The 288,358-nt window shown below is 36.5% G+C and overlaps 3 protein-coding genes, 1 long non-coding RNA gene and 1 pseudogene across 12 annotated transcripts; 4 read left to right on the top strand and 1 right to left on the bottom strand.

Annotated features, from left to right (window-relative positions):
- The first annotated feature begins 53,462 nt into the window (after positions 1-53,462).
- Positions 53,463-90,667, top strand: RCBTB2 (RCC1 and BTB domain containing protein 2). Of its 6 annotated transcripts, none has more exons than XM_081125825.1 (12): positions 53,463-53,679; positions 69,504-69,659; positions 69,886-70,036; positions 72,258-72,424; positions 72,973-73,131; positions 73,269-73,373; positions 74,356-74,498; positions 79,424-79,614; positions 80,150-80,276; positions 81,937-82,076; positions 86,175-86,305; positions 89,407-90,667. In XM_081125825.1, exons 2-12 carry the CDS (start codon positions 69,534-69,536, stop codon positions 89,545-89,547), a joined length of 1,581 nt encoding a protein of 526 aa, XP_080981951.1. In that variant the 5' UTR covers positions 53,463-53,679; positions 69,504-69,533; the 3' UTR covers positions 89,548-90,667. The 6 variants fall into 6 exon arrangements, with proteins under 6 accessions (XP_080981951.1, XP_080981949.1, XP_080981952.1 ...); XM_081125823.1 differs by lacking the exon at positions 53,463-53,679 and adding an exon at positions 54,020-54,538; XM_081125826.1 differs by lacking the exon at positions 53,463-53,679 and adding an exon at positions 54,023-54,154.
- A 5,767-nt stretch (positions 90,668-96,434) lies between these two features.
- RB1 (RB transcriptional corepressor 1) lies at positions 96,435-237,238 on the bottom strand. Of its 3 annotated transcripts, none has more exons than XM_081130697.1 (27): positions 236,504-237,236; positions 233,605-233,731; positions 200,484-200,599; positions 196,474-196,593; positions 190,973-191,011; positions 189,686-189,753; positions 183,884-183,994; positions 181,377-181,519; positions 179,190-179,267; positions 176,844-176,953; positions 170,226-170,303; positions 167,241-167,328; positions 158,550-158,666; positions 157,153-157,209; positions 157,034-157,065; positions 156,869-156,945; positions 155,696-155,892; positions 118,267-118,385; positions 114,923-115,068; positions 113,268-113,413; positions 107,873-107,977; positions 107,375-107,488; positions 107,111-107,274; positions 105,213-105,243; positions 101,746-101,888; positions 101,168-101,217; positions 96,435-98,309 (listed from the first exon to the last, which is right to left on the bottom strand). In XM_081130697.1, exons 1-27 carry the CDS (start codon positions 236,620-236,622, stop codon positions 98,236-98,238), a joined length of 2,769 nt encoding a protein of 922 aa, XP_080986823.1. In that variant the 5' UTR covers positions 236,623-237,236; the 3' UTR covers positions 96,435-98,235. The 3 variants fall into 3 exon arrangements, with proteins under 3 accessions (XP_080986823.1, XP_080986824.1, XP_080986825.1); XM_081130698.1 differs by lacking the exon at positions 236,504-237,236 and adding an exon at positions 234,485-234,563; XM_081130699.1 differs by having other exon boundaries at positions 98,187-98,328; positions 236,504-237,238.
- On the top strand, positions 134,436-136,586 carry LPAR6 (lysophosphatidic acid receptor 6). The gene has a single exon (XM_081128212.1). The coding sequence runs from the start codon at positions 135,289-135,291 to the stop codon at positions 136,321-136,323; it is 1,035 nt and encodes a 344-aa protein (XP_080984338.1). The 5' UTR covers positions 134,436-135,288; the 3' UTR covers positions 136,324-136,586.
- On the top strand, positions 236,840-243,661 carry LOC308554014. Its single transcript, XR_013998326.1, has 3 exons — positions 236,840-237,045; positions 238,352-238,477; positions 242,748-243,661. It is a non-coding gene; the product is annotated as an uncharacterized lncRNA (long non-coding RNA).
- Positions 243,662-246,888: 3,227 nt separating this feature from the next.
- LOC308552438 (PRELI domain containing protein 3B pseudogene) lies at positions 246,889-255,666 on the top strand (annotated as a pseudogene). The gene is made up of 2 exons: positions 246,889-246,993; positions 255,083-255,666. The product of its transcript is annotated as a PRELI domain containing protein 3B pseudogene (transcript).
- Positions 255,667-288,358: the final 32,692 nt, after the last annotated feature.

Here is a 288,358-nt window from a genome sequence, read left to right as displayed (position 1 = left end):
CATCCACCTACCTAGTTCAACAACAAACATTTACTAAGGATCTGCTCTGTTCCAGATTCTATACTAATCCAGATGATGGAGGCAGAAAAATATGTAAAAGACAGGTCCTTGCCCTGGCTGGGTGGCTTAGTTGGTTGAAGTGTCATCCCATACACCAAAAAGGGTTGCGGGTTCAATTCCCAGTCAGGGCACATACCTAGGTTTCAGGTTCAATCCTTGGTCAGGGCATGTGTGGGAGGCAACTTATTGATATTTCTCTCTCACATCTATGTTTCTCTCTCTCAAATCAATAAACATACCCTTGAGTGAAGATTTAAGAAAAAAAGACAGGTCCTTCCCTTAGGTGTTTGCAGCTCATGGGGGGATTCCCCTGCATACTCACCGACCTGCCAGACTCAGATTAAAGCTAACAAGAATAGAGACTGGGACAGGACAGACAAGATGGGGTGGTGAAGGAAAGGCTGTGAAAACCAAGCTGAAAAGGAGAGGGCTTTGCAACTAGAGGCATGGGAAGAAAGCACCAGTAGTGGTCTGGGAATGCAAGGAGGCCATGCTGCCCGGCCTGGGTGGGGTATACAGCAGATGACCAGAAGAGGCCCAGCAAAAAACACAGATTCTATGCCTCTGTGCCCTCCTGGTTGACCCCACCCCTCAGCAAGTAAGACAGATCTTAGGGACAGGCTGGGGAGCTGAGGCTGGGGCCGACTCTGAGAACCTTAAATATTGGAGCGGGCAGTTCAGACTCAATCCTGCAAGAGGTGTGCTTTCTGCTGTACCTGAGGAGTGGGGCACTCCAGGGAGATTTGTATAACTGATGTCCTATTCCTAAGTGTTTCTAAACATTTCTCTACCTAGCCTGATCTTAGTAGCTTCAGGGGAATTCTGTCTCCTCCGTCCTTATGTCTAGGGCCCCAATCTCTGCCGCTGTTCAGTTCCTGGCTGTTTTTGTTGTTGCTGTTTGCTTGTTTTTGAACTTTGTGCGTGGCCAAGTTATAAGTACCTTATTTCATTTAAGAAGTGAAAACATGCTTACCCGCCCCACCCTAAATATGCTTATCTCTGACAGCACAAACCCCGCCCTATGGTTGTACCTTCCTGTTGTGTCTCCTGGGCAGTTCATCAGAAATAAATCCGTCCTTAGCAATTACCTATTCTGTGGACTTTGCTTCATCTGTGTAATTAGCTCGCTGTCTCCTCGCAGAGTGTGACACCAGATTGTGGGCCAACGAACCCAGATTCCATCAGCAGGTTCCAACACAGGTTCTACTGTAGACAGAGGCTAGACGTTGGACAAAGTCTGAAAGGGGACTGCAGCCTTTCTGTGGGTGGAAACACTGGGAAGGAAATGTTGAGTTGTGACAACAGCCAGGATGGAAGCCTCCAAAAGTGAGCCATGAAACCTGCAGTTGTTGGCCTAATCCCAAACCACGCCCTAGATTACTATGTTATGTTAACTTAAAAAAAGGAAAATAAAATGTCTTCTCCAACTGTTTAACCTAAAATGTGTGTGTGGGGGGGGGGGTCGTCTTTACTTCATGCAAGTGTACTTAGCAACAGAAAGAGTAGTTCCAGGCTGGCCATTCTATTATTAGATTCAGGACTCATGAGGTTGCATAAGCCATATAGCTAAAGGATTGGAGAATTCTGTCCTTTACATTCCATGGTTGAAATAAAGGATTTTATATTATTTAAAAGAGTGAGATAGTGGTGGCAGAGATGGAACTGAAGAGGTAACAAGTGAAAGGCAAGGCAATAGTTATACGCATCAGAGAGGAGAATAGACAAATCTCAGGGCAGTCATTAACGAAAAGTGGATCTGTTACATATAATTGATAATATGTAGGGGAGGGAGAGTACATGTTCTTTTTAGGTAAGTAGAGTGATTCCAGGTCATGCAGTATTATTTCCTGATATGAGGGATAAACAGAAAAAACATTCCAGTGGATATGAAAATTAAGACATTTGAGTCCCTGTAGAGGTTTGCCAGCAAGATGCCCACTCTATTCAATTTCAGATAAATAATTTTTTTAGGGTTTGTCCCAAATATTGCATATTAAAAAATTCTTTGTTGTTTCTCTAAAATACAAATTAAATACCACATGTCCTGTATTTTTATTTGCTAAACCTGACAACCCTCCTATTGCAGAAAGAATGAAAATTTTCATCAAGCTTGGCATGAGAATGGCATTTAGAATATAAGGGAAGGTCAGTGAGAGGTCATCCAGCAAACACCACAAAGGGCTTTTATAGAGGATGTTGGAAAAACATACGGTAAAGAACCAGCTTCCCACTCCTATGAAAGGCTGGCTTTGTTTCTTAGCAGGATGGAGGCTGCTCTCACTAACCCCAATTTACAGCCAGATTGGAAAACTCTCCTGAAGTAGCACTGGTTTCCATGGGAACACCTTAGCTGCCAAATGCTGAGTGCCTGGTGTGCAGAGCTTGTAGCAGGTGCGCAGTGAAGGAGGGCACGTTGGGTGAAACTTGGTAGATGAATTCTCTAAACTTTAGCATCTAAAGAATAGGTGACTTTTTAATAGACTAATAATCCAAAGTGTTCTTATCTGCACTCAATGCTCAACTTTTTAAGTGTGAAAATGGACAAATCTTTAGGTAAAGTCACTCAGCTGGTTAATGGCAGAGCTGGAACAGGAAGTTCCCAGACAAGAAACTGTCGTGCAGTGCCCTACACCTTGGCACACTACTTTCAAGAATTTGTTTTTCTACTTGATAGCTAAGACTTTCATTCTTTTTTTCTCTCATTTCTGTGCTTTAATGATGCCTTTTAATATCGAATCTTCTGCTTTCATATCTCATTCACTAAACGTGTTGAGATAATTAGGTGATGGAACTAGGCATTACTCTGTGGGCAGGGAGCAAACAGTTTCTTACGTTTATATAAATGTACAAGCTTTAGATAAAGCACAGCTGACTGCATTCGTAGCCCATCCACACCAGGATTGAGAAATCTTTGAATGCCACTGGCTGGTCAATTCCATCAGCAATTGGATGGTTGGGAGCATTTTTATTTTTTTGTGGAACGGACCAGGTAATTCAGTCAACAGTTGCCAAAATTGGAGTCAAGGACAGGCACTGCTGGACCAGCCCACAGTTAATTAAAAGTCAGAAGGAGTATAAATGAGACCCGGCTCATTTGGAGAGGTGCGGAGGGAAGGAACTAGAGGCTCTTAGTTGTTAAAGAGGCAGGAGAGGAGCCCAGGGCTGGGAAAGCAGAGGGCTTTGGGATGCAGGACGTAATGCTTGATGCTCCCACCTAACACTTTCATTCTTACACTGTAAAGTAAAATCTCATTTTTTCAGAGACATAATTCTTTATGCATTGTGTATAAGGTAATTTACATGGCCTGCATTTTCTCAATTCTGAATTTGATTTGTTTTGGAAAACCACCACACTGCAGAACCATTCAACTACTCTTCTATTTATTAGCAGATTTATGAGTATCTAAATAAACTTGGCCCCTACCAATTTAGATACAGTTTAGGTGGAACTTTTTCACTCCTTGTTCTATTTTTTATTTATCCTGTCTACATTAAGTGATGGCATATTACCATCTTTTAAATTTAATCCACACATTTATTTGAGGGTTGGAGGATGCTTAGGGAATAACCATGAAGTTTGATTTATGTTTATTTTATTATGTTCCTGTGTCTTTAGTAAAATTTGGAAACATTCCGAAATAATGTTTGGAAATATTTTTAAAGTCGACATGTTTTAAAAATTACCTGAATCAGGAAATAAATTTGGGCCATAAGCAGAATACTTCCTACAGGAGAAGGGGAAAAAACCCAGACTGAGCTTCCTGTTTTTCCTTTGATCACAGCATGCCATCCGTGAACTCAGGTCTACTGACCTGGAAGCACCAGGCGGTAGGCAGTGCTTTAGAAATTCCACCCAAAGTGTGTCATCACCCATGACAAGATCCGTGCTTGCACTTTTAATTCCCTTACCCCCACAGAAGCCTTTTGCTCCAACTGCAGACGCTACCAAGTTTCAGAACTCATCCTGTTATTGGTTAGATGTGTGAAGAGAAGTGCATCCTTTGATCTGAGGAAACAGAATCTGTATTTACTTGGCAGTTGTATTTTACAAATGCACATAGAATAGTATGGGATGAACCTGGGCCCTGAAATATTTTCTGAGTACCTGCTCTTTACCAGATCTTGAGCTAGACAGCTGGGAAATATAAAAACAAATTTTCCTCTGTCTTCTCAGAGAGCCATGAGACATGTAGTTAACTAATTACAGCCGAAGGCAAAATACAATATATGCCCTAAAAGGTACAGAATTTTATAGGATTAAAGGGAAGAAGAGAGAGACTAGTACTGGGGAATAATCAAGAAACAGAATTTTAACCTGGAAAGAGACTTTTGACGGACCAAGGTGAGGGCCAAGGCAAACCAGACAAAGGCGACAAACAGCATAGGCCTGTGAGAGGCGCATTATATTCCCACCAGCATGGCGCAGGATACAGCAGGAGCTGAGCCTAGAAAGGTAGGCTGAAGTCAGGTGGCACAGGGCCTAGAACATCTCAGTCGGCATTCAGGGTGCTGCACAGCAGACAGTAGATCCTCTCACACCCTCCTTCTCACCCTGGCCCTCTGGCTTAGTTGTCTATGTCCATACTGGACAATTGTCCGACTACCATGAGATGGGAAACCTCTTGACTTGTCAATCTGAGTAGAGAAGTGCTGTAAAGTAACCTTCCCCTTTTGCTAAGTAGGTCTTGGGGATCAAAAATTATCTTTAAGACCTCTAGAGAGACAATGAAGGAAGAGTTACTTTCCAGATGGCCTAACCTTTAAAAAATATGACAGAATCCTGCACACTCCTGCACTCTAGGGGATCCTGAAGGAAAGCCATTGTCAAAGGTCAGAGTGAGAGTGGAGGGATAAGAAGAGTCACATGAACATAAATGACTTCTTGGACCCTGGCTGTAGCCAGAACGTGGCTCTCAGGTGGCCGTGTTCTTCAGGTGAATTAGGTCAGCCTGTAGGTTGAGGAGGTTACCCATTAGGGTAGTCTACAGAAATTGTTTTCCACATGCTCAACTTCTGTGTTCCTAAAATTGATTGCCCAATAAAGTGCCTGTGGTTGTTTAATCAGTGGATTGCCCCCTCACTTCTTGTTTACCTCTCACCTTTAACAATCTCCCTTCTCCCACCTAACAAAAGAACAGCTCTTACCATCCTACAGCTTACTAAATATACTGTCCCAGTGTGTGAGAACATGTACGAAACAGCACAATAAGAAATTCCAATCTAAGAGAGGCAAGTCCCAGGAAAGCAAAGAAACAGGAACTTTCTGGAAGGAAATCCAACAGGGCCCTGTCATGGTCACCAGTGCCTGCTTCTACTAGCCCACCCCCATCCCCACCCCTTCTTAGAGTGCAATTTGGGCTGGGTTTGCCCACCAGCTGATGCAGAGGGCATTTTTCATAAACTGGATGAGCGCAATCTGCAATTAATTAAAGCACAGAAAATATGTGGGAAATTCATCCTTTAAAACTGTTAAATTGATGACACAAATTTATATGTCAACTTAAAAATGTGCAAGGAGGCACATAATTGTTTGCAATTATTTTAGGAGGTGGAGTACGATTGAAGTCTGAAGACCCCTGGACCTTCAAGGTCTCTCCAAACTAGCCAATTTAGGGAAGTTTGTACAAACAGCTGAATTGAAGTTCTAGTTTTGCTCTGCAGAGGGCAGCATTGGTAAAATGTTATGAGGTAAAAATAATTTTTTTCCTACTTTGGAGACAACTTATCCCTTTGCCTTCAAACAATTTTAATCAGAATAAGAATGAGCTTCAGAGTTTGTGGCTTTAGGGGAGAATAGTGTTCAACTGGAACAGAAATGCTAAAGGCCTTTGTCAGGTACATTTTTCCAAGGCCAAACAGTACTATTTTCTGTTTTTAACCAATTTATTTATTTCTAGAGTTTAATAGTGCCCAGCTATTAACAAACAGTTACACTATTTCCAGCTCTAGGGAAGCTCTGGGTTAAGCACACAGTACAATTTCATGTCTACAGGACTTGGGCAAGGCTCCCTTGTCCCTGAAACCCTGCCTTGCTCACGTGGCTTAGGTCCAACAGTCCTCAGAAAGGGCGGATGCCACTTATGATTAAAAAGGACTTCGGCACTGGCTGACGCAAAAAGGCCTGAATGTGACTACAGGCCTCAGTGACTCCAGGAAATTATTTTCCGATGCCATTTTACTAAGAAAACCATGCGATTTCCTTATAGTGAGTTAATTATTGCCAGGCCTTGAATAAATGACTGAAAATTTATATTTAAAGCACAGGTAGGTCACATACACAAATAGACCATAGTTCATTCATATTAAACATTGGTGTGTCAGGAACTGAAAGCTTCTTTCAAAGATGAGACAGGGAAGAGAGGTCAAATTGAAAGAAAAAGTGAAGTAATAAGTTTAGACTCTGCAGTTCCTCTTATCAACAATGTGTCTGTTCCCTGCTTACAGTGTCCCCCTCCCACCTACACACTTCTCTTTCTGGATATAAAAACTGCCTTCAGGCAAGTTTTAACATGTGGGTGTTGGTTTTAACATGTGGGCGTTTGAATAGTTTTTAATTGGAATTGAAGTACAAGGTTATGCTCCCAGTAGAAGGAATTGCAGCAACAGGGACAGGTGTGGGGGGCAGGTGTCCAGATGGCAGGCTCTGCAGCTGTTTCTCAGCCCTCTAAGCAGGTGTGAATGGAGTCCTTCTTCCAATTTCTCTTCAAGATGGCACCATCAAAACAGTGTCAATGACAAGTGATGTGGTATTTCAAGGGACTGAAAGTTACAAACATAATATATAACAATAAAACCACAGATTACTATCTACTACCAGTTCTTTTGTTTTTTCATAAAATTGGTAACATCTCAAAGTATGTACACCTGTGCATGTGTGTATGTGTGTGTAGATATATATATAATATGTGTAGTATATTAGCTATGCATATTATAAATATTTATAGATACATAAATTTAAGCCAACAATTAACTGCAAAAATATAAGGCTTACTATATTAGGAACTGTGTAATCTTTCAAGAAATTATCTATCATCACTGCTGCCAAAGGCAAAGAGTTATTGATTAAATGCTCATTTTCACATGACATTTCCATGAGCAAACAAAACAGCTGACAGCTCTTGCTGAGTTCACCTGTGTGGACCCTTCCATAGAGGGAAATGCAGACTGAGAAATGAACAGCGAGGGCCAGGTCTTTGACTAAATTAATAAAAACACACTCACTCTGTGGTTGGATATACAGGAGCCCAGTGTGCACACTGCATGACATCACGGCCTTGGCTGTGCCTATGACTCTCCTTTCTCAAAGAGGTAGACTAGCTATGATCCTGACCTACTGGCAAGCTGGCTTATTCAGGCTTGTTCCAGACCAAATCACTGGCTTCCTATTTCCAGATGATAACACCAGGACCTTGCACCGATGGGCCATGGACTGAATATTTATGTTCCCTCTAAATTCATGTTGAAATGCTAATCCTTGTGGTGATGGTATTAGGAGGTAGGGCCTTTGGGAGATGGCATTTTTCCTGCAACTTGTAAACTGGAAGTTTACTGGAAAGTTGCTTCCAGTTTACTGTTAACTGAAAAACTCAACGCTAGCCAACCTTAAAGTGGAGGCATTGCCTAAGTGTTCTGTAAGTTAAAAGGGTGAGAGGAAGGAGGGAGCAGAAGGGCTGTCATCCATGTTCAATGAAATTCTTCCTTGCCTCTCTTCACTCCCAATAAGCAAAGGATTACCCCCAGAAATATCAGAGAGATGGCATGCAAGGCTCACAGGAGGGAGCTTTGATGGTGAAAACCTACTTCTTCAGCCTCATCATCACCATCAGCAGCAGCAGCAGCAGCAGGGACTGCCTAGGATAATATGCATCCCCTCCTGCGGCCCACAGGAGCCCAGGAGCTCACCTTTTAGGCATTTCCCTTATGAGTCAGACCTAAGGAGGCTTAGTGACCCTGAACATGAAAATGATTTTAAAGCTGTGGGGATGAAAACTTAATTGGAAAAAAAAAAAAAAAAAGAGTAACCCCCCCTACACACCCTTCCCCAGAGGAATTAAAGGTCTTAGAAGGGACCCTAAAGAATACAAGTATCAAAGAGAAGATAAGACGCAGAGCTTTAGCTTAGTGTTTTGGTTTTTTGATTTTTTCAGACATCCATAGTTTCCCTTACAGTCTCAAAGGGAGTCTGAAATTCACCCAAATTCTTTTTTTAAAAAACACGATTTGATTCTATCATATTTAGAAAATTAATGTATGTCTTATAATATTTTCAGAAGGAGACAGGGAAAGCTCTTTCTTACCCCACCCCCGAAAAACACAACAACAAACAACAAAAAAACCAATAATGAAGTGATTAAATTAACCAAAGGAATAATCATATATTCAGGGGTAGGCAAAAGTAGGTTTACAGTTGTGAGTACACAGGACACAGATTTTATTTTTATATTATTATTTATTTATTAATTATTGTATTATTTATTTGTATTATTTGTCTTATTACTGTTATTTCATATCCTTACTTATGATTTATCTTTTAGGTAATGATGGCTGGTAATATAACCTACTTTGCCCATTCTTGTATACATATATATTGTAAGGGGATCCCATGAAAAGCTTCAAAAAATGATATATTATCCTGTTGCTATCAGCCTTTGTAAATAAATATTACTGGTAAATACAATATCCATGGTTATAGTTAATGTATTATTTCTATCTGTGTCTTAAAGGGAGGAAGGAGAGGGGGAAGGAAAGGGAAGAGGAAAGGACAGGAGCTAAAACAGCTTTGAGATATTTGACATGTGTCCACCTTACGCAAGTGGAGAACATGCTCTCTGGGAGAAAATCTAGCCATTCCCCATGACACATGTCTTCCCCAAGAACAGTAACTTCTTTCAGAAGGAGATGTGTTATCCCTCTGGGCTTAAGCACCTCACTTCAGAAAGGATTAGGAATTAGGAGATGTAATCTACCTCATTCTGAAGACCTTTGGCAGGGTAGCTGTACGAAGCAGTTCTTTGCCCCATAAACCCTGAGGATTTGAAGCCTGGCCGGAATAACACCGAGGAGCTTTCCTCCTCCCTGATGGTGTGACTCAGTGCCCTTACTCCAGGGATTCTGGCAGGCTGGCTTCCTGGCCAGATGCTTCTCATCCACACCTATGGACCTTAGGAAACCAAGGATGGGCTTAGTAGGTGTGGCTTTGATTTCTTTTCCATCACCACCTTTGAGATGTGAAAATTGAATGACCATCCACACCAGAAATATCCACTCAAGCAAGCAGGTCAGGGAGGAGACCTTCCTCACTTTATGGTCAGCAAGTCAGGTTTGGGCCATCTCCTGACAGGTCATCCATCCAGTGGATCAGACTATGTTCTTGCAACACGGTGTGGTTGAACTTATATTTCATGACTCATCCAGAAGTAGACGGCTTTGATTCTGGAGCAATAACCCCAGAGCCTGTGCCAGAGCAAGGAAGTCACCCCTTTAAGGTCTTTGGATGTTGGAGTAAGCCAGACCATTGAAGAGCTGCCTTTGTGCACTACATTACCGTGACCTCTCTTAAAAGTGTTATTTCTGAACTACCCTTTACATATACTGCAACTTTTTGCATTGAGGGACATTATATCAACTATAGGAACTTTTCTATAATAGCCACTGTACAGATGCTTTTGAGGATGTGACCTAAGGCAGCTGACAGCATTGATCCCTTTTCTCAGGCCTTTTAGAAAAAAATGTATCTAAGTTTGAAGAACCAGAAAAATGTGTATTTCTCCTGAGTATTAGTATGTTTTTCTCTTCTGGGCATTATTACTCTTGTAACTCATAGAATTACCATCTTTGATTTGGATGCTAGAAAACTCAAAGCCTAATATGTTGCCCACTTCCAACAACTTGTACAGTACCTATAGCATGCATTTTCTGTGTGTACTTTGCACTTGAGTTCATCTTAGTGTCTCACCCTTGTTTTCCTTTCACCCTAATTGCTTCATCTCTAAGTTGTTGTTTATCACCTCATGTGTATACTAAAGGTTCCCTGTATTAGTCAGAGTAGGCTAACTGGGGTCACAAATGGCTCCAAAATATGAATACAAGACGACAGGTTGACTTCTCACTTACCCTAAGTCTAATGTGGATATTACTTAGCTCTTCCACCTTCAACATATAGCCCCACAGTGGCTACAAGAAGTAGAAAGATACTCAGATACTTAACCCCTTCAGCCTGGAAATGCCACACACCATTCCTCTCACATTCCATTAAACAGAACCAGTCAGTCACTCATGTGCAAAGCTCCTAGGAAACATTATTGCCAATTGGTCGGCCAGTTCTTAAAAACAACTCTACTTGGGAGGGGAACACAAATCTTTGGTGGTCAGCTACTGTCTCTGCCAAACTCCCTAAATTCCTTCCAAGAACAGGAAAATTAAACTAACTCAACAGACTTTAAATGTAAAAAAAAAAAAAAAAAAAAAAAAAATCTCTTCTCCTTGCCAAAGAATAGCACTATCAATCAAGAAATAACCAAAAATCATGACAATCTATGGCTGGACTCTATGTTGGGTATTGTAGGGTGTACAAAAGTATGAGTTGTAGTTCTTGCCCTCAAGTTGATTATAGTGTGTCGTGTACACCTTCCATACTCTGTTTCTATGGTTAGGTAGAAATGTGGCAGCTCCCAAGTTACTCCGTGGTACAGACATCATTCTACCAGGTTTCTTCTTAGCCGTCACCGAGCTCTATAATGGGAAGGGTCAGATGCACCAAAGAGCTCTCTGTCTGTGGACCAAAAGAAAGCCCTTCTGTAGTTACCTTTAGAGTGGCCAGTGTACAGTAAGGAGGCAGGGACTCTTCACTTTTGGTATTTACTCTGAGATGACCTCAGGAAAAGGCCTTAATTTCTTCCTACCTGGATTCCTACCCTGTAAATTAGAGATAATGATTCTTGCCTATCTTGCCCTTCAGAATTAATTAGTGGTTGTGTTGCACTTTGAGTCTACAGATGAAAGGTTTCTATGTGAGCTCAGTGCATCGTCATCATTATCACCATTACTGTATGTCCTGAAGATAATGTTATGGAATTTCCACACAAAGCTTTCAAGAGGCTTGACTGTCCTAAACTCTTCAACCTTCTCTTCTATGCATTTTTAAAGGACTAACCCACTTTCCCCTTCTTCATGACCTTGCTTTCAGGAACTAAGAAAGTGAGAGCTAGTCATAATTTTTGAGCCATGATCCATACACCGCAATGTGACAGTGCCTTTCTCCCAGCAATCAAGCCTAGACATTTTGACTTGGTCCCAAATCAAGAATATAAGTGATATATCAGAAGCAGAGGGGAAGGAAAACTTTTAGAGGATGTTTTAAATCTCAGAACTCCCCCCAAAATTATTCTATTTTTTTCTCCCAGAACATCTCACTAAATAAATTGACCTTTTCTGCTTACTAGGTGACATTATAAAGAAGAGTATTCTTAGTATTATTTTCTTGTAACTTAGTACTCTGAGCTGTATCGCACATCCTTGGGGGGTTTGTCAGTTGCTGAACTCAACAGGAGTTCAAATTCTGGTGTGAAAACTGAAATCTTTTCCTGAGGACATTGGCAGGGCTTTGGGTGGCACCCTGCTTTTAAATTTGAGACTGGTACCAGAGGTAGTGTAGGTTGTGAAATGACAGGAGCAGAGTCAAGTAAGTAGGGTCAGGTTATCACAGAAGAACCTCAAGTTCCCTTGGTATGTAGATTTAGTATTCTTGATCCAGAATCAAGAATTGTAAAATCAAATGGTGACCTTACTAAGCAGTCCTGGTCCTTGGGACTAGTTTAATTGGAGTGTTGATACTTCTGGGATCATTAAAATGGAACAGTTTGCTAAGCCAGCATAAGCCTTTTCACTTATCATTGATGCAGGTACTTCTTTATTCTAAAATAGTGCTGGAATGTGAAAGCTGATCAGTATTGGAAGAGCTGGAATGACTCAGCCAATACTGTGATTCCAGCCCCAGCTTGTCTTCAAGTGAACAAAGACAAGTTACACAAGGGGAGTGAAGTTCTGATTTTGAGATTTTAGTGACTCTCAAATTTTGTCAAGCAACAATGATAATAAAAAACATGTTTACAACTCTTCCTGTATAAGAAGCATTGTTCTGTTCCCTTTGTATGAAATTAAGTAATTTAATCCCCAGTGACCCTATGAAGCAATTTCTATTATTACCTGTACTTTAGAGATAAGGAAACTGAGCAGGGAGGGTTTAAATGTCTTATCCAAGGTCTCATGGCCAGTCAAAGGCAGAGCCGGGATTTGAATCTAAGCTGTCTATTCTTGGAACCACTAAACTCTGAGTGATTCTGTGAGTGCTCTTTTCTGTGTCATCTAGCAATTCCCTGTGTCAGGAATTCAGTCCCTATTCCTGGACTGCATTTAAATAAACTATTTTCTCCACATGTTGGAATTTTAAGCCCTAGAAAAGACCTGCAAGTATGATCAACCACAAAGTAGGAAATAGGATGGAGGCCAGTAGGATGGGAGCCACCAAATGACCAGGAGATGCATATAGAAATACATGCTATTGCTGGAAGTTAAAGGAGGGTGCTGAGGACATGGGTTCAGTACTCACATGTCCAAGACAGTGGATTTTTGTTTTCTAAACTTACTCTAAACCAAGATGGATAACTTGAAGAGATTTCCACTGCTGATGAGAAAAATCTCTCAGAAAGTAGAACAAAAAGACAAAGAGGTCTATTCAACAAATTGTGCTGGAACAAGACATAAACATGCAAAAAATTAATCTAGGCATAGACTACACTTTGCACAAAAACTAACTCAAAATTACTCATAAGCCTAAATGTAAAAGCAAAGCTATAAAACTTCTAGAAAATAACATAGGAGAAAATCTAGGGGACCTAGGCTTAGGCATAACTTTTTAAATAGAACACCAAAGACAATTCAAATTGATGTCAGACTTCATTAAAATCAAAATCTTCTACTCTGCAAAGCACACTGCTAAGAGAATAAGAAGACAAGTCACAGAATGAGAGAAAATGTTTGCAAAACACACAGCTCTGGATAAAGGACTTTTATCCAAAATATACAAAGAACTCTAAAATCTCAACATTATGAAAACAACTCAATTTAAAATAAGCAAAAGATCTGAAGAAGATATACAGATGGCAAATAAGCATATGAAATGATGCTCTACATCATAATTTTACTTTCAAATTTTTGAGAGAAACTTCTTCCAACCTAGAATTCCATTCTTTGCTAAACTATCAATCAAATGTGAAAGTAAAATAGTGTCATTTTCAGACAGACTCCAAAATTTCCCTCCACCAGCTCTTTCTTAGGAAGTTCCTGAAGGATGTGTTCCAACAAAATAAGGAATTAAGCAACGAAACAGGAAGAGACAAGTTCTAAAAAAACAAGGGTTACAACACAAACTGTGGGTAAAGAGAATTCCCAGAGTGGTGGTGAAGGGAAACCTGAAATCACAGCTGGGCAGCAGATCCAGTGAGCAATCAGTCCATATTGGAGCAGGAAGGCAGAGAAGTCTCGGTTTTTTAAAAATGAATATATGCACTATGCATAATAATATAAGCACCAAATATTGATTTAAGCCCAATTTGCTAAATATTCAAAGTGGGAGGTAGAGAGTAAAGGAAAAAGTTAACAGGAAAAGCTTACAATTAAAAAATTAATAAACTGCAGGATAGCATATTCTGTTAAAATATAGAAATAAATACCTGGAGAAAATAATCAGCAGTTTCCTGGAGAGGGGCACCTGCTGTTTTTCATTATAACCTCATAATGTTACTTGCCTTTTGAAGCTATGATATGTGTTGTATACTGTAAAGATACAAATTCAATTTAAAAACAAAAGAAGGAAAAGGAAGAGAAAGAGAAGTGTGATGACTCATCCAAGATAACATGTTAACAAGGATGTCAGACTCCCAAGTCATGTGCTTTCACTACCCTACAATAACAACTGAAACTGCCCATAACATCAAGTGCCCAGGATGGCTGGAATCCTCCCCACTAAAGGGCTTGGTGTCCAGACCTATCGTACTTTGGGCACCTGGAGCCTGGCAAAGACAAGGAACCTAGCACAATACCTGTATAGCCCCCCCACCCCCACCCTCAGTGCTTTCTGAGTGATCCAGACGATTAATCAACATATTTTATTATTTTCTGGAAGAAGTACCACTACCTTTAGAGGTAAACCCTAGAACTAAGAAAGTTTGAAGAAAACTTATTTTAAAATGCTTTAAAATTCCAGTTTGCAAGCTGCACATTAGGGAGTATTGAAGGTTAATAGTGCTGAGTCAGATGAGTAAAAAAAATAATTTCTTTCACTCTTGAGCCACTGTAAACATATAGAGGCATACTTTTCACTCTATACCCCTAGGAAACAGTCAGCCAAATCTTTGCTTCCTCTCTGAGTTCATGTATCTAGAAGGAAAAGCTGCTGCTTCTTGGTTGGGTGCTTGGTTGTTTCAAAATGAAACCAGAACATTCCTGGCCTTCAGGCAGCTCTGGTAGCCACAGACAACTGGAAATTCTGCAATTACAGTAAAGTAAGTTAAGGAGACTCTCCCAGCACTCCCACACAAATGAGGGTTGGGCATTTTTCTTTTTTTTTTAATGAAGCACAAAATGAAGTCTCAGAGAACCACGACTTGCAAAGTTATAGAGTGAACTACCCTCCTACTCCTGGGTTTGTAGTCTGATGGGTGGGTGGTGTTGGGGCTGAGGAAAGGAAGGGGCCAGGGACAGGAGACATTTGATTCTGCCAAAGCTTTAGAGACATTTCTTGAAAAATAAACAGACTGTCCTCTTTTCTCTTATAAATAAATCACGTAAGATATATTGTAGGGAATGGAGACTGTTGCTCTTTCTCCCACAGTTGCGTAGAGCTATTTTGGTCTTTGTGGCAGAAAGAATGTCCTCGACCTGTGTGTGCTGTCCAAGAAAAGAGTAGAAGCAATTATGATGCCAGCTAGTTTTAAATGACTTCAAATGGCAACAATACATCATGTTTGTGTGACATATTTCTCAAGGGGGCCCAAAGAATGATAGCTTGTCTTTAACTCTGATCTTTCCCTCTGAGACCCTAAATCTCATTCTCCAGAGAATGTTGTCCCATCTGTTCCTGTGTTTCTTCCATTTTAAGCATCCTCTCTCCTTCCCCACTGCCCCCTAATCACACTAAATGCCCAAAGCTCTCTAATGTGTCTGGATTGCTCAGAATTCCCAAAACAGGGCAGCCTTGCTACGCCAGCCCAGACAGCATTGACCTCACCCGGAAGCTGGTTAGAAATGCAGACCTGGATCCCAGCCCAGACCTGCTGAATTGGAGCCTGCATCCTAACAAGACTCCTGGTGATTATGTGCACATGTATATCTGTGAAATGCTGGCCTACACCATTCTCTTGGGGTACAGTTGAGCTTTGTGACCTACTTGTATGACCTGGGGCAGATCAGGATACATCTCTGGGACTCAGTTTTCTCATTTGTGAAATGAAAAAATAAGGTCATCCCAAGGTGGCAGCATGGTTGAGAGAGCCAGCTCTGGAGTCAGGAGCCCCACCCACCTCTGGGCCAAGTGAGTCAACCTCTCCAAGCCTCAGTCTACTCATCTACAAAATAGCAATATTAAGTACTCATCTCAGGGGGGCGTTGTGAAAATGGAGTGAGAAAATCAGTATTTATTTCTGATTGCTGCTGTACCAAATTACCCCAAAGACAGTGACTTAGAACAACACACTTTTTGTGTTTTTAATTTCCATTCTGGAGGTCAGACGTCTACAAATGGTTTTACTAAGTTAAAATCAAGGGTCAGCAGAGCCAGAAGTCTCTAAACCAGAATCTGTTTCTTTGCTTTTCCAGATTCTAGAGGCTGCTCACATTTCTTGGCTCATGTTCCCCTTCCTCCTTCAAAACTGTTCCTCCACAGCAATGGCCAGTGGAGCCTCATATCACGTTACTCCAACCTCTGCTTTTGTAGTCACATCTCCTTCTCTGACACTGCCTGCTGCCTTCCACTTTCACTTTATAAAGGTTCCTGTGACTATACTGGGCCCACCCTGCAATCTGGGATATTTTCCCCATCTCAAAGTCAGCTGGTTAGTAAACTTAATATCATCTGCAACCTTAATTCCTCCATTGCCATTTAACAACATAGTCAAAGACTCCAGGGACTGTGACATAGACGTCTTTGGGGGCCATTATTCTGCCCACTACAGCATAAAGGGGTTATTACTGTGCCTGGCAAGCACTCAGCACCCGGTAAATGTTAGCTGTTTTTATTGTGGTCTGTGACTCTGAAGACAGCCTGCCCTACTGTGTAGAAGCAGAGCAGTGGGCTGGTTGTGTTTTTGTGATGAAATGACCAAGATATTTTCCATAGAAGTGTCCTCTGGTTCTGGCATGTTTTACCCTCTGTAACTTTGGCTCTTGTGACTGGACACACACCTAACTAGGCAGCTCCTCAGCTAGCCACAGTGACCCACCTACTGTCCATGACTAAAGCTTGAGAAACCTTTATGTATAAACCATGCATATTTGGTAAGTTACAGCTTCACAGTGGGTGACAGAATCCACTAAACTCATTTATTTGAATTCTCTCATCAGGCCACCTACCCTCTATTTCATTCATACATTCATTCACTCAGGAAATATTGAGCAACTCACATGTGTGATGCACTAGAGCTGTAACAGGATGAGTGGTCCTCTTCCTGTCTCTCAGTAGAGCCCTAGCTCCCTGTAGCGGTGCCTTGGCTACTGCCAACAGAACCCAGAGGGAAGTTGGGTGACCCCAGGTCCTCCAAGCCTTGCTTCAACAGAGCAGCTTTATTTTTTTTTTACATAATGAGGTTCTGTATAAGATTTTGTTAAAAAATAGGGTCCCCTTTCTTGTACCTGGCACACAATATAAACTCACATATCTTAAATCTCACTGTCTGAAAACTGCTGGTCTAGGATATCAAGCCCGTTTCCAGCTGATTCTCAAGGTTTGGCCTCCAGGTTGCTGGGTCCTTTGCGGCTAATCCTGGAAAGTCCTTCCCTCCTAACCTTCAGTCATACAGCCACCCATGAGTGCCACCAGCAGCTGCCCCTCCTCTGCCTTTTAATAGGCTCAGTTTCCTCTGTTTTCTTTCCTCTTCTGGGCCACATCTTATGGTCCATTCTGGTATTTCTAGAGCACACTTGGGCCCTCTGGCCATCTTTCTGTCTCCTGTTAGTTAAATCCTGGTTCATCATCATGATTGCATTCTCAAAAACCCTGAGATTTTTCTTGCCTTCTCCAACTCTGCCACCAATTTACCTATGGAGACAAATAAATACCATCTTTCCCATATCAAACCTACCCTCTCTCCATTTACCACAGGCCAATGACCATATCTAACACTCTCACACAGCTCTACTCCACCCTGAGGCATTTGAAATTACTTAAATTAAGCTGCCTCATCATTTACTTTCAACCACTTCTAATAACACCTTGTATTTATAGTTCTTTGGAGTTCACAAAGCTCTTTGACATTATCGCATTTAATTTGAGCCTCTAACACCCTTATGAGGTAAGCAAGGCGGTGACTTTTATTCTTGTTTTGCAGAGAAGGAAACAGACTCAGAGAGGGCTGGTGCTTTGCCCAAGGCCACGAGGCCTGAAGTGGCAAAACCGGCCACAAGCCCAGATTTTCTCGAGCACAGCCTTCTGCACCGTGTGCTCATCTCACTTCCAAAGACTATGAAGGTTCAGGGCCTGTTTCATTTTTGTTTCAGGAATGGATCTGGCAAAAGAACAAGACAGTACAGTTAATCCTGGCTGCAGCTGCTGGAAAATTTGCCACTCCCTCCTCCTGTTGAATTTGGAACCTGAAACAAAGCTCAGTAGAAAGAAGACAAAGAAAGCTTCCGTTTGCATTTCATTTTGGTTCCCCCTTTGATTTCATCAAAAGGAAAGAAACAGGAAACCCACATTTCTGTGGTTGCCACAGTCACTTTAATTATGCAATGCCACTTGAAAATTAAGATAGTTTTGTTATGAAAAACATTTTTCTTTTGATGAAACAAGGCAGCTTTTTGGAGCCAATGAAGACAGAAAGTTCAGCAACATTCTACACAGCACACCCTTGACCTGCAAGGGAATATAGAAGGATAGTTAAGATAATTTTATCTTAATTCCCTGGTAACAGAAATATTCTTCAGTCATGGGACTCCAAATATTAAGAAATTCAAATGCAGGCTGTAAGAGATGATGAAACAGTCAGCCCCCATCCTTTTTATTCCCTCTCCTCTGCTCTTCTTGGAGAAAGCTGTATAATTCGGGTTGTTCTCAGAACCTTAGAGACATGTGAAGTACTTAGGATTTTGAAAAGTGTTCTATTAATTGGTACTAAAAGAAATAACAAGTTTCACCTTCAGAACAAGGCAAAAGAAATGAAAACTATCATATTCTGCTTGGAAAAAAATGGTCACCATAAAACCCAGTCAGCCTACAGATCAGCTTTCTCATTTCCGAGTCACTCCAGGAGCAAAGTAACAAATAAATGGCTCTAAACTTGAGTACAAAAAAAGAAACACTCCTGACTTGGGGGCACTGATTAGAGATAGTGAATGTAGAATCCCTTTCCAGTAAAGGAAGAACCCTCTGGATTTTTATTAAGAACAAAGGATTCAGTGTCATTCAGCCATGATTTAAATAAATACATATTTTAATTCTCTGTACGGAAGAAGCATAGAAGCAATGATACTCCAGTAGTAATAAGCACACCTTATGCTCAGATATTGGTTTCTAAACACCATTCCACTGAGCTCCTTGAGAAAAGGAACAGTTTCAGGTCTGGGAGGAGGAAATGTAAATGAGTTTGCACTATACCAGAAAGTAGGAAAACACTGAAGACTTACAGGCATGTGTAAGAAGATCATGCAAAAACATGAAAGAGTCTTAAAAGCATATTGCTAAGTGAAAAAGTCAATCTGAAAAGGCTGCTTATTGTATGATTCTATTTATATGACATCCTGTAAAAAGCAAAATTATAGAGATGGTAAACAGAGCAATGGTTGCCAGGCATTTGGGATGAGGGAGAGTATTGAAAAGGTGAAGCAGGTGGGATTTTTTTGGATAGTGAACTATTCTGGAAAGTAAAAAATTCTGTGGTAATATGAAAAATCACCATGAGGGTTATCTGGTTTTCAACTTCATATTTTACTGTATAGGTTATTCTAAAAGGAAAGAAAACACATTATTCTTATATGTGTGTATATTATAGAATATATAGGGAGAACTGAAAATGTCAAGCGTTGATGTACGGAGTTGATGTATGCCCGTAAGTAATTACTTTATGGAAAGAGTACAATAAAGTTTCGATGCATATTATAATTTTTAAAATAAAGTATTTGATTCAGACATCACCTAAGGTTTCATACTGCATTGTAAATATACTGAATAAAGTTGAATAACAGGTGCAACTGAATTAAACACATGAAGTTTCTCTCCCCATCTTGCCCTACTCCACCACAGCAAAAGTTGTAAAGCCTCCTAACACCTAGAGACTATGTGGCACAGACTCTGGGCACAAAAGGCCGAGATATCCTTAGTGAGGCTATCACTCTTCTGCTACCTATATAAAATCTGGGCAACCCACCTGCAGTGCCTTTGAGAAGGAGAGTATTTTGGTTTAGTGTGTTAAAGTCAAATGGGCTACAATGAACCTGAAGAACCCACCCTTCATGTTCACAGTTGTAAAAATACCTGCAAAATATAGCAATAAAAGGTAGACTATCATCTGAAGTCTACAGGCATTCAAGTCTGAAGCTTCATACTGTCCCTGGGCATGGTGCTCTGATAAGTTTCCTCACCCACGTGCTTCACCTGGGGCGCATGCACACACCCTCACATACACACATATTTCCTTTCCAGGAAACTCGATTCTAAAATAAATTCTGCATTGCTCAATTTATTTTCATTTTCTTTTGCCTAAATAAAAAGTATGGGGCCAAGTTTACTGAAAACTTCAAACTGATGCAGAGTCAGTAAAACCTCTCAAAGTGCCTCTTATCACTGTCAGAATAGGTCAGCAGCTTAAAGAGGAAGTAAAACACAGACAAGGAAAGATGATCTTTTTAAACCAGTGTAAACATCCTTTTTGATTTGTCATGGCCTTTTGTTGTCATACTTTCTTTGCTGTAATAGCATGAATATTTTGTTAATGAGTCGTTATTACTAATTACCCTGGAGAAGAGATAGCATTTATTTATCATTCTTTATTTCTACATAAAAAACTTGAGTCTATTAATTTCCCTCCTGCCTTTCTGGTGGCAACTTCATTTTCAATCTCTTTCCAAAATGCTGGTTGGCAACTGTATCTTGCCTTCCCTTGGGGGCTTTTACCAGCAAACAGTCTAAAACACTAACAGAATCTATTGCTTTTGTCTTACTGGTGAGTCACAAAGCTTATTAAAAGCATGTCAAGGCCAGTGCAAGTTTGGATGACTTGAAAGTTGATGAAACAAAGACAGGAAGTTTTTTATAATTAAATGAAGGCTTACAGGGCCTTATGTTAAGATTCTTTTGGCTATAGTTCCTTATAGTGCAAACAAACACTTATATTTAAATGTAATTCAAGAAATTCAGGTTTATTTAGATACTAGGCAACCAAAAGAATAGGATTGATAATTGAGAACTATAAAATTACTAGAGAAAAGATTACTCCATCTTGGTACTCTGAACAATTGGGAGCAATAGAGCAGGGAGGGACTTTGAGGGTTAACTAGTCAAATCTCTATGTTATAGATGAGGAAGCTGGGAACCAGGGAAGTCTGGTGACTCATCTAAGGCTAATAGTTAGCTGGGTGAGAAATTAGACTTGGGCCAGTGTTATTCCATTAAATCATTGATTTATATTATTTTGGACATTTGGACAAAGAAATGTATTTGTTAATTAGGTCGTATCCTTGTTATAGTCGTAATGTTAAATATTATATGAATCTCCTAGAAAGAGGTTCACAGAACAGAGATATAGACAAAGAGCATATGATTTTAGACCTTAAACACTGATTTCTGTGAACATCTAGCTATAAGGGCATTTAAGTTCAATGAAGGATTTGGAAGAAAATCAAGTTGAACATTTTCTTATTTCATTGAAGAACATCTTGTCTTAGAAACCATCTTGGCCAACAGGGGAGACAGTCAAGTATTGCTTGGAATAAAATGTTTCCTGCCAGTTGCTCTTGGTTTCAGCACTCTTGAGTAGAGATACCACTGAAAAGGAGATCTATGGGAAGAATTCAAGGTAAAGATACCATTGTGTTTAAGAGGCCTGTCATCTCAGATGGGGACGGAAGATGGCATTTCCTAGGATCTAATGCAGGAATAGTGGTCGGAAGCCCTCGTTCTGCATCCTCTATTTTGCAGTTTCAACCTACATGTCTGTATTATATTGACCTTATTCACCTTCCCTCATGTTACTTCAGTAACATTAGGCTCCTCCTCCCATAACTCGAGGTAAGGGAACATTTTCTAAAAATTTCATGGTGTTCTCTCATATTTTGTCCAAGTTTGGGAGTATTACTTTACGTGATTAATTTTTTTTATCATGATTTTAAGTTCGGTACAAATTATTTAGCTGATCTGGAGAAATTGCACCACGTTTGGGTCTGCAGTTTGGGGCAATGAGGTTAGGCTAAGTGGCAGAACAGAAACTCATACAGGGAACCTCAAATGTTCAAATGCGAAGCCACACTTCTTGTGAATAACTGTTTCTGAGGCTCAGATCCAGTTCTCACTGCCTCTTACCCAACTCTCTCATGTGTATTTTCTGTTTCTCTTCCTCTGAGGTCAGTAGTGCTTCCTGCAGATAAGGCACTAAATATCTCAAGTTAGAGTTAATCTTTTTTTTTTTTTTAATGTATTTTTATTGATTTCAGAGAGAGGAAAGGAGAGGGAGAGAGAAAAAAACATCAATGATGAGAGAGTCATTGATCGGCTGCTTTCTGCACGCCTCCTGCTGGAGATCAAGCCCAAAACTTAAGCATGTGCCCTGACTGGGAATGGAACCGCGACCCCCTGGAGCATAGGTCAATACTCAACCGCTGAGCTACACTGGCTAGGCTATCACTTTTTTTTTTAATGCAGGTAACATTCAGCCAAGAAGACACTGGTCAACATATTTGCATTAGATCTGTTTTCTGATTCATCAGAATCATTAGGGATTTGTTTTCAACTGGAGTGTGTACCTTGGGTCTGTAAATCCATTTCAATGAACATTCGCTAAGATACCTTCACTGAGATCACTGCTCTAATAGGCACTGCAGAAAATATGGTCTTTCAGGCAACAGCATCTACTTTATTTAACCTGTCACATCATTGCAATTTGGGTATACATCCTGTAAGTTGTTTAGGTTATTTTGTGTTTTTCAGTCACTTACTTTTTCAAACACATCCAAGCAGTAAGTGGTGCAATAACTGCTTAGTTAAAATTTTTATGCACTTTATTCTTCTGTTTAAGAGTTTATAAACTCATGAATTCAGGCACTAATCTATTGTGGATCTGTGTGACATGATAAAAATAAACCTGAAAATAATATCATTATTTATCAATATTTAATTGACAAATGTCAACCTTACTATGACCTTACATATTTTTAAAATTATTTTTGAGGGCTTTATAATATTTGTTAAGTGAAGAAAGCAGGAAACAATTATTCACAACTATAATTACAACTGCATAAAAACATAATATCACTGTAAACAATGAATTCACAAAAAATGCCTGAGCACCTTGGGTTGGAGTTTTGAAGTCATAAAAGAATAGACCTGGATTCCTCAAAAAATTAAGAATAGAGCTATCATATGACCCAGCAACCCATCCCTGGGCATATTTCCGAAAAACTAAAAAACATGTACATGCACCCTTATGTTTATTGCAGCGTTATTCACGGAGGGAGGCCAAGACATGGAGTCAACCAAGGCACCTTTTGATAGAGGACTGGATAAAGAAGATGTGGTACATGTTCACAGTGGAATACTACTCAGCCATAAAAAGACAAATACTGCCATTTGTGACAACATGGATGGACCTTGAGAATATTATGCTAAGTGAAATAAGGCAGAATTAGCTAAGAACCATACAATTTCACTCACATGTGAGATATAAAACTGAGACTCATGGACACAAACAGCAGCGTGGTGTAGCCAGAAGGAAGAGGGTGGGGGATCGAGAGTGAAGGGGGCTTAAAATATGGTGACGGAGATGATTTGACTTTGGGTGATGGGCACACAGTGCAATATGCAGATCTTGTAACAGAAATCCACACCCAAAAACTACATGATCCTATTACCAATGTCACCCCAATAAATTTAATTTAAAAAAGTAAAATAAAAGAATAAGTCTGGTTGTCAGCACTGATCTGTCAAAAATCAAGGTGCTTGGAGAAGGGCCAATATTATAATGAGCTTGAAGCAAATTATCAAATTAATCCTCATTGATGCAATGACTGTCCTAACTTGTGAAGCCACCTGTTTCCATTTGAAGATGTCAACATCAAAAGTAAAACAACATTAACAAGCGCCTGCAATGCTCCAGGCAGTGAGGAAGAAAGCAAAATGAAAGAGCCTTACCCCAGTGAGCTTATAATTACAAGGGAAGTAATGGGTAGGGTATTTTAAGGGAGAAATAAATAGTAGTAACAAGATAATATTGAGCAAGAAGTTTTAGGATGAGCTCAGGAAAATAATTTCTATCAAACTTTTCAGTATAATCTCCGGAGCCATTATACTGTATAATGTTGTTGGGGCCATTAATAGTAATAACAGTAATCATCACTTATCCCGAGTGCGCTGTAAAGAACAATTCTACAGTGGTAAGAAGGCACAACAGATGGACTTGAAGAGATATGTCCCTTCAACTCTATGATGCCGGGTACAATATGATCTCTAAGAACAGAAGTTCTTAACCACTTCATTATCAAAGAGGCAAGTGTCTTCTTTACAACTCTTCTGTAATTGCAGAAGATGGTTTTACTATGACTCACTCAGCTGAAAAAACACTACAACCAAACCCATCTGTTACTGTTTGTTAGTTGGGAGCATGTTTATCCATTTTGCTATTTTCTTTCCTCTTTAAGAAGTAATATATAAAATAACTTTATCTATGTGTGCAATAAAGCAGTAAAGGATAAAAAATTAAACTTTATTTGAAAAAATAAAGAAATTTAGATTATTTAGTAAAAGCATTTTTAATTGAAATTTTTATTGAGATAATTGTAGATTCACATTCAGTTGTGACAAATAATACAGAGTATCTTTTACCCAGTTCCTCCCAGTGGTCACACTTTGCAAAACTATACTATAATATCACAACTAAGATATTGACATAATACAATCCACCTATCGTATTCATATTTCCCACCTTACTATGTACATATTTCTGTGTATTTAGTTCTATACAATTTTAGTATATATGTAAGTTTGTGTATTTATCACCACAGTCAACATATAGAGCATTACATCCCCACAAGGATCCCTCCCGTTGCCCTTTTATAACAATGTGTAACTCTCCCCTCCTTAACTCCTGGCAACCACTAATCTGTTCTCCATTTAAAAATTTTTCATTTTAAAAATGTTGCACAAAGGAATCATACAGTTTGTAACTTTTTGAGACTGGTTCTTTTTATTTAGCATAATTTTCTGGAGATTCACCCAAGTTATTACAAACGATCATTCCTTTTCATTTTTGAGCAGCATTCCATGGTATGTGTAGACCACAGTTTGTTTAATAATTCACCTGTTGAAGGACATCTGGGCTGTTTCCAGTTTGTAACTGTTACAGAATACTGCTACGAATATTCGTGTATAGATTTTCATTTTATTTGCCCAAGAGAGCAATTTTTTTATTATATAGTAATTGCATATTTTGCCTTATAAATAAATGCCAAACTATTTTCAGAGCGGTCATATCATTTTACATTTCCACGGACAATGTAGGAGTTATCCAGTTTCTCTGCATCCTTGCCTTGTGACTGGCATTGTGACTATTTTTAATTTTAGCCATTCTGATTGGTATACAGTGATATCTCATCATGGTCTTAATTTGGATTTCCTGAGTGGCAAGTGATGATGAACATCTCATATCCTTACTTGCCAACTATATGACCTTTTTGGTGAAATGTTTCTTCATGGCTTTGTCCATTTTTGTATGTTTGTTTGCTAAGGTTGAGTTTTGAAGATTCTTTATATTTTCCAGAAACCAATCCTTTGTTGAACATATTGTTTGTAAATATTTTCTCCTAGTTTGCAATTTATATTTTTCTAGCCTTTAGCAGAACAAAAGTTTTTAATTTTAATAAGATCCAATTTATCAATTTTCCTTTATAGATAGTGCTCTTGGTGTCAAGTCTAAGAACTTTTTGCCTGGCTCTAGATTTTAAATATTTTCCCCTGTTTTTATTTTAAGTTTTATAGTTTTATGTTTTACATTTGTTCATTTTGAATTTATTTTGTATAGTGTGTGAGATTTAGGTTAAGTTTGTTTGTTTGTTTGTTTGTTTGTTTGTTTTGCCTATGAGTGTTCATTTGCTCCAACACCATTTGTTGAAAAGCTAAACTTCCTCCATTCAATTGCTTTTATGCTTTTGTCAAAAGTCAGTGGGTCGTAGTTGCCTTTATATCTGGGTTCTTTATTCTGTTCCATCAATCTATGTGCCTATTCATTTGACAATATAAAACTGCCTTGATTACTATAGCTACATAGCAAGACTTAACTTTGAGTTAAGTGATGCCTCCCACTTTCTTCTTCTTGTCAGGGTTGTTTTAGCTATTCTAAGGCCTATGTCTTTCTATATAAATTTTAGAATACATTTATTGATGTTTACAAAAAAAAACCTTGTTGGGTTAATTGTGTTAAACCCATAGATCTTTTTAAGGAGAATTGCCATCTTTGCTATGTTGAGTCTTGCTAGTCCATGAACATGTTATGCTTCTACATTTACTTGAATCTTCTTTGATTTCTATCATCAACATCTTGTAATTTTGGGCATAAATGTCCTGTACATATTTAACTACATAACTATAACATTTCACTTTCTTTTGAGTAATTATAAATGGTATTATGCTTTTAATTTCAGTTTCTACGTGTTCACTGTTAGTATGTACTAATACATACTGCTGAACTCATTAGGGCTAAGATTTTTTCTAGTAAATTTCTTGTGATTTCTTTATGATGGCAATTATGTCATCTACAAATAAGGTCTGTTTTATTTCTTATATTTCTTTTCCTTGCTTTATGGAAGTGGCTAGAGCTACTGGTACTATGTTAGATGAAAGTGGTGAGAGCAGACATTATTTGCCTGATTTTAGGAGCAAAACATTTAGTTCATCACCATTCGGTATGATATGAGTTGTAGTTTGCTATTTATGTTGTTTAACAACTTGGGGTTATCCTACTTTATTCCTAACTTGCTGAGAGATTTTTCTTGTTTTTTTGGTTTTCATTCATTAATAAGAGTTGGGTTTTGACAAAAGATTTTTCTGTGTAAAGTTATATGATCACACCTTTTTTTTTTTCTTTAGCCTGATGATATACTATTGATTGATTTTTAATGTTGAAACAACTTTTCATTCCTCGAATAAATTCCAATTGGTCATAGTGTATCATTCTTTTATACACTATCGAGTTCTGTTTGCTTACATTTTGTTAAGGATTTTTATGTGTAAATTTATGAGACATAGTAGCCTGTAGATTCCTTCCTTCCTTCCTTCCTTCCTTCCTTCCTTCCTTCCTTCCTTCCTTCCTTCCTTCCTTCCTTCCTTCCTTCTTTCCTTCCTTCTTTTTTTAAAAATTACTGTCTTTGTCAGGTTTTAATTTATAGTAAAACTAGTCACATAAAATTAGTTTAGAAGTATTTCCACTTCTTTTATCTTCTGGGAGAGATTATATAAAATTGGTGTTAATTCTTTTTTAGATGTTTGTTGGAATTCTCCTGGGAAAACATCTGAGTCTGGAGAATTATTTTTCAGGAACTTTTAAATTATGAATTCAATTTCTCTAATGGTTATAGCTATTCATATCATCTATTTTATCTTGGTTGAAATTTGGTAGTTTGTGGTTTTCAAGAAATTGATCCATTTCAAGTTGTCAAATTTATAAGCATAAAGTTGTTTGTAATATTTCTTTACTGCCCGGCCGGGCGTGGCTCAGCAGTTGAGCATCGACCTAGGATCCAGGCAATCAGGGTTCGATTCTCGGTCAGGGCACATGCCCGGGTTGTGGGCTGTAGCCAGTCAATGACTCTCTTGTCGTTGATGTTTCTATCTCTCTCTCTCCCTCTCCTTTCCTTTCTCTGAAATCAATAAAGATATATTTAAAATATATATATATTTCTTTACTAACTTTTTACTAGATCTGTAGCAATAGCTCCTATTTTATTTCTGATTTAGGTAATTTGCATCTTTTTAAATTTATGTCAGTCTTGCTAGAAGTTTATCAATTTTATTGATTGTTTTCAAAGAACCAGCTTTTTGTTTCATTGATTTTTCTCTATTGTTTTCCTACTCCATTGACTTCTGCTCTTATTTTAATTATTTCCTTCCTTCTGCTTGCTTTGAGTTTATTTCTATCTTCCTTTTCTAGTTTCTTGAGGTAATAAATTATTTATTTAAAACTTTTCCTCATTTTTAATCTAACCATTTGTGCTATAAATTTCCTTTTTAGGACTGCTTTAGGTGAAACCTACATATATTAATATGTTGTATTTTCACTTTACCCAGTCCTATGTATGTATTTCCCTCTGAGAGTTCCTCTTTGACCTATAGACTATTTAGAAGTCTGTTATTTAATTTCCATGTGTTTAGGGATTTTCTTGTTTTATTTTTCTGTTACTGATTTTTAGTTTGGTCAGAGAATGCATTCTCTGTACAATTTCAGTTAAATTTGTTGAGGTATAATAATAATTATTATTATCTAGAATAGTATCAATCTTGGGTATGTTCCATGATGCCTGAAAAAAAATGTGTAGCCTGATGCTGTTTGATGGAATATTCTATATATGTCAATTAGATCTTATTGTTTGAGTTATTTGCATCTTCTGTATCCTTGCTCATTTTCAGTCTAGTAGTTCTATCAGTTTTTAAGAGTGAGTAGTAATTCATTTGGAATCAGAAAACTGAGGCTAGTTGTTAATTTGTTTACATATTAGTTCATGAATTCAATAAGCATAAAACTTTAAGCAAAAATCTAGTATTTAATAAGAAATAAGCATCAGTAATTACTAAAATAGTCTCCACTTTTTTTCAATTTCAAATAAATCTAAAAGTGAATGAAATGAATCAAAACCTAGAAACTTTTTTTTTCTAACCTGAAAAATACTTCTTTTTTCATTAAATCTTAGACTAAAGACACCATTCATATTTTGATAAATATGCAACAGTTTCAGATCTGACAAATAGTTTTCCTTATCTGGATTCCTTTTCCTTTCTAAAAGAATCAATGTTGTTATTTTCCACTATTTCTAAAATCCTTCTATGTTGTGGCAAGGATTATTCTTGCCTTATGTAAATTTTTAATAATGCAAAATCTCAAGAGTTGCATGCCTCCCATAAAGTGTGGGTACTGTGTATTGAAAACCTAGTTAGGTGAAAAGAGTATCACTTTACAATTGAATCTAGTTGACGAAAGAATCCTCAGATTGTGAAAGTATGAGTTTGAAGAGGGGAAGGAAAATAAATTCCTCATAGATACAGCAGAGTGAATTTGCATAATAAGAACAGTAATGAGAAACAAATTTTAAAGCAACATGAAAGGAAATACATATTATTAAGAAGAAATAAAATTTAAACTCACAGCACATGACTCAATAGCAACAATAAAAAACAGGTTGCAATGGTGTATTCTCTTCAAAGCACTAAGAGAAAAAGAAATGCCAACCTATAATTTTATATCAAGCTAAACTATCATTTAAAGGTTAAAAAAAATAAAGGTAAGGATAAAATGAAGAACTTTTGAAACTAAAAAAATCCTTAAACTACCACTCACGAATTGTTACTGAGAAATCAACTAAGGCATGCAATTAAGTCAGAAGAAAATTGGACTCAAAATGAATACAAAGATTCAAGAAGCAAAGGAATAAGATAACATGTTGGCATATCCAATGAATTATTAACTATAAATATGATAAAAATAATTAATTTAAAGATTTTTAAAGGGAATATAGAACCACAAAAAGATCACAGCATAGAAGATCAGCAAGTAGGGAGAAAACTGAAATTAAAGCATAAGAATGGTATGTAATTCAGTATGAAGATCAAGACTTTGTTAACATTTCAGTTATCTATTGCCACGTAGTAATATACCCTAAGTATCAGAAGCTTGAAAGAATAATCCTTTCATTTACTCACAATTCTGTGGTTAAATGTTTTTTTCACTCACTTGTCCAGTATGTGTACTAGTATGGCTCAAATACCTATTGCTGGCTAAAACACTCAACTGGGATCGATGCTTGAACCTCAACTCTTATTTTCAGCTCAGTTCCTCAGTTATTTCCCACATATTCCCAAGGCTTCTTCAGCTCTGTCTGATCTTTCCACGCGATATTTCCATGTGACTTTCCAGCAGGATAGCCAGACTTCTTGCATGTAATCTCAGGGCTTCCAAGAGTATAAAAGCAGAAGATACCAGGCCTTTTTATATCTTAAATCAAGACCTAATGTGCATCACTTCTGTCATATACTATTGGTTAAAGAGAAGCCCGGATCCAAGGAGGACTGCGCACAGACATGAATACTGAAAGACACAGTTCAATGTAACATTAGAGTTTGTTAGGTCAATTATGCATGCTAAAATTTAAGGTAACCAGTAAAAGAATTAAAATAAAATGTCAAAAGGCCAAGAAAACTCAATAAATCTAATATGATAAAGAAAAGTGATGTAATGAGAGAGAGCATGGTAAACACAAAACAAGATAGCAGAAATAAAACCAAATATATCAGTACTTACAATACATACAAACAGGTTAAACAAGCTTATTAAAAACTAGAGATTCACTGAGAAAATGTTTAAGATCCAGTTCTATGCTTTTATAAGAAACATACTCAAATCATTACATCACAGAAAAGTTGAAAGCAAGGGGAAAAGAAAGACATAACAAGCAAATACTAAACAAAATGATGGTGATGTAGTTATAGCAACATGAGACAAAAGAGACTTTAAAGCAAACTTCAGTTTTAGTGATAAAGAGGATTGGAAACAGTTCATCAGGAAGAAGTAGCAATCTTGACTCTGTGCAATGAACAACATAGTACATCTTAAGTACATCCTTTTTTAAAGGAAAATTTGATAAAATATAAGAATTTGATAAAATATAACTAAAAGGGAAGACAGAGAAAAGATAGAAGACAGAAAAATAGAAAATGTGAACAATAATATTAAAAGGCTTGATATAAGAATGTATGAGGAACTATCCCTAACAAAGTTCTGAGCACACATAGAGAATTTATGAAAACCAAGCTCTAAGCTAGGCCTCAAAGGAAGTCTTTAAAAGTATAAACACTCAATAATATGTAAACCACACTGACCACAATGCAATAAAATTAGAAACCAAAATTCAAAAGTAGCCTGAAAAGAAAAAATTGTAATTAACTTTACAATGTGTTTAGACCTGAATGATGTTATATGAACACTGCATTTTAAAACCTGTGAGATATATTTAGTAATACCTAAGAAAAATTTATAGTCTTAAATGTCTACATTTTCTTAAAAGGTTGAAAATAAATGAACTAAGTGTTTAATTAAAAGTTAGGAAAAACAACAGAGTAAACTCCTCTAAGTTAGAAAAATGTATAGATTAATAAGGCCTAAATAATGCACTGGAAAGACTGATAAAGAAAAAAAGAAGGCTCAAATAAACCATATTAGAAATGAAAGAATTTACTGTAAAGATTTTTAAAAATTAAGTCAATACTTCATAATAACACATTTGGAAATTTAGACCTAATAGACATTTTTGGTTAAATTTGTGTCATCTAAATTGACTCAAGAAGAAATAAAAAATTTGAACAGCCTTATACTCAGAAGTAATATTTTAAAATATTCAACAACTGATATAGGATAGGTAATGATAAAATCAAAGAACAACTAAGTCCAAACAGACATTGGTGAAAATGACTGGTATAGACTTACCACATGTACCAAATGACTATCAGTTTTATCCATAACAGTTGAAGAAATTAAACCAAAGGTCAAATATCTACACACCAAGAAAGTACCATGCCCAAATGATTTCGTAAACAAGTTTTACCAAAACATTAAAGAACAAGCAACTCCTTTCTTATACAAAATGTTCCAGATAATAGAAAAAAAAATCAGAATTAAACCAAATGTACAAGAAGGAAATTACTCTAATGTTCATCAGTTGGAAAATAAATAATTATAATATTTGCTGAACCATATGAAATTGATGCTATTCAGTCATTTTGATATGGTTCAACCTAATAAATTTATAAAACTGGATATTATATAGAAGCTGAAAATGAATAAACTAAATAAAAATAATTCGCCATGGATAAGTCTCAAAAGCAAAATACTGAATGAAAAACACATGCTGTAATACATATGGTATGAACACAAACACTCTCAGGCAAAAAAAAAAAATCAGCTCCTTTAAGATAGAGCATCTGGCCCTGGCCAGTGTAGCTCAGTTGGTTGGAGTGTCATCCATACACCAAAATGTTGTGGATTTGATTCCCAGTCAGGGCACATACCCACATTGTGGGTTTGATCCTTGATCAGGGCTTTACAGGAGGCAACTGATAGATATTTCTCTCTCACATCAATGTTTCTCTCTCTCTCTCCTTCTCTCTCTCCATCCTCCTCACTTCCCCTTCTATCTCTAAAATCAATAAGCACATCCTCTGGTGAGGATTAAAAAAAAAAAGATAGAGCATCTGTACATGACAATAACCAAAAGAGTTTTAAATTCAGAACTTTTTAAAAGATGACAGAAGTATTTGTTGAGAACCATGTGCTCGTATGCTTACACCGAAAGGAAACCACAGTGCCGTTAGAACAAGCGAAGGGACCCTGTGCAGCTGAAAATTACAACTGTCCACTTTACCATCTTATTTCCTTACTTTCATTTCAATATATTTCTTATTTACGAGGTGACCCTTACTGGCTATTAATCCCGAGAGAAGACAGTAAATGATTTTATGCAAAAGTCCAATAAATCTCCAGTGCTAGAACATAGAATAGACGTTATTAAGTGAAAAATTTATTCCTACATTCTCCACTCAGTTTTTAAAAATTCTGTTGCATAATATGAATATTAACCCTGTTTTAAGTAAAGATTAAGATTAGCAAATTCACCTCCATTGTTCCCCTTCTGTTCTTTGCTCATATGGTTAGAGATTTATGCATGAATTTTTAAAAATTGTGCTTTAGTTCTTAGTGATGTAAAGGGAAAACACAACAGTACCACAAATGTGAATGAATTTTATTTTTATTATATCTCTTCCTATATCCATTACTTGTTCTCCATTTTGTATATTAAAAAAATCTAAACTTCTTAGCATAGAGCTCAAGGCATTCTTGATATTACTTCAATACAGTAGGTGATATCTCCACTGTATCACTTAAAATAGGTTCAGCTACAATGTGCAGAGGACTCAGAAGAAGACAGAAGCTGGTGTTGCAACTCTACAATCATCAGAGACCCAGGCTTTTTCTAACTTGTTGCTCTACTATCCTCACCATCTGATGTCCATCTTGCAGCCCAAGAGGCTACTCTAGATCCTGTCATCATATTCACATTCTGGCAACAAGAAGGTGGAAAAGTGGAGGAAAGGGCATACCCCCTATCTGTTAGGACACTTTTAGGAAGTTGCATACATCACCTTTTGCTTACATCCCAATGTGAAGAACTTAGCCATATGCCACATTTAGCTTCAGGGGAGCTAGGAACTGCAGTTTTTATTCTAAGTGGCTAGTACCCAGCTAAATTTGGGGGCTTATATCACTGAGGAAAAAGAACTAATAATGTGGAGGAAACCAGTGGTTTCTGCCACACCACCTTCCCCCCTTCCTCTCCTCCAAATGAGGGAGTTCTAGGTCATCTTGACTCTTGGGCAGTCACTGCACAGTATAAGGCTTCATGCATGAATACATGGATGTAGCCCTTTCTTGGATGCTTTGCTCCATTTCTTCCTTCCATGCAGCTGAATTGGTCAACTGACCAAGGTTTTACCTAACCATCTTTGTCTCTGGTTCCTCTCTCTTCATTTACAAGTGTTTGAGCACTGTCATTATGCTCATGGCAGTAGTGGGCTGGTGGCTTGCTTTGGGCACACATGGGACATGAATCACATGCTCCATTCCACTTTATCAGAAAGATGTGCCTTAAGAATTTTAAGCTTGGAACTAGCTAATACTTAAATTAAAATGGATACATTGGTTTTAGTTTTAAAGGAAGAGTACTTAGAATTCAGAACCTCAAGGAAATGGTCAAAAGATGGTAGATAAATTCTTTTACATAATAGAAGGAACCAAAGGGGCCAGAGGCTCTGAGGTGGAAGAATCAGAAGGGAACCACTCCGTTAGAACAAGAATGGAGAGACAAGAAACCCCTATGGGAATTTGCAGGCTGTATGCTATGGATACATCTTGTCAAGCTCCTATTTTTTCTCTTCTATGAAATATTCAGAAAACTTTACTTTGTTCACTAAAGGTTTGTATGAGTAGATTCTTTATAGGACTCAAAGAAGAGGAGATAAATGTAACGGTTTGTATTCTGCCACTTGCAAATTCAGAAACCCAAGATAAACTAACTTAAGGAAGAGAAAGACAGGGGTGATGGAGAAAGTAAGCTGGCTCATAAGACAGGGAAATCCAGGGATGAATTTGGATTTAGAGATGGTAATGCTGTTTTCTCTCTCACTTTCTCTTCTCTGTCTCTTTTCTCTCTACCTTTTACCCCACTTCTCTTTTCTCTCTCTCCATGTCTGCTTCTGCTTTTCTCTGTCTGTTGGTCTCACTCTCTTGATTTCCACTAAAGACAGGCTTTCTCCATGCAGCTAGGGATGACACCCACTGGCAGCCCTAGATCCACATTTCCCCAGCCCAGTAATCCCAGCAGACAAGCAATTTGTCTCCTCACTTTCATATATTAATCCAGAAGAAGACACTATCCTTGCTGAATCATGAGCCCATTCCTGGATCAATCAGTATACCAAACATATAATGAACCATGAGTGGCCCAGTCTGGGTCATATGACTACCCATATGGCCAAAGAGTACCAGCAATATAATTGACAGCTTTATCCAGACTGTATGAAGTTGGGAAAGAGTTTCCCAAAGGAAGTGGGGTGCTGCCACCAAAAGTGCTGGGCAGGCCAACAAAAAAGCTTCCCCAATTCACTACACTGTATGTTTTCCATCTTTAAACTATCTAGTTGCATTTTAGATTAAATCACCACTGCAGAACTGAATAATTCATACACTCCAACCACTGTCAAAGTGTTGAATGAAAGGTGTGGAAAAGTAGAAATTGATCAGCAAGGAGGTCTGAGGATGCCACCTCTGAGTCAAAGGGAAACTATGAAACAACGGAGTTGAGCCTGACAGCTTTTGCAGAAATTCCCAGTTAGTTTATAACAAAATAGATTTGTAGAAATAGGAGTAAAAGTTAGTTCAGCCTTGGCCGAGAGACTCAGTTGGCTAAAGTGTTGTCCAGTGCACTATTCCCAGACAGGACATATACTTAGGTTGTGGGTTAGATGCCTGGTCAGAGCACGTACAGGAGGCAACAAATCTATGTTTCTCTCTCACATTGATGTCTCTATCTCTGTCTCTCTCTCATTCCTCCCCTCCCTTTCTCTAAAATCAATAAAAACATATCCTCTGGACCACAGCCCAGGAGATTCCAAGATGGTGGTGGATTGAGTGGAAGCTACATTGACACTCTCCCAGGACCAAACCAGAATCACAACTAAAATATAGAAAAAACATCCTGAATAATCAGCTGAAGACAAGCTGGAGAGCACCGTCATAACCAAGGATCTAAAGTGGAGACTACATAGAGACTGGTAGGAAATGTGGAGGAGCAAGAGGGCTAGCTGGGCTCCCACAGGCAACAGCTGAAGTTCCGGAGGGATATCTCAGTTGAGGGGGTTTCCCAATGAGAACTCTGGGGCCTAAACCCCAAGCTGGGCTTCCCAGCCCAGAGCACCAGAACTGAGAAAGGTGTCAACATAACAGCTGGCTGTGAAAAGCAGAGGGGTTTCTGTCTGCCTGGGAGAGATGGCTGGAAATGCAGGCAGCCTCTTAAAGGACCAACCCACAAAATTTTGTTTGCAGCAACTCACTTTGGGCTCTGGAAGAGGGAGGGCAGAGTGGACTAGAGCTGTGTGAGGAGAATCTATGGATGCTGGCTCTGGGGATAGAGCTCAGAGGGCAGCCATTTGGATTCCTGAGATGAGTCATTCCCCCATACTGCAGAGGACATCCTTCTCAGGCAGACATTACTGTCCAAGCAGCTTTTGCCTGGGGTAAGGGGATCAACTCCCCCACCCTGTTGGAAAACCTTTTGCCCCACCCTGTGGAGTTTCCACAGACTGAGGCTCATTAAGAGACTAAATAACAATCAGCCTCTGGGTGCTTTGAGTCTTTGCCTGATTTGCTTTTGGACCCAGGACTTGGAAAAGCAGAACTTGGTGGGCATCTTGGTCCTTTCCAAGTGCACCTAGCCCCAGCAGAGGGAACCAAAAGCTGTGGAGTATGGAAAACTTTAAACAGGGTACTCAAGGCCAGTCACAAACAGCATCTGACCTCGGCCTGGGAGTCCTAACAGATCTACCTAATACATAGAAACAAACTCAAACAGGGAGCCAAAATAGGGAGAAAAATAAAAAAGCCCCAAATGAAAGAACAAAAAAAATTTTCCAGAAGAAAAGCTACATAAAATGGAGATAAGCAATCTATCAGATAGAGAGTTCAGAATACTGATCATGAGGATGCTCAATAGCATGAGAAAAGATATGGAAACTATAAAGGAAATTGAGAATGATGTAGAAATAAAAAATACATTGGAAGGAATAAACAGCAGATTAGGGGAAGCTGAGGACAGGATCAGGGAATTAGAAGACAGGGTAGAAAATATCACTCAATCAGAGAATCAAAAAGAAAAAACAATTGAAAAAAACAGGACAGTTTAAGGGAGCTATGGGACAACATGATATGTAACAATATTCACACCATAGGAGTGTCAGAAGAGGTAGAACGTAAGCAAGGCTTAGAGAACCTGTTTGAAGAAATAATGGCAGAAAACTTCCCTAACTTGGTCAAGGAAAAAGATAAACAAGTTCAAGAGGCACAGAGAGTTCTAAGCAAGAAGGACCCAAAGAGGCCCATGCCCAGACACATCATAATTAAAATGCCAAAAATCCAACACAAAGAGAGAATCTTAAAGGCAACTAGAGAAAAGCAATCTGTTACCTACAAAAGAGTGCTCATAAGGCTGTTAGCTGATTTCTCATCAGAAACTCTACAGGACAGAAAGGAATGACATAAAATACTCAAGGTAATAAAAATCCAGGATCTGAAACCAAGAATACTCTATCCACCAAGGCTATCATTCAAAATAGATGGTGAAATAAAGAGCTTCCCAGACCAAAATAAAAAAAGGCTAAAGGAGTTTATCACCACCAAACCAGCATTGCAATAAATGTTAAAGGGACTGCTGTAACAAGAAGTTAAAATAGAAAGAGAAACACAGGCATAAAGAAATAAATAGGCAATAGATAGCTACCTGTCAATAATAACCTTAAATGTAAATGGGTTAAATGCTCTAATCAAAAGACATAGGGAACTGAATAAATAACAACACATAACTGAAAAATATACTACAAGAGACTCACCTCAGAACAAAAGACTCAAACAAGCTGGAAAAAAGCAAACAAAAAAACACTTCTGGAGGAGAGTTTAATGGAAATATAAACACCAATACAGTCATAGTAGGGGACTTTAACACCCCACTGACGTTACTGGATAGGTGTTTCAGACAAAAAATCAACAAGGAAACAGAAACTCTAATGACACACTAGGTCAGATGGATTTAAATTGACATTTAGAATATTTCACCCCAAAGCTGCAGATTATACATTCTCCTCAAGTGCACATGGGACATTCTCAAAGATAGACCACATGTTAGGACACAAAAGAAGTCTCTACAAGTTCAAGAAGATTTAAATCATATCAAGCATCTCCTCGGACATTTACACCATAGAATACTATGCAACTGTGAAAAAGAAGGATCCCTTACCATTTGAGACTGCATGGTTGGACCTGGAGAGTATTATGCTAAGCAAAATAAGCCAGGCAAAGACAAGTATCACATAATTTTACTCATATGTGGAATCTAATGAACAAAATAAACCAAAGAACAAAATAGATCCAAAGACATAGAAGCATGCAACAGACTGACAAAACTCAGGGGGAAGGCAGGGGTGGGTGGGTGGGTGAGTAGGGAGAGATTAACTTAAGAATTTATTTGCATATATACATAACCCATGGACAGAGACAATAGTGTGGTGAAGACCTGGAGGGGGGTACAAGGTGGAGGGGAATAATTTGGAGGGAAAAGAGGATATTTGTGATACTTTCAATAATAAAGATAAATTAAAACATAAAAAATCAAACAAACATATCCTCTGTTGAGGATTAATAAAAAAGTTTGTTCATATTTAATAAACTACCAAAATTCAAATTATAATGTGAAAAATAGGTGTCCATGAATGGTCCCACCAACAGTATATAAAAGTACCTGTTCCCCACACCTTCACTATTAGTCATTTGAAAAATGCAAATTAAAATCACAATCAGATACTAGCATATACCTATTAGAATTTCTAAACTTAGAAAGGCTGACCATATTGAGTGTTGGTGAGGATGTGGGAAAACTGGAACTCTGATACATTGCTGATGGGAATGTAAAATGGTTCAGCCACTTTAGGAAAGATTTTAACAACTCTTAAAATGTTAAACATACACATTCCACGCTTATGAGTTTACTTAAGAGAAAAAGAGCTATCTTTCCATACAAAAACTTTACACACAAAGGTTAGAAGCAGCTTTAAGTTGAGAGAGAAAACTTGTTAAATGTTAAATTTGGACAGACCTTGACTTGAAACCCAGTTCATCTTGAGCAAGTCACTTATCCTCTCTGTAAGCTCGAATTTCTCATTCCTAAAATGAGGACAAAAATGTGTCTGGGCATGGGCCTCTTTGGATTCTTCTTGCTTGGAACTCTCTGTGCCTCCTGAATTTGTTTATTCTTTTCCTTGACCAAGTTAGGGAAGTTTTCTGCCATTATTTCTTCAAATAGGTTCTCTAACACGTGCTTATTTTTTGACCTCCTCTGGCACTCCTATAATGTAAATATTGTTACATTTCATGTTGTCCCACAGCTCCCTTAAACTGTCCTCCTGTTTTTTCAATTGTTTTTTTCTTTTTGATTCTCTGATTGAGTGATATTTTCTACCCTGTCTTCTAATTCCCTGATCCTATCCTCAGCCTACTCTAATCTGCTGTTTATTCCTTCCAATGTATTCTTTATTTCTGCTGTTTTATTCTTAATTTCCTCCATTTTTTCCATATCATGCTGTTGAGCATCCTTATAATCAGTATTCTGAACTCTCTATCTGATAGATTGCTTATCTCCATTTCATTTAGCTCTTTTTCTGGAGACTTCTCTTGTTCTTTCATTTGGGCCTTGTTTTTTTGTCTCCCCATTTTGGCTCCCTGTTTGAGTTTGTTTCTATGTATTAGGTAGATCTGCTAGGACTCTATGTCAGACACAGTTTGTGACTGGCCTCGAATACTCTGTTTGGAGCTATCAACAACCCTCAGCTTGAGGTTTCCTCTGCTGTGGCTGGGTGGGTTTGGACAGGGCCAAGATGCACACCAAAATCTGCTTTTTCAAGTCCCAGGTCCAGAAGCAGATCAGGCGAACACTAAAAATACTCTGACATCTGCCTCAGCCTGCAAGCTAATTAATCTGATTCTCTTAATGAACCTCAGGCTGCAGAAACTCCTTAGGGTAGGTCGAGAGGTTTTCCAGCAGGGTGGGGCAATTGCTTCCTTCCCCCTCCCTCCAGGCAAAAGCAGCAAAATGTCTGCCTGAGAAAGATGTCCTCTGCAGTATGGGAGAATGACTCGGCATAGGAATCCAGAGGGGTCCCCTCTGAGCTCTATCTCCAGAGCCCACAACCCTAGGCTTTCCCCACACAGCTCCTGTCCACTCTGCCCTCCCTCTGCTGGAGCCCAAGGTGAGGGGCTGCACATGAAACTTTGTGTGTTGGATCTTTAGGAGGGTGCCTGCATTTCTAGCCATCTCTCCCTGGCCAACAGAAATCCAGCTGCTTTTCACAGCCAGGTGTTATGTGGGCATCTTTCTCAGTTCTGGTGCTCTTGGCTGGGAAGCTCAGCCTAGGGTTTATGCTCCAGATTCCTCAGTGGGAACCCCCATAGCTGAGATGTCCCTCCAGACCTTCAGCTGTTGCCTGTGGGAGCCCAGCCAGCCCTCTTGTGCCTCCACACTTCCTACCAGTTTCTATGGGTTCTTCACTTTTCCTCCTTGGTTATGAAGGTGCTCTTCAGCTCGTCTTCAGTTGCAGTTAATTATTCAGGATGGTTTTTCTATATTTTAGTTGTAATTCTAATTTGGTCCCAGGAGAGTGTCAGCATAGCTTCCACTCAGTCTGCCACCGTCTTTAATCTCTCTGTCATTATGATTAATTGTGCCTGGCACCTGGTACATTGTAAGTATTCAATAAATTTTCCTTTTCTCCTTGTTGCCATGGTTCCACACATCAAATTCTTTTCCATGTCCATGTCTTATCACTAATTTATATTCTAAATTTATATTCTAAAGTCAAATCAGCTCAGGGCAAAGGAGAGACACTAAGACAGTAGTTTGGGGGCAATGTTAAAAACATCATTATTTCATCTAAAATAGTTTGACATGAAATTACATACTTTGTGTGAACAGAAGAGAACTGCACAAGTCAGTGGGGTCGACTTTCTGGCATTATCACCAAAGCACAATTCTCCATTTTGAGATGTTGACAGGAATCCATAGGCCTATATTTTCTGATGAGGCTGGAAAGAGTATCCTTGGAATCAAAATAATCATCTTCAAGCCCCAAGCACTAAAACAAAAAGGGAAGCCAGTGAGCTTTCTGAGGATTATCTATTTGGGGCAGGGATTTCTCTGCACTTTGGGGGAGATGTGGGAGACCTATCTGACTCATGAGTCAGTTTGAGTGTCCCTACTGGGAAAAGGAAAGGAAAGAAGAATCTGAGGTCATGGGAACCAGGAAGACTGGTTCAACTAGGGCCTGGACATTCTGATTAATTAAGTAGGTGGAAGTTCTGGGTCACAGGTGGAGAGGACAAGAAGTAGAACTGCTATCAGACAAGGGTTTGTGGAGAGAGAATTCTAGGGTGTTGAAGTCTAGAGCTAAGCCAGAGAACAAATACTGTCAAATCCTAATCATAGAAAAGTTCAAAAGAAAGCTCTGTCCAATCCTGTGGAAAGAGATTGGAAGTGGGTAGAGATAAGAAGTAAGTTTAACAGAGCATGGAGTATAGCCACAATCAGGCAGCATTTTGTCACATCTTCCTTGTTTCTCGATGATGTGTATGTCTTGCCTATTTTGAAGTCCCGTTGTACATTATTGACTGATTATTGCTTCCTAATTTACTTAAAATCTTACTCTTCATTTCTCCTATATGCTGCTTGGGAAGGTCTCTGGGAATAGGATCAATAGTCAATTGGGTGGTGATGTTGGGACAAGGGTTTGGTACATGGTCCCTTTCCCAGGCCAGGTAGTTCCAGGTAACAGGTCCAGAACTTTTTTATAGACCTCTCTCCTAGTTTTAATTTTGGAAACCCTGAAGCTTGCCTTACCTCAATCTACTAACTACATGGGCAATTATTTCAATTTACAAAAGAGCTGGATATTTTATTTTGTTCCTCATTTCACTGTGATATATATGAGATCATCAGTTCAGACTATACTCTTGAGCTTTGGAAACATTACACTGGCCTTGCAAAATGAGACAATGAGCTGGTTTCCAAGTTTTATCTGGTGACTTGGGTCTGAGGAACCAAACTCTAGCTAGGAATTAGTATACCAGATAGGAATCTCAGAAGGGGAGAGGGTTAAATAGACACAGGTACTAAATAATAGAGTCTCAGCAAAATTTCTTGAAGGTGGGGCTCTTGAACTTTCTCACTAACATGTACCCTGCCTTTTTGCCATTTGGGATGGCATTCCTGACCCAAAGCAGACCTGAAATCCTGAATTTTGAACTTGTCAGGGCAATAGTCCCTACCTTTATGCCATGTTGCAGACTTGCTGCAATATCTCCTGCAGATACACATTGGCTCAGGCTGGAGTGGCAACATCAGCTTTGAGTTTCTGCTGTTACAGAGAAGGCTTGTTTGATACCTGACTAGGCTTCAGGACAGTCTGTCCCCTAAAAGGCAATTTGAGCCCTAGCAGGTTTGGCTCAGTGGTCAGAGCGTAGGCCCATGAACTGAGGGTCCCAGGTTCAATTTCAACCCAGGGGCATGTACCTGGTTGCAGGCTCGATCCCCGACCTGGTAGGGGCTCATGCAGGAGGCAACCAGTCGATGTGTTTCTCTCACATCAATGGTTTTTTTTTCTCTCTCTCTCTTCTACTCTCTCTGTATAGCAATAAAAAAAATATCCTCGGGTGAGGATTTAAAAAAAAAAGCTTTTTGGTTGAAGAGACAGTTAGGAAGGCTGCAAATGACCGGTCCCACTCCAGGAGTTTCAGGAAAGCTCTCAGGTGAGGGTATGAGGAACACCAACTCGCTGAAAACTCTGAGGGAAGAGCAGGGAGAAGATATCAAGTCTACAAATGGTCCTGGGATTTATGGCCTGCTGTATTTGCACTGGAGTCAGGACCTCATCCTTATCTGTATGGGAGGCGAGTCCAACTGTTAATCATCACGTGAAAGGGTGGAGTTATTGGACCAAAAACAAACTTGCAGATAACCTGGCTCAGAGTTTCACCACTTCCATGCTGGCTGCCTAGGAGCAAGCTGTTCCTCCTTCAGAGTTGTCACCCAAGTTTGGGTGGGAAACACCTTGTTCTGTTTCCCGTAAGCCAACTGAGATAAGTTAAGTCCTGCTGAAGACTCCATTGATGTTAATATAGAACAGGAGAAAAAACGACCCCAGAGATTATATAATGTATTTGTTTAATCTCTCCTTTGTCCTTTCCGCTGCATCCCAGAACCACTGGTCAAATTCAAGCTTGCACTGTCTCTTATCTGGACTCCTGCAGCCACATCTCAGTTTCTTTCCCTATGTCCTTCAGTCCCCTCATGACATTCTCCAAACCATATCTGATCTCTGTTTAAAATTCCTCAAAGCTCTCAAGGAATTGCCTTTCTAGACTCATCTCCAGCCTTGTCTCCCCTATGCCTTTATGGCATTTCTTCACTTTAGATTACGAGGTCCAGGAGAGCAAGGTTACCTCCTTCATTATATATGTCACAGCAACTATGGTAATACAGGGTACATAGCACACGGCCATAGATAGCTGTGGATTCCTTCCTTTTTGTTCACTGTCACCTTCAGCCTGGCCTTGGCTCCCTGTGCTGATGGCCTGGCAGAACCAGCCATGCAAAGGGTAATTTGCAGAAGGAAGAAAGATCCTTTTTCAAGTTTACTCTGGAAGCCTAGACTTCTTAAAAATACCTTTTGAGCTTTAAGAATATGCAGTTTTTTGGGAGAACTAAATGAACCAAAATTTCTTAAATGTAGGCTAAAGGGAGCCTATTTATTATTTTTACCACTAAGTGAAAATTGTGCCAAATTTATTTTCTTGGTTACTGGAAAATATCTCTCTAATAAAATTCGTGTTTTCTCTAACAGAAAATTTTTTTCTCTAACAGGATGATTATGTCCCACAGGGCTAGAGTATTGTTAATTAAAACAATAGGATATGCAAAGAAAACATCACAAAAATTTTTAGATCAGGAAATGCTTAAATGTTTCCAAAAAATGTTTATCAGGAAATGTTATTTCAGAATCAAAACATTTCCTGCCTTATGATTATGCCATGAAGAAAAATCACGTAATGGCAGTTATGGAGTCATATAAAAAAAGAAATTTTATGATGGAATACATTTGTTTTTTAAAATCTGTTATAAGTAACAAGAGATAAATGAAAACTGCCCAGAATATTGGCTTTTAAAAATTTATTATTCACAGAAAATTTTGATTCGTAAGACGTACAGAAAAATATAAGAAATAAAGTAGAAATTCACCAATATCTCACCACTCAGAGATGACCACTCTTAATATTTAAGTAAACATAATTCTAGTGAGGTCTCTGTATAAATATATGCCCTTGTGTACAATTTTATGTAAGTGGTTTTAATGATAGGTATATATCAGCAATATAACATAGATTTATTTCCCTGCCAATAAATCTAGATCTGTAGTATTACTGTTCATAATTGTGCATCACATGTATCCATTGGGATATTCCAAGTTTCAGCAGCAGTTCTTCAAACATCAGATCTTCATGTGACAATGTGAAAAGAAGTTGAAAGGTAAGAGGGGGCAACTGGGTGGGTGGAGGGGCCTTTCTTAGAATCCTCCTAGTGACTTCCTTGTACACGTCTACAGTTAGGACATCACAAGTCCACCCCAGAGGATGTTAGATGGTATCTGCAGAATTACACTAGGACACCCCATCCTCCCAGCTCCTGTGGGGTTTTAGGAGGGCTAATACTCCCACAAGGCTGTGTTTAGATGTGGAGTCAGAAAAGTATTCTCTTTTAGCGTGCCCTAGCTGTATTTCCAAACTATGACCTGCAGAAACATAGGTCATGATAGGAATGACATTACCTGGAATAACATTTGAAAAGAAATTATAAATGATAAAATAATAGACAAAAAACACACACAAAAAAGAAAAATGTCTATTTGGTATAGAGGCTATCTCTTTTCTTCTGACCAAGGAATGTGTTGTGTTTGGTGGCCTTTGTTCTCCTTCCCTCTTCCCTCCTCCTTCTTTCCCCCACCCCTCCTCCATCTCTTCCTCCTCTCTCATTTTCTTCCTCTTCCTCCACCTCTTCCTCCTCCTCCTCTTCCCTGGAACTACTTCCCTCAGACTCCTCACTTTGCAACCTTCAGCTTTGCAACCTTCAGCTTCTGGCCCGCCAGCTTTTCTACAATTTGGTCAGCCAATTGAACCCAAGTCTTTGCTTGATCTTAGCATTTGCAGTATATTATTATCTGAAATGTAGAAAACATTAAAGTGTAATACACATCACCAATTTCATAAAGCCTTGAGGAATTTAAATTTTGGAAAACAAATCTGACTCACAAGGTCATCACCCAATCAGTAGCATGCCAGGCACCAAAATACAGGTCTCTTTCATTAATTAATCTATTAATTTAATCTGTAACAAGGTGACCTATGGAGAAACTTATTTGTATTTAATTTTTGCTGCTGGAGACTCAACAAGGAGGAAAGAAAATGTTCCTCTTTCCTGAAGTATAACTAGACTTTTCTGAATTCCAAAGAAAAGGTCAATAGAAGGTGGGGCATTGGTGCCTGGCTGTCTGGGAAGAGAAATGCAGGATGAAGTCTCTTTGCTTTGGAGAATTAAAAAGGGAAGACAGTCTCATTATAGCTGGGCCCAGTGTGGAAGGGAAAAAGAACAAGAGCTCCAAGTTTTGCTGGAGTAGAGTCATAAATCTACTCCAGTAAAGTGGCAGGACATTGAAGGGAAATGGCTCCAGGAGTGGCTGGAGGAGCTGAACACTAAAAATTATATCTTGAGAACAAATGAAATCACCAAGGGAAGGGGAAGAGAGAAGTACAAGGACTGAACTCTGGGCATGCCAAGGACTGGAGATGTGGGGGATGAGAGGTGATCAGCCAATGGACCTTCCAGTTAGATGGAACACCCAAAAGAGAGGGGCCCCTGAAAGTGAATGCTTCAAGATAGCAGGTGTGAACAGCTGTTTCAAATATTGCTGATAGTTGGAGTGAGATAACTGAGAATTAACCTCTGATTTTGCAATATGGAGGTCACTGGTGACTTTTCCAAGAGCAGTTTCAGTGGAGGGGTGGGGGCAAAAGAGTGATTGGAGTGCACTGAAGAATGAACAGGTGGAAGGGGTGAGGATACAGTGAGTATAAATGACTCTTTCAAGGAATTTTGGGAGAAAGCAGAGAAATAGGGTGATAGCTGGAGGGGGATGTGTTGTCAGGAAGTTTTCTAAAAGATGGGAAAATGGTACACAACTGTTAATATGCTTATGGGAATAATCCAGAATAGAGAAAACATTAATAATGTAGGGATTGAGAGATGACAACCCCTACAGTAACAACATTGAGAATGTAAAAGACAAAGCTCATACAAAAGTGGAAGAGTTGGACTTAGATGGAAGCATGGACATTTCATTCTCAGGAACAGGAGGGTATACAGAGTGCACAAGTCCAGATGTTGGTGCAATGCACTGAATGTTTGTGTCTTCTCAAAATTTATGTGTTTAAACCCTACCCCACAATGTGATGGTATTAGGAGCTGAGGTTTTGGGGAGGTAATTAGGTCTGTGGTGGAGCCCTCCTGAATGGAATTAGTGCCTTTATAAAAGGAATTCCAGAGAGCTCTTTTGCTTTCTTTACACTGTGTGTGAGAATACAATGAGAAGATAGCAGTGTGCAACATGGAAAGAGGACTTCACCTTGAGCTTCCAGCCTCCAGAACTCTGAAAAATAAATTTCCATTGCTTATAAACCACCCAGTCTATGGTACTTTGTTAAAGGAGCCAGAACTGAGACTCTAGGTAAACTTGACAGATGAGGTGATGGAAATTTTAACTCCTGAAATACTGACCTATATTGTCAAAGTATAACTTTTCAGTCTGATAAATTTAGCAATATTGTGATATCAATAGACTAAATTATCCAAAAACTTTTGAAGGAAACTATGTGATTTAGCCATCTTTCTCTGCTGCTTTTAATTTTTACCTTCCTAGGAAAAAATGTAGGTCCCAGATAAAATAAATATATTTAAGGGGGGAAAATTTTTATATGTAGATTTTTTAAAAAGAACAGTTTTAACTTCTGAGAAAATAATCACAATTTTCAAAACAATAATAATAAATAAAATGTTTTTGGTATTATATAATTGCCAGGATTCAACTAAAATTTAGTGTAAAGAATGTATGAGCTTCAGCTCTCAATATGTGGAAAAGATGAAATGTACAAGACAGTCAGATTGGCCTTGGGACTGATGGAAGTGACTTAATCTCTCTGAGTTGCCTTGGCTGTAAACTGAGGATAACCCCTGCCTTAAAGGATTTTTGTGAGCTCCAGATAAGATAATATAGTCAAAGCTTCTGGTATATATTAGGTGCTCAAAAAAATACAGCTATCATTATTAAATCTATTGGCATGAACTTTTACTGAGAGCAAACATATTGCCTGATAAATTTTTTCCATTTATAAAATATAAGTAGTGGAGGTAATTGGAGGCAGGAATGTAGGACCTCTCTGTACTATTTTCACAACTTCCTGTGAACCTGGAATTATTTTAAAGGGAAAAGTTAAAAGAATTTCTTTCACTTAGGCTTCTATGAGAAATAGCTGTACCTTCCTCCCATCTAGTGTAATGGCATAATTGTTTTCCTTTATCTGATGGATAATGAAATCCTGCTATTTTTCTGTGAATGAGATGATGCATTGGAAAAAGCATTGATATTATGAGCCCAAAGATTTGAGATAAGTTGCTTCACAATCTGGGTGTCTATAAAATGAGAACTTATATTTAATCTCTCTCAGCTCTATGAGTTTGTGAATATAAAATACAAATACAAAGCAATATTTAAGGGAAAGAAACATTATATAAAATTACCAAGATTTGGTAAATAAATATATTATGCTGAAAGTGACTGAAGGATAACATTTACTAATTGCATAGTAAAAGTAAAATTTTAAATATTATATATACATTTTAAGATTTTTATGATTACCATGTTATATAAATCCAAAATATTGTACTTAAAATATTATATAGATTCAAAATGTGGTGAAATCAGATACCTGCCTTCAGAGCTGATGGTACTCTGTAAAAGTGATATCTAAACATTTTTGATCATGTACTCTGATCACAAAAATATGCACTATTGTAAATCTACATGTGAAATGTTAGTACAGTTTGATTTCTTTTTTAGATTTTTAAAAATTACAGTGTACATTCAATATTATTTCGTATTAGTCTTAGGTGTAGAGCATATTTGTTGGGCAATCATATACTTTACAAAGTGTTCCTCCCGATATTTCTGTTATCCACCTGGCACCATACATAGTTATCAGAATATTATTGTCTACATTTCCTATGTTGTACTTTACATCCCCATGACTATTTTGTAACCACCAATCTGTACTTCTCTATCCCTTCACCTTTTTCACCCAATCCCCACAACTCTCTCTCCTCTGGCAACCATCAGTATGTTCTCTGCATCTATGAGTCTGTTTCAATTTTGTTCATTTATATTGTTCTTAGATTCCATATATATGTGAAATCATATGAGATTTGTCTTTATCTGTCTGACTTATTTAACTTAGTATAATACACTCTAGGTCCATCCATGCTGTTGCAAATGGTAAATTTTCATTTATATGGTCAAGTAATATCCCATTGTATATGTGTTCCACAGTTTTTTTATCCACTCATCTAGATAAATGGGCACTTGGGTTGCTCCCGTATCTTGGCTATTGTAAGTAATGATGCAATGAACATAGGAGCACATATATTCTTTCAAATCAGTGTTTTAGGTTTCTTCAGATATATGCCCATAAGTGGAATTGATGGGTTCTAAGGCAGTCTTATTTTTAATTTTTTGAGAAACCTTCATACTGTTTTTGATAGTGGCTGCACCAACTATCTTTACCATGTGCATTCCCACCAACTATCTTTACCATGTGCATTCCAACATTTGTTGATTTATTGATGATAGCCATTCTGACAAGTATGCGGTGATATCTCATTGAGGTTTTAATTTGCATTTCTTTAATGATTAGTGCTATTGAGCATCTTTTCATATGTCTATTGGCCATCTGTATATACTCTTTGGAGAAGTGTCTATTCAGGTCCTTTGCTCATTTTTTTAAAATATGTTTTTATTGATTTCAGAGAGAGGAAGGGAGAAGGAGAGAGAGATAGAAACATCAATGATGAAAGAGAGTCATTGATCGGTTGCCTCCTGCATCACCCCCTTCCCCCCACTGGGTATAGAGCTTGTAACCCGGGAATGTGCCCTGACTGGGACCAAGAATTGAATTGTGACTTCCTGGTTCATAGGTTGACACTCAAGCACTGAGCCATGCAGGCTTGGCTCTTTGCCCATTTTTAAATTGGATTGTTTGGTGTGTGTTTGTTGGTATGGAGTTGTCTTAGTTCTTTATAAATTTTGGATATTAATTCCTTACCAGATGTATTATTGGCAAATATGTTCTCTCATTCAGTGGATTGTCTTTTCATTTTGTTGATGATTTCCTTTGCTATGCAAAACTTTTTATTTTGATATAGTCCCATTTGATTATTTCTCCTTCAATTGTAAATGATAGCCTTGCTGGGTAGAGTAGTTTTGGTTGTATGTCCCTGTTTTTCATCACATTAAATATTTCATACCAATCCCTTCTAGTCTGAAACGTTTCTGTTGAGAAATCAGCTGTCAGTCTTCTGAGAGCTCTCTTGTAGGTAACTGTCTTTCTCTTGTTGCTTTTAATATTCTCTCTTTGTCTTTAAACTTTGCCATTTAAATTATGATGTGTCTTGGTTGGGGCCTCTTTGGGTTCATCCTGTTTGGGCCTCTGCCCTTCTTGGACTTGTATTTTATTTCCTTCATCAAGTTTTGAACTCTCTATCTGGTAGACTGCCTGCCTCCATTTCATTTAGTTCTTTTTCTGGAGATTTCTCCTGTTCTTTCAGTTAGGGCATCCTTCTTTGCTTTTCCATTTTGGCTGTCTCTCTGTGTTTGTTTCTGTGTATTAGGTAGATGTGCTATGTCTCCCAGCTTTTGCAGGGTGCCTTCATGTAGTAGGTCCTGTGGGACCCAGTGGCACAGTCTCCCTGACCACCTGAGCTGGGTGCTCCAAGAATGTTGCTTGTGTGGGTTATGCGAGCCCTCTTATAGCTGAGTCTTGATTGCTGTTGGCTCCTTCTCTGCATGAGGGTCAACCCTCAGGCTGCCTACTGTGAGGACTGACCCTGACCACTGTGTATGAGCTGCTGTGCAGATGCTAACCACATGAAACAAAATTTGTTTCAGCAAGTTCTGGTGCCTGTTGAGATCTCCCTTTGGATTTGCCACTTGTGCAGCTAATTGGGTCCTGCTGTGATGTGGTCTAAAGCCCACCACTGGGTGTGTTGGTTTTGGAGCCTCTTGGGAGGGACTCTGCTGCAGGTCAATGTCAGATGCTGCTTGTGACTGGCCCTGGGCAATCTGTTTAGAGGTACAAAGCAATCCACAGTTTGTACCTATCTCGTCTGGGCCTCGGCATCATGGGCAGGGCCAAGCTGCATATAAGGCAGGCTTCCACCAGCACCAAGCCTGGTCGCAGGTCAGCAAAAGGCCCAAGACCAACCCCGTCTGCCATCAGCCTATTAGACTCAGTCACTGAAAGAGCCTCTGGCAGTACCCAAATTGCATGAGAAAGGTTCTCAGGGAGTCACCAGGTAGGGCTGAGTAGTACCAGATTGATACAGATTCAAACTCGGTGCCAATGCTCAGTCTGAGGATACCCAGCAAGTCTCAGGGCACACCAAGTCCAGCTGCCACCTGCTGGGTGCCCACAGACCTTTGTGGTGGGGCAGGGTCTCAGGAAGTCATCAGATTGAGGCCAGCAGAGTTTAATAGACCCAAACAGACCAATATTTTGCTGTGTGAAGGGAGGCCTCTGCACAGGAACAGTGGTGCTGGTTGGATATGGGAGGAGAAAATGGTCCTAAAGCCACACAATTCAACTGTCCTGGATTCTGCCCAGACTCCCTCCAGAGCCAGAGCTCAGCAAGGCAGAGCTGCTGGGAGTCAGGAGGGTGAAGCTGCTGGACCTCCTGTTGGGGGACATTTCTGTTGGGGAATTGACGGGTTCTAAGGCAGTCTTATTTTAAATTTTTTGAGAAACCTTCATACTATTTTTGATAGTGGCTGCACCAACTATCTTTACCATGTGCATTCAGGCTCGCGGGAAGGTGGAGGTGAATGGTTCCCACCCCAGAGCCACACAACTCCATCTCTAACACCCCTGAGTCCACCCAGACCTCTGTACTCCGGGCCCAAGCAGCTGACACCTCTGCAGGCCATGAGCTTGGAAGGGCAGGGTGAGGGGGAGTTGGGAGGGTGGGGCTATTGCATTCTCCCAGGCTGATGCCGTATGGAGGGGAGTGCTCCACCCAAGAAAGATGGCTCTTATGGGTAGTGTGGGAGAGGGACTATGCACAGGAACCCTGGCAGTTGTCCCTTCAGCTCTTTCTTCAGAGCCACACAATCCAGTCTCTCCTCTCATGACTCTGGTCCATTTTGAGTCTCTCCTTCTGTTGGATCTCAGGGTGAGTGGCTGCAAGTGAGATACTGTGTGCTGGCCTATTAAGAGGGCACCTGCGTCTCTAGCAGACTCCTATCTCTCCGTGGCAGATAGAATCTCTGCTGAATTTCACACCCAGATGTTAAGTGGGCTCCTCTTCCTGGCTCTGGTGCTCTGGGCTGGGGAACCTGGTGTGGAGTTGAGACCTTCTCACACCTAAGGGGGAACGTTTGCTGCTGAGCTATCCCTCAGGATTCTTAGCTGCCTCACATGGGTATGTGGCCAACCGTTTTGCATCTACTCCCTTCCTACCAGTCTCTATGTGGTTTCTTCTGTAAATACTTGTTTTAAGACTTTTATTCAACTAGTCTTCAGTTGGTTATTTAGGTTGATTATTCTACATTTTAATTGTAATTCCAGTTTGATCCTGAGAGAAAGTGAGTGTAATTTCCTCCTACTTCACCACCATCTTGGATTCCCCTTGATTTCTTAATTTAGGTAAAAATAGAGACAGTCTAGAAGTTTCTTCCCATATTCCAACTGTTCCAGGCGTCAGACTTTTTACAGGAATTTTCCCTTTTTATATTCTGGGACTACACCTGTTGAATCCTCTGTTCTAATTATTCTTGCTGTAATGACATCTTAACATTAAGTTGCTCATTAACAATATGTGTCAGTGCTAGAAAGCAGAGAAAGTCTATGCTCTAAAATGTCTTATCATTTTTCATAATTTAGGAATATTCTAGATAAAAAGTATCTATTTTCATTTTAAAATAGCTAAATCTCAAAAAGAGTAAATACTAATTTGTAAAGGAGTATCATTTCTGTAGGGAGAGAATTATCATGTAGGTTGATTTGTAAACGATGCATTACATTTTATAGAAAGTGGTTTTCTGTAATTTTGCTTTCTAAATGGTAACTCAAATCCCTTAAAATGCTTTAAATACAAAGTAGTCTGGATAAAGGGAAAAAGTGGCAAGATATCTTGAGTGTTTGAATTAGAAACAATTCCTATTTAATGAAAACTAAACTTTTTAAATGAATTTTAACTTTGGAGGTGATCAGAGGAAGTCTTTTCTTAAACAGAAAAGTCAGTCAGTAGGTTTTTACTATAGTGTTATACAGCTTTGCCATAAGGAAAGGAGGAAGGAGAAAGCTAATCAGTGTATAAGAAAAGGTGACCTCAAGCCTTTTTGGATTTGATATCAACCACTCTTAAGAGGTCAGTTTATCCAGGCAGTCAGGCCCAGGAGAACTGGTACAAACCAATTAAAACGAGAGTAGACAATGGATTTGTGTTTATGTTGAAGTTTCTTAATGTAGTGTGGAAGCATATTTGAGGAATTAAAGGCCTGTAATACATGTAACTTAATTCCACAAATATCTATTAAGCATTTTGTGGTACAGAAATTAACACCTTGGTGACTGGTCATGAGTATACACGCGTTTCCGTGTCCGAACGTTGCTGACCAGACACGAGTTAATTCGTGTCTGCACTTACATTAACTTTAGCAATTTTAAACACCTTGCTGACTGGTCAGGAGTATTAAAGTGTGGAAAAGTAGCCAGTGGCACAGGTGAGTTCTGGCTCAAAATAGCCAGTAAGCAAGGTTTAATAAGGCATGATCTGTACCCTCAAGAATTTCACAAACTAGTGAGATTTAAGCATCCCAAGTAATTGTTGTATACGGAAGGTATGTTGAATGATAACCCCTCCTATCTGCTTTTCTGAGTCTGGCCACTCTTTCCCTTAGAGAGTACTATTGAAGGAGTCCCTTTAATTATCCTTTTTATAATCAAAACTCTAAGCTTTCCTTTCAGTTATGGTTATGTCAGAGTTTATATTAAAAGTGCAGAGAGAAACACTGTTTCAGGGGAAAAGATTCTTAGGCAATGCCATGCACGTAAACTTGGCCCTACTCATATGCTGTACAATCACATAATGTAAGTCTCCTTCTGGAGCTCAAAAGACTAAACTTTGATCATAGACGTATATACCTACTATAGCAGCTGCAATAAGGGCAGCTAGACATTCTGGAACTTTCCCAATGAAATGACAAAAGCCAGACCAAACAAAAGACGGACATGGCCACTATTGGTTGAAATTTCAGTTTGTCTAATCATTTACATACTTTGAACCTGTGTCCTCATTTAAAAGCCAGTCTAAGCAACCAGCTTACTTTATAGGAACAGCTAATAACATGAGTTGTGGAGTATTTTACCAAAAGCCTCTTAGGTAACTATAAGTGTGGTAATACGGAAGAAATTATTACACATTATAAAGCTGTGGTGCACTTTACTAAAACCTAAGGTCAACCGAAGCGCGCGCAGTGTAATACAAGACATTACTGCGACCTATTCAAGGGAGAGCGCGGCTGTTCCAGAGCTTGGTCCCAAAGGAACTCGGGTTACTTCCTCAGCACACATCCCTCATTATTTCAGCCTTTGTGGTAGAAAGGTACCGGACTTTAGTCCCACATTAGTGAGGTGACAACAAGGGGGGACCGTGTGAAAAAGCCATTTGAGATCCCCGATGGGGCAGCACCACTAGGAAAGCTGGGGCCGAGGAACTGTAGAAAAGGTCGCCCACAGCATCATACACCTCACCCTCAGGCACCTCCAAATTCCCAAGACTTTGGGGACCAAAACCTTGGAGAAGGTGGGGGTGTCCCACATGGGAATTCGGAGGAATGGGCAGAGAGGGACCCAGCGCGGGAGGCGGCGTCCGGCCCCAGGGGTCCGCGCCAGAGGAGGGGGGTCGGCGGGAAGCGGCGGGGGCGCAGCGGGCAGCGGAGACAGAGAGGAGGGCGGGGCGCCTTCGCCGGCCCCCTCTCTCGCGCGCGCTCCTCTCCCCCTCCCCGGTCCACCCCGCACCGAGCGCATCTCGCCCAGGCCGGGCCGCTCAAGGGGAGGCGCCAAATCGCCGCGGCGCCCGAGCAGACCGTGCAGTAACGGCGACGCAGGAGGCGGAGCGGATGCGGCTCGAGCCTGCGCTGAGGTAGGGATTGGGGGACGGCGCAGAAAGTCAGGAGGGGGCGCCGGGGTTGAAGCCGCCAATCTCAGATATCCCCGGGGCGGGCCGCCTCTCCCCGCCCCCCCTGCCTGAGCTCCCCGACGGTGCAGCCCCCGAGAGGCGGCCTCTGAGTCCACAGCCTCGCCCCAGCCGCGGGCCAGGGCATCTCCGCGCGAGCGCAGTCGCGCGGGCCCGGCCTAGGCGCGGGCCTTGGGGCTACCCCGCCGCCAGGGCCTAGGGACTAGGCGTCGCTGCGCGTGCGCAAACCCGCTAGCGGGGGCTGGGCCGGCGCCTCTGGGATTAGACGTCCTCCCGGTTGCCCGGCGCTGCGCATGCGCGAGGCGGGCGGCGGAGGTAGCGGACCCGGTGTGGGGTTGCGTTTGGCGTGACCCCAGGGGTGTCCTTGCCGGGAGACTTCGCTGCCGTGGGCCAGCCCCCCGGGGGGCGTCCTGAGCTGGGGGTGAGGCGTCTGCCTCAGAGTTTGTCTTTCCGTTCCCGCGCGCCGCCCCGCGTAGGCTGCTGCTGTTTTCATTTCTGTCGCCTGCACGCTGGGCTCCCGTCCCGTCTATTTATTCACCCGGGTCCGGGCCCCAGGCCGCTCCCTGACTCATTGTGCTTTAGACATTTGGTCCAGGTTTCCAGGGAGAGCGTACAAAGTCCGACCAAGCTAGGCGAAGCTGTTTTGAAGCTGATGTGGAAGGGATGGGGAGAAATCGCTCTAAGTCTTTGTTTTAAGGTGAAAGATCATTGCTTCGCTCAGACGCGGAAATGGAGATTTTCAGATGCTAATAACTTTCCGAGGGCCCGTCTCGGCCAAAAAAGAATTTTCTGCTTGAGTTGGAAGGCGAGTTCAGAGTGAACTTTTTGCTTTTGTTCTCTGGGGAATTACATAAATCGCTGGAGCAGGTCTAGTCCAGGAGTATAGCAGAATGCGTGTCCCAGAGCTGCCTGGTACCGCTCGGCGACCGACTTCCCTCAGAGCTGAGTGGCAGTGGTCGAGTTCACCTACAGTGCTCGGGACGAAGCTCTTTCTCCCAGGCTGGGAAGTGACGTTAACTGTTTATTCAGCCTCCTGGCTTTGCACCTTTCTAGTACTAAGTTTCTCCCTGGCAGTGGTACTTAAGTCAGTTTCGTGACTCCTGGGGCTGCTTGGAACTTTTTAACAGTTCACTGCTGTGTGCCTTGCGGTTGGAATAAAAGAAGCACTATCAGAGAATCTAAGTACTCAAGGGGAAATGTAATTTCCGTTTTCCAGGGCACTAGGTAGCGTACACATGTTATCAATGGGAATATGTTCTTTGCACACCCCACTCCCACCACGCAGGCCTGATTGCTGGTATGGGCCACCTCAACCGTAGGGCCTATCCATTCACTGTTTTGTCCATGTTCACCCCTCCACCCAAATCTGCATGGCACCCAACTTCATTCAAGCCTCAAAACAATTGTCATCACTTCAGGGAGGTGGCTACTTCTTCTAAAGTAGCTGCTGCTCTTGCTGTCCAGCCTCTTACCCTGCTCTATTTGGTTGGCAGTTAGCAGTATCTGATATTAAGTATATGATCTGTCTCCTCCACAATCAGATCTCAGTAGATGTTTGTTAACTGTATGAATGAAATTTAACTGACTCCAGAAATATTTTGTATACTGAACTCTCAACTTGGATTCATTCATTCATTCAACAAACATTTATTGAGTGACTGCTTTGTATCAGAACCTGGCTAGGTGTTTAGGATATGTCACTGAACATAACAGACAAAGATCTCTTCTGGAGTTTACCTTCTAGCAAAGAATGGTTAACAATAAGCATTTAATTATTTAATGTTAGAAAATTATAAGTGCTATGAAAAAAGAGAACAGAGAAAGGGGACTGGGAGTACACGTGTGGGTTGCAGTTTTAACACCATGGTTTACTGTGGGTTTGAATGGTAAACAAGGTGATATTTATGACAGAGAACTGGTTTTTAGAATTAATTGTCTTTCTGGGAGAAAATGTTCCTTGCCATTCTCTACTATGTCTTTCATGGGGGCCCATAGTATGACCATTATGGCAAATGTAATCATCTTTTATAATATAAGATAAAACAACATAATTTTTCCAAGTTGAGTTCAAGTTATTCAGGGTTTTACAGTTTAACTTAGCACATCAAATTAAGAGACTGGGCTCTTAAGTGGAAGAGACTAGCCAAAGGAATACTGCAGATGTGTTGAGAAAAATTGTATGTTTTCTTTACATTTTACTGCACTTTGCAGTTGCTTCTTAATGTCCCTCTGTCTATATGACTTGTGAAGTTGTTTTCTAAGGGTGGTCATTGCTTTTCTTTATTTGAAACTGTGTTGAAGATTCACCTGGTATTATGTCATAATTTAAGGTATTAAATTATTGCTCCTAGAGATTTCTGAATGAACCAGACAGGCCTAACCAAATTTTAGCCCATAATTAAGGAATGCTTAGAGAAAGAGGCTGATGAAGAGAAACTATTTTAGAAAAGCAAAGTGTGTTTCCCTTCAGGTCCTTTACTTAAGTAGATTACAAACGCTGTTCAGATATAAAAAACTATTAATCTAGAACTCTAAATGTAGGGTACCCATGGGATTTGCTTATGCCTTTAGGAGTTTGTCGTATTTAATTTTGGTTTTTATCACTTGGCAAAGCTGAAATTAGAATGCCCCTAAGATACCACTACTGTTGAGTTTTACTGGAGTTGAAGTACTGCAAATCAAAACTGACTAGGCAAGAGAGATTTTAGGCCAAGAATGGAATGATCAGGGTTTCAGAGTGACATGTAGGACTCCTGAAAATAGAGGGCTACATGAGGATATTTACTTCAGAGGAGGTAGCTTACCTCTGTGAAAGGGATATTCATAGTGTCCTCCAATGGAAGGCTGATGTGATCCTTCTTGCTCTCATTATCCAGAAGGAACATGTATCTAGTTCACTTGGTGACCCCATCTCAACAATGTGAAAATCTACAGAAAACTTAAGGCATAGTAGGTTTTTTCAGCATTAATCTGACATCAGAGTGTGTCAGGTTATATGTCCTTTATATTAGGTCTGCAGTTTTGCTAATCTAACCCGAGCTCATATCAATTATATGTATATCTCCCCATGGAAGACAACTTGAGCTAAAATGTACCATTGGGTAATTATATGTGAGTAGATCATAAATTGTAACCACATTAGATGTTCTGTATTATGTTGAATGTATATATGATACTGAACAAAATGAATCTCCAATGGAAATGTGCTATTGTCAAGAGGGCCTACCATGTTGAACAGTTATGTTGTGAGGCAAGATTTTTACAATTAGTATTCTATCTAATGGGCATGTTAGGATTTTTTTTTTTTTCTTTATAAGGACCTGAATTTCAAGTGGGTTTACAGATGTCTCAAGAACCATTTCATTTTAGCTAGTCTAACAATCTAAACATGTTTGTATAGTTTATGTTGATTACTTTTCATATTTGAAAGTGACATTTGAGGAGCTCAGTAATCTCTTCAAACCAAATACAGTTTTGTTTTGGACTTAAGATCTGTTTTATCACTCTTGGTGAAATTTGGAAACTTTTTACAAATAACTAATATAGAAACTGTTTCTGTGTTCTATAAATCATGTTTATCATAAACATATGTTAATATCATTTCCTTAAAGGTTGTGCAAGGGTTTTAGTTGTGCTTTGAGTTTTTTAGTTTTGTCCATCCTGTTTGTAATTGTCCCACTTTAGGTAGCAGTTGTGTAGGTAATCTTACTGTTATTTGTCATTGATGTACGACAGCTCATTCAAGTGAAGCTAAATCATCGACATCTCCAAGTGGAGCTAAATTTTAGCTGTCATCCTTTTTCGCAAGCAACAATTGGGATCATGTTTTATTACTTAATATTGTATTTATATATATTCATATTATTTATAACTTATAGGTGACATATATTTAATGACTTAGCTAAGCATATAGGTGGGAACCATTATTTTCCACTGACAGTTGCTTGGTCTGGAGCCATTAACACACTGATGCTGCAAGTAAACTGTGTGCTTGTGTCCTGAAAGAAGAGGTTTTCTTTAATGTCCTGTTTCTTTGGTTCTAAAGGCATCATCAACTGTGTTGCCCAGAAGGGAGAATTTGTTAAAAGCATCGAATTCTATATTGCAATAAAACTTTTGTATATATTATGTTTCTCAAGCTTAGCTTTAGAGTTGACCTCTTATTAAGTTGAATTAACAAAATACATAATACTAGGCTTTCTCTGCAGAAATTACTTTTTTTTTCACTTTTTCTGCTGGGATCACTTCTAGAGAACAGTAGTCAGCATTTAGAAGCTTTTGATTAACTGCAAAATATCATTTTCCATGAAAAATGCTTTACTCTCTAGTTTATTAGCTCTTAAGGCCCATGAATACCACTGGGTGGGGTAATGTTGACATAAGCACCCAGGAGCTGAATATCCTTTTGCTCCACATTATTTAGTTTTTTTCTTTTATGTATTTGCTTTCAGTTCAATGCCTACTGCAGGCACTAAATTAATATTTGTTGATGCATTAAGCAAGTGATTGTATGTTCTATAATCAGTTTAACTCATTTAGGTCAGAAGCATTGCCAAGTAATAATGATGTGTCATATTAGCAGACACACTGATTAACACTGATTGCTTTATCAACAGTAATATGTAGAGACTGCCTATTATATGCTTTATACAGGGAAATTAATTATTTGACCTTTTCTTTGAGAGGATACAGAGTGTATATATTTATCATGTTCAGTCTTCGAAAGACTGTCTTCTTGTCCACTCATATTCAACTGTGTAGTTATTAAGAGTGTACAGAAAACTCTTGAAATACAGAATGTGAGAATAAGAAGTTATCTGGCCTAAACAGGGATAATTTGGAAGTAAATTACTGAACTATACACATTTAGGAAAACAACCAAAATAGGAAATGTCACGCAAAAGATTATCTTAGTTGATGTATATTTGGTTTTGAAAATTACTCTTGCCAAAATTTGAAACATGGCCCTTGAGTATCTAATTTTGGCAGGAGATCAGTGGCAGGAGCTTCTGCTTAGAAAAGGCACTTACTCTCCCATTTTCTTCATGTATTGCAAAGCAAATATCAGTAGAGTAAGATTCTATAATAATATAGTTTTAAAATTATATTTGAACAAAACGATGAAATGCATAAGAAACTATTTTTGCAAAGCACTTTTAATATGTGCAGTTAACTATATACATGAGCCAAGTCATATATCCCAAAACTCTTGTAAGGGATAAAAACAATAAAGTAACATGTAGGATGTATCATGTGGGATGATCTTATGCCATGACACTATCACAATGAAGATCTTCCCAATCCAAATCCCAGCCCCTGCTCTGGGTCTACAAGAAACATTGCACTCCTGTGCAGAAAAGGGGGAAATCTGTAAATAGATTTAGACCAGAAGTAAAAAACACATTTTTGCCATTCTAATACATTAATAGTAAACTTTTCTCTATTTTGGATTTTTCTTCTACGGCATTTAAGATACTATACTTTGTCTATGTTATTTAGTTACTATCTTCCTATGGTTGATAAAACTTTATTTTGCAGATGGAGAAAGAAATTGTGAATTATGAGTTGTCATTATCAAACCTGTATTGAATTCCTGTGTCCATGGTAAAGGAAATAGTAGAATGGTGGCATTCTGATTCTAAGATGTAGTTTTTCTTAACATTGGGTTATCTTCCCATGCCCAGATGATTAATTTAAGGTTAGCATCTTGAAAACTGTCTTGTCAGATGGAAAAGCCAATTCCTTGATATAATTACATGGCATATTTTATCTCTGGCATTACCTCCATCAAAATGTCCATATGAAGAAAATACCCATCAAAGTCCTGCCATATATATGTCAGTATATGCATAACACATTAAAATACTATTGTTTTCTGCATGTTTTTAAACTTTATCAAATATGTATCATTCTGTAACTTAGTGATTTTGGCTGGTTTGGTCAAAATTGTTTTGGAGATTTATCTGTGCTGATTCTAGATAATTTATTTAATTACTGTATGGTATGTACATGCCATAGTTTATAGTTTGCTATTTCTAGTTTTTTTGTTTTGTTTTTGCAAAAATTAGGTATATGCTCTAGAGTTTATGTAGACCATTGTCTCCCAAATTACAAGACATGACTTATTTGTTACCTTGAAATTATTTTAGTGGGCTGAGATAAGCATTTTATTTTATTTTGTGAAATGCAGAAAGATGAGATAAAGCAGGGTAGAACAGAATAGAGTAAAATAGAAAAAAATTAAGATATAAGCATCTCATGTAGTAAGGATAAGATTTTGTGAAACTTTTTTTCAATATATTATGTATCAAAAAGATTGAAAGACAGTATTGTTGATTGCTCTCTAAAGTTATTATATCAGTTTGCATTCCTTCCAGCAATTCAAGTGCTCTTTGGTCGGCATCCTCACCAACACTACGTATTTTCCTGCTCTAATTTTGCAGATCTGGTGGGTGAGATCTATCTTATTGTGATTGTATTTCCATAGTAAATCCCATGGTTTATTTGAGCATCTTTTCATGTTTATTAATTTCTTCTGTGAATCCTGTTATCTTTTGCCCATTTTTAAATTGAATTTCTTGCCGATTTTTAGGTATTCTTTATATATTCTGGATACTAACCCTTTCTCAGCTATCAGTTTATATGTGTTGAAAATATCTTCTCCCATTCCTTGGCATGTTTTTCCCTTTGTTCATTTTGTCTTTTATTATGCCAAAATTTTAAGCTTTAATGTAGTAAAATTTATTGGTCTTTTCTTTGTGGTTTATGCTTTTGTTTTGTGTCTTATTTAAGAAATCTATTCTAGCTGGGGTTTGCTCAGTGGTTAGAGCATCAACCTTTGGACTGAAGCATTTCGGGTTGGATTCTAGTCAAGGGCACGTACCTTGGTTGCAGGCTCATCCCTGGCCTGGCCGGGGCACATTCAGGAGGCAATTGATGTGTCTCTCTCACATCCATGTTTCTCTCTCTCTCCCTCTCCCCCCCTCCCCCTCCCTTCTTCCCTTCTCTTTGAAAAAGCAATGGAAAGAATATCTTAGGGTGAGGATTTTTAAAAAAGAAATCGTTCCCTGCCCCAAGGTAATAAAGATATTTTCAATACTTTGTCCCAAAAGTTTGAGTTTTGCTTTTTTCACATTCCAAATGGTCTCCCTATGTTGAAATATTATAGGTTAAACTCTTTTAGTATGTGTTTTTTCATATGTTACATTTTCCAGATTGTTGAAGCCTGCTCCCAAAACTCAAAAGGTATAATATCTAAAAGTTATATTTTACAATATTAATTTTTTTATAATTGAGTACCTCTACTGCTGACCTTTTAATAATAGAACTGATGTAATTTTTAAACTGTATTTTTCTCAGGTAAATAGTAACTTTATTAAAGGTGCAAGATGGTATATTCTTTTCCTTCTCTGTTTTTTCTATGTGTTTGTATCACATTGGAATGTTTTTTAAAATGGCATTTTTCACAATGCGAGAAGATTCACTATTTTTTCATAGTACTGTACAATATTAATTAATCTTGAATCATTTTTGTATATTGGATACTGACTGTATTGGGAATTTTGACCAACAAAAATGAAATTATGTTAATTGAATCTGACTGAATGCTATTAATTTGAATATGGTAATTTTCTTTTCTTTTTTTTTATCCTCACCCAAGGGGGTGAGGGTATTTTTTCCCATTGATTTTTAGAGAGTGGAAGGGAGGGGGGAGGGGAAGGGGGAGAGAGGAGAGAGGAGAGAGAGAGAAAAACATGGATGTGAGAGAGACACATGGATTGGTTGCCTCCCACACAGGCCCCAAAGGAGAGGGGGCTCAAACTTGCTACCCAGGTAGGTGCCCTTGACTGGGAATAGAGCCAGCAGCCCTCTGATGTGCAGGCTGACTCTCTGACCACTGAGCCATGGGGCACCAAGGTGGTAATTTTTATATGCCATACAGTCAGTTGTATCTTAACCCAATTAGTCAAATAAACAGAATGGCTCATTTGTAACCATTCTAATTTTTAAAGAGTTACTATTCTTGAAATTTCTAAAAGACACTGAAAAAAAGCTATTTATTTTCCTTCTTAAAAACCCAGGATAGAAAGCTAGTTAAAAAAAAAACAAAAACTCTAATAATTGATATCAAGTGATTTCCAGGTTATACTGTTAAGTAAAAGAAAAAAAAAGCAGATTACAAAAAAGTAAGGTATTGTTTTGTGTAAGAAAAAATTGAGAAATAAAAACACATACATGTATCTTCTTATTTTTACAAAAAGAAAAAGGAAGAGTCAACCAGAAACCAAGGAAACTGGGTGCCTACAATGAATGGTAGAGGGATGAGGTGGGGGAAAAAACAAACCCTGGATACTTTTCAGTTATTTGACATATTAGCAAGATTTCCCTCCCACCAGGAACGAAGGTGTCGGAAAGTGCAGTGAGGCAGCCAGACCTCTCCTTGGGCCCCCTTCTTTTTTTCCTTTCTTTGCCTTTGAATTCCCTTCCTCTTCTTGCTCTTCCCTTTCTCTTAATTCTCATCCCCCTCCTCTCTTTTTATTTTTATTCAGTGAGCTTGGGGCAGATATGGAAAAGGATTTTGAGTTAGGAGGCAAAAATAGAAGAATTCTCAATGTAGTTAGTACCCAACATACAATAAGCTATTCAGAGGATGTGTTCAGTGAATATACTGCATTCTACCCTGTGGTGGTTTTGGCAATAAAACGGTTCCCTCTCTTAAAGTACTTGCAAATTAATAGAGAAGGTTGTGTGGGAATAACTGTCACATGAAATTATCTTTCCACATTGGCAACCAGATCTAGTTTTATAAATTTATGAGTGAGAAAAGCCCAAGTGGTCCTTTTAAAGCAAGCCTATCTTTCCCAAACGTTAGAAGTAATGATTTGTATTAATTGCCATGGTCTGAGTTGTAAGTATTCTGAATATATTATTATGCCTTGTATTCTGAGAGACCTTTTTATACCTGAGGAAAACAAAAATTTAACAGTATCCTCAAGGGCCTATAAAACAATAAGGAACACCTTTAAGACTTGAACTTATTTTTATTGTTGTTGTTATTATTATTTAATCCTTACCTGAGGATATGTTTTTATTCATTTTAAAGAGAGAGAAGGGAAGAGAGAGAGAGAGAGAAGCGTTAATTGGTTGCCTCCTGAACTCACCCCAACCTGCAACTTGTTGGTTTACGAAACGATGCTCCAACCAACTGAGCCACCTGGGCAGGGCAAGAATTGACCTTATTTTGACTATGTTTTTGTCTGTCTCTTATCAGGCTCTAACTACTTGTAGATAGTATCAGATAAAGTGTTCTCATGTTAGCACTTGAAATATGGGTTGTAAATAGAATCCAATTTAAGTCATAAATATCGACATTATTAAATATGATTTCATTAAATTGCTTTTTATCTTTAGTGATGAGATAGTTGACTATGTAATGATTGAACTGCAGACATACTGGGTATCTTCTGTAGGGCTTCTTCTGCTGTTACTTCTGTGTGGTAGAAAATGTTACTGTGGAGATGGTTAAGGCAGGAACATTTAGTCCTGTGGCTACATACTTGATGACTGTTGTTTCAAATTTTTTGTTTACATGTAGGATGTCAAAGGCATGTTCATTCATCCTTTTCATTACTACTCCCTTCCCCCCACCCCCAGCTTAGTAAATCATATATTTCTTAGTGGAGCTGAGAATTGATGTCTGCTCTTCATAGCGATTTGGAATTTTCCAATCCCAGGGAAAATTTGACCAAGGTCTAAAATTTATTTTTAAAAGTTAAAGTTAAGCTGTTAACAGTGAAGAGCAGATATTAACACTATGGAAATCAATGTGCATGCCGAAAGATGTGAAACTTTTAACATCCATTGGACACCGATTCAACTTAAGCTGTAATGTTCAGATGTGATGGAACAGAAATAAATTAAAGAATATCTATGACAAATTAAGAACATGCCATCTAAGATTAAGTATTTTATAATTTTTAAAAAATCTCTGGGAATGGAGTAAACATTCCAAGAGTTTGAGTTGTTTAACTCGAGCCCTTCTGCAGGGCAGCATTACCTGTGAAAATAGGGTAAGGCCAGAACTCCTCATGCAGCTCAAATGTCACCATCTCTGGGAAACTTTTCTCTCCTCCTTAGACAATATCCATAGTTCTCTGCTGGCTCCTTTATCCTTTACATTCTATATACCCAGAAAATTATCTGTTGGCATCTTAGTCACTGCACTGTGAGCCCCTCAAAGATAGATACTATCTCACTGATCTTTCCATCAGATGAACAATAAATGTTTGATGAAGTGTTTCATGCATTAGGAAATACATGCTTCAAGGGTGTGATTTTTTCTAACCTTGCCACTTTCTCCATAAAAAGGGGGAAGAAATTCTTCCATCTGGGCTAAGTGCTGTGCAGTCACTGAGGGAAAAGTATGTGGTAAAATCAGCATCCCATATGTTGAATGAAACTAGGCAGGTTGAAATGACTTTAAAAAAAAGAGAAAATAAGCTAAACTCAAATATGGTAAAGAGAAGATAAAGGAATTATGTCTTAGGCATGGGAGTTAACAGCTATAAAACCCAAACAGTGTTTTAACTGTTCTGGAACTACCACATGGCTTCTTATGGGAATCCTCCTGCTGAGATAAATGTAGATTCTTAAGTCTAAAAGGAAATAAGTAGAAAATTTTCATTTTAGAGTTGACTTCCTATAGATAAAGAAAAATAAATTTTAGACCTTGGTCAAATTTTCCCTGGGATTGGAAAATTCCAAATCGCTATGAAGAGCAGACATCAATTCTCAGCTCCACTAAGAAATATATGATTTACTAAGCTGGGGGTGGGGGAAAGGGAGTAGTAATGAAAAAGATGAATGAACATGCCTTTGACATCCTACATGTAAACAAAAAATCTGAAACAACAGTCATCAAGTATGTAGCCACAGGACTAAATGTTCCTGCCTTAACCATCTCCACAGTAACATTTTCTACCACACAGAAGTAACAGCAGAAGAAGCCCTACAGAAGATATCCAGTATGTCTGCAGTTCAATCATTACACAGTCAACTATCTCACCACTAAAGATAAAAAGCCACTATTAACTTTCACATTTCTGTTTCCACTCTTTTTAAATAAAATATTGTCAAAATACACTGAACAATGTAAATAATTATACAAAGCAAGCATAGTTTCAGAAGCTTCTAAAATTGAATTAGAGTATTACCATGTGCTGACTCAAAGTGCTTGTTTGTGACCCCTTGTAGGAAACTCCAAAAATAGCTTAGAAAAGTAATATATAGGACTTGTGAGTCTTACAGAATGTTAATAGGAAAATTCCTAATTTTTGTCTGGAGACAGATTTTATAAAATAAAAGAATGTGCTCAAAGAATTAGCAATGAAATTACTTTATTACATACAAAGGGTGGGTTATACTGCCAGGAAATCTTCCAAGGGCAAGGTGTTGACTGGTTTTCTTAAATTTTTTTGCCAAGAAGTCCAACATGTAATTTTCATTCTTGTCCATATGCTGTATTTTAAACTGAATTATGACAACTTAATAATTGTTTGTAGTTAAGTGAAGTTTCGTAATCTACTTTGTTCTCATATTGATGGAAAAACAAGTACACAGGTAGCACATACTCAAAGGAATAATAAAATGCATTTTGGTCTCTAACTTTATGGAGTTCTATTTCCTTATGTTTTCCTTGAGCTAATTATAATTTTGCTACTTTGCATTTCCTAAACAGATGCCAACAAAAGATGGGGGAGGTGGACTGGATGTGAACAAAGTAGTCAAAGAGAACTGGCCTGGGATTAATTCTTGCCGATGGTAGTGTTCTGTGGAGGAAGGAGGGTTACCTGGGCCAAACTAGGACTGTAAATTCCAGGAACGCAGTCTTGATGATGTATATTGCCAAGCTCTCATTCTTTGGTGTAGTGCCTTTTTCCCCGTACAGATTTTTCTGTTGCCTCCTCTTGGCTCTTATTCAGCCGGTCCCTGACGTAACAGTTGGGCAGAGAGGTAGTTGGGTGTCTCCTACAGAGATGGCTCCTATCCCGCAGGTGGCTACAGCGTGATTGAGGCTCCTACAGGGTGCTGCATGTGAATTCTTGTACTCCATATACTTCTATTATGCAGGATGGGACAAAAGTAGGTTTACAGTTGTGAATTTGAGAAACAGTTTATTCTTGTATTATTATTAATTATTATATTATTTTCCATATGAACAACAGAAAAAAGAATTCTTGATGACCATCCTTCAGCAGCCAGCCTTCTGCCAGATTTAAAAAGCAGTGTATTCACACCTCTGTTGTACTTAGATTATATTGTAGTTATTTGTTTTCTATTAAATTTTGAGCTCCTTGAAGGGAGTGATTATGTCCCATTTTTATATCTTTAATATTGGACACTCAATAAATGTTCAATGATACTGTCAGACCCAGTGTTCTCTTGACCAGTAGTGTCGTTTCACAACTATACAGCTGCGGGTGACATTACAACCACACTGGAATCCCAGTGGTCAGCAGAGTTATGAGCTGGGTACTATAGGTTTTGTAGAGGTGGGCCAGGAAGAAAGTTCAGAACTAATAGTTTGTAGATAAGTGTTTAGTTCCTGGTTGAATTCAAAACCGGATTCTAGGCACCTAAGAAACGACTTGATTTTGTAGCAGGGCAGGTTGAAATCCAAAAGCCTGCTTGACAGGAAACAATGAAGTAGCAGTCAATCATTATATCACTGCTTGTTTTTCATTGTATATTGCCATCTGTCCTGTTCATGCATGACAACAACCCACAGTGGGCATCACTGCCCTGTTCTTACGGACTCTGTGTGAACAACAGCCGAAGCTCTGCAAATGCAAGCAAACACTGGGTCTACCAGTAGTATAACTTTTTATGTGAACTTCTTACTCAGCAAGAGATGATGTGTGGAAAGAAATCTGGGCTCATCCACTTAGAAGCTAGTGATCTTGGAGGATTACTTATTCCTATGTGCCTCAGTTTCCTCATATGTAAAACCAGGATAGCAATATCTATGCCTACATTTGAGAAGATTAGAAATAATACATAAGAACTATTTTAACTAGCACATAGGACATCTTCATTAAGTATTTGATGCCACATCCCAAACGTTCTTTTTGAAATTTCTAGAGTTAAGTAGGAAAAAATATTAAAATAAGGACCTCATAAAAAATTTGTTTCTTTGATGAGATAAGGAGGTGGGTAATTTAAAGTACAAGCTTAGATTCTGTCCTTTGCTCTAAAGTGACCTTGGGTGCTGCCCAAAAGATAATAAAAGACATCATGTTTGGGACAGGGTCTGACAGTTCGAGTGGCGTGGTAAAGTCAAGTCGCTGGATTTGGCATCATGCAGCTCTCCCTGGTTCAGGCTCTGCCACTAACTCAGGGTGATTCCATTAGCAGTGACAAACTGCTTTGCCTCTGTATTAGTGTCCTGTGGCTGCCCTAATAAAGGGCCACAAACTGAGGGGCTTAAAATAACAGAAATTTATTCTCTCCTAGCTCTGGAAGCTAGAAGTCTAAAACCAAGGTGTCAGCAGGGCCACTCCTAAGGGTGGAAGGGGCAAATATCCTTTCAGGTCTGTAGAAAATAAGTATCTAATACGACCATCTTTCTACCAGAACTCATTCCTGGTAAGGTTGACTTAGTAGCTGATGGGAAAAACAGGCCTTAGAAAACCCCTTCCTCCTTTAAATCCAGCAAGAGTATGATGATTACTTATTTTTTATTTTTCATTTTTAATCATCACCTGAGGATATGTTTATTGATTTTAGAGAGAGAGAGGAAAGGAGAGAGCAAGAGAAACATCAATGTGAGAGAGAAACATCAATTTGTTGCCTCCTGTATGTGCCTTGACCAGGGATTGAACCTGAAACCTAGATATGTGCCCTGACCAGGAATTGAACACACAACTTTTTGGTGTACAGGATGATGCTCCACCCAACTGAGCCACCCACCCTGGGCAAGAGTATGATGATTATTGAGAGACATGGCCAAACATGCCATTTGATAGGTGTGTTGGCTGTTTATGCATCTTATTGTAATCTACAAAAATATTGAAAGTTGAAAAATGCATAAGTAAAAATGTTTTCAGTATAGCAAATCAATAAAAGCTCTCTTTAAAGTAGCTTTATAATATTCACATTAATGCTCTAATTCTAATCATGAGTGCAGATGCTCATGAGCTACATGTGTTCTGTTTTGAGTTTACAGTCATGTGCCACGTAGAAGTCCACATATGTGATGGTGGTCCCATAAGATTATAATGGACTTGAAAAATTCTTATTGCCTAGTGACATTGTAACATTGTAGTGCAATACATTACAATTGCCTACAGTATTTAGTATATAACATGCTATACAGGCTTGCATCCTAGGAGCAATAGGCTATACCATATAGCCTAGGTGAGTAGTAGACTATACCATCTAGGTTTGTATAAATGCACTCTGTGATGTTCACATGATGACAAAATTGTTTAACACTGCATTTCTCAGAAGGTATCACTGTTGTTAATCACATGGCTGTAATTGTGTGTCCCCCCCGTCCCCATTCTAATGTTGAAATGCTAACCTCCAAAGGTGATGGTATTAAGAAGTGGGAGGTGCTTAAGTCAGGAGGGTGGAACACTCATGATTGGGATTTGTGCCTTTCTAAAAGGGGCTCCAGAGAGATCCCTAGCCCCTTCCACCATGTGAGGACACAGTAAGAAGTTACCAGCATTGAACAAGGAACATGACTATTCTGGTGTCTTGTTCTTGGATTTCCAGCCTCCAGAACTGTGAGAAATAAATTTCTTTTGTTTCTAAGCCACCCAGTCTATGGTATTTTGTTATAGCAGCCCAAATGGACTAAGATACCCCAGTACTTCAGAAGGTGACCTTATTTGGAAATGGGGTCATTGCTGATGTAGTTTGGATAAGATGGGCCCTAATCCAGTATGACTGGTGTCCTTAAAAAAAGAATATTTGGACACAGAAACATACCCATAGAGGGGAAGATGATGTGAAGACACGGGGAGAATATGGCTCTCTACAAGCCAAGGAGAGAGGCGGGGAACAGGACCTGCCCTCACCGCCCTCAGAAGGACCCAACCTAGCTGATACCTTGATTTTGAACTTCAAGCCTTATAACTGTGAGAAATAAATTTCTGTTGTTAAGCCACTCCATTTGTGGTACTTTGATTCAGTAGACCTAGCAAACGAATACACACACTTTCTGGGTGTTTCTTTCTACTGATACCCAAACCTGAGTAATGGATGAGGGAACTGAAGGTCAGAACTGACCCATGGCCTGAAATTTCTGGACCGTTTCCTTGGTGTCACCTTCAGCATTGTTCTTTTCCAAGGGCTTTTTTTTTTGTTACAACTTGGGTAGCAGATGAAATAACAGTCCTCTCTCTCATTTTTCCTGCTTTTGCAACCAGCCTAGTTTCCAGAGCTACGTTTAAGACATAGCCAACACTTAAAGAGGTTGCTAGACACTCAGCTCCCTAAAGTTTAGCCTTGTATGATTCCTGTGTCCTTGAGGAAAATTAATGGGTGAGATCTGACTCTGTCCAGAGCCTCTGGCTCTTGATTGCAGTGAGAGCAGTACCGAAGCAGTTGCTTGTAAAGGCAATTTCCACAGAGGTGAGAGCCTCTCAAAAATAGAAAGAACTGGTTTCTCCTGAAACCAGTGCTAGCTCTTCTACAGAAATAAAAGAGGCAAAGAAATTTAAATTTTTAATGAATAGTCTCAATATATGTATTTTCCTTTTCAGCCAGTACAGGCTACTCTGTCATCTTTGAAGATGTTAGATGTGGGAAAGTGGCCAATTTTCTCCCTTTGTTCTGAGGAAGAACTGCAGTTAATTCGTCAGGCCTGTGTCTTTGGAAGTGCTGGCAATGAAGTTTTATATACCACAGTAAATGATGAGGTAATTTTGGAGAAAAAATTCAACCAATTCTATTTTCAGTAATGCATTTGCTAGACTGAAGATCTTGGGGGAACTAAGGAATTAAGGTTAAAAAAAAGTACAGAGAGTAGATTCTTATTATTATATAATAAAGCAGTTTTGTTTTAGGAGCACTGTGCCTGTTTGAATGTAATTATGGGTTTGTCAGAAGTAGAACCGCTTGAACTAACAGTGGTTTTCCCCACAGGTTTTTGTGCTTGGCACAAACTGCTGTGGCTGTTTGGGATTAGGTGACGTCCAGAGCACCATTGAACCTCGGAGACTGGATTTTTTAAGTGGCAAAAAAATAGCCTGCCTCAGCTATGGGAGTGGTCCACATATTGTCCTTGCAACAACAGGTAACGTAGGAATACAGTGTAGAATTTTAGCCCTTGCTTTATTTGTTGACAGACAAAACTGGGACCATCCCTTAAATCTAGAACGTACTTTTCCATTGGGCAAATTTCTGACTCTGCCCTGTGAACTTGACTAGGTTTTGGATACCATAAAATATAAACATATCTGAATATCAGAGTAAGATAATGTAGCAGATAGATTCTAGCCGTTATTGGCACTTTAGATGCAAGAATGTCAGTGCTTTAAGCCCAGTAAGCCCAGTAAGCCCCTTTTGTTTACACTTTGTAAGTGTAATTATTTTGCATTAAAATGGTTAACTCACTCTAGACTTTAAATTTGAGATTCCTGATCTATGAACTGAAAGACTAAAGCCAGATTCCAACATCTCCTCCAACTCTTAGCATTCTGTGATGCTTATGTTAAATAGTGGCTAATGACTGTAGTTAGTATTAGTAATATAAGGAATTAAGTATTCTCATGGCTATTTCATGAATTCGACTAATAAGACATTATAATTAAAACATAATTTAGTTTTTCTTAAGCTAGGTATTCATTTTATTAGTATTCTTTAAACCAAAAATAAATTTTATATTCTTTTATGTGCTTCTTTCACATTAAAAAAATAACTTTTAGGGATTTTTGGTTGCCAGTAATAGCAGGCTAAATTATTAAGATCACTTCTTCACTGAAAACAGCTAAAAATTCTAGATAAAATATTAATTTTTTTTTCATAAAGGCATCAAAGCACTGACAAGGCAGAAAGGAACTATTATATCAGATTTAGGAGAAAGTGTGAACTAAGAAGTCAGGAGGAACTTGAAGCTAATTTTTCCTTAAAGACATCTGCCTATCTATCCACTTAAATGGAGTTGTGGTCTAATGTACTCATGAGGTGAAGGGTTCATAAATCAACACATTAGGCTGGGACCACAAAGGGCTACACTCTCAGGGCAAGGATGATCCAGTTCTCCCATCATACAGGACCAAACTAAATTCCTTGGCTCTGAGCAAATCAGGAAGAAGAAAAGAAAGAAAACCTCTCACTGAGAGGTGGCAGCCGTAGATTTGCATTCCAATTCACATCAGACTGGATGGTCCAAGAAATCTCAAGTCTTGATTTTATTAAATAGATACCCTTAAGTAATCTTTAAGATACTTCAAGAAGTTAATAAAAATCCTTTATTTAGGAAGGCACCTTCATTCTGGGCCTGAGGGAGTATGCAATTAAAAAACAAGTTTCCAATGGTAATTAGCAGCACATGGTCAAAGACAACCAGGTACATAAGGAAACAGGCACCATGAATGAGAACCAGCAAAAAAGACAGCAAAAACTGACTGCCTAATATCAGAAATTAGAATTACCAGGCACCAATTATAAGATGGCTGTATTTATTGTGTTCAAAAAAATAAAAAACGAGCTCAAAGGTACCAGCAGAGATCATAAAAGATTTGAAAAAGAACCAAATATACAATGTAATTATCCAAATGAAAAACTCAGTAGACAAGTTCAGCTGCAGTTTGGACACAGCAAAAGAGAAAATTAATAAACTGCAAGATAGATAAAAAATAATTACCTGGAATGTAACACAAAGAGACAATATGGTAGAAAATACAGAAGAAATGGGTAAATACTGTATGATTCCATTTATTTAAAGTTTAAAAACAGGACAAACAATTCTGTTATTCAGGATTTATGTGTGTGGGGCTTTGGGGAGATCAAAGATTATATTTTCTCACCTGAATGGTAACACATGGGTGTGTGTGCTTTATAATTATTTAAGAAATTGTGCATATATTTTTATGAACTTTTATGAATGTGTATTATGTTGCACAATAAGTGATACAATAACAAAGGTTAAAAAATAATTTGGTGATCATTTTATAGATAAGGAAACTAAAGCCTTGAGAAATTAATTTTTTTTTACTTTCTAATGTTTTATTCTATTACTCTTTAGCAGCCTTTTTTTTTCTGCCATTTATTAAAAGCCTATCTTCCAGCTATTATAATTGCACTTATTTAAATTTCATCTTGTTGCTTTGAGGTAGAATGTAGTTTATACTTTTCAAATGTATTTTTTTATGGAATGAGTTTGGTGGAATAGGGAAGCTGATTCGCTTTTGCAAATTAATTTTTAGTTTTCATTTGTAGAAGTGTGCAATATATATTTTCATATAATGAAGTAGATATTCTGAAAGCTAATTATGTTCTTCTTTTATTTTCAGAAGGAGAAGTCTTTACCTGGGGTCATAATGCTTATAGCCAGCTGGGCAATGGGACAACTAATCATGGTTTGGTGCCCTATCATATCTCTACTAATTTGTCAAACAAACAAGTGGTTGAAGTTGCCTGTGGTTCTTACCATTCTTTGGTGCTAACATCTGATGGAGAGGTAAAAATAGTCAGCATAAGTGTCATTGATTTTTTTTGGTAAGATTATATAGATTCTGATAGCAATCCTAGAAGGATGATCATTTGATTAAAATGACCACCTCCCTCACATTTATTCATTAGCAACTCATAGTCATGTTGCTTATATTATTTTTACCTTTATGCAGTAAGAATTTCTATTACTGCAAAATTTAAAAGGATGTATTGTTTCTTCTATATTGCTATACTCAAAGGGGTTATTTGCAAAAAGGAAAATCCCCCACTGCTGGAAAATATGGCTGAAGCAAAGTAGATATTATTATAAATGTTACATGATACTTGATAATAAGTACTGCTCTTTGTGTAGATAACACCAATAAAGTAATTTTTATAAATTAATATATTTTGTAAGAATGAATTTTACCAAAACTTCGCTGCCTGTGTTGTGACAATTTATAGATATCAGTCACTTTGAGAGCAAAGATGAGGTGCCATAAATATACATTAGTGTACAATTGAGACACTTTATAAATTAGTGTATTTCATTAATTGATTTCTTCTTTAAAATAGGTATTTGCCTGGGGTTATAATAACTCTGGGCAGGTAGGATCTGGATCAACAGCTAATCAGCCGATCCCTCGAAGAGTCACTAGCTGCTTACAGAATAAAGTAGTTGTGAACATAGCATGTGGGCAGATGTGCTCAATGGCAGTGGTGGACAGCGGGGAGGTAAGAAGGTTATTTCATATGTCATTTAAAAAAGCTGTTTGCCTTATCAGTGTCATACTAACATGGCATGTCTCTCACACAGAGAACCTGATGGCTTTTTGTCTTTTGTTGGCATTGAGTCTCTCATTTTCTCTCAGGTTTATGTCTGGGGTTATAATGGAAATGGGCAGCTCGGACTCGGCAGTACTGGCAACCAGTCAACCCCCTGTAGACTAGCTTTGCAAGGAATTCGCGTCCAGCGGGTATGTCCTCTATTGGTTTATGTGGGCCTATTTTTAAGTCTTCAGTGGCAAAGATACCAATGTATTAAAAACAGTTTTTATAGGAGGCTGAAAAGTTTAGCTGCTTGGGTATCTTCACTGAAGCTCTAACTCCCTGAATTCAGTTACAGTTATTCATCAGAAAATTTAAATTTCTAGGGCACTCTTACACACAGTAGTTGGAATATAAATTGTTAAAATCTTTTCCAAGGAAACTTTAACAGTATGTATGAAAAGGCTTAAAACTATTCATAGCCTTTGATCTGTAATTCTACCCTAGTCTAAGGAACCAAAGAGAAAGTCACTTATAGAATTAGTGGAGAAGATATAGCAAAAAAAGAAGAAAAAGAAATGACAACTTTAGTAAATAATAAATGTAGCATAATTTATGTAATCAAACAGTAACTTAATGGTTAAATAAATTATACTAAGTCTAGATGAACAGAAACAATGTTTACAAAGGATTTTTAATGATTTTGGAATAGTGCTCTATGTAATGTGAAGTAAAAAAAGATAAAGAACTGGTTATACAATATGATCAGTTTTAAAAAGCTATCTGCACATCTGTATATAAATAGAAAAACTGTTGATCTTGAGATTACTTTCATATTTATACTTTTTTCACATTGAACATGCTTACTTTTATAATAAAAAAAGAAAATTCTTCTTAAAAAATAAAATGTCTGTTTCTTATTAACTTCACACCCCTTGATCTCTGTGAGCATAATGAATGCCACATTAAAGCTGAATACTGGACTCATGTCACTGAAGGACTCATGTCGAGCTTACTGTAATTTGGCCACATGGCACCTAAGCTAGCTCTGGAGGGAACTGGTTAACTTAATGCTTGCCTCTGGGCAGGCTGCCTCTCCCCTTTTATTTCACTTTTGATTCTTAACCTATTCTGTGAAAGCATGCTTCTTTCTGTTTGCAGGCCTGAGTCGATCTGGTTTTTCTCTTTCAGGTTGCCTGTGGCTACGCACACACATTAGTATTAACAGATGAAGGCCAAGTATATGCTTGGGGTGCAAATTCTTATGGCCAGTTGGGCACTGGCAATAAAAGTAACCAGTCCTATCCTACTCCTGTTGCTGTGGAAAAGGACAGGTAATATGTGCATTTTCAAAATAACCTCAGTGTTCCTTAGTGATTAAACAAAGTTTAGACATAATACCGAATTGTGGGGAATTTACTGCTAGTGTTAGAATATTCTTTAACAAGAGCATTCATTCCTTTTTAAAACTGACTTTTGAATTGTTGGCGAATTTGGCTTAACTATTCCATTTCCCTTGGCCGTATTTCATCTGCTCCTCCGGCAGCTGCTCTATACAAACGACACAAGCCTCCAGCAGCTGTCCTGCGTTCTTCTGCGCCCTCACAAATTACCTTTTCCCTCCCTCCTCATTGTTTTGTTTTACATTCTTAAGAGGAAGTTGATAACATTTGCAGTCTGCCTTCTGTGGTTTTGGAAAATTTGGTTCTTGGTATGAATCAGGTGTAAGAACTGATGACCTCAGGCAATGGCAGGGTGCCTAGGCAAACCTGGACCTGAAGGTTCCCCCTAAACTTTCTCCCCTCTCCTTCCTGTAGCAGCTGCAGTGGTCAGCCAAGCCCTTGCCCCATCCCTGACTTCCCTTGTGGTGCTGGAGTTCAGGAGAATGTCACCAGGCCATGCTTAGGGGAGGCCAGCGCCACATCCTTCCGTATCCTGACCCCTTTCTGTGTCTGCACAAGCCATTCTCCAGGAAGCAGTGTTTCCACCTCCTGTAATGGCAAAGGCTGCTCCCTTTTTGTGAAGGCTAATAATAAACATTTCAGAAGTGAATGTAGGAATTGTTTTGATTTTCTGTGGCGGGTAGCTTAGTGTAGATGGAGACTGTTGTGTTTCAACCAGTTACATTTTTCATAGAACATGATCACTGAAAAGGGAGGCTTTCATCTTAAGTGGTTTCCCAAAGTACACAAAAGATATTTAAAATCTAAAAGTCTTTGCCTAGTAAGTCATCGTGGAAGCGATTAAATATGATGAGAACAGAGCAGTTAATTAATGTTTATCTAAACAGTGTTGGGCTGTTCTAACTTCCCCTTCTCCCAGAGAATACCAGATTAGTTTATAACTAAAGTGGTTAAAATATAGGCGGCCTTTTTCTTTTGCTAACTGCTTATATATCTGTATGTTGAGCCCCCATCCTGTCATCAGATAAGCACTGGCCCCCTCCCTCCACACTGCCAGGTTGGTGTTTTCTTAGATTCCGGGCCATCTGTGAAGCCTCTGCTTCCTGGCATTGATACTGTGGGTAAGGAACCAACTCTCCTCTGCCTTCAGGGTTCTTCTGGCTGGTCTAGTAATCAAATAGACCTGAGACAGGTTAGCAAGAGAAAATAACCAAATTTAATACATACATATGTATGGGAACCCCACATACATGAGAGAGTCAGAGACCCCCCCATGCAGGAGAGGTTCAGAGACAGAAAGGGAAACTGGGTTTATAAGACATCCTGAGCTAGGGATGAGGGAAGGTGCCTTGGGGGCCTCAAAGGGTCCTTGCAGGATGATAAGAGCAGACCTTTGGTGAATAGAAGTTTGTCCTGCCCTTAGATAGGTCAAAAGAGGCTATCTCTGCCCTGGCTATTGTGGCTCAGTTTGGTTGGGCATCATTCCTGTGCACTGAAATGTTGCTGATTCAATTCCCAGTCAGGGAACATGTCTCCGTTGCCAGCTCGATCCCCAGTAGGGCTTGTAGGAGGCAGCCCATCGATGTTCCACTCTCATATCAATGTTTCTCTCCCTCTCCCTTGGTCTCTCTCTAAATATCAATTAAAAATCTTTCCAAAAAGAGGTTATCTCTGATAATCTCTTATTATGGGAAGGCCCCTAATTCAAGTTCTAGGTAGCTAAGGGAGGGGCAGAAATTTCTCTTGAGCCCATGGCTAAAGTGGCTTTTAGCTCAAAACAATCTGCATACCACAGAAGCACATCTTGGGGTGACTTTTCCTGAACTCCCACAATATCAAAGCCACACCAGTTCTTCCTTGGCACCATGCTTGGATATGACATCTGCACACCCATCGGCCTTCCCCAGCTCACCTTCTAGGCTGTCCTTTCTCTCCCTCTCAGCCTATCTTGCACACTGTTGCCAGATGAATTTAAGAACTCCATTTTCATCATATCATCGCTCTGTTTACAAATCTGTTTCCGACTTGTCTATCACATCAAATCAAATCTAAACCCTTCAGCCTTGGATCTAAGACTGACCTCACTGTTTCTAGCAAACCTCATTGCTCTCTGCTCCCCAGTTTCCCATCTATTCCAGTTGGGTCCTCTTAATACTGTACCTTCTCCAGTCTTGCTGTGTCACCCTATGCCTGCACATTTGTACATGTATTTCTTATTCCCTTTTACTTTACCCCCTGAGGAGTCCCCAGGTATTTCCCCTTACTCACCAGAGCACTTGAAGGCAGTGCTATGCTATGATGTCATCTGGGAATGTTTGCAGTTTCATAGATGCGCTACTTGTCTCTTCAGCTAAATTCTCTCTTCAGCTAAATTGTGGGCTCCTCTGGGCAGGCCCCACCGTGCCTAAAGCAGCTGTTACACATGGGAAGAACTGTTTTTGAGTGTGCACTGTGCTGGGCAGCTTATCTCCTTCACTCTTCACCACAAGCCTCCACCTTTTCTTTTTTAAGATGATAACATTGATTGTAAGAGTTTAAGTAACTTGGCCTCTGGCTCCTAGCTCATGCCTTGCCTACTGCACCAAGCCATCTCAATGAATTGTTGCTCCTCTCACATGTAGGTGTAGCATGAGGGTAGGTGATAATAGTAGATTCACTTTTCTTTGAATAAATGTATTTATTATTTTCTGCTCCCTTTTTATTTTTTGAAAAGAATATCCTTATTGAGAAGCAAAATAGTATTTTAACCATTTTCCCCATGTAAGCAAGGTTCGATTTGAGCCAATTTGCCTGACTTAACCATACAAATAGGAAAGGCCTTAATAATTTGAATGGACCGTTAGAAACCCAGTCTCTACATACAGGAGGCTTTGGCACTTCAAATGCTGAGTAGAAGTAGTAATATTGAGAAACCACTATTGTTAGGCTACTGTTCCTGTACCAGTCATCGTGCTTGGGGCTTAACGTTTTCTCACTTAATTCTCACTTACTGGCCTTACAATGTGAGGAAACTGAGACTCCTAGATGCTCAGGGACATTCCCACAGTCACACAGCCCAGTGGTAAAGTGAGGGTTCAAACCTAGCTCCAACATCCAGGCCCTCCACTCTGGGACATACAGCCTCGTTTCCTCAGGGTTGTACTCTTGGGTTGTTTTTCAAGAGCTGGGAGCTACCCTCTAATAAATCAGTAAAATTACTTGGGGTGCACATGACAACAATATGTCTCAGCCTTCTGAGGCAAGCCACCACAGCAATCTGCAGGTTGACGATGACCTTCCTCCCTCCGTGACTGGGCAACCTCTAGTTAAAGGACACAGTGGAGGAATATCTGCACCCTTCAATTGCTAGCCTTGGTCAGTGGGGTCTTACCCAACTTTCAGTTGCTCTGTGTTGTTGAGTCTTTCCCAATTAGTCGATAAAATGATCTACAAATTATATTTAGTAAGACACTGTACTGGATGCTTAGGGAGAGAGAAATAAACCAATGAATCAACCTGGCAGGAACTTGTAGTCTAACTGAAGAGGTAAGACCTATATATACACCTCGGTGCTAACAGGGCCAGGCTGGAGTGGAGAGGCAATACTTGCTGTAAGAGCTCAGGGGAGCGAGAGACCTTACCTCAGGGCTGTTTGAACTGGGCCTTTAAAAATGGGTAGGATTTCTGAGGCAGAGAGAAAGGAAAGAACGTTCCTGGTTAAGGACGTGAACTGTGAATAAAGACATCGAGGGGCATGTCTTAAACAGTGTGTACATGTTTTTATTGGAACATAGGATGGCGTGTGGGCAAAATTATTTGAAAGAAGGCTGGACATAGGTAGAAGCCACCTACGGGAGGCCTTGATGTCACTTGTCTAGGTTTTTTCTTGTGGGAAATCACCGAAGGTTTGAAAGTACTGATGGGAATGGTGTGGCAAGAGGATTATTAACCCACCAGTATTGTGCAATTTGGGTCAGAGGAGAGAGAAGTTCTAAGGCAGAGAGACCTAGGAGGCTGTTCGTTGGTCCAGATGCGGGAGGTGTCTGACTGAGGGTGGTGGCAGATGGGAGAAATTACAAGGGAACTATGTTACTGTCAACTGAATATTCTGAAGAAAGTGGTGAGTGAGGAGGAAGAAGCCAAAGATGACTCGGAGGATGCTGCTACCATCGCCTGCTGTGGCAAAACCGAGATGACAGTCTCATTTGGAGTAAAATCATTTACTAGCTTATTTGAATCTGTATGGCGTCTTATTCTTAGAGCAAAGTAATTATTTCCAAATTAACAAAAAGTGTTTTCTATTAGGAAGTGTTCTGAGAACTACCTCCCTGGCAGTCATGAACTTACTGCACTAGGGTCTAACACAGGTCGATCCCAGAAAACTGCACTCGGGCTCGAGAGATGCAGCCCAGTTATAACTACTGAATTTACTGTTCACAGTGTGAGTTGAGGTGACTTACAGCATGTTTCATTTAACCCTAAAATTGGTGATGTTTTGATGAAAATTTTTTTTCAACCTGGGTCAAGATGGCTCAAGTCTTTATTACCTACTTCAGTAAGTAATGTTTTAACAACAACAACAAAAATCACCCCTTTTTTTTTTTGGTCTTTACTTTCTTGGATTGTACTTGAATTTCAAAACGGGATGGTACATATTTTTATAGGTCTGCCGGCTAGGAGTGGTAACAAGATCTTCATGAGTTGTAAGTGCATTGAAGTAGAGCTTTGATGTAAATACCTGTAGACTGCCTGAAAATCTAGGAGATTAGGTGTGTAAATATTGTTTTGTTTTTTGAAATCAAACCTAAGGGTAAGAGAGAGAAACTTATTTCTTCTCCTGATTACTGTGTTTACTTGGTGTCTGTCTGTGAACTTAGAATTATAGAGATTGCAGCCTGCCACTCTGCCCACACATCTGCCGCCAAGACCCAGGGCGGCCACGTGTACATGTGGGGCCAGTGCCGGGGCCAGTCCGTGGTCCTGCCTCACCTCACCCACCTCTCCTGCACGGACGACGTGTTTGCCTGCTTTGCCACTCCCGCCGTCTCCTGGCGCCTCCTCTCTGTGGGTGAGCTGATCACTGTCCATTTGCGTGATCCTTGAAAACTAGGAAGAGAACTCTGGTGCTTTTGTTTTGATAGGAAGGACTTTGTTAGGTGCAGTATCATATAATTTATTTCCCTCTAATGGACTTATGTGAAAAGGAATTAGTTTGATTTCTTTTTTTTAAAAGTATCAGACACCAGCTCTACATACTAAAGTACTTTTATTTGACTGCTTTTTATTTTGACTGTGAAACTATGTCTTTTTTTTTTTAGCTAGTATATTTACTCAAATATTCAAAAATTTCACTTAGTGAGGCAGTTTTGGACTTTTCAGTTGTTGTTTTGCCAGATTTACAAGCAGATGTGTGTGAGGGTCTAATCCTTAATGATTGCAGAGGTGCGAGTTCATAGTTAGGGGAAAAAGCATGGCTCGGTTGCCCAGTTATTTTGGAGAGCTAATGTTTTCATGAGTGCCCACAGAGCGATGCTGTATTGCAGCCTGCGTTTTCATTATGTCTGTGGCTAACTCTAGAAACACTGGTGTTGTCATTCTCGTAGAACCTGACGACCACCTCACAGTGGCTGAGGCACTGAAGAGGGAATTTGACAACCCTAACACTGCAGACCTGAAATTTCTGGTGGATGGAAAGTACATTTATGCACATAAAGTCCTTCTCAAAATTAGGTAAGGAATCATTTATTTGCTAACTCAAGGACTCTTCTGGGCACTTAATTATGAAACAGTGAGAGGCAGATTTTGTCCATATGAGCTTGCAGTGCAGCCTGGAGAAATGCATTGTACACAAAACAAGATATAGCAGAGGCCGGCGGCAGCAAGCGCTGGGGTGTGGTTCAGGGCGTGAGTACTCTAGGCTCCGGTACAGGACTTTACAGACAGCCTCGCCCTGGCCACAGGCAGCAGCCAGCTACCAGCAGGTGAGTGTTGTGTGCTGTTAGCACCACACCGATGGCTTCAGCACAAGTAAACCTCCTGGCTAGGAGCTGGGCTCAGCCGGGAAATCACGCTCCTCAGTCAGCTGTGAGGTACTGAACTTTCAGAGGCTTGAAAAAAGAGAAGATAAGGCTTTTCCACGGCAGTAGATCTAGGGTAAAGTTAACACAGATTTTTAAAAAATCAAATATTTTGATATATAAATTTTGAGCAATGAGCTGCATCCATTTAAAGTGTGCATTTGAGGAGCTTTGACATATGAGTACACCTGTGGAAGCATTGCCCCAAATCAAGATAGAGAACGTTCCTGTCACTCCTCAAACATCCCTTGTGCCTGGGGCACTGGGGCAGGCAGTTTTCTGTCACTATAGATTGGTTATCATTTTCTAGTTTATATAAATGGAATTATATAGTATGTATTCAGTTCTTGGTTTCTTTCTTTTAACGTAATGATTTTGAAAACCATCATGTTGTGTAACAGATATTTAAATCTTCCTACAGTAAATCACAAGCTCATTATAGCATTTTAGTCTCGAGTTCACCTCTTAGTAAGGTCAGGCTGTGCACCATTTGTTCACTCTTACTGTAGTCTATGAACCTTCATAAAGGGTGGGTGTGTGTTAGTGCTACGGCTGCTGTAACAAAGTACTACAAATGGCTTCAACAGCAGAAATTACTCTCTCCCAGTTCTGGAGGCTAGAAGTCAAAATCAAAGTACTCACAGGATGAGTTCCTCCCGAGGGCTGTGAGGAAGAATCTGACCCATGAGTGTCCTAGCTTCTGGTGGGCTGCTGGCAATCTCTGGCACTCCTTGGTTTGTGGCAGCGTAACTCCAACCTTCACGTGGCGTTCTCCCTGTGTGTATGCTTGTCTGTGTCCAAATTCCCCCCGTTTTTATAAGCATACCAGTCATATTGGATTAGAGTGTACCCTAATAACCTCGTTTTAACTTGGTAACCTCTGTAAAGATGCTTTCTTCAAATACTGTTATATTCTGAGGTTAGGACTTCAACATATGAATTTTGAGACACAATTCAACCCATAACAGGAAGTGAAGAAACAAAATTACCCAGAGGTTATAAAACCCACCTGGTTTCCATAACTGCTGCTCAGCGGACATGCTGTGGGAACTCTGCCAGGGAGGAAGCACTGTTTCCACCCATGTGGCTACAGGGGCAGCTCTACCGCAGGTTTGCATCTCCAACCTTGTTGAATTAATGGTGGTTTGAAAACTGGCGAGCAGAGGAAGAGGGACCAGGGCCAGGGCCTGAAGGTGGGTGCTGTGCCTCCTTCCTCCTTGTTCGTCACCCCTTGGAGCCCCAGAGGGGCGCACTCCTTGTGGCTACCTGCTCTTGCCCAGGTGCTAGGGCCTGATAGGTTTTTTTTCCTTCAGGTGTGAGCATTTTCGTTCTTCACTGGAGGGCACCGAGGATGATACTGTAGAAATGAGTGAATTTTCATACCCTGTTTACCGCGCTTTCCTGGAGTACCTGTACACGGACAGCATCAGTCTCCCCCCCGAGGACGCAGTAGGTAACTAACTGCCCCCAGACTTTACCAAGAGATTGGCGAAGTGCTGGGTAACTTGGAAGGTGGCTTCTATTGAGCCTAAGTCGGCGTCGCTGTGAGGGCAACTGCAAAAGGAGTGCTCTTTTTGTGATTTGAACCCAAACCCTTGTCCCTTGTTACTAACCATACAGAGGTTTACTGGATAGATATTTCAAGGAGAGACAGGAATTATCAAACCATCGCCACTGTGTGGCAGGTGCCGCTCTTGATCACTGTATGTCAGTATGTACATAACTTTTAGCTATCATGCCTGTTGCCCTCAAGATGTTTTCATTATAAAACTGGTAAAATCCACATAATAAGCCCTGCTGGTCTCCATATCTGTGAATTTCCATCCCAGATGTCTTTGGGACAGACCACTGCAGTCTGGTGCATCCCATCCTGAAAGGAGTGCAGGGCATTCACCTGACAGTAAAAAAGCAACACAGTGTACCCATGGGCACAGAGTTCAAAACATACTGTTTCAGTTTGCAGCTGTCAGCAATACTGTTGGCCAATGGCACAGAAAAATTGAGCAATTACTTACATAAGGAACTAAAGAAAGAGTTCAATCCCCAGTGTTTTAAACATTCATAATATATGTATAAACCAGTAACCTTTTTCACCAGATCAGCATTTAATTTTACTCAAGTAAACAAAAGTATGATTTCTGAAGTTTTATAGTTTTCTTTCCTTTCTTGCACAAATGTTTCCATGCCCATGCCCACTGTGTGCTACAGCTCCTCTTGGTGTCTGTGCGGAGACAGACCAAGGCCCTGCCCCTGTGCAGCTTGTATTCAGATGAGGAAGACCAGCCCTAAACAAATAAATACAAAAGATCAGTCAGGAGGGTCAAGGGAGGCCTCCGTTGGGGGTGCATTGAGCAGAGCCCTGGGGGAGTCACAGGGAATGGGCCATGCAGATACCCAAGGAAGAGCAGACAGTAAGTATAAAAGTCTGAGACAGGAACAAATTTAGCATGTGGAGGAAGGAGGAGGCCAGGGTAGGTGGAGTGGACTGAGCAAGACTTATACTGGTAGGAACTGAGGAATTGAGAGCTGGGCAAGGTCATACATAACCTTGAAGGCCTTGGGGGAAAAGCTTGAGTTTTATTCTTGGTGTGATGAAAAGCCTTGGAAGGTTTTGAGCATAGGGTTGTGTTATTTGGGATTTGCTTGAATTCTAACAGTAAAATGAAAAAGAAAAAAAACACACCAAAAGCTTGGCTTAAACAAGATAGTTTCTCCCTCTCTCACACAGGGATACAGTGCAGGGCATTGCTACAGTGCAGGGCATTGCCCCTGTGCTCATGGTCCAAGCCTGCACCTGCAGGACAGGTAGCAGGATGGAGGAAGGGACAGTGACGGGGGGCAAAGGGCAAATACCCAGGATCTCTCAGGGAAGGAAGGGTCCTAGAACTTCTAGTCATTTCAAACTATGGATTGGAGCTGACCAAGGCCATAACCCACCCAGATGCATAGGAGGTTGGGGAAAGTGTGCTTATATCCAGGTCGCCGCAGCTGTATGCGTGTGTAGTGGGGAAGCAACAAATAGCTTCTACCATAGGAGTGATGTGATTTGTTTTTAAAAGGTCAGCAATTATAATGGTTCATGTGAGAGATTATGGTACCCTGGGTTAGGGTGGCGCAGCAGTGTTGGTGTTGAAGAGATCAGATTCTGGGTATTTTAAAGGTGGAGCCGATTGGAATTGTCAATGGATGGATGCAGGTTATGAGGGAAAGAGAAGGATGGCTGCTCTGAGGTGCTTGGCCTGAGTGGCGGGGGTAATGCAAGTATCACTCACTAAGATGAAGAAGAGGGAGAGGTACTGCTCTTGAGTTTGAAAAGTCAAAGGAGTTTTAGCTGCTTTATTAGACATCCAAATGTCAGTTATTGGCCCACCCCTAATATTTGCAGGACCCTGGGTAAGAGTCCAAATTAAGTGCTATGTACCATACATCTAAAAACTTACATGTGAAGCTAACCAGATAAAATATGTTCAATCCTTATACATTGACAAGTATACTTTCATTGAGAACTGAAAGGCCAGGTTTAAGTTTTATTTGGAATTTAGAGTTGTGGGACTCCTTGGAGTTCTGTGCTGGGACACACTGGCACGGGATGGACAGGCCTCTGGCCTCCAGCTTGCAGCTGGGTGCCTTTCTTTTCCCACCACCAGCTACATCCTGCGTCGCAAGGGGTATGTGGGCACCCCAACCTGCACGTCCAAGCTCTATCCACCCCCACCTTGGGCCACCCCTTGGGGCTGTGTGGCTGTGTATTGGTATCCTGGTTTGGAGGGGAGGAGAAAATACCCACCCATGTGGCTTCTGGGCCAGTTAGGCGGGGAATCCCAGGGTCCCAGACACCCAAAGTGAGGTCTAAGTAAGAATGAGAGCATGGCTCCTTGACCACACTTTTGGTGAGGGGTGTGCCTGGTGGAGGTACAGAGTGCGGCCTCCTAGGCAGGGACTTGGCAGGGTCATCTCTTAGGGCAGTTTTTGCGAGTCCACATCCATGTGAGTCTGAAGCTGGGGAGTGCACAGGGCTGTTAGTATGAGTTTGGGAGTTGTTGAGAACTGACCAATAACAACGGTGTCATTCACAAGTCTCAAGGTTTCAGTGTACTCCAATGGGCCATCTCTTTTCGTTTGTAACTTTGTCAATGTTTGTCATGTTACAATGAAAGCAAGTTTCCAACCAAATTCTTCCACATGTACAAAACTCAGTAGCAGGCAGATATGAGAACAGTTAATGTAAGACTGATGAAATCCCAGTTCTGTCCACTAAGCCCTCTATGAAGTAGCTTGTTTGGAAGGTTAGCTTGAAGTAGATGTGACAATACTTTGGGAGCAGGGTTTAGCTAACCTTTTGATCAACCTAGGACCTGATGTAGACCTAGTGAATGTCCTACTCCAAGGGCATAGGGCTGCTTGAGGTCATGATGCCTGGACCCCGTTTGTGCAAAGGCAAAAAGACCTTCACAATATTTCAAGCCAAGCCACATATCCCGAACACTACTCACTTCACTAACAACAAATATTTTTAGCACTCTTTAATGAAGATTTAGGCAGCAGTATCTGAAGCTCCTGACAAGGGTCTTTCAAATGCTAACTGGCCATTCTTGACTAGAGTACTTCATAGTGTCCCATGGGGTAGATTAAAATTAACTTGCATGTGTATATCACTGTATGTTGAATTACTTGAAAGTAGACGACAGATAATGTAACAGGAATCATCAACACTTATAAGATGGCATTTAAAACCACAGGGCTGGAATCACTTAGGGAAATAGATGCAATAAGAATCTGAGGATTGAACCGGTGGGGAACTCAAACATTTTGGAAGTCAGGAAAAATGGTCCAGCCAAGAGACTGAAGAGTAACTAAAAAGAAGAAAAACACAAGCAAGTAAAGTATTTCAAGAAAGGGAGCATCATCAACCACACGAAATTGTGTGTCATTCTTGAGTAAGATGTAACTGGAGAATAGCCCCTTGGACTTGGCATTGTGGAAGCCATTAGTGAAAACCCCAGGTGAGATGGCAGGAGTGGAGGGGATGGAATTATGCCTGGAATGGCTTGAGATGAGAGTGGGAGCTCAGAAAATAGAGGCAGCAAGCAGACACGACTCTCCCCTAGAGGTCTGCTGTAGAGAGGAGCAGAGAATAGGGTAGGGTGATGAGAGGCAGACATGTACCCATGAAAGGTTTTTCTTTTTTCTCTTCTTCTTTAAAGAGATGACCACTGTTATAACATGTACATATGCTGATGGAATGACCCAGGAGTAGCACTGGTAATGCAGGTGGACAGATAATTAGAGGGGCACTTCTAAGAAACATATTAAAGCCATGTGCATTTTGCTTTTATTTTTCCACAGCTCCTTGTTTGTGTATTTTATTTGCTCAGTTCAGCTATGTTCTTAGGTAAATCCACCTGCTCAGAGTGTGTGAGCACAAGCCTGTTTACACAGCCTTCCTTAAGGATTATATTCAAAATAATGTCAAAATCATCTCTAAGGGTTGAGTGAGTTTAAATCAGGATACTTGAAGTCACTCCCCCTAATAAACATCTCTTTCCACCAGGACTGCTAGATTTGGCTACATTTTATAGAGAAAATCGTTTGAAAAAGCTCTGCCAGCAAACTATCAAGCAAGGAATCTGTGAGGAGAATGCCATTGCTCTGCTCTCTGCTGCTGTGAAGTACGATGCTCAGGTAAGAAAAGCGTTTTTTCAGTTAGCTTTCCTTCTGGAAAAAATAGGTAGATGTGTACTTCGTATCTTTACAGTAAGTAGATTAAATACTTAATGTAAACAAATGCAGTAAAGTGTCAGAAGAAATATTAGTGAATGTTTATATAACGTTAGGGTGGACCTCAAAGGCAGGAAACCATAAAGGAAAGGATTGATGGATTTGATTTTAAAAAGATAAAACCCTTTATACACCAAAAAATACCACAGAGAAAATTAGAAAGTAAATAATACACTTAGAAAATTTTTGCAACATATAATAAAGCAAGCTTACCATAGTTAATGTATAGTTCTTAAAAAGAAAAATAAAACACGAGCAGTTTGACTGAAAAAATGAACCAAATGGATTTACGAACAAATGAAAAATATAAATGAAAACATCTCTTACACGGGGCAGCATATTTTAGAAATACTACAGGCTCAGAACAGTGGGTGTCCTCCTAAAATGCTGATGAAAGTGCAAACTGGTGCAGTCATTCTGGGGCACAGTTTGGTATCATATGCATTAAAAGCTTTAAAGATGTAATTCTTTAAGAAATTCACATACAGAATTTGTCTTAAAGAAGTAATCATGCATTTGGACAAAGATTAACTTCAAAGATGTTTACCACAGCATTGTTTATAATTTTGAAAAACTAGAAAAAGTCAGTGTGAGCCCTAGAGGATTGTTTCAACTATACAGAATGTTAATAATATGAAATTATGCAGCTATTCAAGATACATCATTAACTGAAAAACTATGGTCCTATTTTAATTTTATTTTAAAGTATAAATGGCTGAATTTAAAAAGACTAATTCATTAGAAAAGAAAAAAAAGACTGAAAAATATAGTCAGTGGTTATCTTTAAGTGGTGGGATTATGGATGATTTTCATTTCCTTATCTTTGTTTTTTTCTGAACTTTGTACAGTGACCATGTATTGTTTTGCTAATAAAGAAAGGAAAGAAAACCTGTCTTAGAGCTAAATCTTTAGGAAACAGGCTATACTTCTTGGAGTCAATTTCCTTTTGGTATAAGGATATCCTCTCCCTTTGGTTAAAAAAAAACAGGGACATTTTAGTGGTGGGTGGAAAAAAGGTTATAACCTCTTTTCTGCTTATATAAATAATAATATGCTTATTAAAGAAAATTTGGAAAATAAAAAAATAAGGAAGTGACTCATCAACCAGAGAACATTAACATTTTCACATACTTCCTTCTGATCTTTTCCTAGATTACATTATGTATATATCTCTAAATACTAGATTTTTTTTTTTCCTACTTAACGTTTTAAAAAGTCTTACTCATCTAGAAACACAATTTAAAAGCATCGTGTGTTGGTCTTTTATCGAGGTAATGCGTTATTGGGCATTTACACCACACAAAATGGTTTCTGGCCAAAAAAAAAAAAAATCAATGTGCTTTTTCTAGTTTGTTGAAGTCATGGTGATAATACCGACTCTGGTGGGGTATCTTGGATGGCAAGACAGTGGACACATAGTGTTTCCATCTGAACTAGGCTTAATTTCCAGGACTTACATATTCCCTATTATGTGAATTATTGGTATGGTTACCTTCCAGCCCTCTGTTTTCTAGAAAGTAAGCTCCTAGAGGAATGGCAAGGACTTTGCTTTTCTCACAACCAAATCCCTAGTGCTTAGGATAGTGCCTGACACATATCAAGAAATGTTTGTTTAATGAATGTTTAACTTTGCCTATAGATGCACACTATATTTTACTATAGTCCATCTAACTAATAGTTGTACCTAAATTACTATAATAGACTACAAGTAAAATAGACCATATGTATACATAAATACAAGTTTTCATAAAGAACAGTGTATTTGCTGTCTTGTTTCACTTCAGTGTGGTGTAGGCAAAAATGGCATTTCTAAAAATTTAAGCAAGAGTCCATAATTTTAAATGGATATTGGTATATTCAGTATATATTAATGAAGCACATTTTTATGATGTCAAGTGTGTGTACGTTTGCTTGTTCTAGCACTTAGGGTTTACCTGGGACTGAGATGTCATATTGCCAGTGTGACTGTAGCAGCCTACGCAGCTGTTTAGGGGTGAAACAGATAGGTTTTTGTCATGTAGTTTGTTTCTTTACTTAAAGCATACAATGAATTTGATTGGCATGGCTCTTAGTGTTGCTAATTTTTGCCTGTGTTTCCATCTCTAGCATCTGCTATAATTTACATGTGTAATGTGTATATGTGATTGCTTGGACATTATTTTTTTATAAATCAGTTTCAGCGAACAGAGCGGAAACTTTTCAGTTAATCTCTACCTGGCAGCATCTTGTCCTGAGTGAAGATAGGAGCAAAGCCCAGGGTCAAAGGCATATTGGAGTCTCTACAAGATGGCCTCGCTTTAGCTCTAATTTGTCTAGGGCCAAAAAAAGGAGTCCAGCCACCTTCATTCTGTCTCCAGTTTACAGATATAATCCAGAGAATTACTACAGGCCAGTTCTTTGGCCCAGAGTGTATTACAGTAAGGTAGAAACACCAGTCTGAGGAGTTCCTTTCAGGAGAGAGAAAGTCATGATTTCTTCAAAGCATTTTCCCATTTGAGATGCCTGCAGGTATGCAGGGTCTGATGAAACAGCCATCCCATCTTTTGTCTTCTTGTAAAGAAAAAAGAGCAGTGGCCTTTTACCCGGCATTACTGTGTTTTCTGACTTAAATTTTTTTCTCACAAACTCTTTACAGGTAGAAATATTTAAAGCCCCTAGGGGAATATAAAAGAGGAGTGTCATACTTTTAACAGATACTAAAAGTGGAATGAACAGTACACACACTCTCACTAGGAAAGGTACAGAATTCGGGCATGTAGGTGCCTATCTCTGGCATTGGCTGGTGTGGAGGAACCTGAACGTTTTAGTCAGTCACATTTTACAAGGGTAGATTCATGTTAGCACTGTAGTTTTGTGTCTGTTCTTTAGGTAGTGCTGTACCAACGTGTCTTCCTGTTGGCTGTCAAATCCTTTCTCCTTGCCTGCGGGTTTCAGGAATTTTCACTGTGTTGCACTGCACTGGGAAACGGGGATTTGTTAAAACATCTTTTTGTTGTTATTCCTAGGACTTAGAAGAATTCTGCTTCAGGTTTTGCATAAACCATTTGACTGTAGTGACACAGACTTCAGGCTTTGCAGAAATGGACCATGATCTCCTGAAGAACTTTATCAGCAAAGCAAGCAGAGTTGGAGCCTTTAAAAATTGATCCTCACCTGCAGGAAAAGAATTTTAGCATTTCTGTTTTCCCTGCAAAAATACTGTAACTTCGTTTTAATAGTATTAACGATGAGCTCCATTTGGCTGAATACTTAGGGTCTGTCAGAAGAGGGATGGTTGTCAGTCTTCCCCATCTGCTGAAACCCAGACTGATATAGAAGGCATTAAATGCTCTGATCAGATGTGACTAAGCTGTAGGGAAAACAATTAAATGTCTTATTCACTGTTTCCTCTTTTGAGTGACTTAAGTGGGACACTTTTGGCATATTGGTCTAAGTACATGCTATTCTGGCCCATGTTCGTTCTGCAACAGGCTGATATCGCATAGGTAGTGTGACAAGGAATGCTGTCACCACCACATTTCCAGCATCCAGCACAGTGCCTTGCATATAGTAGGCACTCAGTTAATTCATTATAAGTCTTAAGTATGCCCTGAGAACAGCTTTATTTGTGAGATACTGGATGAAGGAATAACTTGCACAAAAACAAATTTAAAACAGTGTATCTATTAAGGTTCTTCTTTTGGTGCATCATTCTGAGAAACAGCTAATTTAGAGCATTAATTAGAATTCACAAAAGGCCTTGGCAAATAAAAATTGTCAAAGGCCCAAGGGCTAACTTTAATTTTCTGTTTACTCTGAGTCATTGATTTCTCGTATGGGATTACTGAATATGAAGTACTATCTTTTAATGAATGTTATTTCTGGGCTCACCTGCCTTACATAATTGCATAATGTCCTTTGCTTTTATGTTGAGAGATTTGCCTCTGAAAATAAAAATGTTTGTGTTTTTCTTGTAATTGACTTTTATGTCACTTTAAATCAGGTCTCTCAATCTGGCACAGTATAATTATAAAGTACTAGCTGAAAAGGAACTAATCCTTACATTTCATACACAGCATTAATAAGAATGAGAGAAATTTATACTTTTTAGATCAAAACAAGTTACCCAATGCAAAAGAGAAACTGGAATGGGATATAAGATGTAGCATCAGATTCTCCTAGTATGTTTCACAGTATGATATTATGTAAAGAAAACTCTTGGAACTAGAAACCTTGTTCTGATACTGAACTGTCTGATAATAAAGTGCTTATTTGAGGACAATAGAACAGATGTGTGTTTTTTAATTTATTAAAAATTCTTTTCAAATAGTTTATATTCGATATTATTTTGTATTATTCAGGTGTACAGCATAGTGGTTAGACAATCATATACTTTACAAAGTGTCCCCCCCCCTGATATTTCCAGTACCCACTTGGCACCATACATAGTTATTATAATATTATTGACTATAATCCCTATGCTGTACTTTTTATTGACTATAATCCCTATGCTGTACTTAAGAAACAAAATTGCATCCTTATGTGTCTTAGATATACATAAATCCATGTGACATGAGCTTGTTTTTTAAAGCAGTTACTCAAATAAGGTATCATGGCAAAGCCCACTTAAAACATAAATGGTTATAAACAATTTACTGTTCATATTATTGCCTATGGCAGCTCTTTATTGGTGAGGTCACATTTGAATCCTTAGTTTCTTTATTTATCCATTTTTGCAGACTTTATTATAGAGGGAAAGTAATCTGGATGCCTCTAGTCCTAAATCACAATCCTATTTTTGGAATTATATAGTCTTATTCAGTTATTTGTTATTTTAAATCTGCCATATACCATTTGTTTTCACTTTTTGGTAGATTTGCTATTTTATCTAGCAAAGAAATATTCAGACCTGGCTATTACCTGTAGCTGTCAGTTCTTGCATTTGGACAACCACAGCTTTCATGTCTGACTTTTCCTTCTCTCCTATGCTCACTGTAACTGACCAAAACCTTCACGTCTTCATAGTGTCTTCCAAAGCCTTTTCCTCTCCCTTGCATTTTCTGACAGGGTCTTCTGAAGCTCCTTGATACATTTTTCTTTTATGAACTCTTTTCATGTGAAAATTGGAACACTCAAAGGGAACAGATAAGTTTATTTAAGGATGCACAATGGATTGCCCTTTACCAAACTCCACAATAAGTCAATAGCCATATTGCCAGAGTACAAGCAATTAAGAAGGGCCGGATGGATGTGTATCCAGATTTTCTTTCTACACTTTGTTATGTGTAGGTTTGTACTGCTATATAGTTCAGTGCTTCTTATCTTTGGGTACAACAGAATAATCTACGGAACTTTTACAAAATACAGATTCAAGGATTCTAATTCAGAATATTCAAAAGTCTGTCATCAAAAGTAATTTTGATGTTTAGCCAAGGATGAGAGCCCTTAACATCCATGACTCCAAACAATAAGGGCTGATTTTAGATCAGTTTGAGAAATGACATATGAGTCCAGTGGAAACATGTCTCTGAAAAAACATGCTTTCTCTCTGGTCTTCGCAGATAGGCTTGCTGTCAACACTCCAACGTGAAGGATAATCTTGGTCTGTTTCCTTCGAACAGATGAGTGTTCATACAGCCTCAGAAACACTACTGTTCAGTTAGGGATATGTGAGAGAAAAGGTAAATTTTCATAATGACACTACATCAGAAATTAATGGATCCTTTCTTTTATTTAAGTTCATCTTAGATTTCCTATCCTTAAGTTTTGTTTCCACTCAGCTCACACAGGAAGTTCAATGTTTTGATACTTCCAATATAATTTTACCCTTACAGCGAGAAAAGTTAAGATTTTACAGGAATAAAGTAGTGTCCTTATCTGCTGATAGATGTTTGTGAAGATACAATTCAGTGCTTTTTAAATAAAGGTTAATGTTCTTCAGCTGAGCCTGGAAGAAACTGCCAGTCATTCTGAACCATACACTACCTGGTGAGTTTTATTTAGAGGCAGAATTCTTGACCAGTAATAAATGAAAAGAAAGCAACTACAAACTACATAGTCTTGTCTATTTTATTAGACTTCCCCCATCCTATTATTACAACAAATAGGTTGGGAGAATTGTAAAAACAAAAGAAAAATGATACTTTACTGTTATTTTTAATTCTGTCTTTGCCAAAGCATAAAAACGTAAACCATACTGATTTTCTCTCACTAAATTCAGTTAAAATCACAACATTTTCTGTTCAGGAAGTAACTGATGTTGGTCTGTGGAATAAAACATTCATATTGAACTATCATTATCATGTATGTCAATACTAATATATGTAAATATAGTCCCAAAATAATGGACACAAGAAAGGATTTATAAGAATAAAGAATAGATCACTATCCCAGCTTCATATTAAAAGAGCCTGTTTTAATCCCATTATGACATTATACAGTGTTACCATAATATATTTCTATTTAAGAAGCTATACTTGTAGTAGAAATTTACAATTTCTAGAAACAAGGTTTCAGGTTGTCACGTAAAATATCTATTTAGTCCAAAGGAAAATTCTACTGAATGAATACTTACCAATGCTGTGTACACTATCTGGTCCCAAAATGAGAAGAAGAATATGCTTCTACAGGCAAGTTTCTATGAAATCATGCAGATATTAACAGAACTAGCATGTAGGCTTCTATGCACTACCCCCCCCATCAGCATTTGCACTGGGAAACTAATGAAAAATAAGTATATGAATTTGAACTTGTTCTTTTTATAAAGAACTTTAATTATTGGAACTAAATTGCCAGAAGTGATCAATTTTTTATTATCCAGACTAAAAAATTTTAGTGTCATAAAGACTGCTTGATTTTGCCTTGACCTAAGAGACTGTATTTCGTGTAAGATCTCCATCCAACATTAAATACAGTCCACTGAGGTATGCTTGCTGGTTTTTTTGCTCTAACCTCTTTATTTGCCTTTCTTCCTTCAGGAACAAACTATCCACCTGGTTTTTGAGAAGTAATATTGCTTTTCTTTTTTTTAAAATCCTCACTTAAGGATATGGTCTACTGATTTCTAGAGAGGAGAAGGGGGGAGGGGAGTGGAGGGGAGGAGGGAGGAGGGGGGGTTAGGTAAGAAGGTGAGAGAGAAAAACACATCACTGCCTCCTGCATGCCCCCACCAGGGATCAAACCCTCAACCCCGGTATGTGTCCTGCCTGGCAATCGAACTGGCAACCCTTCAGTGTGCAAGATGACACTCCAACTAACCGAACCACACTGGCCAGGGTGAGAAATGCTATTTCTTAAACTCAAGATAATCCCTTATCTGAAACCCTGGATACCAGATGTGTTTCATAATTTTTTGGAGTTTAGTATGATAATATGGAACATATACCACATAATACATAATACCTGAGCACAGCCTAGATTAGGTCCCCAAAATCAATGTATTAATCACTTCTGTAGCGAAGAAAGAATATTCCCACTAAGTGGGATAAAGGTTGTAAATAGCTCCCTGCCAGTTTAGATACGCTTTTGATGCCATACCACTTGGCACCAAAACAAAAGAACCCACTGTTTTTTTTAAAGCTTTGTGGATTTCAGAATTGCAGATAAAGGATTGTGGGCTTATAATATACATAAAGGATGCTTGGGAGGAAAGGCCTTTCTTATAAACTTTATATTAGGTTCCCCCACTCCTCCTCTTACAACTCTCCATTCTTCCATGACTCCTTATTTCTCAAACACACCAGACACATCCCACCTCCTAGCATAGCTTTTCCCCCTCTGTGGACTGTTGCTCCTGACAATGACTCATGCTCTCACCACCTTCAGGGCTCTGCTGAAATATCACCTAAGCAAGTTTTTCCCTGACTACCCTACTTAAAATTTAAAACTGCCTTCCCTACCAGCACTCCCTGTCCTCCTCCCTGCTATGTCTCCCGCAAAGTACTTAATACAGTTGGACATATTATGTATTCCACATTTATTTATTCACTTGCTGTCTTCCCCTGAAACTAGAATTAGAATGAAAGTTCCACAAAGATGGGATTTTAGTTTTACTTACTCATTGTTGTATCATCACATGTACAACTACAGCTGGAATATAGTATATACTCAGTGGGTGGCATTTGAAAAGAGGAAGAGAGTATTATTTGCTTCCACATAACGTGGATGGTCAAACAAGTCCTCTGAACTGAGCCCTGAAAGACAGGCAACATTCTGGGGAAAGAGCACCTAGACAAAAGGAGTAGCAAACATAAAAGCCTGAGCTGCAGGGACAGGCTTGGCGTCATTAGAGAAAAGCTCAGTGCGGCTAAAGAATAGTGAGCAAGCGGAAAGCGGGGTGAGGGTGGAGAAGGGGAGGGGCCACTTCACAGGCCATGACAGGGAGGGTGAATACATCGGGTAGAGTAGCAATGTAAATTACATTTTAAAGGGATCATTTTTGCTCTTTGTGGAGGTGAAAAGTAAAAAGGAAAGAGGAAGTGTGGAGACCAGTTAGAAATCTTTAATGGTGGTCGAGACAAGAGTTAATAGATGTATGTCCACTTTGGAGAAATATCTATTTAGGTCCTTTGCCCATTTTTTAATAAGATTGTCTTCCTTTTGTTAAGTTGTATGAGTTCCTTATATATTTTGGATATTAAACCGTTATCAGATGTGTCATTGGCAAATATGTTCTCCCATACAGTGTGTTCCCTTTGCATTTTGTTGGTTTCCTTTGCTGTGCAGAAGCTTTTTGTTTTGATGAAGTGCCATTTGTTTATTTTCTCCTTTGTTTCCCTTGCCCTCGGAGATGTACCAGCAAACATGTAGCTATGAGAGATGTCTGAGATGTTGCTGCTTATGGTTTCTTCTAGGATTTTTACAGTTTCATGACTTACAAAGAGGACATACAGATGGCCAAGAGACATATGAAAAAAATTCTCAAAGTCACTAACCATCAGAGAGATGCAAATTAAAACCACAATGAGGTATTACCTCACATGTCAGAATGGCTGCCATCAGCAAATTAACAAATGACAAGTGCTGGTGAGGATGTGGAGAAAAGGGAACCCTAGTACACTGCTGGTGGGAATGCAGACTGGTGCAGCCACTATGGAAAACAGTATTGAGTTTCCTCAAAAAATTAAATATGGAACTGCTATTTGACCCAATGATCCCACTTCTAGGAATATATCCAAAGAAACCCAAAACACCAATCAGAAAGAATATATGCACCCCTATGTTCATGGTGGAGCAATTTACAACAGCTAAGATCTGGAAACAGCCCAAGTGCCCATCAATAGATGAGTGGATTAAAAAGCTGTGGTACATTATGGAATACTATGCAGCTGTAAAAAAGAAGGATCTCTTACCCTTTGAGATGGCATGGAGAGACCTGGAGAGTATAATGCTAAGCGAGATAAGCCAGTCAGACATAGACAAGTATCACTTGATTCCACTCATATGTGGAATCTTAAGAACAAAATAAACTAATGAACAAAACAGATCCAGAGACACAGAAGCATGAAACAGACTGATGAATCTCAGAGGGAAGGTGGGGATGGATGAGTAGGAAGAGATTAACCAAAGAACATATGCATATATGCATAGCCCATAGACACAGACAAAAATGTGGTGAAGGCATGAGGTGGGGGGCAGGGGCGGTAGAAGGGGTCAAGGGGGAGAAAAGGGGACACCTGTAATACTCTCAACAATAACAATAAATTTTTTTAAATTTACATAAAAAAAAGTTAACAGACGACTACGAGGTTTTTGGCTCAAGAAAGTGTTTAGTAAAATGAGGGAAAGACTAGGGTAGAAACAAGGTATTTTTGTTTGATTTTGGTTCATGCTTTAAGAAGTTGAGAGGTGGGAGGAGTAGCAATGAAGAGTTCTACTGGCTATGAGGATTTTGACCTCTGTGAAGAGGTCAGGGCTAGAGAAATAAATTTAGGAATCATCAGCATATAAAACCCACTAAAGGCTAAGAACAGATGAGATATTAGAACAGAGTTTAGATATAGTATAAGAGAACATTAGTGCGCTTAATACAAAGACTACATCAGACCATTAATACTCTTATCAACCAATTTATTTTAAAATAGACAAATTATTAATTGTAGAAAATAGTAACAGAGCAATATTAAATGTACAGTTTTAACCAATACAAAAGAGCAATAAAGCAATATCTGAAGCCTTATTCTTATTTAAGGAATCTCAATACACGATCTCTGTAGTTCCTAAAATTCTGGCACTAATTCTAACGGGAGTTTGTTAGCAAAAGGCTCAGAAATATGATAAGCCCTTGACCTAAAAGCAAACTGATTTTTATGATATTCATGCAAAAATTAATGAGGAAATGGGGTAAAGCATTCATTCTAGTGCCTTTGTTATCAAGAAAACTGTAAAAAAAAAAAAAAACCAACACAAAGTTTGAAACTTAATTGAGCACAAAATAAAATTTTGTTTTCTAACAAACAGACCAGATTTCTTTTTAGAAAGAGTTTAGACAAAAGTGATTTTCCTAAAAGCTAGTTGACGCTACCTTAAATACCATCTATTTTAAATTATATCATCTCTAAATAAGTTAATCACACAAGATAGTTCAAATACACCTTTAGGTGCTAGGAGGAAAAGCACCTCTTTTACAATGCAGCTGTTTTGAAAATTTTGCAAAAAAATTAGAAACATCAATGCCTAACCCAGAGGCCTTTGAATATGTACTTGAAATTTTAAACTAGAAATAATGTGGCTTTGAATGTGCCAGTGTTAGACCATACTGACTTTTAAAAAAAGGATAGACAATTGCTAGCTCTAAAGATACATGAAGACATGTACCATTCCAGAGAACACATATCCCTTCCCAAATTTAGGAGGGCAGAATAACTGCTGAGATGCAATTAGGCAGAATCACTAAGAAAAAAAATTAAGACTCCTATATTAAAGTCTGTTTTATGGAGTAAAATTATTTTGAATCTTGATTCTTCAGGACCCAGAAACATTAGAAAGTGCACTTTGGATATACTGTATTAGGGTCCTCTATAGCAAAGCTATAGCTGAACACTTTATTTTCCAAATACTAGATGGATACTTTATGAATTCAGTAATCTGAGTGGTATAAAAACCAAGAGTAATATTAATAACCCTAATTTTAAACCATGAGTTGGATGAAGAAAAGAATCAATAAATTCTTAGAAGTCCTGAGGTATGAAATCTGTATCAGTAGTATGACAATATCCTATGTTTATAGTTTGCTTTCTGCTTGTATTTAAAAGCTAAAATTTATAAAACAAAAACACAGTACATCAGATTCCATTAGTAAACTAAAATCTAATGTATAAAAATTAGTAATTTTTTTCTAGTTACTAATTCTGTTTTAGAAGGAGAATTCAGGATCATTTGGGTGAGTTGGGGGCAGTCAGCCAAATTGCATTTGGAAGACAAGACACACCTTCTAAGGGTGTTCACGTTAAATTAAAAAAATAAATATAAATTAATAAAAATAATAGCAAACATCACACATATGCCACAAGAGAAGATAAAATACTCAGACAGGCATGGGTTGTTGGGATTCCCACTCCCAGGCATCCTTTGGAAATAGAAATATCTTCTACAACTTTTTAAATGGCAGATTTTACACAAGATTTTCAATCTTGTACAATAACAATGTATATTCCATTAACTACAGCATTGCAAATGGCTTAGGAATCTTCTGCACAAATATTCAATGTGTACCTGAACACTTTATATCCATAAAAAGAGCTCAAGATGTATATTAAATGTGGCCGTAAACAGAACCTGGGAGAGTTATACAGTCAGATCTGTGAGAGACAATGAGGCCAGAGGTGAACATAGTACCCACCAAAGTCATGAAATCCTCACTTTGCTTCCCTGTTTGAGATATCCATGCTATCATTCATTTTCTGCTTTTGCATTCGTGTTCGAGTAGATGCTGGAAAAAAGATGACGAACTTTTAATGTTAATGGGACTGCTGGTGCTAGGTATGTTGGCAAAGGGCTGCCATATACATTATGCTTATGCCAAATCAGTGGAGCTCAGGGCCTTACAAACGCAGTGGTTTCCAAATTTTTTATCATATATCCTTACAGTTAAATTCATTCCAAGCATGTACCACCAAAATATGTACATATATACAAATATGTATGTGTGGATAAATTACAGAGCACACATACCCCAAACAAACATTAAAAGTAGAGATAAAAAAAAGAAATTCTAATATTTTCTAAAGTACCTCAAAAGGTAGTCTTACACACTTGCAGGTATGCCCAACATTATAGACCACTGTTCTACAGATGATGAGCTTTGAGTTTGGCACTTGAACAGAGCAGAATCCTGGGCTGGCTCAGAATGATCTGCTGAAGTGAGTTGGTATTCTTGACAAAACTAGCAATTCCCTTGTGTTCAGGGATGACTTGCAGGTACTGCAAAGACTATCAGCTCACAGCTCATTTAATGTGGGAACGGACATTTAAAAAGTACATTATTAATTGCATCATAGACAAAAGAACATTTTTTATTCAATTTATTGGGGTGATTTAGTTAATAAAATTATATAGGTTTCAGGTGTAAAATTCCATAATATATCAACTATATTTTTTATTGTGTGTTTATCACCCCAAGTCAAGTCTCCTTCCATCCCCATTTATCCCCTCTTTACCCTCTTCTACCTGCCCCCAGTCCCCTTTTGCTCTGGCTATCACCATACTGTTGTCTGTGAGTTGTTTATTTTTTGTTTAATCCCTTCACCTTTTCACCAAGCCTCGAAAACCCCCTCCCCTGACAGCAGTCAGACTTTTCTTTTAAATTATGTTAATATTCTTAACTTGATTTTAGTGGTGGACAGGAGCTCTTCATAAAGAAGCACAAAGAATATTTACACTTGGAAAAGAAAGAAAACAGCAATTCTAAGTCTCCCCTTCTGCCCCTTCCACTCTGAGTCAACTAGCATTGTTTGATCTTTTTTTTGAATGCAATTCTTTGAAGAAAGCTGAATGGAGCCTGGAGAATTCCTTAGCCTTACTGGTTAAAACTCCTGCTGCTTCTCCCCAGCCTTCCAGCTGCACAAATCCCTGAATTTCAGTCTGGCAGAGGGAACTCACCATCATAGCTAAGTGTGTCATCAGGAAATGAACTGACTACAGCAACTGAACTCTTCTCTAAGAAAATATACATGTTTTTACAGGTTTTTACTCCCTTTTAAATGTGTATTTGAGGGCTCATAATGCTTCCACATGTTTTCAAGGCCTGATTTTAGTTATAAGCTTTACTTCTATTTTCATGTACTGGAGTGGAAAGGCAACAATTATTTAGAAGTTAAAATAGGAGTACATTAGTCAATGTAAAATCCAAAAAGATATTTATTTATAATCAAAAATTTAAACTTTTGGTATATTTAGTTTTAATTGTACTCTTTAAAATAATACACATAGAAAAATGGTTTAAAAAATCAAAAAGCATTCTTTTAAATTCTTTATATTTCTAAGTTAGTATCTACAGAGACGTGTTTAGAGAAAGCCCCTTTTTAAAAGTCACACTTTGGCCCGGCCGGGCGTGGCTCAGTGGTTGAGCATCAGCTTATGATCCAGGAGATGGAGGTTTGATTCCCAGTCAGGGCACATGCCCGGGTCTCGGGCTCCATCCCCAGCAGGGGGTGTACAGGAGGCAGCTGATCAATGACTGTCTCTTATTGTTAATGTTTCTATCTCTCTCTCCCTCTCCCTTGTTCTCTCTCTGAAATCAGTAAAAATACATTTAAATAAATAAAAAGTCACACTTTGCCCTAGCCAATTGCTCAGTGGTTAGAGTGTCGGCCCATGAAGGGTCTTGCGTTCTATTCCGGTCAAGGGTACATACCTCGGTTTGCAGGCTCCATCCTGAGTGCTGGAGGCAACCAACTGATGTGTCTCTCTCACTCTCTCTCCCCCTCCATCCCTTTCCACTCTCTATGAAAAGCAATGGAAAATATATGCTCGAAATAAAGTCACACTTTAATTGGTATGATGTAGGAATGAGTTTTAATACTTATCTCATATATATTTGTCTTCTTTCCCAGCTCTTTTTCCTGTTAATGGATCTGGCACCAGACTATCATGAAATGTCACACTCACTAACATAGGTACCTCTCTCTCTAAGACAACCCAGTGGCAGTTAGCACACATTTATCTTTTTCATAATGCGCTTTTTTCTTCTACTATACTTGCGTTAATCCTTTACAGTGTCAGAGTAACTTAGGATAGAATTCCATTTGCCTTAATATTCCAAATTTATGTTGCAGTATAACTTGGAAAGTGATCAGGTGTTGGTCTTTATCAAAATTCTGATTTCTAGTAATAGAAAACTTTTAAGTTTGAAAACTTGCAAGTTAGGAAAGTTCAATAATAGCAGAATAGAAGATTATTCTTTAAATAAGGGTTATGATGTTTATATACACTAAGTTTATAAGACCTTTCCCTATATCCAACACTCTTTAAAAGAGTTCTTCATTATAGTTCTGCTATCCTAAAATATTTCCTAACCACAGCCTTCATGCTGAAGATGCAGTTTCATTTCTTAGTCTTCCTGCACAAAAGATTTTAGAAGGGGTCAAGATGACCTTCACTTGGCATTATACATTTAAACTACAAATGATTGCATAGGTAAATAATACATTCTTGATTAAATTATACTTTAAGTGCATGAGCAAGTCCACTAGTTGAGGGAATTATGTGTATTTATTCTTTTCTAACATGAAAAGTTTTTTTGCAATGTAAACGACTTCATTTACATAAGGTGAAATGATAAGTACTTACTCATTTCTGCCAGTTTCTGTTGAAATTTGGACTCCCCCGGGAGATGTTTACTGCAGGTTAAAAAAAATGCACAATATTTCATATGTATGTATAAATGGAAAACTCAAATTTCCAATAACTATGGTGCTTTCTATGACTTACTTTACACTCTTATTTTAGTGGGTAGCTTTTAATTTCAAAGGTTTATAAACAAACCATCTAAAATATGAATGTCAGAAATTTATGATTCTATATAGTTTTCAGTGGTTCTTATAACAAAGTAGCTAATATTTTTTAAGAGTAAGCATTTTAAACTCTAATGTTAATCAAAAGTAACAAAATTTTATCAATATATTGTAAAAATGATCAGATTTTAAACATATGGTATTATCAATGTATTTCTGTAGGTGGTATAAGGTTTATTTATATGGTACCTTTAACTCTGGGATGCAGTCATACCTATTATTTTGTGGAATTCTCACAATTTCCAAATAAAATTGGCATGAAAGGGACTGGTGGAAGTCAAAAGCCAAGCTGCCACTCTGGGTTCTCCAGATGATCAGCTCAGCTAATGAAACACATTCTAAATCTGTTCCTACCTTCCATCAGCTTCATCTGATCCTTCAATATCGAAGCGTAGTTTCTTCAATGGTTTAGGAGGGTTGCTTCCTTCGGCACTTCTTTTGAGCATACGGTCACTGTTACATACCATCTGATTTATTTTCTGGAACTTCTCAGAAGTCTAGGAATTACAGAATTGTTTATTAAATTTTTAAATGCCAGCACTTTGTAGTTGGCAACCCTTAACGGTAGTTTGAGGTGTGTCAAAAATCAGGCAGATATAATATCTGCATTTTAACTTTCTGCTTAACTGGACCAAATAAGACACATGAAAAATCTTAAAATCAGAGTAACTGTGTGCCCAATTAAATACCTCCTCTTTTTAAATCTTCCTGTCTCTTCCCATGAAGCTCTTCATCCAACAACTCTGACTACTGCTCTGAAAGTCCTAGTTCCTCAATTTCAGAACGCACCCACACACCAAGCTTCCTCTTTCTCATAAGCATGTAAAGTTTTCTGGAACCCTGTTTTTGGCAATTTTTTTGTTTTTTAGGACATAACATAACCACAGAGAACATCACAAGAATTTAATGAGATGAAGTGTCCAGTAAATAATTATTTTGGACTCACTTTATGGGTATTACTTTGACAAGTCATATAGTTTATATGTTTTAAACCATCATTGATTGATACAGTATTTGTTGAAATGCTAATTCATAAAGGTTTTGTTTTTTTTTTAAATATATCTTTATTGATTTCAGAGAGAGGAAAGGAAAGGGACAGAGAGAGATAGAAACATCAATGATGAGAGAGTCATTGATCAGGCCCGCAACCGGGCATGTGCCCTGACCGGGAGTCGAACCCAGTCACCTGGATCCTAGATCGACGCTCAACCGCTGAGCCAAGCGCGGCCAGGCAAGTTTTTTGTTTTTTTAAAAATATGTTTTTATTGATTTCAGAGAGAGGAAGGGAGAGGGAGAGAGACAGATAGAAACATCAATGATAAGATAGAGTCACTGACTGGCTGCCTCCTGCACAACCCACACCAGGGATTGAGCCTGCAACCTGGGCATGTGCCCTGCCGGGAATCGAACCACGATCTCCTGTCATAGGTCGATGCTCAACCGCTGAGCCATGCCAGCTGGGCAGGGCATTCATAAAGTTTTTTAAATAAAAAATCAAATATCAAAAAGACTTAAGCCCTGGCCAGTGTGGGTCAGTGGTTAGAGTGTCAGCCTGTGCACCAAAGGGTTGAAGGTTCAATTCCCAGTCAAGGGCATGTACCTGGGTTGGAGGTTTGATCTCTGGCCTTGGTCGGGGCACGTGCGGGAGGCAACCAATAGATGTGTCTCTCTCACATCGATGTTTCTCTCTCTCGCCCTCCCTCCCTCTCTCCCTCTCTCCCTTCTACTCTCTCTAAAAATCAATGGAAAAAATATCCTCGGGTGAGGATTAACAACAACAAAAGACTTAACAATTTGAGTTCATCCAGTATTACTGAAGATGGTTTGAGAGACATATCCTGAGGGAGAATCCTGTCACAGCAAAGTAAAGAATGTTTTGGTAAGAAATACCAAAGGGGGTAGAATACCTTACCTTATCTAAGGGAGAAACGTGACAAAATTTTGTTATCTATCTATTTTAGAACCAGAGTAAGGTGATTCTCTCAGGGATGTGTATGAACATGTTCACTTGACTAAAAAAATGAAGTCAGACTTTCTGATAGAAATTAAATTATGAATAGTGATGGAAGGAGACTTGACTTGGGGAGGCGAACACACAATACAGCGTACAAATAATGTGTTGTAGAATTGTGCACCTGAAACCTGTATAATTTTGTTAACCAGTGTCACTCCAATAAATTCAATAAAAAGGAAATACTAGTAAAAAAAATGAAATCTGATTTGACGAGTTGATTTGAAGTGGGGATTAACTTTGCTGATTACATTTTATTTTCCAAAAATCAAATGCAAAAACAGGTTTTGATGAAAAATATATTTAGAGCACATATATATGATAGAAACTAAATCCTGTGCACTTATTAAATTTATAAGATTTTTTAGTTATCAGCTTTAAAATATGGAAGTACATATAACATTTTCTCAGTTCTTTTAAAGGTTAATGGCAAGCAGAAAAGTTTGAACACCACTACTCTATACTTATCCAGATCCAACCCTATTTGTGTATGCTGTCTCCTTTGTGAAACCTGATCATTTACCTTGAGCTAAATGTCACAACATTTATTATTTAAAACATACATTTTAATACCTGGTCTTTTAGTATGCAAACTTTTACCTTTCTCTAGTTATTTCATTTGGGGAAGTGTGGCAGGCAGGCAGACTCTAGAATGGCTCTTACTAATCCTCACCTCCTAGTGTTTACACCCTTGTGTAATCCTCTTCTCCCTGGGTATGGGCTGGACTTAGTGTTGTCTTGCTTCTGACAAAAATAACATGGCAAAAGTGATGGAATGCCACTTCCAGTATTAGTGACCAAAAGACTGACTTCCATCTTGCTCATTACCTCCTTTCCCTCCCTCCCTCTCTCGGAGTTCCTGCTCTGGGGGAAGCAAGCTGCTATGTTGCGAGTAGTGAGTAGCCCTATGGAAAGCCTCAAATGGCAAGGAGCAACTGGCTTGGACAGACAGCAATCAGGGATCAGCCAGCAGCCATACAAGAAATCCTCCTCCATTTGAACCTTGAGATAACTGCAGCCCCAACTGACATGTTGGCTAAGCCATGTCTGGATTACTGAAACCACAGAAAACTGAGATAAAAAAATGTTTAAGTTACTAAGTGTGGGTGTGATTTGTTATGCAGCAATAAATAACTAATAAAGGCAAGAGAGATGGGAGTGGGGAAACATTAATAGTAATGCACACTGAATACAGGGCTTGCTGAATTAGCGATGTTAATGGAAGGCGAACTATAGTAGTAGATTCCCAGGCTACATTAACTTTCAAAGAGCTAAGCTTTTCCTTGGGTCCCTCTGGAACAAAGACCACCACATACCCTGGCATTTACCCCAGGGCAGAGCCTCATATAACCAAGTTCTAGTCAATTTACCAGAGAAAGAATTCCTAGAAGTCTGAGAGAATGGACAAGCAAAAGTGCGTATATGTGTAGAAGGAGAAACCAGTAGGTAGGGACTGGCTGATGATATTTGGATATGGTGGATACATTTTGGAGTATCTTATTTCAAATTATACTCATAATTAGTGAATTTTAAACTTATTTTCTAAACATTCCTTTGAGGCTATGGTACCTACATATATACATAAATGTATGTACACACACATATATGTGTATTATGTAATCTCAAAGAAACGTTTAGAAAACATTTTATTTGAAAATAAATCTGATATATATAATTTCTAAATTCTATGCAACATGCCTGGAGGAGATGTTTAAATAACAGCATTTGTAAATTCAAATTATAGAAATCTTCAGTTTCTTTTTATAGTTACAGTGCATGTCACTGTATTTCATAGAGAGAAAATACTCACCCCAAATGATTCACCAATGGATACTAAGATTCTGTCAAGTTAAGAAAAATACAAATTAGTAATGAAAATCATACACAACTGTGCAGAGATATACATACACACAGCATTCCAAACTATCAGAAATACCAAATCAAACGTTTCCTCTACCCTTAGAACCAGTGATAAATTATACTCATTAAAGGCTTATCCTAACAGTAGTAGTCTAGTCATACACTGAACTTGTCTCCTAGATTTTCAAAGCAAGAACTATATGTTTACAAGAACATATTCTGCCATTGTCCACATTTAAAGAAGGTAAAAAAAAATTTAAGTTTACCCCTACCTAATTTTTCATAAATAAATGGGTAAGTTATCAATTAAAATTTCTTTCACATTTTCTCATTAAAAATTCAAGTTACATTTGGCAAAAACTTATGATATTAAGTAATAATCAATTCTAATTAGGATCTATATTGATAGATAGAGTAAAGGCTATTTATCCTATATCCTAGAATCAGAAATCTCTATTAGTCTGTTTGGCCTTGTTTGAACCATATAATTTATGTTCTTAATAATAAAGCTAAAGTACAGCATTAGCCTGACAAAATAAAGATTTGCTGATATGCACATGGAACTAGCAGACATACAGATCTTATTGTCCTCCAATTCCTTGATAAGTGGCCATCAATCTCTATGTATTTGACTAACCAGAATACCTAAATATGCTGGATAAGTAGAGTGTTAAGATGCTCTCTTAATGCTTGATCAATGATTAATCAGGATTTTCATGGTACTTTTTTTCCTAGAGAAGAACCCCAAGCCAGAAGTGATTTCACTAGGGTCAGCAAATACCCATCATTATCAGCATAATATGGATTAATTATCATCATTAAAAAATTATCCTGGTATACATTTTCATGTGGAAGTGTGGGACTGTGTAAATTAAATAAACATGGTGTGGTTTCTTAGCAGTTTATAAGTTTCAGATTTCAATACACAGGTACTCAACTATAAGAACACCAAATAAAGGATAGTATAGGGCTACATAAGAGCATTTATATCATTTGCCAATCATTTTCTTTCTATCTTATCTTTTTCTGTAGACTTTGAAATTTTTATCATGAGTATGCATTACTTATTTAATTAAACATACCACATAAATATTTTCTAAGGGGTTAATATATCCCCTCTCCTTGTTTATTTTTCTTGCCCATTAAGTACAACTAACTACATGGGCTGACAATTTCTGAGATGAGATAATACATTAACTACACTCACTAATCTGCCTTCCACATTATACAAGTAGCCCATGACAACATATAATAAGTCAACTGAAGTACTTCAAAGCCAGAGAGCAGCTGTGGTTGGATGTGGAATATAATATAATGATTTGTAGTTGCACAGAATCTTTCATCTAAGAATTTAAAACTGCTTCACACTCATCATTTCCCAGATCCACAGCACCTTTCTGAGGTAGACACAGAGATCTGTGTATAAGGAAGCCACAGGAAGAATTAGGGATGGACTTCTAAAGATTATTTAGTCATCTACATTTAATTAGCCATCTACATTTTTATAACAGGGCAAGATGAACAGGTCCACAGAGAGAGCTTACAGGACATTCAATAAACCACAGAATAAAAATGACTTGAAACCTATGACCAAACTGGTTCTTAGAATGTTTACAAAAGAAAAGACCCCAGCATCCAGGAAAGTGGATGACTTAATTTGCAAACCTACCTAAGTAAACAGAGTATCTTTTTTTCTCCCCAAATTCTTATCATGTCATTTAATATAAATAAGCAAATAAGGGATGCAAGAGTATAGCTTATTTTAAATGAAAAAAGCTTTATATTTTTATCCGTGAATCAAAATAATCCCCTCATTTTTTAACACTTCCCTAAAGAGAAAACACAAACCTTGATCTTGGAGTCATTTTTGTTGGCGTTGGCAGACCTTCTGAAATTTTATATGGATTCTTCAGGGGTGATATATAGATGTTCCCTCCTGGAATCCGTAAAGGTGAACTAGAAAACTTGTAAGGGCTTCGAGGAATGTGAGGTATTGGTGACAAGGTAGGGGGCTATAGTAAAAGCAAAGAGGCAGATAATTTATTTAATGTTTTAGTGAGATCCATTGCTTTATAATTAGATTTTCCCAATCAAAGGATACTTTTAACATACCCTGGTGGAAGCATACTGCAAAATATTTGTCTTCAGTCTCTGCATGAAGACCGAGTTATAGAACACTATAATAGAATCATACTCCTCTTCTCTTATCAAAACCCGTTTAAATGTCTGAGGAAGAAGAATTAAAACACTTGTTAAATGAATTTGTGAATTTCTTTTTAGATTCTCTTTTTTAATAGTTCATAATACTTTTTAACGGTAAGAAGCACATATTGTACAGAAAAAATAATCTGAAAAAGCCTTCTTAGGTTTGGATTATTGCAGGGATATAGTATTTCTTATTAACTTTATAATATAAATGTGGATATTAAAGCGAATTAATTTTCCAATTCCATTTTAGTTACAAATAATTAACCAATAATATAAAAGTAAAAAATTAATATGTGAACTTACATAATAAGGTCAGAATATATGATCTAATTAATAACTGAAGTTATCCATATTATACATATGGATATATTCCAAAAAATCTTACCATGGAAGATTACATACCTCCTGAACAGCATGAGGAAGATCCTTGTAAGCTGTGACAATGATTTTGAATTTTAGATCTATATTCTTCACTTTGCATATGCCATACATGGAACACATCATGATCTAATAAATAAATGTGATGAAAAAATAGTCAAAATTTTATAACATGGTTGTGTTCTAAAAAGCATCTGTTATCTTTATTTTTAATCTTAAATATGGAAATTTAATTTCCTTCAGGATCCTTTTCCCATCCTGAGGTCAGTTTGAAAGTCTATATGAAATGTTTAACCCAAATTGTGTTTAAAGAACAAAATGCAAATAGCCAACTGTCGATTATTCAGGACTGATCATCTGGTCTGTAAATAACCCTAACTTTTGCTCCGACCCCTTAGGTATTTTCCAGAAGATAAAAGCTGAAACTGGAATCAGTTGGCTGTGCAAGTAGCACTTTAAAAAAAAAAAAAGTCATGCCCGGCTGGCGTGGCTCAGTGGTTGAGCATCAACCTCTGATCCAGATCATGGTTCCATTCCTGGTCATGGCACAAGCCCAGATTGTGGGCTCGATCCCCGGTGAGGGTACATGCAGGAGGCAGCTAATCAATGACTCTCTCATCATTGATGTTTCTATCTCTCTCTCCCTCTCCCTTCCTCTAAAATCAATAAAGACATATTTATAAGACAAAAAAGCCAGGTGTGAAAAAGGTTCAAACTACCAAGTAAAATAATATTTAATACACTTGATGGTGATGATAAGGGGAATGTGGTGATTGAAAGGGGACAGGAGAGAATCTTCTATATTGTTGATAGTGTTCTGTTTCTTGACTTGGATGCTGGTTATACAGGTGAGTTCAGATCATGAGTTTACATTAAGATGTACCCTTCTGGATTTTTCTATATGCATATGACATTTCAAATAAAAATATTTTTAAATGCAAAAATGAAATTTTAAATGATTCCTTCTGACTTTAAGACATCAAACTTTCTTAATTTGTATGAATTGTATTGCCTAATTTAAGTAGTCATATCTTCTGCAACATTCTTGCTCACATCTACTATTGCCAAGAATAAGTATTCATCATCCCTTGCTCAGCATCCAGCCAGCTCCAATCCTACTATTCTTCCCATTTAGAAGGCCATCCAGTATCGTCTTTGATAATTCACATTTTTCTCCTACTCTAACACTTTACCTAAGGCACCTCTCACAAAAATGTTCTTTATTCCAGATACTTGATTTCTTTGGAAATCCTTAGCACTACTATTTATATCTTTTTATATTGTAGAGAAGCAGTAGAACCAAAAGGCAACAGGTACCTACTTTAAAAAATCCAGCATACTAGAATGTATACATTCAAATATGATCTGGTAAAATATACATATTTATAGGTTATACCTTTATACAATAATTCACCTGTTGCTCAAAACATTTTTACTGGCAACATTACTGCCAGCCTTATAGAAATAAAAAATTATACGGGAACATTATGAATAACTGTATACCAAAAAAACAGATATCTAAGAAGATAGAAAAATTTATAGAAGGACACAAACTACCAAAAATGACTCAAGAAGATCTGAGTTTGAATTAGTAATCAAAAACTTTGTACAGCTCAGCCGGGTTTTGCTCAACAGTTGAGCATTGACCTAGGAACTAGGAGACAGCGGTTCAATTCCCAGTCAGGGCACATGCCTGGGTTGTGGGCTCGATCCCCAGTCAGGCACGTGTAGGAGGCAGCCGATCAATGACTCTCTCATCATTGATGTTTCTCTGTCTCTCTCTCCCTCTCCCTTCCTCTCTCTGAAATCAATAAAATATAAAATTAAATAAATAAATAAATAAATAAATAAATAAATAAATAAATGAAAAAAACTTTGTACAAACAGAAGCCCAAGCCCAGATGCTTCACTGGTGAATTCTACCAAACATTTAAAGAAGAGTCACTATAAATTTGTCACAAACTCTTCCTAAATTAGAAGAGGAGGGAACATTACCCAACTAATTCTACAAGGCCAGTATTTCTCTGATACCAAAGTCAGACATCACAAGAAAAATGTTAACATCTCTCATGATTATAAATGTAAAAATTTCCAGCCCTGGCCGGGTAGCTCAGTTGGTTAGAGCATCATCCCGATACGCCAAGGTATAGGTTCGATCCCCAGTCAGGGCACACACAAAAAACAACCAATGAATGCATAAATAAGTGGAACAAAAAATTGATGTTTCTTTCTCTTTCTCTCTCTCCCTTCTTCTCTCTCTAAAAATCAATTTTAGAAAATCTCCAACAAAAATAAGCTGATTCAGCAGTACTGTGGCTACAACTGTGACCACTTGGAATTCATTCTAGAAATGCAAGGCTGGTTTAACATGTAAAATACAATTAATGTAATATACTAGGTATCAATACAATAAAGGAGAAAAAACAATTATCTCAACAGACACAGGAAAAGTATCTGACAAAATTCATCATCCTTTCATGATAAAAGCACACAATAAACTAGGAATAAAAAAAACCCCTCTCAATCTGATAAAGGACATATATTAAAAACCCACAGATAACATATTTAATGATTTTATAATAATAAATGCTTTCCCCTAAGATCAGAAACAAACCAAGGATGTCCCTTCTCACCACTTCCATTCACTACTGTACTGGAAGTTCTAGCTTGGGCAATTTGGCCCATAAATTAAAGTCATCTAGATTGAAAAGGAAGAAGTAAATTCCCAGAAGACATGATCTTTATATTGAAAAATCTTAAGGAATCCACTAAAAACTATTAGAACTGATAAATGAGTTCAGCAAAGTTGCTGGACACAAGATCGATATACAAAAATCAACTGTATTTCAATGCACTTGTAATGAACAATCTGAAAAAAATTAAGGAAACAAATCTATTTACAATAGCGTTAAAAAGAACAAAATACTTAGGCATCAATTTAACAAAATAAGTGTAAGACTTGTACTCTAAAAAACTAAAAAACATTGTTGAAAGAAATTAGGGAAGATTTAAATAAGTGGAAAGACACCACATGATCAAGGACTGGAAGACAATGTTGCTTTGACAGTATTCTTCAAACTGATCTATAATTCCATGTAATCCCTATTATAATTCAAGCAGGCTTCTTTGAGGAAATTGACAAGCCAATCCTAAAATTCATATAGAAATCAAGTTTCAGAATAGTCAAAACAATTCTGTAAAAGAGCAAAATTAATAGTGCTCATACTTCCCTATTTCAAAACTTACTATAAAACTACAGTAATCAAGACAGTGTGATACTAGTATAAGAGACATAGGTCAATAAAATAGAGACCAAAAATAAACATTTACACATTTACAGTTAACTGATTTTCAGCAACTGTCCCTAGGGGAAAAAAAGACTTTCAAGCCCAACCGGCATCGACCTACGATCTAGGAGATCAAGGTTTGATTCCTGGTCAGGGCACATGTCCAGGTTTTGGGCTCGATCCCCAGCAGGGTGTGTGCAGGAGGCAGTCGATCAATGACCCTCTCTCATTACTGATGTTTCTATCTCTCTCTCCCTCTCCCTTCCTCTCTCTGAAATCAATAAAATCATAAAAATTTTTAAAAAAGACTTTCAAGTAATAGCACTGAACAACTAGTATACACATACAAAAGAATGAAGTTGGGCTCCTACCTTATGCCAAAAATTAACTCAAAATGGAACAAAATCTAAATATAAGAGCTAAAAATATAAAACTCTTAGGGGAAAACAGGAATAAATCTTCACAACCTCTGATTTGGCAATGGTTTCTTAGATGTGACACCAAATGCACCAGTCACAGAGGAAAAAAATAGATAAATTGAACACCATAAGAATTAAAAACTTTTGAGTTTCAAAATACACCATCCAGGAAATGAAAAGACAACTCAGAGAATGGGAGAAAATATCTGCAAATTATGTATTTAATAAGGTACCTGTATATAAAATACATAAAGAACCCTTACAATTCAATAATAAAAATACAACCCAATTTAAGAATAGGCAAAGGATATTTCTCTACTGAAGATATACGAACGGCCAATAAGCACGTGAAAAGATTCTCAATTAGCATCATTAGCCATAAGGGAAATGTAAATCAAAGAGATAACTACTTCTTATCCACTAGAATGCTCATATCCAAAAAGGGCAAATAACAAGTTGGTGAGGATGTGGAGAAATGGAACCTCATACACTGCTGGTAGGATTGTAAATGGCGCAGCCATGTTGGAAAACAATCTGGCCATTCCTCAAAAAGTTAAACAGAGAGTTTCCATATGACCCAGAAATTCCACTACTTGGTAAATAAATACCAGAGAGAAATGAAAACATATGTCCACAAAAAACCTGTACATGAATGTTCATAGTAACATTACTTACAACAGCCAAAAAGTAGAAATCAAATGTACATCAATTGATGAAGGAAGAACCATGATGTGGTATATCCATACAATGGAATATTATTTGGCAATTAAAAGGAATGAAGTACTGATAAAAGCTATTACAGAGACAAACAATGAAAACAATACTGTGGTAAAGGCCTGGGGTGGGGCAGAGGCAGGGGCTGGGTAGAGGGGGGCAAGAGTGGGGGGAATGGGCACATCTATAATACTTTCAATAATAAAAAATAAATTAAAAAAAGAATCTAGAGACATCTGCACATGCCCAGGTCATCTGTAAATATCTACAAAAAATTATTCTAAGTGAAAGAAGCCAGACACAAAAGATAACATATTATTTGATTCAATTTATATGAAATATCCAGAATAGGCAAATCTACAGAGACAAAAAGTAGATTAGTGTTGCCTGGGGCTGGAGGAGGTAGGGAATGAGGGTGAGGAGTGAGTGCTAAAGGTATGATTTGGTAATGGTTGTACAAGTCTGTGAATATACTAAAAACCACTAGATTGTACACTTCAAATGGGTAATTTGTATGGTATGTGACTTAAGCTCAATAAATCTGTTACCCAAAAACATTCTTATCCTATTTACAGAGAAGAAAAAGGAAAATATGGGACTGTTTTCTGTAAATTAATTAACCCAGTCGCTTGTTCGTTCGTTTGTTCGTTCATTCATTCACTTAATAGGCACCGTTTTAGATCAACTGGTTAAGTCTCCTGCTTTTTTTCCACACTGAAAGGAAATCTAGCTTATCATAACACAGAAAAGCCTATAATATAAACAGTTTCTTCAGTGGTTTTCACATACAAGATCTTTCGTGTCATTAAGCAAGTAAAGTTACTGAAACACTTTCAAACTCTAATTTATAAGAATTACAGCAAAAATATAAAAGATAGCCAACAAGTAAATCTACATTAAGTCTACTAAACTAATCTAGCTTCTTATTTGAATTTGACCTTTTCTTAAGAAATCAGTACATAGTAAGTCGAAGGGAAGGTGAAGTGCATTCTTTCTTACCTGGTCCAAATGCCTGTCTCTCATGAGTTCATACTCATTTTGCAGTGTGTGCTGGAAAAGGGTCCAGATGATGTGTTCTAGTTCTGGGTGGTCAGACAGAAGACGTGCACACAGAGTATTTAGTCGAAGATATGCTAGTCGGTACACTTAAAGAGAAAAGGAGAATTAGTTATGTTTACTGTTCATTTTGAATTATCAGTGGATTTTTTTCAGAACAATGGCTATAACCATAATGCTGTTAACTAGAACTTTAACAATAACCTCACTCACTTCTACCACTCTTCCCCTTAAGACTAAATGATTCCTAGCCTTAGCATAGTGCTAGGTACACAGATGGTAAAATACTACTTGCTGAATTAATTATTACAGCATAAAATTAAGGCAGAGTGGAAGGTAGAGGAAGAAAGATCATAGGATACTGTGAAATCAGACAAACCACATAGGGTTTGTTTCACTTCCACTGGTATCCACTCATCACAGATGTTGGAAATTCTCACTATCAGTATTCAAATGGGAACATTATTTTTAAAATAATGGAATTTTCAGTGTCTTAATTTTTCCAATCCTAAAACAACAAAACAAAAACAAAGTGTATTTATCTATAAAATGTCAATGGAGCATACTCTGTTGAAAAATGGCAGACTTGTACCACTAAGTAACATGACTGTGAAGTAAACTTTATTTAGAGAATACTGTATTTAGAGAGTACTGGAATACATGTTAGGAAAAAGGGAATCCACAAAATTGAATTTTCCTCTACCTACTTTAAATACAAATACCCTTGGTTTAAATGTACCTTTAAAAGACTTGCATAAAGTAATGAGAATTTTTTAGTTAACAATTTATCCCAGTGGTTCTTAAATTTTAGTGTGTATCAGACTTGCCTAGAGCACTTGTTAAAACAAGAATTGCTTTTTCCTTATCCTAAAGTTTCTGATTAAGTAGTTTATTTGTCCTTTCCAGAACTTTCCAGGTAAGTTGGATTCTGCTGGTTGGGGACCATGCTTTGGAACCACTGCTCTGGTAAGAGCTGTCTTACAATATTTCTGACTTGAATAAATTAGAAAAAATATTTAATGCAGAAAAATGGGGCCTTTCACTTTCCTTTAAAGAGCCCCAAGTGAGTGTGCACTTGCATGTATAAAACATGCACAGACATACAAACCAACCTCCCCAAGCTACCATACGCACAGGATCAGGGAGTGCTATACAACCTGGTTACTAGGAAATGTGCCTGTACCTTAGGGCACAGCACACTGTGTACTCTCATTTACACCTGAACACCTGAACATACGCACCTGAACAGCAAAACTAATATCAGGAGCAAGTATTTCCAAACGTAAACTTGAAATCATAACAACAGCAGCAGCAGAAACAATAACATCTAACACTTTCTGAATGCTTACTATGTGCTAGGCACTGTTGCAAGCATTTTATGTCTTAATTCGTTTAATTATCTCAAAAACCCTGTAAGGTAAATTATTATAATTATAAGGTAGATTATTATCACTTTTATTTTACACATGAGAAAACTGAGGCATAGAGATATTAAGTGGACTCGCCCAAGGTCACACCTAGTAAACAGAAGAACCATGATTTGAACCTAGTCAGCCTGGTTTCAGAGTCCACGGTCTTGAAAGTAATCATCTACTAACCTTTTTTGTAAAAGAGTGAGAGGGAGGTAGATTTCAATGGCTTCTGAGTCTGGAAGGCTGAGGTTGCTTGTGCCTCTGCATTTGCAGTAGAATTTACACGTGAAGTTGACCCTTTTTTCTTTGGGGATCTTACAGGAGAAAGATACCTAGATATATTCAAAGGAAAAGTCTTCATATCAGTTTGTTAACCACCCCCCTTTCTCCCCTCTCTCCTTCTTTCTTCCTCTCTCTGTCTCTCCCTTCCTCTCTTTCTCTCTCTCTCTCACATACACACAGTTGTACACCTGCATCAAAACACACCATGTGTATTTAATCTATTATTCTGTTATTTATTCTGTTATTCCTTGAGCAGGCTATTTAAATACAAGCTGGAAAAGATAGCTTAATAGGAAAACTAAGCCTGTCATAATTTCTAAATCTTTAATAAATGGCTTTTCCTGGGAATTACTGCCTACTTTAAAAAAAACTACATAGTATGTATGTTCAATTTTAATAATTATAGTGGGATTGAGATCATAAAATGACTCCAGCTTAAAAGACCATGTTATTATACTAAAATAGTACTGTCATATTTTTTCTTTTAAAAATGTTTCATTGATAACTATGGTTCATATATATGATAAGACTTAATTATGTACACATACATACACCCATCTAAATTATTTAATACAGATTTCTATAAATTAATACTTTAGATAAAATTATCTAGGCAGATTTACACCTATACATTAAATATAGGGTGGGGCAAGAGTAAGCTTACAGTTGTTTGAATGGAAAATAATACAACAATAAAAAATAATGCAAGAATAAACCTGTGTTTTGTGTACTCACGACCGTAAACCTAATTTTCCCCACCCTGTATGTCAGACATAAATTAAGGCAGAAATATCAGTAAATATTATCTCTCAATTTCTGATACACTACTGCTCTGTGTTGTCCTTTAGTCTACTTTCTAATTTTACTTTAGTAGCTGAGAAATAATTCTGAGCAGGAAGTACGATTTGTAGCTTACCATGGATGTTTCTACCACATGCACTATATTAACTAGTACACTAGGAAAAGGGAATCACCACTATAATGATTTCATAAGTACCAGGGTCTAGTCTACTATCAACCTAGGATTTCCCTTCAATTCACTATGTGACAATATTATAGAGTGACTGAATGTGGTTAGAATTTAGTCTCCTTTGAGTTCTAGGTGCAAATATTCAATTATCTACTGGACTTCCCTACTTGAATCTCAAAGTGGAGCTCTTGATTTCTTCCCTGTTTTTCCCATCTCAATAAATGGCTCTGTATTACATCCAGTTTCTTTAGTCAAAATCTAGGAGTTATTTCTAATTTCTCTCTTTTCCTAGCTCTTCAAACCCAATGAAAACCAAGTCCTATTAAATCTTCCTCTAAAATACATTTGAGATCCTTCCATTTTTTTCTATCTCTATTGACATGTCTTAGACCAAGTCACCTATATCTCTCACTTGGACTACTGAAATTATCTCCAAACTGATCCTACTTTCTTCCTTGCCCTCCAACTCAAATTCCTCTTTCCCTCCTCCAACTCCACCAATACTTTAAACAGCAGTCAGAAAGTGGCCCTGTAAAACACCAAATTTATAGCAAGCTATACTCCTGATTAAAAACCTAATGTTTTCCCATTGCTTTTCTAAATCCAAACTCCTTCCTACGGTCTATGGCAAGGGTGGGGAACCTCTTCTCTGACAAGGGCCATTTGGATATTTATAACATCATTCACAGACCATACAAAATTATATCAACTTAAAAATTAGCTATGATAAAAGCTCCTAGATTTGCTGAATTTCAAGTCCTGCCTGCAGTTGCCTTAGCAGGGCCAGACCAAATGATTTCTTAGGCCATATACAACCCACTGGACAGACGTTGCCCACTCCTGGTCTACAGAAACACACAAGGTCTAGCCCCAGTTTAGTGCAACTTTGTCTTGTGCTATTCTCTTCTTGCTCACTTTACTCCAGCCACATGAGATTTCTTATGTTCCTCAGACCAGCTACGTTGGATCTGCTCTAAGGCCACTGCACTTGCTGTCTGCTCTGCCTGGAATGAACACCATGCAGATTTTTGCCTGGCCAGCATCCGCTTGTCCTTGAGTCTCAGGTCAAATCTCATCAGAGAAAGCTTCTCTAAACATTCTATCACTCTCTCAGTTTCTCTCTTTCACCACGCTCTTATTATTTTCATTACAGAACTTACTATACTCTAAAATAACCTCATGTATTAGTCTACAGGTTCACTGTCTATTTCCTTCTTCCAGAATATAAGCTCTACAAGGGGAAGGACCTAGTCCATCTTATTCACCTTTGTATTACTGCTGCCTAGAACAATTCTTGACAACGTCTTTATTGTGTTAGAGAAAAAGATAAGGCTTGACTTACTTATATTAATGTATGACCTAGCAAACAAATGTATATTTGAAGACAGAGGCGCCACATTGTAGAAATATTTTGGGTACAAGTTAGCAGGGAAACGACATCTCTGGAAAATAGTCCCTGCACTAATCATAGAACACTGTAATGTCAATATCCACACAGAACTCAACAGAAACATAACATTAGGTACATTTCTATGAACAGCAGTGTAGCTAGAATGTTTAAGAATATGGGCTCTGGGGTCAGGTTGCTTGGGTTTGATTTCTGTGAACTTCTGACAAGTTACCTCATTGCTTTAATTCCTATTTTATAGATAATTGATGCTGATAGCAGTATCTGCTACCTTGCAGGGCTGTTATGAAGATTAAATGGGGGAAAAAAAGAATCTGAAGCACTTGGGCAACTGTTCAGCACATAGGGAACCCTCAGTAAATGTTAGCTATTGCTTTCTTCTTCCATCCTTATCATCCACTAATCAAGTGTTTTAGTCTCATATGCCACACCACTCCCTGTGCCTATGCCATGTTTCACTCCACATGCACTGATCCAAACTCCCTGTAAAATGTTTTCTACTTTCCTGGCTATTAAGCTTTGGAATTCATGCCATTTCTGACTCTTGGAACACTTTTCTGCCTCCTCCCTCCTCTCCAGTTTCCATGTTAAAATCCTATTCCATCTTTAAGGCTTATTAAATTGCCATCTCTGCCATGAAAACTGTCCTCATTACACCAGACCTGAATGATTTCAGTAGCACTCTGTACCACTTTAATAATATGTCCTTTATTCAGGTCATGCATTCTGTATTCCTGCTTCTTGAAAGCAGCAATGATGTTGTATTCAAAATTCTATTTCCTACAGCTTTCCTATATAATATCTCACATTACATTATGCTCAAAATCCATTTGCAGGTTGAACGGATAATGTAACATATATTCTACTTACATATCTGCTGCAGTGTGATTATTCTGGAGAGGAAGGTTGAGAGTACAAGCAGGTTCAAGGTGATCAGCTGGTCCTTCTCGGTCCTTTGCTTGTTTAATAAGATCAAATAAAGGTGAATCCTATATGAAACAAGATGACAGCAAAATAATGTTTTTTGACATGGTGAGCACGATAAATTTAATCACAATTGACAGCAGCAAGTTAGAAGTCAGAATGAGATCTTTTTTCCCACTTTGAGAATACCAATTGCCAATTTTGGTACTACAAACAAAAAAAGGACTAGGAAAGTGTATACCTTTAAATGTTTATATTAGAAAAGAAATTTAAAGTTAGGAAAAAAGACAGAAAAAATTCAAAGAAGGTAAAATGAAGGAAATAATAAAGATATGAGCAGAATTTAATAAAGCTGAAAAAAAGATAAGATACAGCTTCTTTAAAATAACTAATAAAATAAAATAAACTTCCCACCAGATTGACTAAGAAAAAAGAGACAGATAAACAGTATTAACAACAGAAATTGGGACCATCATCACAAAGATTAGAAAGATATTAGGGAATGGTTTTGAATAATTTTATGTCGATAAATTAGAAAACTTACATTAAGTGGAAAATTCCACAAAAATATAAATCAACAAAACTCAATAAAAAAGAAATAAAATAAACTATAATAATCCTATTAACTAATTAAATAATTTGAATCAGTAATTAAAAATTCTGCCCTCGAAGAGTTTATTGATAACATTTATTGAATGCCGAGCACCGAGCATAGCGTCAAGCACTTTGTATTTCATTCTCACAATCAACTCTAGGAGGAAAGTACTATTTTTCCTATGCCATTTTAACAAATGAAGAAAGGTGGGCTAAGAGTACACTGCCCAAAGTCACAGTTAGTAAGTGGTGGCCAGGATTTGGCCCCACGTTTTTTTACTCCAGAGCCCTTATTTTTACTCATATGCTACAGTTTCTAATCTAATGAAGGAACTAAATGATTTAAAAATCTCAGTACAGAGTGATATGTTGCACAGGGTGCCACAGAAATCAAGAAAGGGACAACTAATCCAAATGAAGACTTCCTGGAAGAGGTTATATTTGAGATGAGTCCTAAATACAAGTTATTTTTGCCTGACCAGGTGTGGCTCAGCGGTTGAGCGTCGACCTAGTATCAAGGCGACTGGGGTTCGATTGCTGGTCTGGGCACATGCCTGGGTTGTGGGCTCGATCCCCAGTTGGGGGTGTGCAGGAGGCAGCCGATCAATGACTCATCACTGATGTTTCTATCTCTCCCTCTCCTTTCCTCTCTCTGAAATCAATAAAGATATATTTTTAAAAAGAAAAGTTATTTTAACTAAAATGAGCCAGAAAAATTTGACCTAGCTCACCTGTAACCCTCATAGGATAGTTTTGACAATTAAATAAGATGCTAAGTGCAAAGTACTCAGAATTAACCCTGGAACATAAACTCTTCTTAATAATGAAATAATTTGTACCACAAAGTAAAACATAGATTGCATAGCAAGGAAAGATTAAGAGATAAACTCAATGAAGGATTTTAAGCAGGTGACTAAAAGGAACCAGGAAGGACTTTCAAGAGTTCTTAAAATCCTGGAGCCTTCCATATAATGAACACTCAATAAATATTTCTAGAAAGTTACATGATATAGCCATATCATGGGTTAAACTAAATACAGCAAAGCAAACGAAGAAAATGGATAATATAATTTGCTTTCTAATTGATACTAAATATCAACTGTGGCAGCTGGTCTCCAAGATAACCCTAATAATTCCTGCCCCTGGGTATTTACATCCTTGTATAGACCCCCTCCTCTATTGTACCAGAGTTAGTCTGTGTGGTCAACAGCATACAGCGAAGTGATGGCATGTCATTTCTGAGATTAGCTTACAAAAACCTTCAGTTTCTGTCTTAGGCACTTTCTCTCTCTAGGATCTCTTGCTTTGGGGAAAAGCAGCTGCCACGTAGTGAGCACTCTATTGAGAATTTCACATGGCAAACAAATGACATCTCTGGCAAACAAATGAAGTATCTGGCCAACAGCCAGTTGAAGAAGTGAGGGCTGCCAACATTCATGTGAGTGAACCAGGAAGCAGATTCTCTGATTCCAGAAAGGCCTTAAGCTGACTATAGCATTGGTTGCAAACTTGAGGATGTCTCTTGAGAGAACCAGAGCCAAAACCATACAGCTAAGCCACCCTTAGATTCCTGACCTTCAGAAATTGTACGAGATAATAAATGTTAGTTGTTTTAAGTTGCTAAGTTATAGGGTAACTTCTTACACAGAATAGATAACTAATAGAGCAACTCTTTGTTTTTTTAACTGTAAAGAAAAGATTTAATGGTATGTTTAATTTTTGAAAATTTATGTATTCATATCTGTAGCATTGTTTTCATTCAGGACTCAAAGAACTGTTTTCTCTTGGACTCAGCTAAACTGTCCCATGTCATTGTGTATCAACTTAAATTAACTGTTAGAATAATCACTCTTTGGACAACACTTCACTCTGTTTTGCCACTTAATCTTGTAAAGGAAACCAGACTGTCATCAAGATTAGTATAAATCACACTGAATAAATAATATGGATAGAAAGAATGGAAGCTATAAGTCTACTCTATATCTATCATAATTAAATACATTTCTAAAGCAAGCATGAACTTCTCCAGAGAGTAAAAGACTAAAAAGACTACTTAAGTCAAGGTGTTCTTAAAAGAGAATGTGATTATACAAGTAAGTACAAGGTCTCTAGTGCTAGCAGAAAAATTAACAATAGGAGAAGTAGAAGACAGGAATTGCAACTGTTTTCTGGGTATTTTAAGAATTATTATTGGACTTACAGGAAATGTTTTTGTACTATCCTAAGTGAAACCATTATAAGACCATTTTGCCTTGCAAATGGAAACTAAAATAAAAATTTGGGGCCCGGCCGGGCATGGCTCAGTGGTTGAGCATTGATCTAGGATCCAGGCGATCAGGGTTCGGTTCCCGGTCAGGGCACATGCCCGGGTTGCAGGCTCGATCAATGACTCTCTCATCATTGATGTTTCTGTCTCTCCCTCTCCTTTCCTCTCTCTGAAATCAATAAAGATATAAAAAATAAAAAATAAAAAAAATTGGGGGCAGGACTTGACTTTCTGAGAGTTCTTTCTTTTAACTTCACTACTTCTTTAACATTCATATTCCTCAGGACCCTCTTGCCTATATATATGATTGAGTCAATATCATGGCTTTAATTATATTTATATTACTCCTAAAAGTATATTTCTGACTACAACTACTCCTATAAGTTCCAGATCCATTATTTCCAACTAGATACTTCAGATCTGCACATGCACATGTGGCAAACATTTCAAATATTAAAATGATCAAACATTAACATGAATTCATTACCCTCATCACCAATTAGCTATGACCCTCTCAATATCCTCTTTGGTTAACTGTTATCAACTACCTAATCACCCACAGTACAAATCTTAGAATTATTCTCACTTCCATCTAGGCACCTAATTTTTTGATTCATGCTTTTATTTTAACTTATTTATGTCTTTATGTTTAAAATTGGTTTCTTGTAGATAGCACGGAGTTGGACCTTATTTTTTTTCCAGTTTGACAATCTCTGCCTTTTAATTGATGTGCTTAGACCATTTACATTTAACATATTAATTATTAATATGGTTAGTTTAAATCTTACATCTATTTGTCTTACCTATTCTTTGTTCCCTTCTTAACAAAGTACAAAAGCAGATTAATGGGAAAAGAATAGGCTTGACAAAAAATGGTGCTGAGACAACTGAATATCCATAGGCCAGGAAGGAAGGAAAAAAAGGAAGGAAGGAAGGAAGGAAGGAAAAAAGAAAGGAAGGAAGGAAAAATGAACTTTGACGTCTGTCTCAAACCTTGTACAAAAATAAACTGAAATAGATCATAAACTTAAATATAAAAATAAAGCTATAAAACTTTTTTAAAAAAAGCACAGGGGAGAGTTTTCAGGATCTAGAGTTCTTAGACTTGACACCAACACATGATCCATAAAAGGAAAAACTGATAAGCTGGACTTTATTAAAATTAAAAACTTTTCCTATGAGAAAGACCATGTGGAGAGGATGAAAAAATAATCTACTAAAAAAATAATCTGCAAACTATATACTCAACAAAAGACTAGTATCTAGAACATATAAAGAACTGAACTCTCAAAACACAATGGTTAAAAAAACAAACAAGCCAGACTGACTTCCAGTCAAGATGGCAAAGCAGTTAAACCATATGCTCACTTCCTCCCACAATCACACAGAAATTATAGCTAAATAACAGAACAATCACCCTGGAGAACCATCTGAAGACCAGATGAGCTGAATTCCTACAACTAAGGATATAAAGAAGCCATGTCGAGACTGGTAAGAGGGGCAGAGATGAAAAACAGGCTGGTACCACACTCACATGTGGCGGTTGAGAATCAGGGGCGATATCTTAGCTGCAGAGGTCCCGCCTGAGATGTGAGGGGGTCTCAGCCCCACAAAGGGATCCTCAGCCCAGAGCACCAGCACCAAGAAGAGGAGTCTCCACAAAATCTGGCTATGAAAACCAGGAGGGACTCTGTCTGGGAGAGTTAGAGGGCTACTGGAAACCCAGGTGTCCATTTATTGGGCCTGCGCAAAGACTCACTCACACTCACCCAAAGCTCCAAAGAAGAGACAGTAGATTGAAACATACCAGGAACACATGGGGAGAAACTGAATTGTGTGGCTTCAGGGCGAGTGCTGGAGGAGCAGCCACCACTGTTCCTCTGTTGAGCTCTACTGCCATGTAGACTGTAGGTGTAGATGCACGCCAAATCTGAATGGACATTAGTCTAGCCATAGAGACACTGTCCCAGAGACTGTCCCAACCAACTCACGAACTGCCCAAGCCTCTTACAGCTGCTGGTAGGCAGCCTCAGATTGCACTGTAGACTTTCCTAAAAACTCTCAAAGGTCAGCATAACCCAAGCCAGTGGTGCCTGGCCTCTCCGGGTCCTATGCCTCTTGCTGAGCAGACCCAGGCCTGGCACTCGTGGCAGCCAGCCTTACTTTGCAGCATGGCCTGTCCTACATGTCTCCATGTCCAGCACAGGTAGCTACCAACTGCCAATCACTCTGTAGTTCATACCAGGCGGCTGAGGGTGAGGCACAGGCAGTGGCTGACCTGAGCCTGGACCTGAGGCCCTCCCAAGAGGCCCCAGAACCAACACACCCGGTGGCTGCCTTCAGACCACAACAGGAGGACTACCTAACTAGCTCACAAATGGCACACCCAAAAGATGGTCTCAGTAGGCACCACACCTTAATGAGGCAAATACTGCTCCATGGGATCAGCCCCTGCATACAGCTAGTAAACTGGTTGCGGTGAATCTTCATAGCCAGTCAGCCTAAGGGTCAACCCCACCCACTGACGTGCCCACAGCTATCAAGGCCCACCTACAAGAGGAGGGCATGCACAACCCACACAAGGGACACGCCCGGAGCACCCGGCTCAGGTATCCAGGTACTGTGCCACTGGGCCTCACAGAATATTGACTAAGTAAGGCCATTCTGCCAAGACCAGGAAAGGAAGCAGATTTACCTAATACACAGAAACAGATACAGAGAGGCAGACAAAAAGAGGAGACAAAAAAAAACATGTCCTAAAATAAAGAACAGAAAAAAACTCCAAAAAAACCCAGAGACAACCAATGTACCAGATACAGAGTTCAAAACACTGGTTATAAAGATGCTCAATGAACTTAGAAGAACAGAAGAACTCAGTAAGGATTTCAACCAAAGAGATAATAAACATAAACACAATGAGAAACCCTAGAAAAGGCCAGTCAGAAATAAAGAATACAATAACTAAAATAAAGAATATACTAAAAAAAATAAACAGTAGATCAAATAAAGAAGAAGACTGAATCAAAGATTTGGAAGACAAGGTAATGAAAAACACCCAACAGGCATGAGAAAAAAAAATACTTGAAGGGACCTCTGGGACATCATCAAGCATGACAACAGTCACATCACAGAGATACCAGAAGGAGAATAGAGAGGGCCAGGAATTGAAAACCTATTGGAAAAATAATACAGAAAATTTCCATATCCTGGCAAAGAAAAGTCCAGGAAGCTGAGAGTCCCAAACAAAATGGAACCAAAGAGGCCCACACCAAGACAAACCATAATTAAAAGGCCAAAGATTAATGATAGGGAGAATCTCAAAGGCAGCAAGAGAAAAGTAGTTACCTAAAAGAGAGCTACCATAAAACTTTCACGTAATTTCTCTCTGAAACTTTGAAGGCCAGAGAGAATGGCACAAAATATTCAAAGAGATGAAAGCAAGGATCTACACCTACAATTACTCAAATACATAAGACTATCATTTGGAATCAAAGGATAAAGACTGATACATCAATCTTCATTTATTTTTTCCTTTGTTTCCCTTACCTGAGGAGATATGTCAGCAAAAATACTGCTACAAGAAATGCCTGAAATTTTACTGCCTTTGTTTTCTTGGGATTTTTATGGTTTTGTGACTTACATCTTTTATCCATTTTGAATTTATTTTTGTGTATGGTGTAAGTTGGTGGTGTCTCATTTTTTTACATGCATCTGTCCAATTTTCCCAGCACCACTTATTGAAGAGACTGTCTTTACCCCATTGTATGTTTTTGCCTCCTTTGTCAAATATTAATTGACCATAATGGCATGGGTTTATTTCTGTGCTCTCTATTCTGTTCCATTGAGCTATATGCCTGCTCTTGTGCTAATACTATGCTGTTTTGATTACTATGGCCTTGTAGTATAGATATCAGATAGTGTGATACCTCCACCCTTGTTTTTCTTTTTCAAGATTGCTGAGGCTATTCAGGGTCTTTTGTGGTTCCATATTAATTTTTGGAATATTCACTCTGGATCTGTGAGATATGACATTGGTATTTTATAGGAATTGCACTGAATCTGTAGATTGCTTTGGGTAGTATGAAATTTTAATGATGTTAATTTTTCCTATCCATGAACATGATAAATGCTTCCACTTATTTGTATCTTCCTCAATTTCTTTCTTCAGAATCTTATAATTTTGCAAGTATAGGTCTTTTATTTCCTTGGTTAAATTTACTAAAAAGCTTTTGCACAAAAAAAGAAAACATTAATAAAATGAAAAGGGAAACCACTGAATGGGAGAACATATTTACCAATGATACATCTGGCAAAGGATTAATTTCCAAAATATATAAAGACTTATATAATTCAACACTAAGAAAACAAAAGACTCAATTAGAAAATAAGCAAAGGACCTGAATAGACACTTCTCCAAAGAGGACATACAGATGGTCAATAGACACATGAAAAGATGCTTAGCATCACGAATCACCAGAGAGATGCAAATTAAAACCACAATGAGGTATCACCTCACTCCTGTCAGAATGGCTATCATCAATAAATCAACAAACAACAAGTGCTGGCAAGAATGTGGAGAAAAAGGAACCTTCGTGCACTGTTGGTCAAAATACAGACTGGTATAGCCACTGTGGAAAACAGTATGGAGTCTCCTCAAAAAATTAAAAATGGAGCTGCCTTTTGACCCAGTAATTCCACTTCTAGGATTACATCTGAAGAAATCCGAAACACTAATTTAAAAGAATATATGCACCCCTATGTTCATTACAATGTTATTTACAATAGCCAAGATCTGGAAGCACCCCAAGTGCCCATCAGTACATGAGCAGATAAAAAAACTGTGGTACCTTTACACACTGGAATAGTCAGCTGTAAAAAATAGTATAGATGGACCTGGAAATTATTATGTTAAGTGAAATAAGCCAGTCATAGAAAGACAAATACCATATGATCTTACTTATATGTGGAACCTAATGAACAAAATAAGCTGATGAACAAAATACAAAAAGAGGAATAGATACATGGAACGGACTGACAGCTGTAAGAGGGGAGGGGCGCCTCAAGTTGGATGAAAGAAAGTGTAGGTATTAAGCAAAAAAACCCCCATATATATATAACACATAGACACAGGCAACAGTGTGGTGATAGCCACAGGGAAAGGGGGTTAAGGGTAGGTAGAGGTGGGCAAAGGGGGGCAAAATGGAGAAGAAAGAGACTTTATGTGGGGCGATGGGTGCACGATGCAATGTGCAGATGATGTTTTATTGAGTTGCACACTTAAAACCTATATGGTTTTACAAACTAATGTCATACCAATAAATTTAATTTCAAAAATGTGAAGAAAACTCTGAAATATGTTTCAAAGGTCTATTAGAAAGAGCTGGAATAAAGAGCAACATGTGGTGTTTGATCTCCAGCACATCAGAGGTGGAGAAAATTTTTGAACTGCTTTGTTCTTCACATGATATTTTAAATGTATGGTTCTTCTAGTATCATTTTAATAAAAAATAAATAAATAAATAAATAAATAAATAAATAAATAAATACAGATAAAGATCCTCCCAGACAAGAATAAGCTAAAGGAGTTCCTCACCAACAAAACAGTATTACAAGAAATGTTAAAAAAAAAAAACACAAAACTTCTTTAAGGAAAAAATAAAGATAAAAAATATGAATAACAAAATGGCAATAACTACATACCTACCAATACTTATTTCAAATATAAGTGGATTAAATGCTCCAATCAAAAGATAGGATGTCTGAATGGATAAGAAAAAAAGGCCCATACATATGCTGCCTACAAGAGACCTACATCAGATTGAAGGACACATAGAGTGACAGTAAAGAAATGAAAAAAGATATTTCATACGAATGACAACAAAAAGTTGAAATAGCAAAGCTTGTATCAGACAAAATAGACTTTATTTTTTAATTTTTTAAAAATATATCTTTATTGATTTCAGAGAGAGGAAAGGAGAGGGAGAGAGAGAGATAGAAACATCAATGATGAAAGAGCCACTGATCAAGCCCGCAACCCAGGCATGTGCCCTGACCAGGAATCGAACCCCGATCGCCTGGATCCTGGGTTGATGCTCAGCCGCTGAGCCACGCTCGGCTGGGCTAAATAAGATACACTTTTGACCTATTAATTTAGAAAACATTTAAGAGTCTGGTAACTGATTTAGGTGATGGTGTAGGGAATAGGTACTACTGATAGGAATACAAATGGGAGTGGAAGCCAAATTTTCTTAGAAATAAATTGCTAGGTTATACAACACACATATATTCGACTGTTCCTTTATAGCTTTTATTAAAGCATTGGGTCTTTTGCTTTCATCTAGATCCTTCACTTTTTCCATTACCTTTATTAAGGTTTTATATACTATTTGTTGTTATAAATTGCATCTTTTTTTCCATTACATTTGCCAGTTAATTATTGCTAATTCAGAAATTGTCTCATTAGATGCGATTGGCATCAGTTAATCAAAAAAGCTAAACAAGAAATCTTTTTTAAATGAAACATATTTTTTAAAACATTTTCCTTGACTTTTTAAAAATATAAAATGTATATTCATTAAAAACTCTTTATGGCCTGGCCAGTGTGGCGCATTTGGTTGAGCATCACCCCATGCACCAAGAGGCTGCCGATTCCATTCCCAGTCAGGGCACATGCCCAGGTTTCTGGCTCCATCCTCAGTGGGGGGCGTGCAGGAGGCAGTAGATGGAGGTGATGTTTCTTTCTCCTTCTCCCTTCCTTCCTCTCTAAAATCAATTTTAAAAACAACCAACTCTCTTTATGTAGTAAAGGTTCTTTTTTTAATAGAGTTCCAAGTTGTTTTCTTCTATAAACCATACCAATAATGTGTTTATGATTTTCAGTATGTGTAGAGTAAGGTCATAAAGACACTTACAAAGCAATCGTACAAGTAGAGAATCAATCCTTTGAATTTCTTATGGCATCCCCTATAAATCTTTAACAGAAGTAAGTGCACATCTAACTCAATGACACATCTTCAGCAACTTGCCTCTAAGTTATTCCAAAGTACTGAACTTGGTTTTCTAAAATAAACCTTTTGCCCTTGTATTTCACAACATGTATAACCAGCACACATAAATTTGGGAATAAATATACTTAACTTTCAATATGCATACAATTTCATTGCTGGGAACAAAAGAACTCAGGTATATCAAACAGTAGCTTTCTAGCCACAAGCATTTAGCTTTCCAGGAGCATTCTGAGAGAGCAATCCTTCCCTATCTCCACCCCTCAGTAATGGGTAAAAGAAAGTCATTAAATATTTAGTGAAATAAACTGAAGAGTACCTGGATTTCTGAATAAATACTGCTGGAAAATAATAAATTTACTATTCACAGAAAACCCTTGTTTTAATTATTTGAAAGAAACAGAAATATTTCCTTCCTCTGTATAAAACATGGCATAGTACTTTTCCTAATTCCAACCATTTTTATTTAATCAATAAAGATGAAGTTAAAAACGAAGTATAATACTCTCCAGGTCCTTCCATATTGTCCCAAAGGGTACAAGATTCTTCTTCTTGGAGAGTATTATGCTAAGTGAAATAAGTCAGGCAGAGAAAGACAAACATCGCATGATCTCGCTTATACGTGGAATCTAAAGAAATTAATAAACTGATGAACAGAATAGATTCAATGACATGGAAGCATAGATGAGACTGACGAATGTCATAGAGGTGGGCAGATGGGTGGAGGGGGAGAGAGTAACCAAAGAACTTATATGCATATATGTACAACCCAAGGACACAGACAATGGTGGGGAGAGGGACGGGGGAGGGGGAGGGGACGGGGTGGAACGGGTCATTGGGGAGAAAAAGGGACATCTGTAATATTTTAAACAAAAATAAAATTAAAAAAAACAACAACGAAGCAAGGTTGCATTTAAAGAAAAATGGAAACCTCCAAGAGATTAGGTTAAATTTATAATTTTAGAATTTAGTGTTTAAAAATGTCTACATAGCTTATACATATAAAAACAAAATTCTTGTTTGCTTAACAGTCACCTAAGCTATGAACCAAGCTTATTTTTACTTTTTGTCAATAACAAAAAAAGAAAGATTGGAAGATACCTATTATAGTGGGAAAACTTGACCAGGTGTCAAAAAAGTAGAATTCTAGTTCCAGCTCTCCATGCACTCATTGAATTGTTTTCTTTAATTTGACAAACATGTACAAGGAATTGGGCTGGGCACTTAATAATGAGGACCTAGCTTCTAGTTTTGGCTTCATCATTCTCCATCATTTAATCACTTTGCTATCCTAAGCAAGTCACAACTTCTCTGAATTTAAGTTTCATAATCTATAAAATTAAGACAATATACGCTCTGTCGTTCAAAATTAGTGTGAAGATTAAATTAGATAGAAGTGAAGATTAAATTAGATAGAAATGTAAGGCTAGCCCAGTACTCTCTTTCTACAAATGCACAATAGAGAAGTTAAATTATTTGCTCAAGGTCACATTAATTTTTAGTAGTACAGCTAGGACTAGAATCTAAGTCACTTAACACCTAGTCAAATTGTTTTTTTCATTACTCTGTTCTACTTCAAAGTCGGTAAAATTTTTTTGAAAACCACAACCCACCTATCCTCCCTCAAATGGATTTTATAGCCAAATTAAGCCTTTATAAACCAAAGCATATACTGCATGTGATAAATTCTCTTCTAATAATTTACAATAAAACTAGTTATGTGGCATTCTTGTGATAATTGAGAATACAGTCACTTAAATCATTTTCTGTGTGTCTGGATGAGAAAGATGACATGGCTATAGTAATGGTATTATATAAAAATATTATTACTCTAGCTTTCAGGACTTGAAATCTGAAATCTTCATTCAACTTTAAAGGCTAGTTAGACATCCTCTGGAGGCTCTTTAACTGATTTGGTTGACACTCATCGCCATTCTGTACAAACATCTACTGTTATACTTAGTATTGCATTTATTTCTTTGTTTTTTAATCTTAATTGAATTGCATGAATATGTCTTAAAAGGAAGAAAAACTAAGTACTGAGGAAGTACTGAAAAGGAATTGATGAGATTGAGAGGTCTACACAGAAAAATATGATAGAATTTTAGGTGGCAGAGATAGAAAAAGAAGAAAAGACAATTTAAGTGTTGGCAGTGATAAACATATTTACTCAAGTTTTAAGTCTTATACTACAACATTCCTGCTTCTCTTAATTTCCACTACCCTCTTTGCTTGAGCCTACTTCAACCACCATTCCCATCTACTTTTACTTTGCTATAAACTCTACAAGCTAAATCAATCAACCCCCTGAACTTGGGTAAAGAGTAACAAAAAGAGTTAAGTGTTTGCTGTGTTGATAGAAGGTTTCCTTCTTCAAATGATATCCATATGCTTACAGTAATACTAAATTTGTCTAGAATTTAATAAAATTTCCTGTTAGGCCAAAAGATCTTTTTATATAAAATAAATACATTCTATCAACATAAATTACAGATGTTCATTTCTCAAACTGCAAAAATTCTGTTCAATTCTGAACTTAGAAAATTTATCAAAACAAGCTTTGGAAGAATCCAAAATGAAAAAACTTTGGCTTTTTTTCATTAAGTATAAATTGGAGATGGAAAAGAACCTTGAAGAGCCACATCTCGTCATGGCTAACATTTGCTGCACTCAAAATAAATAAAATACATTTTGAACATTTTTGTTACATTTAAAAGTTTTACTGTTCTACACTTTCATTTAGAATTGAACAAATTTACTCAGTTTAAGTTTCATATACTCTCTCATCCAATTTTTTCACGTATCTCATATTCTCAATGTTATTTTAGGTACAACCCCAATTATGGCCATCAAAACTTTTAATGAAAGACTAAAGTTTTGATCAATTCCCCTTTGATAAATTTTATTGTAAAAGAACGTGGTATTTTATTTGTATTTTGGAAAGGAAAGGTTTTTTAAAGAATGCTATAGAAATATAAAGGAAAGGCTTTTTAAAATGTTTAATCTTCACAGTATAATAAAATATGAACAAAATCCTTCTTATGAGACTCTTGGGTTAAGCAAAGAATATTTCTTGCACAACCAGATTTTAATATTAAATATGTATCTTTAAACCCAAAGAATGAAAAGTGACTCCTTGATTTGTTATACCTAACAGTGGAAAAAAACAATCTAGCAGCTTAAGCATTCAGAGTACACAAAGAATCAGACTCAAATACAGAAGTAGGAAGGGACTTTTGAGCAGTCCAGCTCCCTCACTTTACAGCCAAAGATCCAGAAACTTAGAAAGATCAAGTGATTGTATATTAAGTGTCCGATTCTCTGCCTGTGTTCTTTTCACACTTTTATACTTCCCTGTGTTAAATAAAAAATTATATATTTACATTTTATTATAGGACTGGAAGTAAGAAGATAAGACATTATAGCAGCCATATAGGTAAGAGTAAACAGGGTTAGTCCAAAAAAGTGGCACTGAAAAAAAAGAGAGGTCAAGATAAAACTGATATACTATCAAGGCTAGAAATAACTAGTATGAAATATTAGAGAAAAGAAGAATGGCTGAGGAACCCAGTTTATACATTTATTTATTTATAGTTGGTGTTCAATAAACATTGATTTATTCATTCAACAAACATTATTATGAGCCTATTTTGAATCAGGAAAAAAAATCAGACTTCTTGCCTCTTCAAAGCCACAGCTGTAGCAGAAATTTAGTCAAGAACTCAGAAGTTACCCAAATCCTTAAACTTCTAATGGTTAACTAATAGAACACTATGGTCTCTCAAGCTGATAAAAATTAGTTTACAACTAAACAATTTATACCATCACTGTAGTGATTAATAAAAACATCTACTTTATAGGCTAGCTGGTTATTTATCTGGCTTCTTGATGTAAGTAAAATGTGAAAAGTAATGAGTTACATAATGAGATTCCCTAAATTCCAAATCAGCTGTGTTATTATACCTCCTAAAAACCTCATACAAGAAATAAGTTGGTTCAGACTTAATTTCAGAAGTGTACTGATCTCACATTAAAATAACAGTTTGGTCTGAGTCTATCAAATACAAAAACACCTATTAAGTATATTTGATTCCCTGAATTTATTTAACTCCCTTTGTAAGGAGCTATTCTATACTTTTCAAGGTATCTAATTTCACTTTGGTCCCTTAATTAAATATCTCAAAAAATCCAGCATTCAATAATTTTCTTCCCTGTTGGAACAAACACTCCTCCTGCTATTGCTCTTCCTCAGTAGAAACAACTTTTAACAAAATTCAGGCTTCTGATATGATTCATTAGCAAACACCTGAGTATCTACTACGGGTCAATCATTGTGTAAGATTTAACTGATAATAACAAAAAGCTTAATTTAACAAATAGTAATCTATCCATTTTTAAGCACCAATAACACACACACACAAAACTACAAATGAACAGCTAAGCGAATAAGAAGTCAGGGAAATAACATTAATATGTGGAAGAATAGTCTGATGTAGAATTAATATATTTTAATTCCTTGAGAAAATGCCATATTCAAAATGAAAGTGGAAGTAACAAGGTAAGGCATATAACTGTGTATAGTTCATATTTAATAATGACTAAAGAGATTATCAATTTGAGAGTAGATTACTAAGAAACTATAAATTTTTTTTCTCTTTTGAGAAGACAAGCTTATTAAGTACTCCTTTTCTCATTACTGTTTACTCAAAGTTTCCTGCTTCTATATGAACACACACATACTACTTTTTCCATATCAATGTCATACAAAAAAATTCAGTCCTTTAAAGCTTTAAGTTTATTGATAATAAGTAATATTCATATTTTTGTTTCACTTGATTATAAATTTCTCAGTCAAAACAATAAAAATAGATTACAATTCAAGAGGGATTCATCAACTCAAAACAAAAGCTGCTGAGCATGAGAGTGCAGCTCAGATTAAAAAGGTGCAAAATCAGCATAAGATGTTTCTGCAACATATTTTTATTTTTCTTCACATATTATTTTAAAATTAACTAAGTAATTTATAAAGGAAAATAAATTGCTCTTAAATTCCCGAAATTTCTTTAACTGATATCAAAAGAAAGTGTTTCAGCCCAAATGGAACCAAACTAGAAAATAACAACAGTAAAACACAACTGGATCTAGCCTTTCCTGAAAAATAGTTATTTAAAATAAGAAAAATGTGTGCGTCTTCAGGTTGTGATATCTTCAGTCTTGAGGAATAAATATCTATATTCAACTATCCTCATCACACATACTTTCTTCTTCCAATTTCTTTGGGCTTTAAAAAAATTAGTGGACTTTAAATATAAATATATAGAGAAACCGCTCACAGGAGTTTTACATGAGAACAAATCTGAACCATACTCCAAAATATAGTTCAATATACTAAGAGGGTAAGGGGAGAGCTGGGGCAATGCAAATAAAATTCATTTGAAAAGATGCAATTTAATTCTGTGGGTAAGATTAATACCAGGCAAAACAAACTTTTTTTTTTTTTTCTGAGGAATTCTTTTTTGTTTGTTTTTTAAAAATATTACAGATGTCCCTTTTTCTACCCAATGACCCATTCCATCCCATCCCTTCCCCCTCCCCAGTCCCTCTCCCCACCATTGTTCGTGTCCTTGAGTTGTGCACATATGCATATAAATTCCTTGGTTACTCTCTCCCCCTCCACCCACTCGCCCTCCTCCATCCTTCTGACATTCATCAGTCTGATCTAGCGAATTTATTCTATAGTGAAAGTGGTAATTTAAAAATAGAAAGTGCTCTAAAATATTAATTTAATTTTATAGAAATGAGCAAAGAATGTTAGAAAATGTTTATCAAAAACTAAAGGCATCTGGGATTGAAATCATTCACAATCATACCAATTAAATTAAATTAAATCTTGAGGAACAATTATGGAAAACAAATCAAGAGTGGCAAAACTATTGTTGGTCTCTCAATCAAATCCCTTATACACCCAAAGATTAACTTGCTCCCTTTCAGTCATTAGTTTTTAAAAATGCTTTAGTAACATTGCACTAGCAATTTCAACTTAAAAGTACATACTCATACACATTTTATTTCTAAAAAAAAAGTCATATCCTAAACACAAAAGCAAGCAAGAGCAACAGGCTTAATACTGCTTTTTTTCCTCTCTCATTTCTCCCAGAAGAATAAAAGAAAAAAAAAACTCCCCGAGAGGTGGCAATCACCTCAGAAGGCATTTCTGCATAAAAAGAGCTACTAGCCAGACGACTCAGCTAAACAGTGACCATTTGCAAGCCTCCTAGTATATCCGCAGCAGACACACTATCAAATTAAAGAACCGCAAACGAAGTGGGCTGAAACCTTTCTTTGTGCAAGCCCAGCCTCTTCTTCCTGTGATGTCATCTTACAAATCTAGCAAGCCTTTATTTTCACTTCAGAGAAAGTTCATCACACAATACAGCTGGCAACGGAGGAAAAGGCCTCATTCAGCAAGAGCTAACATGCTTAGGAATTTATTTCGGAACATTTAAAAGACTCTTCTGCTTACCACCATTTGGGATCCACTACCGAATAACAAAAAGGAAAACTTCATTTTAAAAAAGCAAGAAGTAAATGCGACCAAACTGGGAATGTTTAAGTCTCTGAAAGTCTGCAGTGAAAAGCAAAATAAAATTGCTAACTTTAGCTTAAACATTCTGGAGCACAAAGAAACTTTAATTTTGGAGTATCATCCTGACTACTGAAATACAAGTTTACCAGACAAGTAGATTTATTCTGTCTCAGAGCACGGCGTTTCTTTACAATTTATAATCCAATGGATTGGCTTCACTGACTACATTTTTTCAAAGTTGCTCGTCGGTTAACAAGCCCTGGATTCAAAGATTTTCTGGAGACTAGAAAATCCGACTATTTTCCTGTTGAAGAACCAAGTGCAAACTTTACAGCAACAAATTTCATGTTTCTTTTGGAGATTCTGGAGGAAAAGGAAATATTTATAAAACCACCCAAAGATCCAGAGAATTTGCAAATACACTGGGGGTTTTAAAGTGGTCAAAATCTGAATACCAAAGGAGCCTGCTGCTGACCAAAGGACTTCAATCAACACAGTAAGCTGACCGTGCCTTTATAATGGTAAGCAATAACAGCTCTCAATGCTCCTATGATGACTCCTTTAAGTACACTTTGTATGGGTGCATGTTTAGTATGGTGTTTGTGCTTGGGTTAATATCCAACTGTGTGGCCATATACATTTTCAGCTGCACCCTCAAAGTACGAAATGAAACTACAACGTACATGATTAACTTGGCAATGTCAGACTTGCTTTTCGTTTTTACTCTACCCTTCAGGATTTTTTACTTTGCAACACGGAACTGGCCATTTGGAGATTTACTTTGTAAAATTTCAGTGATGCTGTTTTATACCAACATGTACGGAAGCATTCTGTTCTTAACCTGCATTAGTGTAGATCGATTTTTGGCAATTGTCTATCCATTTAAATCAAAGACTCTAAGAACCAAACGAAATGCAAAAATCGTTTGCATTGTTGTGTGGTTAACTGTGATGGGAGGAAGTGCACCAGCAGTTTTTTTTCAGTCTACCCACTCTCAGGGTAACAGTACCTCAGAAGCCTGCTTTGAAAATTTTCCAGAAGCCACATGGAAAACCTATCTCTCACGGATTGTAATTTTCATTGAAATAGTAGGATTTTTTATTCCTCTAATTTTAAATGTAACTTGCTCTAGTATGGTGCTAAGAACTTTAAATAAACCTGTTACATTAAGTAGAAGCAAAATAAACAAAACTAAAGTTTTAAGAATGATTTTTGTACATTTGGTCATATTTTGTTTCTGTTTTGTGCCTTATAATATCAACCTTATTTTATATTCTCTTATGAGAACACAGACGTTTGTTAATTGCTCAGCAGTGGCAGCAGTAAGGACCATGTACCCAATCACTCTCTGCATTGCTGTTTCAAACTGCTGCTTTGACCCAATAGTTTACTACTTCACGTCAGACACAATTCAGAATTCAATAAAAATGAAAAACTGGTCTGCTAGGAGAAATGACTCCAGATTCTCTGAAGTTCAAGGCACAGAGAACTTTATTCAACATAACCTACAGATCTTAGAAACTAAGGTATTTGACAATGAATCTACAATATAAGCTGCCTGAAATAAAACCACTGGAACTTCACTGGGACAGAACCTTCAAGTTCCTTCAACTGTGAAAAGTTTTCTTGAACAACTATTTCTGCATCTCGAAAAGAAAATAAGCACGTGGACATTTTAAAGTTTTTAGTATTAAAAAAAGTTGTATTCAATGTGTTAAGCATTCAAATGTATTCTATTCTTGTATACACTCCAATTTATTTTTCTTAGCCATTTTGATTTGTACCTTCCTCATTAAAAAAATCCCTTAAAAAGTTGTCCAAAGTCTAAAAATGATTATGATTTAAATCATGTGGTGACCATCTGTACTGTCTTTGAAGTTCTTAGTAATTTTATACTAAGCGATTTACAAATATTAAATGTTTTGTTTAAATAATGTTTTCATTCAACATATATCTAATTTCTGTTTCATTTGAATTGAAACTACTAATCATGTTTCTTATACTATAATAGTATAAATGAGAACAGAGAGTAATTTGAAATAATCAGTAAGTGTTTTTGGAGTATTTTTCAAAAAAGTAGCTAAAAATGACTTCTGTAAAATACGAGATACTGACACTATTTGAGGATCTTGAGCAGTTACACTTAAAGATTATTAAGGATTTTGTTTTTGCATGCAATTTATAAAAAGCAGATGCTATCTAACTATAAAGTACAGCATGCTTTAAAATTACTATTCGATCCATTTTCTGGCTTTAACAGCACCAAATTTCAAAATTATATATGCCACAAAAATTGAGGAGAAGACTAAGTAGATTTTATTTTGCTACGTAAATGTTTAAAAAACAAAATACCACTAAAGATACATTTTAAAGGTATATTTATGTCACACTAAATAACTTGTATTTTAGGTTAGAGAAACATCACAAATAGTGAGATAGTAAAATACAATATTTGGCACTTAGAAAGTAATCAATGTATGTATTACTTCCCTTCCATCTTTTGATCATTTAAAGCCAATAATGAATAGCTGAAAATATCATTTCAAGTTGTCAAAATGTTACTGTATGGCAAAATAATTCATGAAGTAAAGACATAGTTCCTTACATAAAAAGCAGTAAAACTACAGGGACAAATAAGTAAATACGGCTACATTTTCATGTCACTAAATATAAAAAAGGTAATTGCTTTGAGCTATAATTTAGATATGATGTACCAACTACACTGAAAATTTTTTACTTGAAAAAAAAGACATATAATTAATTTCAATTCAGCATTCAACCTATCTGATTTTCACATCGTACTCTTTCAAGAATACAACTTTGGACAAATACTCTGAAGATTTATATCTGATTTTTGCTCTTCTTTGGGTTTGTGATACAATGATTTCAGAGAAATCATAGTCATTTGCTAGAAAAGTAAACCCATTTTCAATGAAGTAACAGTGGTGATTTTCTTTAGGGAACCATGGTTTCCTTTAGATAAACCTAAAGGAAAGTAAGTCCTTAAAAAAAAAAAAAACTAGTGAAGAAATTAAGCATGGTCCTTTATATCCCAATAGTAGTATATATTCTGTAAACATGTTTTCCTTATTTGACTCCGAAGTACTTTTATTTGATACCATGCTTTGGAAAACAAATACATTTAGCACTCTAAACATACAGGGTGGGGCAAAAGTAGGTTTACAGTTTACAGTTGTGAGTATTCAAAACAGTTTATTCTTGTATTATTAATTATTGGATGATTTTTCATATGAACAACTGTAAACCTAGTTTTACCCCACCCTGTATATATATATATTTTAATTACTTTTTAAAATCCTCAACCAAGGATATTTTTTCCATTGATTTTTTTAGAGAGAGTGGAAGGGGTGAAGAGAAGAAAAAGAGAGAGAGACATCACTGTGACATCACTGTGACATCAACTGGTTGGCCAGGGGTCGAACCTGCATGCCCTTAACCGGAATCACACCTGTGACCCTTCTGTGTGCAGGCCTACGCTCTAACCACTGAACCACACAGGCCAGGGCCCCCACCCTATATATTTTTCAGTTGAAAAGTAAGTAACAACTTACTGATATGGTGTAAAGGGGTGGGAGTTTGTTAACAGATTTCTCAGAACTTTCCTAGGGTTAAAGATCTGTGAGCAACATAGGAAGATCTCAAAGCATATATATTACTTTAAAACACAAGCAAACTAGCTGTGGCCGAATGGGTCAGTTGGCTGGAGTGTTGTCTAGTACACCAAAAGGTTGCAGGTTCAATTCCAGGTCAGGGCACATATCCAGGTTGCAAGTTCCATCTCCGGTCGGGGCACCGGGTAAATATTTTTCTCTTCCTCTTTCTCTAAAATCAATGAAAATATGGGTCCTCGGGTGAGGACAAAAACAACCCAATAAGCAGAACAGTCATCAGATAGTACTGCACTCACTGGTGAAATTATTGTTGCCCTCTTCAGCAGGAAGACGAATAAAAAGTTTTGTAAGACTATTCACAAATAAATATGTAACATAACAAATATTAGTTTTTGCATTTAGAACTTCAAATTCTGGGTAAATCTTACCTACAGGGACAGAAGGAGTATTAAAGTTATTTTCCTTTGTTAGAGTTCACTTTAAGGTAAATTCTATATTCCTAGAGTTTTCTCTTTACCCAGAAAACCTATATTAATAAAACTCTGAGAATTTTACTTTTTGTTACCTTAAAGTAACAGTACCAAGCCCTCCCTCCCGCAAAATGGTGCCCACTATTTTCAACATTTTTATAGAAGAAGATGATATAACTAATCTTCCTTTCCACATTAATTCTCTTCAAAGGAACAGAAGATGAGAACATTTCTGAGGTGCAGAAAACAGCTTTCCAGCATACTAATGATTAGTTCTTAACTTAAAAATGATCTTTTCTGAGAAAATACCAAGTAACTAATTTACCAAAAGAATGTATGACAATATATGCATTGTACATAATATATTCACAGAAAATTTAAAGAAACTGAAGATACTATTTTATCAAGGAGTTCTGACTTCAGATATTGGTATTTTAAAAAATTGGTCACTCAGTTGAGGAACAGAAAATACAAAATGGAACATCAGCAAACTTTATCTCAACTGAGACACATTTAATTTATGAATGGCATGTAGCTAGCAAGAGATTGAAGCAATAGCTTTTTAGTCCTGCAGTTCTGGACCCCTGATGAATCAGGTACCTGATCTTCTGTCAATATGTTAAGTTACTGTTGCCTGGAAAAATTTTTACTACCTCCCAACATCCAAACGACTTTAGTGCCTATATGCCAATCCAACATGATGTCACAAATGAAGAATGGTGTGACCTAGTGCTTTTTTTCAGTTGTGAAGGAATTTTTATATAGAAAATTTTATAAACAGTGCTTACTAATAGATGAAGGTAGTCCTAAGGTAAGTTGTTTTAAAAAAGCTCTTTTTGGCTGGCCTGGAAACCAAATTTATCCATTTATAACATGACTTCTATGAAATAAATTACAAATTAAAAAGGACTAGTAGATATTTAAATCGATCCACATATTTAATGATCAACAATATTAAATTAGCAAAATTTTCCAGAGATCCAACATATATATAAAATCTTAAAACCACTAATTCTCAAATTTCTATTTTATCTTTCTTCATCTCTTTTTACCTGATGTCTGCTATGCATTTCTAACAGTCAATTTTATAAATGTACAAAAAATATTCATTTAAGTAGGGCAACAAGTCAGGATAATAAAAGAATACAAAATTAACTCCATGCAAACCTCTACTAAGCCTTTCCCTTTCTTCCCTCTCTCAAAAAGATTTACTTCAAAAACAGCTTAGAAGGGTACAAAATTATCTCTTTCATCACTTTGTGCAATGGGAATGGCAAAATCACAATCCAAGAGAAAGGACTCCAGAAGTAGAGACAATTAATGAATTTACGCATTAGTTTTCAAACTCAAAACCTGCTTTACTTATATAGATTCAATCAAGTAATTTTTGGAAATAAAGTAAATATTATGAATGAAAAACAAATATATATTATATACTTATAGCCAAGTTACAGTTAATACCTATAGGGTGAATGTGCTGAGTTTCATTATCTTCCTAACAAAATGGCTTCTGGTAAATTCACGATTCAGAATGGAAAAAGCCCTGAAGTCATTTGAAACAACTACCTCACCTTACTTAGGTTGAGGAAACTGAAGAACTAAAATGGTAAGTAGCTTGCATAGGGTCACATAAGTTAAAGTAGAGTCAGGATAAAAATTTGGGGTTTTTGTGGGGTTTTATGGTGTGTTTTTTGACATGTCCATTTCTTTAAGGTGGCAAGGGAAGTAGCACTTGCAAAGGCCCTGTGAGAGAGAACTTGGTATACTGAAAGGATTAAAACAAAGCCAAAGAAGCTGGAGATGTAGGGCTGAGACCTTATATGTACTTACAGGCCATGATAAAGCCATGTTAAGATCTGAGGAGTTGTGGAAAGTCCTGAAAAATTTCAAGTAAAAGGAGAGACATCTCAGATTTAAAATTTTAAAAAGATCCCTCTGATTACAGGGTAGAGATGCATTTGTCTTCAGCAAAAAGGAAAAAAGAATTACAATAAGAGCCATATTTATTCAATTTGAATTAAAAGAGCTCTTCCTATCCTTTTTTTATTATTATATCCTTTCTCCCTTATTAAAATGGCTTTTCTTTTTTGAAATGATGGTGGTGATAGATGGAAAGGATTTAAAAAAAATATTTTTTATTGATTTTTAGAGAGAGGGAAAGAGAAAAACATCAATGTGAGAGTGAAACATCAATGGGCTGCCTCCTGCATGCCTCCTACTGGGGATTGAGCCTACAACCCGGGCATGTATCCTGAGTGGGAATCCAACCAGCAACCTTTTGGTGCACAGGAGGATGCCCAACCGAGCAACACTGGCAAGGGCTGGGAAAGATATTTTAATGTCATTACTTGGCACAATTAAATTAGTAGCCCTTGTGGAGAAACTAGTTTGTTCATACACTGCTGGTGGGAATACAAAATGATACAATCCTTATGGCTGGGAATTTGGCAATATCTAACACACACACACACAGTTACCCTTTAACCCAGCATTCTCACTTCTTGGTATTTACTCGGAACACAGACTTTCAATAATACAAAAATACATATGTACAAGATGCAGCACTATTTGAAATCGTAAAATATTGGAAACTACCTAGATGTCTTTGTCTAAGCATACACTATTATAGCACATATACATACTGTAATACTATGCAGCTATAATAAAAGAGAGAGATCTCCAAGAACTGATACCTAGAAAATGTCAAATGAAAGAGCAAAGCATAAAAGAACACACATAGTATGCTACCTTTTGTATAAGAAAAAGACGAAACAAGAAAACATACATATATCTACTCATTTTTACAAAAAGAAACATGAAAACAATAAACCAAAAAAGGAATGGGGTAGGGAATGGTGTAGAAGGGGTACTGAAAAGTAATAACACTTAACTGACTGTAAAACTTTGGGAAGCATGCTAATGTTGTATATCAAGAATCAGGAAACCTTTTCTTCAAGGATCAGATAGTAAATATTTTAGGCCTGCAGGATAATCCATCCTATTACAACATCTCAACTATGCATTGCAGTGCAAAAGCAGCCATGGATAACACATAAATGAATGAGTGTGGTTGTCTTCCAATAAAACTACTTCAAAAACAGATGGTTGGCCTGTGGGCTGTGTGTGCCACCTCCTGTCTTACATATCAAAAAACTAAAGCCAACAAGGATAAGAAATAAAAAATAAAACCCTAGAAATATTTTTATTAGTCCCTGGCACTTAATAGGTCTCAATAATTATCTGTTGAATGAATGAACCTTAAAGTTCTATTAAAAAATGTAAATAAGTTTTAGTCAGGGCTTTGCTACAAAGTCATATGACTTAAGTCATTTAACCTTTCTATGTTGACCTCTTCATCCTTAACTATGGGTTTTGAAGTAGATATTATGTAAGGTCCATGCCAAGCCTCACAGCCTGTTTCTCATTCTTGTCAGTTATGATTTTCATCCCTTCCTTCCCTTTAGTAACCACTTTCACCACTGTTGCCATGTTATATTGGGACTACTGCAATCACTCCCTCACTCAGCCCATTTCCTATTCTCTTCCCTTCAAGCCACTCAAGACAGCTCAACAAGATTCACCAATTAAATCACCTTGTACTGATTAATGTTCAGTTTAAAAAGCTGTCAGATTCTTGCCCAGATGGTGTGGCTGAGCATTGACCAAGGAACCTGGTGGTCATGGTTCTATTCCAAGTCAGGGCACATGTCTGGGGTTGCAGGCTTGATCCCCAGCAGAGGGTGTGCAGGAGGCAGGCAACCGATGATTCTCTCTCATCATTGATGTTTCTGTCTCTCTCCCTCTTCCCTTTCTCTCTCTGAAATCAATAAAAACATATTTAAAAAATAAAAATAAATAAATGCTGTCAGATTCTCCATTGCCTGAAGGGAAAAGTCCAGTTTCAAAGTTCAAAATGCACCAAAATCTGGCCCCAGCCTACCCAATATTTTGTTTCCTCATCTCCCATACAAGATACCTCTACTCCAGGTTGGTCTATTGTCCTATGTTCACAATTCTCACTTTCTTGACTCTAGACATTTAAGAACGTGACACACTACTCACACTACTCATCCCTCTCCCTCCCCTAGTCCAATAACAAAGCTCACTCTGCTCCTTTTCCCTTTTCTCCTACAAGGCCCAGTTCAACTCCTAAACAAAACCTTTGATAACACTTATTGTCTGTATTACTTATTTTGTATTTCTTTACTGCCTTTCTTTCTTTTTTTTACATGGGCTATGTTTTATCTTCCTAACTAGATGCTTCAACCTCCTTGAAGAAGGGGATTATGTTTTTTACATCTTTGTATTCTCTACAGCACCTAACATACAGGATTGAAGTAGAGGGCGTAAAGATTGGAAGGGAGAATCATAGAGTTAAAAGCAAATTATATATTATTTTCCTACCAGATTAAAGATTTATTATTTATTTACTTTTAAATGTTTTTATTGATTTCAGAGAGAGGAAGGGAGAGGGAGAGACGGAAACATCAGTGATGAGAGAGAGTCACTGATCGGCTGCCTCCTGCTCAACCCCTACTAGGGATTAAACATGCAATACCAGGCATGTGCCCTAACTAGGAATCGAACCACTATCACCTGGATAGATGCTCAACCTCTGAGCCATGCTGGCTCGGCTTAAGATTTTAAATAACTAATATCTATTTACTTATATAGTATCTACTTTGGGTCTTTATCAATGTAGTTATAATAAATGCCCTATACCTACACACAAACATGTAAAGAAACTAAAGTTTGCCTTTTGTTTCACCAAACCTACGGTTCATTTAATTCTTCCAAAGCCCAAGAAAAAAAAGTATTGGTATTCTTTTACCAATACTACTCTGATACAAGAATTAAATTCCTGCAGTTATCACCATTACTCTTATTCCTTGATTTATTAATCTTAAACTGTATCTGTTGAATCCCGACCACTTAGATGACGTTATACACTGTGAAAAGAAACCACTTTGTTCTTGAAGACCTTCTTTATGGAACTGACTTCTCTTTTGGAACAACTATTTTCTAGGCCTGCTAAATCCTAGAATTTTTCCCCATTTTTTTTTCTTTGTACTCCTGCGACAGTTTCACTCCTTTTTTTAGATCCCATGATGTCTCTTCTCTTGGGTTTTTCATTTTGCTAAAGCATATTCTCTAGTAATTTAAAAAGGATAGTCAAGAGATAAACTTTCTCAGTCCTTGCATGCCTGAAAATTGTTTCATTTTACCCTCATGTTTGACAGTGTGGGTGATATATAGAATTTTAGATAAAAACTGTGATGCTAATCTGGATCTTATTTCCTGCAAATAACTTACTTCTTCTCTCTGAAAGCTGTTAATTTTGTCATTACCTTTGAAATTTTGAATTCTCACCAAAATGTATCCATATTCATTCATCCTGCTTGGTACTATGGATCCTTTCCATCTGAAATCTCCTGGCTTTCATTAGCTTTGGAAATTTTTCTCTTATTTTTTTTTAATTATTATTTTTCTCTCCTCCATTTTCTCTGGTCTTTCTTTTGGGGTTGAATAAATAGATACTGAACTGAGGTGTCCCAAAATATCAAAATAAGGGCAGTAACCTAGTAATACAGTAGCTTGTTGCATTTCCCTCTTAGGCAGAATTACCTTTCCTATTTCACTTTTTTTTTTCTTCTTCAAGTCCGTGACTGAAGTCTGGATTTAATTTCTATTCTACTTCTTTTGCAGGCATCAGCAGGAAGCCTTAGCCCTGTGTACACTACACAAAAGTTGGGGTGGGGCCAGGAATGTATTTGTATAGTTTGTGCACTACACAAAAGCATAAGGCTTCAGCCTAAACTCTGTATACCAAGCCTAGAGCCCATGTGTCCAGAGGGACATCTTTTTTGAATTCATTAGTACAGAATGAGACACATTTTCCAAATTCTTATAGGCTGGCACAGTGCTAGGTGGGGGACTGGCCCAGGTGTTTCACAGATCAGTAGTTCTCATATATACAATTGTCAAAATGTTGGTGCCAGGTGAGCAGTACCAGCATCACCTAGAAACATGTTAGAAATACAAATTCTAGGACTCTCCCCTAGAAACCTTAGTGTTGGTCCCAGAGATCTGTAATCTGTGTTTTAACAAGGCCTCCAGGTGATTGTGATATATGCTAAAGTTTGAGAGCCACTAGCAAAAGGTGCTTTAGAAAACTCTTGATTTCTGCCCCACTCTCTGTACCTGCTACTTTGGCCCTGTTGACTAAGTCTCCCACTTCCAGCAGAGCCCTTTCCTGTGTGTGTTCAGAGCTGTAGTTTTCTGTTGTATCCATCAATATACTTCTCATTTCCTTTTTATTCTCAAAATTGTCTCAATCCCTCAACTTCCCTCCATAGTTTTTCCACTTCAGAGTTTTAGTACTGTTGGATTTCACCCCCATGTGTTGTTTTTTCCTTTTCTGTCACTTTTCTAGGGTTTGGGAAAGAAAAAGAGGTATGTGGTAACTTTGCCATTCTGAACCAGAAATATTCTTTTTTAAAGCAACTGCACATCTAAGTTACATTTAACAAAATTATACTACATAAACTGTTTTACTGATCTTAAAAAATAACATGTGTAAGGCTTTTTCATCAAAACAAAGCAAATTCTTATATTATGAACATAACCTTCAAGTTAATTTTCTATAAAAAATGATAAATTTCCAATTATTTAATCATTTAAAAATTTAGCTCATATTTTAATATGGCATAAAAACCTTCGAATCACTTTACTACAATTGTTTATTTTAAAAGAACTTTTATTTAATTATGAGTGTAAAACATTAATACTGAACTAAAACATGCTTTTTCAGCAAAAAGGATTTTATATATAGTATTCAATGAAGCAGAAGCAGTTTAAATATAAATTAATATTACTTAAAACACTGCACTAAAAAATTACACCCTTTTGCCTACAAGCCCCATATGTAATTTTTGCTGATGACCAAAATAACTGGTTTTAAAATTGCTAAGCAAAATTTGCTATATTTTGTGTTGGGGTCCCATAAGATTTCTTTAGACTGAAATACATGTAATTCAATATAATCTTAGCTAATCAAGGAAAAATATGGACATGTATTAAAAAATAGAAAAGAACATGTGTAAATAGTTTGTCTAGAGAGATTATAGAGTTGTTCCTAGACAAATAATTACAAAAGTCAGAGATATCATTTCTGCACTATCATGGTAATTTTTACCCATCTCTATCCACCCAGGCCACTTATTCTTCATTTGAAACTAAACTGTAGAAAAGTTTACTTTCAGAAGACCTTGTTTAAATATGTGCATTAGATCCTGGTCTAAAAGTACATAGTATTAAAAGTGTCCAATACGTCTATTACAGGGATAATGCAAAAGTTTGTATTTTTCAAGAATAAGTTTATATTTTAAAGAGTTTTGTATTGGATTAGGGAACTCTATGTTCATTTTTGTTTATGACTCAATTATTAGTAACAAATAAGCCATTTTACTTCTCTTTCTCATTTTAATGTTTAAAAGAAACTGAAATGACAAAACAAATTATAAAGACCAGCATTACTTAATAAGTAAATGAAAAAACTTTTAGACAGATAAAATTATCTTAAAATATGGAAAGATTAAGTATAATGACAAGATATTAATAAAAATAATAAATGTTTATTAATTTTAAATAAAGATAAAAATGGCCAGATACTAAACTCCAGGAAAAAAAACCTTAAAAGACAGCAAGAGAGATTTATGTTAGATTCTGAAGAATTCTTACAGAGTATAATCAAAATCTTAAAGAAAAATTATGTTGTATTTACCGAAAGTAAGAAACACTGAATTTTAGCAAAAATAGAAAAGGATTTTTTAAAAGAAACAAACCCGGCTGTTTCCTATTCTACATTTCCTTATCATATTCTAAATCTAGCACTTACAGGAAGACACTAAAAATACTTTTGGTATTTGGTCATTTCTGACAATAGTGGAAAATATTAAGATCCAATAAGTAAATTGATAAAAACACACAACACTCACATGTATTTTAAAACTAGATTGTCACAGTTCAGAGTTTTAAGAACAAGCCCTAAATATCTGTAAAAGATAAATGTCAAAAAGTTGGTTCTATTTTCTAATTAAAGGTAAATGAACTTAGATGATTTAAGAATTGCACTAGAGCAGTTCTTAAATTTTACTAAACTCACTAATACATAACAGCTTCTTATTTTGCTGCAGAAATTCAGAAACTACATTAATCAGAATAGATACCTCATAAGATACTTCTACTCTGTGTTTCTTGTACATCCAGGTTTTGAGAGCCCTTCTTCACTATCGCAGTTAGGATATGACTATAAATTTAGAGACTGGAAATTCTGGGATTATTCATGTAACTTTCTAACATCATGACCTTGTAGAACACCCTCTGAACCAGAGTACAAGTTCTTCCATTCCCACAGGTTAAGTACAGAGGATATATCTGAGCTATTCTTCTACAGTTGCTATTTCCCTTCTTGTTCGTACTTGAATAATGAACAAACACTGACCTGGGGGTAATTACTGACATGATTCATGGCTAAAGCAATATAACAAATTCCACCTATAGCTGAACAGTGAACACTGCCCACATTTAACAATGCTGGAGTTCAGGGACACCTTTTATTCCCTGAACCTTTTCCATTTTGAGAAAGAAATGGGAGAGGGGCATCTCAGGAAAAAAGAAAAGTTCTACATACTTATAGTAAGCCGGGGGTAAAGAGATCCAATACCGTTTAACTGTATTCTCAGTTCTCTTTTCTTAAGAAATCTCTGTACAGTAGAGGAAAAGGGATGAAGTGAAGGGAACTAACAACTGTGATGTTTCTAAAATGTACCATTCTCATAAATGTTTGTTTATTCCTCTCAACAACTCTGAAAAGTATTATTATTCTCATTTTACAGACAAGAAAACCTGAGATAGAGACATAACTTGCTCAGAATCACACCAAAACACATTACATGACACCTCTGGATGAGAAGCTTTCCTTATCTTTAAAATAGAGTTAGCAATGTTTACTTCTGTGAAGATTAAATGAGACTTGTTGACTCCAAAGCCCAGGCTCCTTCTGCTACAGCATAGTGATACAGAGAGAAAGATACAAACACAGAGAAAACATGAATAAAGAAACTAATCACAACGGTGCATATACACAACAGTTAACTAATAAACACCCCAAGAGCAGCACAGAGGTTAAGAGCAGTCTCCAGAACTAGATAGCTTAGTTAAAATTCTGGCTCTGCCATCATCAACTTAGCTTTGTGAACAGGGAAGTTTTCTCAATTTCTCCTTGCCTCAGTTTCATCTGTGAAATGGTGATAATGATAGTGTATATTGCACAGGGCTGTGTAAAAGAAATGAGTTAACACATTTCAGCCCTTTTAACAGTGCCTATAACTATGCACCTGCAAAAATATTAACTATTGTAAGTTCTACACTGAAATGTCATATGTATAATCAAGGGTCATTCTGATGCAGGTCTTTATGATGACCAGGAAGGATTCCAACAAGTACACCAGTGATAGCTTTTAAAAGCACTGCTTCCTAAAGCAAGTTTCTATGAACTACCTAAGAGACATTTCTGAGTTGGATTTTTTTTCATCCCTGAATTTCTTTAGTCTCTGTGCCAACTCATGAACAAGGAAAATGTATAGGATGGACAATGGGGGAGGAGGAAGGAAGACATGAATGGACACGTCATAAATACTTTTCCTCCACAGTGAACTCTAGCAATTTCTCTTGTGTCAGAGTGTTCTAAAGATTAAAGGAGGAGGTAAATGAGGGATCAAACATGGGGTTCAAGACAAGAAGTCACTGAAGCAGAAGTTTAGACATGGAAAAAATTTTATGTTTAAAACCATAAACAGATCTTGATGAAGAATTCAACCTCACGTAACTAATACAAGACTTGTATTAATTCATAACAGCTATCTCAGTTTCTTTGGATTTTGTTTGTTTTTTAACATACAAGAAACCACACAAGAAACCACTAATGCTTCATTGATTCTTAACAATTTTGAAGATACAGCTATTTTATTAAATTGTGCTTATATTCTTAGACCTTTTTAAAGCAACTATCTATTCACATTTCAGTGGATAATTATTTCTGTGAACTAAGTTCTTGTCCTTATTTTAATTGTTTGTACTTTTCTGCATATCTATATTTAATTCTAAATTAGTTTAACTAGTAGAACACAAGGTCACTATCAAAAATTGTATTTCTAAGATACTGCCTTTATTTTTTTTCACTTCTATGACTGTACATTTTTTATTCTTATAGAAGAATTAGGCTTACCTGGAATCCTTTAATAAAAACTGAGAGAAAACTAAGTTCTAACATTTCCATCTATGGAAACAGACCTAGCTTTCTATTTCATCTCATTCCCATCCCCCCCTTCAATCTCCTTGAAATATGATCAAAATACCTAATTTCATCAACCCTAAATTACTATGTATTCTAAAAACACTTATGTTAAAATCTCATTTCTGAAAGTTGCATGAATGAAATAAATATGCACACTAGGACTTCCTTTTAAAATATAGTTTGCTCTTTTTTGTAAAGTCTTCTTTTAATCTTTTCTTCTTGAGGAATACATTATACCAATAGTGTTAGCGCACTAAAAAAAGGAGCTGGCTAATAAATTGTACTTGTTCTTCTTCCTGACATCAATAAGCTCTTAGACAAAGCACCTTGCTACTCAAGATAAAAAAATACATATATTATTTTTTCACTTAGAATAAAATAACCTTACTATTTATACTGTTGCCTTGTATACTGTCCCACATGCTTTACTAGATGTTATAGTGGTAATAAAAACAGTGTGAATGATTTAACAGAAATAATGTGGTATGATAACTAAGAGCACTTTATAGGTATTCTGTGTTTCTTTTTCCTCATATGCAAAACTGGAATCATACCTATACCTTCTACTTTGCAGAGTTAGTGTAAAGAACAAACAGAGTATTTTATATTAAAGCTAGATAATGTAAGGGCTTTACAGTCATCAGAAAATGGCTACTCTAAAGAGTGGCCCAAGGGCTAGCACCATCAGAATCATCTGGGAGCTTGTTAGAAATGCTGAATCTCAAGACCCACCCAAGAAGTACTTCATAAAAATCTGTATTTTAACAAGATCTCCTGATGATTTCTACAGATATTAAAGTTTGAAACCCTCAGCCTGAAACAAAGAAACTTCGTCAAGACAGTTGTGCCAAAAACTGAGAAGGACAAAGGGCATTTACAATAGTGCATATTGATTTAATGAGATTAGGAGAGCAACTTAGAGCAGGTGTTGTAGACTGGTAAAACCTGAACACTGAAAAACAATACCTCACAGGGAAAGAGAGAGGAAAAGCAGAAAAAACTAAAGTAGTAGGAATAGAGGACAATATTCTCCAGAGACAAATGGGAGTCCAGCCCACAAATAATATAATGTTCATAATGATGTTCCTCACTTAAAAACTAAAAGTAAAATTAAATACCCTCTGCTGAAAACAAAGTATGCATTCTATTTCAAGGACATTTCCCTAAAAAAACCCACTTTTAAAAAATTGGTGCATAGAATTATCTGCTATATTAACTTTTGTACAATATCTCATTTACCAATAGAGCTAGCTTTCCATTTTTAACAAGGTTAAAAACTCTATACCTTTTAAAACTAAATCGGTCTTAAATTAGTATGCATCTACCATTGCCAATGATGGGCCATAACTGCCCCCTAATATGCCTCATTCCAGGCTTTATTAATTCTGTGTCTTTCTACATTTTCGCACCTGTGCAAGTCTTTTCCACAGATGATCAGTCCCTCCATTGACGCTCATAGCTTATCTTATTTTATAGTGTAACATAGTCATTTACGTTTCTACAAGATTCCAAGCTCCTTCAAGGCTAGAGGCTATTTCCCACATCATTATGTATCTCACAGGGGGGGCAGGTACAATTCCTTTAAAATATTTGATGTACAGAACGTCAGGTATGTCCAAGGAGAATTGGGAAGAACTGAGCTAAAGGAAAATAGGGAAATGAGACCTCTGTATTACCTTTGTTAAAAAGAATTTTTCTCCAATATTTTATAAATCATGAAGCAATCCAAAGGAATATGGGTCCACACTCCATAGTGGCAAATAATTCTTAACATTTAAATAGTTTTGTAGAAACATAAAATACTTGAGCTAAAAGGGTTCAAATGTTTTGGTCTGTCTTAATTTACAAAGCAAGAAACTAAGACACAAAGACATTAACTTGTTCATGAAAAAGCTAGGACCTAAAGCCAGGTCTTCTGATTCCATGTCCTACATTAGGCCACACTGTCCCTCACTGGATAAAGGTGGTTTGCTCCACAGATGAAAGAACTCTCTGGCTATAGTGTTTGAAGAATAGGGGAATTAAGGCTGGAAAGATAAGGCAGGGGCAGGTAATCTCAACTAGAATAGAGAGGCTAAATTTTTCTGAATGGCAATAGGGAGCCATTATAGGTTCTTGAACAGGAGCATGGCATGAATAAGCATTTAGGAAGATTAACTTGGCACCAAAGTATAAAAGTAGAGACTAGTGTCAAAGCTGGAACACCAAACAGGAGCTTATAATAGTGGGTTTAAATGTAAAATAGTGATTTGATCTGACCTAGGGAAATGTAAATGAAATAGATTTTTAAAATAATAAAATAAATCTAAGAGACATGATAAAGTTTCTACTTTGTTTTTAAATTACAACACTCTGTACCTAACTAGTGAGAAAAAGATGGGAAAAAATGCTTAGTACTCAATCCTGGATGACTTGAAAAGTAATATAAAAATATAGATATTGGAAAGCTGTATTTAGAACAAAATAAAATAATTTCAGTTTTGAACGGTGAAATCAAATCTCCTTAATCACTTGAGAAGGTACTATTTAGCTGTGGGAGTTAAGGGCAAGAAATTAGGAACATAGTGGTCAAAGTGAAAGAGGTTAAGCCTTACCTATATTTTCAGAAAGAATCAGATTTTTAAAAATTAAAATAAAATGTTTCCACTTGCTGGCAAAAAGTAAATGTATGGTTGTTTTATATAACTCATGAGGAACTTTTAAAATCCCAACATAAAACATTTTTTATTATAGAAGCATGGTTATATAAATATTAACATATAGCCTCATATTACTTCGTTGCACTTATCCATATTTTTTAGAAGTGTTAAATATGGCTTAACCCTTACCTTACAGTTCACTCACCTTCCTGAAACATAGCTCTTAGTAATATATAACATTCTTTAAAAACGATGTCTAATGGTAAATACTAAAACCTTTGTGCAAAGTGCACCAGAGGTTAATTATCCACCACACAAATATACAACAGATATCCTTTGGGGCTTTTTCAAAGCCACAGGCTTTTCTCCCTTTTGTGTTCACTTCCTGTCAAGTTTGACATTTCAAAAGAACACCAAAGAAGCTGAAAATATTTTTCATAAAGTTTGTTAAAAAAAAAAAAAGCTATTCATTACAACTGTAGTAATGTATAAAATAGGCCTTCATTTAAAATTTGGGAAAAAATAAAAAATAAATATATTTAATATTTTCTTATATAAAAGTGCTCTGGGCAAATATTTGTGTAACTGAATGGTGAAACTTGCTAATGTTTGGTGACTACAGAAAAATAGTATGACAGAATCAAATTTAATGAGTCAGCTATATTTGACATTTAAAGGAGGCTCAACTTTCTTATGACTTATTAAAACTTAATACAAGAAAATAGTTAATAACTAGTACTTCCATGCTTTCCATATAGTAAGCAGTCCTCTGAAACAGTATTATTCAGAAGATAGAATGCATTTAATATAGGAAAACAAACAGTACCCTAAATATTTTTTAAGTATACATATATTTATAAATACTTCATGAATCACTAAATACTATATATAACTCTTCCAGCCATGATGAGGAAGCAGAAACCAATCTGTCTTAAACAACTACAAAACCAAACAACATAAATGAAACAATAGTTTTCAGACACTAAACAACAGGCAGCATAGGACAGTAATCCCTGAGAGAGAAAAAATGGTAAACCCTACTATTGCCTTAGCTGACTGTCTGGAGAGTGTTCCCAGGCTACAATGCAAGCAGGGCAAACTGAAATAGAGCTTAATGGTCTCCCTGGTTGAGGAAATAGAGTTGAGAAGTCAAGGAAGCCAAGGCAGCTAAAATTGGCTGAACGGAATACCACAGAGGTAAGAGTTAAATAGAAAGCAGAGAGCTAAAAAGAGAGAGCTACAGGGATCTGTGGAGGGTTACTCTTAAGTCTTCAGCTGAGTACAGATCAGTGCATTCATGTGAGGAAACTACCTAAAGCCAGGGAAAGAGCCATTGCAAGAAGCAGAACCATTCCAGGAGCTGACACCATGCCAGGAAGAACTCTGATTTTCACCAGCCAGGGTGGAAAAACCTTGTAATATATGGGACATCAGGAAGAGTACCCAAAAGAGCATTGCCTCAATAGTGGGGGAAAATTAGTCACAAATTAAAGACTGCTCTGGCTTTGTCAAAAACATCAGCAACAAAAACCTTAAAAGAATCACACAGTTTCCAAGTAACTAAATTGTGTGCCAAAACGAAGCTCAAGAATAATGAAAGGAGTATGAAAATATGTAGGAACCAGTAATGTAAAATCTGCAATGTATGGCAGGCAAAAAAGCATAAAAAATAACACCCTTAAAAAGGAGAAATATCAGTCACTAGAAACAAACTTAAAGAGACATAGATGTTAGAACTAGTAGACAGGGATTCTAAAACAGTTATTATTGACTATATTCTCTATGTTCAAGAAAGTAAAGGAAAGCACAAACATGTTAGAGAGCCATATGGAAGAAATAAAAGACTCAAATCAAACTTTTAGAGATAAAAAGTGTCTAACCTTTCAGTATATACACTGTACTTTAATTTAAAAAAACGACAACTTAAAAGTCTGTGAAAGCTCAAATATATCTATATATGTCCCTTCTCTAAAATGTCAATTATTCTCACAGGAAAAATTCACAGTATTCTATTTGTGAGCCATGACTTATCTTCATAGTTACCCACTACCACTCTATTCTTTTTATAATTAAAAAAGTAATATGTTAATTTTTTTAATTCAAACAATAAAAATTGTCCATAATTTTATCCTTAGAGATAACACTTAGCCTTTAAATTTAGAGTTTTATGACTTCTGTATCATCCTATTATTAATGAAATGTACCTTTTCCTAGACTTTAAGCATGTCGCTTTTTCTCCAAAAATTCTCAAAAGTAAAGGAATATTGTTTTGAATCCTAGAACACTGTAAAATGTACTAATTAAATAGGATTGAGCACAGGTGATTTTTAAACATTAAATATCTACTATTTCCTCCACAATTTTCAAAGTCCATGTCTTTTCCGTATCCTCACAATGCCTACCCCAATGCAAGGCATATAGCAGATGTGTATTGATGGAAATAAAAGTAATTCTCTAAAAGAAATGAGAACAGTCACTTTGAGATGATACAGTAAATGCCCTGATTTCAATTTCTACAAGGAGAGGACACATTAGCCTCTGAAAAGTACTATTTATTTATTTATTTATTTATTTATTTATTTATTTATTTATTATTTGTGTGTGTAATATTTGTTTTTGCTTTTTTTTTTTTTTAATATCTTTATTGATTTCAGAGAGAGGAAAGGAGAGGGAGAGAGAGAGACAGAAACATCAATGATGAGAGTCACTGATCAAGCCCACAACCGGGGCATGTGCCCTCACCGGGAATCAAACCCTGATTGCCTGGATCCTAGGTCGATGCTCAACTGCTGAGCCATGCCTGGCCGAGCTGTTTTTGCTACTTTTAATCTCTCAGAGTGTAAATTTTCTCCTAACTGCTCCTTTTCTTATAAAGTGAAAGCTCCTCTATCAAGGAGTTACTAAATTCAATGTATAGCAATGAAACATCTTTTTATCACTTGCCCTACTTCCCTTCTTTTCTATCCACTGTCTATATGGCAATACAAGAAAACACTAAGAGTTATCTCTTAGCCATTAAACTTTTAAAACATCAAAAAATTAAAATTAAGGCTACATGTACAGATAGGATTCTAACAGAACTAAAGTCTTAATTTTTTCATTGCCATTTCTATATACCGATATAAATAAAAAGATATATACTAGCATACAACACAATTAAAAAAACACCAATTCTATATTAATCTACAAATCTGATGATTCACAATGTTTTATTCAACTATGCAGATTTAAAGAACATAACAGAAGAACTTCAAATATTTTACTATTACTGCATAAAAATGCCACAAAACCTCATCAGTAGCTTATATGTTATAAACAGAATTATCTAGAGAATATGATTTGTGTCTTATCTATAATGCTATAGACAATAATGACAACTGAACAACAGCGTAGCTTTTTGGACTATTTTTAACAATAGGAAAAAATCCAACTAAATTGAACTAAAAACCTATTTTTACATCATCTAAATAGCATAATTTCAAAATTTTTATTATTTTGTTGGAATTTTAAAGCAGATGTTTAAATTTTCAAACAGGACACCTCTGTTTTAAATAAATTACTTCCATACTTTAAAGAATTCAGTTTTGTTTTTGAGTGCCATGTTTTAAGAAAAGCTTTCCTAAGTAAATCACTGTGTCAGATGGTTGAGGGAGCTCAAATAAAAGAAAACTCCATTCTAATACTCCAACTTGATTCTTGGGCTATACACTGAAATCACATTATTCATTAAATTGTATATTTGCTCTAGAGGTAAATTTTAACTAAGATCTCTCACTAACAGATATGCTATAAGCATACAAATATCTTTAATTATTTTTGCTACTTACTGAGAGCCATGCAAGGGATTCCATGATTCGATGTTCACATCGTTCTAAATGTTTTATCATTTCTCTGGTCAAGTTGGCTTCTGCTTTGATAAAACTTTCAATCACTTTGTAAAAATCAAAAGCTTTTAAATTAAGTACATTCAGAATCCATGGGAAGGACAAATCTGTTCCAGTATCAAGATTCTGAGATGTACTTCCTAAAAATGAAAGAAAAAAATGTAACTTAGGTATGAAATGTCAAGCCTTAAACTATATATTTTTAGGTTGGAAGGTTTTATCAAACAAAAAAAATTAAAACACAGTAAAAGACTAAGCAAAAGTTTTTATTTAGAACAGAAATTTTTATTTTGGAGCCCATAGAGTGTGTGTGCACATATGACTTTCCTAGCTTATATCAAATTCTCAAAGGTTTAAACATCCCAAACTTTATTAGGGACAGGTTTAATATCTAATCCAGCAATGCATTAACATATCCATTTTAACTGTCTCATTAATACTTGGTGGGGGGAGAGAAGGATTCTTTAAGATTTTGCTAATTTAATTGCTTAGAAAATGTTAGCTATTTTAAATGTGTATTTCTTGGTTACTAATGAGGATTCACAGTTTTTCATATTTGTTTACTAATTTAAGTTACTCTTTTATTATGTATTTGAATGCTTAGATAAATCTTTTGTTTTTGCAAAGTACTTTTTAGCATTTACAACATTATCTGCAAAATAAGACATGTTTAAAATTATATTTTAAAAAAATAACACTATCAGTGGCCTCTTTCTATTTATCTGGTGGATTCTAGCTCCAACCTTTGGTCACACGATCATAGAGTCTATAGCAGTGCTTCCATATCACTGGATACAGCTCCTTAGTACTCCTTTGGCATTTTACAATCTCATAAGTATGTGAAGAGATTTCAATAGGTACATTTCCTGGATTCAGTATAGCCCAGAATAGGAGTCTAGTGAAATACTATTCCCAAGATTACCTGAAGTAATTCAGAATATAAGCCGGTTAAACGGTTTATGGTGACCAATTACATTCTTCAGTATATACTGATTTAAAATATGCATTTCTTCGCCTTAAGGACACCCATCCCCCCAAAAAACACACCACACCTTCGATGTTGTTTTTTTAACTTTGAATTAAACAAAAATGTTTATTTACTAAAATTTCACTTACTGCTATATGTAGCCATTACAACCTCAAGAGCACATGCCAACAAAGACATATGAAAGATGTTGTCATTCAGGAGTTTGCTAAAAGAAAAGGAAAAAAAAAAAGTGATTCTGAAACACTTACTTCTATAAAAAGAAGAAATTCTTTTACTAAAACTGAAAAATTTACCTAAAATTTTGAATGGATAATCGTTCTTCTTCCTAAAATACATTAAAAAATGTTTAACTGAAACCTTTTTTTTTAACGTTGGCACTGAATTTTTTTCTATTACTTTCTTTTTAACTTACTGATTTAAGCATGGATTCCATTACTCGGTAATATAATCGAACTCCAAGTTTGTATCGCTACAAATAAAGAAAAATAATTAGATCCATCATTTTAGAAAATCACAACAATTATTAATTTTTTAAAAGTTTTTTCTGGAAACACATTACTGAACCTTCTTAGGAATATAACTACCAAGAGATCATGAAAGCTAGTTTGTCTAAAACTCAAGACTTAAGTATAAAATGATAGTTAACATTCCCAATAAATTATCAAGAGGGAAGACTTTGTTTTCATTCATTCCATTTCAGTCTATATCATTCAATAGGTTTTATATATAAAATATGTTATGTGCCTGGTACCATTTTTATATACTAATGTAATACTTTTTGTGACCTAGAACATGCATTTTCAAGATAGTTGTCCAGGATTGACAGAATAGACTTTCCATAAAATTGGCAAAGGGAATAATCAGATTTCACTGATCTAAGCAGCAAAAAGTTTTAACCTAATAACTAGTTCCCATTAGTTCAAAATATAACCAAATTTTAGAGATAGACACATGCAGACATACACAAACCATATTCCTTCATTTCAAATTATGAGCATAAATATCATATACAAACAAAAAGAACTCTGCTGGTAGGAGAGGGTAAAGGGGGGATAAATGGTGATGATAGGAGACTTGACTTGGGTGGCAAACACACAGTATAATATATAGATGATGTATTATAGAACTGTACCCCTGAAATCTATACAATTTTATTAACCAATATCACCCCAATAAATTCAATAAAAAATATAATTGTTTAAAATACTCATGGCATCGAAATAAAAACTTACTACACTGAAATAAATGTGTATAGTAGAATACAGTTTTCAATTATATCTTTATGTATTACCTCATTAATGCCAAAACAAAGCACAGCAAATATAAAAACCTGATTTTCAGAGAAGTTAAATGATCATAATGGTAGAACCAAATGGTTCTGATCCAGAGCTCATACTCTTACCCAATATATTAGTTTTAAATTTTCTGAAATAATAACAGTAGTATTAAAACTATTACTGATAAATGGCAGGGATACTATGATCTCATTCATACATGAATATTCCTAAATGTAGAAATCAAAGCATATGCAAAAATATTCAATAATATAAAAGATTTTTAAAAAATTTTTTTCTTCCTTGAATTTTTTAAAACTTCTATAATTTTTCTAAAATTTTCCGCATGTTTACTTTTGGTTTTTATGGAGTGAGGGGCATTTTCCGATAAAGTTTTCCATAAAAAGCAGCATACATGATCAGTCAAGTATTTGTCAGTATCTTATACTATTGGACAAATACAATAATAGTGCTTATACAGTCTGAACAGATGTTGCATTTGAAATATAATAGCAGTAATCAAAATTACAGTTACCTGTGATCCAATTTCTATACATCCTTGTCCCACAGCTTTAGCAAATTTCTCTTTAAAGATGTATCCAATATCCTTTACTCTTTTCAGGATACTTTCCATTGGATTCACTGTGCAGTTCTTTAAGAAGAAAAACATAAATATTGAGAATACTTTTTAATCAATTAATATATTGTCTAAACTATGAAAATATCTCCACAATAACTAGGTAAAAAAACAAAAACACACAGTAAAAAAATAAAAAGAATTCCATTTTTAAATGTTACTGACCAAAAAATACTAAAGTACAAATAAAAGCCCTATTATATAAATTTTCTGCTGATAGGTTAGGGAAGAACAGATTTATTAGCTCTTCCAATAAAAAAAAAAAAAAAAGCCTGAAGGACATTATAATTAATACCACAGAAAGACAAAAGATTGTAAGAGACAACTGTAAACAATGATGTGCCAACAAACTGAGCAACTTGGAAGGAATGGATAAATTCCTAGAAACATACAACCTTCTAAGACTTAATTATGAAGAAACAGGAAATCTGGATAAATTTATTACTATTAAGGAGATTAAAAACAAAAGTCCAGGACCAGACAACCTCACTGGTAAATTCTACCAAACATTCAAAGAAAAATTAATACCAGTCCTTCTCAAATTCTTCCAAAAAGAGAAGAGGAGTGAACTCTTCACAATCCATTTTATGAGGCCAGCATTACCCTGATACTGAAACCAGACAAAGAGGCCACAAAATAAGAAAATTATAGGCCAATATCCCTGATGAACACATATGCAAAAATCCTCAACAAAATATTAGCAAACAAATTCAACAATACATTAAAAGAATCATACCATGATCTTTTAATGAAAGATAAAACTCATATGATCATTTCAACAGATGCAGAAAAAGCATTTGACAAAAGTCAACATCCATTTACGATAACAACTCTCAACAGAGTAGGCACAGAGGGAACATACCTCAACATAATAAAGGTCATACATGACAAGACCACAGCCATCATCATACATAATTATGAAAAGCTGAAAGCTTTTCCTAAGATCAAACACAGGACAATGATGACTACTCTCACCACTTTTATTCAACACAGTATTCAAAGTCTTAGCCAGAGCAATTAGGCAATAAAAAAAGAATGAAAGGCATCTGTATTAGATAGGAAAAACTGTCAATATTTGCAGATGAAATATTACATATAGAAAACCCTAAATACTCCATCAGAAAACTGTTAGAACTAATAAACAAAATTCAGGAAAGTTGCAGGATACGATATCAATATACAAAAGTCATTTGTGTTTCTATACACTAATAACAAATTATGATAAAGAGAAATTAAGAAAATTATCCCATTTGCAATTACATCAAAGAGAATTATGTACCTAAGAATAAATTTAACCAAGGAGGTGAAAGTTCTGTACAATAAAAACTATAAGACACTGATGAAAGAAAATGAGGAAGGCACAAATAAATGGAACGATCCTAAAATTTGTATGAACTCACAAAAGAATTCAAAGAGCCAAAGCAATCTTGAAAAAAAAGAACAAAGCTGGAGCCACCACACTTCCTGATTTCAAGCCACATTAAAAAGCTAGACTAGCCCAGCTGGGTGTGGCTCAGTGGTTGAGCATCAACCTAGGATCCAGGAGATTGTGGTTTGATTCCTAGTCAGGCCACATGCCCAGGCTGTGGGCTCAATCCCCAGTCAGGGGTGTGCAGGAGGCAGCCAATCAATGACTCTCTCATCATTGATGTTTCTCTTTTTCACTCTCCCTTCCTCTTTCTGAAATCAATAAAGACATATTTTTAAAAAAATAAAACATTAAAAAAATAAAAAGCTAGACTAATCAAAATAATATGGAACTGGCAGAAAAACAGACACACAGATCAATAAACAGAACAGGCTCCAGAAATAAACCCACACATATACCATCAATTAGTTTATAACAAGAATTTAGAATAGGGAAAGGACAGTCTCTTCAATAGGTGGTGCGGACAGAACTGAACAGCCACATACAAAAGAATAAAACTTGACAACTATCCTACATCACCCTCAAAAATTAACTCAAAATGGAATAAACACTTGAATGTAAGACCTAAAACCATCAACTCCTTGAAAAAACAGGTGGTAAGCTCTTTGACACCAATGTTGGAGATATTTTTAATCTGACACCGAAAGCAAAGGCAAGAGAAGCAAAAATCAACAAGTAAAAAATCAAACTGAAAGTCTTATGTGTGGCAAAGGAAACCATCAACAAAATAAAACAGCCAATCTACTCAATAAGACAAAATATTTTCAAGTCATATATCTCATAAGGGGCTTATATATCCAAAATATATAAAGAACTCATACAACTTAAATGGGAAAAAACACACACAAACACACAAAAAAAGTCATGTTAAAAATGAGAAAATGAGCAGAAAATCTGAAGAGTCAGAAGTTACCACAGATATCACAGAAATACAAAGGATCATACAAGAATACTATGAAAGACCATATGCCACCAAATTTGATAATGTAGAACAGGATAAGTTCCTAGAAATACATAACCTTCCTAGACTGAATCATGAAGAGCTGAAAAATCTCAATAGACCTATCAACAGTGAGGAAATTGAAATATTCAAAAACCTCCCAAAAAGTAAAAGTCCAAGACCAGATGGCTTCACTAGTGAATTCTACCAAACACTCAAAGATTTAATACCTATCCTTCTCAAACTCTTCCAAAAAAAATTAAAGAAGAGGCAATACTTCCTAACACATTTTATGAGGCCAATATAACCATGACATCAAAACCTGGCAAGGATAACACACACAAAAAACAACAACCCTGAAGACCAATATCTCTGATAAATACAGATGTAAAAATCCTAAACAAAATACTAGCAAATAGAAAACAATACATTAAAAAAATAATATGTCACAATCAAGTGGGTTTCATCACAATCAAGGATGGTTCAATATACATAAATCAATCAATATAATAGACCACATTAACAAAACACAGAATAAAATCTTAGGACATCAAAAAATGCAGAAATAGCATTTGATAAGATACAACATCCACTCATAATTAAAATAATAAAATAAATATAGAAGAAAGGCTATATATGATAAACTCCCTGCTAATATTGAAGCTTTTCCTCTAAGATCAGAGACAAGATAAGGATGTCCACTCTCTCCACTCTTATTCAACACAGTATTGAAAGTTCTACCTACAGCAATCAGGCAAGAGAAAGAAATAAAAGGCATCCAAACTGGGTATGAAGAAGTAAAATTGTCACATTTTGCAGATGACATGACTCTTTATATAGAAAAGACTAAAGACTCTACCAAAAAACTATTAGAAACAATAAACAAATACAGTAAAGTTGTAGGATACAAAATAAATGTACAAAAATCCACCGTATTCCTTTACACTTTTCTTTTGAAGTAAATTTGTCTTTAATAAAGGATGACATATTGTGTACATAGAAAATCCTAAGTGATTACCAAAAAGCAAGGTCACAGGGTACAAGGTCATATGCAAAAAACTCTATTTCTATATACTCTCTGTCCATAAACTGTCAATAAAAACAAAACAAAAAATTACTTGCAATAGCATCCTCAAACATTATTAGGAGAAAATTTAACAAAATATGTAAAAGGAGACATATTGAAGACCATAAAATATTGTTAAAATACTTAACAGATATAAATAAATGGAGATTTATATCATGTTCATGATTCAATATTGTTAAAATATTATTTCTCCCCAAATTGATGGACTCAGAATAGACTCCCCAAAATAGACAGTGCAGTTCTCACTAGTATACCAGCAGGTCTATTTTTATAATTTGACAAGCTGATTCTAAAATTTATATAACAATCCAAAGACTCATAGTAGACAAAACAATTCTGAAAAATAATTAAGTTATAGAACTTAACCTGACTTCAAGAATTTCTATAATTCTACATTATTCATTGCTACGTAGTATTGACATATGGTGAAATATACAGATTAACGGAACAGACCACAAATATGTGGCCAATTAATTTTTAACAAAGATGCCAAAGCAATTCAATGAGGAAAAAAAGCATTTTCAATAAATGTTGCTAGAATAACTGGATATCCATATTCCAGAAAATTAAACTCAGTTCTTAACACACACTGTGCATAAAATTAACTTGAAATGAATTGTAGAAGTAAACGTAAGAGCTAAAATTCTAAGAATTCTAGAAAAACACATGAAAGAAAGTTTTCTGACGTTGGGGTAGGTTATTTCTTAAATAGTATACAAAAGGAACAAACTATAAAAAATTATCCAATCAAAATTCATCAAAACTGAAAATGTCTGTAACGACCAGATAGTATTTTTCAGCCTTTCTTTGCAAGCTGCATGTTCTCTGTTGCAGCTGCTCAACTCTGCTGTTGTAATGCAATAGAAGCCATGGATGATATGTAATGAATTGGAATGGTTGTGTTCCAATAAACCTTTTTTTGAAAATTAATTATTTTTATTTTTGTTCAAAATATTACAGATGTCCCTTTTTCTCCCCATTGACCCATTCCACCCCACTCTCCCCAGTCCCTCGCCAAAGCACTGTCCATGTCCTTGGGTTATGCATATATGTATATAAGTTCTTTGGTTAATCTCTCCCTCTTCACCCACCCACCCCCCTCCATCCCTCTGAGATCCGTCAGTCTGATCCACGCTTCTATGTCACTGAATCATTTCTATTCATCAGTTTATTAAGCTCCTTTACACTAACAATGAAATTTCAGAAAAATAGAAAAAAAAATTCCTTTTGCAATTGTAACAAAATGAATAAAGTAACTAAGAATGAACTTCATAAAGGATGTGAAGGACCTACATACTGAAAACTACTAAGCATTATTAAAAGAGATTTAAAAAGACACAATGAAATAGAAAGATATTCTGTGTTCATGAATCAGAAGAATTAACATAGTTAAAATGTCCATATTACCCAAAGCAATATACAGATTTAATGCAATGCCCATCAAAATCCCAATTACATTTTTTTAAAGAAACAGAACAAGCCGTGGCCAGTGTGGCTCAGGCGATGCAGCATCATCCCATGCACCAAAATGTAACTGGTTAGATTCCTCGTCAGGGCACATGTCTGGGTTGCAGGCTCGATGCCCACAAGGGGGCATGCAGGAGGCAGCCAAACAATGTTTCTCTTTCACATTAATGTTTCCCTTTCCCTTCCTCTCACTCTAAAATAATAAAAAACATATTAAAAATTCCACTAAAGAAAAGAAATAGAACAAAAAAATCACCAGATTTGTATGGAACCACAAAAGACCCTGAATAACCAAAGCAATCCTGAGGGAAAAGAAACTAAGCCAGATGTATCACACTCCTTGACTTCAAAATATACCACAAAGTGAAAATAATCAAAACAGCATGCTATTGGCAGAAAAACATATACACAGACCAATGGAATAAAACTGAGAGCCTAGCAATAAACTCACATATATATGGGTAAATAATTTTCCACAAAGGAGCCAAAAACATATAATAGAGAAAAGAAAGCCCCTCCAATGAACGGTGCTGGGTAAATTGGAAAGCCACGTGCAAAAGAATGAAACTAGATACTCTTTGTCTCCATATACAAAAATTAACTCAAAATGGATCAAAGACCTAAATGTAAGATCTGAAACAACAAACTACATAGAAGGAAACATAAATACTAACCTTATAGACCTTGGTCTTAGAGAGAATTTTATGAATTTGACGCCAAATGCAAGAGAAGCAAAGGCAAAAATAAATGAGTGGGATTATATCAAACTAAAAAGCTTCTGCATAGATGCAAACAAAACAAAAAGGCAAACAACTGAATAGGAGATATTTGCAAACAACAGCTCCAACAAGGAGTTAAGACTACAGTTACCATGTGACATAGCAACCCCTCTTCTGGTTATCTACCCAAAAATGTTGAAAACATTTATTTGCAAACATATATGCACTCCTATGCTGACTGCAGCATTATTCATGGTGGCCAAGACATAGAAACAACCAAAGTGTCCTTTGATTGAGGATTGCATAAAGAAGATGTAGTACATATGTACAATGGAATACTACTCAGCCATAAGAAAGGATGAAATACTGCCATTTGTGACAACACAGATGGATCTTGAGATATCATGCTAAGAGAAGTCAGAAAGAAAAAATTAAGAACCATATGATTCACCCATATGAGGGATATAAAACTTAAATGAACAAATGAACAAACAAGGAAAACAAACAATCAAAAACTCATAGACAAAGACAAAGTATGATGGTAACCACAGGGAAGGGAAGTGGGGGGGATAAAGAGTAAAAGGGATTGAATATATGGTGACAGAAGATGTGACTTTGGGTGGTGAGCACACAACTGAGTATACAGATGATGTATCACAGAATTGTATACACTTGAACCTATATAATCTTATTAACCAATGTCACCCCAACAAATGTAATCAAAAAATAAAAATAAAACTGTATTACAAATATATTTTAAAAAATGAGAAGATCTGAATAGTCCTTTTTCCAAAGAGGACATACAGATGGCCAACAGGTACACAAAATTGTGCTCAGTGTTGCTAATCATCAGAGAAATGCCAATCAAAGCCACAGTGAGATTCATCTCACACCTGTTAGAATGATTATGATAAAAAAGAAAGGAATAACAAGTGTTGGTGAGGATGTGGAGAAAAGGGGCTATTTATGTACTGTTGGTGGAAATATAAATTGGTGCAGCCGTTACAGAAAACAGTATGGAAATTCCTCAAAAAACTGAAAATAGAACTACCATAATATCCAGCAATTCCATTTCTTGGTATTTATCTAAAGAAAACAAAAACACTGACTCAAAAAGACGTTCGTACCCCCTTTGTTCATTGCAGTGTTATTTACAATAGTCCAGATATGGAAACAATGTAAGTGTTCACTGATGGCTAAACAAATAAAGTGAAAACGGTGTATGTGTGTGTTTGTGTGCACTGATACACAGACACATATATAACTCATATCTATACACAGACATATATAAACATGTATATACATATACACACATACACACACAATGGAATATTATTTGGCCATAAAAAAGGAAAATTTGCCATTTGCAACAACATGGATGGATCTTAGGGCATTATGCTAAGTGAAATAAGTCAAAAAAAGAAAGAAAAATACCCTATGATCACACTTACATATATAATCTAAAAAAACAAAAAGAAAACAGAAAAATAAGCTCACAGATAGAGAGAACAGATTGTTAGTTGTCAGAGGTGTGGGGGGTGGACAAAATGGGTAAAGGAGGTTAATGGTACAAACTTCCAGTTATAAATAAGTCATGGGGATATAATGTAGAGCACAGTGATTATAGTTAACAATATTGTATTGCATATTTAAAGGTTGCTAAGAAAATAGACAGTAAAAGTCTCTATCTCAAGAACAAAAAATTTGCAACTATGTATGGTGACAGATGTTAACTGCCTGGGTTGAAGGCTTGATCCCTAGTAGGGGACATGCAGGAGGCAGCTGATCAATGACTCTCTCATCACTGATGTTTCTCTCTCTCTCTCCCTTCCTCTCTCTCAGATCAATAAAGATATATTTAAAAGAAAAAAAAAAGGAACTTACTTTTGACCCAGTGATCCCACTTCTAGGTATATATCCTAAGAAACCTGAAACACTAATTTGAAAGAATATATACACCCCTATGTTCATAGCAGCATTATTTACAATAACTAAGATCTGGAAACAGCCCAAGTGTCCATTAGTAGACGAGTGGATAAAAAAGCTGTGGTATATTTACACAGTGGAATACTACATGGCCATAAAAAAATAAGGAATCTTACCTTTAAAATTTGTTTTTTATTGGATTTTAGAGAGAGAGAAAGAGAGGATGGGGAGAGGGGAGAGGGGGGAAAGGGGAGAGAGAAAGAGAGGGAAAGAGAGAGAAACATGGGTTTGTTGTTCCACTTATTTATGCATTCACTGGTTGCTTCTTGTATATGCTCTGACTGGAGATCAAACCCAAAATCTTGGCACAACACTCTAACCAATTAAAGTACCTGGCCACAGTAAGTCTTATCCTTTGTGACAGCATGGATGGATGTGGAGATTATTATGCTAAGTGAAATAAGTCAGCAGGAGAAAGACAAATACCATATGATATCACTTATATGTGGAATCTAATGAACAAAATAAACTGATGAACAAAATAGAAACAGAGGCACGGATACATGGGACAGACTGACAGCTGTCAGAGGGAAGGAGGGAAAGGAAACTGGATGAGAGAAGGTGAAGGGATTACCCAAAGAACATAAATGCATAACCCATAGACACAGACAAGTGTGGTGATGGCCGGGGGGAAGGGGGGCTGCGTGGAAGTAGGCAAAGGGGGAGGGGGTAATATGGGGACATCTGTAATAAAAATAAAGTTAAAAAAATAAATTGCAAGAAAGAATATTGAGTAAGGTCAGTAGTAAACATGAGGAAATCTAAGAAAAATACTGCCTACTAATAATATCTACTAATAATATCTAATATGGAGGGTTTAAAAAAGCAAGAAATAAGGAAATAGACAACTATATGTTTGTTGGTTGGGAGATAAGTACTTTAAAAAATATGCAGAATTTTAACTTATTTCAAATTTCTTTGCCAAGATATTACAATAAATAATGTTTCATATATGGCTTACATTAAAATAGGAAATCAGATTTTCTGATGGTTGATCACTTGCTGAATTTAAGATCATCATTAATTGTTGGATAGTATTCATAACAGTCCTAGAGGGGAAAAAAGAAGTGTTAAACAATGAAAATAAGAAATATATCTATCACACAAGTTAAATATATCCTCAAACTCACTGCCTCCCATTTATCTTTAAAAAGTTCTTGGCAATAAAACTTTATAAAACCCTAGGGTACTATTGTTTACAAGGAATTATATTTTACTTAAATCTTAAATAAAGGATGTGTTCATAATCAACATGTTTATAAAACCTGGTATGCTCACTTACTAATAAAACTATAAATCAATAAAACATTAAGTGGTCAAACTAATAACACTGTATTAAGTAGAAAACATATAAACTGGCATCAAAATAGTAATCTTTTAATAAAACATTATTATAATTAAATACTAAAATTTTTCAAATAAAGACAGCAAGAAATCTTCTAAAGGAAAGCATACATAATTTTAGAAGTCACCATTGTTAAAGCATAAAATTAGGTCAGTATCTTAAGAAATCTCTTTAATTCTATAATTTTAAGACTGGGGGTATAGTAAATATTAATGTTCCAATTTTGGAGTAGCAGTCTATTGCTACTGTAGGTACTACTTAATGATGCAGAGAACTGTAGAATATTTATGGTTGAAAGGGTTCTTAAGTATTATTTAGTAAAATGTGTTCAGCGTTCTCAAACATCTCTAAACTGGTATCTACACTTCCTCACCTTTCAAAAACATTGCTTCTATGACTTGTACATTCAGTAATCTATTTAAACCATAGTGACTAAAGCCACAAACTGCTGAACCAAAAATATTTCTCATTTGATCTTATACTTCGACTTCCTAGAAGTATATTTGACTTTCTTAAACACTTGCTCTTTCCTGAAACTCCCTCCTCCACTCCCTTGGCTTTTTTGACTTTACTCTCTCAGCTCCCAATCACACTTATTGAATCTAACTTCTATCTCATTTTTAAATGCCAGCATTCTTTCTGGTTCAGCCCTTAGCCATACATTTTTGCCATTATACACCTTCACTTCAGGCAACCTCATCTGTTTTTAGGGTTTTAACTCTCCCTGATTATTCCTAAATCTATAAGACCCTTATATTCTACTACTTACTACACATCTTCATATTCCATAAAGGCCTGAAGAATAATATTCTAAATATGAATTCATCAAAAATTTGTCAAACCTGTTCTTGCTCCTTCACTTCCACAGCCTATTTCTTGGTTCAGCATCTATCAATTGAATTACTGCAATACAGCAGCAGTCCAGAGATTTTGACTCACTATGTCTAGTAGGCTCTAGGCAAATGTACTTTGGAAGATTCCTCAGGTTATTCTAATTTGACCTCTGATTAAGAACCAGTGTGACAGATTAACAGGTCTCAGTATTTCTCACGTTTGCCTCCACATCCTCACTAACTAATAGCATTTAAACTTTCAAAAATCAAGCCTGATTTTATCCTTACCCCTGCTTAACACCCATTTATAGCAACAGGATATACTGTGCACAAGCTAAGGTCAAAACTCATGAATACGGCATACAAGGCCCTTTATAATGTAGTTCCCACCCTCCTCTATTGCCAAGTCATTTTCCCATTTTATAGTCAATACAGAGCTGCTAATAGTTCCCCAGACACGTCTTGTTTCCTCCTTCCACCCTTTGCATATGCTGTTCCCACCTACTAAAATGCCAGTATCTTGGGACTCAGACCCATGTATATTCAAAATTCAGTTCAAATATCACTTCATGAAGTTCTTTCTGTGCCATCTCATTAACTTGTCTTAAGTCTACTACTATACTTATACAAAAATGTGTTTTTATACGTCTATATAGTCATTTGAAAAATATCACTGATTGCCTATAATGTACCAAGTATTAGCCTTGGTCCTAATTATTAAATGCTGAACAAAAAAGTCATGGTCCATATGGTATACTTAACTTAAAAGCTATTATGGGTATTAGCAAAAACAAGCAAATACACAAATGGTTTTATCATTACAAATTGTGATGCACACTGTGAAGGAATTCAAAAGGGTGCTATGAAAAGGAATAAAAGAAAATACTTCAGAGAGAAATAAATCTTTTAAAAGGGTACTATTTGTGCTGAACCTAAAGGAACAGTAGCAGTTGATGATTTATGGAAAGAAAAGGAAGAGTTTCAAGAAGGGGGAAAAGCAAGTGTGAAGGTCCTCAAGCACAAAAGAGGTTGGAGAGTTCAGGAAACTGGCTAATTCATAATGAACAGGAAAACAAGATGAGGTTAGTGAGGCAACACAAGCTAGATCATATAAGATCGTGTAGGCATTGTTAAGAAATGTGCATTGTATTTCAGCTGCAATAGGAAACAGAAGCTTTAATGGCAGAGTGTACATGATCTGAATTACATTTCTAGAATATTATTCTAGGGGCTCTCTGAAGAACAGACTGGGTGGTGTACAGAAAGGAATGGTAATGAGAGTAAAAGCAGTAAGATCAGATAGTAGGCTACTGCAAAAAAATCCAAGAAAAAGAGAAACATATCTTGGACAAGGGTGGTGAGAGTAGAAACGGAGAATAACAGATGGACTCAAGAAATATTTCAGAGCAATTCAACAAGACTTGAAACAGATTAGATGTGGGAAGTAAGTGGGGATAAAGTCATAAAAAACAGTTCTAATCCTTCTAGGTGGTATAAAAACCAAATGGTGATACATTTTTTTACTTTATTTACTGAGATGGAATGCATTCCTATTCTAGATTTTATTCTTTAATGACAGACAGAACTAGGTCTAATAATCATATCCTCAACAACTAGCAAAATACCTGGAACACAAAGAGCACTCAATACACTGTATTTTTGGCACGTATATATAGATATATATAATGAAATAAATATACAAACCCAAAGCTCAATGAAGCACTGGATAAACAATTATAATGAAAATGAAAAGTAAGAAAACTCATACCTAACTGGAGTTTGGGGAAGAATCATATTCAACTCTTCATCAGGGTTACTTTTTCGTGGTGTTCTCTGCATTTCAAAACTAAATAATGAAAAGCAAAGTCATTCAGATTGAAAATTTATACTTTGTTCAAAAAGTAGTATAATATGTCCTGTTGCCTTATAACATAATACGAAATGATAAGTCTATATAGAAGTGATAGGAAACATAATCCAAAAGCTGTATAAATAAATAAAGTTATGTTTTTTTCATTATTGTGGGGTTTTTTATTCCTTACTGAGGATGTATGTGTTTTTTTAAAAACTAATTTGAGAGAGAGAGAGAAACATCAGTGTGAGAGAAACATCGATTAGTTCCCTCCCATAATGTGCCCTGATCTGGGATGGAACCCACAACCTAAGAACCTGCCCTGACTGGGAATCGAACCCACAACCACCTTTTGGTGTACAGGACAACACTCCAACCAACCAAGCCACACCACCAGGGCTTTCACTATTGTTGTTAAATTGGGTTTCTTCCCACTAGGTTTATGACAAAGAGGTACACCAATCATTAAGAATTTTTTTGAAAGTGAAAGATGTTTTCTATACAAAGTTAGGTGTTCAATGGCATTATAAAAGATATTCAATGCTCATAGACTGAAAGAATTAATATTGTCAAAATGTCCATACTACCCAAAGTAATCTACATATTCAATGCAATCCCTTTCAAAATTCCAATGATATTTCCATAAAAACAGAACAAACAATCCTAAAATTTGTATGAAACCATAAAAGAACCCAAATAGCCAAAGCAAACTTGAAAAAAAAAGAACAGAACTGGAGCCACCACACTTCCTGATTTCAAACTACATTAAAAAGCTAGAATAATCAAAATAGTATGGAACTGACAGAAAAACAGACACACAGATCAATGAGACAGAATAGGACCCCAGAAATAAGCCCACACATATATCATCAATTAGTTTATGACAAGCCAAGAATTTAGAATAGGGAAAGGACAGTCTCTTCAATAGGTGGTGCTTACGGAACTGGACAGCCACATACAAAAGAATAAAATTTGACAGCTATCTCACATCATCCTCAAAAGTTAACTCAAAATGGATTAAAAATTTGAATGTAAGATCTGAAATCAAAAAACTCCTTGAAAAAAACAGAGGTGGTTTTAAGCTCTTTAAAATCAGTATTGGAGATATTTTTAAGCTGACACCAAAAGCAAAGGGAACAAAAGCAAAAACAAACAAGCAGGAGTACACTGAACTAAAAAGCTTCCTGCACAGCAATAGAAACCATCAACAAAATGAAAAAAGGCAACCTACTCAATAAGAGAAAATGTTTGCAAATCGTATCTCATAAAGGGTAAATATTCAAAATGTATAAAGAACTCAATTTTAAAAACACAATCAAATTAAAAAATGAGCATATCTAAATAGACATTTTTCCTAAGACATACAGATGGCTGACAGGTATATGAAATGATGCTCAACATCATTAGTCTTCAGGGAAATGCAAATCAAGATGATAATGAGGTATCATCTCACACCAGTAAGAATGGCTATTATCAATAATACAAGAAATAACCACATTGTGAGGCTATGGAGAAAAGGGAACACTTGTACACTGTTGGTGGGAATGTAAATTGCTGCAGTCATTATGAAAAACAATATGGAAGTTCCTCAAAAGAATAAAAAATTGAGATACCACATGATCCAGCAATGAAATCTTGCCATTGCAACCTTGAAAGCATTATGCTATATGAAATGTCAGAAAGAAAAAGGCAAATATGGTATGATTCTCTTATATGCAGTATCTAAAAAAAAATTCAAACTCTTACAGAGAACAGATTGGTAGTCACCAGAGGGAATGGAGGGGAGTGAGTGAACTTTTTTTTAGTTTAAAAAAATAAAAAGAATCATATATTCAGTTGGCTGTTCAGCATCTTCACTTTACACTTCTCTGAGGTTTGATTCCTTTCTTATATACACAAATTTATCCTATTCTACTTAGTTTTATGAAAAAAAATATTCAACCCCATAATTTGAACTGGGAATCAAGTGGCTAGCATTTTTCTATCACTTTACTATTTACAAAGTACTTTCATCAATATATTTGTATATATAGTACAAAGTATACATGTGATTCTATAGTTAATGTTTCTTTTATACAGATTCTATAGTTAATGTTTCTTTTATACAGATGAGAAAACTAAGACTATTCAGTGAGATAAAGTGAAAATTCAACTACAGTCCAGAAAGCATGCAGGAAACACTGAAAGATTTATTCTCTGCCTTGACTTAGTTAGAGAAATTACTTTAAAAAGACATTAAAAATCAACACAGCCCTAGCTGGTTTGGCTCAGTGGTTAGAGCATCGGCCTTCAGGCTGAAGGGTCTGGGTTCAATTCTTATCAAGGGCACGGACCTCTGTTGCAGGCTCAATCCCCCAGCCCAGGTTGGGGCGAGTGCTGGAGGCAGCCAATCATTGTACCTCTTTCACATTGATGTTTCTCTCTCTCTCTCTCTCTCTGTCTCTTTCTCTCTTTCTCTCACCCTTCCACTCACTCTGAAAAGCAATGAAAAAAAATATCCTTGGGTGAGGATTAAAAAAAAAAATCAACAAATCTATGCACACTAGGAGGTAAACTAATGTTCACCTAGATAATACAGAGAGTGTTTTTTTACTTGTTTTAATAAAAAGAATAGGTTTACAATCTATGTAAGGGCACTGTATCATAAGGAAATCTCCATTAGATTGACAGCAACACAATCACAGTGGGGACTTTAACACCCCACTGTCAGCATTGGACAGGTCATCAAGATAAAAAATCAACAGGGAAACACAGACCTTAAATGACTCACTAGACCTAATGGATTTAACTGACATTTACACAACATTTCATCTCAAAGCAGCAGAATACACATTCTTCTCAAGTGCACATGGAACATTCTCAAAAACAGACCACATGTTAAGGCACAAGGCAAGCCTCTACAAATACAAGGTTGAAATCATATCAAGCATCTTCTTGGATCACAATGCCATGAAACTAGAAATCAACCACTATAAAAAAACTCAAAAATAGGCTAAATAACATGCTATTAAACAGTGAATGGTTTACCAATGAGATCAAGGAAGAAATCAAACACTTCATGGAAAGAAACGAAAATGAACAGACAACAATCCAAAAATCTATGGGACATGGACAAAGCAGTCCTGAGACGAAAATTCATAGCATTACAGGTCTATCTCAAGAAACAAAAAAAAGATCTAATGAACCATCTAACACAACTAAAAGAACTAAAATGAGAACAGCAAGAAAAGCCCCGAGGAAGTAGAGAGAAGAAATTAATAAAGATCAGAGCAGAAATTAATGACATAGAGATTGAAAAAACAATACAAAAAAATCAATGAAACCAAGAGCTGGTTCTTTGAAAAGATAAATAAGATTGATGCACCTTTAGCCAGACAAACTAAGAAACAGAGAGGACCCAAATAAATAAAATCAGAAATGAAAGAGGCGACATAACAACTGACCCCAAAGAAATACGAAGGATTGTAAGAAAATACTATGAGCAAGTATGTAACAAACTGGATTAGTGAGGATTATAGCATCTATGTTCATCAGGGATATTGGCCTGTAATTTTCTTTCTTTGTAGTGTCTTTATCCGGTGGGGGGAATGGACAATTTCCTAGAAACAGAGAACCTTCCAAAGCTGAATCAAGAAGAGGCAGAAAACCTGAACAGGCCAAAAACAACTAATGAAACTGAAGCAGTAATAAAAAAACTCCCAGCAAACAAAAGTCCTGGACCAGATGAATTTACAGGCGAGTTTTACCAAACTTTCAAAGAAGAATTAACACCTATTCTATTCAAAGTATTCCAGAAAAATTCAAGAGGAAGGAAAACTCCCAAACTCTTTTTATGAGGCCAGCATCATCCTAACCCCAAAACCGGATAAAGACACTACAAAGAAAGAAAATTACAGGCCAATATCCCTGATGAACATAGATGCTATAATCCTCACTAAAATACTAACAAACCGGATCCAGCAATACATTAAAAAGATCATACACCACAACCAAGTGGGATTTATTCCGGGGATGCAAGGCTGGTACAACATCTGCAAATCAATAAATGTGATACATCACATAAACAAAATGAAGGACAAAAATCATATGGTCTTATCAATAAATGCAGAAAAAGCATTTGACAAAATCTAGCACCAATTTCTGATAAAAACTCTCAACAAAGTGAGAATAGAGGCATCATACCTCAACATAATAAAGGCCGTATATGACAGACCTACAGCCAACATCATACTCAATGGGCAAAAACTATAACCATTTCCATTAAAAACAGGAACAAGACACTTTCACCACTCTTATTCAACATAGTACTGGAAATCCTCGCCATAGCCATCAGACAGGAAGAAAGCATAAAAGGTATCCAAATTGGAAAGTAAGAAGTAAAACTGTCATTATTTGCAGATGACATAATATTGTACATAGAAAGACTCCGTCAAAGTACTACTAGATTTGATAAACAAATCTGGCAACGTAGCTGGATACATAATCAACATCCAGAAATCAATGGCAGTCTTATACACCAACAATGAACTTTCAGAGAGAGAATGTAAAAAAACAATACCGTTTACCACTACAACTAAAAAAATAAGATACCTAGGAATAAACTTAACCAAGGATGTAAAATACCTATACTTAGAAAACTACGTGACGCTGAAAAAAGAAATGGAGGAAGATTTAAACAAGTGGAAGAATATACCATGCTCATGGATTGGAAGAATTAATATCATTAAAATGTCCATACTACCTACAGCAATTTATAGATTCAATGCAATTCCTATTAAAATACCAACAGCATATTTCAAAAATCTAGAACAAACATTTCGAAAATTTATATGGAATCAAAAAGGACCCCGAATAGCTTCAGCCATCTTGAGAAAAAAGAACAGAGCGGGAGGGATCACATTACCAGACTTCAAACTGTATTACAAAGCCATTGTAACCAAAACGGCCTGGTACTGGTACAACGGGCATATAGATCAATGGAACAGAACAGGGACCCCAGAAATAGACCCACGCCATTATGGTCAGTTAATATTTGACAAAGGAGGCAAGAGCATCCAATGGAGTAAAGACAGTCTCTTCAATAAGTGGTGCTAAGAAAATTGGACAGATACATGCAAAAAAATGAAACTAGACCACCAACTTTCACCATACACAAAAATAAACTCAAAATGGATAAAAGACTTAAATGTAAGTCATGAAACCATAAAAATCCTGGAAGAAAACATAGGCAGTAAAATCACAGACATCCCACATAGTGGAATTTTCACTGATACATCTCCTAGGACAAGAGAAACAGAAGAAAAATAAACATATGGGACTACATCAAACTAAAAAGCTTCTGCACAGCAAAAGAAAACAGCCTCAAAATACAAAGGAACCCCACAGTCTGGGAAAACAGATTTGCCAAGGATGTATCTGATAAGGGGCTAATTTCCAAAGTGTACAAAGAACTCATACTACTCAGCAAGAGGAAGACAAACAACCCAATTAAGAAATGAACAAAGGACCTGAATAGACACTTCTCCAAAGAGGACATACAGATGGCCAAGAAACACATGAGAAAATGCTCAACATCGCTAATCATCAGAGAGATGCAAATGAAAACCACAATGAGGTATCACTTCACACCTGTCAGAATGGCTGCCATCAACAAATCAACAAACGACATGTGCTGGCAAGGATGTGGAGAAAGGGGAACCCTAGTACACTGCTGGTAGGAACGCAGACTGGCGCAACCACTATGGAAAACTGTACGGAGGTTCCTCAAAAAATTAAAAATGGAACTGCCTTTTGACCCAGTGATCCCACTTCTAGGAATATATCCTAAGAATCCTGAAACACTAATCAGAAAGAATATATGCACTCCTATGTTCATAGCAGCGCAGTTTACAACAGCTAAAATCTGGAAACAGCCCAAGTGCCCATGAGTAGATGAGTGGATAAAAAAGCTGCGGGACATGTACCATGGAATACTACACAGCTGTAAAGAAGGATCTCGTACCCTTTGGGACAGTATGGATGGACCTGGAGAAAATTATGCTAAGCCAGGCAGAGAAAGACAAATATCACATGATCTCACTTATATGTGGAATCTAAAGAACTTAATAAATTGATGAACAGAATAGATTCAATGACATGGAAGCATAGATCAGACTGATGAATGTCAGGGGAATGGAGGAGGGCAGGTGAGTGGAGGAGGAGAGATTAATCAAAGAATTTATATGCATATATGCAGAACCCAAGGAAACGGACAATGGCAGGGAGAGGGACTGGGGAGGGGGATAGGATGGGGTGGAATGGGTCACTGGGGAGAAAAAGGGACATTTGCAATATTTTAAACAAAAATAAAATTTAAAAAAAAAAGAAATCTCCATTTGTTAATACATCATATGCTTAGAATATTGTTTATCTTATTAACTTTATATAGACATCTGAATTATTATAAATTATATTTAAAGGTCATTAAGTTAAATAAAAACCTGTTGAACCTACCTCTATCAAAACTGACCTATAGCAAAAGCATATCAACAATACCTGTCTATTGGATCAGTCTGTAGAGTTTTATCATGATCTAGAAATAATCTTGCATCTAGATCTTTGTTTTTAAGGTAAATTTCTTCATATTGTTTAGAGAGACTTTCCACCTCAAAAGAAAAAAAATACTGACAATTATCCTTTTATGTCATTACATCTCTCAGTACACTGAAGTAGGACCTAATTAAAGAATTTTTGTACAATATACACTTAATTTTACAACACACTGAGTTCACATGCAATATAAATACAGCATATGTGCAAGTGAAGTAAATTACAAATTTTCAATTCTAATTTTAAACATATTTTATGCATGCACCCCATTCATTAGAATTTTATGTAGACAAGATTCATCAATGCCACAATTAAGTACTGAGATAGAACTGTAACATAAAAATAGGTATTATTATAACCACTTAATTGCTAAGATCCTCCAAACATCCCATACATTTTTCACTTTTAATCTTCTACTATGCTTACCAATATAAAATACTTTTCAAACACAGTAACAGATCCTTTTGGTTATATAGTCTGCCCATGTTTTCTAAATCTTTTAGTTCACTCAAACTTCCTTTAGTTAAGTATCTTAGGCAAGAGTATCAGCCCAATTAATGCATTTGCATGATTTATTCCCAATTTAGGCACTTTTTCAATTGCTAGACTCTGCAACACTTTTATCAGTTCTGCTTCATAATTCCGAATCATAATTTAAAAACCAATGCGCAATAGACAACTATTTGGCATGACTTCTGTTGTGACTTTTTAAAGTGAAAATGTTTCTAACCTGAGGGTACTAAAATTGCATTCTAAAAGAAGTGGCAGAAGAAATCCAGTTAAAAGTAAACTTTTGTCCGTATAAACTTTTTAGATAGAACAGTCATTCGTGCTCAAGTTTAATAATTGTTACTGCTCTAGCTTAGTGAGGCACTAATTATCAATCATTTACTGATTGACAGCTATGAATACTACAAGCAAAATATTGGGGAAAATGCTAAGTTTATCTTAAGATTTCAATTAAAATTATAATACTTTCTAGGGGAAGAAAAATTACTATGAGTGTCCAACATGCTTCAGAGTTGTGAACAGCAACTCTTTATAATAAGACTCAGTAACACAGCATTTGGCCCCTTTTTGCCTCTCTAGTACCATATCTTACCACTCTTCTGCCCTGTAACCCAATCTTAACTAGTTGAAGTTCACCAAACAGACCAAACTATGACATATAACTGTGCCCTTGAATCTAGAATTTCTAACCCATTTTTCATAAAGCTTACTCAGATCAGAAATGACATCACCCCAAACAATTTTCTGCAAAACCTGTCTGCCCCACTTTGGATTAGGTTGCCCTCCTCCAAAATATTATAACACCCTTCTATCAGACTCTTGTAGACTCCTGTACATGTTCTATTTCTTTGTCTCTGTCTCCCACTAGCACCTTAATGACAGTGACTATGAGTTAAATTTCTGCATCAATGATATCTAGCACAATACCTGGCACATACTGAGCAATCAATAAAAAGTTGTTGAATGGGTACATTAACTCAAGGACTAACTACCAATTCAGTTAATAGAATCAGCAGTTTAGCTATCTGATTTCACATCTTTTGGTTGTAGTGACTAGTACTAGCTGCTTTTAAAACACTGCTTTATCACTGAGTATTTGTTCTTCATCCTTTATCTAAAGCATCCTTTTCTCCACATATTTTACCTTACCACATAAGTTCTCAGTTGTTCTGTTCTCATTGAAGAGCAAGACATTTGAGGCAAAATGTGAAAAGAAATGGATGGATGGCACACCACTAAGGTAAAACATTTCTGCAACATAATCACAGTCATTTCAACCAAATTTATTTTCAATTAAGTAATTTTTAAAAATACTCAAAAGAGATGCTCTGCAATAAAGTAATGCCAATAAATTTAATGGCATTAATCATGGATCTTATGCATGAGGATGTGCAGCAAAGCAAATCAGGAATCAAATGTGATTGAACATATTTAGTTATATTTAGTATATGTGCTGCCCAAGGGAGCACTAGTTATATATTTAAATATTTAATGGAACTTAGAAATTCAAAAGCCTACTCTTAAATTTTTGAAAAATTTCAGTACAAATCCATTTCTGGTTTAAATTACAAAATGCTGCTTATTTATACGTTTGAGTACATACTGAAAAGGTTTTTTTGTTACTATGTAAAGTTGGCTCACCACAATTCTACTTAGGTTCCTTTTCCTGAGCAAAAAATATTTAAATACAGTAAAGTGATCTTAAGAAATTCAGACAACTATTCCCCCCTCCCAAAAGTCCCAAAATACATTAACATTCTATTAAGTTTTCTTTCAGATTACCTCTGGAAGTCCATTTGAAGCTACAATTCCAAGAGAATTCATAAAAGGTATAAAATTTTTGAAATAAACGTTTTTCACCTGAAAAAGATAAAGTTACATGACCATTAAAATAAATAAATAAATAAATAAATAAATAAATAAATAAATAAATCTATCTCCATCACTATTAACACTAAAATGAAAGTGTTAACTGACAGTTTGATCTATGACTTACATTCAACCTAGTGTGACACTTATTTATAATAATTTAATTATTTACTTTTAAAATTATGTGAGGCAGATTTCAGGTCCTAGCATGAAGGTGGAGTTGGAAGTTTTTAATGAAATGGAATTTATAAGAAGAAAACCCATTGCAACCAACTTCAATATTTCACATTTAACAAATGATGAAAAAATGGGAGGCTCAAAAAAATTAAGCAACTTGACCAAAGTTACACGGCTAGGAAGCAGCAGATCTGGAATTTAAATCCAATCTCTTAACAGCAAAGCCAAGACTCTTTTTACTTCTCTGCACTGCCTCTGATTTCTCCCCAAAGCATATTTTAGGCCACTTCACACAAGTCATCTAATACCTAGTTTAGAGACTATCAAGTCAATTATTTTAGCATAAATTTGGGGAAATAACCTGCTTTTGTAACAAAATAATTTTGCACACAAAAATAATACTCAATAACTGAATTCAAAACCAAAATACAATGTTTTGTAGAATTAAGCAAATTCATGCAAAATCACCCTGCATTTAACATGAAAAATAAAGACTGTACCCGAAAACCTGGAGTTATGTTATTCTACACTTGCACTCTGCTGCGGAATTTTAAACAACTCACTTTTCCTTCATTTAACTTCCTTTTACAACTTTGTAGTCTACATTTACTAAGATGGAAATAATTTAATATCAGCTCCTATCTTCTTCTTTGCAGATAAGTTGTAAGAATTAAGCTTCTGTTACATTTACTAGTTTTGTTTGCTAACTAATCCCACTTAACTAGAATATTTATAAGGTAGGTAGGGTAGTTCACTAGTCAATAATTATATAACCATAAATATAACTAACCAATAAATGCTATGTAAGTAATCAAGTGTTAATTAATTAATGTCAATTACCACCAAAGATTTTAATCACCTATACTCTAAAAAGCATTACTATAATGATTCTAAACTATAACAAAGAATACAAAAATAAAAAATGATTTATTACCAGTAGTTCTGAAATTCAGAGAATTAACAACCAGGAATTAGAAAACTGGCTGAGTCGTAGACTGGAGTAAAAAAAAATATTTCAACTACATTTGTTAGCTTATTAGCAAAGACAATTTATGATTCTAGAAAAGTAAATATATATATATATAAAGTTGATACATCTATATCTATATGTCTATGTCTACATATTTGTTATTTGAAATTAACAAAAGCCACAGAGCAGTGCTAAAACCCAGATATCTTGATAAATCACTCCAACACTTTTGAAACTAGATTTTTGAGATCATACCCCCATTTCTCCCCAGAGCTCACAGAGAAATTTCAAAGATGCAACATTTCATACAGCTATCTGGTGGTAGTGAATTGTGGACAATATAATAATTTATGGGAGAAACAGCATGATATAGTGACAGGAGCACTGACAGTCTAGACTGTCAGTAATTAACTACCAGTCTCTAAAAGCTTGTTTACTCATTACTAAAAGGAAGCAGAGTATATTATTTGTAAGAGTCCTTCGAATTCCAACATCCCAGATTCTATGAACAAAATAAGCAATTCCTGTGTGTTTATGTGTATTCTCTACCAGCCATTAACATCTGTAATATTTAAAAAATAATTATAGAAGACTGAATAGAAATTGAATGCTGGTATCGTTTATCACTAAACCGAAAGCACTAGGGCCTTCTTAGCAGGGTATTTTAAAACATTAGGGAAATTAATAATCACAGAGGAATCAAAGAACAAATTCATTTGAAAACTACTGCCCTAATGATTTACATTTCAGTGATTCCAGAGTGAGGAGCTATTCTTTAAAATCAAAGTAACTGAATATGAAAATTAAATTTTTTTCTAAACATTTTGCTATTGCAAAAGGGTTGGCACTAATTACAAAAAGCAAGCTCATTACAAAAGAAGTATATACTGTTAGAAAGAACTTATATCTAAATCTACTTTAACTATTTTAAAGAAATCATGAAGTTAAATTACCTCATCTATATTACATTCATGTTCTTTACAGAGAACTTCAATAATTCTTGTATCATTTTCTAGTTGTTTTGCTATCCGTGCACTCCTGTTCTGACCTCGCCTTGGTGTTCGAGGTGAACCATTAATAGGTATTACAGCTGTTTCTGTAAAAATGGTAAATTAGATAAGAACAATTGCAAATTCCACTGTATAAAATAATGAAATATTTTAATTATAACTAGGAAGGTCAGAAATAATCTGGTAACATTACGCTACTTTTAATTATTAGGCTTCCTTTAAAGGCTAACAGTTTTATCTATTTATTGCATACCTATTATAAGTTATGTATTAATAATAGTTTTGCCATCCCCCTATTCTCTTCTGCCCCCAACTAGTCCAGAAAGAAAAATACTTAAAGCCAAATATGAAGAAGGCAAGGGAAACAGCCAACTTATAAAGTAATTCTAAAATTATTCTATTCAATCTGCAAAGGGGAAAAAAATGTTTTCTATCTTTTAACGTGTCTTAAAAATAATAAGCAACTATTTATGGATTCAATTTCGAGATAGAGTATAAAATAAATAAATTTTTAAAATGTTAGCAAATACCATAGTAAATTATGATGCTTTTAAAAGATAAATATATAAATGTAATAATGTGATAATGAATTGTGATTTTTTTAAATCCCCTGGATTATTTTGAGCATTTCCAATTCAAACTGAATATGGATTCAGCTATTAAAGAGATTACAGAAGACTATGTATAAAAAGTATTAAATGCCTCTGGGCCCAATCAACAATTTATAAGAAATTGGGAGGTTAGAGGAACATGTTAAACTATACCATAGGATGCAATCAGTAAAAAATTAAACCATGGGAAACTCAACAGGACAAACCACCTGATTATTTAACAAACTGCAAAAAAAAAAAAAGAGAGAGAAAGATGAAGGAGGAACTTTTTAAAAAGTCTTAAAAGCTTATCAACCAATTACAAAGTATAGATCTCATTTACATTCTCATTTAGTCAATCTGTAAACATTTTTAATTACTTTTATAACACAATTGAAAATGTGAACACTCATTAAATATTTGGTGGTATGAAGGAATTACTATTAATTGATTTTAGGTGTGATATAATGGTACTATCATGCTTTTTAAAAAAGACTGTATCTTTTAGAGATACATACTAAAATTTAAAAGGATGATATTGTATGCAAAAATGTGCTTCAAAATAATATAGCTGGTAGAACTGGACAGTAGATGGGGCTACAGGATGACTATAAGTTATATGTTGAAGGTAGGTAATAAATACATGGAGACTTATTATACTACTGTCTACTTTTATACTCATTTGATATTCTCCATAATAAAAAGATAATTAAAAGTGTATCATAGTCAAATTCAACACCTCATCCTGGCTTCTCTTTAACACAACACTTAGAGAATTAAATGTACATTGAAATTATCCAAAAGAACAAAGCCTGTCAACCTAAAGTAACATCCTACATCAATTTATTAATATTATAACATTGAAAATACTAAGGAAAAGGCATAAAAAAAATTTTAATTCAGAAAATTTTGAAATATATTTGTTTTCTAATTTTTCCCCTCCCTCTGTTTTGCATGTGGTTTCTGATAAATAACTGCCTTTTCTATCAAACCATGTTCAACAAATTTTCAAAATGCATTTTTCCATGAAGTTATTGTTCACAAAGATTAGTATGGCTTCAGCTTTTCAGCCACTTCAGTGACACTTTGAGATTTCCAGGTTTTGAGCTGTCCTACATTATTTTTAGTATTATTAATACTTTCATCATTTTAGGAGCCAATGAATCAGTTCAGTCTTAGTTAATTTTACATTTTTCTGAAGTATAGTAATTAATTTTGAAATCCTACTCATGATGCCACCAGAGGAAGCAATTCCATTCTAAGACGATATATGCATCTTTGCTAACTGAAATCTAATTATTTTAGCAAGTTACTTTTATTTAAATACATTTCCCATCTAATCACCCACTGAAATAAATCAATACAGTCCATATGCAAAAAAAATTAGTCGTATAATCATTATAGCACCCAATAATAAAAATTTAATCTGTTCCTGTAGAATGGACCACTCTTTCCCATGCAGTTTCAATCATATCCCTGCTTTGCCTCTCGATTTTCGCTTTACTGGGAATGCCCTCCCCTCAACTTACCACAACACTCAAATCCTCACTACTCTTTTCACGCAATTTGTCACCTCTTTTATAAGTCCTTCCTTCCTCCTCCCCAGCTAGGAAAACTTTCTCATCTTCTGAACTTCCAAAGCATTTTCTGTATTTTGGCTCAGTCTACTTTCTACCATATACTCAAATTACTTGCTTACTAGTCTTATCCTTCCTTCTATAACTTATACTACTTGAGGACAAAGTCCATGTCTGATTTATTATCATACCCTAGGCTCTAAAACCACTTCTTGGATGTATCAGACATTAATAAGCAACTGTTGAATGATGAAGCAGAAGGAGCACAAAATAAAATACTTACTATATGGTTCTTTGAGCAATGCAGGAGGTGAGAGTTTGATAAAATAGTCAAGGACACATAGCATTAACTGAAATGAGATCACCAGGTCATCTTCCATTTGTAATACTTCCCCTGAATATAAAAAAAGATTCACATTTTAAAGTAAAGTTAGAGACTGAGATTTTTTTATTTTATTATTGATTTTAGAGAGAGAGGAAGAGAGAAACATCAATGTGACAGAGAAACATCAATCAGTTGCCTCCCACCCTGACCAGGAATCAAACCCACAACCTACATTATGTGCCCTGACCACAAATCAAACCCACAATCTTCTGGCACATGGGACAACGCTCCAACCAATTGAGCGTTGGCCAGGGCAAGACTGAGATCTTTAAGTCAGGGAAAATAGTAAGTATGGATGTATCCATATACTCATTTATTCAACAATCACTAGAAGGATGCTAAAGATTTTTTTTTGTAAAAACTCAGTCATATTTGATATATACAGAAATATAAATAAAAATATAAAATTATGACATTATAAAGAAAGTAAAAATTTACAATGAGAATTTTAAAGTTAGATATTATTAGTATTCAGTCCCTATGTCTTAATTATTTTTTTTGCTTTTTTTAAACTTACTTCCAGTTTGGTAAGAGCTATAGAATTTATTACTTCTGAAAATAATTTTGAAGTATGATAATTTTGAAGTATGCTAATCTTTAATTCTACTTATTTATGAATCCTTATATATTTTCAATTTTAAATGCCACCCAAAATATTATAATAACCAAGGCCATTAAGAAATAACAAAATTAGTATATAATTGTGAAGTCATCTATAAATTATTTAGCACAAAATCCTGAGTTAATAACTATACAACTAGAGAGCTGTGAAGACATAAATGCATATAATAAATACCTGAGAAAAAAACAGTACAGCTACATAAAATATACATTTGATGTATACATCAAATATACAAATATAGCTATAACATATTTGCTTATTGCTCTATGTTGTATATTATTTTTAAAAGAAAAATTTGACTGACTTTTTATCTTTTTGATATGAGACTGCTAAACCAATAATAGTCCCAACAAATACTGGTGGAGTAGAAACCATGTGAGAAAACAGGTAACCCTGCATCAGGTAGGTTTTCTAGATCCATAGGAATGGTACAAAAATATGTCTGTAACATTCTTAGAAATTATTAAGAAATACCATAGAGGTAAAAAATGATATGAAGGCCTTCTAGTTAAAAATTAGTAGAGTGAAGTCAAATCAAAGAATCTCTCTCCTCCAATATCTAATGAAAGAAAAGAAAAAAATATCCCGATTAAGTGCTAGCACCAACACCAAATTTGAGAGATACTGAGTCTGAGAGTATTATCTTTTTTCTCTTCTTACTTGGAGGAAGTAGAAATTGTTGATGAGAAAGGGTAAAATGAAGGAAGGAAACAATTATAGCTAGCTTTCTGACAAACAGAGATTCCAGATTGGGGAACAATTTGAATCCCAACACAATCCTGTTATAGAAACAGAATATGACTGCCACTAGAAGTGTTCTGTTTTAGAGTTCATTCTAACAAAACTCTCAGAACAACAAAGACACATATTATTCCAGATGAATTCTCCAATTTATCTGTCTCTGACTAAAAGTGTGTGTGCGCGCATGTGTGCACACACATATATACATATGTGTGTGTGTATATATATATATACACACACACATTAAAAAAAAAAGCCTGCTCTCATAGCTTTTTGGAGGAACACAAGTCACAGATAATAGGCAAAGTGAGTAAAGGGAGATTTATTCACACCACATCAAAGAAAACAGAATATCAGGTAAGGGTTGCCACATGAAGTTCTATTTACATGGGGGGGGGGGGTGGCAGCAAAGAGATTATGCAAACATATTTTAGAAAAGAAAAAAAGAAAATATATAACAACAACATAGAAGGAGAAAAAATCAGATAGAAGCCCAATCTGAAAGATAGTCTATCGAAGAAAATGTCCTATGAGTCCTTGCACTAACTTAAAAAGCCTATTTTATAAGAACAAGGAGCTAGACAACCTAAGAAAAACCTGAGAACTAAATAACACCACTACAAACATAGTTTAACTCAAAACAGAAGGCTTGAGATAAAATCAGTCAACACATAAGAAAAATACCAAAGATTAGAATAATATGAGAGAAGTCGAATGTAATTGAAAATTTTCTTTAAAGAAAAAAAATATGAAAGATAGTAAATGTGTACGACAAAAACAATCCAAATAAGATAATTAATGTTTCTGAAACATAACAGAATATACAATAGTACCTAACTGAATAGAATTATATTTTAAAATGTAGTATGTTAAGATTTATCTGAAAGAAAGATAAAAGGGGAAACTTTGGGACCTGGAGAGGATTATGCTAAGTGACATAAGCCAGTCAGAGAAAGACAAGTACCACAGGATCTCACTCATATGTGGAATCTAATGAACAAAATAAACTGATGAACAAGATAGATACAGAGATAAAGAAGCATGGAGCAGTGGATGAATTTCAGAGAGAAGGTGGGGGTGGGGAGTAGGTGGGGGAGAGAGATTAATCAAAGAATTTAGATGCATATCTGCATGACCTATGGACACAGACAATAGTGTGGAGAAGACCTCAGGGGGAGGGTGGATGCCGGGTGGAGGGGATCAATGGGGGGAAAAATGGGGACATCTGTAATACTTTCAACAATAATATAAAAAGGGGATACAGGGTCCCAAGAAAAACTAATACAAAATAATAAAAATCAAGAGATATCCTAGTTAAGGTACTGAATCTCAAATTTAAAAAAAATTCTATAAGCATTCAAGAAGTAAATGAGGAGGAGGAAATGAAGCTAGACTCAGATTTCTCAACAGCAATGTTCAACACCAGAAAACAGTATCCTTAGGAAGACAAACAAGGTACAATAGGATACACAGCTAAGTTGTCCTTCAAGTATAAAGACTATAAACATGACTCACAAACATGCCAAACATAGGGAATGTGATGCCAAATATGATGCTTTTAAAAAAAACTCCTTCATAGTAAATTCCAGGTAAGAATGAATCAAAATAAAGAACAAAAAGGAGAAATTAGAACTCAAAAATGGAGAAGTTATGATGCAGGAATCACAATAATCACAGAATCCCTTTAAATATACAAGTGAGACTACATAAGTGTGATAATTAATAATTAATTGTAATCACAGAACAGAATATAAATGTTAGCATCTTTGATAACCTAATAGTAGCAATAAACTAAGCAAATCTGAAAGTATAGAACAAGGAGGTAACAACAGGAAGAATGAGAATAGAGGATTCTTTTTCTTCAAAGCAGATTAATATATATTGCTTTAAATCAAAACGCAAAGTTAAATAAAGACTCTAACCTCTTAATTTTTTCATACTTTTCCATAATGTTAGAGAAATATTTTAGGAATAATATGGTTTAAGTAATAAAACATTTATCTAAACTAAGCAATTCCCTCCATTTCTCTTATTTTTTCTGTAAAATTTGGGTAAAATTAATTTTTGTAATTTAAATGCAGCACTACAATATGATCCTATATTTAGAAAATTAATCTGTGAATGTAGTCATACACCCACCATTTTTACCAAAATGCATTCACAAAAATATACCTAAAATGACAATCCCATAACTTTTAACTATTCCTTTTCTTTAATTGACTACATTTATTGGGGTTACATTGGCTAATAATATAGGTTTCAGCCCTGGCTGAGTGGCTGAGTTGGTTAGAGCATCATACCGTACACTGAAAGGTTTTGGGTTCGATTCCCAGTCAGGGCACATACCCAGGTTGTGGGTTTGATCCCTGGTTGGAGCATGTACGGGAGGCAACCAATCGATGTTTCTCTCTCACATCAATGTTTCTCTCTCTCTCTCTAAAATCAATAAACATATCCTTGGGTGAGAATTTAAAAAAAGATTATATAGGCTTCAAGTGTACATTTCTATGATACATGTTCTGAATATTGCATTGTGTGCCCACCTCCCAAAGTCAAATCATCTTCACCATTATTTGGACCACTTTACCCTTTACTATCCCTCCACCCTCTTCCCACTAGCAACCACCATACTGTTGTCTATGTCTATGACTTTCAGTTTTATATTCCACATGAGTGAAATCATATGGTTCTTAGCTTTTTCTGACTTATTTTGCTTAGCATAATATTCTCAAGGTTCATGTATATGGTCATAAATGGCAGTATTTTATCTTTTCTTATGGTTTAGTATTCCATTGTACATATGTACCACATCTTCTTTTTCAAATCATCTATCAAAGGACACTTTGGTTATTTCCACGTGTTGGCCACCATGAATAATGCTGCAATCAACATAGTGGTGCATATATCTTTGCAAATAAATGTTTTCAAATTTTTCGGGTAGATACCCAGAAGAGGGGTTGCTGGGTCATATGGTAACTCTATTCTTAATTTTTTGAGGAGTCTTCATACAGTTTTCCATAGTGGCTCTACCAGTTTACATTCCCACCAGCAGTGAATGAGGGTTCCTTTTTCTCCACAGCCTCTCCAACACTTGCTATTACTTGTCTTGTTGATAGTAGCCATCTAACAGGTGTGAGGTGGTATCTCATTGTAGTTTTGATTTGCATTTCCCTAATGGCTAATGAAACTGAGCATCTTTTCATATATCTGTTGGCCATTTGTATGTCTTCTTGGGAGAAATGTCTGTTCAGGTCCTCTGCCTATTTTTTAATTGTATTGTTTGTTTGCTCGGCGCTGAGTTGTATTAGTTCTTTATATATTTTAGATATTAACCCCTTGTTGGAGATGTTGTTTGCAAATATCTTCTCCCAATTGGTTGGCTGCCTTTTGCTGTGCAGAAGCTTTTTAGTTTGACACAGTCCCATTCATTTACTTTTGCCTTTACTTCCCCTGCCTTTGGGGTCAAATTCATAACATCTTCTGATCCTAAGTTTAGTACCTATGTTTTCTTCTATGTAATTTATTGTTTCATATCTTATATTTAGGTTTTTGATCCATTTTGAAACAATTTTTGTACATGGTGACAAACTGTAGCCTAGTTTCATTATTTTGCATGTGGCTTTTCAATTTTCCCTGCACCATTAATTAAAGGTGATTTTTCTCTATTGCATGTTTTTGGCTCCTTTGTCAAAAATTAATTGCTCAAATACATGTGGTTTTATTTCTGGGTTCTCAATTCTGTTCCATTGGTCTGTGTATATGTTTTTCTGCCAATATCATGCTGTTTTGATTATCATTGCTCTGTAGTATAATTTAAAGTCAGGTAGTGTGATACCTCGTTTAGTTCTTTCTTCTCAGGATTGCTTTGATTATTTGGAGTCTTTTGTTGTTCCATACAAACCTGATGATTTTTTGTTCCATTTCTTTAAAAAATGTCACTAGGATTCTGATGGAGATTGCATTAAATCTGTATATTGCTTTGGGTAATCCCATAATTTTAATGATTATTTCTGGATGGGTTTTGGGTAACTTTCCTGTTTTTCTTTGCATTTTGCTGTATTATTTGAATTCTTTTAAATAAGTATATATCATTTTTATAAAATCAGTAAGATCATTCTTTAAAAAAAATTGAAAGACAGGAGGAATGGATATTAAAAACAGAAATGAAATGAGATATTTCCAATGTTGCTTCCAGTATCAAAATTACAAGAACTTGCTAATAATTAACAAGCCACACAAAGAACTGTGGTTGATGGGGCAGGCGAGCGGGGGAGCAAAATTAAAAGAATAATTATTACATCTGAAACGTAAGCATGTAACAAACATAATGACTTTACCTTTAGCTAGTAAAAATGTGATCCAAGAAACTTTTAGCACCAACACAGAATTTATTTCAGTCGATATCCTAGTAAATAGAAAGGAGAAAAAAAATTTAGGATAGCTTTCTAAGTATACTTGTTTTTCACCTCTTTTAAAATTACAACCTGAGCTGATTATATAATAGAATACAGTCCATTTTAAATGCACAATTTACACATGAACTTACTATTTTGTCTGTTAGTGTTTATACCAAGGTATTTCTATTGTGCCCATGGTAGTAAACATTTTATTTAAAACACTGAATATCTCAATTCTAATTTTAAAAAATGTATAGGAAGTAGTATACTATACTGCACTTGGTTTCCAGTTACGTAATACTTTTCTGCTCTTTGTTTTCTAATTAAAATCAACATAGTAAGCAGAAAAATAGAGGTTTGGGTGATTTTAGTTTACCAATTTAACAATATCCCTTATTAATGTTTCCATAGTCATTCACTTGTTAGAATTAACCAGTGAAATGAATAATTAATAGTTAATTAATATACAATTTCCCTTTATATTAATCATCTTCAATACTACTACTTGAATGTGGCAGAAAATCTTATATACTACTCATTCTTTTTCCAAAAAAAAACCTTCTAGAGATCTTACATGGGCATACTGTTAGAATATGTATTATAGGTTAAAAAAATAATTTGGAAATTTTAATATAAATTTTCATACTTATTCTTACACAAAAATTATGCTGAGTCTTAGGTAATAAAGCGCCTGGCCCTGGCCAGGTGGCTCAGTTGGTTGGAGCATCATCCAATACACAAAAAGGTTCAATTCTCGATCAGGGCACATACCTAGGTTGTGGGTTCAATCCCCAGTCAGGGGGATATATGGGAGGCAACCAATCGATGTTTCTCTCTCATTCTCTCTCTCTCTTTCTCTCTCTCTCAAATCAACAAAAACATGTCCTAGGGTGAGGATTAAGAAAAAAAATTTGCCTTTACTAGACCCTCAATAAAAATTTAGTCAATGAATTTGCATTTTTCCCAGAGTTGATGATATACTGCACTGAATCAACTTCCACCTACTTATTTCTCCCTTATAGTAAAAGGAAAATATTTCATACGAATTTTCTTTATAAGAAGACAAATAATCTGCATAGGGCTTAAATCTATAACCTTACTTTATGAAGAATCATGCTATGATCAATGAAACTAACCCTGGCATTACCAACATGTTTGGTATCACTCCAGAAAAATCTTTTAAAAAAACAAAAAATGGTGAAAAATAACATGTACTGAACTACTTACAAACTGCTGGGCTGTGTCAAATATATAAGTTCACATGTCCTGAAAGGAAAAAATAATTATATTAAAACATTATGGCTGTTTTAAAAGTTACTTTGTAATTATTTTTGTAACTTAAATATCACTTTTATCATGTTTTATTAGTCTTATTTTAAGAAGTATATGTTTTAAAAACAAAAAAGTAAAGCATCATAAAACAAAGTTAAAGTAGATTTTTCCAACTATGACATTTCACACACATCATGGTATTATCTAATTACAAAAGGACTGGATTTCATACGTGCATTTGTAACTCAGAATACATTTGTAATTGAATCTTGATCTTATTAGAATCCCAGATCAGGTCATAAAAGCCTGTTTAACTAATAGTGAAAGAAGCCAGTCACAAAAAGTATCTACATCAAAAATTTATATAGAGAAAACCGCTATCTTATAATATAAAAAATAGTAATCAAGATTAAATTTTTTAAATTATAGAAAAAATGTTTAATGTCAAATGCATTGTTTTTATCATTTTGTAACTTAAAGTAACTCAGAATAAAATTCTCTATAGTGAAGATAATTACATTCTGTAGAAATCTGTGCTGTCAAATATGAATAAGCACCTATGAATACTGAACACCTGAAATGTGGCTAGTCCAAATAAAGTTGTGCTATAAACATAAATTGCACACTTACTAAGTATTCAAATATACTTAGTAAGAGAAAAAAATGTAAAATATCTTATTAATAACTTTTATATTGGCTTTGTATTTTCTTAATGAAATATAATTCACATAATATAAAATTCACTATTTTAAAGTGTATAAATTCAATAGCTTTTAGTACATTTACTTTTTTAGGCAACCATCATTACTATCTAATTCCAGAATATTTCTATCACCCCCATAAAGAAACTCCATATGTAACAGCAGTTACTCCCCATTCCCTTCACTTCCCATTCCCTGGCAATCACTAATCTACTTTCTGTCTCTATGGATATGCCTACCTAAACATTTCATCTAATGGAATATGTGGCCTTTTGTGTCTAGCTTCTTTCACTTAGCTTAATGTTTTCAAGGCTCATTTATATTGTAGTAATAGTATTTTATTTTTCCTTTTATGGCTGAACAATATTCCCTCCTATGGATATATCACATTTGGTTTATCCTTTCATCAGTTGATGGATGGACATTTGGGTTGTTTTCACTTTTTGACTATTGAGAATAATGCTATGAACCTTTGTGTACAAATTTTTTTGTGAATGATACATGTTGAAATGAGATATTTTAAGATATATGGGTTAAATAAAATGTTAAAATTAACTGCACTTGTTTGCTTTTATTTTTTGTTATGTAGCTACTAGAACATTTAAAATACATGTCTTGGATTATATTTCTATGAGACAGCATTAATATAGCTAATAATAGCTTTAAAGAACTACTGTTTATAAAGCACTTAGTATGTTCTAACAGGCAAGATAACCAGTGACATTATCTTAGTTGATTCTTATATTACCTTAAAAAGAAATCATTATCAGCTACATTTTACAGATTGAAACTGAGGTTTAGAGAAGTTAAGTATCTTTCCCTAACACACACAGTTAGTTGTAAAGAAAAAAATTAATATTCAGACCTAGATTTGTTTAGCTTTTCTAAAGTTATTATAATCACTACATCATGTTGGCATATATATACATAGAGCATACCCTGAAATAAACAGGCTTTTCTATCACAGTTAATCTTCCCAATTGCTCTTCAGAAAAAGGTACAAATAAAATTTAAAAACTCTGCCAAGCTACTTCGAGGCCAGTAAACACTAAATTATCTCATGTAACCAGTAAATAAAAATTGCAACCCCTTTTACAAACAACTGAGTGACTTCATAAGGCCAAACATGAATATATTACTCCCCTTAAACTCATTCAATGAGTCTCCACTATCTGCAGGGCAAAGTCTAAATTCACTATCAATCTGACCCCTTCCTACTTTTTAGCCATTAGCAATATCAAAATACATCATGCTATTGCTTTGACTTTGTACACATACTAATCAGTCTGCCTAGGATGCTCAGTCCCAGTTCCCACACATTTTGCTTGGTAAGTTTGTCTAGCCTTTAAACCAGGAGTGGGGAACCGTTTTTCAGTCAAGGGCCATTTGGATATTTATAACATCATTTGCAGGCCATACAAAATTATCAACTTAAAAATTAGCTATGAAAAAAGCCCCTAGATTTACTGAATTGTGGTTGCCCTGGCAGGGCCAAACCAAGTGATTTTGCAGTCTGTATATGACCCACGGGCCGGATGTTCCCCACCCCTGCTTTAAACCCTATTCAGACATTGCCTTCTACAAGTTTTTCCTGATCAAAAGCACCCCATGCCCAGCCAGCATGGCTCAGTAGTTGAGCGCTGACCTATGATCCAGGAGATCCTGGTTCGATTCCTGGTCAGGGCACATGCCCGGGTTTCAGCTCCATCCCCAGTGAGGGAAGTGCAGCAGGCAGCCAATCAATGACTCTCATTATTGATATTTCTACCTCTCTCTCCCTCTCCCTTCCTCTCTCTGAAATCAATAAAAACATCTTTTAAAAAAAAAAAGCACCCCATAATTACCTTAAACATACACAACATTTTGCTCACTATATACTTTCTACTTCTACAATATAATTTCTACTCTACAATAGGGTATTACATGCATTGCTTATTACACATTTTTATTAAAAAGTATACTTATTTACTGTAAGCTTCTTAATGATCACAGTGTCATATGATTTGTATCCCCAGCACCTAACATATAGCCAGGTACTAGGAGTCACCTAGTTAATGCTTATTGTAGTTTCTTAATATATTTGCAATAAAACAGCTGATAGCCTAAAATTTCTTAAAGTATATTCCACAAAACACTACTTCGAGAATACTTTAATTGATGTTAAATACATATAAACATATGTTAGTAGTCTAATAAATTTAGGAAATGCCTAACTCTACAGATTCTACAGATTTTATTATATAGGACTTCTAAGAACCTTGGATTGCCAATGTCAATTGTGATTCTTTAAGGGGGGGCATATGGTATGCAGATTTCCACAAATTTGGCCAGAAAATTAAAAAAACAGAAACAAAAAATTAACATTTATGGAAAGGCTACTATGTTTATGCCAGGTATTGGAATCAACATTGTCTATGCATTATCTCCATTTAATACATTAAAAAACCTAACAGTCCCTGGCTGGTAGCTCAGTTGGTTAAAGTGTCATCCCAATACACCAAGGCTGCAGGTCCCATCCCTGGTCAGGGCCCATACAAGAAACAACCAATGAATGCATCAATAAGTGGAACAACAAATCAATGTCTCTTTCTTTCTTTCTCTCTCTCTCCCTGCCCCTCCACACACACATACACTTCTTCTCTCTCTCTCAAATCAATCAAGCAATCAATAAAAAATATATTTAAAACACCTTAACAGAGTAGGCACTTTTATGAACTCAATTTACACTAAGCACTAAATTTAGATCATTCACCTGTCCAACCATCCAACCAAACTACTACTTTAAAGAAAATTTTTTGTGAACTCTTACCTTGTATCCTATTTACTAACCTGAAATAATGAGTGTTTACACTGGCCTAAAGGGAATGGTACACAGGAAGAAACTGAAAACTTCAGAATTGGCAATATAATATTCCATTTTCTAAGCTTCTTTTCTAACTTTCCCTTAGTTTCCAAGAGAATCATAAATACAATGCATCACTAGAAGGTGTGATGGGGAAAGAGGTAAAAGCACAAACAAATATCCAAGAAGATTTCCAATCTCATAAAGCAGAGCAAAACCTAGAAATATCCAGCTAAAATTATTACAGCAGGAAAAAAAATCAGGACTGTACTTCAAATCATTCTTACTAAAATTCTGTATCTAGAAAGAATCTGATGATTATTTCTGGTACCAGATTTTGAGATACCAGTCTTTACAGAATAGATTTTTCTTAAATAATTGGCGTAGAGAGTTTTTGCCTAATTTTTTATACAGGTAACACACACATAAGTTACTTATACAAAGTCACAGCTAACATTTTGGTACACTTCTTTCCAGTCGTTTAACTCAATGCATTAGTGTCTGGGTTTCTTCCTTCTGCTGTTATAGTATATCCCGCTTTGCTTATTTAACATTAGAAAGGTTTTTTCCATATTGACATTACTCATCAAATTTTAATTTATATTTATAGTATTTAATATTTAGATTATATTTATCTTATTGTTCATTTCAGTTGGGCATAAATAAAATTGTTTCCAATTTTTCAGTGGTATAAATAATGTTGTGATAAAAATCTATAAAGCTTTTTTGTATTTAGGATAACATTCTTAGGATAAGCTCCAAGATATGAATGATTAAAGTTCGTAAACAAATTTGAGACAGAAAAGCATTTAGAAAGTCCCTATGAGGTTAAAAAAAAAGGCAAGACAAAAATTATATATACAATATGATCTACTTTATGTAAAACAATATCCAAAGGAAAGAAATATTGCTTATCTCCAGTGTTAAAAGTTTGGGTCATTCATATTTTCTTATTTGTGCCATTCTGTGTTTTCTAAGTATTCTACAATTAATTTGCATTCCTTACGCAAATTACTTATTTTTTAATAATTACAAAATACTTTTAATTTTTCCCTTTCTTCCCCTGTGCAAACAGCTTCTACTCTACTCGAGAAAGACAAAAACCAGGAGCAAGAAAAATTCCTTCAAAAATCCTAGGCCAATCTTTCAGTTTTCTTTCCACTTTTTTCATTCTCCATCACACACCTTTGAAGTTTCACTGACATACCAACCAAAAAGAAGGAAAGGAAAAATAGTAGCATCCTTTTGAGAAGATGTTTCTTTTCAGCTCTACCTCTATACTCATTCTCCCCTGAATATATAATAAGAACATGCCTCTTTTTCCCTTCTCCCCTTACAACTGCTTATTTGGCTAAAGCGTTATTACTTTCATATTCTTTTATCCAAATGATATGAGCACCAAAATGAACACAGTAACAGGCACATGCCAAATTAAGGACTGTAGGAATGGGGATTTGGATGAAAAGTATATTAAAAACTTAACCCAAGATTATCTGAATTTCATTTTTCTCCCAGTTGAACAAAAAGTCATCTAAATCACTATGATTGTATTTTCTCTTTCCAAATTAAATCAGGCCATTAGGAAGAAGTTTAAATTTAGGTCACTCTTCCATCCAAAACTATAAGTCTTCTGGCAGAAAAAGCTAAAGTGGGAACTAAGCTTAAAGTTTGGTAAAACCAGTGGAAACATAAAAAGACAGGAAAACAATTAATTTTGGAGGAAACATTCAGAATGCATATAACTGGATAAATAAAAAAGCTAAGAATTAATAAGAAACTTAGAGCAAAGGGGATAAGTTTAAGGGGTAATACCTAATAACTTTACTAAATATATAATAGTTCCCAGATAGAATCTAATCATGGACAATGACATGAAAAAGCAGGGTGTAATCCTAATAAAATTTTTACTTTACCTTTCTAATTTGCTGTAGAGCGCACACAATACATGATACTTCTTCAATAGTCTTGACATAGCATTATCAACTTTGGTACTGGTATCAATTTCTTTTAGTAAATCAAAAAATTTATAGACACTACAAAGGAAAGAATAGAAAAAAGTGAATCATAATTTTAAAAATTCATTTTATTTCATTTGCAAAGCATAGACATTTCAATTCAAAAGATTATTAGCTCTATACCAAATCACTATTACAACCTTTAGAAGGAATTATTCTTTTTATTTTCCTAGAATTTGAAGAGGAAATTAATGCACTATTCTTCAACCTATACCCCTATATCTATATAACTATGCTGACATTTATCATAAAAAATCTAAAAAAGGGTTATGAAAGACATATACATATATATTTATTTCTGTACTACCTACATGTTTTAAAACCATAAGTTCACATTCATTTATCCAATGTTGGAACTGACATAATGACAGTGAGAAAGGCTGGGATCCATTCATCTTTAATTTATTGACTCAATCACTCTCCCTGTATGTAACCACCTTCCATCTCCAAAGCTACCTACTCCCCGACATGGGTACTCTCCTCTCCTGTTCGGACTAACTCCCCATCCTGGACTGCCCTCAAGGGTAGTTACCAGACCCATTCATAGGCTATCCAGCAACTAAAGAGTTATAGGTTTCATATCCAAAAATGCGCTGTACACTCAGGCATTTATCTTGAGAACTAGAAAAATAAAAGCTTCAGCTATCAGCAAGGGGCACAAAGCCCAAAAAGAAGACTATTAAAAGTTCCTTTGATATAGATGGGTTTAGGGCAGCCATGACAAGCTATATGGGAAAGCAAATAAAAGAGGGTAGAAATGATATGGAGTAGACGATCACAGTGCTACTTAGAAAAGAGAGTGGAGCAAATGTAGATACATCAAGGGGGGGGGGAAATCAATGTTAGAATAGCATTTATTCAAGAATTATTCTCAGTTCCAGTTTTTATGAGACACATGGCATTACCTATCCATGGAGCACCCTGAAAACTGTAAACTGTTACTACATAGCCTTCTTTTTCCAGGGTTAACTTACATGACTGTCTATTCCTTCTGTAGCCCTCCTCTGAAGGAAAAAAGAGAGGAAGGGTAGGGAAGCAGGCCAGCATAAAAAGCCATAACTAAGGCATATAGATCTGTAGGTAACTACACATTCTAGAGCAATGCTCCACGGACTGATACTGGTCTGTGAATTGTTTATCAGTCCACAATTAAATAAGTACAGAAACTGAGAGTATTTTATAGCAATTTGACACTAATTTTATACCTGCTGAATCTTACAATAAAAACTGTAGTCCTATGTCTAGTATGATTTTACTGTTTCATTTTGATTTATATCATATTTTTTTAAAATATCAGTCCATGACATATTGTAAATTAAAAAAAACTAAGTCCTTCACCAGAGCACATTTAAGAAATAATGGTCTAGATAACACTCCTGGATAGCTATCAGAATACTGAAAGATGCCTAAGAAAAAAGTTTACCAAATACATTACTATATTTATGGCATGCCCATTTATAAATCAGGATCGCTCTATGAATACTCAAGAAAAAAGTTTAAGAAAAGTTTTGCCAGAAAAATGCTTTCATTTTATAGATAAAAGATGAAATAGCCTTTCTATGAATAGCTATATAATATTGTATTACAGTCATCTGTCCCCACTGGGTCGAGTTTCTTGAGATCAGAGACTGTGTTTCACCTTTATATCATTAGAATCTAGTACAGTATCATAGTGCCTAATAGTTATTTAAGTTTCTTTTTTTTTTTCCTTTTTTTTTTTTTTTATTTTTTATTGTGGAGGACGGCAGACACTGGGGGGACAAGACTACAGAAGGAAAGAAATCAAGACCCCATCAGTGCCTAAGATTTTACAGACATTGACTATGAACAATAGTAAACCCTTGATCTTGTGCACCTCGATTTTTAAGACTTCAGATTTAATAGACAAAATTTCTGGTCCATGTGACATTACGTGAAAATTAACACCTTGTTAATTTTAAAATGCTTTTAACCAAGATTTGCTTATAATTAAATTAACATTATTTAATAAATTTTAGCAAATAGGCCATATGTTGGAAAAAACACTAGTAATTTTGCCGACATAAAGAAATATTACATATCCACAACTATAGTCTACATATTTAAATCCAAATCACCACTCGTAAACAGTATTTAGCACATGATCACACCGCATCATGTGCAGTAACTGGTTCTGTTGTCGCATGGTGTGACTTTCTGCAGCAGTTTGAACACCTGCTGGCCAATGTTCCCACATGCACTAAGCCACGCCCCAGCCATGTGCATTTGTTTACTCTCAATGACTGGTGAGTGCACCCATTTACTAGACCTATTCATTAAAAATTAAAAATTACTGTAATACATATAGAAAACTCTTCCATGAAATTAAACGTTTCATACAAACTCAATTACACAAATGTGTCTACATAAGTAAAAACAGGTAAACTAGCAAATTTGTCAATTTTTTAACATATGCATTCAGAAAATCTACTTTATTATATAATGGACTTTGAACTTGAGACATCCACTCACCCAAATTAGTCCATTATATCGAGGTTTTACTGTATTTATATCTCTATTCATTTTTAAGTTATTTAATTCTCATAAATCTCTAAAGTAGCTAATAATTTTCACTTCACAGATAAGAAATTTGAGATTAAAGGCTCAAGAATCTAGTCCAAGTCATACAGTTTATAAAATAACAGAGCCCAGATTTAAACACAGTGTATCTTAACCCAAACATCCATATTCTTTCCAATCTTCTAAAGCCACTAAAACATTTGCTGAATAAATAATTAATGTAAAAATTTACTTATATATTTAGATTACTTTTCAGCTACATAAAACTACTTTGGTTTAGTGGTTTTATTTAATAAAGTTAAACTATGAAAGCTCCAAGAGAAAAACCCATTATAATTCAATAGGTAAGCAATTTTCAACCTTTTTCATCTGACGGCACACATAAAATGACTAAAATTCTGTGGCACACCAAAAAATATTTTTTTGCTGATCTGACAAAAAACTTAGGTATAACTTTGATTCATTCACATTATTTGCCAATTTAAGGTAAAAGAGGTCAGTGCCCCTGACTAAATAGTCAGCAATTGCATGTTTTAAAAATTCTTGCCACACACAATGAAACCTATTGTTGCAATAGGTTAAATATGAATACACAAGGCCTTTGTTTCCACTTTTTATATAGAGGTAGTAAGAAAAAGTATTACCAAAAAGTGAAACTATTTAATGAATCTCATTTAAATAAAACACCCATTTTATTTAATTCTAGATGGCTTTATCCAAAAAGAAATATATACTATTATCTTTTTGGTAAAATTATTTACTGTTACATTTCATAAACATGCAGCAAATGAAATGATTGGAAGTCTCAGAAGGCTTCCCAAGATAAAGTTCATGAGTTATTGGAACCAAATTAGTTAACCCTTCTTATAAGGTTTATAAGCTCAACAAAGAACATTAAGTAATTATTGGGACAAGTATTATAAAGGATATGCAACTGAATATAATCTCAGAAAGTATGTAACATCTTTTATATTAAACAATCTTAAACTTTAATAAATCTTAACTAAATTCCTTTAAGATAACTCACGCTAGTTTTATAAAGGTTTTAATGCATAATAAAGCTACTTTATAAATCTTCACTTTTTCTGTCCATATTAGTGACAGCTACAATTAAGAAAGTTTAACGATAGAGAGAGACATGATGAAAATTTCCCCAGGACACAAACTACTACTATATTTTTAAGAAAGTGCAGCATAAATACACTTTCATTAAGGGCTCCACAAGAAAATGACAGTTCACTAGTTGACCTAAGTCCTTTGTGTTTTATTTAATTTTAACATTTCTTACTAATTCCCTAATGTTTATTAAGATGAAAGTTCAGATATAATTTCTTTAATGGTAGAAGTAATATTGATGTAAAAATTTTTACCTGGTTTCTATGTTTTTCTGTAGCTCAGTAAAAGTAAATGGCATCTCATCTAGGTCAACTGCTGCAATAAAGATACAGATGCCCCATAGTTCCTTTTTCTTCTGAATATAACTTTCCTGAAAACAAACAAAAAGGAAAAATTCAAATATTTCATTAAATCATTCACACATTGAATACTGTGTGAAAATTGTGTTATATGGTAATTTTTTTATTCAGCATAACAAAAGTTTTTAAACCCTTATGATAGCATATACTTGAGAGTATTTAATTCTACACTAATAACACTTAAATTTTATATTGTAAGGCAAAAAAATACTAAAAAGATCAAAATGTTAAGTTACAATTTACTGTGGAAAACTTAGGGGTCAGTCAGTATATATTTGGAGTACATATTTTCTTTTTCAATAATCCAATGTCATCAAAGCCAAATTTAAAAATCTTAGAGTCTATAAAATAGTTTCAAAAAACAAACCCACTTTCTTATTTAATTAACCTCCCTTTGCCACTCATTCTTTTATCAACCTACTGATTCAAGAATATTTTAACAATGTGAAATTCATATCTGAGCCACAATTGCCTTCTCGAAAAATGAGAATTATAATACACACCTCACTTTGTAAGAATTAAATGAGATTATATATATAAAACCCTTAGCATAATGTCTGGCATATAATTAGTATTCAATTAGTGGTGGCTTTCATTATCAAAATATTTTTCATCATTAGAACATACACTTTTTCCCCTAAAAATGAATATTACTGTCCAAATATGTTGTTTTGTTGGTAAAATTTGGATTAAATTGACAGCAAAAGAAATATCAGATTATCTGATGTTCTATTGAACTGGAACTATTTGCTTAGTTTTAATTGGAGATTACAATAAAGGTAAAAAGAATGTGATGCAATTTTCACTGTTTCAAAATCTCCATTACATAAAAGCTTTAGGAAAAGAATTGTCCTGGATAATCAAATTTATAGATAATAAAAAGCTCATCAGTATTCAATTTTTAAATTTTTCCTTAATTTTAGCTACTTTGGAAATAATATTTTAAAACTTGTATTACAACTACACACCAACTAGAATGTTTAAATTAAAACAATCAACAATATCAAGGGTTGATGGGGATATAAAGCAATGAACACTCAGATATTGCTGGTGAAAATGGAAAATGGTACAACCATTCTGAGAAAAAATTGGCAAGTCCTTATAAAGTTAAATACGTACTTTCCATAACACTGAGCAGTTCTACTCCTAGATAATTATACATGAAAAAAATGAAAACTTTGTACAGAATATTAACATCAGCTTCATTCATAAAAAACAAAAACTGGAAACAACTCAATATCCGGAAACAGGTGAACAGATAAACTGTAGTATATCCACACAATAGAATATTATTCAACAATAAAAAATAAAAGTACTAATAAGCACAACATAGGCAAATCTCAAAATTATTACACCCAGAAAAAGAATCCAGGCACAAATGGGAACATACTGTACAATGAGTATGGGTACAGTCCTTTCATATGAAATTCTAGAAAAGGCGCAACTAATCCTTAATGTCACAAAGTAGGTCAGAGGCTGCCTGGGGACAGGAGTAGGGATGTTGGGAAAAAACTACAAAGGAAAATGAGAAAACTTTCTGGAGTAATCAAAAATTTCTATATCTTAATGGTGCTATGTACATGGTTAAGTACATTTGTTAAAACTTATTGAACTGTTCACTTAAAAATGGTTAATTTTAGCCTGGCCGGGCATGGCTCAGCGGTTGAGCATCGACCTAGGATCCAGGTGATTGGGTTCGATTCCTGGTCAGGGCACATGCCTGGGTTGCGAGCTCTATTCCCAGTCAGGGGCGTGCAGGAGGCAGCCGATCAATGACTCTCTCATCATTGATGTTTCTATCTCTCCCCCTCTCCCTTCCTCTCTCTGAAATCAATAAAGATATATATTTTTTTTAAATGGTTAATTTTAGCATTTGTAAATTATACCTCAATTAGATTTTTAAATTATATTGCATACTTAATGTTTGTGAAACTGAGTATACGAATTATACATACAATGATTAATTGTTACAATGACTAAAAGTATACATTTTAATAAAATAAGTGAACATCAACTTTTTAATGTTTATATTAATATGGTCAATTTCTCAGGCACTAATGAGATGTAAAAGGTGGTTTGTCTCTATAGTAAATAACCTCCCACATACCATGCTTTTTTAACTTGCATGCTTCTTCTTATGTTGTTTTTTATTTGCTTCTTTGCTGTAAGGCCTGTTGAACCTAACCGCTCTCAATTTGTCTATTTTCAATAACTTCAGTCTTTTTTAAAATTCTTTTAAAGGTTGGGAAATGAAGTAACTAAAGGTATCAAAATTGATTGTTCTTTTTTTAAATTCATCTTTATTGTTGAAAATATTACAGATGTCCCCTTTTCTTCCATCACTAACCCCCTCCACCCCACTCCCATTCCCTCCTCAAGCTTTCACTGCACTATTTTCTGTGTCCATGGGTTATGTATATATGCATGTAAGTTCTTCAGTTAATCTCTTCCCACCCCCAACCTCTTCCCTCTCATATACATCAGTCTGTTGCATGCTTCAATGTCTCTAGGTCTATTTCGTTCATCAGTTTACTTTGTTTACTAGATTCCACATATAAGTGAAATCATGAGATATTTGTCTGTCTCTGACTGGCTTATTTCACTTAGCATAATACTCTCCAGTTCCCTCCATGCTATCCCAAAGGATAAAAGATCCTTCTTTTTTACAGCTGCATAGTATTCCACTGTGTAAATGTACGATAGTTTTTTTTATCCACTCATCTATTGATGGGTACTTGGGCTGTTTCCAGATCTTAGCTATTGTAAATAATGCTGCTATGAACATAGGAGTGCACATATTCTTTCTGATTGGTGTTTCAGGCTTCTTAGAATATATATCTAGAAGTGGGATTCCTGGTCAAATGGCAGTTCCATTTCTACTTTTTTGAGTAAACTCTACACTGTTTTCCATAGTGGTTGTACATGAATATGTTCTTAAATGCCCCTTAGTAGATGAGTGGGTAAAAAAATTATGGTAAATTTACACAATGGAATACTATGCAGCTGTAAAAAAGAAGGATCTCTTACCCTCTGAGACAGCATGGAGGGACCTGGAGAATCTTATGATACGCAAAATAAGCCAGTCAGTGAAAGACAAGTATCACATGATCTCACTTACATGTGGAATCTAATGAACAAAATAAAATGATGAACAAAACAGACCTAGAGACACTGAAACATGCAACAGACTGATGAATTTCAGAGGGAAGGGGGTAGGGGTGGGAAGAGATTAACCAAAGAACTTATATGCATATATGCATCACCCCTGGATAGATAATAATGCGGTAAAGGCCTGGGGAGGGGGCGGGAGGGGGATGGAGGGGGGCAATGGGGGGAAAAAGAGGGACATCTGTAATACTTTCAACAATAAAGATACGTTTTTAAAAAACTGAATATGTTCTTTATTCATTTTTTTAAAAGAGCAAATTTTTATTAGGATATAGCCAATACAATTCAACACAAATTCATTTGAAATAAAAAATGCCTAAATGAAACATTATATAAATTGGTTCTGATTTTTAAGAACCTGAGGAACTTTCCTATGAGCAAAATGTGTGAGCTTTATATCAGATGATTTATAAAACCTGTTGTTGCTGCTATTATTCTAGCCACATTCCAATTAACTCTATATTTAGATAAAGTATTTTTTCCTCTTCATACTCATTTACCTAGGGAAGAAAACTAAATATTTCTTCTAAACTTGAGACTATTAAATAATATTTTAATCACCTATTTGACTTAGTTCTTTAGAAGGAACCAGATTACAGATAAGATCAACATTATAAAACTGGATGATTCATTCACCAGCAAATATTTTTGTATATCTCTGCAAAGGAATTGACCAGTTTCCAACTAGAAGAGTCCTAGAAGTAAAAATTCTGGATTCTTCAAGCACTTAAGATTGTATATACATTATATATTAAATAAGTTACATAAGATTTTACATGTAAAATATATAAATACATGGAAAGAGTTTGTATTTTTATTATAACCAGTAATGTCCACTTAGTCTGATCTTATACCTGGATGCCACCAAGAATTGCAAGAGAGAAAGAATTTAGAAGATTAGAATCAATTACAAAATCCTACTTTTTAATCATTTTGTTCACTTTTTAAAACAGCAAATTTTATTAGGACACACCAAAAACAATTTAACACAGTCATTTGATATGGTAAATGCCTAAATGAAAAACATCAGTATAATCACCAAATTCACAATCATTTAAAAATAATATCTTTATCTTCATTTAGGTTTCTTTTAATCTTCTAATTTGTTTTTTATTATCTTCCAAAACTTGAGATCTCTAATAATTTTTCAAAACATATTCATTATGCAACTACCATAGTTATGACATTGGACATACAGTGCTGAAACCGGAAACAAAAACAAACCTGTCTTCCAGGGACTTATACTCTATTATTTCCATAAAAAGCATGAATTTTGATGTTGAACATTCAACAGTTGGAATACATACTCGAGGAGTATAGCTGTGGGTGACTTGCTTAAATCTAATCAAACCTCAGTTTTTACTAAAATGAGGATGTTATTAATAGTGTCCAATCATATAGTCACCATGAAAATTAACAGTTAGGATTCTCTTATGTAATCCGCATGGTGCCTGGCATTAAACCCACTGAATCAGTTAACTATCAGCAGCAGCATTACTATTTTCAGTGAATCTAGCACTCATTCCACTACACCATATCTGTCTCAACACTATCCACTATCTGATCCTCTGACCATTTCCATACCATAAATATCCATCCTTGGAATACTGGAATTTTATAGCCCTGTTTTGCTTTGTTTTAAGAAAAAGGGTTTTTTTTACTCTTAATCTCTGGCAACCACTGATCTGACCTCAGTTCCTCTCCCAGGATGTCATACAAATGGAATTAGCCTTTTTTGTCTGGCTTCTTTCACTCAGAATAATGCCTTAGAACTCATCCATGTTGTTGTATCTATTAGCGTTTATTCATTTTAATTGCTGAGTAGCACTCGATTGTATGAATATGCCACAATTTGTTTATCCATTCCAACAGCTGAATACACTGTTATAAATAAGGCTACTAACCCTAAACAGCTAACTACAGATCTTTAAGTACATCTATGTTTTCACTTTTTTTTTTTTTTTAAATATATCTTTATTGATTTCAGAGAGAGGAAAGGAGAGGGAGAGAGAAAGATAGAAACATCAATGATGAGAGAGTCATTGATCGAGCCCACAACCCGGGCATGTGCCCTGACTGGGAATCGAACCCCGATCGTCTGGATCCTAGGTTGATGCTCAACTGCTGAGCCACGCCCAGCCGGGCTATGTTTTCATTTCTTTGGGGCAAATACCTAGTTGGGAAATGGCTAAATTATATGTTAAATATAAGTTTAAGTTTATAAGAAACTGATAAACCATTTTCCAGTGTGTAGCTGCACCATTTTGCATTCCCATCAGCAACAAAGTAGAGTACCAGTTGCTTCACATCCTCACCAGCACTTATTTTTTGTTTGCTTTTTATCTATTCTAGTAGATGTGTAGTGGTACACTTTCCCAAGGACGAAGGACATTGAGTACTTTTTCAAATCTTACTCAACATCCATATCACTACTTTGGTGAAAGGTCTTTTTAAATCTTTTGCCAATTTCTATTCGGTTTGTCTTATTTGTAAGATAATTGTAAGAGTTATTTATATATTCTAGACTCAAATCCTTTAATAGATATGTGCATTATAAAAACTTTCACTCAGTCTGTGGCTTGTCTTTTCATTTTCTTAACAGGATATTTCAAAGAGTGTAAGGTTTTTTTTATTTGGATAAATCTCAATTTATTAATTTCTTTTACAGATTATGCTTACAGTGGTATTATCTATGAAATCTCTGCCTAACCCCAGGTCACAAAGGTTTTCTCTTATGTCATCTTTTACAAGTTTAGGTCTATGATTCATTCAAGTTAATTTTTATAAATGGTACGAGGCAGGGATTGAAGTTCATTTTCTGCCTATAGATGTCCAATTGCTCCAGCATCATTTGCTGAAAGGAATATCCTTCCTTCACTGAATCACCTTTGCACCTCTGTGTGCAAAGATTTACTATATACATGTTAATTCTATTTCTGGGTTCTCTGTTCTGTTCCATTGACCTACTAGTCTTTCTTTCACCTACAATATATGTTTTGTTCTTTTTTAGTTTAATTTATTCAAAATTTTTCAATCTGAAAAAGACATCTGATTCATCTCTCATTGTTCAGATGAAGAAATTAAAGACCAGAAAGCTTACTGCTTCATTTTTTTAAAAGATAATTCCTAATTACATTGCTATATAATGTTCCTAAAATTTTTACAACTGAAATCCTTCATCTCATTACCCCACCAAGAGTTCTATACTCAACTGCTGTACTATTCTGTATTCTTGACTTCTATTTTGAGAAGGTTAAAGAATCACAATACCTAAAGCCTCAACATTCTTCTCCACATCAAATAATTTCTCATTACCATATCTCCCAGTCTTCCTTAAAAATGTCTTTGCATCTTCAGTTTAAGTTTCTCTTCTCTTCTGATTCTGACAAATGGGCATTCTCCTCCACTCTCAAATTAACAACTCTAACCCCTCCCTACCTCCCACTTTGGATCATACTGCCTCTCATCTCCTTCAAGACCTAGTTTATTAATTCCTCTCTCTGTGTCTTTTATAATTTCTTCAACAATTTTCTTCCTAGGCTTCTTTCCCTCTGGTCACAAATAAGCTTGCATCACCTTAAAAAATAACCCATTATCTATACCTGGACATTATTAATTTACTGTCCTCACTACACATACAAACTTTTCACTATCCTCACTATTCACACACACACTCACCACATACACTCACACAGTACACACATACTGCATTCACTAAACACACACTCTCACTATACAAGCACTATTCTACTAAGGCTCTTCAAAGATCTCTGTCTTTCATAGGAAAGAAAGAAATAAAACTGTCACTATTTACCGATGAGATGATACTATATATAGAGAACCAAAAGAATCTACCAAAAAATTAGCAATTAATAAAAGAATTCAATAAAGTAGCAGGATACAAAATATTCAGAAATCAGTCACATTCCTATACACTAATAATGAACAATCAGAAGGAAAAATAAAGAAACCAATCCCATGTACAACTGCATGAAAAAGAATAAAATGCCTAGGATTAAACTTAACCAAGAAGGTGAAAGACCTGTACTCTTAAAAATGTAAGACGATGAAGAAAGAAATTAAAGAGGATACAAATAAATGGAAGGATATACCATATTCATAGATTGGAAGGATTAATGTTGTTAAAATGTTCATGTTACCCAAAGCAATTCAGATTTAATACAGATTAAATGCAATTCCTATGAAAATACCAATGTCACTCTTCTTAGAACTAGAACAACTAATCCCAAAACTTCTATGGAACCACAAAATACCCCAGATAACCAAAGCAATCTTGAGAAAGAATAACAAAGTTGGAGGTATCACACTCCCTGATCCCAAACTATACTACAAAGCTATAATAATCAAAATAGTATGGTACTGGCACAAAAACAGGCACAGATCAATGGAACAAAATAGAGAGCCTAGAAATAAATCCTCACTTATATGGCCAACACATCTATGAAAAGGAGGTAAAAATATACACTGGAGTAAAGAAAGAATCTTCAACGAGTGATCTTGGGAAAACTAGACAGATACATGCACACATAAAGAAGAAACTAGACCTCTCTCTTATACCATATACAAAAAATAAACTCAAAATAGGTTAAAGACTTAAATGTAAGGCCTGAAATCATAACTCCTAGAAGAAAACATAGGAAGTAAACTACTTGACATCAGTCTGAGTAATATCTTTTGGATACATCCCCTCGAGCAAGAGAAACAAAAGCAAAAATAAATACGACTAACTCAAACTAAAAAGCTTTTGCACAACAAAGGAAACCTTCAACAAAACAAAAGACAGCCTACTGAATGGGAGAATACACTCACAAATGGTATATCCAGTAAGGCGTTGATATTCAAAATATATAGGAAATTCATAAAACTCAGTAACAAAAAATAAACAATCCAATAAAAAATGGGCAGAGGCCCGGCCAGGGTGACTCAGTGGTTGAGCATCGACCCATGAACCAAGAGGTCACTGGTTCGATTCCTGGTCAGGGCACATGCCCAGATTGTAGGCTTGATCCTCAGTGGGGGGCATGCAGGAGGCAGCCGATAAATGTTTCTCTCTCATCGATGTTTCTATCTATCCCTCTCCCTTTCCCTCTCTCTCAAATCAATAAAAACATACTTTAAAAAAAGGAAAAAGAAAAATGGGCAGAGGACACAAAATAAGCATATCTCTGAAAAAGACACAGATGGCCAGCAGACATGAAAAGATGTTCAACATCACTAATCATCTGGGAAAAGCAAATCAAAACCTCACACCAGTCAGAATAGTTATTATCAATAAATCAATAAGTAATATGTTGACAAGGATGTGGAGAAAAAAGAACCTTTGTGTACTGTTGGTGAGACTGCAAACCAGTACAGCCCCTACAGAAAACAGTACGGAGATTCCTCAAAAACTAAACATAGAAATACCATATGACCCAACAATTCCACTTCTGGTTATATATCCAAACAAAAGATGAACACTAATTTGAAAATATATATGCACCCCTATGTACATTGCAGCATTATTTACAATAGCCAAGTTACAGAAGCAACCTAGGTGATTTTAATACATAAAAATGGAATATTATACTGCAATAAAAAGAATAAAATCTTGACATTTTCAGCAACACAGATGGATCAGTAGGGTATTAGGCTAAGTGAAGTAAGTCAGGCAAAGAAAGATAAATTACCATATGGTCTCACTTATAGATGGAATAAAAAACCAAAACAAAACAAAAACACAGAAACAGAGACCAAAGGAATACTTACTAGAAGGGAGGGGATGGGGAGAATGAGTGAAAAAGGGAAGTGAAATATAGTCAATAATACTGTGAAAATTTTACACAGTATGGTGACAGATGATTATTAGAATTAGTGGGGTGATCACACTAATATAAATCTCAAAGGTATAGAAAGGTATAGAAATCTCAAATCTGAACACCTGAAACTAATATAACCAATATAAGATTATATACCAAATATACTTAATTTTTTAAGTGTTATTTCAAAAAAAGTTCTCTTTCTAAGTTGAATGGCCTTTTTTGGTTTCATCCAAAAAGACTTCTATGTAGCACCTGGCACTTATAGTAAAAAATTTTTCCTTAGATTTTAAAATACTGCAACATCTTCATTCTCTTCTCTTTCTCTTACAACATTTTCAGTGTCTCCTAACTTCAAGGGCTTTTTACCACCACAGATAGCTTTTTCTCAGCTATCTTTACCACCAAAGATAGCTTTTCCGCCCGGCTGGGGGTGGCTCAGCGGTTGAGCGTCGACCTGGGATCCACGCAATTGGGGTTCGATTCCCGGTCAGGGCACATGCCCGGTTGTGGGCTTGACCAATGACTCATCATTGATGTTTCTGTCTCTCTCTCTCCCTCTCCTTTCCTCTCTCTGGAAATCAATAAAGATATATATATAAAAAAAAATAGCTTTTCCTCAGCTATCTCATCCATTTCCATAGCATCCCCATCACCTCCATACAGACTATTCATACAACTCATTCTACTTTCCAGCCAGCCCTAATTGGTCTCCCCAAGATACAAGTCTTATTTTCTGATGGCAACTTAAAATCTAAAATCTTTAACTGATGTGTTTTCTTGAAAATTTAGATGAGAATTATAAAAAGGACTCAGAACAGCACCTTAAATTTGTTAAAAAAGAGGAAAAATAATTCTTCTTACCACGCTAAAAGAATTACCAAAAAGAAATAGTAAAGTCTGAAGGGGAAAAATAATCAAAGGACAAGAAAAAGCATTTTTCAAAAGAAAAAAACAGTACTTTCCAAAAAACATATTTAGAAAATACTGAACTTCCGAATAGTGTCAATGAAGGAAATTTTGTTATTATAAATTGAGATCCTTAAGAGTTCAGTTTAGGTGCTTGCCCTTAGGTCTCCAGCCTGACAATCTTGCTTGTTTCTGGATCCAGAGCCTCAGACAAGTCCCATCTATCTCACATGAGTACTTTCTAGGAGACAGGGTACTGCCCTGCCCCACCTTGCCCTGGACTCTCCCCACTTTGGGTCTGTCTGCCGGCCACAAGGCCTGGCTGGGATGACAGACAAGGGACAATGACGATGGCAATGACTCTGATTGCTCCCCTTATGGACACTGGGGCAGTAGATAAACAGCCCAGGCTCTGGGCCCCTCCCCCCCCAAAAAAGTTCAGTTTATATCTAAGAATTTATCGAATGAAAACTGAAGAGTTGAGTCAAGACTTAGTATAACAGATGTTCAAAGAAATATTTGTAATAGCAAAACAGGGGAAATAGCCTAAATCTCTTAAAATAAAATACTTAAATGAATGATGATAGAGCTTTATCATGGAATAATATGAAACCCTTAAAACAGTTAAAAGATTATTAAAACACAGAAAAATACCAAGATATGCTAAGAGAAAAAAACACACCAGAATACAAAAATCTATGTTTGTTTTTATTCTGATTTGGTGAAAAATTTTAAAAGGTAAGGCAAATTTATATCAAAATGTTAATTATCTCCAGGTCGTAGAATTACAAATGATTTTAATTTTCTTCATTAACCCTAGATACATTTTCCAAACTACCTACAATTACAAAATAGGTGGGGAAGTACTAAATTTATACAAAGCAAGATCAGTCATACTCTTGAGAAAAATCTTTAAAATACTTAAACTTTATAGTATCACTATAAAAGTCTACAATCAATATTTCAAGAGGCTACGTACTAAGCTATCACTTAGTTTAGTTCACTTGAACTACCCTAATGATAACCCCTAATTAGTGAAGACTTGTACTTGTTTTTTCACAAAGTACTAACTTATAAAAGAGCTCCACCAAGTGGTGACATAAATCATCTTAGAAACATCAGGAAAATTGGCATCAGAAAATCAGGTTGTCTTATTGTTCATGCTATGATAAGTTAACTAGCATGAATTTAACTTGCAATTTTAAAAGTCAAAAATACTAATCTCTCAAATCTTCACATTTTAATATATTCACCACCACCAAGATGAAAATAAGTTATAAAATATGTTCTCTATCTCAAGATCAAAAGGATACATCCTTACACTTGATTCATAAGACTGTAATGAGTGATTAGCAATAAGGTTACAAGTTAAATATATTACAGAAACGTATTAGAGGAATATAGAGGATAAAAGCTGCCTTTCTCTTCTACTCCTGGATTTCCTCCTCAACATATTATATGTAGGAGCAAAAGGGATAAAATGCTAACATGCCAGAAAATTCCCCTCTCACTTGTGTAATAGCTGACAGCAGTTAATGTTAAGGACATTCTTTGATTTGCTGAGAAGAAATAAAAGGCAAGAGTAGCACAGCCAAGAACAGGAATGCAAAAGCTAACCTTGCTTGTACTCATCACATTTTTTGATACAACACACAGGGGTAAACACCAGCTGAATCAGCCATCCAGTTACACAATGGCTTTGTGGAGAGAGTTGACTCTACTCCCAGAAAAATATGTAACTGGCAAGTTCAGATTTACCTGGCCCTTGGCCCAAGAGATGAGCACCTAGGACTCCCTCTCTATCTACAGAACTCAGTGGGTAGACCTATCTAAGCACTTAATTGAACTGTGATTTACTTGCTTTCTCCCTTATTCATATCTCAACTAGTCCATAAGCATCTTGAAGGCAGAAGAATTATATCTAATTCACTGCTATACCCCCAAGAGCCTTGTACAGTGTCCATAGCGCTAACTTGATGTTAAATGTGTATTTAAAAAAAAAAAAAAAAAAGGCAGTGGCAATAGCCATATCTCAATATAGGACAGAATGACTGTTTTGTGCCCCCCCCCAAAAAAAAACATGCTCAGAGAAACAAGCAACAATTGAATCAATCACCAGTACAAAGTATAAGGCAATACTGTTGGTTAGTTCCCGTTCACACATTGGTAACAAACCAGTGAGTATCAGAAAGAGTAACTCAAACGAAGGAATATTACAGATCTTGTTTTCTAAACAGGTAATATAAAACTAACCTGGAACTTAAGTTTCTAGTGAAGCTGTCTGCTTAGTACATGGAGTAAAAGGGCTGCAGACCCACCCAAGGTATAACCATATAGAAGAAAAAACTGCCGTACTACTCAAACAGCCACTAATTAAATGGCTTGTCTGTGAAACATCTACAGAACTGATGTTAACACTCTTAGAAACAAGGGTGAAAAACACTGAGGAGAGAGGTCAATTTCTACAACTCATATTCAATTATGTGAATAAATGGTATCTTCCAAAGTCTGCACATCAAGCCCTGGTGGGTTTCGCTCAGTGGTTAGAGCATCATCTCGTGGACTGAAGGGTCTATGGGTTCAATTTCAGTCAAGGGCATGTACCTCGGTTGCAGGCTCAATCTACAGACCCAGTCAGGGCACGTGTGGGAGGCAACTAATCGATGTGTCTCTCTCACATCAATATCTCTCTCTCTCTCTTTCTCCCTTCCACTCTCTCTGAAAATCAACAGAAAATATATCCTTGGGTGAGGATTAAAAAAAAAAGTCTGCACATCAACTCTTTCAACCATTATCACATACACTGCCCGATAAAAAAGGAAACATCATTTATGAATGAATGAGTTAGCATTAGAATGAAAGAGTTCCAAGTTGGAAAGGAAATGAAAGAGATCACTGATCATCAAGTCCTGTGGTATGGGAGTTTCTACAGTTCCAAGATATAAAATGATAATCTTTGGCAAATTTCCCAATATTTAAAAAAACTTAATAAAACCTGTACATTTACTTTCAATAAAGCCTCAGTAACTAAAATAGCAAATAATTTCCTTTTTCCAGAATTCACTGCAGCATGCTAACACAATTTATGTTGATAAAAAGCACTGGCTGGCAACTGGGTATGCCTTGAATAAAATTAGGAAAAATAATTATTTTTTAAAACTAAATTTATTGGAGTGATATTAATAAATTTATATAGGTTTAGTGAAAAATAATTGCTTTTAAAATTTACCTTTATTGTTGAAAGTATTACAGATGTCCCCTTCCACCACCACAATTGATCCCCTCCACCCCATATACAGTCAACCCCATGGCCTTCCCCATACTATTGTCTGTGTCCATGAATTATGCATTTAGGCATATAAGTTCTTTGATTAATCTCTCCCCACCCACTCCCCCACCACCACCACCCTGCCCTCTCTCTGAGATCCCTCAGTCTGTTCCATGCTTCTATGTCTCTGGATCTATTTTGTTCATCAGTTTATTTTGTTCATTATTTCCACATATGAGTGAGATCACAGGATACTTGTCTTTCTCTGACTGGTTTATTTCACTTAGCACAATACACTCCAGTTCCATCCATGCTATGCCAAAGGGGAAGAGATCCTTCTTTTTTACAGCTGCATAGTATTCCATGGTGTAAATGTATCACAGCTCTTTTATCCACTCATCTACTGATGGGCACTTGGGCTATTTCCAGATCTTAGCTATTTTAAATTGCGCTGCTATTAACATAGGGGTGCATAAGTTCTTTCTGATGGGTGTTTTGGGTTTCTTAGGATATATTTCTAAAAATGGGACCACTGTGACAAAAGGCAGTACCATATTTAATTTTTTGAGGAAACTCCATACTATTTTCCATAGTGGCTGTACTAGTCTGCATTCCCACCAGCAGTATACTAGGGTTCCCCTTTCTCCATATCCTCACCAGCACTTGTCTTTTGTCAATCTGTTAATGGTAGCCATTCTGACAAGTGTGAGGTGATTATTTTGTTGTCCTTTTAATTTGCATTTCTCTGATTAGGGACTTTGAGCATTTTTCATATGTCTCTTAGCCATCTCTATGTCCTCTTTGGAGAAGTGTCTATTTAGGTCTTTTGCCCATTTTTTAATTGCATTGTTTGTCTTCCTTTTGTTAAGTTGTATGAGTTCCTTATATATTTTGGATATTAACCCTTTATCAGATGTATCATTGGCAAATATGGTGTCCCATACAGTGGGCTCCCTTTTTGTTTTGTTGATGGTTTCTTTTGCTGAGAAGAAGCTTTTTATTTTGATACAGTCCCATTTGTTTATTTTCTCCTTTGTTTCTCTATCCCTAGACTTATCTACAAACATTGCTAAAAGAGATGTCTAAAACTTTGCTGCCTATGGTTTCTTCTATATTTTTATGGTTTCATGTCTTACATTTAAGTCTTTTATCCATTTTGAGTTTTTGTGTATGGTGTAAAAGTTGGTGATCTAGTTTCATTTTTTGCATTACCTGTCCAATTTTCCCAGCACTACTTATAGAAGAGACTGTCTTTACTCCATTGTATGCTCTTGCCTCCTTTGTCAAATACTATTTGAGTGTAATGGCTTGGTCGATTTCTGGGTTCTCTGTTCTGTTCCAATGATCTATATGTCTGTTCTTGTGCCAGTACCAGGCAGTTTTAATTACAGTGCTTTTGTAGTATAACTTGATATCTGGTATTGTGATGCCTCCAACTCTGTTCTTTCTCAAGACTGTTGTGGCTATTTGGAATCTTTTTTGGTTCCATATAAATTTTTGGAGTATTTGTTCTAGATCTGTGAAATATATCATTAGTATTTTAATAGGGTTTGGATTGAATCTATAGATTGCTTTAGGTAGTATGGACATTTTAATGATGTAAATTCTTCCAATCCATGAACATGGTATATTCTTCCACTTGTTTATATCTTTTTCTATCTCTTTTTGCAACGTCCTGTACTCGTCTGAGTACAGGTCTTTTACCTCCTTGGTTAAGTTTATTCTTAAGTATCTTAATTTTTTTTGTTGCAATGGTAAATGGGGTTGTAAAAATGCCATCAATTTCTGGGTGTTAATTTTGTATCCTGCTACCTTGCCGAATTCATTTATTAAATCTAGTCATTTTTGGGTGGAGTCTTTAGGGTTTTCTATGTACAATATCATGTCATCTGCAAATAATGAGAGTTTTACTTCCTCCTTTCCAATTTGGATGCCTTTTATGCTTTCTTCCTGTCTGACCACTGTGGCTAGGACTTTCTGTACTGTATTGAGTAAGAGTGGTGAAAGAGGACACCCCTGTCTTGTTCCTGTTCTTAGAGGAAATGCATTTAGTTTTTTAAAAATAATTCTTTAGTTTGGTAGAGTTTCTGAAACAGACCCAAGGTTGAAGAAAATTAATAATGGGCATTTGTTTTTTGTTTTGTTTTAATATTTATTGTTGAAAATATTACAGATGTCCCCTTTTCACCCCCATTGATCCACTCCACCCCACACCCATCCCACTCCCAGGCGTTCCTCAGACCAATGTCTGTGTCCATGGGTTGTGCTTATAAACATATAAATTCTCTCCCCACCCACTCCCTCAATCCCACCTTCCCTCTGAGATCCCTCAGTCTGTTCCATGCTTCAATGTCTCTGGATCCATTTTGTTCATCAGTTTATTACATTCCATATATAAGTGAAATCATGTGGTGCTTGTCTTTCTCTGACTGGCTTACTTCACTTAGCATAATACTCTCCATTTCCCTCCATGCTGTCCCAAAGGATAAGAGATCCTGCCTTTTTTACAGCTGCATAGTATTCCATGGTATAAATGTACCACAGCTTTTTTATCCACTCATCTACTGATGGGTACCTGGGCTATTTCCAGATCTTAGGTATTGTTAATTGCACTACTATGAATATAGGGGTGAATAAGTTCTTTCTGAATGGTGTTTTGGATTTCTTAGGATATATTCCTAGAAGTGGGGTGACTGGGTCAAATGGAAGGTCAATTTTTAACTTTTTGAGGAAATTCTATATTGCTTTCCATAGTGGCTGCACCAGTCTGCATTCCCACCATTAGTGTACTGGGGTTCCCTTTTCTCCACATCCTTGCCAGCACTTGTAATTCATTGATTTGTTGATTATAGCCATTCTGACAGGTGTGAAATGATACTTCATTGTGGTTTTAATTTGCATCTCTCTGATGATTAGTGACTGAGCATTTTTTCATATGTTTCTTGGCCATCTGAATGTCCTCTTTGAAGAAGTGCCTATTTAGGTCTTTTGCCCATTTTTTAATTGGATGGTTTGTCTTCCTTTTGTTATGTTGTATGAGTTCTTTATATACTTTGGATATTAACCGTTTACCAGATGTATCACTGGCAAATATGTTCTCCCATACAGTGGGCTCCCTTTTCATTTTGCTGACGGTTTCTTTTGCTGTGCAGAAGCTTTTTATTTTGATGTAGTCCCATTTGTTTATTTTCTCCTTTGTTTCTCTTGCCCTAGGAAATGTATCAGCAAACATATTCTACGAGAGATATCTGAGATTTTGCTGCCTATGTTTTCTTCTAAAATAAGGGGGTATTTGGTGGTTTCTGAGTGCAATACAATTCTCATGCAACTTACCTTAAAAAATACTTTGAATAATTTGAAAATTAAGGCACATATAAAAGAGGTAAAGTAAAACAGGAGCAAGAATAGGAATGTTTAAAAAAATATTTCACTTCAAAACCTTCCTAAATATTGAGGTCTCAGATAAACTTGATTATCTGTATATAGTCAAATAGGTACCAGAAATAACCACAAATCTGAACATCAAATATCATGGCTATCAGGCCTCTAAAGTTATAATGCATATAATAATGAAACAAACTCCAAGTAAGATGAACTCAAAGAGATCCATACCAAGACACATTATAATCAAGTTGTCAAAAGACAAAAATAAGAGAGAATTTTGAAAGCACAGGAAAAAAGCAAGTCATCACGTACAAAGGATCTTCAATAAGATTATCAGCAGATTTCTTATTAGAAACTCTGTAGGCCAGGAAGCAGTGGGCTGATGTACTCAAAGTGCCAAAAGAAAAAACCAAAACTGTCAGCCAAGATTGCCATATCCAGCAAAACCATCCTTCAAAAGTGAGAGAAAAATAAAGACATTCTCAAATAAACAGAAGTTGAGGAAGTTCATTACAATGAGATATGCCCTGTGAGCAATGTTTCTAAATGGAGTCCTATAGGTTGAAATGAAAGGACAAAAGTCAGTAACTCGAAGTCATATGAAAAAATAAAGATCTCAGTAAAAGTTAATGGGCAATTATAAAAGTTATTATTGTAATAATGCTGTGTAAACGCACTTTTTGTTTTCTGCATAATTTAAGAGACTAACACTATAAAATTATTAGTTTATGATTCTGGACTCACAATGTATAAAGATGTAATTCTGTGACATTGATAACTAAAATGGGTGGTGATGGAGCCATTGAAGGAGCATAGTTTTTAATGTTATTGAAATTATGCTGAAATAAACTGAAATTAGATTGTTATAACTTTATGATGTTAAATGAAATTCCCACAGTAACTACAAAAAAAAAAAAAAAAGCTAAAGAATATACACCAAAGGAAATAAGAAATAAATTTAAATATTTCACTACAAATACCTAAACACAAAAGAATTATTTAAAACAGAAAATCAAAAGAGAAAAATCATTGAAACCAAAATCTGGTTCTTTTTCTTTCATTCTTTTGGTTATTTTCTTTCTTTTTTTTTAAATTTATTTCAGAGAGAGGAAGGGAGAGTCTTGGAAAGAGAGAAACATCAATGATGGGAGAAACATTGATCGGCTGCCTCCTGCATGCCCCCTACTGGGGATCGAGCCTGCAACCTGGGCATGTGCCCTGACCTGGAATCAAACCGTGACCTCCTGGTTCATAGATTGACGCTCAAGCCACACCAGCCGGGCCAAAAGCTGGTTCTTCAAAAAGAGCAATAAAATCAAAAAGCCTATAAATCAGATTAACTTAAAAAAAGAAAAAGACAAATTACTCATATCAGAACTGAAAAAGAGGAGATCACTACAAATCCCACAGAAATTAAGAAGATAAATACTGCAAGCAATTTTGTGCCAACACACTTGAAAATCTAGATGAAATGGACCAATTTCTCTAAAGACACAATCTGCCAAACTCTCACAAGAAATAGACAATCTGAATAGACCTATATTTATTAAAGAAATTGAACCAATAAGTAATAGCCATTCAAAACAGAAAGCAGCAGGCACAGATATAGTCACTGGTGAATTCTTACAAATGTTTAAGGAAGAAATCACACCAATTCTCAATAATCTTTTCCAGAAGATAGAAGCAAAGGAAATACTTCCTAACTCATTCTATAAGGCAAGCATTAGCATTAATACCAAACTGAAAGACATTATAAGGAGGAAAAAAAAAACACTGCAGATTATTCTATGATGAACATAGACACAAAAGTCCTCAACCAAATATTAGCAAATTGAATCCAACAATGTATAAAAAAATTATATACCAGGGCCAAGTGGGATTTATTTTAGGTATGCAACATTAAAAGCCAATAAATGTAATCCATTACATCAACAGGTTGAAGAAAAATGGCATGATCCTATCAACAGATGCAGGAAAAGCATTTGACAAAATCCAACACCATTAACACCATTATTGATAAAAACTCTCAACAAATTATGAATAGAGGAGCAAGTTCCTCAATTTAATAAAGAACACCTACAAAAATAACCTCCAGCTAATAATCATACTTAAAAGTGAGAAACTACAAGTTTTCCCATGAAAGATCAGGAATAAGGCAACATTACTTTTCAATATCATACTAAAGTCCTAGAAAGTGAAGTAAAACAAAACATAAGGCATACAGATTGGGTAGGAAGAAATGAAACTGTTTGAAATGATATCACTGTTCATTTAGAAAATCTGAAAGAACAAAAACAAAACTCCTCGAACTAAGTGATTATAGTAAAGTTTCAGGATACAAGACTAGTATATATAAGTCAATCAAGACTTTCCTACATATCAACAGTGAAAAAGTGGAATTTGAAATAAAAGACATAATACCATTCATATCAGCACTCTCACAAATGAAACACAAAATCTGAGAAAAACTACAACTCTGAAAAGGAAATCAAAAAAGAACTAAACAAATGGATAGGAAGAAAAATAATGTCAAAATATCAGTTCTTCCCAACTTTCTCTATAGATTTAACTCAATCTCAATCAAAATCCCAGCAAGTTATTTTGTGAATATCAACACACTGATTCTAAAGTTTATATGAAGAGGCAAAAGATCCTGAACAGCCAATATAATATTGAAAAAGGACAAACTTTAAGGATACTTCTTAACTTCACAAATTACTATAAAGCTACAGTAATTGATACAGCATAGTACTGGTAAAAGAATAAACAAATATATCAATGGAACAGATAAAAAGCCCAGAAATGGACCCACATAATACAGTCAACTGATGTTTTACAAAAGAGCAAAGGCAATACAATGGAGAAAAGCTACATATTCAACAAATAGTGCTAGGATAACTGTATATACAAGTGCAAAAAAAATTAATCTAGACCCAAACTTGATACCGTCTACAAAAACTAACTCAAAATGTATCAAAGGACTAAATATAAAATGTAAAACTATAAAATCCCTAGAAAATAACACAGGAGAAAATCTAGTTGACCCTGGGTTTGGCAATGACTTTTTTTCACTGACATATAATATTATAGTAATTACTGGTATACAACATGATTCAATATTTGTATATATTGTGAAATGATCCCCACAATAAGTCTAGTTAACATCCATCATCACACATAGTTATAACTTTTTTCTTGTGATAAGAACTTTTAAGATCTACTCTCTTAGAAACTTTCAAATACACAATACAGTATTATTAACCGTAATCCCCATTTTGTACTTATTCAAGTCATCACATGACTTATAACTGGAAGTACATACATTTTTACCATCTTCACCCATTTTGCTTACCCCATCTCTGGCAACAACCAATCTGTTCTCTGTATCCATGAGTTTGATTTATTATTATAATTATAATTATTCCATATATCAGTGAGATCATACAATATTTGTCTTTGTATGACCAACTTATTTTGCTTAGTATAATGTCCTCAAGGTCCATTCATGTTGTCACAAATGGCAAGATTTTCTTCTTTTTTATGGCTAAATAATATCCGTGTGTGTGTGCACGCGCATGTACCACAATTTCTTTATCCATTCATCTATTGATGGACACTTAGGATGCTTCTATATCTTGGCTATTGTAAATAATGCAGCGGTTTAACATGGGGATGCATATACCTTTTAAAGTTAGAGTTTTGTTTCCTTCAAATAAATTGTCAGAAGTGGAACTACTGGATCATATGATAGTTCTATTTTTTATTTTTTGAGGAACCTCCAAACTGTTGTCCATAGTAGCTATGTCAATTTACATTTCTATTCTCGTCTTTTTTATAACAGCCATTCTAACAGGTGAGAAATATCTCATTGTGGTTTTGATTTGCATTTCCCTGACGATTAGTGACATTGAGCACTTTTTCATGTACCTGTTGACCTTTGTGTGTCTTCTTTGAAAAAAATGTCTATTCAGTTCCTCTGCCCATTTTTTAGTCAGAATGCTTGCTTTTTTGCTATTGAGTTATATGAGTTCCTTATATTATTTGGATATTAAGTTCTTAGATATATGATCTGCACATCCTTTCCCCCCATTTGGTAAGTTGCCTTTTCATTTCCTTGATGGTTTTCTTTGCTGTGCAGAAGCTTTTTAGTCTGACATAGTCCCACTTGTGTGCTTTTGCTTTTTTTGCCTTTGCTTTTGGTGTCAAATCCAAAAAATAATCGCCAGGACCAATCTCGAGGATCTTACTGCCTATGTTTTCTCTTAGTATTTTTATGGCTTTGGGTCTTATGTTCAAGTAATTTTCAGTTGATTTTTGTGTATGGTGTAAGACAGTGGTCTTCTTTAATTTTTTTGCATGTGGCTGTCCAGTTTTCCCAGTACCATTTATTGAATAGACTGTCCTCTATTCCTATTATACATCTGTAGCTCCTTGTGTCACAAATTAATTGAACATATGTTTGTGGGTTTATTTCTGGGGTATCTATCCTGTACCACTGATCCATGTGTCTGTTTTTATGCTAACCTCATGTTTTTATTACTATAGCTTTGTAATATAGTTTGAAATCAGAACGCATGATGGCAATGACTTTTTAGATACACCACCAAACGTATGATTCATAAAAGAACTGATAACCTGGACTTCATTAAAATTAAATATTTCTGTTCTGTGATAGACACTGTCAAGAGAAGACGAAGTTAAAACGCAGACTGACAGAAAATATTTGCCTAAGATATACCTGATAAAGAACTATTATCCAAAATACACAAGCAATTCTTAAAATTCAACAATAAGAAAACAAACATCCAGTTAAAAAAAATGGGCACAAAGTCTGAACAGACACCTCGCCAAAGAAGATACACAGATGACAAATAAGTAGATGAAAAGATGTTCAACACCATATGCCATTATAGAATTGCAAATTCAAACAATGAGATACCACACCTATTAAGATGGCCAAAATCCAAACACTAACAACACCAAAGAATGGCAAAGATGTGGAGCAACAAAAACTTTCATTAACACCAGAAATGCAAAATGGTACAGTCACACTAGAGACAATTTGGTGGTTTCTTACCAAAATAACATACTCTTTCCATAAAATCCAGCAATCAAGCTCCTTGGTATTTAACCAAAGAGTTGAAAATGTATGTCCACACAAAAACCCACACATAGATATTTAGAGCAGCTTTATTCAAAATTGCCAAAACTCAGGATGAGAAATAATTACTTCTGGCTCACACAGGCTAGGAATACTGCCTATTCCCAATGGTCAGAGGAGAAAACATCATGATAATACAGGGGGGTATACATTAAAGGAAAGGAGCTTGCCTCAATAGTGAAGATTTAATGCTAGACAAGTGGTTGCCAACCCGGGATGATTTTCCATCCCAGTGGATATATACGGCCATATGTCTAAAAAACAATTTTGGTTGTCACAACTAGGTGGGGTGTGCTACTCACATCAGTAGGTTAAAGCCAGAGATAATGCCTCTAAATAGTCTACAATGCACAAGATAGCCTCCATAACAAGGAACTATTCAGCCCAAAATGTCAATAATGGCAATCTTTGCCCTAGACTAAACTCTGCTCTAGTCCCATCAAATAAACCTTAAACATAAAACCTAAAAGAAACAACCTGTATCCAAGAAAAATAATCAAATTCCAGAACAAAGCTCAAGAATATTTAGAAAAATCAAAAATATTCAATACACAACATGGTAAAATTTACAATATATGGCAGTCACAAAAAAATGAAAGAAAGAAAATCGCCACACAAAGAAGAAGGAAAATAACCATAATAAGGTGAATTATTAATCAAATGTTTTAAACTCAGATACAGAATTATTAGATAAGGACATTAAAGCAGTTATTATAAATGTATCCTATATGTTCAAGAAGCTAGCACAGTAGTCAGCAAACTAGAGTCAAATTCAGTCTCTCCGGTTTTGATACATTAAGTTTTACTGAAATACAGCCACATTAATTTGCATTTTATCTATGACTGTTTTCATACTACAATGGCAGAGTTGCATAACCAAAAACATTTATTGTCTGACCCTTTATAGAAAAAGTTTGCCAACTCCCTGAGTAGAGCAAAGATTGAACATATTAAGTTGACACATGAAATATATTTTTAAAAACACCTAAACTGTACTTCTGGTCAAGATGGCAGAGTAGGTAAAGAAGGTACTCATCTCCTTCCACAACCACATCAAAATTACAACTACAGAACAACCATCATTCAGAACCACCTGAAATCAAGCTGAATGGAAGTTCTACAACAACGAAATTAAAGAAGAAGCCACATCAAGTCTGACAGGAGGTACAGAGGCACAGAAGGTCTGATACCAAACCCACATGTGGCAGATAAAAATCAGGAGGGATATCTCAGCTGTGGAGGTGCCCCCTGAGGAGTGAGGGGTCCCAGTCACACAATAAGCCTCCCAACTCAGGGTTCCAGTGCCAGGAAGAGAAGTCCCCATAACTGCTGGCTGAAAAAAACAGCATGCATTGAGGAGGGAAGCTTAGGCTGCTGAACTCCCAGGCAGTTCCTCTTAAAGGGCCCATGCACAGACTTACTTGGACTCACTCCCTCAGCTCCAGTGCAGGAGCAGCAGCTTGAAAGGCACCTGAGACATAAAGGGAGGCACTGAATTGTTTGGCATCAGGGCGAGAGCTGGAGGGGCAGCTTTCTCCCAGACAGAAGTGCTGGCAGAAGCCAATATTCCTTTGATGAGCCCTTTCCCCACAGAGCCAGCAGAAGGGCACCATATCTGAGACTCCATCAACCTAGCTCACACTGTTTGCCCCACACTGGTGATTCCCTGAGACCCTGTCCCACCCAACTTTTGGGCCCACCCAAGCTATTTCCAGTGGCTTTACCATAAGAATGGCCTGTCTTAGCTCAAGCTTCAGATTTTCCTAAAATCTCTCCAGCAAGCAGCATCTAGCCTCAGCGAGCCCCATACCAAGGCACTGGCAGCCGCCAGCCTTGGTTCACAGCTTGGCCTTGCCTGGGTACCTCCAAACACAGCACAAGAAACAGCCATCTGCAGATCACTTTGTAGATTATGCCTGGTGGCCCCAGGCAGAACACAGGCAGTGGCTGACCCTGGCCTGCACCTCCCAGGAGGCCGCAGAGCCACTGCACCCAGTGGACAGCTCCAGACCATGTGGAAGCACCACCATCCAACCACCTACATAAGCGACACAGTCAAGAGGTGGACTCAGTAAGTACAGTATACGGCCAGCAGGCCAGATGTTCCCCACCCCTGTACTAGATGCTGAGTTCAAAACACTGGCTATAAGGATGCTCAAGGAACTTAGTGAGGGCCTCAACAGCATAAAAAAGAACCAGTCATAAGTGAATGATGCACTAACTGAAATAAAGAGTAACTTAAAGGGAATCAACAGAATAGGTGAAGTTGAGAATCAAACCACCAATTTGGAATATAAGAAAGCAAAAAATGCCCACTCAGAACAGCAAAAAGAAAAAAGAATCCCAAAAAATGAGGGTAGTGTAAGGGGTGTCGGGAACAACTTCAAGCATACCACATTCACAAGGGGGGTGACAAGAAGAAACAGAGCAAGAAACTGAAAAACTATTTGAAAAAATAACGACAGAAAAGTTCCATAACTTGGTGAAGGAAACAGACATACAAGTAGAGGAAGTGCAGAGAGCCCCAAACAAGATGAATCCAAAAAGGCCAACATAATTAAAAAGCAAAAGGTTACAGACAAAGAGAGAATCTTAAAAGCAGCAAGAGAAAAGCAGTTAGTTACCTATGAGGGAGCTCCCATAAGACTTTCAGCTGATTTCTCAAAAGTAACTTTGCAGGCCAGAAGGGAGTGGCAGGAAATATTCAAAGTAATGAAAAGCAATGACCTACACAAGATTACTCTATCCTGCAAAGCTATCATTTAGAATCAATGGACATATAAAGAGTCTCCCAGACAAGAAAAAGCTAAAGGAGTTCATCACCATCAAACCAGTATTATAGGAAATGTTAAAGGATCTTCTTGAAGAAGATAAAAAATATGAATAATAAAATGGCAATAAATATAGCTATCAACAATTGAATCCACAAAGAAAATGAACAAGCAGAACAGAAACAGACTCAAATACTGAGAATTTTTTGTTGGTTGCCAGATGGGAGGGGAAAGGGGGGAATGGAACCTAAGAGGGGAGGGGCGAGGGGGGAGTGGGGAGAGATTAACCAAAGAACATATATGCATATATGCATAACCCACAGACACAAACAATAGTGCGGTGAAGGCCTGAGGAGTGGGAGTACGGGATGGAGGTGGTCAATGGGGGGAAAAAGAGAGATATCTGTAATACTTTCAACAATAAAGATAAATTTTTTAAAAAAGAAAAAAAAACCTAAATTGAACTTCTAGACAAGAAAACTAAAAAATCTGAGATGAAAAGCATACTGAATGAGATCAAGGGCAAATTAGATTGTTGCAGAAGAAAAAATAGCTGAACTTAAAGACAAGGCACAAGGAATTCTCCAAAATGAAAAGTACAGCAAAGAAAATCAGGAACCAAAAACTGAACAGAGGACCGATAAACTATGGGAAAACGATGAACTATAGTTAAACATATGTATAACTGGAGATTCTAAAGGAAAGGAGTGAAAGGAAAGGGACCAAAACAAACTTTTTTTGAAGACATAATGGCCAAAATTTTTCCAAACTTTAACATTATAAACCTACAAATTCAAGAAGCGCAATGAACCTTAAGGCACGAAAATCTTAAAACACCACCAAAAAATATCATGTTTAAATTGCTTAAACTCCCTAGTGAGAAGAGAAGATCATAAAATATGGCATATTACATACAGAGGATCAATATAAAAATGGCAGCAGATTTCTCTTTGGAAACAATGCAAGCTAGAGCACGGTGGAACAACATCTTAAAGTACTGAGGGGAAAAAGTCAAGCTACAATTCTATAACCAGTGAAAATATCTTTCAGAAACCAAGGCAAAATAAAGACTATTTCAGACATACAAAGCTGACAGAAATCTCATCAGACCTGCACTATAAAAAATGTTAAGAAAAATCCTTCAAGCAGAAGGAAAATGATGCCAGATGGAAATCTAGACCTATATAAAAGAATGAAGAACACTGGAAATGGTACCTAAATGGCTAAAGATAAAGACTTTTTACTTATTACTTAAATTTTTTTCAATAATTGACTATTTAAAGTAAAAATAATAGCAGTGTATTATAGGGTTTATATCACATGTAGAAGTAAAAAGGGTATGACAATAGAACAAAGACCAAGAGGAAAGAAATAGAAGCACAGTGATGTAAAGTTTTTATACTATACATAAAGTAGTAATACCGTTTGAAAGTACACTGAAATGTTTCAAATCTATGCTAAAAACTCTGAAACAATGACTGAAATAGTAAAGAAGTTACAGCTAATAAATCAACAAATGAGAAAAAGAGAAATCATCAAAATAGTCCATCTAAACAAAGGCAGAAAAAGGGAAAAAAGAACAAAGAAGAGACAAATAGAACTAAATAGCAAGATGGTAGATTTAAACCCAACCATTATAAGGGTATTTTAGAAGACCTTCAACAAATGATTTATCAATGTAGCTTCATCAATTGTAACAAATATAGCACTCTTATGGGGATGCTGATAATGGGAAAGGCTATCCATATGTGGAGACAGCATATATAGATAATCTCTGTACCTTCTGCTAAGTTTTTCTGTGAACCTAAATTTTTTCTGCTAATTTTTTCTGCTCTTTAAAAAAAGTCTATTAAAAAGATGTACCATATCATTACCCATCAGGAAAATGTAAATTAAAACCACAATGAGATATCACTACACACCTATAAGAATGGCTAAAATGAAAATAGTAACACTATCAAATGTTGACAGAGATGCACAGAAGGATCACCACACATTTATGGGAAGAAATGTGACATGGTACAACCACTCTTGTAAAGTTTGGCAGTTTCTTATACAATTAAACATATGATCATACCACACAACCAGCATTTACTCGCCAGAAGAATGAAAACTGGTATCTACACAAAAACCTATACATAAGTGTTCATAGCAGTTTTATTCATAAAAGCTAAAATCTACAAACAATACAGATATCTTCCAATGAGTAAGTGGTTAAACGAACTGTGGTCTACCATGGAATACTACTCAGCAAAAAAAAAAAAAAAAAAAGGATTTCACTCTTATGTGGAATATAAAACTGAAAGCAACAAATGAACACACAAGACAAACAAAAACTCATAGACACAGACAACATAGGTTGCCATAGGGAAAGGATAAAAGGGGTCAAATATATGGTGGCAAGAAATTTGACTTTGGGTGGTAAACACACAATGCAATATACAGATGATGTATTATAGAACTGTACCCTTGATAACTATCAATTTTATTAACCAATGTCTCCCCAATAAATTTAATAAAAAATATAAATAAATAAATAGGAACAAACTATTTGCAATGAGTTGGATTGTGACCCTCCCTTTAAATAATTCATGTGTTGATCTAACCCCAAGTACCTGAGAATGTGACTGTATTTGGAGATGGGCCTCAAAAAGGTACAGTAAGTTAAAAGGTACACATTAGGGTGGGCCCTAATCCAATCTTACTAGTGTCTTTATAAGAACAGAAAATTTACACACATAGAAAGACACTAGGGATTTGCACATAAGAAAACCATTCCAGAACACAAGAAGATAGCCATCTGCCAGCCAAAGAGGTAGGACTCAGAAGACACCAAACCTGTGGATATCTCAGATTCTTTGACTTCTAGCCTCAAGAAATGTGAGAAAATACATTTCTGTTATTTAGGCCACTCAATCGGTAGTATTTTATTATGGCAGCCCCTAGCAAACTAAAATATAGGTATACAACTTCAATGAATCCCCAGGCAAATGTGCTGAGTGAAAAAAGCCAGCCCCAAAGGTTAAATACATGATCCCATTTATATAAAATCCTTGAAATTATAAAATATGTCACATTATCATTGAGTAAAGATCTTACTAAATGTCTATGTAAAGCTAAACTGGTCTATTAGTACTGTCAAGATACTTGGAAAGATGATTACAATCATTGGTCACCTTTGGAGGATGTTACAGAACAAACTCATTCGTTTGAAAACTAGTCAATAAAAACAAAGAATAAAGCATTTATCCTACCTTTTCTGAATGAACTATACTTCATAACAAGAATAGTTGGTGGAGAAAAGTTTCTATTTACAGAAGAATTACAACTAATAATTGAAAAGGGAATGATAAAATGATCACTTTACCATTTAGCAACACCTAATGGATCCAGTAATAATAGCTTACATGAAAAAAGAGAGGTAACAAAACATCATGTATCTCCTAACAGCATACACAACAACATCTCTGAAGTATTTCTTCCCAAAACTATCAAACCAGGATATAATCAGGCCTATAGATCCTCTGCTAGGAAATTATATAACATGTTAAACAATGAAGGAGATGAAATCTAAAATATACAATATAGGAAACTCAACTGGATAAATAATCCAGTTTCTTCAACAAATAAAGTGTAAAAAAACAGAGGGAAAGGGTGGGGGTGGGGGGAGCAGGAGGTTAAGCCTACAGATTAAAGGAGATTTAAGATATTAATCAACTAATCATAATGTATGGACCTTTTCTGAATACTGATTAGACCATACTGAATAAAAATAACTTATAAAACAATCGAGAAATTTTGAAGACTGGATATTTAGCATTAAGGAATTTTCGTTAATTTTGTTAGGTTTGATGAACTGTGGTTATTTTTTAAGAGTTCTTATCTTTTCCACATACATACTGAAATATCTATGGATAAAACATCCTATCTGGGATTTACTTTAAAATAATCTAAGCCAGGGAGAAATACAGTTTGGCATGGTTAACTGTTGAAACTAGTAAAGAGGCTAATGAGAGTTCATACTATTTTCTCTACCTACTTTTAAAAATGTCTGAAATTCTCGGTAATAAAAGGTTTTTAAAAAATTAATCTTAGAAGTGGAATCAGAAATAAAAGAAGCTGCAAGTAGCCTACATCTATAAGACAAAATATAACATTCATATACATGTTCATAAATGTTTTCTCAGAAAACTATTTCTCAGCAGCACACACATGCAATCAGAATACTAGCACCATCTTCAAACAGAAATGGTACATATATTAATAAGGATTGGAAAATAACAGGTAGAGACCTTTCACTACACATAATTTTTAAAAAGACAGTCTGCTTTTTAAAGTTATTAAGAAACCTCTTCATGTTTCTATAGTATAACTTAGAGAATTAACCAATTTGCCTAAAATCATATAGGTACAATATAGCTACAATCAAAGATTTCTGCCTTGATGTCCAAGGTCTTTTCTTCTACCACATAGCCATTCAAGATGCAGAAAGAAAACCAAAATTCTAACAACTGATTCATCCTAAGTCACAATATGAACAGTATTTCTGGCCAATTCTTAATGGAAAGTCCCTTATTCATACTCTATAAGCAGCATGAACACAATCTAATCTGAGGACAGCAATCATGTATTACACACTTATTAGAATACACTTTTCTACATAAAACACCAAAAAACTTTCCTCAAAAAAAATTAGTATGTGCTTTCATGTATGCACAAACAACTTTTTTGACTCTGGGGAACTTAAAAATATGAATTTTAACAAAAGTGCCACATCAAAATCACTACACATGCATTAAAAATTCAACTATTTTAACTGATTCTTAAGTTCTCCTAAAAATTTATATTAATTTTGAAGTCAAATTATTCTGCTTGTATGACAATATAGTTATGCTTTATATGCATAACTTTATTTAATCTACACAGTAACTGTAAGATCCAGAAATTATTACTTGTCCCTTTTACAGATGAGAAAACTGAGGCTTGGCGATTTTAGGTAACTTGTTCAAGATCATGGAGCTAGTAAATGGTAGCTCTGAGACTTTAGTCAGCCTAGTCTGACAACAAATCTTTGCTCTTAGCTCATCCTCTATTCCAGCGATTTTCAACCAGTGTGCCACAAGAATTTTTAAAACATGTGATACCTGACTATTTAGTCAGGGACACTGATCTCTTCTCCCTTAGACTGTCAAATAAAAAAATGCCAACACAACAAGAGCCGTCTAGTGTGAATGAATCAAAATTATACCTTTTTAAAAAAATATATGTCTTTATAGATTTCAGAGAGAGGAAGGGAGAGGGAGAGAGAGACAGAAACATCGATGATGAGCAAGTCATTGATCGGTTGCCTCCTACACGTTCCCAACTGGGGATCGAGCCCACAACCGGGGCATGTGACCTGACCCGGAATTGAACTGCAATCTCCTGGATCCTAGGTTGATGTTCAACCACTGAGCCATGCTCAAATGGGCAAAATTATACCTATTTTTTTGTCAGAGCAGCAAAAATATATTTTTGGTGTACCACAGAATTTTAGTAATTAGTTTATGTGTGCCATAAAATGAAAAAGGTTGAAAATTGCTGCTCTATTCCAATAAACATCTTCTTTCAGTTGCCAAAAAGAGTCCCCTAAGACACCACATTCCCCTCTTGTTTCAAAAAAGATAGCCAATTGCAACTAGAATAGCTACTTCGAAAACAAATTCATTTTGTGATTATATTTTCTTCTCAGCACACACTCTGTAACATTCTCCCTTAGAAATTAATGCATAAATGTAGGTTAAGTTCTCACACCAACTCCCCAAAACTTAAATCATTTAATATTTCTAGGTAAAAGTGTAGTGAATTGTAACAGGACAATACATCATCCTCTGTCATACCCCCCAAAAATTCCAGAGGTAACATGAAATTCCTTTCTTGTCTTCCTCCAGTATGCAACCAGAAATTATTTCACATTTTAGTCCCCATCATGAGCGCCATTAGGAAATGAGATTTAAACTATGCCAGTTCCCATGAAAGGAACTGGCAAAGCCAGGAGGAGAAAGGGTAGGATAAGAAAGCAGTAACATTTATTCGTATATGTATTCAAGTCTAAAGCCCAAGAGGGTCTATTACTATTACTATACTATTACTGCTATAGTTCAATACAAAAAAGTGTTGCACTGAACTAACTAGAACCTAACTACCATACTGCACTGCTTGCAAAGAGATTTAGAACACAACCCATTTATAAATTGGAAACTACCTATATTCACTAATACTCTATAATCAGCTACCCCTTCCCAACTCTCTGAAAACTAAAAGCCCAGTTTTTATGGAAGAGAGGGAAGTGAAGAAGCTATCACTCCATTTACTGCATATGCACAAAAAGAGCTTTGTATATGAAGTATCCAAATCAATGGTTATGTATTAGATGCTTTGGGACGATAATACCAAAATCATTCATCCATGATACTTCAGTATTCCTTTTTTAGTAAGGATTTCTAGAATATGTTCAGATCTTTGGAACTGTGGGATTTGTTTTCTCTTTTTTAGTACCAGATGCTATAGATTGAATGCTTGTGTCTTCCCCAAATTCATATTCTGGAACCTAATGTCCAACATGATGGTATTAGGAGGTGAGGCCTTTAGACAGTGATTAGGTCATAAAGGCAAAGCCCTCATGAATGGGATCAGTGCTCTTATAAAAGAGGCTAGAGAAAGCCCCCACCCTTTCTACCATGTAAGGCCAGTGACAAGGCACTATGAGTCAGGAAGTGGGCCTAGCCAGACACAGAATCTGCCAGCACCATGATCTTGGACTTCCCAGCTTCCAGAACCGTGAAAAATAAATTTCTGTTGTTTATAAACTACAGTCTATGGTATTTTGTTATAGTAGCCAGAGTAGACTAAGTAAGGCACCAGAGATTTTTTCCCTTGTTTGTTCTGATCGTAAAAAGAGACAGATATACTCTAATACAATGCTGATGAGAAATTAAATTCATTAAAAGTGACTGTCTGGCCTGGCTGGCATGACTCAGTGGTTGAGCATCAACCCGTGAACCAGGAAGTCAGGGTTGGATTCCCGGTCGGGGTACATGTCCAGGCTGTGAGCTCGATCTCACTGATGTTTCTATTTCTCTCTCCCTCTCACTTCCTCTCTCTGAAATCATAAAAACTTTCTTTTTTTTTAAAGTGACTGTCTGTAGTGCAACTTAGCGATAATTACCAAGAGTTTTATAAATGTTCATAGCTTTTGACTCAGTTTTTCAACTTGGAAAAATTGGCTCTAATAATCAGAGAGTCATTCATTAATTTATTTAACAAATTATCAAGGATTTATTTTGTGCCAAATATTATTCTTATGAATAAGGAAGGTATATTTATCTCATTATTTTACAGAGCAAAAAAGTTAGGAAAAAACTAGTATCTAATAACAGTAAGAGTTAACAGATTCAAATGCACCTAACAAAATATTATACTACCACTGGAAACTACATTATCAAATATTAAAAAATATTTAATAACAAGAAAATGCTCATGATATGTCATGAAAAAAATTTAAAGCAAGATACAAAAGTATATGTAACTACATATAACTATATGTATGATCCCAAATCTGTTTAAGATCTTACTAGCCAGGGTCCTTGGTCAAATTATTTAACCTGCTCTGGCCAGTGTTCCTCAGTGGTTAGAGCATCGGCCTGTGCACCCCCACCAGAGGGGCAGAGGGCCAAGGGTTCTATTCCCAGTCAAGGGCACATACTTGGGTTCCAGGTCCGATCCTCGACCTACCCCAGCCCCAGTCAGGGTGCGTGTGGAAGACAACCAATCGATGTGTCTGTCACATTGATGTTTCTCTTTCCCCCCACCCTCCCTTCCACTGTCTCTAAAAATCAATGGAAAAAATATCTTCACTCCTCGGGTGAAAATTAAAAAAAGAAAAAAAGTTACTGAACCTCACTCTACTTCAGTGTCTTCATCTATATAATGAAGATTTTATATAATACATGTAAAATAAAGATGTTATATTTCACATCCCCAATGGACTGCTAAAGGAGTAGTTTGCAAAGTGCTTACAATATTTCCCCAGTACATATAAACCACTAGTAATTATTTTCAAGTTTTATTATTGGAAACACATGTATATATATGCAAAGAAAAAAATGAAAGAAACATATCAAAATATTATCTAAGATCCTGAATTCTAACAACACTAATTTTAAGATTTACAGAAAATTTGAAGACTCACTGCATATTAGAAGATATTTAAAATTATTTTATAAGGTATGGCTTTGTTTTTTAAAAAGCCTTTATATCGCAGTGAAGTATTTATAAATAAAATATATCTAAGATTGGCTTTAAAATACTTTGGTGGGGGGCTTACATGGTGATTTTTTAATGTTATCAGAGGTAAATTGAATTACCTCTGGGTAATAGAATTATTAGTAGCTTTTCTTTTCTTTATATTTTTCTATTTTCTAAATTTTCTACAGTGATCCAAAAATTATTTTTAAGGTGAGAAAAATGTATTCAAAAATTTTAGGAAAATCCTTACCAATACTCCATCTGCAGATGAAACTTTCTCCCAAGTTAACCAAGCTCTTTCTCTGACATGATCTGGTATCTTTAATTTCTCACATAATGCAGTAAAATCAGGTTCTTCGGTTTCTTCAAACTCAAGCCTACCAAATGAAAATATACATTTAATAGGCACAAAATTATAAATCAAACTAATTAAGTAAATATTTGTTTTAATGGTTTGCAAATAATGGCACTATTCTAAAAGCTAGCATCACTAAATACTTTAGGATCTTATTTATCTTTGAAAAATTTACACTTAGAATTTAAGCATATGTTTATCTTTCTCACAGTCTTTCCAAAATAAGGATACCACCCAGTGAAAAATGTTTGCTGGCCTGGTGAATCACATACACTTCAGAGCAGCATAATAGTTTTGTGAAGGAAAGCAGAATAGCTAAAGCTCTTTGGGGAAATTGTGATAACAATAACAGCAAGAAGAAAGCCCATTATTACAGAATCAGTTCACTATCAGTGACTTAGTTAAAATAGAGTCTACATTTATCAATGTTTCATATATGTAATCTACCTACTAGCATTTCTTACATGATGATTAACTTGACATAAATCATTCTTTTTAGCTAATTCCTTATCATTCATTTAATGTATATTCAACATCTAATAATAATATTATGAGGAATAGCTAATAATTTTTGTATATTAACAGTAAATATAATACTGTATAAGGAATGTATGTATGATAATAAGAAATAGCTAATAACTTTTGAGTATTTACTATGACTCCGTATCTCAGATGCATAGTTTCACTGAATCCCCACATTAGCCCTATTAGGTAAGTACTCTTATTATCCTTATTTTACAGATAAAAACCAAATCAGAGAAGTTAAAGCACTCACCTGGTATGATAGCCAGCAAGTAGGAACCTTGACATAAACTCAACAGTCTAACTTCATAATTCATGCCCTTGACCACTACAGACTGCTAACCCTCTTTTAAAACATAATTAACTTTTGGTTATCTCAACAAGATAGCATGCTGTTACTAGTGAGAGTTTCCCTTCCAATTACATCATTTATGCCAGAGATAATGCAACCGAAATAAGATCTCAGTTTTCAAAGTAGAAATGGACTCTGTCCCTGGAAGTACAGTTGGACTGGGCCCTAAGTAAGTTTCTTGGCCTCAGATTGCCAGGCAGTGGTTCCATCCTTGCTAAGTAGTTAATCTATAGAGTTTGATTGCCCATGCTAAAGAAACCTTTTATGGATATGGATAATCAAGAGCAAACTGTATTTTGTATGGTTTTGACTTACAGGATAATTTAATAATTCCATAATTTAAGGTGTGTAAAAAAGTACTGGGGAAAAATTTTTAAAAACAAAGTCCCAGATGATGGCCAGAATTTCAATATTTCTGGTCACCATACAATAATCGAAAATGCTTCCAAAGCTCTATGAAGAACATGGAACACTTCACTAGGGAGACTTTACTGCTCTTTCCAAAGGGAAACTTTCAAGTATTGGATACATCATTTTAATCAGAAATTAACGTCTTTTCCCAGAACATCCCCAGACTTTTTTTTAACTGGTGAGTATGACTTTTAATTGACCCATAAGACAGTCTATTTAAATATATTAATTTTTAAGTCTCTCACAAGTCATTTCCAAAAGTCCATTCCAGTCTTATACAATTTGGCTTGAATAATATTAGTGTCTGGGGAGGTGAAAGAAACAGAACTTGGCAATGGACTAGAAAGAGGGAGGGAGTGGTGAGGAACAGAAAGGAGTCTCATTCCCCTGCAATGGATATGCGGTCTTAAAGTAGGACCAGTGCTGACAAGAATAATGACAATTATACTCTTTCAATCTTAGCTTCTTAACCATAGAGTATCACAATCAAGAATAAGATGTTGCAATACAATAAATATTGTCCTCCATGTTCTACTGCATTATTATATCATGATACCCTGACTTTTTAAATTTAAATTCCATTTAGAAAAATAAAGGTTCATGGTACCACAAGAACACCATTAAATTTATATCCAAACAAAGGGAGGGGGGGCGGGGGGAACGGGACCCTTGCTGGCTCCAAGCCAAAAGGCAAAGTAGAAGAAATAAAGAGACATGCCAAAGCCAACTAACATGCAACAAGAAGGAAAGAAAAAGTTTAGAAACTTTTAAGTACTTAGGCTAAACTTGTGCCCATACACCAGTTCCTCTAAAGAGCTTTATGTTCCATCAGTCACTACCATGGCTCTTTATCCCCAAGAATTCAAAGCACTGTTTTAAGGGAACCCTACAAAGCACCTCAGCCAAGTATCTTGGGGACAACCGACACCCAGGACCCTGAACTTGAAGTCCACCGGCGTCTCTGCCGTTCCGGTCGGCCTCTCCCCGAGCGCGGCTTCAGATGCAGTCGCACGCCCAGAGGAAAACATTTCCAACTGCTGCATCCCAGGATAGCAAAACAGAAAGTCACACACGACCGGGGACTACTACAAATCTCAACAGGAGAAAAACTCTCTATCACGCACTAGTCTTTTGGGGGTTTTTTTGGAGGGTCCCCCCCCCCTTCCGTTTGATGGGGCCTCGAAATTACCCGCCGTCTGCGAACCTCTAGTCCGGCGGAGGAAAGGCGGCACCTGTCACTTCGCTCAGGGACTCGAGCCCAACCCGCCCGACACCTGTCAAGCTGAAGCCAGACCCCTTCCGGCTGCCGGCCCCTAGCTCCCGAAGCCAGACCCCTGTCATCCTCCTCCAAGCGCTCCGCAGCGGTGGGGGACAGGGAGGGACCCTCCTCCCACCGGCCCCGGCCCCCGGCGGAGACGCGCCCCCGCCAGACGCCGCGGCGCCAACCCCGACGCATCCTCCGGGCGCCCTTCCCGCGCGCCGGCGGCCGCAGCGGCTTTGCTCGCTCACCTGGCCAGAGGCAGGTCCTCAGGGCCACTGTCCTGTTCGGGGTCCTCCTCAGGAGGGGGCGGCGGCGCGGGGGCTGCTGCGGCGGGGGCGGCTGTTCTCCGGGGGGTTTTGGGCGGCATGACGCTCTGCCGGAGCGGCAGCCAGCGAGTGGTGAGGCGGGCCCGGGCGGGAGGACGCGCGCACGTCGAGGCACGCCCCGTCCTCGCCCAACTCCCGTTACAAAAATAATATGAATGTCCCCTGAGAAAAACCGACAAGCCCTCCCCCGCCCGGCAACCGAGCGCCGCGTCCAACCGCGGGAAAACGTCACTTCCGCCCGCGGCGTCACGTCCGCGAGGCTCCGGAGCCCGCCGGCGTACGGAGGGAACCGGGGCGCCGGGTGGTGCGTGGGGCGGGTGCGCGAGATCGGGCGGGCTGGGCAGGGAGCCCGGGCCTGCGCCCAGGCGTCTTTTCTGAGGCCGCGGCCGCCGCCCGAACCTGTCTCTACTCGAAACTCCCCCTTGAGGGCATGGGTGCCGGTAACGGGGCCGTAGCACAGTCTGGTGGGTGAGATTGGGTCCCTCTCCATCTGCGGGTGGATCCAGGGGTGCGGCTCTGGCCCCTCGGGGAATATCGGCCGCGTGCACCCTCGGCGGGCACGCCCCTCGCCTCCGGGGCGGCGCCTGCCGGCCCCGCCGCGCTCCTCCGGCCCAATCAGTGAAGCGAAATGGGCCAAAACAAAAACAAACACTGATGGAAGCGTAGTGGGGGCTGAACTCGGCCAGTCACTGGGAGGTACAAATTGGAGGACAATTTTTGGCTTTTTAGGCATCGCCAGTTAGGGAAGGGAGGAGGACTGTGGGTAAAGAACAAATTATAGTGTGATGTGAAAACAGGAAGCACCTATATGTCTAAGGGACGTCTTTAGAGGAGCTGGCGGTTGAATAGAATTTTGCCAGGGAGATTTAACATTTAAGGAGGGCTTACTACTAATAATGGAAAAAAATTAAATGGAATAAGCTCTGCTGAGAGTCACTTAAAATAGAGTCTGGAGGCTTTTAGGGAAGTGGGGCCTACGCACATCTTGTGCTTCAGTGCTCCGAGTTGCTATTAAGTTGCTAACCCTATTGCTAAACTCAGCTCAAAGCCCAGCCATAAACATCCTGGGACAGTCAGTGCTACACAGACATACATGTATGGGCTTTACTTCTTTCATTGTAGGAAGTAATTTTTTTTGCCTCCCTCATTTGCATATTGAAACTAACTAATCCCTGTAAATTAGCCAGCAATCCTTCATTTGCATGAAAGAATTACGTTTTGTGGTTTTTGCCTTTATAAATCCTACCTTTCTTTGTTCTCTTCAGAGCGCAGTTTGGATTGCTACCTGAATCAGGGTCTCTCAGATTCCAATTCTTTTTTTAAGACCCCCCCCAAATAAACTTTCAATTTGTTTCATAGCCTCAAACCTTTATTGGTTAACATTATGTACCATGAATTGTGCTGGTCATTTTACATAATTATCTTAATCCTCAAAAACAGTTATTTCAAATGAGTAGTGCATAGTATTATTACACTTTACATATGGGGAAACAGGCTCAGAGGAGTTCATTAATTTGCCCAATATTCCAGAGCTGATGGGTGGCAGAGGATTTGAACCTAGGTATATTTGACTCTGCTTATCCATTACATTATATTGATAAAGCACTGAGAAGACAGAAGCAGCATGTGCAAAGACAAAAACATCACAGAAGAGCTTGCTGGAACTACCACCATCAAACATTGGCTTAGAAACTGTCTGTTCTGTCTTTTGGTATTTACTTACAATAATAGATTGTCTAGTTTGAGTACATGTTTTTCTCTCTTTCGCAGATGCTGTGGATTGCCCAGTCAGAACTTCCCAACTAAGGTGCTGTAAATGAAATACAGTTGTGCTCTGATGTGAATCGCCTTATCCTTAGAAAAGCTGAGCAGGGCTGAGGAAGCAGGAGCCTTCAGGCAAGTCATGGCTGCAAGCCTCTTGGGTTTATCCCAGTGAGTGGTATGATGGATTACCATTTTCTGTGTATACCATGACATGTGCCAGAATGTGCAAAGAATTGGCAGTCATCAGCCTACTCAACAGCCCAGGTATATTTGTTAGCCAGCTAGCTATATCAGCCAAAGTTCAGAAACTCTCTCTTAGAGGCCAAAAATTTGTCAAGAGGCAGAGTTCGTGCCCAGCTCCAACTACAGAAAGCAGATACCATCAAAGTAGTACTCCTCTTCACCTCTCCTAGGATTAGTGTAGGCAGGAGCTCAGAGTGCAATTTTGGTCTTTGCTAGATCAAAAATAGTCCACTAGGAGCCTGCTAAAATGAGATACAAGTATGACACAGTTTTTCTACTCCTTAACTATTATAAGGATGTTATCCTTGCAATTGCTGAAACCATTATGACCTAAGACAAGTTGACTTAGGATAAAGCAGAAATTTTAAGGATGGCACAGTAGGAATATCAAAAATATATGTGTCCTCGGTGACATAACTGAGCTTTGACTTAACCAGAAAGCATCATAATTTACAATATTTCTCTAACGCGTATCTTCAGGATAGAGACCAAATCATTGTTGTAGCCTTAGTACCTAGCACAGTGTTGGACACAGAGTAGATTCTTGTTTGTTAAAAGTGGGGAGGGCAGGCGAGCACAGGAACATTCTGGGAACTGAAGTAACCTCTCTTCATATATAGGTATGACTTGCTTTATTAAGCCCAGTTTGTTAACATCTGTATTTACCACAATTATGATAAATCAAAGAGAGAGTTCTCAACTTATAAAAGGATGTAAATTAATCTAGCTACATTTAAATCTTTATACACAACTCAGGAACAATGGAGTCAATCAAAATCCTTACATTCTGTTGCACTACCAAAGAAGTATTTGAAAATTTGCAGATTCCTAAAAGAAGCTTCCCCTGATCTTTCCACACCTCCATAGTAGTTTTAAAATTGCCATTAAGACCAAATAAAGATCTTTCTTGATTTTCTGTCTTGAGATAGAACTTTTTCAGCTTAAGGCCCCTTTGATGATATTACAATATTTTTTTTTTAGTCTCCCCTAGTCTAAAAAAGTCTTCCTCTGACCTTTTTTGCACTAATAAGCTACCATACTGTTACCATTCTTTACAATCTAGTTTCTTGAAATGGAAGTCCCCATTCATTCTCTCTCCTTCCCCAATTTCTCAGTCTACTAGTGCCTGCCTCTCTTCTACCAGCACTCCACTGAAGTCACTTTTTCAGAGGTCACCAGTGTCCTAATTGTCAACTCATAGCTTCTTTTTGGTCCTTTACCTACTTAACCTTTCTGGCAGTTAACACAGTTAACCACTTTCTCTTTCTTAATATTTTGTCTCCTACAAATCCATGGTCTCCTTGTTTTCCTCCTCCCTTCTCCTACTTCATAAACTCCTCCACTAGCTCCTCTCCCAGTCTCTTCAGGGCAGATTCCCTAAAGCAGCACAGCTCAAAATGGTCCTTGGACCAGTGCCAGTTTGCGCACTGTTTGTCTTTGGTCCACAAGGAGATAAGTACAGAAATTAAGAGTAAATGATTAGCAGCATTTGTAGTAATTTAACATTTCATCTGTCCAAGCACATGATCACTGGACAACTCTCATTAAACAGTATAGCACAGTTCAGGTATTCTCCAACATGTGTGGTGAGTTGCAGGTAGCATGGCTATGTCTTTGTCATGTGCAGTAGGACCACAGTATTTCAAGGTTAATTTGTGAACTGTAACCCAAAAGGGAGTGAAAATTTATGTATTTATTTACTTCTATAATGTTATTTTTATAGTCATTTGAATTTTTAATCAAGCTTGTTTTTGAAATTCATAGCTAAATTAGGGAAGTAAAATTTGTGTCATTTATTTTTAAGCCTAAATTATAGTTGGTAAAATAAGCCTTACTGTCCTGTTTTGTCAAGAAAAGACATAAAGCAGTAGTGAGTTAGTAGTAATAATAGTAAACTAAATAATGACCAGAAAAGTGATCCCAAGGAATTAAAGACCTAAATGTTTGTACTAATTTTACTCAGAAGTATATTTGAGTTCATAGCCATAACTCGTTAGTAAAGTACCAAAACCATGAACTGACAAATGAAGCATTAAAGCCATCAGACTTCGGTGGCATTGACATATAAAATATAAAGGAACTAATTTTGAATTTGATAAAACATTTTGAATTTTTATTTTCCATGAAAATAAACTCCACACATAAGAAATTTATGGGTGCAAAATCCATTTCTCCCATTGAAAGATACTTTAAATGTAACTATAACTTAACAGGAGAAATGTTGGGACCTGGCTACAGATAAATAATTGAAAATGAATTTTAAAAATAAAGCATTATTTGCTTCATTTTGGATAAAAAAAATGAATATCCTGAGCTTGCTGAAATTGCTTTAAAATCTTTTCTTCCATTAACATACCTTTTCTTCCTTAAACATTAAAAACTTTAAATATTGACAAACTTAAAATACTAAATATTGTTATAGCATTTAATATGGGAAATCGCTAATTTATTACCAAGGTTTGTTTAGTTGTTATGACTGAAATCTTCAGAAATTAAGGGTGTATTAGCAATCTATTAATCATCTATATACTTCCAGTGAATAAAGTGTAGTTTTCTTTTATCCTAATGTTACCTTTTCTTCTAATTGTTTTCTGAAATGTAATTTTATGTCTGTTTAAAATACTAAAAAATGCAAGCTTGTATGTGGTATGCCTTTTTTGTCTTCATTTCATTTTTCTAGTACTTTTAAAATTTTTACTTTCCAAAAGAATCAATTCATGAACAATCAGAAATTAAAAAGTAAGTTTCTTTAAAGATAGTGTAAGATAGCACTGGCCTAGAAGATCTTCAACTTTCTTCTTGCTCTGTTTCAGTTCTCATGATTTAAATTACCTCCCATATGTGTATGCTCTTAGATTCTTTCAGGGTTTAAGAAACAGGGACCTGCTCAGTTTACCTGAATTATTCAGGGTTAATGATTAGTTTGGGGGTGGGGAGTGAAGAAGACAACAAAAAAAGAGTCCCTTCTGCTACACCTGGGCTCCCCTTCTTCCTGCCCCTGTGAATGGTGTATTGTTCATCGCTCTGTGCTGTTCTCCTGCTGCTGTGACCTTCTCTCCATGCCACCAATTCACACTATTCGGGAGAGAGCATCTGATTGATTCTCCCACTAAGCTGCAATTTACAGTAGCAGGACGAGATAACAATCTGTGGGGCCCAGTGCAAATGAAAATGCAGAACCTCTTGTTCAAATAAGTATTGAGATTTTCAAGATGGTGACATCAGAACCTAAAACTAAGCATAAGACCCTTCTAACTGCATGACTCATATGCCCTAAAGCCAGCCCTGTCCATGAGGGGAGATCTATATCTGTTCTGCTAACTATGGTGTCCCCATGCCAACCATGTGCCCATGGCACTGAGCAATCAGTTGGACTTGATGCCAAGGGATAGCTAGTTTTGGTATTACACTATTATATTAGTTTCTTCTCCTTCCCTGCCCACTCCCTTTTGTCTTAACTCCTGTTTGTCTCAAATTGCACTCGGGGTCTATTTTCTAGAGAACCCGAATTTAAACACTTGGTACCAGGAGTGTTCTGCAGACAATCAGGATGAGATATTGGAGTTGGGTTATTCACTGATCTCAGGGTGATAAAGAACCCTGGCATGGTAAGTTCTGTAGTAAGTGAGGCACACAGTGTACCATAATTACTGAGGCTTCACACCCGTGTCCACTTGGGAGGCAGTGCAGGTAGAAGGTGGGGCATTGGAAAGTGTGGTGGCTATGGTACTTGAACAGTATGGGGACAGTAATTTTAAGGATTGTGGATGGGATGGATTCTGTCCATGGAATTATATGCCTTGCAAAAGAAAATGATACCTCAGAACAGCCAGCTGTCACCTTAAAGCACACTGAGAATGCCAGAGAGCCTCTATTGGCAGGGTTTTTTTAACATGACTATGATTTCCTATAGCAATTTGACATTGCTGTGACATCCAAGCACACGATCAGAAAGTCATCTCCTTGAACAGAGTATAGATATATCATTTCAGTTATTGTCAAACTCATGTGGTGATCTGCACGTGCAGCAAGGTGTATACTGGTCAAGTTCAGTAATTTCTAAAAGGATTGCTCTAAAACAGATTGAAAAAACTGGTCCTTCACCACAGATATCTTGAGAATCATTAATCTAGAGTATTTACCTCTTTGTACTCACCAGGACTGAAGACAGAAGAGTTAAAATAATTCAAACTATTCCAGAAAATTCAAGAGGAGGGAAAACTCCCAAACTCTTTTTATGAGGCCAGCATCACCCTAATCCCAAAACCAGATAAAGATACTACAAAGAAAGAAAATTACAGGCCAATATCCCTGATGAACATAGATGCTAAAATCCTCACTAAAATACTAGCCAACTGGATCCAACAATACATTAAAAAGATGATACATCATGACCAAGTGGGATTTATTCCAGGGATGCAAGGCTGGTACAACATCCGTAAATCAAAAAATGTGATATATCACATAAACAAAATGAAGGACAAAAATCATATGATCATATCAATAGACGCAGAAAAAGCATTCGACAAAATCCAGCACCCATTTCTGATAAAAACTCTCAGCAAAGTGGGAACAGAGGGATCACACCTCAACATAATAAAGCCCATATATGACAGACCTACAGCTAACATCATACTCAATGGGCAAAAACTAAAACCATTTCCATTAAAAACAGGAACAAGAAAGGGATGTCCACTTTCACCACTCTTATTCAGCATAGTACTGGAAGTCCTCACTATAGCCATCAGACAGGAAGAAAACATAAAATGTATCCAAATTGGAAAGGAGAAAGTAAAACTGTCATTATTTGCAGATGACATGATACTGTACATAGAAAACCCTAGAGACTCCATCAAAGTACTACTAGATTTGATAAACTAATTTGGCAAGGTAGCTGGATACAAAATCAACATCCAGAAATCAATGGCATTCTTATACACCAACAATGAACTTTCAGAGAGAGAAACTAAAAAAGCAATACCATTTACCGTTGCAACTAAAAAAATAAGATACCTAGGAAGAAACTTAACCAAGGTTGTAAAAGACCTGTACTCAGAAAACTACGTGACACTGAAAAAAAGAAATAGAGGAAGATTTAAACAAGTGGAAGAAGATACCATGCTCATGGATTGGAAGAATTAATATCATTAAAATGTCTATACTACCCAAAGCAATTTATAAATTTAATGCAATTCCTATGAAAATACCAACAGCATATTTCACAGACCTAGAACAAACATTTCAAAAATTTACATGGAATCAAAAAAGACCCCAAAAAGTTGTAGCCATCTTGAGAAAAAAGAACAGAATGGGAGGGATCACATTACCAGACTTCAAACTGTATTACAAAGCCATTGTAATCAAAACGGCCTGGTATTGTTACAACAGGTATATAGATCAATGGAACAGAACAGAGACCCCAGAAATAGACCCACGCCATTATGGTCAGTTAATATTTGACAAAGGAGGCAAGAGCATACATTAGAGTAAAGACAGTCTCTTCAATAAGTGGTACTGGGAAAATTGGACAGATACATGCAAAAGAATGAAACTAGACCACCAACTTTCACCATACACAAAAATAAACTCAAAATGGATAAAAGACTTAAATGTAAGTCACGAAACCATAAAAATCCTGGAAGAAAACATAGGCAGGAAAGTCACAGACATCCCACGGAGTGGACTTTTCACTGATACATCTCCTAGGGCAAGAGAAACAAAGGAAAAAATAAACATATGGGACTACATCAAACTAAAAAGCTTCTGCAGAGCAAAAGAAAACAGCCTCAAAATACAAAGGAACCCCACAGTCTGGGAAAACATATTTGCCAAGGATGAATCTGATAAGGGGCTAATTTCCAAAGTGTACAAAGAACTCATAGCACTCAGCAAGAGAAAGACAAACAACCCAATTAAGAAATGGGCAAAGGACTTAAATAGACACTTCTCCAAAGAGGACATACCGATGGCCAAGAGACACATGAGAAAATGCTCGATGTCGCTAATCATCAGAGAGATGCAAATTAAAACCACAATGAGGTGTCACTTCACATCTGTCAGAATGGCTGCCATCAACAAATCAACAAACGACATGTGCTGGCGAGGATGTGGAGAAAGGGGAACCCTAGTAGTACACTGCTGGTGGGAATGCAGACTGGTGCAGCCACTATGGAAAACAGTATGGAGGTTCCTCAAAAAATTAAAAATGGAGCTGCCATTTGACCCAGTGATTCCACTCCTAGGAATATATCCTAAGAATCCTGAAACATTCATCAGAAAGGATATATGTACCCCGATGTTCATAGCAGCACAGTTTACAATAGCTAAGATCTGGAAACAGTCCAAGTGGCCATCAGTAGATGAGTGGATAAAAAAGCTGTGGGACATTTACACCATGGAATACTATGCAGCTTTAAAGAAGAAGAATCTCGTACCCTTTGGGACAGTATGGATGGACCTGGAGAATATTATGCTAAGTGAAATAAGCCAGGCAGCGAAAGACAAATATCACATGATCTCACTTATACGTGGAATCTAAAGAACTTAATAAACTGATGAACAGAATAGATTCAATGACGTGGAAGCACAGATGAGACTGATGAATGTCAGAGGAATGGAGGAGGGCGGGTGGGTGGAGGGGGAGAGAGTAACCAAAGAATTTATATGCATATATGCACAAACCAAGGACATGGACAGTGTTGGGGAGAGGGACTGGGGAGGGGGAAGGAACGGGGTGGAACTGGTCATTGGGGAGAAAAAGGGACATCTATAATATTTTAAACAATAATAAAATTTAAAAAGAAAAAAAGAAAAAAAAAAAAGTTAAAATAGCCCTGAGGCTAGAAAGTAAATGTGTACTCCTATCCTTTTTTCATTTTAATTTCTGAATTTATCTTTCACAAACCAATAACCAAGAGTTAGCCAACCAGCACCAGTCTGTAGACTGCACTTTGAATAGCACAGTCTAAATGGCCTAGTAAAACAAATGCATGTTGAAGAATAAAAGACATAGGGCTTGCCACATCAATGGAGTTTTTAGGATTCCAATATTCTGGGAATGCTAGGAATATCACTAATGTAAAGAACAAGTTGTTGCACCTCTCACTTCCTGCCACTAACAGACACTCATCACATAGTGGTGCACCTTTTGGGATTTTGAGGGCAGGATATACTCTTTGGGAACAAATTCAACCCATTTTTTAGGTGTCTTAGAAAGCTTCCATTTGCAAGTGGGTGCTAAAATGAGAGAGATCTCTAGATCTGGTCCAGGCTTCAGCACAAAGTTCCCTACTAGAGCAGTATAATCCAGCAGGTCCAGTGGCATGAGCTGTATTTGTGGTGGATAAGTGATGTATAGAGTCTCTGGTAAGCCCCAGTAGGAGGTATACCCTAAGGATCTGGAGCAAAGCAATGCCTTCTGCAATAGAGTATTATCTCTATTTGAAAAACCAGCTGTTTGTGCTCCTGGGTCCAAGTGGAACTTAGTGGCTGATTATGGGAGACTGAGGTGCCTAAGCAATAGGAGTAGCCCGTCATGAGCTGATTATTATCCACTGAGTATAAGGTGGCAGGCACACCACCAATCTATTGTACAGTGGATATGGTTCATTCAGGATCCGGCCCATGCAGGGACCCAGAAAGGCATGAATAAGCTAAGTGAACAAATAATCCAAACTCTTATATCACCAACTATCTTGCACTAATACCTCTCCCTGAATTCAGTCCTTTGGCAGAAGGAGGTTCTCTAGGATGGACCTCTGACCTAGTTTACATACGGGTTGGTAAAAAATGTAGGTGCTATCGAAAATGCATCGCTTATGCCCGGAAGTACAGTGATGATGGGAAATCCTCCCTTGGGCAGACTTGTGAGCAGTAAACTTGATTGTTTACTTCTTAGGAAGAAGAAGTGGCCTGAGGTGTGAATATACATGAACTTCTGGGCTTGGCTAGTTGGTCAAGACCTGGAAAAAAAATATTGGAATATTGGGGACAGTTTAGTCTGGAAAACAGAATGTGGATTGATCTATGGAAGTGAGAATAAAGCATTTATATCTTTGTATCTCATGTTAATTCCCACCAAAGAGCACCTACCACAGAGGAGATTCTCAGGCACCGGTGAATGAGATGTCTTGTAGTATCAGCCAGCACAAAGATCCCATGAAGAGAGAAGTCATGGTGGCCCTGATGAAAGTCTTGCATGGGTCCAAAAATATATACTCCTTCTCACCAATTCTGATCTATCTATATTGATGGTTACTGCTGTTGCTTAATTCCCAACTTGCCATTTGAGAGATCAAAATATGGCATTACTCTTGGAGAAGACCAGTCAGCCATTTGATGGCAGATTGATCCCATTGCACCCCTTATACGATGGAAGAGGCAGTGATCCATCCCTGTCAGAACTGGTACATGAACTGGTTATGAATTTGCCTTGCTTACCCTCTGTGCCTCTGCCAGCAGCACAATTCAAGAACTTATAGAAGCCTGGTGTATTGACATCGTTTCTCTTCCAACAATAGCTCAGACCAAAGGATCCATTTTATGACAAAAGAGGAGAAACAATGAACACATGACCAAAGTTTCCTGTGGTCTTACCATGTAACTCGTCTGTATTAGTTAGATCCTGTTGCATAACAAAATGCTCCAGACTTAATGCATAGTTGGGCACTGTCCTCCAAGATACAGTATATGCACTGAATCAACAGCTAATATACGATACTGTGGACCCCAGTGACTAGAATATAAGGGTGTAAGAAATAAAGAGTGGAGGTAGGATTAGCCCCTTGTCGTGGATGAATGCTCTTGGTACTTTGCGTAAGTCTCCTTTTACCTACTGGCATAGTTATCCCCCAGCTGCTGTGAATATTGACTGAAGATTGTCTATTGGTATAGTGAATGACATTGATTTTTTAAAAATTATTTTGATGGAGATATAATTATTATACTATAATATTTACCCTTTTAAAAGTACAATTCAGTGGTTTTTAGTATTCTCAGAGTTGTGCAACCATTCCCATTATAAAATCCCAGAACATTTTTTTCTTTCCAAAAAGAACTCCTCTACCCATTAGCAGTTTCCATTCCTTCTTCTCTCAGCCTTTGGCAACTACTAATCTGCTTTCTATATCTACATATTTGTCTATTTCAGGTATTTCATATAAATTGAATCATACTTCAGCAAGAATCAGTACTCATTCCTTTATATGGCTGAATAATATTCCACCGTATGGAAATACCACATTTTGTTTATCCATTCATTAGTTAATGGACATTTATTTAGTTGTTTCCACTTTTGTTTCCAGCATTAGAAATAATGTTGCAATGAACATGAATGTGCAAGTTTTGTGTGAATATATGTTTTCAGTCACTTAGTTATGTACTTAGGAGTGGAATCCTTAAAACCTTTTGAGGAATTGCCTGTTTTCCAGAGTGGCTCCACCATTTTACATTTCCACCAGGGATATATGAGGGTTCCAATTTCTCTACATTCTCATCAACATTTGCTATTGACTATCTTTTTTACTTAAGCATCCTAGTGGTTGTAAAATGGTATCTTGTGGTTTTGATTTGTATTTTTCTAAGAATAAATGATGTCGAGAATCTTTTCATGAGCTTATTATTCATTTGCATGTCTTCTTTGGAGCAATGTCTATGCAGATTTTTTGCCCATGTTAAAATTGTGTTATTTGTCTTTTTATTATTGAATTGTAAGTGTTCTTTAATGCTCTAGATAAAAGTCTGTTACCAGATATATGACTTGCAAATATTTTTGTCTCTGAATTGTCTTGATCGTATCTCTTAAAGCACAAAAGTTTAATTTTAATCAAGCCCAATTTATCTATTTTTTGTTTCCTAGTAGGCGAACCTAATCTATGTTGAAAGAAATTGAACCAGTGGTCACTTCTGGGGATTGAGGGCAGGCATTGACTTGGAAAGGGCATGAAATAACTTTCTGCAGTAATGGACATGTTCTCTCTCTTGATGAGGTGTGGATTACAAAGGTGTAGGTATTTGTCAAAACACTTTGAACTATACACATAAGATCTGTGCTTATCACTCTAAGTAAATTATACTTTAATTTTAATAAAACGAAAAACAAGGACAAGGGAAATACTTGTTTGGTAAACGATAGTAGCATGCCTCAAACCAAATTATCTAAGATGTTTGCAAAGATAAAGAGAAAAACATAGAACATCTGCCATGTGGAGTCTGTAAGAACATAAGGCTCCAGGGAAAAGGTACCTTCTGATTGGTCCTGCTCTCTCAGCTGAGCTTTATTGACTCAATCTACCCAAAGAATGTCATCTCACCCAATGAATGCTCTGAACTCTATATCCCTTACTTAATAAGTAGCAATAATATGACCCATACACAAACAAGGATGCTAAAATAACTTTATCATTCTTATCATGCAGTTTTTTCAAACATGATTTGATTTTCACCAATTACCAGAGATAGTACTTAAAATAATATTTGTTGTGGTGCTCTGCCAAGTAATCAATATACGGAGATTAAATTATCAAAAGACCTGTGACCTCAAAACTCTCAAAGACATCAAAAACAAGAAAAGTCTGAGAAACTGTCACAGTCTAAGGAACCTAAGTAGAAATAACAACTAAATGTAATTTCCTATCTTGGGTGGAATCTTGGAACAGAAAAAGGACATTAGGTTAAATAAAAACTAAGGAAATCTGAATAAAGTGTGGATTTCATTAATAATAATTTGTCAATATTGTTTCAGTATTTGTAACAAATATACTATACCAATGTAAGATGCTAATAATAGGGGAAATTTGTACTGGGGATGAGAGGGTATATGGGAACTCTCTGTACTATTTTCTCAATTTTTCTGTAAATATAAAACTGCTCTAAATATAAAATCTATATTTTAAAAAAGACCTATGAGAGCAAGCTATTTATATTATGGTAGGATCTGGCAAACAAGCACTATAAGACACTTACCACACACAAAAGACTAAGAGAGGACAGATTTAAAACATGGGGTGGGGAAAAAAGGGGCAGCACCCCAGAAACAGAACAGGTGATTTTAAACGTCTCTATTACTTACTGTCTCTAGAAGCTCCTTTCCTCCAAACAGTTGTTTCAATTGTAATCAGTGTCAACCAACCTCTCCTCTGGCAGCTGTTATGGTTTCTGTTTTCACCCCCTGACAATCTGGATATGGGACACCTGCAAATTCCCCCAAAGAAATTGCTACGATAGCCCTGGTCAGTGTGGCTCAGTGCTTAGAGTGTTGGCCTGCGCACCAAAGAGTCTCAGGGTCCATTTCTGGTCAACAGCAAACACCTGGGTTGGAGGTTCTGTCCCCGACCCCAGCCGGGGTTATGTGCGGGAGGCAACCATCTATGTGTCTCTGACAGAGCTGTTTCTCTCTCCCCACCCTCCCTTCCACACTTGCTAAAAGTCAATGGAAAAAATATTCTTGAGGATTAACAAAAGAAAAAAAACAAAAAAGACAGACATTGCTAGCATAAAAGTTAATGAGAAATATAGTTGTTTTTGATGACTTTGTAGGGAAAACGGTGAAGGCGTTTATGTTGAACATGGCCAACAATTTTTATATACCCTTTACTAGGTCTTTTTTTAAAATCATTTTTTACACTTGACATACATTATTATATTAGTTTCAGGTGTACACCCCAGTGATTAACTATTATTTAACTTACTATGTGATCATCTAATATATCTTGTACCCATCTGACACCATACATTGTTATTACAATATTATTGACTATATTCCCTGTGCTGTCTTTACATGCCCATGACTATTCTGTAACAACCAATTTGCACTTAATTCCGTCACCTTCTTCACTTACACTCCCCAGCCCCCTCTTATCTGGCAACGATCAAAATGTTCTCTGTATCTATGAAACTGTTTCTCTTCTGCTTGTTTATTTATCTTGTTTTTTAGATTCAATTGCTTTTTTTGTTTGTTTTTCTTTATTATTGAAAGTATTACAAATGTCCCCATTTTTCCCTCATTGATCCTCTCCACCCTGCACCCACCCCACCCCAGGCCTTCCCCATACCAATGTCTGTGTCCATACGTTATGCATATGAACATGTAAGTTATTTGATTAATCTCTCTCCCCCCACTCCCCCACCTCTGTCTTCCCTCAGAGATCCCTCAGTCTGTCCCATGCTTCTATGTCTCTGGATCTATTTTGTTCATCAGTTTATTTTGTTTATTGTATTCCACATATGACTGAGATCATGGGATACTTGTCTTTCTCTGACTAGCTTATTTCACTTAGCATAATACTCTCCAGTTCCATCTATGCTGTCCCAAAGGGTAAGAGATTCTTCTTTTTTATAGCTGCATAGTATTCCATGGTGTAAATGTACCACAACTCTTTTATCCACTCATCTACTGATGGGCACTTGGACTGTTTCCAGGTCTTGGCTATTGTAAGTTGTGCTACTATGAACATAAGGGTGCATAAATTCTTTCTGATGGGTGTTTTGGGTTTCTTAGGATATAGTCCTAGAAGTGGGATCACTAGGTCAAATGGCAGGTCAATTTTTAAATGTTTTTGAGAAAACTCCATACTGTTTTCCATAGCGGTTGCACCAGTCTGCATTCTCACCAGCAGTGTACTAGGGTTCCCCTTTCTCCACAGCCTTGCCAGTGCTTGTTCTTTGTTGATTTGTTGATGGTAGCCATTCTGACAGATGTAAAGTGATACCTCATTGTGGTTCTAATTTGAATCTCTCTGATGGTTAGGGACTTTGAGCATTTTTTTCATATGTCTCTTGGCCATTGGTATGTCCTCTTTGGAGAAGTGTCTATTTAGGTCTTTTGCCCATTTTTTAATTGGATTGTTTGTCTTCCTTTTGTTACATTGTATGAGTTCCTTATATATTTTGGATATTAACCCTTTATCAGATGTGTCATTGGCAAATACGGTCTCCCATACAGTAGGCTCCTTTTTTGTTTTGTTGATGGTTTCTTCTGCTCTGCAGAAGCTTTTTAGTTTGCTGTAGTCCATTTCTTTATTTTCTCTTTTCTTTCTCTTGCCCTACATGAACCTTTAGCCAGACTCATCAAGAAACAAAGAGAGATGACCCAAATGAACAAAATCAGAAATGAAAGAGTTGAAGTAACAACTGACACAACAGAAATACAAAGGATTGTAAGAAAATACTATGAACAACTGTACGCCACAAGCTGGACAACCTAGATGAAATGGAAAAATTCCTAGAAAAATACAACCTTCCAAAGATCAATCAGGAAGAGTTAGAAAACCTGAATAGGCTGATAACTGCTGATGAAGTTGAAGCAGTAATCAAAAAACTCCCAGCACACAAAAGCCCTGTTCCAGACAGTTTCACAAGGGAGTTTTACCAAACATTCAAAGAAGAATTAACACCTATCCTCCTCAAACTATTCAAAAAATCTAAGACGAAGGAACACTTCCAAGCTCTTTTTATGTGGCCAGCATTATCCTAATTCCAAAAGCAGATAAAGACACTACAAAGAAAGAGAATTACAGGCCAATATCCCTAATGAACATAGATGCTACAATCCTCAACAAAATATTAGCAAATCGAATCCAGCAATATATTAAAAAGATCATACACCATGACCAAGTGGGATTTACTCCAGGGATGCAAGGCTGGTACAACATTTGCAAATAGATAAACATGATACATCACATAAACAAATTGAAAGACAAAATCACATGATCATATCAATAGATGCAGAAAAAGCATTCCACAAAATCCAGCACCCATTTTTGATAAAAACTCTCAGCAAAGTGAGAATAGAGGGATCATACCTCAACATAATAAAGGCCATATATGACAAACCTACAGCCAACATCATACTCAATGGGCACAAACTAAAACCATTTCCCCTAAGGATAGGAACAAGACAGGGTGTCCACTTTCACCACTCTTATTCAGCATAGTACTGGAAGTCCTAGCCACAGCGATTAAACAAGAAGAAAACATAAAAGGCATCCAAATTGGAAAGGAGAAAGTAAAACTCTCATTATTTTAAGATGACATGATATTGTACATAGGAAATCCTAAAGACTCCACCAAAAATGATTAAATTTAATAAATGAATCTGTCAAGTTAGCAGGATTCAATTGTTGATAGACATATATTTATTGCCATCTTATTGTTCATATTTTTTATTCCTCCTCCTTCTTCTTCTAGAAGACGCTTTAACATTTCATATAATGCTGGCTTGGTGGCAATGAATTCTAGCTTTTTCTTGTTTGGGGAGCTCTTTTATATGTCATTCAATTTTAAATGATAGCTTTGCTGGGTAAAATAATCTTGGTTGTAGGTCTTTGCTTATCATCACTTCAAATATTTCTTTCCAAACCCTCCGGCCTTCAAAGTTTCTGTTTTAGAAATCAGCTGACAGTCTTTTTTCTTTTTGCTGTTTTGATTGGGTGTTTTTTACTTTCTTATATTCCAAATCACTAATTTGATTCTCAGCTTCATCTACTCTACTATTGATTCCCTGTAAATTACTCTTCATTTCAGTTAGTGTATCCTTCATTTCTGACTGGTCCTCTTTCATGCTGTTGAGGTTCTCACTAAGTTCATTGAGCATCCTTATAACCAGTGTTTTGAACTCCGCATCTAGTAGATTGCGTGACTCCATTTTGTTTAGTTTTTTTCTGGAGTTTTATTCTGTTCTTTCATTTGGAACATGTTTCTTTGTCTTCTCATTTTGGCAGCCTTCCTGTGTTTGTTTCTATGTGTTAGGTAGAGCTGCTACATCTCCCAGGCTTGGTAGTGTGGCCTAATGTAGTAGGTGTTCTGAGGATCCAGTGGCACAGCCCCCCCAATCACCCAAGCTAGGCACTCGAAGTGTACCCCCTGTGTGAACTGTAAACTGTCCCCTCTTCTAGTTGAGCCTTGATTGCTATTGGCATGTAAATGGGAGGAATTTACCCCAGGCCAATCAGCTGCAAAGATTGGCTGCAACCACCGACTACCTTGGAGGATCAGCATACAGTAACCCACCCCACAGAGCAGGGCTTACTTTAGTGGGGATCTGGTGCCCGCTGAGTCCACCATGTGGAGGTGTTATGTCTTGGTGCTTCCACAAAGTCTGAAGCTGTCCACTGTGTATGCTGGCTCAACGGCCTCCCAGGAGGTGCAGGACAAGATCAGCTGCTGCCTGTGTTCTGCCTGGGGCCACCTGGCATGAGATACAATGCGATCTGATGGTGGTTGCTACTTGTACTGGGCTTGGAGATGCCCAGGCGAGAACAAGCTGTGAACCAAGGCTGGCTGCTGCTAGTGCCAGGCCTGGGACCACTTAAGAAGTATGGGGCATGCTGAGACCAGATGCTTGTTTGAGAGATTTTAGGAAAATCTGAAGCCTGAACCAAGACAGACCATTCCTAAGGTAAAACCACTGGAAACATCTTGGGTGGGCCCCCAAGTTGGGTGGGGTGGGGCCTCAGGGAATTCCCAGGGCAGGGCAAACAATGTTAGCCAGATCAATGGAGTCTCAGATATGGCTCCTACCTTTGGGCTCTGTGGGGAGAAAGGCTCAATCAAAGAAACAGTAGCCCCTGAAGCCGGACAATTCACTTCCTCTCCATATATCTCTGGTGCCTTTCACCCAGTGCTGGAGCTTAGAGGGAGTTAAATCCATGTGTAAGCCCTTTAAGAGGTACTGCCTGGGACTCCAGAAGCCCTCTGTCTCACTCAACCACACTCCCCACTGGTTTTTACAGCCAGAAGATATGGGGACTTCTCTTCCTGGCTCTGGACACTGGGCTGGGGGCCTGGTGTGGGGCTGGCACCCCTTGCTCCTCAAGGGGACCTCTGCAGCCATGCTGTCCTGATTTTTATTGGCCACACATAGGTGTGGGACCAACCTGATCCACATCTCAGGCCCTCCTACCAGTCTTGATGTGGCATCTTCTTTCATTCCCTAGTTAATTCAGCCAGATTTCAGGTGATTCTGAATTATGGTTATTCTGTAATTCAGTTGTAATTTTGATGTGGTTATGGGAGGAGGTAAGTACTGCATTTACCTATGCTTTCATCTTGACTGGAAGTTGTATACTCTTTAAATTGGAGGTTAATAAGGATATTATTGAGACAATTAGGAAAATTTGAATATGTAGTGAATAGTAGAGAAGGTATTGTATCAAGTTTAAGTTCCTGAGTGGGATAATTGTATTATGGTCATATAGGAGAATGGCCTTGTTCTTAGGAGACACATGCTGAAGTATTTAGTGGTGAAGTTTCATGATGAAACTTCATGGTAAAGTCTACAACTTTCAAATGATTCAGAAAATAATATACATATGCACATTTCTTTCTGTGTTTACTTTTCTACCTGCTTATGTATATACAAAATGTGAGTACACACCTGTTTATGAAGTGTGCTCCCTGAGCGGCCAGTGGGTGGCTGGAGGGCAGGTCAGGGGCAGGTGTGGCCTCTGCCTCTTTTCAGGGTGGAACACTGTGCAGGTCTCCAGCACCAAGATCTAGACTTCAGAGCACGTCTTTGACCACCCATGGGAAACTGTCGCAATGGCTGCAATGCAGAAATATGTAAACCCTAAGAACCCAAGTGTAGCTGGTGTTGATGTACTACTGGACAGATATATATATATATAGATCACTCCAGAAAGTTGTACAGCCATAGACTTCCCAGCACAGAGTAGGGACTGCATTCCATTGTGAAATATCGTATTAATTCAGCAAGAACCAAAACATGTGTAAAAACATTATGTAGTGGATCCTGTAGAGAAGCAATGAACCTTAAATCCTCTAATATTGCATTTACAAATATGGTTTCCATAAATGAGAGACTAATGTCCCAACCACATCCTCAGGACCCAGAAAAACTGTTTTGACTCAAAAATCCATAATCACTGTGAAAGAAGTCAGTCTCAGAAGTTATTTCGAAGGACTGATGGCAAGTACAATATCTTCAAATGCTACTAAAGGCTGAGAAGCAATGGATTGGGTAATGCATACATAAATTAAATGCTGAGATTGGAGAATTGACAGCTTCAACAAGAGGGAACATAAGAACATGGATGGCAGCAGCAGCATTTATAGAGAAATAACGATGAAAGTTGGTATACAACACCCAGTCCCCATGGGTCTCTACTAGTTGGCAATACATTTATTTCTTATTTTAAAAATACAACTATAGTCCAGCCAGCATGGCTCAGTGGTTGAGCATCGACATATGAACCAGGAGATCGAGGTTCAATTCCTGGTCAGGGTACATGCCAGGGTTTCAGGGTCAATCCCCAGCAGGGGATGTGCAGGAGGCAGCCAATCAATGACTCTCTCATCATTGATGTTTCTCTCTCTCTCTCTCTCCCTCTCTCTCTGAAATCAATAAAAATATATTAAAAAATAAAAATAAATTAAAAATACACCTATATTTTAGGTAGTTTTTTAATAGGCTGAAGAAAGGCTGTGTGAAGCTTTTTTTTTTTTAAACCTCACTGGAGGATATTTTATTTCCATTGCTTTTTCATATAGGGAGTGGAAGGGAGAGAGAGAGAGAAACATCGATGTGAGAGACACATTGATTGGTTCCCTCCCCCACAATCCCCAACAGGAGCTGGGGATCCAGACTGCAACTGAGGTACTCGCCCTTGGTCGGAATTGAACCTGGGACCCTTCAATCCTCGGGCCTACACTCTAACCACTGAGCAAAACCAGCGAGGGCAAGGCTGTGTGACTTTTGATCAAAACAAAGAGATGCAGGTTTTCTAAATAAAAAGGATCATCCAAAATTATTAGTGTTGTTTGAAATGACTGGTTTTAAGGAGTCTAATATTTATGTGAAAAATTAACAATTTTTGAAAAGTACTTGGAAATTGATATTAGCATATTAAATTTCCTTAAGGAAGAATTTTAAAGCTTTTCACATATTGGAACTCTATCTGGCCTTGGGCCAACCCCAGAACAAAGAGCCACCTTTTAAATATACAAAATTGCCCTGCTACAGTAAACTTCAAGAAGGAACTCACTTTGAAAGAAGAAATTGCATAGTTTTAAAAGACATTAATTTGTGTAAAATAACTTGCTTTGCTATAAATCACCATTAAAAACCACAGTGTTTTAATTTTATACTTAAATGACATTGGGGAGTGAAAGTTATCACTAAAGTAACATAATGCCAACAAAAATATTATTTCATTGTATGAAGAGTACTGTATTAATTTGCCAAAGTTTTGTAATTTATTAAAGTTATTACCTTCCTTGGATTTGTACTTTCTGACTTAGTGTGCTGTATCGTGGGCTGGTTATGTTAACTAAAAAAATTAAGTTATTTCCAGAAAAATTATATATACTCTCTGTCTCTCTATATACATGTGTGTATATATATATATGTAAGGGGTATACTCAGTGTCTATTGTACTGTTTATGCAACTTTTCTAAAGGTTTGGTATTTTTCAAAATAAAACATTTATGGGAATCCCTCTTAATATACCTGTTCTTCAAAATCCACACTTGCTTCCCCATTACCAGGGGTCTCTCTTTAATACTCCTTCCCCAATACTGCCCCACCTTTGATGGCTCTGGAGTTTCCCACAAGATTACTTTCTCTCTCCCACTTCAAATATGTATTCTCGCTATTTCTACAAAGCATTTACCGCTGCTTGGCTTCTACTCCCACTCTCACAATTCTAAATCGGTCAAAAATCTCAATGAAATCCCAGAGACTCTAGTTTAGAAGACCCACCCTCCTGAAAAGATGGTCTAGTGACCGTCATGCGCAACTGAGCTTGTGTTTTGAGATATCACCCCTACCTCAGGTAGCAATATATACATATATATACACACACACACTATTTTGTAAAGTCCTACCAAACAGTATTTCACAAAAATTCAGAAGAATGGAATTTTCTTCATCTCGTTTCACAACCGGAGGATTCCAACATGCCCTAAATGAGAAAGACCTGCTGTTTCTACCCTTACCACATGTCACCTGAAACTAGATTGGAAGCCTCCTTTCTAATTCCCAGCTTTCAAAGAGTATTTACAAAGAATTTCACACAGCAGTGCTAAACTTCTAGAGGTGTCACAAAGGAAGAATCACTAGTTGAACTAACAGCCAAGTTCTTTCATGGTAAGGACTAAAGGAAGGACTCTAGTAGTCAGAAGATTAACTATTGGTTTAGAAAGCCCCAATTACTGTTAAATTTTATAAGAAATTCTAAAATTTAAGTTGAGGGCCTGAGAAGTGATTGTCCTATTCTGGAACTATAAGTACAGGGCAATGTACTTTATACTAATTCCAAGTAGGACTCTAAGGTAAATGAGCAAGAGACTGATGGCTACACATAAGTCAACAGAGCTTGATGTTGTAATTATTAGAGCTCAAGTCAGAATATCTGGCTTTACCTTTGATGCCCACATAACTCCTTTCCTCCTTTTTCTCCTCTTCTGGACACTTTTTTCCCCAGTAAGCCTGAAGTCCTTGTGTTGGACTGTCTGTATAAAGACCCCAGAATGGCACCCTTCATCCCCATGTGCCTTCTACACCTCTGGTCTCTCTTTCCCCATTGTCTTCACCACAAATGATACCCCATATGATACAGTTTCTTATCATTTACAAAGCTCTTTCATGTATATCAGCTCAATTCTCTCATTCAGTGGGATGTATTTTATTAAACTACTTTACAGTTGAAGAAACTGAGGTTTAAAGAGGTTAAGAGATTATCTAAGGTGACACATCTATAAGTGGCAAAGCCAGAAATGTAACCTCAGTTTTAAACCTAACATTCTTTTTTCCACACCACAGAAAAACTTCCAAATTCAGTGGTCTAGGTTAAAGTATCCTTCATGAATGTGCTAGAAATATGGGAAATCCTATTAATTCAGCATGAATATCATAATGGAAACAAAAGAGATACTGGATGTTTATTTTTTCTTCCTTTTTCTCTTAACACTCTCTCTTCCTCTTTCCATTAGAAAGAGGATCTTTCCATAAGCCCTCTCCGACCCTCTTTCTTCTTCCCCCTGCAACACCCTTTATTCTCCTGCCACTTCATTTGGGATCACATCCTACTCACACCTGCTTCTCAGCAGCAAAACTATTATAAAGAAATACTTTGTTTACATAATAATATGTAAATGAGGGACACTGGCATTTTTAAAGAGAGGTTTGCATAATGGGTTCACTTTCAGCTCACAAACAACTGTGGAAAAAACAACTCTATTTCCTCTCGCTTATTTTACTCTCTAAGTGATAAAAATTCAAATTTAGTCAATACATACCTGAGGGATACATCTAATTTCCCAGGTGCTTGTGGAGTGTCAAGGCATTAGGAGATGGGGCGTCTTGACTGTATCACTTTGGCTTCCATTAGCCATCCATCATCTTGTTTCATATTTGCTTACTAGACATGCAGGTGATTGCTGCATCTTCCCCATGATCCCATTTAAAAGCCCCTGTAGATGTGATAACTACTTTTCAACTTCCATACAGATTCTAGGATACACAACTGTCAGGCAGAGTCACAGAAACTGTGGGGTGCCTAAGATCCCATCAACTCCTGTGGCACTCTCAGGCCACAGAATCATCCATCTGCTTCTAGGCCATGTTGTGACACCTGGTACTAATCTGTAAGCTGTCCCAGACTCATACCTGCCACACAACCCTTTAGTTTCTGAGATCTTGGGTCTCCTTGGGTCTCTACCTAAGAACACACTTAGATTGCCTCTCCTCTTGGTTCCCACAAACCTACTTGGTGTCTTTGTCATTGCATTCCTCCTCTCTGGGACAAGATCAGTCCCCTCTTCAGTGACCCACCAAGGTAAGTTCTTCTCTTATTCCATTTGCCATCTGGACTTTCCCTTTCCTCTCAACCCAGAGAATCTTCAGTCTGAAAGTTTTGGTGTGATTCATAGCACATTCTTCTACATGATTGCTTATGCTCTGAGTCCTCCTCACAGGGTTTATGATAATTCAATGAGATAACATAAAAAGTATTAGTCACTTTTTGTATGAGTTAAAGTTGGCAATAATAGAATGTTTAAGACATAAGGAATTTTAAGTTCAGAGCAATTTGTGAAAATAATTTTTCATTAAAAAGATAATTTTTGAATCTGTCATCTTTCTGGTTATGAATGGCAACTTTTATTTTCAGTAAACATGGCCTTTATTTCAACTGGCTAGAGTACAGCTCTACCTCCCTGTCTACAGACTGCATTTTCCTTTGTCATAGGGTCTAAAATAAAATTACAAAATGTACAATTTTGTAATAATTTCTTTTAAGCATTTTCTTTTCCTTTTCAATTTAATTTCTCTTTCTGAAAACAATTAGGAAAAATTTGGTAACTAATTTTTATGCACAGGTATGGGGAGAATATAAAGCAGGAGACCCACAAACTCTCTGCTCAAGAGGCTTATGATGTCCTTAGAGAACAACAGCTAGACATAAGTGAAATGCTAAATGGCAAGATAAGGGTGTGAGTGAAAAATGTGCTGTGAGAAAATTATTCCAGTAGTCTAGAGTTTTTATTAAGATCTGAGAAAACTAGACTTTAGAGAAATTTGTAAATCTTAAAAGAGGGTTATGCAATTTTTTTACATTTCTTTATCTTTATTGTTGAAAGTATTACAGATGTCCCTTTTTTCCCCATTGACCCCTTATACTCCTTCGGGCCCCCCGCCCCAGTGTTCACTATACTATTGTCTGTGTCCATGGGTAACACATATAAGTTCTTTGGTTAATCTCTTCCCACCCACTTAACCACCCCCAACTTCCCTCTGAGATTCCTCAGTCTGTTCTATACTTCTGTGTCTCTGGATCTATTTTGTTCATCAGTTTATTTTGTTTATTGCATTCCACATATAAGTGAGATCATGTGGTACTTGTCTTTTTCTGACTGGCTTATTTCACTTGGCATAATACTCTCCCGTTCCATCCATGCTGTCTCAAAGAGTAAGAGATCCTTCTTTTTTACAGCTGCATAGTACTCCATAGTGTAAATGTACCACAGACTTTTTATCCACTCATCTGCTGATGGGCACTTGGACTGTTTCCAGATCTTAGCTGTTGTAAATTACACTGCTATGAACATAGGGGGGCATAAGTTCTTCCTGATGGGTGTTTGGGGTTTCTTAGAATATATTCCTAGAAGTGGGATTACTGGGTCAAATGGCAGTTCCATATTTAATTTTTTGGGAAAACCCCATACTGTTTTCCATAGTGGCTGCACCAGCCTGCATTCCCACCAGCAGTGTACTAGGGTTCCATTTTCTCCACATCCTTGCCAGCATTTGTCATTTGTTGCTATGTTGATGGTAGCCATTCTGACCTCTCTGATGCTTAGTGACTTTGAGCATTTTTCATATTTCTTTTGGTCATCTGTATGCCTACTTTAAAGAAGTCTATTTAGGTCTTTTCCCATTTTAATTGGATTATCTTCCTTCTGTTAAGTTGTATGAGTTCCTTATATATTTTGGCTATTAACCCCTTCTAGGATGTATCATTGGCAAATATATTCTCCCGTACAGTGGGCTCCCTTTTCATTTTGTTGATGGTTTCTTTGGTTGTGCAGAAGATTTTAGTTTGATGTAGTCCCACTTGTTTATTTTCTCCTTAGTTCTCTTGCCTTAGAATATGTATCAGCAAACATATTGTTATGAGAGATGCCTGAGATTTTTCTGCCTATGGTTACTTCTAGGATTTTTATGATTTCACGACATACATTTAAGTCTTTTATCCATTCTGAATTTATTCTGTGTATGGAGTAAGTTGGTGATCTAGTTTTATTTTTTGCATGTACCTGTCCAATTTCCCCAACACCATTTATTAAAGAGACTGTCTTTACTTCATTGTATGCTCTTGCCTCCTTTGTCAAATACTAATTGAGTGTAATGGCTTGGTCGATTTCTGGGTTCTCTGTTCTGTTCCAATGATCTATATGCCTGTTCTTGTGTGAGCACCAGGCTGTTTTGATTACAGTGGCTTTGTAGTATAACTTGATATCTGGTATTGTAATCCCTCCAATTTTATTCTTCTATTTCAAGATTGCCATGGCTATTTGCGGTCTTTTTTGGTTCCATATAAATTTTTGGAGTATTTTTTTTTAGATCTGTGAAATTTGCCATTGGTATTTTAATAGGGATTACATTGAATCTGTAGATTGCTTTGGGTAGTATGGATATTTTAATGATGTTAATTCTACCAGTCTACGAACATGGTATATTCTTCCACTTGTTTATATCTTTTTCTATTTCTTTTTGCAATGTCTTGTAGTTTTCTGAGTACAGGTCTTTTACCTCCTTGGTTAAGTTTATTCCTAAGTATCTTAATTTTTTTGTTGCAATGGTAAATGGGATTGTTATTATTTTTTTTTTTTTCTGAGGATTCATTATTGGTGTATAAAAGACCCGTCAATATCTGGATGTTAAATTTGTATCCTGCTACATTGCCAAATTCATTTATTAAATCTAGTCATTTTTTTGGTGGAGTCTTTAGGGTTTTCTATGTACAATATCATGTCATCTGCAAATAATGAGAGTTTTATTTCCTCCTTTCCAATTTGGGTACCTTTTATGTTTTCTTCTTGTCTGATCGTTGTGGCAAGGACTTCCAGTACTATGTTGAATAAGAGTGGTGAAAGTGGACACTCCTGTCTTGTTCCTTTTCTTACGGGAAATGGTTTTAGTTTTTGCCCATTGAGTATAATGTTGGCTATAGGTTTGTCATATATGGCCTTTATTATGTTGAGGTATGATCCCTCTATTCCCATCTTGCTAAGAGTTTTTATCAGAAATGATCAGATTTTATCGAATGCTTTTTCTGCATCTATTGATATGATCATGTGATTTTTGTCTTTCAGTTTGTTTATGTGATGTATCATGTTTATTGATTTGCAAATATTGTACCAGCCTTGCATCCCTGGAATGAATCCCACTTGGTCATGGTGTATGATCTTTTTAATATACTGCTAGATTCAATTTGCTAATATTTTGTTGAGGATTGTAGCATCTATGTTCATTAGGGATATTGGCCTGTAATTCTCTTTCTTTGTAGTGTCTTTATCTGCTTTTGGAATTAAGATAATGCTGGCCACATAAAAAGAGCTTGGAAGTGTTCCTTCATCTTGGATTTTTTGAATAGTTTGAGGAAGATAGGTGTTAATTCTTCTTTGGATGTTTGGTAAAACTCCCCTGTGAAGCTGTCTAGACCAAGGCTTTTGTTTACTTGGAGGTTTTTTTTAATCACTGGTTCAATTTCATTAGTTGTTATCAGTCTATTCAAGTTTTCTGATTCTTCCTGATTCAGTTTTGGAAAGTAATATTTTTCTAGGAATTTGCCCATTTTGTTCACATTGTCCAGCTTGTTGGCATGTAGTTGTTCATAGTATTTTCTTATAATCCTTTGTATTTCTTTGGTCTCAGTTGTTACTTTACCTCTTTTGTTTTTTATTTTATTTGTTTTGGTTCTATCCCTTTTTTCTTGATGAGTCTAGCTGAAGATTTATCAATCCTGTCTATCTTTTCAAAGAATCAGCTCCTGGTTTCATTGATCTTTTGTGGGGTTTTTTATTGGGTTTTTTTTTGGTCTCTATGTCATTTATTTCCATTCTGATCTTTATTATTTCCTTTCCTCTACTTATTCTGGGCTTTCCTTGTTGTTCTCTTTCTAATTCTTTAAGTTGTAGGGTCATAAAGCTTATTAAAAATTGTTCTTATTTTTTGAGGTAGGCCAGTAGTGCTATGAACTTCCCTCTCAGGAGTGCTTTCTCTGTGTTCCATAGATTTTGTGTTGTTGTGTGTTCATTTTCATTTATTTCCAGGAATTTTTAAATTTTTTTCTTGACCTCATTGGTAACCCATTCATTATTTAATAAGGTGCTATTTAGCCTCCATGTGTATGAATGTTTTATTGTAGTTGATTTCTATTTCATGCCACTGTGATCCAAGAAAATGCTTGATATGATTTCAGTCTTCTTAAACTTGTAGAGACTTGTTTTGTGTCCTAACATGTGGTCTATCTCTGAAGATGTCCCATGTGCACTTGAGAAGAATTTATATTCTTTAGCTTTGGAGTAAAATGTTCTTTAAATGTCGGTTAAATCCATCTGATCTAGTGTGTCATTTACAGTGAGTGTTTCATTGTCGATTTTTTATTTGGAAGATCTATCCAGTAAAGTCAGTGGTGTGTTAAAGTCCCCTACTATGACTGTATTGCTATCGATCTCTTTCTTAAAGTCATCTGGAAGGTTTTTTATACATTTAGGTGCTCCCATATTGGGTGCATATATGTTTACCAGGGTTATATTCTCTTGTTGGATTGATCCCTTTAGTATTATGTAGTGACCTTTCTTGTTTCTTGTTATGGTCTTCATTTTGAAGTATATTTTGTCCGATGTGAGTGTTGCTACCCCAGCTATTATTTTTGTTTCCATTTGTGTGGAATTTTTTTTCCCATCCCTTCAGTCTTTTCCTGTGTGAGTCTTTTGTTCTGAGGTGAGTCTATTGTAGACAGCATATATTTGGGTCATGTTTTCCTTTCCATTCAGCTACCTTGTGTGTTTTTTATTGGGCATTTAATCCATTTACATTTAAGGTTATTATTGATAGGTATTTATCTATTGCCATTTTAATTATTTTGCCTATGTTTCTCTATATATCTATTTCTACTTCTTATTACAGCAGTCCCTTTAACATTTCTTGCAGTGCTGGTTTGGTGGTGGTAAACTCCTTTAGCTTTTTTATTTCACCTGGGAAGCTCTTTATTTCACCATCTACTTTGAATGATAGCCTTGCTGAATATAGTAGTCTTGGTTTCAGGTCCTTGTTTTTCATTACCTTCAATACTTGATGCCACTCCCTTCTGGCCTGTAGAGTTTCTGATGAGAAATCAGCTGACAGCCTTATGGGAGCTCCTTTGTAGGTATCAGATTGTTTTTCTCTTGCTGCCTTTAAGAATCTCTCTTTGTCTTGAATGTTTAATTATGATGTGTCTGGGCATGCGCCTCTTTGGATTCTTCTTGCTTGGGACTGTCTCTGCCTTCTGAACTTGTGTGACTTTTTCCTTCACCAGGTTAGGGAAATTTTCTGCCATTACTTCTTCAAACAAGTTCTTTATCCCTTTCTCACTTTCTTCACCTTGTGGTTCTCCCTATGATATGCATATTGATATATTTCCTGTTGTCCCACAGCTCCCTTAAGCTGTCTTGTTTTTTAATTGTTTTTTCTTTTTGGTTCTCTGATTCTGTGATTTTTTTTTTTTTCTACCCTGTCTTCTAATTCACTGATCCAATCCTTGGCTTCTTCTAATCTGCTGTTTATTCCACCATGTATTCTTTATTATTGCTATGTCATTCTTCATTTCTGACTGGCCATTTTTCATAGTTTCTATGTCTTCTCTCATGCTGTTGAGCATTCTTGTAATCATTATTCTGAACTCTATATCTGATAAATTTCTTATCTTCATTTCATTTAGCTCTTCTTCTGGAGAATTCTCTTGTTCTTTCATTTGGAGCTTTTGTCTCCCATTTTGGCTTCCTGTTTGGGTTTGTGTCTATGTATTAGGTAGATGTTAGAATTCCCAGTGTTTTTGGAGGGTCTCTGGTGCAGGACAATGTCAGATGCTATTTGTAACTGTCCCTGAGTACCCTGTTTGAAGCTATCAGCAATCCACAGCTTGTGGTTCCCTCTGCCGGGGCTGGGTACATTTGGAAAGGACCAAGATGCACACCAAGGTCTGCTTTTCCTAGCCTTGAGTCCAGAAGCAGATCAGGCAAAGACTCAAAGCATCCATAGATCCACCTCTGCCTGCAGGCTGATTGTTATTCTCAGTCTCTTAATGAGCCCCAGGCTGTAGACCACATGGTGGGGGCGAGAGGTTTTCCAACAGGCTGGGGTACTTGCTTCCCCTCACCCAGACAAAAGCTGATTGGACAGTAAAGGTATGCCTGAGAATGATATCCTCTGCAGTATGGGGGAATGACTCAGTACAGGATTCCAGGTGGCTGCCCTTTCAGATCTGTCCCCAGAACACCAAGCCTGGATTCTCCTCACACAACTCTTGTCCACTTTGCCCTTCCTCTGCCAGAGCCCAAGATGAGTGGCTGCACACGAAATTTTGTACATTGACCCTTTAAGAGGGTGCCTCATTTCCAGCTATCTCTCCCTGCTGCTTTTCACAACCAGATATTATGTGGGTACCTTTCTCAGTTCTGGTACTCTGGGCTGGGGACCCCAGCTTGGGGTTTAGGCCCCAGAGTTCTCAGTGGGGAACCCCCCACAGCTGAGATATCCTTCTGGACCTTCAGCTGCTGCCTGTGAGAGCCCAGCCAGCCCTCTCACACCTCCACACTTCCTACCAGACTCTATGCAATCTCCGCTTTACATCCTTGGTTATGGAGTTCTGTCCATCTGGTCTTCAGTTGATTATTCAGAATAGTTTTTCTATATTTTAGTTGTAATTCCAGCTTGGTCTTGGGAGAGTGTTAGTGTAGCTTCCACTTAATCTGCTACCATCTTGGAATCCTTGGGTTATGTTATTTTTTTTTATTAACATTGTTTTTTAATAGAATAAGACCAATTAAAAACTTCACTAAATAAAGAAATCAGGTGGAAAAAACATTTTTGCAGAATTTAAGAAGCCAGAGTTCTAAACATATGCTTTCCATTTATATGCTGGGTAAAATCTGCATGTGTGTGTCCACACTTGCCTTTATGAGTATTTTGTATTAGAGGGGAGAAGACAGAGACTAAGGAGTAGGAACTGAAGAAACAGCCAGCCACCCACTCCTGTAGCTATCTAATATCTGCATATCAAACAGAGGGGAAAATAGCACCATTGAAAGTACATGAAATTATGGAATTATATCTGTAACTCACCAGTTGGTAAAACCTAAAATAGTAAATTTTCCATATAGATTTTTATATTCACCTAGTAAACATTTATCAAGTGCCTACTATGTGGGCGCTCAGGATCCAGAGGGAACCTTTGTAGACATAGATTCTGCCTTCATGATACTTACCAGCTGATTGGAAGACAGACCTTAAAAATTACTCAGATTTATAATTACAAACTCAGAAAGAATAGGATGTAGAGCTATAAAGGATATAATGGGGGAGTGCATCTGCTCTGGGGACTCAAGAACAGTTTCTCTGAGGAAGTGATCTTTAAACTGACCTCTGAAAACAGGAATTAATAAATTGAAGAGTCAAAAGGAACAGCACGTGGAAAAGCCTCAAGGCAGGAGGGAGCATGACATCTGAAGAACTAAAAGGCAATTGGAGCACAGTGCAGAAGGCATGAGATGGGACTGGAGAGATTATCAAAGGCAAGGGTCTTGCAGTCCACAATGTGGGAGACAGGAAAGAGTTTTAAATAAAAGAAGGAACCAATCAAATTTCCTGACTGCTGTGTGGAGAACTGAAAAGAAGAAAAGAATGGACAGAAGGAGTCCATTTAGGAGACCATTGCATTACTGCCTGATGTGATACAAACATCCTCATGTTCTCTCATCTGGACCTCCAAATTCCAATGCCCAAGGTTTGGATTATTGGCCTCAACAGGAGAAGAAGCCTTTCAGGAGATCCCTGTCAACAGATTAGCCCTTGTGCTCATTGGCAGTCAGTCAGGACAAAGAAGTTCCTTGGTGCACCCAAATCTCAGATAAACTGTGTGGGATGTGAGAGTTCTGCATATGGATTGCAAGAAAGATAGTGCCTTAGACCAAATGCCTAGAAGTAAGAGAGACAGGGACTCCTGTGGGAGAAGCTAAGATCATTTGATAGAGACAGAGCTGAGCTTCCTGTGGGTGATGGTGCTAAGCTACATTGACTCACTCCTGGGTATCAGGTTTCAGGGATGGGATCCTTGGAGATGGGGGAATAGGGATATCAGTCTTGAGAACTTGAGGTTCCTGGATAAAAGAAACTTGAACTGTTGTTGAACTTTGATTCCAACTGGTTTCATTTCTTGGTTAAGTTGGGGGAGTTTTTGCTACTGCTGTGGATGGGATCCATAAATTACTTCTGAAATTAGTCACATAAAGTTCGTGCCAACCTCTGTTTGATTCCGGGAGATGAAGATTATAGCATGCTGATGAATAGAACTATGGACCATTTACCAGTTCTGGTGGATCACTGAAAAAACCCTATGTAAAGGGTTTTTCCTGCAAAAACCTATGTAAAGGTATCTTTCAGAAACTCAAGTTACACTCACAGAAAGCCAACAATCTTCCTTTCACTACAACAGAAGATTTTGGACATAGTTCTAGGATACAAGGCCACATGTTAACTAAATAAAGGAATCTGGGAATTTCAAACTGCTCAGGATTGTACAAAGGGCTTAGCTGTTGACAGATCAGCCAGGAAGCCTTGTGTCAGAACTATGGGTCCTGTGGACAAGTCTTTTCTTGTGTTAACATAGAACTTTCCCCACATGTAGGGTAGCTAGATATATTCTCCCCAGTTTTACCCCAGAGAAATCTAGAAGTTGGCAAATAGCCTAAGTCCTGACAACAATCAGGAGCTGGCAGATATTAACCAGAAGCAAGTGGCAAATTCAGTCTGTTGTCCAGGAAGCAGAAGAAAGAGCTACTATATAGCACTCTGAGTAAAGGCCAATGATTGACACAAGACTATTCCAATTCTCCATAGCCTACTAGCATCTGGTTCAACCAAACTAAAGACTTTAACACTAGGCATTTTGAAAAATAAAAGATATCTCTTTAATGGGTATTTAGACAAAACCCCAAATCTAGAAAAGAGATCAATGCTTTATTAACATCCCACTTGTTATTGGGGGCTCAATCAGATTTAAAACTAAGAAAGGAGGATAGAATAGACAAGACAATGAACTCCTCTTTCCAATCTCCTTCCCTGGACTCCTTCAGAGATTTTTAGTGTGCCGTAATATGCACCACATTTGAATCAGTTTTTATATCCATGTACTTAAATAGCCCTTCATTCAGCTTTCTACCCTGTAAGTCAATGCTAAATTTTAAGAATCTCCCTAATTGCCTTTTTTTGGCAAATATCCAGCCTGCAAAATTTTAACTAGAGGGTAGAGGGAGATAAAGGACCTTTAAATTTTTCTTCTGCAAAGACCATAAATTGATTTGCAGCTATATGCCTCCTGATTTCAATGCTTGTTTGATAAATAACATAAATAAGTACATGCACTATAGTTGGAAACATCTATCAATTCTATATTTCTATATTTGATTTTTAGATTGTATATTTTCAATTCTGTTATTTAAAGTAAATCTTAGGAGAATAAAAATAATAGCTGTGTTTTTTTAATTTGATAAAAATTAGTCAAATTTTCCTAAATCTTCAAAACAGTGTGGCAGTGGTTCTCAAAGTATAGCACTGGACCAACAGAATCAGCATCACTTGGGAAATGTTAGAAACAGAAATTCTCAGACCCATTGAATCAGAACCTCTGGGGGGTGGTCTGTGTTTTAGCAAGCCTTCCAGGCAATTCTGATTCACTAGCCTAAATAAATAATAAATCATACAATGTTTATGGATTAGAAGACTCAATATAATAAAGATGTTAATTCTCCCTAAACTGATCTATAGATTTAACAAATCCCAATCAAAATCTCAAATTTCAACGCTGTGTGTGTATATATGTGTGTGTGTGTGTATAACTTGACAAACTTTCTAAAATTGCCCTGGCCAGTGTGGCTCTGTTGGTTGGAGTGTAATCCTGAGCACTAAAGAAAGGGTCATGGGTTCGATTCCCAGTCAGGGCACGTGCCCAGGTTGCAGGTTCAATTCCAGGTCAGGGCACATATGGGAAACAACTGATCAATGTTTCTCTCTCACATTGATGTCTCTCTCTCCCTCTTTCTCTCTCCCTCTCACTTCCTCCCTAAAATAAATTTTAAAAATTCTTAAAAAAAAAAAGAGAAGAGGGCCAAGGCTGGTTCACACACTTTTGATTTAACTTATGAAGGTTTATTATATCGCTCTCTCTCATTTATATATGTTTGAAATTTTCTATAATCAAGGCTTAAATAAGGATATAACTTCTAAATGGCAGGATGAAGACTTCTGTTGGCTTGCTCTCCAGTGAAACACCATAAATGATGAAATTATTTTTAAAAACATTTAAAGTCTCTGTACTTCAAGAAAATCTACTAGCTCTCCATAAAGACAGTCAGAGTCTATGGCACTCAAGCCACAACCCAGTTCCCTCTTCCCCACTCCAGTCCAGTGTAAAGAAAATTCTACTCTGAGAAGATGTGGCCAAGAAGATGGAGTTCACTTGCCCCAAAATTTTCAGTCAAGGGCTACAGTATCTCCCCTGAAAGGGCATGTCACTAGCACTTTTTACCCTCTGACTCCGTGTTGCATAAACTAAATTCCATGCTAGTACAGTTGAAAGGCAAGGGGCTTCTTTCCTTTATCCAGATCTCACTCTTAGGGTGGATGTTTTACTCTAGACATGCCAGACTGAAAATACTAAGACCCTGTTTTGCCTCAGCTTGCTTTTGGGTGGAGGTTCACTCAAGGAGAGGCAAGCCAAGAAGAGCAGAGTCTACCGTTCCTGCCTAACACTCCACTGGTTACGCAAAAATGTCACTATAGAGAAATGGGCCTCTCTCCTTATCTCCAGCCCAGAAACAGTGACTCAGAGATTTTATTTATGAGAAAGGACAGTCCAAAAGAACGAAGAGCTCCAAAGCTCTCCTAAAAAAAACAAAAAGACTATATCTGAACACATGCAAAAAGTTCAAACAACTGTAGGTAGGCTAAATTCAAAGAGATTCACACCTAGACATATCAAAGTGTTGATAGCCAAAAAACAGAAAATTTAAAAGCAGCAAGAAAAATAATGACTCATTCAGTACAAGAGAATCTCAATAAGATTAACAGCTGATGGCAGACCAGAGAGTAGTGGGATGACATATTCAAAATGCTAAAAGAAAAAATTGTCAACAAAAAATCTTATATCTAGCTAAATTCTCTTTCATATATGAAGGTGAATTAAACAATTTTTCTAGATAAATAAAAACTGAGAGAATTCCTTGCTAGCAGACCCACATATAAGAAATTCTAAGGTATGCCTTTAGGCTGAAAGCAAGTGACAGTAATTCAAACCCACACAACAAAGCAAAGAGCACCATAAACATAATTATTTAAGTATAAAAGATAGTATAAATGCATATTTCTTTTCCCTTTTTGTGTTAACTGAGTTAAAAATAATTTCATAAAACAATATGTATATAAATATATTATAGTGCCTATAACATATAAAAATATAATATATTTGACAATAACAATGCAAAGAAGGTTCTGGTAGGAGAAAAGTTGTATGGGAGTAAGAAAATGACACCAGCTGGAACTTTAATCCAGAGAAACGAATGAAGAGACCCAGAAATGGTAAATGAGAGCTTTTTTAGAAGACATAAAATTATATAAAGTAGTAATTATAACAATGTACTGTTGAATTTGTAACATATATTATAAATAGTTAATAATAATAGCACAAACGGGAGAACAAATAAAGCTTTATAGGGGTAATGTTTTATATTTTTATATATTTTATATAGCTACATTTATGTTAGCATAAGTTTGACACAGTTTCTAAATATTAGATATTTAAAGTAAATGCTAGAACTAACACTAAGAAAATAACTAAAAAAAATAGTAAAAAATTTTTGGGAATTAAAATGTTACATCAGAAAATATTAATTGAAGGTAAAATAAAGCAGTATAGGAGGAAGAAAGCAAGAAAAAATAGATGAGGTATACAAAAAACAGAAGTAAAATGGCAGGTGTAAATCCAACTATATTAACAATGACATTAAATGTGAATAGATTAAACAATTCAAAGGCAGACTGTCAAGCTGAATAAAAATCAAGGTTTAGGTACTGTCTGCAAGACACTTTTAATTCAAGATACTAATAGGTAAACATAAAAAGATGGAAAGAGATATGTCATGCAAACAAAAACCTTAAGAAAGCTGGAGTGGAAAGATTAATTACAGATAAAAGAGACTTTAACCAAAATTATTCACCATTGATAAAAAAAGCACTTTATAATGATAAAAGGGTCAATCTATTAGGAAGATACAATAAGTATAAACATGTATGTTTCTAACAGCAGAGCCCCAAAATGCATGAAGTAAAAACTGACAGATTTAAAGGGAGAGTAGTCAACTCAACAATAATAGTTGGAACTTCAATACCCCATTTCAATGTGGATAGAACAATTAGGTAGAAGATCAGCATGAAAATAAACTTGAAGAACTCTGTAAATCACCTAGTTTTAACAGACATCTAAGAATACTTCACCCAACAACAGAGTATACATTCTTCTCAAGTACACATGGAACATTCTCCAGAATAGACCTTGTGCTAGGCCATAATACCAAATCAATAAATTTAGAATGATTGAAATCAGAGAGGTATGTTCTCCAATCACAATGCAATGAAAGTAGAAATTTATATAGAAAGAAATGTGGGATATTAAAATATATGTAAAAACTAGATAACACACTAATGTAACCAAAGGAGAAATCATAAGAAAAATTAGAAAATATTTTGAAATGAATGAAAATGAAAACACAACATACCAAAATTTGTGGGATGCAGCAAAAGCTGTGATTAGAGGAAAATTTATAGCTATAAGTACCTATATTAAAGAAGAAATATCTCAAATCAAAACCTAAAATTTCACCTTAATACATAGGAAAAAGAGAGCCAACTAAACCTAAAGCAAGCATTAGCCCTAAGGGAAATACAAATCAAAACTACAATGAGATATCACCAGGATGGCTATAATCAAAAAGTCAGATAATAACAAGTCTAGGGATAATGTGGAGAAATTGGAACCCTTATACAATGCTGGTGGGAAAACAGTCTGGCAGTTCCTCAAAAGTTAAAAACATAGAGTTAGTTACCCCATGACCTAGCAATTCCACTCCTAGGTGTATACTCGAAGGAAGTATAAACATTTTTCATGCAAAAACTGTATACAAATATTCATAGAAGCCTTATTCATAATAGGCAAAACTAGAAACAACCCAATGTCCTTCAACTGATGAATGAATAAAAAGTGTGGAATAACCATAGTATAGAATATAATTTGGTGATAAAAAGGAATGAAATGCTAAAACATGCTACAACATGGATGAACTTTGAAATATTATGCTAATCAAAGAAAGCCAGTTTACAGGAAATTCAGGGAAGAGAAACGGGGGAACTGTTCAATGAAACCAAAAGTCTGCATCAACAGACCCCATTTGCAAGACAAACAACACATTTTTTCAACAGCAACAAAATTGCAAGGAAAAATTAGAGGGAGGAAGAGAGTAGAAGAAGAGAGGGAAGGATCTATAGATGAAAAGAGATTTAAAGTTAACCTTGCAAAGACTAGCAGTACCAAGTGTCTGTGAGGATGTGAAGCACTGAGACCTCTCATACGCAGCTGGTGGGGGCACAAATCAACAGAATCACTTGGGCATCATTAGTAAAGTTGAAGGAACATATCCCATGATCCAGCGGTTCCAATCCAAAGTATCTACCCCATTTAAATGTTTGTACTTGAATACAAGGAGACATGGATGAGGTGCTCAGAGCAGGTGTATTCCACAAATTAAAATCCCCAAATTAGTAACAATTAAATTCCACAATTAAGTGAATTTGTAAAAACCTGCTGATTACTCATACAATAAAATGCTATACAACAATACAATAAGTTAACTATAGCTGTGTGCAACATGGGGTTAATATTCAAAAACATGTTGGTAAAACTAGCCAGATATAAAAAACACATACTGTATGGACCCATTTCTATAAATTTCAATAAGAGATAAAATCAAGCAATAGTGCCCATGGATGTATATTTATGTAGAGAAATTTTAAAGAAAAGCAAAAAGTGATTTACCATGAAAGTAGAGACAGTCATTACCTTTGAAAAGGGGAACTGCAGTTGAGAAGAGATATGACGGAGAGCTCCAGAGGCTAGCAGTGTTTTTTTATTTCTTTACCGGAAAAGGGGTTTACTTTATATAAAAAAATTAAATTATACATTATGTTTAATATATCTTTCAATATGTGTTGTAGTTTGCAATAAAGAGTATTAAAATGTCAAAAACTGTCTGCAAAAAATAAATAAATATCTGGTTTGAAAAAGAGAGAGAGAGAAATTTAAGAGCCATACTTGACACCCTATAAGAAAATTAACTAAAAATGGATAAAAGACTTAAACATAAGAGCTAAAACTATAAAACTCTTAAAAGAAAACATAGGAGAAAAGCTTCATGACGTTGGATTTGGCAATAATTTCTTGAATACAACACCAGAAGCACAGGTAACAAAAGTAAAAATAGGTAAATTGGACTACATCAAAATTTAAAACTTTTGTGTATCAAAAGTCACAATTAACAGAGTAAAAAAGGTTACCCATGGAATGGGAGAAAGTATTTGCAAATCACATATCTGACAAGGGGCTAATATTCAGACTATATAAAGAACTAAAAATTAACAACAAAAAGCAAATGACCCAATTTTTTTTAAAGGCCAAAGGATTTCAACAGAGGTTTCTCCAAAGGAGGTATGCAAATGGTCAACGAGCACATAAAAAGATGTTCATCATCAGTCATTAGGAGGGAAATGCATATCAAAACCACAGTGAGATACCACCTTACACTCATTAGGATGGTTACTACTACTACTACTACTAATAATAAAAACCATAAAAACTAGAAAATAAGTGTTGCAAAGATGTGGGAAAATTGAAACCCCTATGCACCGTTGGGAATTTGAAATGGTATAGCCCCTCAGGAAAATGGTATGGTGGTTCTTAAAAAAAAAAAACCGAAGTTGAATTACCATACCACCCAGTAATTTCACTTCTGGGTATATATCCAAAGTAATTGAAAGCAGGATTTCAAAAAGATTTTTAGACACTGATGTTCATTCAGAGAAGCATTATGCAGAATAGCCAAGAGTTAGAAGCAACCCAGTATCCATCAGTAGATAAATAGATAAACAAAATGTGGTATAAACATACAATAGAGTATTATTCAGCCTGAAAAAGGAGTGGAATTATAACACATGCTGCAGCATGGATGAATCTTGAGAACTTTACGCAACTGCAATAAGCCAGTCACAAAAACACGAGGATTGCGTTATTGCACTTATATGAGGTACCTAGAGACAAAAAGTAGAATAGTGGTTGCCAAGCACCTAGAGAATGGGGGAACGGGGGACCGGGGGAACGGGGAGTTGCTTAACGGATATAGAGTTCAGTTCTGCAAGACGAAAAGAGTTCTGGAGATAGATGGTGGTGATGTTTGTATAACAATGTGAATGTACTTAACACTACCGGACTATATACTTAAAAATAGTTAAGAGAGTAAATTTTAAGTTATGTATATTTTTCACAATTAAAAATAAAAATTTTTAATTAAAATAAATCATTTTTAAAAATTTTCAAAATGATTTAAGAAACAGCTAACTGCAATGTATAAATCTTATCTGAATTCTGATTCAAACATACAAACTTAAAAGAACACACAAATGTTTATGAGATAGTTCAGGAAATTGTAAGAGTAACTGTATGCTTGATGGATTAAGTTATTTTGGACCTTTCTTTTTTTGGTGTGATATGGCATTGTGGTTGTCTTTTTTAAAAAAGAGTTCCTGTCTTTTAGAGATAAATACTATAATATTTATAGATACGATAATTTGATGTCTGGAATTTACTTCTACGTATTCAGGGTGGGGAGGAGATTGGAGCAAACTAGACTGGCTATGAGCTGATAATTATTGAAGTCAGTTGATCAGAGTTCCTTTTCCCCCATTCTGTATTTCTTAAAATACCTCTTTGACTTCAACATGAATGGTATCTGATATTATTCTTTACTCCTGAATATGCAGATAGGAATGATATTACATTTATAACAATTTATTCTCAGCCCACAATGACAGGCTTGCTTTTAATCTTGTCTAGCAAATCTGTTCCCTTCTGTCAAGTACCACGGAACTAAATAGCTCTCTGCGTTCCGATTGCTCAGAAGCCAGAATAAATAGCCATATGCCACATGGTGCCACCAGTCCCTGTACGCAGGCCAGAAATATCGTTAGAAAATGGGTAGCTGGTGTCCATGTCTTTCTGCTGAAGCATAACCTGTAAGCCACAAAGTGCCAAAACATGATGGACTGGTTTTTGCCCTGCAAACAGGACAGCACTGGAAACACCGAGACTGTTTTTTAGGTTAAATTTATCCACGAAGGAAACAGAGGCAATGTTTATATAAAATGGTAGGAAACTGGATACTAAACACATCATCCAGCTGCTTCAAACCGTTGTCCCAAGAGCCAGTTACTGAATAAACAATTACCTGTTTCCTACCATTTATTTCTGTTATATTTGCATTTTAAAGTGCAGCATGATAAAAGATTTTGCCTAAATTTCCCCTAATGAGTTTTATATACTTGGACTTTTCTATATTCAAGTATTTCTTTAAAAAAAAAAAAAAAAAAGGTGTGATCAGTTAACAAGCTTATCATGCTTCTATCTTTGTTTTGGAATTAAAGTATCGAATGGCTCGAAAAGGCACATTTATTTAAACTTCCCTACAGAGGATTAAAGAAATTCTAGAAAAATATAATTATAGCCTTATTTTAAATGTGTTTTCTTCCTTTCTGCAGTCCCTCTTTGCACCCTCGCCCTCAGCTTTCAGAATAGTGGGAAACCATTCTTGGCACATGTTTTATAACTTTAGGACTGTCTTCTGAAACCAGTAAAACCATTTCATTAAGAATAATGAAAAGATTGTTTAAACATTTCCTTCTGTTCATAGAGGGAAATTTTTTAACTTTACATTTTAAAAGTTTAGGACTGTCTTCTGAATCCACTAAAACCATTTCATTAAGAATAATGAAAAGATTGTTTAAACATTTCCTTCTGATCATAGAGAGAAATTTTTTTTTTTCCAAAATGGGTTAAATTCACACAATAGCAATATATACAACTAAAGGGCAAAAATATTGAATTCAATCCATGCCTTGATATCAAAGTAGTTGAGTAACCTGAGGAAAGTCACTGAACCAACTGGAGCTTTGGACACTTCATTATATATTGAGAACGTTCCAGAAGATGATCTTTAAGGCACCTTCCAGTTCTAAAAGTCTGTGCTTCTTGGAATTAACCCATGGGATTAAGAATTGGTATGACACAAGATTTATAAACAACCCAAAGCCCAATCTCCTCCATCACAGATATTTATCTACTTTTCCATTCTTTTTCCTACTTTAAGTTAAAGACCCTAAGTGCCAATACCATGAGAAATGAGAGACAGTAAAACTGTAGTAGAACATGGAAAACATGCAACAGTTTTTTAATCTCTGAAAAATGGAGAACTTTTTATACTAGTTTGTTTCCATATGCCTGAGTTTGCCTTGCTAAATATCAAATAAAATCTCTCAAGCATTTTAAACAGCTACTGAGTTTCTTCATTCCATCAAGTACACTCTTAACTGACTAGATAGAATGGTCATGTTTGATATCAGTACCACAAAATTCAGGAAGGAAATGAATGTTAGGACTTTGGATTTGGAATCAGAAAACTTCAAGACCTTTTGAACTCAGAGTTGAAAACACCAAGAGGTCTGAGTTTCAATGTCCTCTTTTATAAAATGGGAATATAATGCCTCCCTCACAAGGTGGTTTTAAAAATTAGTAAAAATGATGTAAAAGCAACAGCTATGTAGCAGATGTGTGATATTTTCTTCCTCCTTCCCTTTCTTCCTTCTTTCCAGTGTCAAAAAAAAATAGGCACCTTGCCCCGCTGGTGTAGTTCAGCCGTTGAGCATTGACCTATGATCCAACAGATCAGGGTTCGATTCCTGGTAGGGGCACATGCCCGGCTTGCGGGCTCCATCCCCAATAGGGGGTGTGCAGGAGGCAGCCGATCAATGACTCTCATCATTGATGTTTCTGTCTCTCTCCCTCTCCCTTCCTCTCTCTGAAATCAATAAATATTTTTTTTAAATAAGCACTTAAAAATATTTGCACCTCAAAAAGGACTTATTTGGATGATATTTAAAAGGGCAATATAGTCTGATAAGGGAGAGAAAGGAGAAAGTTTCAATATTAATCAACCAAAATAGGAAAAAACCTAGAGAGGCAGATATCAAGTGGAAATAGTAGTCATCTTTAGATTGTAGGAATACACTTCCTTGTTTTCTTCTTTATTTCAATCTATATTTTCTAATTTTCCCACAATGAACATATGATATTCATAATTAAGAATTTTAAATAAAATTATACAAGCCTACCTGAACCCATTAATCAGGCTGAACATCACCCCCTATTGATGTGATGCAGTAGGAAGATTATAGCACACCAATGACTATTCTCACCTAAATAAATAACCTGAATTAAATCTTTCCTCCAGATCTATCAGTTTACAAAAGAAATACAGGGGATAAGTGAACATTTAACATGATGCCATGGAAACTCAATATGAAAAATCCAAAACTGGGGAAATTCTACAGTGTACATGACCCAACTATTTAATCAATAAATGTAGTAGAGTGGAGATGGAGAGGAACTTATAGACTAAAATAGGCTTAAGGGATGTGGCAACCAAACGCAAAGTGTAGATCTTGCTTAAATCTCAATTCAAACAAATCAAGTATAAAAAGCCATTTTTGAGCCAATGGAGGGAATCTAAACACAGATTTGGATGACAAAAAGAATTTCTGTTAATTTTGTTAAGGATGAGGATAAGGGTATTGTGTTTTTGTTTTTTAAAAAGATATGTACTGCAGCATTTATGGGAGAAATCGTTAAAGGAGGGGAGCATGCTTCATCTCTCCCGGTTCCTGCTGGGGGTGGGGTTCTTACAATATTCTGAGAAAAGGAAATTTCTCAGACTTGGCAGGAGGATGAGATTAGTAGAAAATTTTATTTCCACGGAATCATACACCTGGGTTTCTAAAGTGCCATTTCCCTTAGTCCAGTCATAAAAGAACTATAGCTGGGGTTTCGGTAGAGCTAGAAGCAAAGCCAGTGTCCAGAGTCTTCTTTCCACGTGGGGACCGGATCCAGTTCAGCGTCAGGCTGGCTGCAGTCCATTAGTCCATTAGTCCATCGCGTGGGGGTCTGCACGGCAATGGGCCCTACAGGTGCATGTGACAGAACCAAGAGAGCGTGCCCCGAGCAGCAGGAGTCCCGAGAGCACAAGAGAGCAAGCTCCTTCGGTCAGGGGATTATGTATTCCACATCTTCCTGCACTTGCAGTGGCCGTGCCCATTCTGGCTAACCATCTCTGTCCCCAGGTGTGATTGACGGGCAAGTATCTTCCCTATGTCACCCCAACTTTACTACGTATGTGTCTATCTTTTCCATGTGGTTCCCTCCCCCATTGTTTTGCAGGGAACATGCCTAAAATATCTAGCCTTCCTTTTGCTCCTTTCCTGTTATTAATAACTAGTTAATTACAATGGTACTATTATGAGATAATATTTGAGAGTTGTTTTAAAATACTTTAGCACAAATAAAAATAAAATAAGAGGGAAGAGATGAAATGAGAAAGACAAAATATTACTAATTGATAAAACCGAGTGATGGTCTCATGAGATTTTATTACACTAATGTTTCTACTTTTGTGTTTATGTTAGAAAATTCCCATAATAAAAAGTCAAAGATGCATATGATCTTTAAAAAACAAAAAGGTAGAGGTTGGTGGGCAAATGTGTCTCTTCTGTTTCTGCTCTCTCCTTGCTGTACTCTCTGCCTGATCCTTTGTTCTGATCACACTCCATGTGACCATACAATCTGCACATCCAGGAATGGCTGGGGGGGTTAATAATATTGAAAATTGTGTTTCAAAGTTATTGCCAAGAGATCTGAAATTTTTAAAAATATATATATCTTTATTGATTTCAGAGAGAGGAAGAGAGAGGGAGAGAGAGAGAGAGAGAGAGAGAAACATCAATGATGAGAGTCGTCATTGACCGGCTGCCTCCTGCAGGCCCCCGGCTGAGAACGGAGCCCGCAAGCCGGGCATGTGCCCTGACTGGGAATGAACCGCAATCTCCTGGATCCTAGGTCGATGCTTAACTGCTGAGCCACACCCGGCTGGGCAAGATCTGAGATTTTTAACAATGATTGCAAGAAGCCCATGGCTTCTGAGTAAGGTATATGACTCACAGAAGGGACCTTCCATTTTCTGGCTAAGGAGTGATTTTTGTGAGGTAACGGGTAAACAGATCTTGTTTTTAGCTCATTGTTTTAAGTGAACTGTATTTGGCAGTTATCAATGCTGAAACAAGGCAGTTTCTATCAATCACCCTGTGGGATTTTGTAGAGTTCTTTGTTTGTGTGTTGTGTTGTGTAGGATATGTATTTAGTCTGAACTCCTTTTTGTGACTTTTCTGCTCTAGTTTAAATTCCCCTTCCCAACAATGCCTTGTGTGGGGGGCTCTGTGATCAACCAGCCTTTGCCATGGCCCTCTTCATTCCTGGCCAAACCCCCTCTGCCTGGAACTGATCTTTACCATATTTGTTTAATTTAGCAAAGTCCTTCACAGGAGCCGCATGAATTTTTGACTGGGAAGATTCAGTTTTATATATACGTGGCTTCTTAAAAAGCAGATTACTGTTTTCCTTATTTTATTGTTTCTGACCAGAATTTGGCATGGAATGCCCCTGTTCTTAAAAGAGCCATAATCACCATCTTCCTGACCATGGTCTTAGAGTATTCGGGGAGAATGAGTCAGACATGCAAGATTCACAACCCTCCCAGGCATGAACCTCGCCCTTGGCTCCAAACTGAGCTGACGGAACAGCCAACAGGTATTATGTCAATATCAAAGATCCTATCAAAATCTGCAAAACAAACTTTCGTTGTTTACATACTACAAAAAGAGATGACCTATAAAACAATTTTGTTCGTCAACATCTTTTCTTTCACTGGAAGCAATGAGACTTACAGAAAGAGTGAAGCTTATTATTCTTTCAACCACTATCCTCAGTCTGATAGAAATTACAACTCCTTTAGGGCAGAGTTTAGTCCCACAATCTGCATGCATGGGTGTTCACTGACTGTTACTTATTGACACCAGGGAGTTGGATTTTCTGGCTCATCTAGTAGAAAATATTTTACTATAGAGACGAAGTAGACTTTAAAAAAAGATTACAATTAGGATTGCATATTTGAAGTGAGTATCAGATACACTAAACACTTGATAGAGTTATGTATTAGAATGAATAGATGAGAAGAGGCTACAATTTCTCTTTTGGACCTCTGTGTCATTCACACCCACGCAGACCTCAAAACATGCAGATTTTTGAACAAGCAGGACCTTTCTCAGAATGTTGTTTCCAAGATGCCTTTTACCTGTGAGTCAGTCTGAATTTCAATACACTCTTTGCCTCTTTTATTCTCCAAAGTGACTCAGCATTATCACATTCACAGCATCCCTATATTAGAGGTAATGTGAACGTTAGATATTAAAATAAGAAAATAGATTTTTTTGGTTAGTTGAAAACACAATATTCAGCTTTCTTAACATGGCAACAAAATTAGTGCTTAATTTGATGTGAAAACAGATAATAAAGTATGAAACAAAAATATATCAGGTGATGATAAGAACCATGGAGAATATAAGGCATTGTAGTAGGTAATGGCCAGGAAGGCCCCTACGGGGCAGACTGGAGAACTCTTATATCTTATTGGAGTGCAGGCATAGATAGGAGGAGATTGTCAAAGCCACAAGGACACCCAGGCACAAGGCCTCATTATCCTTCTCAATGTGTGAAGACATTGTTTGTTTCTGGTTGTTGAATGGCTGGGTGTTGGTCCCACAGTTCTACGGTCCTCTACCCTGATGAACATCTCACTCCAAGTAGGCTGTGGAGACCATCGAATCCCAGAGAAAACTTTATGAGAAAACAAGGGAGGCTGTGGGAAAGTGTTCCCAATTACTTTGTTTATTCTTTGGATTGCTTATTAGCTGTTTCAGGAATCTCAAGCCAAGTTCTAGCCATCATTTTTGCCCATCTTGAACTTGAAGCAGTCTTCATGGTCTGGCCTGGGCAGGGCTAAGTGAAAATACAATACAAAGGCTCTGAGTGGGAGGATTTGATGTAAGGTGAGAGTTGAAGAAACCATGGGAGGGCTAAGCTTGAGGAGAAAATCAAGTTTGGCTTTGAATATGTTAAATCTGACCTGCCCACTGGACAAGACAAATGGGGTTTTGAGAAGACAGACACCTATATACCTTATGGGGAATTTAAATGAGAAGGTATCCAAATTGCAATTTATTTGAAGGGACAAGTTGTATATCTAGTTTGGTCTTCAATTCTAAAACAATGGGAAATTAAAATTTATGTTATAAATCTAATCCTACTGGGATTGCTATATTTTCATGTATTTATTTATTTATGTTACCCACTTCCCCTCATAAAGATATGAGGTTTACAATATAAATGCTTTCACAATTAAATCATTAAACAAAGATTTTTTTAAATGAGTTGTCCACAAGAAATTGTACATGAATATTCATAGCAACTTTATTCATAGCCAAATATTGGAAACAACCAAAATATTCATATGCAGGAGAAATGATAAACAAATTGTGGTATATTAAAAAGTAAAATACTTCTCAGAAATTGCAGAGAAAGGACTATGGGTTCATGCAACAACATGGAAGAATTGCAGAAATGTTGAGAGAAAGAAGCCAGACTAAAAGATTACATACTGTATGATTCCATTCAAATAAAGTTCAAGAACAGCCCAAAACTAATCTATTGTAATAGAATCCAAAAAGTAGTTGCAACAGAGAGAGGAGGTGTTGATTGGGAAGAAGCACAAGGAAACGCTCTGGGGTCATGAAAATGTTCCAGTGATAGTTAACACGGATGTATGTATAAAATTGTCACAATTCATTGACTTGAATACTTGTGTACATTTTATTGCAGGTAAATTCTATCTAAAATACACAACAAAACATGAGCCAACTACTGAAAGGATAATATACAGAAAAATCTTTGCTAAAAGTAATTAATCTAATTGAGCACAAAGTTTAGCTCCAAGTTTCCCTGCAAACAAGGCAAAGGGAACAAATGATTTAGTTCTATTATCTCGTATCAGCATGCAATAGGAGAGAAAAAAATTTTAACACTAAACTTAAGAATATTTAGATAAGAAACACTAGATGGTGGTGATGATGATTTTAATCCTCACCTGAGGATTACTTTTTCATTGTTTTTCAGAGAGCGCGGAAGGGAGGGAAACATCGATTGGTTGCCTCCTGCACTGGTCCTGACTGGAGCCCGGGACAGAGCCTGCAACTGAGGTACGTGCCCTTCGCTGGAACCAAACCCGGGACCCTATAGTCCGCAGGCCGACACTCTTACCACTGAGCCAAACCTGCTAGGGCAAGAAACCCCAGGTTATTATGTAACATTTTCACTAGCACTTCCATAAAAGTTGAAGAAACATTATCTTCTACAAAAAGATAGAAACTTCAACTTTTATAAAGATTGAAGGCCCATTTTTATTTCTATCACTCAACAAAAGCTGAGTCATGGTTCTATGGAGGCATTTCTATGAGGAGCTAAAGAAAGGCATTCAAGTAGCTTTCTAGAGTGTCAACTAGCTAGAGGAATAGAGGATTCTCAGATTTCACGGCTCACCTTTCTTGGATGCTTCAGCTGGGTTTGTGACAGGAGTTGGATATCAGATAATCAGGGGTTAACTAAAGTGTAATGTTCTCTGGGGTTGATTAAAACTAGATATGTGGATTTAGCTACTAAACTTGTATTTGGCTAATTATATTTTGTTATACGAAATGCAGTAAGAAACTGCCATACACATGCCCAAGTGGAAAATGATGCCTGGCTCTACTTAGTTGGAGAGTGGGGGCTGGCGTGGTTGACGGATACCTTCATCTCTGGCATTCTGGAAACTCAGTTCTGAGTCTCCTTCCATGCTTCCCAGCAGGGGTATAACTGACAAATTAGGCAGGGCAATAAATATTTTTGTGCAGGACTCTCTAGTTTTGAGGCATCCTTGGCCCCACCCACTAAATACAAATAGCATCCCCAGTTCTTGTGACAACCAAATATTCACCCTAGAATAGTAGCTTCTAGGGTGAATATTGAACATTATTAATGATAATATAAGATAATGTTTCTTCAATCCTTGCTGCACACTCGTTGAAATCGCTAGTCTAGTGGAAGGTTTTGGGGAGACAGTAATAGAGAGCTATGATGGCCTCGATGAGAAAACTTTTAATCTGAGATCTGAAGGAGTTAACTGTATGCCTTTTTTGTGCAGATGAGGGGAGGGGAGAAATAAAACTGTTTCAGCCAGGGCCACCAGCTTAAATGAAGGCCAAAATACAAAGAAGTTAGGATAAAAACAGAAGTGGTTAAAGTCTAATGAGAGAATAATTTTAGGGCTTAGAAGGAATTTGGATTTTTTCCCCTAAGTGCAGCAAAATGCCACCATAGGATTTTATAAAAGAAAGACATAATCAGATTTCTATTTAAGACAACTTACTCAGATTCAGAGTGAATAAATTTTAGGAGAAAGCCAGCATAGATTTTGGAAGAGACATCCAGACAATTGATTGGGAAACGTATTATCCAGAATAGAGACAAGGTAGTACAGAGAGGAATGATTCTGTCCCTCAAATTATGAGCTCCAACTAGGTGCCAGGTACTTTATTAAGGATATTGAGGAATCTAGTGGGGGGAATAAATTGATCAAACAAACAAGAAAATATAAAATTTTAATCATAGTCAATACCACAAAGGGGAAATATATGATGCTATGGGATTACGAAACAGGAGAGTCTTTCCTAACGCTTCAGGAAAGGTTTCCCTTGAGGAAGGGAAATCTGAACTAAATTCTGAAGGTTGACTAGAAGCGATCTAAAATGGAATAATGGAGAATGGATGGAGGGAGGGCAGTGTTTACCATGAAACTGTAAAATAGCCAGTGTGGCACGATGCAGAGTAAAGGGCAGGGTGATGAAGATGGTGGAGAGGTGGGCTGGGACCCGACCACGCAGCATTAAGTATTTTAGTCTTTATCCTAAGAGCCGGGAGAAACCCTGAAAATGTATTAAGCAGGAGGTGTGATAAAGAAAACGTCAAATTCACGTTTTGAAAAGATTGACTGCAAGTGTGCAGAATGGACGGCAGGGGTGGAGAAGGGGATGTTGCGAAATGGGTTAAGCCATGACCGCCTAAGACCAGAAAGATGTTGGGAGGTAGAGGACTTGGTGACTGTGAAGAGTATGAGATTTCTGGTTCTCTCTTCCTAAACACTTCCACCATCTGACCAGAGGAAGGCATTTATCTTTCTACTCATTAGGGCAAGAACCAGGTTGTCTAAAAATTACCTTTTTAGTCTGAGTCTCCCCACAACCCGCCAGGAAACTGCACAGTCCTCTCTGCCTGCTTCTTAGTCTATCTTTTCATTGAACTGTTAAAATGGTCTCCCTTGGAGAATAACAAGTGGAGAGAGTGGTAGAAAGAGGGAAGCCATTCACTTTTACCAACTATTTGATTTTTATAAAAATGTAAACGTAAGTTTAAAATATGAATATAGAAATCCTATCAAATTATTTACAAATGTAAGCAGGAGAGAGCTAGGATTGTTTTATGTAACTTAGGAATGGATGTTGAGCACTCGAGGGCCCTCTCCCACCCATTCTGCTTCTCATGAGTAATCTATAATAGGTTGGAAAAATTAAGAGTAGGATTTGCAGAAAATACTTCAAAAAAATCTTAAATTGTGATTCATATTTTCTCAATAAATTAAAGCCTAACAATGCTCAATCCTAAGAGTTGAGACTAAACAATTCTTCCTCATGTCATACATTGAGAAAGACCCAGAGTGAAAAAAGCTAGCATTGACTTTGGAAGAAACATTGAATAAACTGAGAGCTCTGTAGTTTTGTGGAGATGAGGGGTTGTCCTTTTTATAAACAGATACACATGAAGTCCTTATCTAAAAACTAAGTCTCAAAAAGTTAAACATGCTAGAATTGGTGTCCAACACCCAGAGTAGGATTTGTATAATTATGGGCAATAAACTCTCTACTAGGTAGAAGAGGAGGTATCTAGGGAACTATTAAATGTGCACTTATAGCAGAATATTACAGATTCAGCCAGCATTAACTTATTAATGGCATTCAAATGTGGAACTGGGACCTTTTCATTTACATTATTAAACTGCCTATGAGTTTCTACATTCTATAGTCCCACTTCAGCTACTTGAGATAAATACCATTTACAACAGTGTGGGGGTTTTGTTTGCATCCCACTTACTAACATGGATGTGGAGATTCTAAAAGAAATACAGAAAGAGCAGAAATTAAAAAAAAAAAAACTGCATTAAAAAAATAAGATCAGTGTTTACTTGCTAACAGCAGTGATAGGGTTCACAAAAAGCATTAATTGACCACAACTGTACAGAGCTGTATAAAAAACTTTCACATCCATTATTTCATTTTCTGCCACCTTTTGAGACAGAGATTCTCACTCATGTCATGATCAGAATCCTAACAACTTGCCAAGACTTTCATCTTTTGACATCTGTGCTCTTCTCTCAACCAGTGTAACAGGGATAGACTGTTGCTGGAAAGGAACCTGATTATAGTTCTCTTGGGTAAGTACACACATACCCACGATGCAGCGCCTTACGGAACTCAAGGACAGGCAAGCACAGCTGAGTCTCCTCACAACCCACCAGGAAACTCAGCTGTCCTCTCTGCCTGCTTGGTTCTTAGTCCATCTTTTCATTCTTGTCCTCAAGAGCCTCTGGTTTTTCCAAGCCCATGGCAACACCAAGACTGCACTCTCAGGCATGGCACATGAGTTCAAAGGGGATACTCCAGAATCTCAGTTGAAGTTCCAAAATTCCTGGGGGACATCTGACAAAGCTTGGGTGAGAGGAGCACCTCTATTCGACTGATTCTTAGTAAGGGAAACTGTCTTAATAATGATGGGATTGAAGTAAAATCATGGGTACCACATTAGACCAATCTGGTCAAATTAATGATTGTAAATGTTTTGAATAAGTGTTTTATAAGATTATACTAAAACCTTGAAAAAAATTCCAATAAAAGCATTATGTTATAGGAAAGCATATGCCTTTTCAATTTAAGTAGTCAATTCAATTATTGGCATCCATAAACTTTAAAGCCTAATAATTCAAGGGGGTTAGGGAAAGATGTCCATGCTAGCCAGGCAGGTAGAAAAGTGGTCCAAATGGCTGGCCCGTAGTTGGGGTAGGAGGGTAAAATTCCAGCTGAAGATGGCAAAAGGCAGAATAAAAACCTTGCTTCCAGTGATTTAAGGACTCCAGAAAAAAAGACCCGTGGATACTAACAGAGGTTAGTAACAACAAAACAAACACCAATATTCAGAAACAAAGAACTGAAGAGAAAGAGCTCTGATGAATGGAATCCAAGAAATCCCCCATAAAGAACTGTAAAGGATATGAAAGTAGTTAAGCAAAGATGCATAGAGAAGCAATCTAAGAGGTCCAACTAAGCCCAGCTGGGCACGGGTCAGTGATTGAGCATGGACCTAGGATCCAGGAGATCGCGGTTGGATTCCCAGTCAGGGCACATGCCCGGGTTGTGGGCTTGAGCCCCAGTTGGGGGGGTGCAGGAGGCAGCCAATCAAGGACGACTCACCATTGATGTCTCTCTCTCTCTCTTTCTCCCTTCCTCTCTCTGAAATCAATATATATTTTTTAAAAAAATTCCTAAAAGAATGGAAGAAATTAAGAACATTTCATAAGCTGTAAAATGAAGACCGATAGACCGATGAGGACATTATGATGAAGTATCAGAACACAAGCACAACAATCTCAAAAAATTCTAGAATGAAACAATGGGTCTTATATTCAGTCTAGAAATTGTCATCTAAACACCAAGAAAACTCTTTCTTAGGAAGCCAACTGAAAATGTATACTGCCCTGGCCGGGTTGCTAGGTGGCTGGCGCGTCGTCCTGTGCACCAGAAGGTTGTGGGTTAGATTCCTGGTCAGGGCACATACCCAGGGTTCAGTACCTAGCCAGGGCGCATACGGGAGGCAACAGGTTGATGTTTCTCTCTCCCAGCCTCCCTCAATTAACAAAAAAAAGCATCCCAATCCTCCCCCACCCCTCCACACACACACAGAAAATATTGGATCTAGTATGTAGACAATGAAAAACAAACACCTGGGGGAAGTGGCACAAAGTCAAAATGACACTGGGCAGGAAGCTACAAAAGCTTTTGGTTCAGAGTGAAGCACGACTGAGAGCTCTAAGGGAGGTCTACAAAAACTAATGAGTAAGTACTCAGTGTGACAGATTTTAAGTTTTTATATTAAATTAGAAATTATGCAAACAGGGTAATTAAGCTAAAATTGGGGTGCCACAGTGCCCTTAGCTTTGAGCTGAATATTGTCATAGTAATATAAATTCTGATGACAGAACTAAAATTTGTCCTGTAACTATACTCGGAGTACGAGAAGATGAGGGCCTGTTTATGTGTGTATGTACATGCTGTAAAGAGAAGCAAATATGTAAGGAGTAAAACCCTATTTGATGTAATAAAAGATGTTTTAAAAGAGATATATGGGTTTCAAACACAAGGAGCTTAGAAGTTGCCACTCTGCCCTAACAAGTAAAAAGACAAACTGACTGAAAAATCAACAACTCTTCTTGGATCCGTAAGAGAAGGGCGAACCCTAGGCAAGATTAGAGAGAGTCAGGAGAGAACAGAGACTCACAGGGGCAAAAACTTTTTAAATTACAAAGAAAATAAAA

This window comes from Miniopterus schreibersii (assembly GCF_964146895.1).
Source record: "Miniopterus schreibersii genome assembly, chromosome: 2".
NCBI lineage: Eukaryota > Metazoa > Chordata > Mammalia > Chiroptera > Miniopteridae > Miniopterus > Miniopterus schreibersii.
The sequence above is the reverse complement of the archived record's forward strand: the minus strand, read 5'-3'. Positions and strand labels throughout refer to the sequence as shown.

Coding starts and splice junctions, on each gene's coding strand:
- RCBTB2 (XM_081125823.1), top strand. CDS start 54,386: ATGTGGAAGGGATGGGGAGAAATCGCTCTAAGTCTTTGTTTTAAGGTG. Junction 54,539..69,503: donor TTTTCTGCTTGAGTTGGAAG/GCGAGTTCAGAG, acceptor TTTCCTTTTCAG/CCAGTACAGGCTACTCTGTC. Junction 86,306..89,406: donor CTGTGAAGTACGATGCTCAG/GTAAGAAAAGCG, acceptor TGTTATTCCTAG/GACTTAGAAGAATTCTGCTT.
- LPAR6 (XM_081128212.1), top strand. CDS start 135,289: ATGGTAAGCAATAACAGCTCTCAATGCTCCTATGATGACTCCTTTAAG.
- RB1 (XM_081130697.1), bottom strand. CDS start 236,622: ATGCCGCCCAAAACCCCCCGGAGAACAGCCGCCCCCGCCGCAGCAGCC. Junction 170,304..176,843: donor CAGACTGATCCAATAGACAG/GTATTGTTGATA, acceptor TTCATTATTTAG/TTTTGAAATGCAGAGAACAC. Junction 158,667..167,240: donor ATCTGATTTCCTATTTTAAT/GTAAGCCATATA, acceptor TTCTTCTTAAAG/AACTGCACAGTGAATCCAAT.